Source organism: Loxodonta africana, unplaced genomic scaffold (assembly GCF_030014295.1).
Source record: "Loxodonta africana isolate mLoxAfr1 unplaced genomic scaffold, mLoxAfr1.hap2 scaffold_119, whole genome shotgun sequence".
Classification (NCBI taxonomy): Eukaryota; Metazoa; Chordata; class Mammalia; order Proboscidea; family Elephantidae; genus Loxodonta; species Loxodonta africana.
The window spans coordinates 472,084-728,892 of NW_026974881.1; the positions used below are offsets into that span (position 1 = coordinate 472,084).

The 256,809-nt window shown below is 41.8% G+C and overlaps 2 long non-coding RNA genes across 6 annotated transcripts; both read right to left on the reverse strand.

The window, feature by feature from the left end:
- Positions 1-35,485: 35,485 nt before the first annotated feature.
- LOC135229179 (uncharacterized) lies at positions 35,486-40,968 on the reverse strand. Its single transcript, XR_010319943.1, has 2 exons — positions 39,791-40,968; positions 35,486-37,810 (listed from the first exon to the last, which is right to left on the reverse strand). It is a non-coding gene; the product is annotated as an uncharacterized LOC135229179 (long non-coding RNA).
- Positions 40,969-51,010: 10,042 nt separating this feature from the next.
- LOC135229180 (uncharacterized) lies at positions 51,011-243,239 on the reverse strand. Of its 5 annotated transcripts, none has more exons than XR_010319947.1 (5): positions 242,196-243,239; positions 65,798-65,945; positions 58,576-58,750; positions 55,492-55,532; positions 51,011-54,515 (listed from the first exon to the last, which is right to left on the reverse strand). It is a non-coding gene; the product is annotated as an uncharacterized LOC135229180 (long non-coding RNA). The 5 variants fall into 5 exon arrangements; XR_010319945.1 differs by lacking the exon at positions 242,196-243,239 and adding an exon at positions 107,869-108,069; XR_010319946.1 differs by lacking the exon at positions 242,196-243,239 and having other exon boundaries at positions 51,011-54,153; positions 54,400-54,515; positions 65,798-66,906.
- Between the last annotated feature and the right edge of the window lie 13,570 nt (positions 243,240-256,809).

Sequence of the window (256,809 nt, forward strand, 5' to 3'; positions counted from 1 at the left end):
TCGGCCATCCTAATGATCCATATCTTTCTTCATTATAATACCCTGATTCCATTACCCTTTGAAATCCTTCCATTGGCTATATACTTACATATTCAAATTTATCTCTCTGGGTTTATAGTTTCAGTCTTCCTCAATACATTTAATCAATTAATATACAAAAACAGAACCACCGTGGCCAGAAGTAGAACTGAAGTTAATGTAACAGCGGTTAAGAATTTCAACCTAGGTTTACATTCCTACCCATTACTATCCACAGGAACCTGGATGTGATAATAGCACCTACTTAATGGGGTTAATACGGGCACGGAATGAACAATGTATGAAAAGTACTTGGTACTGTTCCTGACAGTGCACAATAAACGTAATTATAATTAACAATGCACAGGTCTTTGTTATTATGTGATAACAATGATGGAAATAATAGTAATTCCCAAATGCTATCAGGTGGATATTTTGATTTTTCTCTCTTTTTTTTAAATTATGCTTTAGATGAAGATTTACAGAGCAAATTAGTATCTCATTAAGCAATAAATACACATATTGTTTTGTGACATTGGTTGCCAACCCTACACCATGTCAACATTCTACCCTTGTCAACCTTGGGTTCCCCATTATCAGCTTTCCTGTTCCCTCCAGCCTTCTCATCCTTGCCCCTGCGTTGGTGTGCCCATTTAGTCTTGATTTGTTTTATGGGTCTGTCTTACCTTTGGCTGAAGGGTGAACCTCAGGAGTGACTTCAGTACTGATTTAAAAGGACGCTTAGGGGACATACTCTTGAGGTTTCTCCAGTCTCTGTCAGACCAGTAAGTATGGTCTTTTTTTGTAAGTTATAGTTTTGTTCTGCATTTTTCTCCAGTTCTGTCCTGGACCCTCTGTTGTGATCCTTGTCAGAGCAGTCGGTGTTGGAAGCTGGGCACCATCTAGTTGTGCTGGACTCAGTCTGGTGGAGGCTGTGGTAGCTGCGCAGCCCATTAGTTTCCACATCCTTTTCTGAATCAGTTTGAATTTCTGGAAGTTTCCTGTTGATGTACTGCTGCAGCCATTTTTTAATTATCTTCAGCAAAATTTTACTTGAGTGAAATTTTAAGGAGGCATATTTAAATATAAAGACAAAGAATATATGAAATTTAAAAGGTCAAAAAGATACGTAAGACAAATATTAATTAAAAGGAAAGATGGTTTAGCTATAAAATATTAAACAAAGCAGACTTTAAAGAAAAAAAATCTCTAGATATGAAGATGCTCACACACACCATATAAGACAGGCTCTATTTTTTGGATTATTAGCTTGGAGTCCTGGTGGTGCAGTGGTTAAAAGCTGACACTTACCAAAAGGTTAGCAGTTCAAATCCACCAGCTGCTCCTTGAAAACCCTACAAGGCAGTTCTACTTTGCCCTATAGGGTTGCTATGAGTTGTAATTGACTCAACATGATTGGTTTTTATTTTTTCATACTAGCCAGCATGTTTTGTAATGCTCCTTGGTTTTCAGATACTTTCACTGACTTTATTTGACTCTATACCAAGGAGAACTACATTTCCCAAGATCCTTTGCCAGCATATTTCTTGTAGGAAATCACAATGTAAGACTGTCAGAAGATTAGAAAGGCTATAGGACAGAAGTCAGCAAATTTGTCCTCCTCTCTTTCCCCACTTCAACTATAGTTCCTGGAAGTAACCATGGCTCGCCATGATTTCACTTCCAATGAGATAGCCACACTATCCATGGTTTCAAATATTGTCTGCTGGTCCTCACCTTGGTTCTGGGTTCTGCATGAGGGCCCCACCCATGGGGTCCTGGAAGCCATCTTGTCCTGCTGTTTGACGGTTTCCTGGGTGTTGGGAGCAACATACTGATGGGAGTCTCTAGGTCGATTCAGCTTCCCTTGTTTGGTTCCTTGAGTCCTTCATCTCCTATTGAAGTACTCATCTGAATTTTGTTCTCTCTTTTGAAATAGCTAGTGATCTTTCTCCTGATAACTGGTTTTTAGATGAGGAAATTAGGCTTAGAAAACTTAAATAAGTTTTTGAAAGAGACAACCTACTGGAGACATTTTCTTATGATGATGAATAGAGAAAAGTGAAAATATAATATCACTGAAACTCTAGGCTTGGAAGTGGTATACAGACACTTTCAGCCACATGCTATTGAGCAAACTTTATCACATAACTAGGTTAATGCGTGATGGAGTGAAGAAGTGTGTGCTCCTCATGTGATCAGCAGAAGGCAGTAAATATTTGTCAAATGGTAGTCTCTTTATCACAGACTCCAATCACCATGGGCAGAAAGTTAGTTGAAAACACTCTTTAGCAACCATAAGAGCATATTCCACAATTATCATGGTAGGTAGGAAACCCTGGTGGTGTGGTGGTTAAGTGCTATGGCTGCTAACCAAAAGCTTGGCAGTTTGAGTCTACCAGGCGCTCCCTGGAAACTTTATGGGGCAGTTCTACTCTGTCCTATAGGGTGACTATGAGTCAGAATCGACTCAATGGCAGCGGGTTTTTTGTTGGGTTTTTCGTCACGGCAGATAAGGTAATATGAATCTTTTAAAAAGCATATCTCAGAGAGAAGACCCGGGGCAATGCTATAAAAAATAAATGAGAAAACTACTCCAAGGAGGCAGAAAAGTGGCCTTATCAGTGACTATTCCTCATCTGAAATATAGTAGGCCTTTAAATGTCTGCCTAATGGAATTTCAGAACTTCTGGGGGCCCATGATTCCTGTGGATATCTCATTCTTTCCTAATACCAGTGTTTATTTCTGTTATCCTGTCCCTGTCCAACCAAGACATGCTGGATATTTGGATAACTGGGAAATTTAGATAATTCACAGGTCATCAGATAAAAGATGGACCTTATTGGTGATTTTTTTTATTGGTGACTGCTTATCACCAAGAGATCCTGGGCTTTGAGCTTATTCCATGACTGAATGGGACATTTGGTTGTCTCCTTTGGAGAGGACTTGGGACCCAGAAGGGTGAACTACTTGATTAGGAATGTGGGTTAGTCATCTGATCTTCATCCTTCCTGTCTCAAGCTTAGATTGCACTTCCCTTTTCTTTGAAGTTACGTGTGGACTGTGAAACATTAGTGCAAGTGACATGTGTAACCCATGGCAAGAATTAAGAGCCAGTGAGTGAAATTCCATGTTCTTTACGTCTCGGAAACTCTATGGGGCAGTTCTACTCTGTCCTATAGGGTCGCTATGAGTCGGAATCGACTCGACGGCACTGGGTTTTGGGTTTTACATCTTCCATAAATTGCTGTTGCTTCACAATGAGGGAAGCACCATCAGCCTGTGTCCCTGAGGGAGGACAAATCCCAAGATAACATGCAGCGTGATCCAGAAATCCACTATTGTGGTTTTATGACAGAGATTTTTTTAAATCACTGGTGTTATACTACAGCATAAACTAGAATATTATAACTAATTGCCCACATTCTAGACAAAAATTCATGTTTGTGATTCCACTCATCTAAAATTAACAAAATCTTGTCATTCCAGTGAGAAATTTGGGAATGTAGCTAAGTACACAGAGGGTAAAATTTCAATGTTGAAGGGGAATCAGATTTGTGTAAGTGGTAAAGACCAATGTTAAAACAATTTGGTAGTTTTTAAAATTTTTTCTAACAAAATAAGACATAAACTCTGAAGTAACCCAATCTTCAAAAATACTGATACAGGATAGATGGAAATTACATAGGAGAATACAAAATAAATTCTTTTGTTCTTCTCATGTTTTATAGAATTAATTAGAAGTCCCAAAGACAAGGAAATAATCCCAGAAATTATACTTTTCATTAAGATTTCTGCCATTTTATTTTCATATCAAAAATATTTGAAAGGTAGAAATAAATATATCCTTCCAGCTTTCAAAAATAGTCACTGAGTGTATCACAATAAACTGTTCTCTTAATTTGTTTCGTTTCTGTCAGTATGCAATAAAATTGCCAAGGAAAACAATAAGGCATCAGCTGATATACTGGATTATGCAATGCTGAGTATATTCCTCAGCCTCCCTCAGAGGATGCACATGACCCCTTTCCTCACGAAAGGTGCTCTCACTTGTAAATTACTTTCACAGAAAAACAAACAAATATTTCTAATGCTAAGAAAACGTGGCTATAGGCATCAGATGATAGTGGGTAGAGCACCAAAATCAGAAAAAAAGTATTTACTTTTTATTAGATGAAATAAATTTCTAAATGTTCACCATCACTACTCATTTTTCTTTTGGTATCTGGAGACCATAAACATCACTATTCGTGGCACCATGACCTGCATGGTGACTAAGAAATGATAAATGTTTGATAGCCTAATTGTTGACCTAAATAATATGTAAATTGGTGGCTATATTTTCTTTTTTTATGTTGCATAAAGTAAGTTCCCTAAAACCCGTTGCCATCGAGTGGGTTCTGACTCTGACCAACCCTATACGACAGAGTAGAACTGTGCCATAGGGTTTCCAAGGAGTACCTGGTGGATTTGAACTGCTAACCTTTTGGTATGCAGCTGTAGCTCTTAACCGCTATGTTACCAGGGTTTCCAAAGTGAATCCAGGGTCTTATATCAAAACTTGCTACTACATTCTGTAAATTGTATTTACAGGCTTGGAGTGGATAAGAAAAGAAATTATAAACAAGAAGTTGAAAAATGGACTCATTGAGAAAAAATGTATATATATATAGTCCAATCAAATGAATTATTTGCAAGGGAAAAAGAATTAATATTTTGTTATAAAAGCTATGATTGGCAATAAATTTACTTTAAGTGAAATAATAATAGCAAGATATAAAATTGTTCTAATTTGAAATTTTTAAGCTTAGTTTAAAAATCATAAACAAAGTGAGGGTAATGGGGAAGTTATGGTATACGGAAGTTTTTCAGAAGTAAATATTTAGCAAATGTGTATGGATAACAATTCTTTTTTTAAATATTAAGTATTCTTTTTATTGTGCTTTAAGTGAAAGTTTACAATTTGAGTAAGTTTCTCATACAAAAAACTTATACAGACATGGTTAAGGTGATCCTAGTTGCTCTCCCTACAATGTGACAGCACTCTCCTTCTTTCTCCCCTGTGTACTTCCTGTGTCCATTCCTCCAGTTCCTGTCCCCTTCTGCCTTCTCATCTCGCCTCCAGACAGGCTCTACCCACACGGTCACAATGTGTCTACTTGATCTAAGAAGTACAATCCTCACCAGTTTCATTTTATGTCTTATAGTCCAGTCTAATCTTTGTCTGCAGAAGTGGCTTCGGAATGGTTTTAGTTTTGGGCTAACAGAGAGTCCAAGGGCCATGACCTCTGGAGCCCTTCCAGTGTTCAGTCAGACCGTTTAGCCTGGTCTCTTTTACTAGAATTTGAGGTCTGCATTCCACTTTTCTCCTGCTCCATCAGAGATTCTCTGTTGTGTTCCCTTTCAGTGCAGTCATTGGTGGTAACCGGGCACCATCTAGTTATTTCCTTGAGTCTTTGGTGTTCTTCATTCTCCTTTGCTCCGGGCGGATTGAGATCAATTGGTGCATCTTACATGGCCGCTTGCTAACTTTCAAGACCCCGGACACCACTCATCAAAGTGGGATGTGGAATACTTTCTTAACACAATTTGTTACGTCAGTTGACCTAGATGTCCCCTGAACCATGGTCCCCAGACCCCCACCCTTGCTACTCTGTCCCTCAAAGTGTTTCGTTGTATTCAGGAAACTGCTTAGCTTTTGGATTAATCCAGTTGTGCTGACTTCCCCTGTATGGTGTTGTCCTTCCCTTCACCTAAAATAATTCTTGTCTACTCCGTAATTAGTGAATATCCCTCTTCCTCCTTCCCCATTCTCGTAATCATCAAAGAATGTTTTCTTCTGTGTTTAAACCTTTTCCTGAGTTCTTATAATAGTGGTCTCATGCAATATTTGTCCTGCGACTGACTAATTTCAATCAGCATAATGCCTTCCAGATTTCTACATGTTATATTTCATGGATTCATTGTTTTTCTCTATTGTTGCATCGTATTCCATTGTGTGAATATACCATAATTTGTTTATCCATTTATCCATTGGTGGGCACCTTGATTGTTTCCATCTCTTTGCTATTGTAACAGTGCTGCAGTGAACATGGGTGTGCATATATCTATTCTTGTAGGGCTCTTATTTCTCTACACTATATTCCAAGGAGTGGGATTGCTGGATCGTATGGTACTCCTATCTTTTTAAGGAAACGCCAAATCGATTTCCTAAGTGGTTGTACCATTTTACATGCCCACCAGCAGTGTATAAGTGTTCCAGTCTCTCCACAACCTCTCCAACATTTGTTATTTTGTGTTTTTTAGATTAGAGCCAGCTTCGTTGTGGTAAGATGGTATCTGATTGTAGTTTTGATTTGCATTTCTCTAAAGGCTATTGATCATGAGCGTTTCCTAACGTAGCTGTTAGCTGCCTGAACGTCTTATTTGGTGAAGTTTCTGTTCATACACTTTGCCCATTTTTTAATTGGTTTATTTGTCTTTTTGTTGTTGAAGTTTGGCAGTATCTTGTAGATTTTAAAGATTTAGACACTGATCAGATTTGTTGTAGCCAAATTTTTTTTCCCAGTCTATAGGTAGTCTTTTTACTCTTTTGGTGAGGCCTTTGGATGAGGGTAAGTGTTTCGTTTTTAGAAGCTCCCAGTTATCAACTTTACCTTCCAGTGTTTGTGCATTGTTGGCAATGTTTTGTATACTGTTTATGCTATGTTTGAGGGCTACTAGAGTTCTTATTTTTTCTTCCATGATCTTTATCATTTTAGATTTTATATTTAGGTCTTTGATCCATTTTGAGTTAGTTTTTCTGCATGGTGTGAGAGGTATGGGTCTTGTTTCATTTTTTTGCAGATGGATATCCAGTTATTCCAGCACCATTTGTTAAAGAGACTGTCTTTTCTCCATGTAATGGACTTTGGGCCTTTGTTAAATACAAGCTGCTCATACATGGATGAATTTATGTCTGAATTCTCAACTCTGTTCCATTGGTCTATGTACCTGCTGTTGTGCCAGTACCAGGCTGTTTTGACGACCCTGGTGTTGTAATATGTACTAAAATCAGGTAGTGTGAGGCCTCCCACTTTGTTCTAATTTTTCAGTACTGTTTTACTTATCTAGGGCCTATTCCCTTTCCATATGAACTTGGTGGTTTGTTTCTCCATCTCATTAAAAAATGCCATTGGAGTTTGGATCAGGCTTGCATTTATCTACAGATTGCTTGGAGTAGAATAAACATTTTCACAATCTTGAGTCTTCCCATTGAAGAACAAGGTATGTTTTTTCACTTATGTAGTTCTCTTTCGGTTTTTTGCAGCAGTGTCTCATAGTTTTCTTTGTATAGGTCTTTTATGTCTCTGGTTAGATTTGTTCCTAAGTATTTAATCTTCTTGGGGCTATTGTAAATGGTATTCATTTCATGATTTCCTCTTCGGCTTTTTCTTTGCTCATATAGAGGAATCCAACTGGTTTTTGCATGTTTACACGTTTATCTTGTGTCCCGATACTTTGCTGAAATCTTCTATTAGTTCCAGTAGTTTTCTTGTGGATTCTTTAGGGTTTTCTGTGTATAAAATCATATCATCTGCAAATAGAGATAGTTTATTTCTTCCTTACCAATTTGGATGCTTTTTTTTTTTTTTTCCTAGACTAATAGCTCTGGCTAGGACCTCCAGAACAATGTCGAATAAAAGTGATGATAAAGGGCATCCTTGTCTGGTTCCCGTTCTCAAGGGGAATGATTTCAGACTCACTCCATTTAGGGTGCTGTTGGCTGTTGGCTTTACATAAATGTCCTTTATTATGTGGAGGAATTTTCCTTCTATTCCTATTTTGCTGAGACTCTTTATCATGAATGGGTGTTGGACTTTGTCAAATGCCTTTTCTGCATTAATCCATAAGATCATGTGGTTCTTGTCTTTTATTTATATGATGGATTACACTGATTGTTTTTTAAATGTTAAACCATCTCAGCATACCTAGTATGAATCCTACTTGGTCATGGTGAATTACTTTTTCAATATGTTGTTGGCTAGAATTTTGCTGAGGGTTTTTGTGTCTAAGTTCATGACGAATATTGGTCTGTAATTTTCTTTTTTTGTGGTGTCTTTTTTTTTAGAATGAGATTGGGAGTATTCCATCCTTTTGTATGTTCTGAAATACCTTTAATAGTAGTGGTGTTAACACTTCTCTGAAAGTTTGGTAGAATTCTCCAGTGAAGTCATCAGGGCCAGGGCTTTTATTTATTGGGAATTTTTAATTATCTTTTCAATTTCTTCTTTTGTTATAGGTTTATTTAGTTGTTCTACATCTGTTTGTGTTAGATTAGGTAGGTAGTGTGTTTCTAGAAATTTATCCAATTCTTCTAGGTTTTCAAATTTGTTGGAGTACAATTTTTCATAATATTCTGTTATGATTCTTTTAATTTCAGTTGGGTCTGTTGTAATATTGCCGATCTCATTTCTTATTCGGGTTATTTGCTTTCTCTCCTATTTTTCTTTTGTCCATTTGGCCAATGGTTTATCGATTTTGTTGATCTTTTTATAGAACCAGCTGTTGGTCTCGTTAACTCTTTCAATTGTTTTTCTTTTTTCTATTTCATTTAATTCTGCTCTAATTTTTATTATTTTGTTTCTACTGGTACCCTAGGACTTCTTTTGCTGCTTTCTTTCTATTTCTTTGAGTTGTAGGGATAATTCTTTGATTTTGGCCTTTTCTTCTTTGGATGTGTGCATTTATTGCTATAAATTGACCTCTGAGCACTGTTTTGCTGTGTCCCACAGGTCCTGGTAGGAAGTGTTTTCATTCTGATTTGATTCTACGAATTTCTTTATTCCATCCTTAATTTCTTCTATAACCCAGTAGTATTTCAGCAAGGTGTTGTTCAGTTTCTGTGTGTTTGATTTTTTTTTCACTTGCTTTATGTTATTGGTTTCTACTTTTATGGCATTACGGTCAGAAAAGGTGCTTCGAGATATTTTGATGTTTTGGATTCTGTTAAGACTTGCTTATGACCTAATATGTGGTCTATTCTGGAGAACGCTCCATGTGCATTGGAAAAGAAAATATGCTTGTCTGCCGTTGGGTGGGGTGTTCTGTATGTGCCTATGAGATCAGGTTGGTTGATTGTGTCATTTAGATTTTCACTGTCTTTATTTAGCTTCTTTCTGGATATTCTGTCCTTCACCAAAAGTGGTGTGTTGGAGCCTCCTACTATTATTGTAGAGCTGCCCATCTCTGTTTTCAGTGCTTTTAGAGTTCATTTTATGTATTTTGGAGCCCTGTCATTGGGTGCACAAAAGGGTCCTTCCTTATCCTTTGTGGTAGATTTTACTTTAAAGTCTATTTTGTTAGAAATTGATATTGCCGCTCTTCTTTTTTGGTTGTTGTTTGTTTGGTATCTCTTTTCCATCCTTTGAGTTTTAGTTTGTTTGTATCTTTATGTCTAAGGTGTGTCTCTTGTAGGCAACATATAGGCAGATAATTTTTTTTTAATCCATTCTGCCACTCTCTGTCTCTTTATTGGTGCATTTAGTACATTTACATTCAGCGTAATTATGTCTAGGTATGAGTTTAGTGCTGTCATTTTGATGTCTTTTTTGGGGTTGTTGACAGTTTCTTTTTTCCACTGAATTTTCTGTGCTGAGTAATTTTTCTTTATGTATTGTCTTTTCCTCTTTTCCATTGCTGTTGCTTTTGTTTTTGCTGTCTTCATGTTTTTCTTTTTTTATTATTATTTTGATGTGCAGGATTGTTATTTTCCTTTGTGATTACCTTGATATTTACCCCTATTTTCATACTCCATATGAAAGATCTATGACTACATCTTTTAGTCCTTCTTTTTTGAGTTAATGTTGTCATCTTTTACTTCCTGATGTCTGTTTCCCTGTTCTGAGCATTTTAGCTTTGATTTAGTTTTGTGATTTCTCTGTCTTGGATGATATCTGGTTTCCCTGTTCTCTGTTCTTGTCTTGGGTTGTGATCTGATGTTATTGAGTTTCTAACTGGAGGATTTCCTTTAGAATTTCTTGTAATTTTGGTTTGGTTTTGGCAATTTCCCTCAACTTCTGTTTATCTGGAAATGCCATAATTCACCTTCATATTTGAGACAGTTTTGCTGGATATATAATTCTTGGCTGGCAATTATTTTCCCTTTAAGTCTTTATATATGTCCTCCCATTGCCTTCTTGCCTGCATGGTTTCTGCTGAGTAGTCCGAGATTAGTCTTACTGACTGTCCTTCACAGGTGACTTTTTGTTTATCCCTAGCTGCTCTTAAAATTCTCTTTATCTTTGGTTTTGGCAAGATTGACTATAATATGTCTTGATATCTTTCTTTTGAGATCTACCTTCTGTGGGGTTAGACGAGCATCTTGGATGGATATCTCATCTTTCATGATATCAGGGAGGTTTTCTGCCAACAAATTTTCAACAATTTTCTCTGTATTTTCTGTTTTTCCTCCCTGTTCTGGTACTCTGATTACTTGTAGGCTATTTCTCTTGATAGAGTCCCACATGATTCTTAGGGTTTCTTCATTTCTTAAAATTCTTTTATCTGATTTTTCTTTGAATATATTGGTGCCAAGTATTTTGTTTTCAGTCTCACTAATTCTGACTTCACTTTCTTGAATTCTGCTCCTTTGACTTTCTACTGAGTTGTCTAATTCTGAAATTTTATTGTTGATCTTCTGAGTTTCTGACTGCTGTGTCTCTAAGGATTCTTGAAGCCTATTAAATTTTTTGTTATTCTCTTGAATAACCTTCTTAATTCCCTCAACTGCTTTATCTGTGTGTTCCTTGGCTTGTTCTGCATTTTGCCTGATCTCTTTTTTATTTTTTTCTTTCCTGATATCTTGAAGAGTTCTGTATATTAATATTTTGTATTCTATCTCTGGTAATTCTAGGAATATATCTTCATCTGGAAGATTCCTCAATTCTTTGCTTTGGAAGCTTGCTGACATGATCATTGTCTGCTTCTTTATGTGATTTGATGTTGACTGTTGTCTCTGTATGTTTGCATACTGTGTCCTAGCTTCTTGCTTTGTTTTGTTTTGAAATACTTAATAAACTTAATAGGCTGCTCAAATTAGTTGGCTTGATTAATGGAGCCTTTGAAGCTCTAATGTCCTGTCACCAGATGGCTAGAGCTGTTATCAGATATATGAGCCTAGAAGTCCACTCAGTTTTCTTGTAAGGATTCAGCTCAGATTTCCAGGTAGTTGGTCACCAAGTGTGTGGTGTAGGCTCTCACCTACTGTCTTTGAGGAGCAGTGGCGATTGGTGTATGCACAGGTCTCTTGTTGCATCAGGTGGTCACACTCTGAGCAAGGTAGGGGGCTGACAACCTTTCCCTGAGTGTTTGTGAGGAAGACATGTCCCTGTTCTCTAGAGTGCACAAGCGGGTGAGCTCTGCAGCCATACCACTGACACCCGATACTTTTAACTGTAAGGACTGGGAGGCACCACTTATCCTTGTATCCCTGATATGGGTGGCTAGCTGGTATAGGTGGAGCCACCAGTCCTCAGGCCCCTGATGTGGGTAGTTGAGGACCCTCCTTAATAGAGCAGTGTCAAGCATCAAGAACCCACCTCGCCACTGCACAGCTGAAACCGTTAAAGTCAGACCTTAGGCCACACGCCCATGCACTGTAAGAAGAACCCAGCTCCTGAAATGGGCCACACAGTTCTATGCAGGGGTGAAAGCCATTCAAAGTCTATGGACCACTTGCGCCTGGCCAGGAGCTGCTTCTGCCCTGAGTTTCCAGCTTAGAGGAGCCATCAGATCATTTTTTCCCTGTTTGTTAATTTGTTCCTTCTCCAGTGGCTCTGGTTGCATGCCAGGACCTATCTCAGGCCCAGGGAAATCGAATGTCACTGAAGCCAGCTCGGGGGCCTGGGACAGAGGGGTGATGGCTCAGTTAAATGGGGGAGAGTTTTTTTGAAAAGGGAGGTATTTGACCTGTGCAGTGAATTAAATGCTAGCACTTATGCAGAGAGCGCTGTTCTTCTCTGATTCTGGAGGCATGAGTAGACTCTGTGCCACTGGCTCTCTGTGGCTGGGGAAACCGTGTACAGAAAGCTACTGCCAGCCCCTCTGCAGTCACACCAGCAGATCAGGGATGAGGGGCACTGGTTCCCACTGAGTTAGGTCCGGCAACTTCTTGCTGCTTCTGAACCATATCTCCCTCCCTCTGTTGCTAAGTCCAATTTCTTAACTTTGCCTTTGATGTTCAGGGCTTCTAGCTTGTCATATATATAATCAATTTACTTGTTTTTTCAGGTCTTTGTTGTAAGAGGGACTATCAGAAGCATCTGACTACTCCACTGTCTTGGCCCTGCCTGCATCTGATGCATTCTTGTCTAGCTATATTTGATAGATATTTTTCTAGGTTAGAATATAAGTTTTCCTAATGCTTTCAAAGTAGACATTATGTTCTCATGCCTGACTGATGGAAATTCACAGTCATGGGAATGCTTTCCTTTTTTTTTTTTTTTTTTTGATTCAAAAAATCCTCTTATAAAATGTAATAAAGAAAAGTATGTAAAGTTGTTTATTTGCATTTTATGAATTCCTAACTTGGATTATTTCTAGCACAAATATAAATATTGAAAAAACTGCAAATATATCATCACAAAGTTTCACAATCCATATTTGCAACAATGGCTGAGGGCACCTGCTTTCCCTTGGACCATTACTATTACTATTTTTAAATCTTCCAATATCTGCTAAACCATTTGGAAAAATGATGAATTCCAACTGCCATTTTAATTTAAATTTATTTTTTAGTGAAATTAGATAAATTTCCATGAATATAGTAGTGCCTTCTTATCTTCTACTGGACTCTCCTGACATATATTTTGCTCATTTTTATACTTTTATGTTGATTTGAGGAGTGCTATAGGAAACCCTGGTGGCATAGTGGTTAAGAGCTATGACTGCCAGTCAGAAGGTCGGCAGTTTGAATCCACCAGGTGCTCTTTGGAAACCCTATGGGACAGTTCTACTCTGTCAAAATTGACTCAATGACAATAGGTTTTGGTTTATATGTATCATAAAGACAGGAAAGAAAGAAGAGACCAAAACGGATGTCAAAAGAGACTTCGAAACTTGCTCTAAAATATCCGGTAGCTAATGGGAATAGAAGAAATTAAGAAGTAGAAGAGCTGAACAGAAGATTCAAAGGGCAGCTTGAAAGACAAAATAAAATATTATAATGAACTGTGCAAAGATCTGGAAGTAGAAAATCAAAAGGGAAGAAAACTCTCAGTATTTCTTAAGTCAAAAGAACTGAAGAAAAATTCAAGCTGCAAGTCGCAATATTGAAGGATTCTATGGGCAAAATATTGAACGAAATATCAAGAGAAAGATGGAAGGAATACACAGAGTCATTATACCAAAACTAATTGGTCAATGTTCAACATTTCAGGATGTAGCATATGATCAAGATCCAAAGGTACTGCAGGAAGTCCATGCTATGCTGAAAGGAATGGCAAAAAACAACGGTCCAGGAACTGACAGAGTACCAACTGAGATGTTTCAACAAACAAATGCAGCACTGGAAGTGCTCATTTGTCTATGCCAAGAAATTTGGAAGACAGCTACCTGGCCAACCAACTGGAAGAGAGCCAATATATATGCCTATTCCCAAGAAAGGAGGTCCAATCAAATGCAGAAATTCTTGAACAATATCATTAATATCACATACAAGCAAAATTTTGCTGAAGATCATTCAAAAGTGGCTGTAGCAGTGTATTGACAGGGAACTGCCAGAAGTTCAAGATGAATTCAGGAGAGGATATGGAATGAGGGATATCATTGCTGATGTCAGATGGATCCTAGCTGAAAGCAGAGAATACCAGAAAGATGTTTACCTGTGTTTTACTGACTATGCAAAGACATTCGACTGTGTGGATCATAACCAATTATGGATAACATAGCAAAGAATGGGAATTTAGAGCACTTAATTTTGCTCATAAGAAACTTGGACATAGATCAAGAGGCAATCGTTCCAACAGAACAAGGGGATACTTCATGGTTTAAAGTTAAGGAAGATGTGCATCAGGTTTGTATCTTTTCACCATACTTATTCAATCTGTACGCTGACCAAGTAACCTGAGAAGCCAGACTGTATAGAAGAATTTGGCATCAGGATTAGAGGAAGACTCATTAACAACCTGTGATATGCAGATGACAAGACCATGCTTACTGAAAGTGAAGAGGACTTGAAGCACTTAGTGATAAAGATCAAAAACCACAGCCTTCATTATAGATTACACCTCAACATAAAGAAAACAGAAATCCTCACAACCAGACCAGTAAGAAACGTCATGATAAAAGGAGAAAATATTGAACTTGTCAAGGATTTCATTTTACTTGGAGTGACAATCAAAGCAGCATTCAAGAAATCAAATGACGTGTTACTTTAGGCAAATCTGCTGCAAAAGACTTCCTTAAAGTGTTAAAAAGCAAAGATGTCACTTTAAGGACCACGGAGTGCCTGATCCAAGCCATGGTGTTTTCAACTGCCTTATACGTGTGTGAAAGCTAGACAAGGAGTAAGGAAGACCAGAGAAGAGTTGGTGCCTTTGAATAATGGTTTTAGTGAAGAATATTTAATGTACCGTTGACTGCCAAAAGGAGAAAAAAATCTGTCCTGGAAGAAGTACAGCAAGAATATCCTACTGAGCAGTTACATCTCTCTTATAGGGTTGCTGTAAGTTGGAATCAACTCAATAACATGGGTTTCATTTGGTTTAAGTGGAGTTCAAGGAAAAAATGTTTTATATAAATATCACAAAATACATTTCCTAAATCTAAATTGATAATTTAGATTTAGGAAATGTATAAATTTTGTTGCATTTTTTATTTATGAGAAAATAAAATTTGTAACTCTTCAGGGTTATACTTTATCTATATTAATGGGGTGCCAATTATACTTTCTGAGCATTCTTTTTAGTTCATATTATTTTTCAGTTGAGTCTAATAGTGTTTCAGGTTGATTATATCATACGTAAATACCATTCGTTTTTGCTAGCTTTTCAAAGGTAAGATATTTTTGGTTCCAGTGTTGTTTGCCATGATATCCAGGTCTACAACTTCCAAGAAAAATGTTGAGTATTTGATCCTTAATGTTTGATTGTAACATTGAGGGAAAACATTAACAGTGTTTTATTTTCCATTTAAACTATGTATGCATTTTATCATATTACAGATTTTTTTCTGCCTCTTCTAGACTATTAAAAAAAATTAGTATGTTTGTATTTAGTGTTCTATGGGAATTTGTATTATTTTTTACCAAAAAGGTTTATCCCCCACTGATGTGATGTCAGGGTTTTTCTCTAATTTGGACTCATCAATGACTTCTCTCTTTCTTTAACATCTTATATACAACATTTTCTGTTGGTTGTATCTTCAGAATAGATTCCATATCTGCCCACTTCTAAATTACTCCCTTGCCAACACCCTGGGCCTGGCTGCCACTACAGCTTGCTCAGACACTGTAAGGGCCTCCTAACTGCTCTCCCAACCTTCAGTTTTTCCCTCTAGAGTCTAATCAGACAACAACCAGGTGGAAGTTCTTAAAACATTACTCAGGTGACATGTCTCTCTGATCAAATCTTTTCAAAGATTTTAAATAAATCCAAGTCCTTTAGGCTGCCATGATAATCTTTTGGACATATCTCTCGCCTCACTACACAGCAACCTTCTCTCCCTTGATTTCTGCTGTGCATCCTGCTTGTTTTGTTTCATTTTCTCTAGGCCTTTGGACTGGGGTTTGTTCTGTCTCCTAGTATTTTTTTTTTTTTTTTGCATATTTTCCTGTTGTTTGGCTCTCCTCTATCATTCAGATCTCTGCTGAGATATCACTGTTAAGAAAGGACTTTGCTGACCAACTAATTTAACCTATAAATTAACATTCTACTTCAATGCCTTGCTCATTTTGTAAGCATTAGCATCACTTTGATTTTTACTGTTATCTCTATTTGTATATGCATTTTTTGTGTATTTCTACATTGGACTGTAAGTTTCTGATGGGCAGAGAATTTGTCTGATGGTTTACTTATGTTTCTATGGGACCTGAAACAGCAGTTGACAAACAATATGCACTTACTTAACATTTTTTTTTGTATTTTTTTATTAACTTTTATTAACCTTCAAGTGAACGTTTACAATTCCAATCGGTCTGTCACATATAAGTTTACATACATCTTACTCCGTTCTCCCACCTGCTCTTCCCTTATTGAGTCAGCCCTTTCAGTCTCTCCTTTCGTGACAATTTTGCCAGCTTCCCTCTCTCTCTATCCTCCCATTCCCCCTCCAGACAAGAGCTGCCAACACACTCCCAAGTGTCCACCTGATATAATTAGCTCACTCTTCATAAGCATCTCTCTCCCACCCGCTGACCAGTCCCTTTCATGTCTGATGAGTTGTCTTCGGGGACGGTTCCTGTCCTGTATCAACAGAAGGTCTGGGGACCATGGCCGCCGGGATTCCTCTAGTCTCAGTCAGACCATTAAGTATGGTCTTTTTATGAGAATTTGGAGTCTGCATCCCACTGATCTCCTGTTCCCTCAGGAGTTCTCTGTTGTGCTCCCTGTCAGGGCAGTCATCGATTGTGGCCAGGCACCAACTAGTTCTTCTGGTCTCAGGATGATGTAGGTCTCTGGTTCATGTGGCCCTTTCTGTCTCTTGGGCTCCTAGCTGTCGTGTGACCTTGGTGTTTTTCATTCTCCTTTGTTCCAGGTGGGTTGAGACCAATTGATGCATCTTAGATGGCCGCTTGTTAGCATTTAAGACCCCAGACGCCACATTTCAAAGTGGGATGCAGAATGTTTTCATAATAGAATTATTTTGCCAATTGACATAGGAGTCCCCTCAAACCATTTTCCCCAGATGCCCGCCCCTGCTCCACTGACCTTTGAATCATTCATTTTATCCCGGAAACTTCTTTGCTTTTGGTCCTGTCCAATTGAGCTGATCTTCCATGTACTGAGTGTTGTCTTTCCCTTCACCCAAAGCAGTTCTTATCTACTGATTAATCAATAAAAAACCCTCTCCCTCCCTTCCCCCTTCGTGACCACAAAAGTATGTGTTCTTCTCAGTTTTTACTATTTCTCAAGATCTTATAATAGTGGTCTTATACAATATTTGTCCTTTTGCCTCTAATTTCGCTCAGCAGAATGCCTTCCAGGTTCCTCCATGTTATGAAATATTTCAGAGATTCGTCACTGTTCTTTATCGATGCGTAGTATTCCATTGTGTGAATATACCACAATTTATTTACCCATTCATCCGTTGACAGACACCTTGGTTGCTTCCAGCTTTTTGCTATTGTAAACAGAGCTGCAATAAACATGGGTGTGCATATATCTGTTTGTGTGAAGGCTCTTGTATCTCTAGGGTATATTCCGAGGAGTGGGATTTCTGGGTTGTATGGTAGTTCTATTTCTAACTGTTTAAGATAACGCCAGATAGATTTCCAAAGTGGTTGTACCATTTGACATTCCCACCAGCAGTGTATAAGAGTTCCAATCTCTCCGCAGCATCTCCAACATTTATTATTTTGTGTTTTTTGGATTAATGCCAGCCTTGTTGGAGTGAGATGGAATCTCATCGTAGTTTTAATTTGCATTTCTCTAATGGCTAATGATCGAGAGCATTTTCTCATGTATCTGTTGGCTGCCTGAATGTCTTTAGTGAAATGTGTGTTCATATCCTTTGCCCACTTCTTGATTGGGTTGTTTGTCTTTTTGTGGTTGAGTTTTGACAGAATCATATAGATTTTAGAGATCAGGCGCTGGTCGGAGATGTCATAGCTGAAAATTCTTTCCGTCTGTAGGTGGTCTTTTTACTCTTTTGGTGAAGTCTTTAGATGAGCATAGATGTTTGATTTTTAGGAGCTCCCAGTTATCGGGTTTCTCTTCATCATTTTTGGTAATGTTTTGCATTCTGTTTATGCCTTGTATTAGGGCTCCTAGGGTTGTACCTATTTTTTCTTCCATGATCTTTATCCTTTTAGTCTTTATGTTTAGGTCTTTGATCCACTTGGAGTTAGTTTTTGTGCATGGTGTGAGGCATGGGTCCTGTTTCATTCTTTTGCAAATGGATATCCAGTTATGCCAGCACCATTTGTTAAAAAGACTATCTTTTCCCCAACTTACTGACACTGGTCCTTTGTCAAATATCAGCTGCTCATACGTGGATGGACTTATATCTGGGTTCTCAATTCTGTTCCATTGGTCTATGTGCCTGTTGTTGTACCAGTACCAGGCTGTTTTGACTACTGTGGCTGTATAATAGGTTCTGAAATCAGGTACAGTGAGGCCTCCCACTTTCTTCTTCTTTTTCAGTAATGCTTTGCTTATCCGGGGCTTCTTTCCCTTTCATATGAAATTGGTGATTTGTTTCTCTATCCCCTTAAAATATGACATTGGAATTTGGATCGGAAGTGCGTTAAATGTATAGATGGCTTTTGGTAGAATAGACATTTTTACTATGTTAAGTCTTCCTATCCATGAGCAGGGTATGTTTTTCCACTTAAGTATGTCCTTTTGAATTTCTTGTAGTAGAGCTTTGTAGTTTTCTTTGTATAGGTCTTTTACATCCTTGGTAAGATTTATTCCTAAGTATTTTATCTTCTTGGGGGCTACTGTGAATGGTATTGATTTGGTGATTTTCTCTTCGATGTTCTTTTTGTTGATGTAGAGGAATCCAAGTGATTTTTGTATGTTTATTTTATAACCTGAGACTCTGCCAAACTCTTTTATTAGTTTCAGTAGTTTTCTGGAGGATTCCTTAGGGTTTTCTGTGTATAAGATCATGTCATCTGCAAATAGTGATAACTTTACTTCCTCCTTGCCAATCCGGATACCCTTTATTTCTTTGTCTAGCCTAATTGCCCTGGCTAGGACTTCCAGCACGATGTTGAATAAGAGCGGTGATAAAGGGCATCCTTGTCTGGTTCCCGTTCTCAAGGGAAATGCTTTCAGGTTCTCTCCATTTAGAGTGATATTGGCTGTTGGCTTTGCATAGATGCCCTTTATTATGTTGAGGAATTTTCCTTCAATTCCTATTTTGGTAAGAGTTTTTATCATAAATGGGTGTTGGACTTTGTCAAATGCCTTTTCTGCATCAATTGATAAGATCATGTGGTTTTTGTCTTTTGTTTTATTTATGTGATGGATTACATTAATGGTTTTTCTGATGTTAAACCACCCTTGCATACCTGGTATAAATCCCACTTGATCATGGTGAATTATTTTTCTGATGTGTTGTTGGATTCTTTGGCTAGAATTTTGTTGAGGATTTTTGCATCTATGTTCATGAGGGATATAGGTCTGTAATTTTCTTTTTTTGTAATGTCTTTACCTGGTTTTGGGATCAGGGAGATGGTGGCTTCATAGAATGAGTTGGGTAGTATTCCGTCCTTTTCTATACTTTGAAATACCTTCAGTAGTAGTGGTGTTAACTCTTCTCTGAAAGTTTGGTAGAACTCTGCAGTGAAGCCGTCCGGGCCAGGGCTTTTTTTTTTTTGTTGGAAGTTTTTTGATTACCGTTTCAATCTCTTTTTTTGTTATGGGTCTGTTCAGTTGTTCTACTTCTGAATGTGTTAGTTTAGGTAGGTAGTGTTTTTCCAAGAATTCATCCATTTCTTCTAGGTTTGCAAATTTGTTAGAGTACAATTTTTCATAGTAATCTGATTCTTTTAATTTCATTTGGTTCTGTTGTGATGTTGTCCTTCTCGTTTCTTATTTGGGTTATTTGTTTCCTGTATTTCTTTAGTCAGTCTAGCCAATGGTTTATCAATTTTGTTAATTTTTTCGAAAAACCAGCTTTTGGCTTTGTTAATTCTTTCAATTGTTTTTCTGTTCTCTAATTCATTTAGTTCAGCTCTAATTTTTATTATTTGTTTTCTTCTGGTGCCTGATGGGTTCTTTTGTTGCTCACTTTCTATTTGTTCAAGTTGTCGGGACAGTTCTCTGATTTTGGCTCTTTCTTCTTTTTGTATGTGTGCATTTATCGATATAAATTGGCCTCTGAGCACTGCTTTTGCTGTGTCCCAGAGGTTTTGATAGGAAGTATTTTCATTCTCGTTGCATTCTATGAATTTCCTTATTCCCTCCTTGATGTCTTCTATAACCCAGTCTTTTTTCAGGAGGGTATTGTTCATTTTCCAAGTATTTGAGTTCTTTTCCCCTAGGTTTTCTGTTATTGATTTCTAGTTTTATTGCCTTGTGGTCTGAGAAGATGCTTTGTAATATTTCGATGTTTTGGACTCTGCAAAGGTTTGTTTTATGACCTAATACGTGGTCTATTCTAGAGAATGTTCCATGTGCGCTAGAAAAAAAAGTATACTTTGCAGCAGTTGGGTGGAGAGTTCTGTATAAGTCAATGAGGTCAAGTTGGTTGATTGTTGTAAGTAGGTCTTCCGTGTCTCTATTGAGCTTCTTACTGGAATTCCTGTCCCTCTTCGAAAGTGGTGTGTTGAAGTCTCCTACTATAATTGTGGAAGTGTCTATCTCACTTTTCAATTCTGTTAAAATTTGATTTATGTATCTTGCAGCCCTGTCATTGGGTGCATAAATATTTAATATAGTTATGTCTTCCTGATCAATTGTCCCTTTTATCATTATATAGTGTCCTTCTTTATCCTTTGTGGTGGATTTAAGTCTAATGTCTATTTTGTCAGAAATTAATATTGCTACTCCTCTTCTTTTTTACTTATTGTTTGCTTGATATATTTTTTTCCATCCTTTGAGTTTTATTTTGTCTGTGTCTCTAAGTCTAATGTGTGTCTCTTGTAGGCAGCATATAGATGGATCGTGTTTCTTTATCCAGTCCGTGACTCTGTCTCTTTATTGGTGCATTTATTCCATTTACATTCAGCGTAATTATAGATAAATAAGTGTTTAGTGTTGTCATTTTGATGCCTTTTCATGTGTGGTGTTGGCAATTTCATTTGTCCACATACTTTTTTGTGCTGAGACGTTTTTCTTAGTAAATTGTGAGATCCTCATTTTCATAGTGTTTGACTTTATGTTGGTTGAGTCATTACATTTTTCTTGGCTTTTATCTTGAGTTATGGATTTGTTATACTTTTTTGTGGTTACCTTATTATTTACCCCTATTTTTCTACGTAAAAACCTAACTTGTATCATTCTATATCGCCTTGTATCGCTCTCCATCTGGCAGTTCAATGCCTCCTGTATTTAGTCCCTCTTTTTGATTATTGTGATCTTTTACCTATTGACTTCCATGATTCCATTATGTGTATTGTTATTTTTTTAATTAATCTTAATTTGTTTGTTTTTGTGATTTCCCTATTTGAGTTGATATCAGGACATTCTGTTTTGTGACCTTGTATTGTGCTGGTATCTGATATTATTGGTTTTCTGACCAAACAATATCCTTTAGTATTTCTTGTAGCTTTGGTTTGGTTTTTGCAAATTCTCTAAACTTGTGTTTATCTGTAAATATCTTAATTTCTCCTTCATATTTCAGAGAGAGTTTGGCTGGATATATGATCCTTGGCTGGCAGTTTTTCTCCTTCAGTGCTCTGTATATGTCATCCCATTCCCTTCTTGCCTGCATGGTTTCTGCTGAGTAGTCTGAACTTATTCTTATTGATTCTCCCTTGAAGGAAACCTTTCTTTTCTCCCTGGCTGCTTTTAAAATTTTCTGTTTATCTTTGGTTTTGGCGAGTTTGATGATAATATGTCTTGGTGTTTTCCTTTTTGGATCAATCTTAAATGGGGTTCGATGAGCATCTCAGATAGATATTCTTTCGTCTTTCATGATGTCAGGGAAGTTTTGTGTCAGGAGTTCTTCAACTATTTTCTCTGTGTTTTCTGTCCCCCCTCCCTGTTCTGGGACTCCAATCACTCGCAAGTTATCCTTCTTGATAGAGTCCCACATGATTCTTAGGGTTTCTTCATTTTTTTTAATTCTTTTATCTGATTTTTTTTTCAGCTATGTTGGTGTTGATTCCCTGGTCCTCCAGAAGTCCCAGTCTGCCTTCTAATTGCTCGAGTCTGCTCCTCTGACTTCCTATTGCGTTGTCTAATTCTGTAATTTTATTGTTAATCTTTTGGATTTCTACATGCTGTCTCTCTATGGATTCTTGCAACTTATTAATTTTTCCACTATGTTCTTGAATAATCTTTCTGAGTTCTTCAACAGTTTTATTGGTGTGTTCCTTGGCTTTTTCTACAGTTTGCCTTATTTCGTTTCTGATGTCTTGAAGCATTCTGTAAATTAGTTTTTTCTATTCTGTATCTGATAATTCCAGGATTGTATCTTCATTTGACAAAGATTTTGATTCTTTTGTTTGGGGGGTTGTAGAAGCTGTCATGGTCTGCTTCTTTATGTGGTTTGATATGGACTGCTGTCTCCGAGCCATCACTGGGAAACTAGTTTTTCCAGAAAATCTGCTGACTGGTAAGCTGGCTCCAGGCTCTGAAAACAATCGCTGCCTCTCCGTATTTGTTCATTCTCCATCTCTAAATCTGTGTTTGTTGTTCAGGGTTCATAGATTGTTATGTATGTGATCAATTCACTTGTTTTTCCGAGTCTTTTTTGCAAGAGGGATTATTAATCACATCGTTTTGTTCTATTTTATATTCTCCATTGTCTAAACAGAAGCATAGCAAAAGGGGGGCAGAGGAGGGCACATGCACCAGGGTCCAAGTCCAAGGGTGCAGCAGACAAGGTACAGAATGATTTTAGGCGCCACATATATGAAAGCCAGACAAGAGGGGGGAAGACATTTCTGCTGACTCATCAACATCTATTCATCTTGAAATTTGGGATAGGGAAAGGCTGAACTTAAAGATTGCCCCTGGAAACTCCTTACCCTCACTATGCCCTGTGTGTGAAATATACTACAAAGTATAAGAATTGCAACTTTCTTGATATTTTGATAAAAGTAACATAAAAATTATACGACAGCAATTTGCTTTGGATTTTAATGGTTCAGTAGCTTTCTGGTTTAGGTATTTTCTATTCAGTGTTTTTTTGGTATTTTATTGATTATATTTTGTTAATGTATATCTGTGAACAGACTTACACGCGTGTATATGAATGCACACTTGCATGCACACACTCCTAGACTTGTGAACACACATATCCACTCAAGGATTTCATGGATAAAATTATAATATTGACATGAAGGTAGATCTCAATAATTCTTGAGTTATAGAAAGTTAATGGTTAAGAAGACTAAATTCCACCAATACTGTTTATATATTCTACGCAAATCTAATAAAAATCACAACAAAATTTGTAAAGAAAATGACAAACTAATTCTAAAACTTATGTAGGTACGTAAAGGCCCAATAGTAGCCAGAGTAATACCAAAAAATAAGTAACAGCCCCTACCAGATACCTGACATTTTGTAATAAATGAACAGTGCTGTGTCCTTATTTAAATAAACAGACTTCTCATTTGACTAAATCCAGTTTTTTTTTTTTTTTTTAGTTTATGTCATTGTTTAATTTCTACAACCAAATTTATACTTCCAAATAGAATCTCTTCCCTGAAATCCATGGTTGAATATCAACTTCCAAGGTAATATCTCCATGAGGATATATATTAAGTATTCAAAATTGACATATTTGAAGTTTAAAGGTTGATTACGCTCTCCAGGATATTTTCCTGCTCAATCTTCACCCTATCGTTAAATGATGCCTTTATTCAACCAAAGCTTTAGTAGCATCCCTGACTCCACTGTTCTCTCAAAGAATGCATTATTCAGCATTTCCTCATTGTCTTCAGGACTTTGCTACTTTTGCTATTTTCCATAGTTGATGGTTCAAGTCATCATACTTACTCACCTGTACTTTTGTAGTATCTACCTAAATGGTCTTACTGTGCCCATCTTTGTACCATAAAGCACATGGAATAATCCATTTAAAGTATGTTAGATTTTATTAAGGTTCTACTCAATTTTACAAAAACTTGAGTTGAATGGAAAGCTTTTAAAATTAAACTCAAGGCCCAACTCCACATGGCCTCCATTATTGTATGCTCCTCAATTCCTATTACCTCACTGGGCTCTTTCATTGTATTACATCTATATTTTGCTGAGGTTTCTTCTTTGGATAATAACTCATCTCTTATTTTAGGGCTTTAGCCAGTTCGTTTGCTTTGAGCAGTCTGCTTCTAGAAATGATAGAGAGACTTCATCCCTGAACCAGTTACTATCTTGTCCTTTTACCTTACTTTTTAAATTTTTCTTCAGATAGCAAGGCACCATCTTACTATATATATGTAATTATGTGTATCTATTTCTGTCTACTACTAGAAAAAGAATCGATGCATGCAAACTCCAGTATTGATGAAGAATATTCAATATACCATAGACTCCCAATAGAATGAATGTTTAGTCATTCAGTCTTAGAAGAAATACAACCAAAATGTACCTTAGAAATTAGGATGGTGTCTTAGTCATCTAATGCTGCTATATCAGAAATACCACAGGAGGATGGCTTTAACAAAGAAAAATTTATTCTCTCACTGTCTAGTAGGCTACAAGTCCAAATTCAGGTCGTGAGCTCCAGGGGAAGGCTTTCTCTCTCTGTCTGCGCTGGAGGAATGTCCTTGTCATCAATCTTCCCTTGGTCTGGGAGCATCTCAGTGCAGACCCAAAGGACATGCTCTGCTTCAGCACTCCTTTCTCGGTGGTATGAGGCCCCCATGTCTCTCTTCTCACTTCTCTCTTTTGTATCTCAAAAGAGATTCACTTAAGACACTACCTGATCTTATACATTTCATCAACATAACTTCTGCTAATCCATCTTATTACATCATAGTGATGGGGTGTACAACACTTAGCGAAACCACATCAGATCGTAAAATGATAGGCAATCATAGAATCGTACAAGGGAATCATGACCTAGGCAAGTTGACAGATATTTTGGGGGGGGGACACAATTCAATCCATGACAGATGGTGAGACTTCAAATTGCTTGCTTTGGACATGTCATCAGGAAAAACTAATTGCTGGAAAAAGGTACCATGTTTGGTAAAGTAGAGAGCCAACCAAAATGGGGGAAACCCTCAGTGAGACGGATTAACCCAATAGCTGCAACAATGGACTCAAAATACCAAAGATCATGAAGATGTTACAGGACATGGCAATCTTTCATTTTATGATGCATAAAGTCACCATAACTCGGAACCAACTTGATGGCAGCTAACAACAACTAGAATGCATATACTTTGACATCCTGCTTGGTACCCGAAAAAAATATTTGTGTCCAGAAAGTATTTCTTGGATGAGTGAATGCAACTTGTGTAGATTAGATTATTAGTCACCAAATATTGACATTATTCCCCTGCTTGCCCCCACACACATAGACCTACACTGTCTCCATGGGAGGAGTATATTTCCTGACCCACTGACACTAGTCTTGGCCATGGTACTTGGTTAATGGAATGTGGATATGAGTGTGAGTGTGGTGTTTCCCAGCCTAGTCTGTAAGAGACTTCTCCTCTGAAAGCTTGAAGTTCTACCATGAGATGAACATGCCTCAAGTGTCTGCTGCCCCTTCAACTTGTCCAAGGAAATTAAGAGATGCATGGAAACAACCTGAACTCAAAACCTAGCTGATCTGTAGAGTTGCATGAAATACTTTTTATTATTTGTCACTAAGATTCTGTGGTTGTCTTTCATGCACTATTGTAGTAAATTCTGACTAATATCCCAACCCAGTGCCTTCGAGTCGATTCCACGACTAATATAAGAACATGATATGGAAGCCAAATACAGGCCTAATGGTATATGAAATATATGATTAATTCACTATACCTAGAAACAAGGGAGAGGGTTATCCTTGGTGCATCCTGAGTAGCGGGGTATTTCTCTTCTCTTTCACGTCAGGATTTGCGATATGACTTGCTGGGCAAATGGAATATGAGTGAAGTGAAGGATTCCACATTCAAACAGAAGAATTAAGTGCCATTTATCTGGTTCCAGGCATATTCCTATGCATTTGCCATGATAGTGGCTAACATAAGAGCTGCTAACCACAAATGAAATAGGAAAGATGATAATACAGAGCAGATTTGCACTTGACTCACATCCAAGAGGTATTATAAATGAGAAATATCCCCACATTTTAAGTCAATGAAGCTTGTGGATTGTCAATCAACTAGGATAGAGTTCAAGCCCAGTTCCAAGGATATAATCTAACCATTTCACCAATAACTGTAATCCCATTTGTCGTGATTATGTCTGGAGCATGAATTAAACCAGATGTTGTCTAATTAGGTCAGTTGTTTATTTTTCCTAAAGGGGTTCATGCACCTGTAATTATTATACAAGTTTGAACTCAGGTTTTTTTTTTTTTTTTTAACCCAGTTAAAACAAATTTTAACTGATTTAGTGATAATGCAAAAAAAGTGCTGTTGCTGATAATAATGGCGATGATATACACCCGTCCCAACCCATATGTATTTTATATAATTAATACTGACAGGAGCTTGGGTGAAATTTTGACTTGCTCTACAAGCATGACTAGAAACCAGTGAGATATCATAGATGTCTCCTATGAACAATAGGCATATTGGTTTTGACAGACCCTAAACCAAAGAGGTCTCTATAATAGCTGACTTGAATATCATATTTTTAATACCATTAGGTGACCATTTATATATTTTTATAACTGGTCCTTATTAATGGTAAGATAAACGGGACATTAATAGATTTGAATATCAGTATAACAACAGGGAACTGCAAGAAATTCAAGCCAGATTCAGAAGAGGGAGTGGAACCAGGGATATCATTGCTGATGTCAGATGGATCCTGGCTGAAAGCAGAGAATACCAGAAGGATGTTTACTTGTGTTTTACTGGCTATGCAAAGGCATTTGACTGTGTGGATCATAACAAATTACGGATAACATTGTGAAGAATGGGAATTCCAGAACACATAATTGTGTTATCAGGAACCTGTCCATGGATCAAGAGCCAATTGTTCAGACAGAACATGGGGAGACTGAGTGGTTTACAGACAAGAAAGGTGAGTGTCAGGGTTGTGTCCTTTCACCATACCTATTCAATCTCTGTGCTGAGCAAATAATCTGAGGAACTGGACTACATGAAGAAGAATGAGGTATCAGAATTGGAAGAAGACTCATTACAGCCTGCATTATGCAGATGACACAACTTTGCTTGCTGAAAGTGAAGAGGATTTGAAGCATTTACTGAGGAAAATAAAAGACTACAGCCTTCATTATGGATTACACTTGAACATAAAAAAACAAAAATCCTCACTATTGGACCAATAAGCCAAACCATGATAAACAGAAAAAAGATTGAAGTTGTCAAGGATTTCATTTTACTTGGATCCACAATCAATACCCATAGCAGCAGCAATCAAGAAATCAAAAGATGCTATTTCCAGAGGCAGAGCCAAAGTGGCAGAATAGACAGGCGCTTCCAGCGAGCTCTCTTTACAACAAACACCTGAAAAAAACAAGTGAAACAAGTATATTTATGACAAGCTAGGAGCCCTGAGTATCAAAGGCAAGCTTAGAAAAAGAACTGAGGGGCAGGGGGAGGAAGAGATGGTTCAGAAGTGGAGAGGAGTTACCAGACCTGAATCATGGGGAACCCTCAGGCACCATTCCCAGGAGCTGCAGTGGCTGGTTGGTACTAGCGTTCGGCCACAGTTTCCTCAGGGAGAAGCAGCCAGCCATACAGCCTACTCAGACCTCCGGAACCAGAGAAGAATGGCGCTCTCAGCAAAAGCTAATTACCTTCATATATTTCACTGCAATCCCCACTCTGCACCCCCACCCCCCTACTCCCAAGATGGCTTCAGTGGCTGACTTCCCTGGGCCTGAGATAGGTCCTGTTTAGAGCCTAGACCCATCCTCACGGGCTTTGAGAAGGAGTAAATTTGCAACTGGGGAAAATCTTAATTTACCAGCTCCATTAACCAGGGAAGCTCAGGACAGAAGCAGCTCCTGATCAGACATAAGCGGTCCATGGACTTTGACAACCTTTCCCCTCTGCATGGACCTGTCTGGGCCTATTTCAGGAGAATAGGCCCCTGTTGGCAGACAGCAACTATTTCAGCTGTGCAGTGGAAAGGTGGGTGTTTGATGTTTGACATTGCTTTGCCTATTAAACAGGGTCCTCACCTACCCATATCAGGGGCCTAAGAACAGATGGCTCCACTCAGGTCACCCAGCCAACCACAAAAGGGGTCCGAGGATAACTGGTACTTCTCAGTCCTTACAACCAAAAATATTGGGTGCTCATGGTCCATCTAAAGAACCCACCCAACTGTACACTCTAGGGAATAGGGGCACACTTTCTTCAGAGACACTTGGGGGATGATTCTCAGCCCCCTGCCTTGTTCAGAGTATGACCACCTGCTACAACCAGATACAGGTACCTGCACCAATCACCCCTGCCCCTCTAAGGGTGTAGGACACAGCCTGCACCACACACTTGATGATCAGCTACCTAGACAACTGAGCTGAATTCATACAAGAAAACTGAATGCACTCCTAGACTGATCTGCCTGATAACAGCTCTAACCATCTGGTGAGAGGACATCAGAGCACCAAAATTGAAAATAATCAAGTTAGCTCACTCAAGCAACCCATCTGGGCATATCAAAACAAAACAAAGCAAGAAGCTATGACACAGTAAGCAAACATAAAATAAACTAATACAATAACTTATAGATGGCTCAAAGAAAACAGTCAATTTCAAGTCACATAAAGAAACAGACCATAATCACCTCAACAAACTCTCAAAACAAAGAATCAAGGGATCTTCTAGATGAAAGTGCATTCCTGGAATTACCAGAGGCAGAAAACAAAACATTAATATGCAGAACCTTTCAAAACATCAAGAAGGAAATAAGGCAATGCGCAGAACAAGCCAAGGAACATACAGATAAAGCAATTGAAGAAATTAAAAAGATTATTCAGGAACATAAGGAAAAATTTCATAAGCTGGAAAAATCCATAGACAGACAGCAATCAGAAATTCAGAAAATTAACAATAAAATTAAAGAAATAAACAACTCCAATAGAAAGCCAGAGAAGCAGATTTGAGCATATGGAAGGCATAATTTCTGAACTTGAAGATAAGCACTTGGCACTCATACGTTTGAAGAAAAATCAGACAAAAGAATTTTTAAAAAATGAAGAAAGCTTAAGAATCATGGCAGACTGTATCAAGGGAAATAACCTACGAGTAATTGGAGTATCAGAACAGGGAGGGATAACACAAAATACAGAGAAAATTGTTGAAGATTTTTTAGCGGAAAACTTCCCTGATGTCATGAAAGATGAGAAGATATCTATCCAAGATACTCATCTAACTGAACATGAGACAGATGTCAAAAGAAAGTCTCCAAGACAGATTATACTTGAACTTGCCAAAACCAAAGATAAAGAAAGAATTTTAAGGGTAGCTAGGGATAAAGTAAAAGTCACCTAGAAAGGAGAGCCAATAAGAGTAAGCTTGGACTACTAGGCAGAAACCACACAGGCAAGAAGGCAATGGGATGACATATAAAAAGTTGAAGGAAAAAATTGCCAACCAAGAATCATATATCCAGCAAAAATGTCTCTCAAATATAAAGGTGAAATTAAGACATTTCCAGATAAACAGAAGTTTAGAGAATTCATAAAAACCAAAGCAAAACTACAAGAAATACTAAAGGGAGTTCTTTGGCTAGAAAATCGATAATATCAGTATCAACCAAAGACTAGAACACTGGGCAGAGCAACCAGAAGTCAACCCAGATGGAGAAATCCAAAAAAACAAAGCAAAATTATTTAAAAAAAAAAAAGCTCAAAACAGGGTAACAGCAATGTTATCATATAAAAGAAGACAACATTAGAATAATAAAGAGGGAGTAAGAAATGTTATCATACACCTTCTATATGGAGAGGAAAATATGGCAATACAAAGAAATAGAAGTTACATTTAAATTTGGAAAAATAGGGGTAAAGAATAAGGTAACCACAAAGGAGACAAACTATCCTACTCATCAAAATAAAATACAAGGGAAAAATACAGACTCAGCAGAAACAAAATCAACAACAACAAATATGAGGAAAAGACAATATATAAAGAAAATCTACTCAGCATATAAAATCAAGTGGGAAAAAGAAACTGTCAACACACAAAAAAAGACATCAAAATGATAGCACTAAATGCACACCTATCCATAATTACTCTTAATGTAAATGGACTAAATGCACCAATAAAGAGACAGAGAGTGGCAGAATGGATTAAAAAACAAGATCCGTCTATATGCTGCCTACAAGAAACATACATTAGAATTAGAAACACAAACTAAAACTCAAAGGATGGAAAAAAAAATCAAGCAAACAACAATCAAAAAAAGCAGGAGTAGCAATATTAATTTCTGACAAAATAGACTTTAAAGTTAAATCCATCAGAAAGGATAAGGAAGGACACTATATAATGATTAAAGGGACAATACACCAAGAAGATATAACCATATTAAATATTTACACACCCAATGACAGGGCTGCAATATACATAAAACAAACTCTATCAGCATTGAAAAGTGAGATAGATAGCTCCACAATAATACCAGGAGATTTCAACACACCACTTTCGCTGAAGGACAGGATATCCAGAAAGAAGCTCAATAAAGACACGGAAGATTTAAATGCCACAATCAGCTAACATGACCTCATAGACATATACAGAACACTCCACCCAACAGCAACCAACTATACTTTCTTTTCTAGTGCACATGGAACATTCTCTAGAATAGACCACATATTAGGCCATAAAACAAGCCTTAGCAGAATCCAAAACATTGAAATATTACAAAGCATTTTGTCTGACCAGAGGCCATAAAAGTGGAAATCAATAACAGGAAAAACAGGAAAAAGAAATCAAACACTTGGAAACTGAACAATACCCTGCTCCAAAAAGATTGGATTATAGAAGACATTAAAAAAAAAAAAAATAAGGATGGAATAAAGAAATTGATAGAATCCAATAAGAATGAAAACACTTCCTAACAGAACCTTTGGGACACAGCAAAAGCGGTGCTCAGAGGCCAAATTATATCAATAAATGCACACATACAAAAAGAAAAAATGGCCAAAATGAAAGAATTATCTCTACAACTTGAAGAAATAGAAAGACAGCAACAAAAGAAACTCACAGGCACTAGAAGAAAACAAATAATAAAAATTAGAGCAGAACTAAATGAAATAGAAAACATAAAAACAATTGAAAGAATTAACAAGATCAAAAGCTAGTGTTTTTGAAAAAAATGAACAAAATTGATAAACCACTGGCCAAACTGACAAAAGAAAAACAGGAGAGGAACCAAATAACCCGAATAAGAAATGAGATGGGCCATATCACAACACACCCAACTGAAATTAAGAGACTCATATCAGATTACTCTGAAAAATGGTACTCTAACAATTTGAAAACCTAGAAGAAATGGATGAATTCCTAGAAACACATTACCTACTTAAACTAACACAAACAGAGGTAGAACAACTAAATAGACCCATAACAAAAGACGAGGTGGAAAAGGTAATCAAAAAACTCTCCCCCCCCAAAAAAAACCTCCGACCCGAACAGTTTCACTGAAGAGTTCTACCAAACTTTCAGAGAAGGGTTAACACCACTACTACTAAAGGTATTTCAGAGAACAGAAAAGGACAGAATACTCCCAAACTCATTCTGTGAAGCCACCATATCCCTGATACCAAAACCACATAAAGACATCACACACACACACAAAAATTACAGACCTATATCCCTCATGAACTTAGATGCCAAAATCCTCAACAAAACTCTAGCCAATAGAGTTCAACAACATATCAAAAAAATAATTCACCATGACCAAATGGGATTCATACCACGTATGCAGGAATGGTTCAACATTGGAAAAACCATTAATGTAATCTATCATATAAATAAAACAAAAGACAAGAATCACATGATTTCATCAGTTGATGCAGAAAAGGCATTTGACAAAGTTCGACACCATTCATGATAAAAACTCTCAGCAAAATAGGAATAGAAGGAAAATTCCTCAACATAATAAAGGGCTTTGATACAAAACCGATAGCCAACATCATCCTAAATGCAGAGAGCCTGAAAGTATTCCCCTTGAGATAGGGAACCAGACAAGTTTGCCCTTTATCAACACTTTTATTGAACACTGTGCTGGAGGTCCTACCCATAGCAATTAGGCTAGATAAAGACATAAAGACATCCAGATTGGCAGGGAAAAATAAAAGTATCTCTATTTGCAGATGACATATCTTATACACAGAAAACCCTAAGGAATCCTCCAGAAAACTACTGAAACTAATAGAAGAGTTCAGCAGAGTATCGGGATACAAGATAAACATACAAAAATCAGTTGGATTCCTCTACACCAACGAAAAGAACACCGAAAAGGAAATCCCCAAATCAATACCGCTTACAATAGCCCCGAAGAAGATAAAATACTTAGGAATACATCTTACCAGAGATGTAAAATACCTAAACATAGAAAACTAGAAGACGCTACTGCAAGAAACCAAAAGAGACCTACCTATGTGGAAAAACATATGTTGCTCATGGATAGGAAGACTTAACATTATAAAAATGTCTATTCTACCAAAAGCAATCAATAGATTTAATGCAATTCCAAGCCAAATTCCAACTTTTTAAAAATAATTTGTATTGTGCTTTAAGTGAAAGCTTACAAATCAAGTCAGTCTCTCACATATAGACTTATATACACCTTACTACACAATGAGATAGCCCGCTCCCTCCTTCCAGTCTCTCTTTTCGTGACCATTTTGTAAGCTTCTAACCCTCTCATCTTCCCTCCAAACAGGAGATGCCAACATCGCCTCAAGTGTCCACCTGATACAAGTAGCTCACTCCTCATCATCTCTCTCTCCAATCCGTTGTCCAGTCCAATCCAGGTCTAATGAGTCCAATGACATTTTTTAATGAGATGGAGAAAAAATCACCATCTTCATAGGGAAGGGAAAGAGGCCCCAGATAAATAAAGCATTCCTGGAAAAGAAGAATAAAGTGGGAGGCCTCACTCTACCTGATTTTAGAACATATTACACTGCCACAGTAGTCAAAACAGCCTGGTACTCCTACAACAACAGATACATAGACCAATGGAACAGATTTGAGAATCCAGACATAAATCCATCCACATATGAGCCGTTGATATTTGACTAAGGCCCCAAAACAGTTAAACGGGGAAAAGACAGTTTTTTTTAACAAATGATGCTGGCATAACTGGATATCCATCTGCAAAAAAATGAAACGAGACCCATACCTCACTCCATGCACAAGAACAAACTCAAAATGGATCAAAGACCTAAATATAAAATCTAAAATGATAAAGATCATGGAAGAAAAAATAGCGACACTGTTCGGAGCCCTAATACATGGCATAAACAGTATATAAAACATTATTAACAATGCAGAAGAAAAATTAGATACCTGGGAGTTCCTAAAAATCGAACACCTATGCTCATCCAAAGACTTCACCAAAAGAGTTAAAAGATTACCCAGACTGAGGAAAAGTTTTTAGGTATGACATTTCCAATCAGTGCCTGATCCCTAAAATCTACATGATACTGCAAAAATTCAACTACAAAAAGACAAATAACACAATTAAAAAATTGGTAAAAGATATGAACAGACACTTCACTAAAGAAGACATTCAGGTAGCTAACAGATACATGAGGAAATGTTCATGGTCATTAGCCATTAGAGAAATGCAGATCAAAACTACAATGAGATTTCATCTCACTCCAACAAGGCTGGCATTAATCCAAAAAACACAAAACAAGAAATGTTGGGGAAGTCGTGGAGAGATTGGAACACTTATACACGGTTGGTGGGAATGTAAAATGGTACAACCACTTTGGAAATCAATTTGGCGCTTCCTTAAAAAGCTACAAATAGAACTACCGTAAGATCCAGCAATCCCACTCCTTGGAATATATCCTAGAGAAATAAGAACTTTTACAGGAACAGATATATGCACCCTTATGTTCATTGCAGCACTGTTTAAAATAGCAAAAAGATGGAAGCAACCAAGGTGCCCATTAACGGATGAATGAATAAATAAACTTTGGTATATTCACACGACAGAATACTACACATTGATAAAGAACAGTGATAAATCTGTGAAACATTTCATAACATGGAGGAACCTGGAAGGCATTATGCTGAGTGAAATTAGTTACAAAAGAATAAGTATTGTATAAGACCACTACTATAAGAACTGAGAAATAGTTTAAACAGAGAAGAAAATATTCTTTGATGGTTAAGAGAGATGGGAGGGAGGGGGGAAGGAGAGGGATATTCACTAATTAGGTAGTAGATAAGAACTACTTTAGGTGATGGGAAAGACAACACACAATACAGGGAAGGTCAGCACAACTGGACTAAACCAAAAGCAAAGAAGTTTCCTGAAGAAACTGAACGCTTCGAAAGCCAGAGTAGCAGGGGCAGGGGTTTGGGGACCATGGTTTCAAGGGACATCTAAGTCAATTGGAATAATAAAATCTATTAAGAAAACATTCTGCATCCTACTTTGGAGATTGGCATCTGGGGTCTTCGGCCCTAGCAAGCGGCCATCTAAGATGCATCAATTGGTCTCAGTCCACCTGGATCAAAGGAGAATGTAGAACACCAAGGACACAAGGTCATTAAGAGCCCAAGAGACAGAAAGGGCCACATAAACCAGAGACTACAACAGCCTGAGACCAGAAGAACTAGATGGTGCCCAGCTACAACTGATGACTGCCCTGACAGGGAACACAGAGAACCCCTGTGGGAGCAGGAGAGCAGTGGGATGCAGACTCCAAATTCTCTAAAAAGACCAGACTTAATGGTCTGACTGAGACTAGAAGGACCCTGGTGGTCATGGCCCCCAGACCTTCTGTTGGCCCAGGACAGAAACCAACTCTTCAGACAGGGATTGGACTGGACAATAGGTTGGAGAGGGATGCTGGTGAGGAGTGAGCTTCTTGGATCAGGTGGACACTTGAGACTATGCTGGCATCTCCTGTCTGGAGGGAAGAGGAGAGGGTAGAGAGGGTTAGAAGCTGGAGGAATGGACATGAAAAGAGAGAGTGGAGGGAGGGAGTAGGCTGTCTCATTAGGGGAAGAGCAATTGGGAGTATGTAACAAGGTGAATATAAGTTTTTGTGTAAGAGACTGACTTGATTTGTAAACTTTCACTTAAAGCACAACAAAATTTAAAAAATTAAACAAATCAAAAGACGCATTGCATTAGGTAAATCTGCTGCAAAGGACTTCTTTAAAGTGTTGAAAAGCAAATATGTCACCTTGAAGACTAAGGTGTACCTGACCCAAGGCATTGTGTTTTCAATCACCTAATATGCATGTGAAAACTGGACAATGAATAAGGAAGACCAAAGAAGAATTGACACCTTTGAATTTTGGCCTTGGCAAAGAATATTGAATGCACTGCCAAGAGAAGGAACAAATCTGTCTTGGAAGAAGTACAACCAGAATGCTCCTTAGAAGCAAGGATGGCGAGACTGTGTCTTACATACTTTGGACATGTTGTCAGGAAAGATCAGTTCCTGGAGAAGGACATCATGCTTGGTACAGTACAGGATCAGTGGAAAAAAAGGAAGACCCTCAAAGAGAGAGACTGACACAGTGGGTGCGACAATGGGCTCAAGCATAGTAACGATTGTAAGAATGGCACAGGACCAGGCAGTGTTTTGTTCTGTGATACATAGTTTGGCTATGAGTCAGAACAGACTTGATGGCACCTAACAACAATCGACTTGAAAATGATACCTTCAGTTCTTTTTTTACTCCAATTTACTGAACGCTCTGTAATTCTGGTTGACTCATAGTGCCACAGTATTTCAAATTTATTTTCCTAACTTTTTTCAGATTCTTTGAAATGATCCTACTGAGTGATTTGGATAACTTTTATATACAACTTCCATCAACCTAGTTGCATGGTACATTCAAATATTAACAACAAAAAAAAAATTAGTCAACCCATTTATTTAAGTCTGATCAGAGCCACTTCATTTCTCACAAAATGATTTAATAAATATCTAATTATTTTACAAATAGTTGTGTTGACATTTGCAAACATATTCCATTTTTTCATGCTGTACTTGAGTCATATTAAGCCCTGATATCCTCCTTCCTTTTGGGAATGTGAGAGTGGAGAGGCAATTAAGAATAATCCACAGCGGGCTCCAGTCAGGCATTTCCTTTCCATGGACCCTTCCTTTATGATAAAAATCTCACATGAGATGATTCTAGATGATATAATTATCAAGGGAGAGTAAAATCCCCATGTTTCCATATGATGTTTCATTTCACTGGGAATTAAAATTACCTTGATTAGTGTTTATTTTCCTGGTGCCACACACAAGCAGTTGCACATAGAAGATATTGCTTATTTAAGATGTTTCTATTCATTTGTTTAACTTAATAGTCTTCTTTGGGACCCAGTCAAGACAGCCAAATTGCATTTGGTTCTTTTTCTCGTCTTTATGAGCCAATGATGTAATCACCAGGAAGGTAAGTAGCTATAAAAATGAATGTTTCTGCAAAAATGACTTTAAATGCATGACTGCAGGACATCAGGAATGTTCTGGATGAAATATGATGAATATGTTGCTGCTTCTAAGATTTTGTGGAAACCCTGGTGGCATAGTGGTTAAGTGCTACAGCTGCTAACCAAAGGGTCAGCAGTTTGAATCCTCCAGGCGCTCCTTGGAAACTCTATGGGGCAGTTCTACTCTGTCCTATAGGGTCGCCATGAGTAGGAGTGGAGTCGACTCGACGGCACTGGGTTTGGTTTGGTTTTTCGGTTCTAAGATTTTGCAGGTAAGGATAAATTTTCTTAATCTTTTTATTCCCATAAATGATTGTCTAATCAAATATACATTATTCTATTTTAAACACCATTGTAGAAGCAACCTTCTGTATGTTCCTGCTACGAACATATTTTACCTTTTGTTTATTACTGTTCTAGTCCTACTCTTCTGAGAACCAATCCTTTTGAAATCCTTACCTGCTCTTCATATTAGGTGTCTAACTTACTCTTCTTACATTAATAACAAAATATTAACATATTTATAAATTTATCACTTCAACATGACAGTTAAATTATCTAGCCTGATGTATGGATTCAATAGATAATAAGTAACATATTTATATTTTCTTACTATTTTAAATAACTTTCGCATGTCATGTGAGGCAGACAGTGCAGGAATTACCTACATTTCAATTTCAGGAAGCTAAATTTGCTTACTTATATGCATACCCCCAATAGCATATAAACACTGAAATTCAACCTAGCGTTTATGAATTCACAATAAAACTGAAAGGGAAAAAAAAAGAGGCAGCATAGAAAGAAAGAAGAAAGGAAGGAAGGAAATGTAACTGAGTAAACCGTCTAGAAGCTTGGAGTAAAGAAGGCAAAAAAAAAAAAATAGCAATATTTGTTAGTATTGTCAGAAGTAAGCTTCATACGTCTGTATATATGTATATATGTATATTCTTTCCAGATGAAGGTCATCGTCCCATTCTGTGGGTGAGTAAATCAAGGCTACGGAAAGTAAAGAAGCATACTTAAAGTCATCAGCCAATTAAGGGCAGAGTGGGATTACAAAGACAAATCTGCCTAATTAAAAAGCCAACATTGTATCAATGATATTTCCCTTAACGTTATAATGGCTCCCACTTTATACTTACAGTGTAAGCATTGCTGGACAGTATAAAATATTTGATTCCTGAGTTTCCTATACAAAAAAGTAATGATGAAAGTGGTGAGAAATTTAAAGTATTGAACACTACAAACACTCTGGGCTGTACCATACATAATACGACATGAACAATTGACTTCGTTCTCCAAAAGTAAAAGATAAAAAATATTAGACAGTAAAGATAATTTAAATCTATTAGCCAGCAAAACATGTGAAAATAGTAGCCTAACCACTCCTGATCGTCTACAGGGTTAGCATCATAATCACTATTCAGAGACTGATGCTGAGTTTGTGCCATTGAGAATGGGTGAAAACAGGAGCACCAACTGGTCTCAAAGGCATTTAAACCCCTACTGAGATTTGGAGCTAATCATTTTATCTTACTTATTTGGAATTTATTATAATTTTTGATCAATTTACATTTTAAACTTTTAAACATTACATAATTCTCTTTGACATATTTCATGCACTAAATACATAGCTGGAATATAAGCTTATCAATTTATCTGACTTATTACAAGAAAGGAGTCCTGGTGATGTAGTGGATTACAACCTGGCTGCTAACCAAAAGGCCGACAGTTCAAATCCACCAGCCACTCCTTGGAAGCCCTTATGGCGCAGCTCTCCTCTGTCCTATAGAGTCGGTATGAGTTGGAATCAACTTGATGACAACAGGTTTGGTTTAGTTTTTTTATCACAAGAAAAATCTAAATGTTAACATCATTTTTGGTGAATTTATATTTTGAAATTTTAAAAAATGTATATATCTAAAAAAAGCATAGATTGTAACCTGTTTTACAAATGTTGAAATTAAGTTTTATAGTCAGTAAGTATTGCCGATATACAGCTAGTCAATGAAGGAAGTAAAACCCGGGTAATTGAAACTTGATTCTAAATCCCATTCTGTCTCCACAAAAATGTAATTACCCATATGTTTAATCATGCCTGAACTCTGAGTGGACAAGAAGAAATATAATAAAAGAAAACAACAACAGCAAATAAAATGAAACACTGTTTTAACTGTTAAGGTAGAGAAATAAGAAAGACATTTGAAAGTAAATACCAAGGCTTCAACAACAGGTAAAGAGCGCAATAAGGCAGTAAACATGTTGAGTCGACAATAGTGACGAGGTAAAAAAAAAAAAAAAAGACTTCACAGGGATACAGAGTGATCAGTATCACATAAAATGGTGGTGGGACTAGAACTTGGGTTTACAGCTTTGCGAAGATTTTCAAAGCTATTTAGGAAGTGGTAAAGGGAAAAGTAATGGATTCAGAATGGGAAGAGTTGTGAGCAAAGCTATGTTTATGTAATGATTTAAGCATTTTTTCTACAGCATGGGACTTGTAAAATGATTTATTGCACTAAAATAATACGTGAATGACATGGACAACTAGTTTAATTCCAATAAATCAGAAATTGCAACACCTGCTAAAAGGAAAAGCTGCTGGATGCACATTTTGAAGCATCTAGCTATTTTATTTCGGTGTCAAGATGCTCCTCTCTTTTACATAATGCTGGTAACCTCTGCTGCACTTATTTTTTATTCTTTGTTTTCTGTTTGTATCTGTCATGATAATAGACATCTATTGACTTATTCTGCTGTTTAATGTGTTTTTATTTGTTTTTGTCTTTTTTAACCATCCGAATTATTACATTAAATATTTATCTACAAGTACACCTACAGTTATGGAACATATTTGTTGTTGAAACTTTCATGTCAAAATATTTTTTGATTCAATATTCTCTAGCCACAATAGTCCCTCCAACTCTTTAAACCATTGGAACATCACTTTATAATTTGAAATGTAATGATATACACATTATTACACACCTGATTGCTGCCTTAAGCCACATAGTGGTGAAAAATTTATATAGAGACGATGATTTGACAAAATAGTGGTTTGCCTAATAATAAAACTTAACATTTTTATAAGATTTTTCACTGTACTTTTCAAGGAGAGATTTGAAGCCAATTCTTGAACAATGCTCTTGGCAGGCTGAAGAATTTTTACCTTAGTAGAAGGTGAAGAGCAGTGGCAGATATTGAGACAAAGCTGTCTTTCTTCCTGTGCTGAGATGAAGGTCCGTGTTGCTGTGTGGAACTGCATCAGGTAGAGAATTTCTAAAGGGAGCCAAGACCCGCTATGCAATTTCTTCATCCTTAGAGTTAAATAACCATAAGAATATTTCCTATACTTCAATTTATTCTTGAACATTGAGTGAATGGTCAAAAAAATGAATGACATTGGGTAATATTTGTGAGAAATCTACGTGTAGAATGTTCATTATATGTACACAGAACTCTGGGTATATGGAGCAAGAAAAATATCTACAAAAAATATGAATTAATTAAGAGAATTAGATTCTGGCAACCAACACAGAACCAATATGCACTTATGTCTTTAGTGATGTTCAATATCCAATGCCTTTATTTTTAACTGACTTGCTTACAGAGCTGTGTTTTGTTCTAGAGATCAGTGTTACGAAGGCAAGTGGGACTTGCTGAGGCACCGCAAATGCAGTCAGTGTGATTGTGTGTATCCAACTGGGGATCCGTCACCAACACTGTCGGGAAACTGCTGGTAAGTAAGCACTTTTATTCAACCTGTTTCTGACTAAAAGAGCCAGTCCCCAAAATATACTAAAAGGTGGATGTCATGGATTGTATTATGTCCCCCCCGAAAAATGTGTGTACCAAGTTGGTTAGGCCATGATTCCCAGTGTTCTGTAGTTGTCCTCCATTTTGTGATTGTAATTTTATGTTAAAGAGGATTAGGGTGGGATTGTAACAAAAAACATTACTAACAATGTACAAGTACCCAAAGAGAAATTAGGTAACTCCTAAAAATCAAACACTTATGCTCATCCAAAGTCTTCACCAGGAGAGTAAACTGATTGCCTACAGCCTGGGAAACAGTTTTGAGCTATAACATTTCCGATCAGCATCTGATCTCTAAAATCTACATGATATTGCAAAAACTCAATAACAAAAAGACAAATAATCCATTTTAAAAATGGGCAAAGGATAGGAATAGGCACTTCAACGAAGAAGACATTCAGGCAGGTAACAGATACATGAGGAAATGCTCATAATCATTAGCCGTTAGAGAAATGTAAATCAAAACTACAATGAGATACCATCTCACTCCAACAAGGCTGCCATTAATCCCAAATCACAAAATAATAAATGTTTGAGAGGTTGTAGAGAGACTGGAACACTTATTCACTGCTGGTGGGAGTTTAAAATGGTGCAGCCACTTTGGAAATCAATCTGGCACTTCCTTAAAAAGCTAGAAATAGAACTACCATAGCATATGGCAATCCCACTCCTTGGAATATATCTTAGAGAAATAAGAGCCTTTATATGAACAGATATATGCACAACCATGTTCATTGCAGCACTGTTTACAATAGGAGAAAGATGGAAGTAACCAAGGTGCCCACCAACAGATGAATGGATAAATAAATTGTGGTACATTCACACGATAGAATACTTCACATAGATCAAGAACAATGATGAATCCGTGAAATATTTCATAGCTTGGAGGAATCTGGAGGGCATTATGCTGAGTGAAATTAGTCAGTTGCAAAAGGACGAATATTGTATGAGACCACTATTATAAGAACTCAAGAAATAGTTTAAACAGAGAAGAAAATATTCTTTGATGGTTATGAGGGTGGGGAGAAAGGGAGGGAGAAGGATATTCGCAAATGAGATAGTAGACAAGAACTATTTTAGGTGAAGGGAAAGACATCATACAATAAAGGAGAGGTCAGCATAACTGGACTAAACCAAAAGCAGTTTCCTGAATAAACCAAAAGCTCCAAAGGCCAGAGTAGCAGGGGCAGCAGTAGGGGGACCATGTTTTCAGGGGACATCTAGGTCAATTGGCATAATAAAATCTATTAAGAAAACATTCTGCATCCCACTTGGTGAGTGGCGTCTGCAGTCTTAAAAACACTATCAAGCGGCCATCTAAGATGCATCAATTGGTCTCAACCCACCTGGAGCAAAGGAGAATGAAGAACACCAAAGATACAAGGTAATTATGAGTCCAAAAGACAGAAATGGCCACGTAAATCCAAGACTACATCAGCCTGAGACCAGAAGAACTAGATGGTGCCCGTCTACAACTGAAGACTGCTACGACAGGGAACGAAACAGAGTATCCCTGACGGAGCACGAGAGCAGTGAGATGCAGACCTCAAAGTCCCATAAAAAAATCAGACTTAATGATCTGACTGAGACTAGAGGAACCCTAGAGGTCACGATCCCCAGACCTTCTGTTGGCCCAAGACTGGAACTATTCCCAAAGCCAACTCTTCAGACAGGGATTGGACTGGATTATAGCATGGAAAATGATAGTGGTGAGGAGTGACCTTCTGGTCTCAAGTGGACACATGAGACTATGTGGGCAGCTCCCGTTTGGAGGGGAGATGAGAAGGCAGAGGGGGACAGAAAGTGGCTGAATGGACATGGGGAATACAGGGCTGAGAGAAGGAGTGTGCTGTCTCATTAGTGGGAGAGGAACTAGGAGTACATAGCAAGCTGTATACTAATTTTTGTATGAGAGACTGACTTGATTTGTAAAGTTTCACTTAAAGCACACACACAAAAGATGGAAAGAATACACAGAGTCACAGTACCAAAAGAAATGGTCAACTTTCAGTCATTTCATGAGGTGGCATATGATCAAGAACTGGTAGTAGTGAAGCAAGAAGTCCAAGCTACACTGAAGGCACTGGTGAAAAACAAGGCTCCAGGAGCTGACAGAATACCCACTGAGTTGGTTCAACGAACAGATGCAGCACTGTTCATGCCCACTCCACTATGCAAAGAAATTTGGAAGCTAGCTACCTGGCCAACAGACTGCAAGAGATGCATGTTTGTATCCATTCCAAAGAAAAGCGATCCAACAGAATGTGGAAGTTATCAAATGTAAGTGATAGTAAATATGGTAAACAAACAAACAAAGAAACTCTATCTATTCTACACTGAATATGACATTCTATCCCCAGGAGATCTAGTGAGTTTATGATGTTGTTGTTAGGTGCTGTTGGGTCAGTTCCAACTCATAGCGACCCTGTGTACAACAGAACGGAACAGTGCCCAGCCCTGGGCCTTTCTCATTGCGATGTTTGAGCCCACTGTTGCAGCCACCGTCTCAATCTGTCTCATTGAGGATCTTTGTCTTTTTCACTGACCGTCTACTTTACCAAGCACAATGTCTTTTTCCAGGGACTGATTCCTCCTGATAATATGTCCAGAGGACGTGAGACCAAGTCTTGCCACCCACCTTTCTAAGGAGCATTCTGGCTGTACTTCTTCCAAGACAGGTGTGTTCATTCTTCTAGCAGTCCATGGTATATTCATTATTCTTCACCAACAACATAATTCAAGTTTCTGTTCTTTTGCCTTCCTTATTCATTGTCCAGCTTTAGCTGCACATGAGGTGATTGAAAATATCATGGCTTGGTTCAGGCACACCTTAGTCCTCAAAGTGACATCTTCGATTTTTAACACTTTAAAGAGGTCTTTTGTAGCAGATTTGCCCAATAAAATATGTCGTTTGATTTCTTGACGGCTGCTTCCATGGGTGTTGATTGTGGATCCAAGTAAAATGAAATCCTTGACGACTTCAGTATTTTGTCTGTTTACTGTGATTTTTTTATTGTTCCAGTTGTGAGGATTTTTGTTTTCTTTATGTTGAAGTGTAATCCATACTGAAGGCTGAAGTCTTTGATCCTCATCAGTAAGTGCTTCAAGTCGTCTTCACTTTCAGTAAGCAAGGTTGTGTCATCTGCATGTCTAGGCTGTTAATGAGTCTTCCTCCAATCCTGAGGCCCCTTCTTCTTCATATAATCCAGCTTTTTGGACTGTTTGGATTATATGTTTTTTTAAAGACACTGAGTTTTTGGTAATTTACTATGGCAGCCCTAGAAAATGAATACAGAGCCCTTCACCAAGAACAAGTCAAGTTAGCACCAAAAATGCTCCTGTAAGGGTAGCCACGTAACATGAGACATGGCAGTTTTAAAAAGTATGAAGTAAAACTCTCAGCTTTGACAGACAAAGGGCTCCTCTAAGACTAAGTTCATTGCTGTTGAGTCGATTCTATCTCATAGCAACCCTAAAGGACAGAGTAGAATTGACCCATAGGGTTTCCAAGGAGTGGCTGGTAGATTCGAACTGCTTGAATAAGTATTGTGAAAAAATACAACCCTGACACACAACTTTTCTGAGCTTAGTATTAAAACAAAACAAAAAAGTCGCTGTCGAGTGGATTCTGACTCATAGGGACCCTATAGGACAGAGTAGAGCTTCCCCACAGGGTTTCCAAGGAGTGACTGGTAGATTCAAACTGCAGACCTTTTGGTAGCACCCAAATGCATAATCATCGCACCACCAGTGGCTTTCAAATCAGCTATAGGCTGATGATCTCCAAATTCTTAGAACCCAGAAAACTACTCTACCTCTGAGTGGTATCCACAGCTGGGAACTGTTCTTCACACTTGGATGACCTCAGACATCCAAATCTAACATGTCCAGAAAAAATCGTTTGGTCATTTTCTCAAGTTTGTTCCTCCATGGTTTTCCACATGGTAGAGAATAGCTCTGGTGACCATGCGCTCATGGTAGCCTGAATTCTAGAAGTCACCTTTGATTCTCCGTTCCCCTCATCCCATACATCTGATCCACCAGCAATTCTTGGCAGCTCAAGCTCCAAAGTACACCTCAAGCCTGCCCACTGTTCCCACCTGCACTACCACCATCACTCCTCACCCTGACCACTGCAGAAGCATCCTGACTGGTCCTCTGTATTTGCTGTCTTCAAGTTATCCTGGGCTACAGTTAATTCCTGGGACACATTCTTTCTCAAGACCATTGAACAATAGAAGGAGAAGGGCATTTAGTTGTATGCTACCTCCTCTGCTTGAGCTGCATGTCCCTCAGAAATCCCTTTTCACTGCCCACTCTATAATGTCTCTTTTCCAATTTCCTGTCTTTGGCCGCACTGCTTTGATAGCGTGCATGCATGTGTGCTTCAGGGGTCATGTAGACAGCTGCTTGGAGGAATTTTTCTTAGTACAATCATGGTTGTGTGCCATCAAGAGATTCTGACTCATATCAACCCTGTATGACAACTTAGAACTGCCTCACAAGGTTTCCTAGGTTGCAGTCTTTATGGCACAGCCCTGGTGGCCCCGTGGTTAAGAGCTTGGCCACTAACCAAAGGGTGGACAGTTCGAATCTACCAGTTGGTTCTTTGCAGAAAGACATGGCAGTCTGCTTCTGTAAAGACTTATAGTCTTAGAAACCCTATGGGGCAGTTCTGCTCTGCCCTATAGGGTCACTATGAGTCGGAATTGATTCAACAGCAACTGGTTTGGATTTTGTTTGGTTAGAATCTTTACGGGAGCCCATCTCCAGATCTTTTCAACCCTTGAGCTGGTGGGTTCCAACGGCCCACCTTTCAGTTAGCCAAGCACTTAACCGTTGCACCTCCAATACTTAACTCTGCACGCGAGAGGGCCCTCTCCTGACGTCTCCCGTCTCCTCACCCCGCACACCTTGGCATTCTCCTTGCTTCTAGACCCCACCCTTCCCTCTGGAGGCCCAACCCCCCCCACGCCCGCCCCACACCCGGGCCGCTGGGCCGGGCCAGCAGCCATGTTCCACGCCATCTAGCCAGTTACTCCCGGAAGCGCTGGGACGGGTGGTGAGGGGTCCGGGCCGGATGGCGCGCCTTAGAGAGGATGCTGTTCGTGCTGCTTTCCCTGCCGTGTTCTCTGAAAGGTATGAAACTCCGGCAGCTGGGTGGAGGGACCAGCTCCCAGACTGAACAAGCCTGGCCCCTCGAAGGTGTGGAGGGAAGGCACCAGGAGTGCGGGTCCCAGTCCCAGCATCCCGTGGGCTCCAGAGGTTGGAGAGTCCGGACGTTGGGTTAGCAGCTCGCGTCGCCCCCTCCAGCTTACCCCATCCCGAGTGATCCTCGGGGGCGGACGCTGCGTGGGGGCGGGCGGATGCAGCCACTCTACGGGCTGCGAGAGGGAGCCTCTGGCCCGGGAGACTCAGCTGGTCCGGGAAATTTGCATCCCCATGGCTTTGCAGCGGGGGAGGGGGGTCCAGCCACGGGATCCAGCTGCGGAGTGCCCTCGGGCCTGGGGGCTTGAAGGGCTTGGGGAGAAAGGCCGTGTCCAGGGCTGCGCCCAGGTCCCTACTCTGCCCGGGGCGGGTTTGCGGGCCAAGCTGGGGGATGGGGGCCTGCCCACCCCGCCCCCCACCTGCTCCCTCTGCCAGAGGGGAAACCAAGGCCTAGAGTTCGTCCGGGAGGGTGAGATTCCAGACTGAGGGCGGGGCACTCGCCCCCATTCCTCCTCCCACCCCCACCAGACTCCGTAGGGTGCCACGGACAGGGGAGAGAGGGATCCCCCGCCCAAGGCCATGCTGCCCCTTATTGTTTTGGGCGCTGTGCCTGGGAGGCTGAGGCACCCCGCGCCCGCGCCTGGCCGGTCTACTCTTGGGGCTGGGGCGTCGGCGCGGCCCCACCAGGAAAGGAAGGGGTCCTGGGAATCTGTGGAGCAGCGTGGGGATCCTACTCCTTGTGGAAGCAGCAGCGATGCAGTGTCTGTTAACAGTGTGGATGCCGGGTCCCGCTCCCCCTCTGGGTGGCGGGGGTGGGGGTAGCAGGAAGGGGTCCTGAGCAACCAGGTCGTTTGTTAACTTAAACGTTTGTGCGGCGCTGTGTACCGGTCACTGTGGACGGGGTCTCTGGTGCTGAGGGGATTTGAGGGTTCCTCACACTGGCGGGATTTGGAGCCTCTACCCTGGTGGCAGTAGGTTTAGTGGGTTACCCTGGTGGCGTAGTGGTTACCCAGGTTGGCAGTTTGAATCCACCAGGCGCTCCTTGGAAACTGTGGGGCAGTTCTACTCTGTCCTATAGCGTCACTATGAGTCAGAATTGACTCGATGGCAACGGGTGTGTTTTTTTTTTTTTTTTTTTAGGTTGGAGATTAGGTGTCTCTCGGGCTGACATTTGAAGGTCTGGAGCTGACGGTTTATGAGGGTTTCTAAGGGTTTTAAGCGCTCCGGCCATGGGCACCAACCCGATCTTCCAGCCCCTGCGGATGGACCGCCCCCCCCCGGGGGATTGGCTGCTCTGGGACCCCAAGCCCAGAGGGCGGTGAGAAGCTGACAAACGTGAGTGATGTCCTGCAGGCTCCAGTTGGCGGGGCAGCCCTGCTCACATGGTCTCAATACCGGCAATCGGGCAGTCAGCTTCGTGCCTAGGGGTGGTTTCCGAATGTTCCCTCGTGTCCCCCCACCTGTGCGGGGCGACAACTCTCCCCTGGGTGGGGACCTAGTAGAGGCCTGCAGGGCATCAGGGTATGGAGGGGCAGAGCTTGGGCGGGGAGGGCGCGGCCCTGCAGGTTCCTCTACGTGACCACGGCGGGGGGCTGCGGGTCCTGAAGCCTCGGCCTGGTAGAGGACCCACTAGGTCACGCAGAAGGAGTGGGTTAGGATAATCATAGCATTAATGGGAGTATTGAGAGAGCGCCCTGGGGCCTTGGGTCCCTCGGGAAGAAAAGCTTCTGCTGTCGCCACTGCAGCGGTACCCAGGTCGTCCCGGCTTAGGTCCAGGAGGTTCCGGTGCTCGGAGGGCCTGGTGGGCAGAACAGAACCGGCGGTGCGCGCGCCCTCTCGCGGCCTTGCACCGAATCGCTGAAGTTCAGTGTCAGGCGATTCTAAGCCTTGGTTTTGGAACTGAATAGTGAAGCAGAGCAAATGATGCAGTGCCTTGATGGGACCGGTGGAGACATCAAGAAGCAAAGCACAGCTCAAACTTCAAAATTCCACTGAGTGTTAGTACGATTTCGAGGGAGAAAATAGACGGAGAGTCGAGAGGCCCAGAGATGCAGAAGGGTTAGAGGATTAGGGTTAGGGGTTAGGGTTTGGGGGTTAGAGGTTTGGGAGTTAGGTTTAGGGGTATAGGTTTTAGGTGGTTGGGGGTTGGGGTTAGGGCTGGGGTTACTAGGCTCGGGCACAAGTGGTTTAGGGTTAGGGTTAGAGTGAGGCTGAGGTTGATTCCCCAGTCTTGTGTACCGTCTTTCCTTCGCCAGAGTTACCACCGATCTGTTGTTTGGTTGGAAACCCTGGTGGCGTAGCGGTTAAGAGCCATCGGTGCTAACCAAAGGTCTGCAGTTCGAATCCACCAGGCACTCCTTGGAAACTCTATGGGGCAGTTCTAATCTGTCCTGTAGGATCGCTATGAGCTGGAATTGACTCGACAGCAGTGGGTTTGGTTTTTTTGGTTATTGTTTAGTTGGCTTTTCTCTACCCACTCTTCGTCTCCCTGGTGAACATCAAGGATTGTTTCTGTGCGTAAATGTTTTCATGAGTTTTTATGATAGTGGTCTCTCACTGTATATGTCATTTTGTGATTGACTTAGTCAGTGTGATGCGCCCCAGATTCATCCATGGTGTGAGATGTTTCGGAGATTCATCATTGGTCTTTATTGTCGTGTAGTGTTCCACTGTGTGTATGTACCGTAGTTTGTTTATCCATTCCTCTGTGGACGAGCACTTAGGTTGTTCCCATCTTTTTGCTACTGTGAATAATGTTGCAGTGAACACGGATGTGCATATGTCTATTCCTGTGACTGCTCGTGGAAACCCTGGTGGCTAGTGGTTATGTGCTACGGCTGCTAACAAAAACGGTTAGGGTTTGGGGTTAGGGATGTTAGGGTTAGGGTTGTTAGGGTTTGGGGTTAGAGTTTAGGGTTAGGATTTTTTGGTTGGGGTTAGGTGTTAGGGTTAGGTTTAGGGTTTGAAGTTAGAGTTTGGAGTTACAGGTTAGGTGTTAGGGGTTGCAGTTTGGGGTTTAGGGTTTTGGGGTTTAGTCGTTAGGGTTTGGGTTAGGTTTTAGGAGTTAGAGGTTAGGTTTAGGGTTGGGGTTGGTGTTGGGTTTGTTTGGGATATGTGGTTTGGGGTTAGAGGGTGGGTGTTAGAGGGTTGGGGTCTAGAGGGTTGGGGGTTAGAGATTGAGGGAGTTAGAGGGTCAGGGGTTAGAGGGTGAGGGGGTTAGAGGTGAGAAGATTATAGAGTGAGGGAGTGAGAAGGTGAGGGTGTGAGGGGGTGAAGGTTAGGGTTTAGGGTTAGAGGGTTTAGGCTTAGGGTTCAGAAGCTTGGGGTTAGGGGGTTAGGGTTTCAGGGTTCAGAGGTTGGGGTTGGTGTTGTGGTTAGGGTTAGAGAGTTAGGGTTAGAGGGTTAGGCTTAGAGGATTAGGGTTAGGGGTTAGGGCTAGGGCTTAAGGTTTAGGGGTTTGGGGTAAGGTTTTGGGGTTTAGGATTAGAGGGTTAGGCTTAGGGCTTAGAGTTTAGGGTTTTAGGATTTAGAGTTTAGGGCTTAGGGCTTAGAGCCTAGGGTTTAGGGCTTAAGGTTTAAGGCTTAGAGTGAGCTTTAAGGCTGGGGGCTGGGGTTAGGGTTTAGGGTATTAGGGTTAGAGGGTTTGACGGTTTAGTGTTTAAGTTTAGGGTTTAGGGGTTAGGGGTTGGGGTTAAGGGTGTTAGTGTTTAGGGTTTTGGCGTTTAGGGTGTTAGGGTTAAATGTGTTAGGGCTAAGGGTGTTAGGGTTTTGCGTGTTAGGGTTTTAAGTGTTATGGTTTAGGGTTTAGAGTTAAGTGATAGGGTTAGGCTTAGGCTCATTCTTAGGTTTAGGGCTAGGGATTTGAGGTTTAGGGTTTGGGGTTGGGTTTGGAGGTTAGGGTTAGGATTAGGGCTAGGGTTAGAGGGTTAGGGCTAGAGGTTAGAGTTAGAGGGTTCAGGTTTCGGATTAGGGTTTCATGTTAGCGTTAGAGGGTTAGGGTTCGAGGGTTAGAGTTAGGGTCATTAGGGTTAGGGTGGTTAGGGGTTAGGGTTAGGTATTAGGGTTTACGGTTAGGTTTAGGGTTTGGGGTTTGAGGTTTGGGTTTAGGGTTTGAGGCTTAGAGTATAGGGTTTAGTGTGTAGGGTTTTGATGTGTAGTGTTTTGGGGTGTAGGTGTTTAGGTTGTAGAGTTTAGGGTATAGGCGTTAGGGTTTGGGTTAGGGTTAGAGTTTAGGGCCTTGGGGGTTAGGACCTAAGGGCTTAGGGTCTTAGGGGCTTTGGGGCTCAGGGCTTAGGGCCTAGAGTTAGAGGGCTAAGGCCAGAGGGCCAGAGGGCCAGAGGGCCACGGTTATGGTTTGATTCCTGGCTGGCAATTTTTTTCCTTCAATATTTTGTGTAAGTCATCCCTTTGCCTTCTTGCCTGCATGATTTCTGCTGAGTAGTCCAAGTTTTTTATTATTTACTCTCCTTTGTTGGTGACTTCCTTTATCCCTAGCCTCTCTTAAAATTCTCTTTATATTTGATTTTGGCAAGTTTGATTATTATGTGTCTCGGTCACTTTCTTTTGAGATCTACCTTATGTGGAATTCGATGAGCATCTTTCATGATATCATGGAAGTTTTCTGCCAACAAATCTTCAACAGTTCCCTTTGTATTTTCTGTTAGCCCTCCCTGTTCTGGTACTGAAATCACTCATAGTTATTTCTCTTGATAAAGTCCCACATGATTCTTTGGATTTCTTCATTTAAAATTCTTTTATCTGCTTTCTCATCAAATATATTAGTCCCAAGAATTTGATCTTCAATCTCAGTAATTCTGCCTTCCAATTCCTCAATTGTGCTCTTCTTACTTTCTATTGAGTTTTCTAACTGTAATTTTATTGTTAATCTTCTCAATCTCTGATTGCAGTCTCTCTATGGTTTCTTACAGCTTATTAAATTTTTAATTATGTTCTTGAGTAACCTTTTTAATTTCTTCAGCTGCTTTATCTTTGTGTTCCTTGGCTTGATCTGCATTTTGCCTCATCGGAGAAATCCTTAGGCCCTTCACTGGCTCGCCATACAGCTCCACGACGTCCACTACTGGCCCTGGCATTTCGCCGGTGCCCCACTGAACGTGTGCTCCGGAGCCATGTTTCTCCACCCATCACTATCCTTCTGCCACCAGGGGATATGTGAGTGTGGGAGTCACCATTTGTCACTGGCAGCAGCGTCACAAGTCACTAGACTTCCAGGTACCCGCAGACCTAGGCTGCCTTCTGCCTCAGGCACAGTCCCGAATCCTTTATACCAGACGCTGACACCGGGCCACTGGCGGAAATTCATTTTGATCAACACAGAGGTCTGAGTGAGGGTCAGCAGGCCAGGTACGTGAAGTGAAGGCCAGGTGGGCAGGACTAAGGTTTCTTTGCCATCACCATGGAGAGAGTCTCCCCACCGGAAGAGTGGGCAGAGCTTATGATGGGCCTGGTGACAAGACTCAGCCAATGGCAGAGATCCAGTCCGCCAGGCAGATGACACAGGGTCCTCCATTGTGACCTAGGACACCTAGTGGCCACAGGATTTGAGCACACCCTGGGAAAGGCTATGCAGGCACAAGGGAGCCCCTGGAGTGGACTGCTTCACGGCATTGGCAGAGCAGGCCAGGGTCCAATTTTCCCACTTTCCTGAGGATATCAGTACGCAAGACATCCCCACTCAGCATCTCTTGCCTCTCTCTCTGTATGTGTTCATTCTCTGAAATCTCTTCCTTCTCTCCCTGAGTCACTTCACAGCTTGGAGTGCCTGATAGAGAGCCTAGAGACGAAAGAGCAAAGGGGGAAGGCCTCTGGCTCTACTGGTTGCCCATGGGCAGAGAAGATCTGCTAGTCTATCTGGAAGGTCTAGACAGTAGTGACTGATTGGGGAGCTACATCACGGGTGGACTCTGGCCAGGTGAAGCTTGCTGACATGTGGTAGCCTCTCCGGAGACTACTAATTCTGCTGATGACACTGTATGCAAATACCCGGTTGAGTGCCACGGGCAGAAAACATTGACACATACCTGCCAGAGGCCTGTCCTGGGTCTGAAGAGTCCACCCTGGTCTCCAGGGTCTCATCATGTCAGCACACACTTTGCCTGCACACATGGAATCTGCCTTTCTCCACGAATGCCTTCTCCTGCTAGGAAACACAGGATGGCACTCAGCCAAGGGAGAGAACACGCAAAGTCAACTGAAGCTCCCATTTTCAAGATTTTGCTTCTGCTGGGCCACAGCCCCCGGTGGCACACTGCATGCACGTCACTTCTCCAAACACAAGGCCGAAATCCGGGCATCCAGGGCCCCAGCAGTCCAGAGTCTGCGGGTGGCAGCATACTCTGCGGAAGGTGACACCTCTTTGCCACGTACAGGAGGGAGGCCTGGGCCCTTGACTGGCTCCGCTAGAGCTCCACGACCTCAGCTATTTTCCCTGACCTTTGGCCCGTGCCCTCATGAGTGTGTGATCTCTAGTTACACTTCTCCTCTGACCACTCTGAATCCGTCAACTGCGGATACCTGAGCGTGGACATCAACATCTATCGCTGGCTGCAGTGTCACAGGTCACTAGGTGTCTAGGCTCAGGCTGACCTTGGCTGTCTTCTGCCCACGCAAGGAGCCTAATACTTCCAAGGAAATGAGGATGCTTGGTCAGTGGCCGACATCCTTTCTTTCATGCACAGAGCGGTCTAGATGAGGGTAAAGAGGCCAGGTAGGCCAGGTGAAGGCCGAGTGCGGGGCCTAGGGCTTCTTTCCCAATCCTCATGGAGACAGCCACCAGAAGGCTGGGCGGAACTTCTGACGGGGACGAGTCACAAACACTGAGCCAATAGGAGAAGTCCAGCCTAACCAGCCCGTTCCGCAGAGCCCTCCATTGTACCCATGGACACACAACGGCCCCTCGTGTCTTTGGCCACAAAATCGAGGGCACCAGGGAATAATTTTACAGTAGCCAACCCCTGATGTGGACACGTTCGACACACTGGGACAGCAGGCAGGTACCTCTTTTACACTTACGCTAGGATATCAGTAGACAAGGCGCCCTTCCTCAGCATCTATGGCTCCTCTCTGGATGTGTTCATTCAGAGAAATCTCTTCCTTCTACCCCTGAGACACATCACAAGTATGAGGGGCCTGACAGAGAGCCTGGAGATGAAACGGGGGAGGCTTCTGGCTGGACCGCTTCCCGGTGGGTAGACAATAGCAGGTAGTCTCTCTGGAAGGTCTTAGCTTCTGTTGATTGACATGGGCAATACAGTAGGGGCGGACCCTGGCCAGGTGGAGCTTGTGGGCAGATGCAACCTCTCAGGCTACGAATAATTCCACTGCTGCTTTGTTTGGTGAAAACCTCCCCCGCCAACTCGGATGAGCAGAGAACATTGACCCACACCTGCCAGGGGCCTTTCCTGGGACTAAAGATCCCAACGTGGTCTCAACGTCGTCACCCTTTCGGCACACACCTTTCCTACACACATACTCCTGCCTTTCTCCGTCAGTGCCTTATCCTACTAGGAAACAAAGCATGCCACTGAAAAAGGCCAATGCTAGGGAAATTGAAGAGATGATGCCATTTTCCAAATTTTTGCTGTCTACATGTCCCCGCCTCCGGTGCAACGCAGCGTATGTGGACGGGCTCCAATGGCAAGGCCGAAATCCTGGCAGTCTGGCACTGCAGTCCAATGGTTTATGGACGTGGGGACACGGATGACCTGTTTGCCACATATAGGAGAAATCCTTGGGCCCTTCACTGGCTTGCAATTAAGCTCCACGACGTCCACTCCTTGCCCTGGCCTTTGGCTGGTGCCGCATTTAAAGTGTGCTCCGGAGCCATGTTTCTCCGCCCATCACTATCCTTCTGCCACCAGGGGATATGTGAGTGTGGGAGTCACCATCTGTCACTGGCAGCAGCGGCAGAAGTCACAAGACTTCCAGGTACCCACAGACCTAGGCTGCCTTCTGCCCCAGGCAAGGTCCCCAATCCTTTATCCCAGATGCTGACACCTGGCCACTGGCGGACATTCATTTTGATCAACACAGAGGTCTGAGTGAGGGTCAGCAGGCCAGGTAGGTGAAGTCAAGGCCAGGTGGGCGGAACTCAGGCTTCTTTGCCATCACCATGGAGACAGTCCCCCCACAGGAAGAGTGGGCAGAGCTTATGATGGGCCTGGTGACAAGACTCAGCCAATGGCAGAGATCCAGCCCAACAGGCAGATGACACAGGGCCCTCCATTGTGACCCAGGACACCTAGTGGCCACAGGATTTGAGCACACCCTGGGAAAGGCTATGCAGGCACAAGGGAGCCCCTGGTGCGGACTGCTTCAGGGCATTGTCATAGCAGGCCAGGGTCCAATTTTCCCACTTTCCTGAGGATATCAGTAGGCAAGACATCCCCACTCACCGTCTCTTGCCTGTCTCTCTGTATGTGTTCATTCTCTGAAATCTCTTCCTTCTCCTCCCAGGCACTTCACAGCTTGGAATGCCTGATAGAATGCCTAGAGACGAAAGAGCAAAGAGAGAAGGCCTCTGGCTCTACTGGTTGCCCATGGGCAGAGAAGATCTGCTAGTCTATCTGGAAGGTCTAGAGAGTAGTGATTGATTGGGGAGCTACATCCTGGGCGGACCTGGCCAGGTGAAGCTTGCTGACATGTGGCAGCCTCTCTGGAGACTACTAATTCCACTGATAACATTGTATGCAAATATCCGGGTGAGTGCCATGGGCAGAAAACATTGACATATACCTGCCAGAGGCCTATCCTGGGTCTGAAGAGTCCACCCCAGTCTCCAGCGACTCATCTCAGCACACACTTTGCCTGCACGCACGGAAACCGCCTCTCTCCACGAATGCCTTCACCTGCTAGGAAACACACGATGTCACTCAGCCAAAGGAGAGCACAGGCAAAGTCAACTGAAGCCCCCATTGTCAAGATTTTGCTTCTGCTGGGCCACAGCCCCCGGTGGCACACTGCATGCACGTCACTTCTCCGAAGACAAGGCCGAAATCCGGACAACCAGGGCCCCAGAAGTCCAGAGTCTGCAGAAGGCGGCACATGGATCGCCTCTTTGCCACATACAGGAGGGAGACCTGTGCCCTAGACTGGCTCCGCTAGAGCTCCACGACCTCAGCTATTTTCCCTGACCTTGGGCCCGTGCCCTCATGAGTGTGTGATCTCTAGTTACACTTCTCCTCCGACCACTCTGAATCCGCCACCTGCGGATACCTGAGCATGGAAATTAACACCTGTCACTCGCTGCAGTGTCACAGGTCACTAGGTGTCTAGGCTCAGGCTGACCTTGGCTGTCTTCTGCCCAGGCAACTAGCCTAAGCCTTCAAAGGAAATGAGGACACGTGGTCACTGGCCGACATCCTTTAACCAACACTGAGTCCCTGGTCAGCATCCTGGAGTCCTGGCAAGAAGAGCCAGGCACCTCCAGGAGCATCTGGAGGAGGAGACAGGGGCTGAAGAATCTACCACACCTACTGGTGCTGCTACACATGTGGGAGGCCTGGCTGCAGAGATTGCAGGCATGGCCTCAGGGTCAAAGGAGAAAGCACCTGAAGACGTGCTAGGACTCTTAGACTGAGAGAAGCAGGATGTCTGGACTGCAAAATATGCACCCTTCAGGGAAGAAGTTCATTCAAGCTTCTTAAACTCACCTCACCTGGAAAATCCATCCTCTTTTAGCCTTGTGCCCCTTCCACGCCCCCTCTAGTACAAAGAGAGATGCAGCCCTACGGCACCAGGGTGGAAGAAGCCCCAGGATAGCTGTCCGAAGACATGAGGCCCACTCAAAAGCTTCCCCCGCCAAGGAGAGAAGAGGACAAGACTTACCTGCAGATGAGGTCTCAGGGCCCTGAGAATGAGCATAATGTCTGTAAGGAAAGAGAAATAGGATTTCAGTGGGACATGGAAGTCTGAGAAAGAGCCTCTGCAAAGATAGCTCTAAGGGAGGTGTGATTGTGAAGGTGGGCTGGTCACTGAGTTCTTTGTAGTACAAGGTAGCAGACAGAAGCCAGACTCTGGGGGGAACCTGCCTGCCGGTGAGCAGTGGGCATAAAACCCTAAACCAATGAGAATCGAATCCCTTCCCAGCAGCTTCTGCACAGATCAGTGATGTTTGCTTGGTCTTTCTCTTTTCTGTGGTCTAACCTGATCTGTTCTGAGATCAGAGAGTTGGAATAGAAAAGCCTGACTGAGATGAAACGAGCAAAGAGAAGACAAGGCCTCCTAAATCTGGTGAAGACAGAACACAGATAACCAAAGGTGAGGATGGGAAGAAACAGATTGAGTTCCAAGTCCCATCCACAGTATCCCAGGGCCTGGAATCCCTGGAAGTGCCAGAGGTGTGTACTCCCTGGGAGATGCGACCCCAAGTGTCAGAGGAAGCCCTACGGAGCAAGGAAGGGAGGGCAGGGCCTCTAGGATGGGCACTTCCATACAGGCTGCCCATGTGAATTTCTCAGAGTGACCGTGACAGATCCTGAGAGGGACAGTTTGAGGCAAAGGAAAGTAAGTTTTCTGAAGAGGGGTGAATTCCGCCTTCTCCTGACAATGAAACAGAAATCCCGTCCTGCTCAGAGGTACTGAGTAGGAGGGATTGTGAATTCCCATCCTGCACAGAGGTTGGCTGGGAAGTTCGACTGTCTAAAGACAATGTGGCCAAAGTCTTCTTTATCTTTCAAAGATATATCTTTAACTTCCTGCAAATTCAATCCTGGATAAAAGCCTAGAATATACAAGTGTGGGTTTTTCAGGAGAGCAACAAGGGGAGAAGGTGATAGTGACATATCAGAGAAGGAGAACAATAGTCTAAGGGTCCCTGTGTTACTTAATGAATCACAGACAGTGTCAAGCATTCTTCCTTACCTGTAGACATGCAAATGCAGTAGATGTTTTAGCAATAACTGAATTAATCCTCACAGAATTCTTTTTGGCCATTTCCAGGTACAGAGACCAGAAGAATTCATTAGTTACAAGAGCAAGCAATAATTCGCTGGTCTGAATTTTGTTCAGTTTCTGTGTTTGCCCTTCACAAATGGATAAAAGTCTCTGAATCTGGCATTGAAGACAGTGTTTTCTCTATTGTTATGGATTGAATAGTGTCCCCCAAAATGTGTGTCAACCTGGCCAGGCCATGATTCCCAGTATTGTGTGGTTGTCCTGCATTTTGTGATCTGATGTGATTACTTATGTGTTGTAAATTCTAACCTCTGTGATGTTAATGAGGCGGGATTAGAGACAGTTAGGTTAATGAGGGAGGACACAATCTACAGGATAAGGGTGAGTCTTGAGTCAGTCTCTTTTGAGATACAAAGAGAAAAGTGAGCAGAAATGAGAGGGACCTCATACCACCAAGGAAGAAGTGCCTGGAGTGGAGCAGGTCCTTTTGACCCAGCGTCCACGCACTGAGAATTTCCTAGGCCAGGGGAAGATGGATGACAAGGACTTTCCCCCAGAGCCACAAAGAGAGAAAGCTTTCTCCTAGAGCTGGTGTCCTGACTTCAAACTTCTTGCTTCTTAAACTGTTAGAGAATAAGTTTCTGTTTGTTAAAGGCATCCACTTGTGGAATCTCTGCTATAGCCACACTAGATAACTAAAAAACACATATATAAAATAGTCAAAAAAAAAAAATGTTTCAAATACACACACATACACGTATGATGTTATTAAACTTTAAAAGATGTTACATTCTTATAACACATTTAACAACAGAGATTTGTATACAGAAGTTATAATAAGAGCCATCCCCACATAATTATATTGTACCTGCTCCCCCAAAGTGTCCAGTGTCCAAAGATACATATGTACCCTTTTACACACTTCTTTTTGCTTGGACACATGTAAGTACATTCATTTGTTTGTTTTTATGGAAATTAGGTCACATTCTACCCATGTTTTCCTCTGAATCACTCTTCACTTGACAATTTTTCATGGTTCCTCTAAATCAGCAGACATGGAAGAAGCACTCTTTTTGGTTCTTCTTATTTTTAACTCCCACCACTCTTCTGTCAGTTTGTTGTACTGTGGTGGCTTGCATGTTGCTGTGATGTTAGAAGCTATGCCACCGGTATTTCAAATACCACCAGGTTCACCCATGGTAGACTGGTTTGAGTGGAGCTCTGGATTTAGACAGACTAGGAAAAAGGACCTAGTGATCTATTTCTAAAAAAAACTGGCCAGTGAAATCTTACGAATAGTACTGGAACACTGTCTGACTGAATGACAGAGGATAACCCCTTAGGTTGGAAGGCACTCAAAATACAAGTGGGGAAGAGCTACCTCCTCAAAGTAGATCCCAGTTTAATGACGTTTCCTGATGGGCACAACTCATAATGAGAAGAAACTGATGCAAATATCCTTTAATAATCAGAATGTGGAATGAAGGAAGTATGAATCTAGGGAAATTGGAAGTCATCAAAAATGAAATGGAATGCATAAAGGTCAGTAATCCAAGGCATTAGTGAGCTGAAATAGCTTGGTTTTGGACATTTTAAAGTAGACAATGATATGTTCTACTATGCCAGGATTGAGATACTGAAGAGAACGGCATCATATTCATCGATAAAAAGAACATTTCAAGATCTTTTCTGAAGTAGAACACTACGAACAATAGGATAATATCCACAGGCCTACTAGGAAGACCAGTTAATAAGACTATTATTCAAATTTACACACAAATCATGAATGTGAAAGATGAAGAAGTTGAAGGTTTTTACCAAGTTCCGCAGTTTGAAACTGATCAAACGTGATGCATTAATCAATCAAGATGTACTGATAATTACGTAATTAGGATGCGAAGTTGAAAACAAAGCAGACAAATCAGCAGTTGGAAAATAAGGTATTGATGATAGAAATGACAATGAAGCTTACATGATAGAATTTGGCAAGACCAATGACTTATTCATTGCACATACCTTTCGTCAGGAACATAAATGGTGACTATACTCATGAACTATTCCAGGCAGAATAGATAGGAATCAAATTTGTGGAAGGTGATGATGGAGAAGGTCAATATCATGAGTCAGAATCAGGCCAGGGGCTGACCGCAGAACAGATGATCAGTTGCTCATATTCACGTTCAAGTAGAAGCTGAAGAAAATTAAAACAAGTCCATGAGTCAAAGTATGCCCTTGAGTATATCAAACCTGAATTTAGAGACCATCTCAAGAATAGATTTGATGCACTGCACACTAATGATCGAAGACTAGATTAGTTGTGGGATGATAGCAAGGACATCATATATGAAAAAAACAAAAAGTCATTAGAAAGACAGGAAAGAAAGAAAAGACCAAAGAGGATGTCACAAGAGACTCTGAATCTTGCTCTTGAATGTACAGTAGCTAAAGAGAATGGAAGGAAAAATAAAGTAAAAGAGCTCAACAGAATACCTGAAAGCGAAGCTGGAGAAGACAAAGTATGATAATAATAATGTGAACAGATCTGGAGTTAGAAAACCAAAAGGGAAGAAAACACCTGGCATTTCTCAAGCTGAAAGAACTGAAGGAAATATTCAAGCCTCTAGGTGCAATACTGAAGGAAGGATTCTATGGGGAAAATATCGAACAACACAGGAAACATCAAAAGAAGACGGAAGGAATACACAGACTCAATACACCAAAAAGAATTGGTCGACATTCAACCATTTCAGGAGGTAGCATTGGATCAAGAGCTGATGGTACTGAAGGAAGAACTCCAACCTGCACTGAAGGCATTGGCAAAAAACACGGCTCCAGGAACTGATGGAGTACCAAATGAGATGTTTCAACACAGGGACGCAGTGCTGGAGGCGCTCACTTGACTATTCCAATATATTTGGAAGACAGCTACCTGACCAAATGACTGAAAGAGATCTACATGTGTACCCATTTCAAAGAGAGGTGGTCCAACGCAATGCGGAAATTATCGAGCAATGTCATTAACATCCCACGCAAGAAAAATTTTGCTGAATATAATTTAAAAACAGTTGCAGCAGTACACAGATAGGCAACTACCAAAAATTCAAGCTGGATTCAGAGGAAGACATGGAATGTGGGATATCATTTCTGATGTCTGATGGATCTTGGCTGAAAGTAGAGAATATCAGTAAGATGTTTACCTATTTTTGTTTCCTATACAAGCACACTCAACTGTGTGGCTCATGACAAATTATGGATAGCTTAGCAAAGAATGGGAATTCCAGAACACTTAACTGTAGTCATGCGGAATATCTACGTAGACCAAGAGGCAGTCATTTGAGTAGGGCAAGGTGATACTCTGTGGTTTAAAATCAGAAAGTTATGTGTCATGGTGGTATCCTTTCACCATACTTACTCAATCTGTATGCTGAGCAAACATTCTGAGAAGCTGGTCTCGAAGAACAAGAACATGGCATTAGTTTTGGAGAAAGATTCACTAACAACCTATGATATGCAGCTGATACGACCTTGCTTGCTGAAAGTAAAGAGGACTTGAAGCAGTTGCTGATGAAGAGCAACCACTACAGCCTTCACTATGGATTACACCTCAACATAAAGAAAACAAAAATTCTCACAACTGGACCAGTAAGCAACACCATGATAAACAGAGAAAATACTGAAGTCATCAAGCATTTCATTTAACTTGAATCCATAATCAATGCCCACAGAAGCAGCAGTCAAGAATTCAAACAATGTATTGCATTGGGCAAATCTGTTGCAAAAGACCTCCTTAAAGTGTTGAGAAAGAAAGATGTCACTTTGAGGACTAAGGTGTGCCTGAGCAAAGCCATGATATTTTCTATCACCTCACATGCTTGAGCAAGTTAGACAATGAATACGGAAAACCGAAGAACTGATTCATTTAAAATATGGTGTTGGCAAAGAATACTGAATATACCATGGACTGCCAGAAGAATAAACAAAACCATCTTGGAAGAAGTACACCAAGAATGCACCTTAGAAGCAAGGATGGCGAGACTTCGTCTCACGTGCCTTGGACATATTTTCAGGAGGGACCTGTCCCAGGAGAGGCTCATCATGCTTGGAAAAGCTGAGGGTCAGAAAAAAAGAGGAAGGCGCTCAACAACATGAACTGACACAATGGCTGCAAGAATGGGCTCAAACATAGCAATGATTGTGAGGATGGTTCAGGATCAGGTGGTGTTTCATTCTGTTTTACACAGGATCGATGGCATCTAACAGCCACAACTAACATATGTATGCGTGTATGTGTGTGTGTATATATATATATACCCATTGCCATCGAGTCGTTTCCAACTCATAGTGACCCTACAGGACAAAGTAGAACTGCCCCACAGAGTTCCCAAGGAGCGCCTGGTGGATTCGAACTGCTAACCTTTTGGTTAGCAGCTATAGCTATTAACCATTATGCGACTAGGGTTTCCATATATATATATATATATATATATATATATATATATATATATATATATATTCTCTTCACTAGTTTTGCATCTCTAGAGATCCCAGGCTAAGACATGTGGTACCTACTGTGGTTCTAGAGGAACCAAATCTTAAGGATGAGTTTTCTGAATTGATTCTCAAGTCTGGCTAGTCTTAAAGGCACTGATGACTGTCTCCAGTAGTAAACAGGCTATTGCTAATCCATGGTGGGAGGTGACAATAGAAATACGCAAAATACTACTACCACTGGATCAAATATTTGTGAGAGACAAGGCTCTGCCTGATTACATATTTGATACTTTTCTATAATTTTGTCAGAATAAGAATAATAAGGAAGCTGCTTGGTTAGTCCTGCTTTTGCTAGCCACACTGGTGAATGAAAGAAATGGGCTCAAAGCTGAAGCACCACATACAAGATCTGAAAGCTGCCACTTGTGCCCAGAAAGAAAACCATATTTCTTATAGTAACAAGGCTAATGCTGCCAAAAATAAACTCAGATTCTTATCATAAGAGTGACTGAATTAAAGCGCTAGTTGAATATCCAGCCTCAAATGGTGTCTGAAGTTAGAGTGAGGGCACTGATTGGGAAGAAATGGGATCCTGAAACTCAGGATGAGGACATATGGGCAGACAGTCAGGAAGCGGGGGACAATGAACCTCCAATTTCTATTGAATCGCTCTTCCTAACAGAACCAGACCTCTTACTCCCATCTGAAGAGATTCTCTAACTCTGCCGCTAAGGCACCCTTCCCAGTAAAACAATTATCCCTTCCACCTCCATCTGATGAGATTACCCCAGCTGTGCCTGAAGTGTCTTGTTTGAGTTATCTCCTGGGGTGGTATCTGGGGCATTGCCTGGGGCATCACCTTAGGCAGATGTCTTATAAGACACGGCTGAACATCCCACTGCCACTGCCCATTTTTGCTTCTAGACCTATACCTAGACTTCAGTCCCAACAAGCCCCAAAAGGTGAACTATGAAGTGTGACCCAGGAGAAGGTATGCTAAACTCCAAAAGAACTACTTGATTTTTCTAATATATATATACAGAAACCTGGTGAATATGTGTGGGAATGGCTATTATGGGTGTGGGATAACGGTGCAAGCAACATAAAGGTGGATTAGTCTAAGTTTATTGATATAGACCCAGGAAGCATAGATTCTTCATTCAGTGTTTCAGCTTCAGAGGTTAGAAAAGGATCTCATAGTTTATTTGGTTGGTTTACTGAAGCATGGATTAAGTGGTGGCCTACAATAAATCAAGTGGAAATGGCAGATCTGCCATTGTATACTGTAGGAGAAGGTAACCAAAGGCTGAGGGAAACTGGCAGGTTAGAATGGATTTATTAGGCTGGACCCACAGACCCACACACGGAGTGCCCAGAGGGCTCTCTTTTTACCATAGCAGTGAGGTACAAATTTGTGCAGCAAGCCCCAGCATTATTGAAGACTTCTGTGGTTGCTATTTTATGTAAGTAAGAGTCCACAGTGAGAACTGCCCTAACTGAATTAAGACACCTAACTACAATGCAGTTGACTGGACCCCATGGTGGTAACAGCCAAGTGGTGGCACTCAATGAACAAAGACAAGGTGGGTGTGGTTACCATAACAGACAGTAGAGTCAAAGCAGTAATCAGAATAGTCTGCTCACATGGATTTATGGCAATGGCTACTTAGTCATAGTGTCCCTGGGAGTGAAAGAGCTGGGAAATGTACATCTCCTGGTACCTAGTGTCTTAGCTATCTAGTGCTCCTGTAACAGAAATACCACAAACGGATGACTTTAACAAAGAAAATTATTCCCTCACAGTCCAGGAGGCTTTATAAGTCCAAATTCAGGGTGCCAATTCCAGGGGAAGACTTTTTCTCTCTGTCACTCCTAGGGGAAGGTCTTTGTCACCAGTCTTCCCCTGGACAAGAAGGTTCTCAGCACAGGGATCCTAGGTCCAAAGGATGCACTGCTCCTGACACTTCTTTCTTGGTGGTACTGAGGTCCCCCGTCTCTCTGCTCTTTTCTCTTTTATATCTCAAAAGAGACTGACTTAAAACACAACTTAATCTTGTAGATTGAGCCCGGCCTCCTTAACATAACTGCTTCAAATTTTCGCTCATTAACATCATAGAGGTAGGATTTACAATACATTGGAAAATCACATCAGCTGACAAAATGGTGGATAATCGCACAATACTGGGAAGCATGGCCTAGTCAAGCTGATATATACATTTTGGGAAGACAGAGTTTAATCCATAACACCTAGTATGCAGCTATCGACCTGTTAATGCCTTTTTCTCCATACCCATTTGGAAGTATCACCAGAAACAGTGTGCCTTCTCTCTGACCTAAGTATATAAGGACGAAATAATATAGAGGAATCTCTGTTACATTTTCTCCATCTTACCGTTATTTGGCCTCATAGGCAGACCCAGTCACTTAATTGCACGGCAGAATGAAGAGATTAAAGCCCAACATTCTTGCCAGTGGACCAGGAAGGTAGCTGCTCAGACATCAGAGAGCCTCAGAGAGACAGAGACCAGGTGGCTCAAGAGAGGGATACCATAAAGTTGTTTTTCATACCCCCCTCCACTCCCATAGTTGCATATGCTTTCCTCTGACCCCAAGAAGTAGATCAATCCTTTGAGAACTGCATTATGGGTTAGAACACCAACAAGGTCCCAGACTGAGTGACACTCCCATAGATTACATCCAAATATCATTGCAAAGTCTTCAAAATCTGAACTGACATCTGAGCCACAGCATCCAGAAGTTGGGAAAGAACATGCAGCCTGAACATAACTGGGTCAAGTGATTGCTAAAACAAACAACATCAACATTTTCTGTAAGATTGAAGTAAGACATAGTCTTAGAATCATAGACAAAAACTTTAAAAAGCTACTTTAACCATGCTCAAAGAAGTAACAGTCACACCTTAGAAAAATAGAAAAATACATAGAAACCATTCACAAATGAAAATTTTAGACAGGAAAAATAGAGATAAAAAATTCACTTGACCAGCGGAATGCTGTTGACAGACAAAAGGATCAATGAGATGAAAATAGTTCAATTGAAAATATCCAATCTGAAAACAGAGGACAAATATTGAAAAAAAAATGAACAGAGCCTCAAAAAAATCCAAAAATACCTAACATTTATTTATTGGAATTCCATAAGGTGTAGAGAAAATATATAGTGTAGAAAAAAATATCTGAAGAAATACTGGCTCAACACTTTCCCAATTTGTTGAAAGACATAAACTTACAGATTCAAGAAGCTATGCAAACTCCAACAAGTTAAACTCACATAATTTTACACCCAAATGCCTCACTGTCAATTGTGGAATAACAAGGACCAAGAAAATATCTTCAAAGAAGCTAGAGAGAAAACAACTCATTTCACACAGGAGAAACCATTGGAATGACTCTGTATTCATCATCAGAAGCCATGGAGGCCAAAAGGCTGTGAAAACAACATTTTTTCAACACTGAAAGAAAAGAAACATTAACCCAGTGTTCTATAGGCTGTTATTTCCTTCATGAGTAAAGGAAAAATATTGACATTCTCAGGTGAAGGACGCTTAAGAGAATTCATCGCCACCAGACTTGTTCTAAATGAAACACTAAGGAAGTTCTTCAGGTGGTAGACTTGGAATTTCAGGAATTATGGAAAGCAACAAAGTCGAAAGTACCTTCTGAAGTTTGCCGTTCAGCCAAAGATTAGACAGGTCTATAAAACAAACAATAACACACGTGAAGAAAGTGTTTCTTAGTTCAATCGTGTGTATGAGACCAAAGGTGCAAAACCTGCCCAAAAGCACAGAAAAGAGGGCAGGATGGAACAGGAATCATGGCGGATGGGAACGGGGAACTGGAGCATAGAAGAGAATATTGACACATCATGAATATTGCCACCAATGTCACAAACCAATTGTGTATAAATGGCTGAACAAGAAAGTAATTTGCTTTGTAAAGTTTCAAATAAAGCACAATAAAAATTTTTTAAAAAGTGGTAGGTATCTGGGTAAACATATTACGCCAACCCTGCTGTCACTGCACAACATGGCGCAGGACTCCCCTCTTTGGATAGACTTGCTAGCCTATTGGAAACACTTTGGAATATACTCTTGGTGGCAAATTAGTATTAGAGAATGGGATTATTTTGAAAATATGAGATGTCTGTACTCATGTCTGGTGAATAAACTGGATAATAAAATTTTCAGAGCGAAATGAGATGTTCTAACAGAAAAATAGGCCTGAATTCCCACGTGGGCCATGAGCCTAATCTGAAGGCCTTTCCCAGAGAGGCATTTCAGGCACTTCTAGAGCAGCAGGAGCACTGGGGAATGCATGTATCAACCTCCCCCAGGGCCTTCTCTGAGGAGTAAGTACCTGCTTTAGTACTAAGCTTAAAAAAAAAAAAGCTTAGGGGTTCATAAATAGTCATTCTGCATAAGGTCTTCAGGTTCAAGTCTGTAATCCAGCTGGGATTCTGTGTGTGCTGCATCTCTGCATCAAAAGAACATGCTTCTAGAAGCAGAATGCCAGGAGAGAGGCGGTTGGGCAGTTGGGGGTGGGGGGTGCTGCGCAGACAGGGGTGCCCAAGGGAGGCACAATATAGTCATTCTGCAGCAGGTCTAGTCCTTCTGCATAAGAATTAGAATGCTTCTGTCAATGCATAATAGTTTACATGCAGGACATAAACAAAGTGACTGAAGGACAAAGTCAAATAGTAAACCAAGCCACTCCCTGTCAATCCTTACCTGAGAGGGTCTTCATGAAGACTTCCGGGGATGGAGAAGGACACAGTAAACGCTGATTTATTTTACCTCTTCCTTCCTCAAGAAACAGGAACTGGTGTTAAGACGTCAGGTGTCAAGCCCCAAACTCCTCTTCTGGTCTGTATTTAAGCTGTATAATAAAACTGGGATCAGGCAATCAGCCGTGAGCAGACAGACCCAGAGTATTCCCAGTGCCCCACATCTTTGAGCTCCAGTGAGATCCTGTTCTTAGTCACTAGATTAGCAGAGGAGCTGAAAGACTGAAATTCCGTGTTTTAAGGCAACTTGGGCTTCAAACAGTCACATATTGCTAAAGTCGTATTTCTCTGTGTTAATTTATGATCCTTAACTCAAATCTGGAGTTTGGAGCTCATTTTGATAACTCCTCATTAGTCTGCATAGACTAGAGTCTGCTCACAGTCAGTGATCACAATGGAGGAAACAAAGTCCCTAGCCCAGAGGAGGGACTGCTCCCCATATTTGGGGCAATGCCCCTGGGAAGCATCGGCGAGGTGCACTTTGGCCTCTGTGGCTTTGCCTTCTGCTCCTGGAATTGCACCCTGGGGGCCTCCATATGCAGACCCAGAGTCCGTGGGTGACCACAACTCCCCCGTTCTGGGTCATCGTCCGGACACACGTTGCGATATGCTTTCTGCCCTCCTTTCCAGCATAAGCGCTGCGATCACAAGTGGCAGAACCAGTTCTCAGGTCCAGACCCTAGACCTTGCCCTCCTTGGCCTTAGGCTTCCCTAGTCCTGGTGGAACCTGCAAGCCTGGCGGATGCGAGGTTAGCACCCGGCTGGGTGGGCTTGGGCCTGTCTCAAAAGGCTCATGGCGCACTCAGGTTCCTCCTCCTTGGAGCCTGTGGGCTTGCAGTGGGCAGCCCGGCATCTCGTGCCTCCCTTGGGAGCCCTCTCTGAGCAGCAGCTCCCCTCCCCCTCCCCCGCCAACCACCCAACAGTCGCACTGCCTGCTTTCTGCTTCTAGAAGCGTGTTCTTTTGATGTACACATGCAGCACACACAGAAGCTCAGTTGGATTACAGACTTGAACCTGAAACGCACAACTTTAAAACTACTAGACGGGGCGGGGAGGTTATTGGCAGTGAAAAAAGCAAAAAAAAAAAATAAGAAAGAGAACAATTACAAAAAAAGTATTAGAAGACTGTATCCTCACATTATGGACTCAAGAAAGTTGCGGATAAACAACCGCGTAGATAGCATACTGTTGTCTCTTTGCAAATAAGTCTTAAATGAGGGAATTTGGTACCGGGAAGAGTTGCAGAGCCTGACTTTGGGGAAATCTGGGATTGATGAATTGCCTTGCATGAGGCTACAAGCCCTGATAATCAATATTTGAAGATGAGATTCGAGCAACCTAGAACATGCATCAGAATTTTTTCTAAGTAAATTAGCACCAGAAGATGCCTTTAACCACTAAATAAAATGGGTCAGTAGTTCAAGATCTCCCTAAAAAGAAAACGGCAGACCTAGATCGTTTCCAGTCAGGTTCCAGCAAACATGCAAGAAACAGTCATTTTAATCTTGTACATAGTCAACAGAGATTAGAAAACCATGAGATACTCCCCTAACTTGATCCTTAAGGCTAGTTTAAAAATGATAACAAATTAGAGAAGGATGGTAGAAGAAGAGTTAGAGGACAAGCACACTCAGTAACTGAGATGCAAAACTCTACGTAAGATGCCAGCAAAGGAAATCCAGCAAAGTATAAACCACGTAACATGCCATGATCATGTAGGCATACAAATTTGAGTGAACGTTAAAGATTTAGTAATTTCATTCACCACATGCATAGGTGAAAGAAGAGAAGACATATGCTCACCTCAAGAGATGGGGGCAAAGCAGGTTGATAAAATCCAATCACATGGAGAGATAAGGACTAGGAGCAAATATGGAACAGAAAAGGAGTTCCCGAACGTGGAAAACTACAACTAGCATGATAGTTCATGGTGACGTGTGGGACATTCTCTTTAAAATTAATAAACAATAAAATAAGGGTGCTTCTATCATTACTTTTATTAAACATTGAACACCGGAAGTGTAAGCTAGTACAAAAAGAGAAAAAGTATAACTGCTATTCATAGATTATAGGACTGTCTCCATTGAAAACTGTAGAAAATACCGGAATTAATAGTAATCATAAATAAAAAATAAATTGAAATTTCAATGCATCAGCATCAAGCTGACTCTGTCATAGCTCTTAGGTGAAAGCAAAGGACACTGATAGGGAAAGAGCAGGTTCGGGTGGTCTAGACCAAGGAGGGAAGAAAATTATTCTGCACTGGGCTGAACTTATAAGAACGGGTCTTATGTGTGTTAGTTACCTAGTCCCTCCATAACAAAAAATAACACAACTGGATGGCTTTAAAGAACAGAAATTTATTTTCTCACAGTTTAGCAGGTGGTCGTTCGAATTCAGGGCATGGCTGTAGTGGGAGGTCCTTCCTTGTCTACCTCAGCTTCTAGTAGATGCCAGCAATCATTTGTGTTCCTGGCCTTCTAGAAGCATCTGTCTTCTTTGTCTGTCTTCCTTTTCACCTGTTTGAGTCTGTGTGTATTCTGCTCCTTTTATAACTAAGAAGAGTTAGGCTTAGGACCCACCCTACATTGGTATGACCTCATTCACATAATAAAAGCAGGCCCCCTCTTTCCTAACAAGGTCAGATTTACAGGTACAGGGGTTAGGATTTCCACAGACATTTTGGAGGGACACAATTCAATCCCTAACAGTCGACTTACCAGATATTCTGGATTGAGAGTACTCGCATGAACAGCTGAGAGTGGTTCCAATTCTTTGCTACATTCGTTGGCTGAAACTTGTCTCAATGGTCACCCAAAGGAATGCTAGAGCAATTTATTGTGTAGGACCTGGCCAACCATTCCTAATCAAGTCCATTGTGTGGAAAAACACACAATCCCATCACCAAAGCCTTGAGAAATTCATGGATAAGAAAAGAATGGTGGTTGGAACCAAGAATTGTTTCATAGCCTAGATAACATGGTACAGGTGTTAGATATTCACATGGAGATGTCAGGTAATAAAACTTCACCCCACATGGGGATGTCAAGGATAATACCAACAGCTAATGTTCATTGAGTACCTACACTGGTGCCAGGCACTCCTGTGCTTTTTCTTTCATGTTTGCTTTTCATGATGGCCATATGAGGAATGTATCATTATAATGCCTAAAGAGGTCAATACAGAGAGCTAGGCTCACATTTGAATATATGAGTCTGGACCCAGGAGGAGTTTGAATGGATGGAGGTATAAACCTCACGTCCTTAGCTACAAATAGACAGCAGTAAACTCACTGAGGCATCCTAGAGAGAGGGTGTCAATAGAGAGAGGAACAGGCACCAAGCCCAAGGGTACTCGGGTATCTAGAAGCCTGCCAGGTGAACAGCAGCCAACAAGCCTCTCTGAAGTCCAGTGTGGTTCCTGGAGGGTTGTCTGTCCTTGCTCTCAGCTGCATTTCCCCAGTGCCCCTCCCACCTGCACTGGGTTGTCCCCTTCATGAGGACAGGGGCAGTGTGTACCTTTCACCACTGTATCTGCATAACATAGACTACTTCTGGCCCATGGAATATACTGACTGAATGAAAAATAAACGATAAGTACGTAAAATCCTTCGTAGTTGATACCTTGGGATACATTAAGGAGCTTCATGAGTAAGAGGGAGAAAAACTGATCAGGGCTGCTTCTGAGACCATCTCTTAGGCGTAAAGAGTGTTAAACAATAATTAAACAAAGAGATTTAATGGCAGAGATGTATGTTAAAAAGATGTAAGTATACGTTGAAGATTACTAGAAACATGCACATTTATTATTGCAACTATAGTTCAAATTGTTAAAAAAAATATACTACATGCACACAGAATATTATAAAGTAATTTAATGCTCTCATTAAAAAAAACAAAAAAAATTATCATGAGAAAAGACTAATGATGAATGAAAATATCAGGATATAATATCCCTGTTAATATACATAAATGTGTGTGCTAATACACACATAAAACCAGTTGCCATTGAGTCAGTTCTGATTCATGATGACACCAGCGTGCCAGAGTAGAACTGTACTCCATAGGGGTTTCAATGGCTGAGTTTTCGGAAGTAGACTGCCAGACCTCTCTTTCATAGCAATTCTGGGTGGACCTGAACTCCAACTTTCTGTCAGCAGCTCAAGATATTAACCATTTGCACCAACCAGAGACTCTAACACACATACATGCCAATGTAAGTAAGATAACAGACATATCGGAACGTTAGTAATTTATTCTATGCATTACGTATGTTTTCTTGTTATTTATTGCATACTTTCCCATTGCTTCCAAGTTTTTGAGGAATAGAATGTACTTCTGGAAAAATTCATGAGAGATTTTTAAGTAATGAAATAATCAACAGAAACAGAATGAGTAAATCTGTGGCAAGGCAGCCCATGAACCCAAGATTACAGTAACACTGGTATGAAAAGCAGAATTGTGGAGTCCTGAAGCTCAGTGGTCCCATGCATGCATCAGGAAAGAGGGAAGAGCAAATAAACAAGGAGAAAATACAGTGAGCCAGAGGAGTGGGAGCCCTCTGTTGTGGGCACAGTTTTCTCATGAAACTTTAGATGGACACAATGGGTGGGATTATCCACTTCCATCACACAAACATTTTTATTACCCTTGATTTTAACGGAACTATGTTATAAAAACAAATGATAAAATAAAGTATAATAAAAGAATAAATCTCATAGTGGACTACTATCATTTTCCCCAGCCACTGAGGAGGGCAGGAAACACACACGGGAAAGAAGATGGAGCAGTGTGAAGAATCATGCTTAGTGAGGAGGGGAGTGTTTCTGAGACAGGCCTTACTTGCTACCACCTAGGGAAGCAGGCAGCCGTGCAGGACCAACTGGAAGAAATGGCACATTATTTCTGAGACCTACTCCAGCTCATAACAAATTATGGATAACATGGGGAAGAATGAGATTTCCAGGACACTTAATTGTTCTCAGGAGAAACGTGTACACAGAAAAAGAGGCAGTCATCTAAACAGAACAAGGAATACTGCATGGTTTAAAGTCAAGAAAGGTGTGCATCTCCATTGTATCCTTTCACCATACCTATTCGACCTGTATGCTGAGCAAATAATCCGAGAAGCTGGACTGTCTGAAGAAGAATAAGGCGTCAGGATTGGAGGAAGACTCATTAATAACCTGAGATATGCAGATGATACAATCTCGCTTGTTGAAAGTGAAGAGGCCTTAAAGCATTTACTGAAGAAAATCAAAGACTACAGACCAACAGCCTAACAACAGGACCAATAAGCAACATCAGGACAACGGAGAAAATGTTGACATCACTAAGGGCTTCATTTTACTTGGATCCACAATAAACACCCATGGAAGCAGCAGTCAAGAAATCAAACGACACGTTGCATTGGGCAAATCTGCTGCCAGAGACCTCTTTAAAGTGTTCAAACGCACAGATGTCACCTTGAAAACTAATGTGCCCCTGACTCAAGCCATGGTGTTTTCGGTCACCTCATACGCACACGAAAGGTGGGCAATGAATAAGGAAGACTAAAGAAAAATTGAAGGCACTGAATTACGGTATTTGCAAAGAATATTGAATATACCACGGACTGCCAAAAGAATGAACAAATCTGTCTTGAAAGAAGTACAGCCAGAATATTCCTTAGAAGCAAGAATGGCGAGGCTTCATCTCACATATTTTGGACATGTTGTCAGGAGAGATTGGTCCCTGGAGAAGAAAGTCATACTTGGTAACAAGTGGCCACAACAATCGGCTCAAACATAACAACGACTGTGAAGGCGACGATAGGTAGTTTAACATACATTTTGACCCATACGAATTAAAATTTAAACAATTATTTCATGCCTTTTTGTAGCGGTTTCAGAATATACAATTAAAATAAATGTAAACAATTAATAGAAAAAATCTCTGAAAATAAAATTTAATTTTTTTAAGTCACTGCTCCATACCCCAAATCTAAATGGCTTGATATAAAGCACTGGTCTTTGTGATTCACAAAAAGCAGGTGCCAATTCCTGAACAAGAACTGAAGTGACAGGAGAAACTCCCCATGCTGTTAGAGCCCTGAGTGTGGGCCCTAATCCAATAATCTGTCCTCATTAATTCCTTTTCATTTCATCTCTGTGCAAGAGGGGAGGGAGAAGGTGAGAGAGGGTTACATGTGCCTATTCTGTTCTTTAGCATCTAGTTCACTGCCAGGAACAAGTATTCATAAGAGGCTACAAAACATTAAAGTACAAATAAGGAGGAAAACCTCCTAGTATATATATGTATTAGGTGGCACAAAGAGTTAAGTGCTCAGCTACTAACTGAAAGGTTGGCAGTTTAAATCCACTCAGTTGCCTTGGAAGAAAGGCCTGGCAATCTACCTCCAAATGGTCACAGCTATTGAAAACCGTATGGAGGGCAGTCCTACTCTGAAAACTCACGGGGTCGTCATGAGTGAAAATCTCCTCAACGGCAACTGGATTGGTAATCTATATATGGCATAAATGTTGGGAAAATTAGTTTCTGAACATATACACGGCATACAGAATACACTGCACATTAGTATTATGTGCCAAAACCCACTGTCATCAAGTCGATTCTAACTCATAGTGACCCCAAAGGACAGAGTAAAACTGCCACATAGGGTTTCCAAGGCTGTAAGTCTTCACTGAAGCAAGCTGCCACATCTGTCTCCTGCAGAGAGGCTGGTGGGTTCGAACCACTGACCTTTCAGTTAGCAGCCAAGTTCTTTAGCCACACAGCCACTAGGGCTCACTGCTGTCATGTACAGTGATTACATAAGCAAATTCTGAAACAAACTGCCTGGGTTTAAATCCTAACTCAATCTATCAGCTGGTTGATCTGGGCACGTTACTTTACCTCTCACTGCCTCAGTTTCCCATTTCTAAAATGGGTCTTATTCAAAAGGTTGTTACGCAGGTTAAATAAAACACACAAGGCACTTAGAAAAAGGCCTTACACACAGAATGAACACAATAAATGTTAGCTTTCATAATTATTAAGGGAATACAAACAGCTTAGTTGAAGAAACTTCCATCGAGAAATAGTTGCGTTCCAAAATTCATGTGTAAAGTCATTTACATCAACTGTTAAAGTTGTATGTTTAGATTCAAGTGATTACTGAGGTGTGTTATGATCTTGAACAGAGTTCAGGGGACTATACAGGCTGACTCTGCATGCCCTTCTCCTGCACATCCATTCCATCTCCCTTGGAGCCCAGACATCATGTTATCAATTAAACCCCTCCCACACTGGTGGTGTACTGTTTAAGAGCTACAGCTGCTAACCAAAAGGTCATCAGTTCAAATCCACCAGGCGCTCCTTGGAAAGTCTATGGCACAGTTCCGCTCTGCCCTATTGGGCCGCTATGAGTTGGAATAGACTCAGTGGCAATGGGTTTTTAATGGGTATGAGTTAACTGTTCAGTGCTTAAAGACATATCAAAAGCAACCACGAACACAAAAGTATAGTAAAAAGTTCTTATTTCAGAATAGCAAAACCTTTTTCTAACACAGTGGTGTATTAGGGTGGACTGTGTATCAAGAGGAGGCCTGGTGGCATAGTGGTTAAGAGCTCAGCTGCTAACCAAAAGGTCAGCAGTTCGAATCCACCAACTAGTCTTTGGAAACTCTATGAGGTAGTTCTACTCTATGCTATAGGGTCTCTATGAGTTAATATCAACTAGGGTCTGTATGGGTTGGAATCAACTTGATGGTGACAAGTTTGATTTGGTTTGGATTAAATTATGACCCTAAAAAATGTGTGTCTCAACTTGGTTAGGCCATGATTCCCACTATTGCATAGTTGTCCTTCATTTTGTGATTGTAATTTTACTGTAAGAGGATTAGGGTGGGATTGTAACACCACCCTCACTCAGGTCACCTTTCCCTGAGGTGTGGCCTGCACCACCTTTTATCTCGCAAGAGGTAAAAGGAAAGGGAAGCAAGCGGAGAGTTGGGGTCCTCAGACTATCAAGAAAGCAGCACCAGGAGCAGAGCATGTCCTCTGGACCCAGGGTCCCTGCACCTGAGAAGCTCCTTGACCATGGGAAGGCTAAGGACAAGGACCTTCTTCCAGAGCCGAAAGAGAGAGAAAACTTTCCCTTAGAGCTGATGCCTTGGACTGTTCGCCTACTTTAATGTGAGGTATTAAATTTCTCTTGGTTAAAGCCATCCACTCATGGTATTTCTGTTATGGCAGCACTAGATGATGAAGACAGTGGGTAAAGGTGGAAGAGGTGGATGAAGGACAAAAAAAGAAAAATGGACAACAAGAGAAATATAAGAATTCAGAGAACTGTGAAAATTTAATTCCTGAATATACTTTCTTTCTCCTCCCTGTAACTGTAAGGACTTTTCTCATATACAGCATATATAAGTAAATCCTTGCAATATTTAAAACACTTAGATTTTTGTAAAACTCATTCTCTGAAAACTCATGGTGGCCCCATTAATTTGTGGCTTAAAAACAACTCAGAACTAAAAAGAAACATAAATAAATAAATAAAGGCGCTGCTGTCATTTGCGGGTGATGTTCTTTTCCTGTTATCCACAACCCACACACTTGGGAGTTAATTTTCCAGGGTCAGTGTTCATAGACCATCCTCTTTCTCTTACCACCACCCCACCACCCTTAATTATTTAGAAAAGGCAGGGCCAGTCAGTGCTCCAAACATCAAGATTTCTCTCCAAAATGCCAACTCGCACTTGGGGAGCAGGCTACATTCTCAGCTATCAGCAATTCCACTAGCCCGTGCAGATAAGGAACATGTCTCCACTGAACTGTTCGTTGTAATTAAAAAAAAAAAAAGTAAAAAACTGTTTCTTAAAACCAGAAAAAAAACAAAAAAAACAGGCATTTCCCTATTACCCACCCACCCCACTCTCCCACACCGAGTGCTCCCCTCACCACACACACACTCAAATATTTCCTACCAAGGGTGTGTCCCAAGCACGGGGTCTGGCTCCACTCTTCTTTTACACCCCTTGGAGGCCTCTGGAGAAACCATACCTTTGGTTGGCAATTCCCTGAACCCTGCCTATTCAAGCTGGCACTTATTCAAAAAGGCAGGTGAGTCTTCAAGTCAGGTTTTTAAAAGGAGTTTAAGAGGAGCCAGGTGATATGCCTACTCACCCTCAAGTTTCTCAAAGGTAATAATTTCTTGAGATGTGTACAATGTCTCAACTATGGGTTAATTAAATCCCTTAGGATGGTGGGCATAGGAAAATCCTCCATCTCAATGCCCCCCACTTTGAAAAAAAAGAGGGGGAATCTCCAAAATCACAAATTTGAATTTCTACATACTTGATTGAACTAAGGAGTAAGTTCCTCATGTGTGTTATTCTTGGTTTGAGCCTGGTGGTGCAGTGGTTAAGAGCTCAGCTGCTAACCAAAAGGTCTGCTGTTTGAATCCAACAGCTGCTCCTTAGAAACCGTATGGGGTAGTTCTACTCCGTCCTAGAGGGTTGCTAAGAGTCAGAATTCACTGGATGGTAATTGGTTTGTTTGTTTTTCAATCTTTGGCTGAAAGGTAGACTTTGTTATCAATTTATTAAATCAACTGGTAATTTGCTGGATATTTCTCGTACAGGAACTTATGATGTCTTCAAATCCAGCTAATCAGGTTTAGGGAGAGAGAAACTTCTCTACCTTAGCCTCCCTGCCACTCCCACACCTTTTTCATTGATTTCCATGCCCTGTTTAAGTAACATCATTCATTACTTCTCACTATCTAGGTTATCTGAGCCAATTCATGGCAGTCAATTCCACCTGAGCCCTAGGATACCCTCATTTACATACTCTGCCCTGTTGTTCCTTCACAAATGGCTGACCTCACATCTCCCCTTGAATGTCTACTAGGCATCTCAAACTTAATGTGGTTCAAATAAAATTCTTCGTCCAAGTGTCTTATCTACCTCCCAGTCTTCCTTATCTCAGCAAATGTTCTCACTATCGTCTGGGTTGTTCAGGACAAAAACCTAGAAATCATCCTTGATTTCTCTCCTTTATTCAAATCTTGTATCCAATCCATTGACACATATTCTGGACTCTTGGCGCTACCTTAAAATAAATCCTGACTCTATCCACTTCTCACTACCTCCACCTTACAGCCACCATCATCTCTTGGTTAAAACTGGACTCCATGCCACCGATCTTCCCTCTTACAGTCTACATAACAGCATCACCTCAGTGGCTTCTCATGGCAATTAGGAAAAATTCCCAAATCCTTCCCATGGTCTTTCATGATGCGGGGCTTGCCCACCATACTAACCTCATTTCCTAACAGTCTTCCCTCGGTTCACTCCACACTAGCCATGACTTATTTCCTGAGCTTCCTCAAAACATGCCAGAACACTTGGTTATTTAAGGGCCTCAGAAACAACTCTTTCCTTTATTGGCAATATCCTCCCTCCAGAACTTCATACAGCTATTCTCTCCTTTGATATAGGTCAGTTATCTCCTCAAATATCCTGATCCCATAAGCCTTTACTAACTATTAATCTAAAACAGCTCACCCCACTCATTCCCTCACATGCAACTCTGTCTTATTTTCAAAATATTTAGCTCTCCTTGACATTTTTTGTTAATTATTACCTGTAAATGTATTTTTTGTGGTTGAGAATATATGCAGCAAAACATACACCAACTCAACAGTTTCTACCTGTACAATTTAACGACACTGGTTACATTCAAGTTGTGCAACCATTCTTACCCTCCTTTTCTGAGTAGTTCCTCTGTCATTAGCATAAACCCACTGCTCCTTAAGGTTCCTATCTAATCTTTTCAGTAGCTGTTGTCAATCTGATGCCATATAGACAGTTCTTAAAAGAGCATATGCTCAAGGTAGACCATTTTTATTCGTTAAGTAGCTAATGTTCTGGAGCCCTCGTGGCACAGTGGTTAAGTGATACGGTAGCCAAGCAAAAGAAGAGCAGTTTGAATCCACCACCTACACCTTGGAAACTCTATGGGGCAGTGCTATTCTGTCCTACAGGGTCTCTGAGTCGGAATCAACTCAACAGCAACAGTATGGTGTTTCCTTTTTTATACTTCAGTTTTAAGATGATTCAACGGAATGCTTTTGGTGTAATGTTTAAAGATTATCTCACGGCAATAGTTTCAGGAGTTCATTCACCCTCAATGGCTCCAAAAAGTCTAGGGTTCATGAGAATGTGAAATTCTGTTCTGCATTTTCCCCCTTTTGATCAGGGCTTTTCTATGGACTCTTTGATCAAAATGTTCAGCGACAGTAGCCGGGAACCTTCTGGTTCTTCTGGTCTCATGGCATGCTAGATGTTCTTTTAAAAAACATGAGTGGATGCTGGAGGTTATCAAATACTTATTTTATTACACCTATTAGTATAATCACATTTATTTTTCCTGTACATATGGCAAATTATACTGATTCATTTTTGAATGTTAAACTAACCTTGAATTCTTGGGATAGACCCAACTTGGTCATAATATATTCTTCTTTAGAGTATTGCTGGATTTGTTTTGCCTATTTCTTTTTATATTTTGCATCTATGTTCATCAGTGACATTGGCCTGTAATTTTCCCATCTTGTGCTGCTCTTGTCAGGTTTTGGTATCAATATTCATTCTACAAGCTTTATAAAATGAGTTTGGGTATATATTTCATTTTATATTGAAGAATTTGTGAAGTATTTCTTGAATATTTGGCAGAATTTGCAGGAAAAGCCATCTGACATGAAGTTTTCTTTTTGAGAATAGTTTGAGCTCCAATTCAATTCTATTAACAATTGTGGAATTACTTTTGCTTCCTGTTTCTTCTTGAATCGTTGTTATTAACTTACATGGTATGATACGTTTGCCTACTTTACCTAAATTTGCAAATTTATTAGCTAATATGGTTCATAACATTCTCACATTATCTTTAAGTTCTGCAAGATCTGTAGTCATTTTCTTTCTAATTCCTGATATTCGTTATTTATACCTTCATTCTTTTTCACTTGATCAATCTTGCCTAAAGTTTCTCAATTTTACTAGCATTTTCTAAGAATCAACTTTAGTCTTCGTTGATCGTCTTTTGCATGTATCCAATCATTAATAGAAACAAAAATTCCTATGAATGTTTGTTTCTGTTTTTTTCCCAACATTTTGAATGGATGTTTAACTCACTTATTTTTCAAAATTTGTTCTTTCCAATTATATTTTTCAGGCTATAAGTTTCCTATTTTATATTGTCTGTACTGCACCAATTTTTATATACACTATGTTCATAATTGTTCACTTCAAAATATATTCTAATTTTCATTATGATGTCTTTTCTAACGCCTAGTATTTTAAAATATCCAAGCACATGGAGATTTTGTATTTTCTTTTTCTAAGATTTTTTTTTTAATTATGCTGTACTTACACAGTATCCTCTATATTATTGCAGACTCTTGAAATTTGTTGAGACTTGCTTTATAACACAGTATACAGTTAATTTTTATAAACACTATGTATATGCATGAGATGAATGTATATTCTTTAGTGGTTAGATAATGCACACACATACACATATATCAATTTGGTATTTTTATACATGTTAAATCTTCTGTATCCTTGACAATTTATGGACTTCTATGTTTCTGAGGGGTGTGTTAAAAATCTATTATGATGCATGATGTCAAAAGGAGCCCCAGTAGTGCAGTGGTTAAGCACTCAGCTGTTAAATCTTTTGATTTGATCCACCAACTATTCCACAGGAGAAAGATATGACAGTTTCCTTCCATAAAGATTACAGCCTTAGAAACCCTTTGGAGAAGTTCTACTCCATCCTATAGTCACTATGAGTCAGAACTGACTCAACAGCACATAAGAAAAAAGGTATGATGTGATGGAAACTGAGCAGTACAAAGGTATAAGAATTGGTCCTACCTCCAGGGTCAAAGGATGAAGGACAGAGAAAACAGCAGAGACATCCAAAAGCTTGGAAAAAAGGGGGCTGAGAGGACAATGGTTGGTGGTTTAAGGGCTTTGAAGGGCTACCACATATACTGAGGAATCTGGAGTGCAATATTCTTGCCTAAGGATGAAGACATGCTCATAAAGATCCTGACAAAGCTTTAGGCTTGCACCTCTGGCTGATCTTTGGGCTCCACGGGGGCAGGAAGTGAAGGCTAAGGCAGAGTTTTAGGCGCTCTTGCTTAGCACTGAAAGAACACCCCAGTTCAGAGCCAATCTGCAAAGACTGGGATAATGTTACTTTTTCTTTTTGGCTACAAGTATTTAAAGAAATCACTGTCAGGTCATGAACTGACTGCTGTCATAACAGAACAGAACTTCAGTGTCCACACATGAGAAGACATACAATCTTTGCAGAAATAGTTTGGAAACATCACTAAGCAAATGGATGACTGGCCCTCAACAATTAAAAAAAAAAAAAAGCAAACCCTAATGACTGGAGGGAATCTGATTTCCAGAGTTACATTATAATATTTAAGATATCCAGTTTTCAACACACTATTTTAAGTCATAAAAGGAAAAAGAAAAGGATGGTTCATTTGTTAAGAAGAAAGAAAGAAGAGAATGAACAGAAAGCATCCCTAAGGAAACACAGATACTGGGATTACTAGACAAAGATTTTAAACCAATTGTCTTAAATTTCCTCAAAGAGCTCAAGAAACCATAGACAAAAAAAAAAAAGGAAACCAAAAGAAGAATGTATGAACCAGTAGAAAATATTAATAAAGAAATATTATACAAAAGAACCAAATAGAAATTATAGAGCTGAAAAGTAGAATAGCTGAAATAAAATTTTCATTAGAGGAGCTCAACAGCAGATTTGAGCAAGAAAGCAGGAAAATGTAAACTTGAAAAAGCACAACTGAAATTGTTCTAACTGAGGAGCATAAAGGAAAAAGAATGAAGAGAATGAACAGAGCCTAAGGGACCTGCGGGACAACATCAAGCATACCAATATACTCATTAAGGAGTCCCAGAAAGGAAAGAAAGATGAAAGGACAGAAAGAATATTTGAAAACGTAATGACTGGAAGTTTCCCAAATGTCATCTAGATATCCAAGAAGCTCAATAAACTCAAATGACAATAAATACATAGATATCCACAGAGAGACATAATCAAAATGTCAAAAGACGAAGACAGAAACTTGAAAGTAGCAAGAGATAAGTGACCCCTAATGTACAAGAAGAGAGTCTCAACAAGTTTAACTGTTGATTTTTCATCAGACACCATTGAGATGAGAAAATAGTGGGATGATGTATTTAAGATACTGGAAAAAAAATACAGAAACAAAACTATGAACCAAGATGTCAATATCTAGCAAAATTATCTTTCAAAAATGAAGGCGAAATTAAGACATGCCCAGATACACAAAACCTGAGGGAGTATGTTAGCAGCAGAACTGCCTTATGAGAAATGCTACAGGGAATCATCCTGGCTGGCATGGAAGGACACTAGACAGTAACTGGAAGCCATAAAAAGAAACAAAGACTCCGTAAAGGTAACTACTTAGATAAAACAAAGTCAGTAATATTTTTATATCACGCCTCTCTTTTTTTCATATATGATTTAAAGCACGAATGCATAAAAATACTTACACATCTCTCTTAATGGACACACAATGTATAAAGATGCAATTTTTGTATCAGCAACGTAAGTAGGGGAGGTAACTGAGCTGAATAAAAGCAGAATTTTCTATACTGTTGAAGCTAAATTTGTATTAATTAAAAGAAGATTGTTATAAATATAAGATATTAATTGTAATCCTCATGCTCACCACTAAGAAGTTAAAAAATATAAGGAAAGGAAACAAGGAGAGGATCAAAATTGTACACTTGAAAAAAAATCATTCAAACACAAAAGTGGACAGTAGTGAAGAAAATGAGAAACAAAATACGTATATCACCTACTATTACAAAGTAGAAGATATAAGTCCTTCCTTATCATTAATCGCTTTAAATATAAATAGATTAAATTCACAATTGGGATCATTAAAGTTGTGTGTCAACTTTGTTGGACCATGATTCTCAGTGCTTTGGCAGTTATGATGTAGTTTAGCAGTCGTATAACGATGCAATCACTTCCATGATGAGATGTGATATAATGTGATTACCTCCATGATGGGATCTGCTGTGAGTAGCCAATCAGATGTAAGGGAGTTTCCTCAGGGGTGTGGACTGCATCCAATATAGGTGGACTTTCTGGCAAGGCTCTTGAGCTTTTGCTCACTCTGAATCCTGCAGCTGTCTCCTCTTCATCTGATCTCAAGTTTTTGGGACTTGAACTCTCAGCTTACCTTCCAATTTTGGGATTCATCAGCCTCCGCAGTCTGTGAGCCGCGGCCTGCCAGCTTACCTGCCGATCTTGAGATTTGTCAGCCTTTGCAGCCTGTGAGCCACAGACCTGTTGTATGACCTGCAGATCTTGAGTTCTGCAGTCCCTGCATCTATGTGAGTCAGGAGAAGCCACCAGCCTGACCCATGGACTTGAGACTTACCAGCCTCTACAGCCTCGGGAACCATTTCCTTGATATAAATCTATTTATATATAAATACATACATATATATATCTCACTGGTTTTGCTTCTCTAGAGAACTCAGCCTAAGATACCAATTAAAAGACAAACACTGGCAGAATGAATAAAAAAATCATTTGATTGCTATCAAGCTGATCTGACTCATGGTGACCCCTCGCCCCATGTGTGTCAGAGTAGTAGTGACACACAAGTGTGTCAGTTCAACGGCTAATTTTTCAAAAGTAGATCGCCAAGCCTTTCTTCCGAAGTGCCTCTGGGTGGACTCAAACCTCCAACATTTTGGTTAGCAGCTGAATGCATTAACCGTTTGCACCTCCCAAGGACTCTATGTTTATTTCTGTATTACTTCTCTTTATACTATATACATACACACACACATAGACATCCATGAGTGGTTCATACAGATGCTTTGGACTTCGACTAGCAGGGCTCTATTAATTATTGATAGAAAAGTACTGATACCAATTACAAATGCGTATTTGTCCATTTCCCCTTTCAGATTTATTAGTTTTTGTATTTTGGAGCCCTGTTGTTAAATATGTACACATTTAGGATGGTTTTATCTTTTTGGAGAAGTGAACCTTTATTTTGTTATGTCCCTACCTATTCCCAATAATACTCCTTTTTCTGAAGTATAATTTGTCTGATATTAATATAGTACTGCAGTAGAACTGGATAATTTTCAACCATTTCAAGAGGTAGCATAAGATCAAGAACTGATGGTATAAAAGGAAGAAATCGAAGCTGCATTGAAGGCATTGGTGAAAAAACTATCCTCTCTCCACCATCTTCACTAACCCTGACACCAACTGTCCCTCACACAGCACTCCCTACTTCTCTGCTGGGTTCAATAATTCATTGCAACGGCCACACAGAGCTCACAGTCCATATTCATGATTATGGGGTTTATTAGGGAAGTAACAGTTATAACTCAGGCTCAAAGATACTCAGAATACAGTTCTTCTATTAGGACAGCCTCTTCCCTCCTGTGCTCATAGGTGTGCCTCTGCCTGGCCTTGGGACTCTCTCCAAAGGCACTCAGCTTTCCTTCTCCATGGGCCATCATCTCCTATACCCGGGTCCCTGTTGCTTGGTCTCTCCTGCCATGGCATCTTACCGTCTTCAGGGTTACAGCTTCCTCTCTCTATCTCAGTCTCCTGCTTCTAGGAGCTTCTCAGTGCAGGGATCTCAGGTCCATAATATATGCTCAGCTCCTGGCTGTTCTTCCTTGATGGGAGTTGAATCCTCCTCTTTGCTCTGGAACTGGTTCTCTTTGAAGGGAAAACTAAACAATCCCCTTGGTGAGCCACAATTACCCTATCACACAGTCCTGCCCAAGTACCAGGGTAGATGTTATAAGACCATGGCTAGAAAGGCCACACAAAGTAAACAATCACATCACAGTACCTTGGACTCGTTTTTCGAGTGAAGTATCAAAAATCCCATCAGAACGGATTGGTAAAGAACATAATCAATAGCAAGAACATTTTCATAATTATGTTTTCTGTATTTGGAAGAAATCTATAGCACTATTCTTATTTTGCCAATTCACAGGGATCACAGAGATTAGTGGTAGATATTGCAGTACCAGAAAACTCTCTGGTGAAACAGTCTGTGAGCAGTTTTACAAACACGGATATTCCACCAGAGTCAAAAGAATGACGTTACATTAATCATCAAAGAGAACATTTCAAGATCTAGCCTGAAGTACAATGTTGTCACTGATAGGCTAATATCCATACACTTATAAGGAAGACCAGTTTATATGACTATTCAAATTTATGCACCAACCACCAATGCCAAAGACAAAGAAATTGAAGATTTTAAACAACTTCTGCAGTCTGAGATTGATCAAACGTGCAATCAAGATGCATTGATAATTACTGGTCATTAGAATGTTAAAGTTGGAAACAAAGAAGGAAAAGTAGTTGAAAAATACAGCATTGCTGATAGAAATGATGCCAGAAATCTCATGAAAGAAGTTTGCAAGACCAGTGACTCATCCACTGCAAATATTTTTTTTCACCAACATAAACGGCAGCTATACACGTGGACTTTACCAGTTGGAATACACAGGAATCAAACTGACTACATCTGTGGAAAGAGAAGATGGGAAAACTCATATCATCAGTCGGAACAAGGCCAGGGATCGATTGTGAAACAGACTATCAATTGCTCATATGGGAGTTCAAGTTGAAACGGAAGAAAAGTAGAATAAGTCAAAAAGGGCCAAAGTATGACCTTGAGTATATCTCACCTGTATTTAGAGACCACCTCAAGAATACATTTTATGTGTTAAACACTAATGACTGAAGACCAGGTGAGTTGTGGAATGACATCAAGGACATCACACATGAAGAAAGCAAGAGGTCCTTTAAAAGACAGGAAAGAAAGAAAAGACCATAATGGATGTCGGAAGAGACTCTGAACGTTGCTCTTGAATGTCGAGTAGCTAAAGGGAAAGGAAGAAATGACGAAGTAATAGAGCTGAACAGAAGATTTCAAAGGGTGGCTTGAGAAGAAAAAGTATTATAATGACATGTGTAAAGATCTGGGGATGAATAACCAAAACGGAAGAACACACTCAGCATTTCTCAAGCTGAAAGAACTGAAGAAAAAATTCAACCCTTGAGTTGCAATACTGAAGGATTCTACGGGTATAATATTAAATGACGCAGGAAGCATCAAAAGAAGATGAAAGTAATACCCACAGTCACTATGCCAAAAAGAATTGGTCGACCTTCCACCATTTCAGGAAGTAGCATATGATCAGAAACCGATGATACTGAAGGAAGAAGTCCATGCTGCACTGAAGGAATTGGTGAGAAAAAAAAGCCTCCGAGAACTGATGGAATACCAACTGAGATGTTTCACCAAATGGATGCAGCACTGGAATCGCTCACTTGTCTAATCCCAAGAAATTTGGAATACAGCTACCTGGCCTACGAACTGGAAAGGATCCATATTTATGCCGATTCCTAAGAAAGGTGATCCAACCAAATGTGGAAATTATCAAACAATATCATTAATATCACATGCAAGTAATATTCTGCTAAAAATCATGCAAAAGCAGCTGCAGCAGTACATTGACAGGGAACTGCCAGAAATTTAAGCAGGATTCAGAAGAGGACATGGAAGGAGGGATATCACAGCTGATGTCATATTGATTCTGGCCGAAAGCAGAGAATACCAGAAAGATGTTTAAACCTGTGTTTTATTGACTATGCAAAGGCATTTGACTGCTTGGGTAATAACAAATTATGGATAACATTGCAAAGAGTGGGAATTCCAGAACACTTAATTGTGCTGATGAGGAACCTGATCAAGAGGTAGACGTTCAAACAGAAAAAGGTGATACTGCGTGGTTTAAAGTCAGGAAAGGTGTGTATCAGGGTTGTATTCTTTTACAATACTTATTTAATCTGCAAATAATCTGAGAAGCTGGACTTTACCAAGAACACGACATCAGGATTGGAGGAAGACTCACTAACAACCTGCATTTTGCAGATGACACAACCCTGCTTGCTAAAAGATAAGAGGACTTGAAGCACTTAATGATGAAGATCAAAGACCGCGGCCTTCAGTAGAGATTGCACCTCAACATAAAGAAAACAAAAATCCTCACAACTGGACCAATGAGCAACATCATGATCAACGGAGAAAAGACTGAAGTTGTCAAGGATTTCATTTTATTTGGATCCACAATCGACACCCATGGAAACAGCAGTTAAGAAATCAAAAGATGCACTGACATCAGGCAAATCGGCCCAAAAGACCTCCAAAGTGTTGAAAAGCAAAGACATCACCTTGAAAACTAAGATGCAACCGATCCAAGCCAAGGTGTTTTCAGTGGCCTCGTATGTGTGGGAAAGCTGGCTGATGAATAAGGAAGACCGTAGAAGAATTGATGCCTTTTAATTGTGTTGGTGAAGAATTCTGAATATACCATGAACTGCCAAAAGAAGGAAAAAATCTATCCTGAAAGAAGTATAACGAGAATGTACCCTAGCCTAGAAGCAAAGATGGCTGGCTAGACTACATCCTACAATACTTTGGACCTGTTTTCAGAAGGAATTAGTCCATGGAGAAGGATATCATGTACTATTTCTTTGGACTATCTAAGACCTCAAGAACAAAATCTCATGGTCCAAATTAACATTTTTACTTACTAATTTTCAAATGTAGCCCTGGTGGAACAGTGGTTAAGAGCTTGGCTGAAACTAAAAGGTCTCAACCAGCCTCTCCTTAGAAACCCTACTGTGCAGTTCTATTCTGTCCAATAGGGTCACTGTTAGTTAAAATTTAATCCACAGCAATGAGTTATTTAATTTTCAAATATAAATTTTTTTGTGTTAATATCTAAATTCTAAAGTAAATTTTATTTTATAAACCTCCGGTTTTATAAATTTATTTTCTATTATTCAAATTTATTGTTATGGTAGAATCAAATTTAAAAAGTGACATTAATTTTCAATCCAGGCAAAATGAAACGGCAATAACTAAGTGCTGTACAAAAATGGAAGCCTGCAGAAGATAAAAAGAAAATGATCTGTGAATCCCTAAAGACTATTCCAAAATTCGTTTTTAGAATGTAATAAATCAGCAGAGACTTCTTGCATTAAAGGTACGTGCTTAATGGGTGGAAATCATCTTACTAGTACCACTAGTGCTGAAATTAACGATGGCAATACAAATATAACAGAATTTGTTCCAAATTCTGCAACTATTTCTTGCTGTAGTAAAAAAAAAAAAGAAATTAGTAATGATCTAGAAAGTGAAACTAAGAGTATTAAATTGTCACATCTGCAGACCCCATAAATAACAGAAATGCAGATCCTGCCTTGTGGAATAATTTTCTTCCAATGAAGTAAATTACTGGATCAAAAGAGGCCCAAGTGATTGTCAACATCACATTTGTCCACTTGTAAATTTGTGTTGAAAATTTCTGGACGGTAAACAAACTTCTGTAGCCAGAATTTTTTCTAGAGTGCAATGTTAATGATGAAAATTATAAGAGGGAGTGGCTACTGCAATCTCCATCAGTCAGCTCTGTGTATTGTTTTGTTTGCAAACCTACTAACCAAACAAACAAACCCGTCATCCTCATTTAATTCTCGAATTGTTACAGATGAATTTAGCAATTGGTGCAAATTGAATAGGATCGGTAAACATGAAAATAGTTCAATTCACAGAGATTATGTTATCATATTTAAACCAAACACATTGTTCTGGCTTAATTTATGAACTGGAATCACAAATTAATGAACATCAGTATTGAAAAGCCATTTTGTAATGTGTCTTTGTTTTCCTAACAATCACTGAATGTGGACTATCTTCGTGAAAAAGAAATGAAGTCTTTGGGTCCCCACGAAATGGAAAATTTTAAAGTTGGCTTCAACTTGTTGCTCATTTGATCTATTTTTAACGAGTCACATCTCAAAATACGGTAACACAGGAAAGGGCAATCCATCCTATAATTCTAAAATAATGTGTAAAAAATTTATAATCTTGATAAGTGATGAAGTTCAATCAACCACTGTCAGTGAAATAAGTATAGCTCGATATTTTATTTTGTCTGTGGATTCCACTTCTGAGCCTTCTCATACAGGCCAGCTAAGTATTGTTTAAAGATCCATATCTCCAACAGACAGAAAACCTGTGTGGTGATTTATCACATTTGCTAGCTTAAAAAATCTAAAAAATCATACTAGTAAAGACATTGTGAAGCAAGTGTTTCACTAATTATGTGAAGTTTGCAAAATTGATTTTTCTAAGTGCAGAGACCAATCCTGTGACAATGCTGCCATTACGTCACTGCATTATAAAGGCATGCGACAGAAAATTCTGGAATGAAATTAATATGCCCTTTTCATACCAAGGTGCTGCACATTCACTTAATTTTGTAGGATGTATCACAATAGATTTTTTTTGTCCAAAAGCAATTGATATTTTTTCTAATATTCAGTTACTTTACAAATTTTTTGCCACCTCTATTCACTGATGAGCTGTTCTTAAAACACATTCAGGCAATGATTGAGCATTAAAATGTCTAATACACATTGGGAAGCACATGCTATAGCAACAAGTACAATTCTAGGTGCCACACAGAATATTGCTGAAGACCAGATACAAAAAGGAAACACCAAAACAGAAGCTAAAATCATCGCTGTCTTAGTCATCTAGTGCTGCCATAACAGATACCATAAGCGGATGGCTTTAACAAAGAGAAATTTATTTTCTCACAGTCTAAAAAAAAAAAAAAAGGTTACAATTCAGGACGTCAGCTCCAGGGGAAGGTTTTCTCTCTCTGTTGATTCTGGAAGAAGGTCCTTGTCCTCCATCTTCCCATGGTCAAGGAGCTTCTCAGGCGCAGGGACCCCGGGTCCAAAGGACATGCTCTGCTCTTGGTAGTATGAGGTCCCCAACTCTCTTTCCTTTCATCTCCTGAGAGATAAAAGGTGGTACAGGCCACACCCTAGGGAAACTCCCTGTATCTCGGATCAGGGAGGTGTTAAAATCCCACCCTAATCCTCTCAACATAGAATTACCATCACAAAATGGAGGACAACCTCACATGGCCTATCCAAGTTGATACACACATTTTGGGGGGACATAATTCAATCCATGACATTATACCCTTTGGCCCCCACCCCAAATCACATTCTTGCAAATGGAAAACATATTCATCCCATCACAAACCAAAACCAAACCCACTGCCGTCCAGTTGATTCTGACTCATAGCGACCCTATAGGACAGAGTAGAACTTCCCCATAGAGTTTCCAAGGAGCGCCTGGCAGATTCGAACTGCCGACCTTTCAGTTAGCAGCCATAGCACTTAACCACTATGCCACCAGGGTTTCCTCATCCCATCATAGCATAGAAAAAGTCTTAAATCAAGTCCAAGTCCAAAATTCAAAAATCCCTCTTCATCTGTGAAATCTAGGACACAAGTTATCTGCTTCCAAAGGTACAATGGCATAAAAGGCACAAGCTAGACATTTGCATTACAAACTGAAGAAACTTGAGGGAAAGAAGGCGTAACATGCACCAAGCGAGTCAGGAGAACACATCGCATTAGCCCTCAAAGACATTGCAAACCAAGTGTTTCACTAATTAGGAGAAACTTGCAAAATTGATTTTTCTAAGTGCAGAGACCAATCCTATGACAATGCTGTGAAATGTCACTGCATTATAAAGGCATGCAACAGAAAATTCTGGAATGTAATGAATATGCCATTTTCATACCAAGGTGCTGCATATTCACTTAATTTTGTAGGATGTATCACAATGGATTTTTGTCAAAAAAATGATTTTTTCTTCTATTCAGATATTTTACAAATTTTTTGCCATCTCTATTCACCGATGAGCTCTTCATAGGAAATGATCAGCATTAAAATGTCTTTCTAATACCCACTGGGAAGCACATGCTATAGCAACGAGTGCAATCCTGGAATCACACACTCAGATTCTAGGTGCCATAGAGAATATTGCTGAAGACCAGTCACAAAAAGGAGATACCAGAACAGAAGCTTAAAACGTCGCCAACAAAATGTAAACACAGCCCATATATTTATGTTTGTTATGTATAATAATATATTGCATTATTTTCATTTGACGAGTCAATTCTCCAAGATTCAGAAGTAAATTTATAGACATGCATGGATCTCTACCAGCTATTAACAAGATATTTACATAAGAGAATATTTTGAAAACACAATAAAACAAATACTGCCAAATACTGATTATCAAGCAGTTTATTGTTGCAGAAGCATTAAAAGAAACAAGTAAATGACAGAAATGCTCCAGAAGTATTGAGTGCCAGGGATCAATTTCACACAACCATCCTCACTGACACACCTGAATCTTGCATGAAATGAAGGGTGAAGATGTATGAAGTTCCTTCTGATATTTTTTTCCTTCTTAATGTGAATATAACTGATGAAGAATTCCTGAAGGTACCCAATAAACCAGCACAGGCTTATCCTGACGAGAAAACCCTGGTGGCACAGTGGGTAAGTGCTACGAATGCTAACCCAGAGGACAGCAGTTCAAATCCACCAGGCGCTCCTTGGAAACTCTATCGGGCAGTTCTACTCTGTCCTATAGGGGCGGGATGAGTCAGAATCGACGCGACGGCAGTGGGTTTGGTTTTTATCCTGATGACTTAAGATAAACCTTTATGGAGAAGTGCTACAATTTCATTCTTACATTAGAATTAAGTTTAGAGATTGAAGACAAATTTTACTCATGTAGGCGTGTAAACCAAAAAACCAAACCCATTGCTGGTGAATTGATTTCAGCACATAGCAACGCTATAGGACAGAATAGAATTGCCCCCATAGGGTTTCCATGGAGCAGCTAATGTATTCGAACTGCCAAGCTTTTGGTTAGCAGCTGAGTTCTTAACCACTGCACCACCAGTGCTCCAAATATACTCTGGCCCAGTAGTTCAAATGCAACACCCGCTCCTTGAAAACCCTATGAGGCAGTTCTACTCTGACCTATAGGGTCATTATGCATCAGAATCGACTCCAACCCAACAGGTTTGTTCTGCCTACTGCCTCATCCCTATTTCATTTTCTCAGAGATAAGTTTCTGTGATAGTGTCAGATTCAGGAATGTGATGAAAAATGTCTCTTGTAGGGGTGGGGCCAAGATGGCAGAATAGTCAGATGCTTTGTGTAGCCCCTCTTATAACAAAGACCCAGAGAAGTAAATCGATTATATATGACAATCTAGGAGCCCTGAACATCAAAGGTGAAGTTACAGAATTGGACTTAGTGGCAGGGGGAGGGGGATATGGTTCAGAAGCAGTGAGAGGTGGACAGATCTGACCCGGCAGAAACCAGCACCCTGCAGGCTGGATCGGATGGCATGTGCGGTGACACAAGCAGTGACGCTCGGGACATGTTTTTCACATCAGAAGAGACTGAGTGGTAGAAAGTCTACACAAGTCTCCAGAACCAGTGAAAAGCAGTGCTAAGTTGGCAAAAGATAAGTACATGCATTTAAAATGCCACACAAATCAAAAATCATCCCCTTTGGGAAGAACATCTCTCCCATTTACCTGCTTCCTCCCTCTCTGTTTTTAGTCTTAGACCAGCTTCGGCTATTTCTGGGTCCCCTGGGCCAGAAGTAGGAACTATCACATGCCCTGGAGCAGGAACAAACAACAAAAAATAATCTGCCAGCTTCCCTAAGCCAGGAACTCAGGAAAGGCACAGACATAAGGGGTCCAAAGACTTTCACCCTTGCATAGACCTGTGTGGGCCCATTTCAACAGCGTAGGCCCTCATTAGCACACTACAACAGGGTATATACCTGAAGCCTATTTTCAACTCTATCAGCTATAAAGTGGAGTGGCAGGTTCGGGATATTTGACAATGTTCTGCCAATTAAACAGGGTCCTCACCTACCCACATCAGTGACCTGAGGGTTGGTGGCTCCACCCACGTCACCTAGCCACCCAATTCAGGAGTCCAAGAATAAGTGGTGAATCCCAGTCCTTACAACCAACAGCATTGGGTGCCCATGGTCTGGCTGTAAAACCCACACACCTATGTGCTCTAGGGAACAGGGACATGCTTTCCTCCCAGACACTCAGGGGCAGTCATTCCCCCCACAGTAGCCAGACACCTGTACCTACACCAATCAACCCTGTCTGTGCAGGACTGTAGGTGAGAGCCTACACCACACACTTGGTGACCGACTACGTGGACAACTGAGCTGAATCCATACAAGAAAAGTAAAAGGGCTCCTAGGCTCACATACCTAGTAACAGCTCTGATCACCTGGTGACTGGATGTAAGAGCTTCAAAGGTGCCAATAATCAAACTAGCTCAACCAAGCAGCCTATTTGGGCATATTAAAATAAAACAAGAAACTAGGACACAATACAACAACAACAACAACAAAACCAAACCCAGTGCCATCAAGTAGGTTCCGACTCAGTATGCAAACATAAAATAAATGAATATAATAACTTATTGATGGCTCAGAGACAAGTGTAAATATCAAATAACATAAAGAGGCAGACCATGATGGATTCAGGAAGCTCCCAAAACAACAAATCAAGAAATCTTCCAAATGAAGAAAAATTCCAGGAATTACTGGAGGTAGAATTTAAAAGATTAATAGACTGAGCCCTTCAAGAGATCCAGGAGGAGATCAGGCAAAACGAAGAACAAGCCAAGGAACACACAGATAAAACAATAGACGAACTTAAGAAAGTTACACAAGAATATAATGACAAATGTAACAGGCTGCAAGAATCCATAGAAAGACAGCAAGCAAATCCAAAAGAGTAACAATAAAATTTCAGAATTAGACAACCCAATAGAAAATGAGAGGAGCAGAATTGAGGCACTGGAAGTCAGAATTAGTGAGACTGAAGATAAAGCTCTTGACGCCAACTTATTTGAGGAAAAATCAGATAAAGTAATTTTTTTAAATTGAAGAAACTCTAAGAATTATGCGGGACTCTATCAAGAGTGATTGGAACACCAGAATTGCGGCAGGGGGTGGAGGGATAGCAGAAAACACAGTGAGAACTGTTGAAGACTTTTTGGCTAAAAACTTCACTGATCTTGTGAAAAATAAGAAGATATCTATCCAAGATGCTTACTGAACCCCACCCAAGGTAGATGCCAAGATAAAGTCACCAGGACATATAATAATCTTGCTTGCCAAAACCAAAAATAAAGAGAGAATTTTAAGAGTAGCTAGGGATAAACAAAAAGTCACCTATAAAGAAGGGTCAGTAAGACTAAGCTCGGACTACTCAGCAGAAACCATGCAGGCAAGAAGGACATATACAAAGCCCTGAAGGAAAAAAAAAATTGCCTGCCAAGAACTATATATCCAGCAAAACTGTGTCTCAAATATGACGGTGAAATTAGGACATTTCCAGATAAGCAGAAGTTTAGGGAATTTTTAAAAACCTAACCAATATGACAAGAAATAATAAAGGGAGTTCTCCAGTTAGAAAATCAATAACATCAGCTAACAACCCAACACTAGAACACGGGACAGAACAACCAGATATCAACCCACGTAGGGATGTCACAAATAAATCAAAGCTAAAACACTGAAAATGTAGAAACAGAGACATCGATCTGTAAAAGATGACAACATTAAGAGAAAAAAGAGGGACTAAATAATGTAGTCATAGATCTTTCATATGGAGAGGAAGTCAAGACGATATAAAGAAATAAAAGATTGGTTTAAATTTAGAAAAACAGAGGTAAATGTTAAGGTAACCCAAAGGAAACTAGCAATCCTACACATTAAAATAAAAAAAACAAGGAAAACATAAATTTTCGGCAAATACAAAAGCAACAACAAGGAAAAAGATGAAAGACTAAAAAGAAAAACGATTCAGCACAGAAAAAATTAATTAGCAGTAAATACAAAGGCAACAAAAATGAAGAGGATGGAAAGAAAATGCACAAAGAACAACGACTCAACAGAGAAAATTAGGTGGAATAAGGAAAATGTCAACAAGACATTCACAAAAAAGACGAAAATGACAGCACTAAACTCATAACTATGAATAATTACGATAAATGTAAATGGTTTAATTGCACCAATAAGGAGACAGAGAGTAGCAGAATGGATTAAAAAACATGATCCTTCTGTATGCAGACTGCAAGAGACACACCATAGACTCAAAGACATAAACAAACTAAATCTCAAAGAATGGAAATATATATATATATCAAGCAGACAACAATAAAAAATAAGAGTGGCAATATTAATCTCTGATAAAACAGGCTTTAAAGTAAAATCCGCCACAAAGGAAAAGGAAATACACTATATAATGATTAAAGGGTCAATATACCAGGAAGACAAAATCATAATAAATACTTACATACCCAATGACAGGGCTCCAAAATACATAAAACAAACTCAAACAGCATTGAAAAGAGAAATAGCTCCACAATAATAGTCGAAGACTTCAACATACCACTTCTGATGACAGACAGGATATCCATAAACAAGCTCAATAAAGACACGGAAGATCTAACTACCACAATCAGCCAACTTGATCTCATAGACTTAAACATAACACTTCACCCAACGGTAGTCAAGTAAACTTTCTTTTCTAACGCTCATGGAGCATTCTTGAGAATAGACCACGTATTAGGCCACAAAGCAAGCATTAACAGAATCCAAGACATCAAAATATTACACAGCATGTTTCCTGACCATAAAGCCATAAAAGTCAAAATGCTGTCGTTATCACACATTTTAATTTCTTACATATTTTAAACCCAATAAAGTCTATTCTTATTATGTTATGCAGTCAGTAATCCTCTATTTTTACCCATTTCATTAACTTTCATTCCTTCTTGCATCTTAAGCCTTTCACCCTATTTTCTTTCTGCTTGAAGAATACCTTTGGAATTTTCTTTAATGTGGGCATGCTGATGTTAACTTATCTAGGTTTTGTTTGTCTGAAAACAAAAGGTCTTTGCTCGTTCATGAAGGATGTTTTTCCTCAGCATAGAGTTCTGGGTTGCCATGGATTTTCTCTCTATAATTTAAATATACCATCTTATTGTCTTACGGTTTTCACTATTTCTGTACAGAAGTCATCGGTCAGTTTCTTTGTCCTTTAAAGATAATCTTTTAGTAGTGTTCAATTATTTGCTTTTTGTGGGGTTTTTTGTCTTTAGCTTCAGCAGTCCTACTATGAATTTCTTTGTATTTACCCTACATGGGTCTTATAAGGAAACCCTGGTGGCGTAGTGGTTAAGCGTTACGACTGCTAAGCAAAAGGTCAGCAGTTCGAATCCACCAGGCGCTCCTTGGAAACTCTACGGGGCAGTTCTACTCTGTCCTATAGGGTCGCTTTGAGTCAGAATCGACTTGACAGCAGTGGCTTTGTTCTTTTTTTTTTGGTTTGGGTTTTGTAAGTCTTCTAGAATCCGTGACTTGATATCTTTAATCATTTGAGGAAAATTCTCAGCAATGATCTCAGTTTTTCTGCCTCATTCTTTTTCTTCCTTCTTAAAGTATTTTATGCTAGATATTCTCATTGTATTCTCTGTATCTTATTCCTTTTTATATTATATATATTTTTCCTTTTGTCTATGCCTCTATTTTCTTCCAACATGTCTTCCAGTTCACTAAATCTCTCTTCAGCATTTGTAATCTGCTGTTATATACATACATTAAGATTTTAACTTCAGCTGTAGTTTTCAGTTGACTTTCTAAGTTTATCTTTTTCGTAGTTTCTAGTTTTTTGCCAAATTTCTAAGTCTTGCCTTTATTTCTTTGAACATAATAGAGTTATTTCACTGTTTTTGTCTGATAGTTCAAATATCTAGTTTTTCTGTGGATCTCATTCTGTTATTTGCTGTTTCTACAGGTTTCACTCTTTTCTTTCTTTTTTAAAAAAATTGTTGATTATATTAGAGAGGCGAGGCCAAGATGGCAGACTAGTGAGACGCTGCCAGTGATCCCTCTTACAAAAAAGACCCGAAAAAACAAGTGAAGCGATTATATTTATGACAAGCTAGGAACCCTGAACATCAAAGGCAAAGTTAGAAAATGGACTCAACGGCAGAGGGAGGGAGAGACTATTCAGAAGTGGAGAGGAGTTACTGGACCTGAATTGCCAGGAACCCTCAGGCACCATTCCCTGGAGCGACTGCAGTGAGGCTGGCAGTAGCGTTCCAGAGGCGCTTCACTCAGGGAAAGACAGCAAGTTGCACAGACTACTCACACCTGCAGAACAAGAGAAGAACGGCACTCTCGGCAAAAGCTAATTACTTGTGTTTATTTTACCACGCCCCCAGCCCCCAAGCCGGCTTCAGTGGCTGTCAACTTCCCTGGGCCTGAGATAGGCCCCGGTAGCACTCTGAGCCATTCTTCCGTCCTTGAAGAAGATATAAGTTCACAACTGGGGGAAAGATAATCTGCCAGCTCAATTAAGCTGGGGAGCTCAGGACAGAAGTAGCTCTTGTTCAGGCACAAACGGTCCATGGGCTTTGAATATCTTTCACCCCAGCATGGACCTGTGTGGGCCCATTTCAGGAGAATAGGCCCTTGTTGCCAGACTGCAATGGTTTCAGCTGGACGGTGGAAAGATGGGTGTTTGATGTTTGACACTGCTTTGCCTATTAAACAGGGTCTTCACCTACCCACATCAGGGGCCTAAGGACTGGTGGCTCCACTCACAATACCTAGCCACCTGTGATAGGGTTCCAAGGATAAGTAGTACCGCCCAGAACTTACAACCAAAAGCATTGGGTGCCCATCGCCCTTCTGCAGAACCCACCCGTGTGCTCTACAGAACAGGGATGCACTTTCCTCACAGACACTCAGAGGACAGCTGTCAGACCCCTGCCTTGATCAGAGCCTGACCCCCTACTGCAGCCAGATACTTCTGCCTACACCAATAACCCCTGCCCCTCTAAGACTGTAGGACAGAGCCTGTACCACACACTTTATGACCAACTACCTGGGCACCTGAGTTGAATCCATACAAGAAAAATAAATGAACTCCTAGGCTCATATATCTGGTAACAGTGCTAGCCATCTGGTGATAGTACATTAGAGCTTCAAAAGTGAAAATAATCAACCTAACGCACTCAAGCAGCTTATTTGGGTATACCAAAACTAAACAAAGCAAGAAGCTAGGATACAAAAAGCAAGCATAAAATAAACTAATACAATAACTTATAGATGGCTCAGAGACAACAGTCAATATCAAATCACATAAAGAGGCAGACACGGGGGCAGGACCAAGATGGCTGACTAGGTAGAAGCTTCCGCTTATCCCTCTTGAGACAAAGACTCGAAAAAACAAGTGAATCAATTACATAAAGGACAATCTACAAACCCTGACCATCAAACACAGAACTAAGGAGTTGACCTGAGTGACAGGGGAGTGAAAAGCCACACTGCAGCAGCGACCGCTTCCGGAGCCAGTGTCCCACGCCACAGCCTTGAGCCCTCACGGTTTCCTGGTGTCAGAGTGGTGGGGCTGATTGTGGCTTACTGAGACAGGGAAGCACGGATGTAGGCCTAACCTCAGGACCAACCTCAGAGGGGACCCAGGCAGCACACGCAGGCTCCACACAGACGCGGCTGGCAGGGAAATGAAAAACCACGGGGAAGCAGCAACTGGTTTTGGAGCCTGGAGTGCAGCGCCCCAGAAAGGAAACCTTGGTGCTGGGTGTTGGACAAAGTGTGGGGGAGCTGATTGTGGCTTCCTGAGATGGTGTGAGCATGGACGCAACCCTAACCCTCTGGGACAGTCTCAGCAGGGATACAGCCAGCACACGCAAGCTACACAACGCTCTGGAATCTCAGAAAAAACAGTCCTCACCAAACAACATAAGTAACTTTGTATATTTTGCCAGGTTACTCTCTTCTATATATCTGATTCCACCCCTCATTGCCCCAGCCAGCTTCATTAAGACTGGAATTCCCTGTGCCAGAGAGTGAAGTGCACTGCTCGATTTTTTTTTTCTTCTTTCTTTTCTAACCCATTCTCCTGGCCTGAGAAAAGTACCATTTAACAATCAAAGAAAAAATCCTTCCCTGACTTCCCTAAACTGCAATTAACAATACAGAATCAGCTCCATCCAGGCATTAAGAGACCCATAGTCTTTGGCTTTCACCCTACAGGTAACTAGGTGGCTATTATAATGCAAAGGTAATTCTGATAGAGATCTGACCATAATTGTTTTAGCTCAGCAGTGGAAAGGCAAGTTTTGGAGGTCAGATACCTCTGTACCTATTAAACAGAGCCCTCACTGGTCCACACCAGCGAAAAGAGGGCTGAAACTCCACCCACACCACCTAGCCACCTGCTAGAGGAGTCTGAGAATAGTGACGTCTACCCAAGTATTGGGTGCCTAAGATACAGCTGCAGAGCTCACCCACCAGAGCACTCTAGAGAATAGAGCCACACCTACCTCACTGACACTTGAAGGAAGGCTGTCAGCATCCTGCCCTCCTCGAAATGTGACCCCCTACCACTAATAGAAACTGGCACATACAACCATCACCACTACTCCTCTAAGATAATAGGTGAGAGCCTACACCACACACTAGGGGACCAGCTATCAGGACACCTGAGCTGATTCTATTCAAGAATAGTGAATGGGCTCATACACTTATATACCTGGTAACAGCTCAGGCAAGCTGGTAATAGGATGTAAGTGATTCAAAAGCTACAGCAATCACGATACCACAATCTAGTAGCCCATCTGGGTGTATTGTAACAAAACAAAACAACAAGATAAGACTCAGTGAGCAAATATAAAAGAAAATATTACAAAATCTTATAGATGGCTCAGAGACAGCAGTCGACATCAAATCACATGAAGAAGCAGACCCATAGAGAGATAGTATTCCCCCAAATCAAAGAATCAAAATCATTCCCGGATGTAGATACATTCCTAGAATTGCCAAATGTAGAATATAAAAAAATTGTATACAGAATGCTTCAAGACATCAGGAATGACCTCACAAATGAAATAAGGCAATCTACAAAAAAACCAAGGCATACACGGATAAAGCAGTTGAAGAAATCCAAAAGATTATTCAAGAACATAGTAAAAAAATTAATAAGCTGTAAGAATCCATAGAGAGATAGCATTCAGAAATCCAAAAGATTAACAATAAAGTCACAGAATCAGACAACTCAATAGGAAGTCAGAGGAGCAGACTCGAGGAACTGGAATGCAGAGTGGGGGAGCTGGAGGATAAGGCAACTGACACAAATATAGTTGAAGAAAAATCAAATAGAATTTAAAACTATGAAGAAACCCTAAGAATCATGGGGGACTCTCTCAAGAATAATTTGCGTGTGATTGGAGTTCCGGAAGAGGGAGGGATAACAGAAAATACAGAGAGAATAGTGGAAGATCTGATGGCAGAAACATTCCCTGGCATCGTGAAAGATGAAAAGGTATCTACCCAAGATGCTCATCGAACCTCATACAAGATAGATCCCAAAAGAAAATCACCAAGACATACCAAAACCAAAGATAAAGAGAAAATTTTAAAAGCACCCAAGGATAAACGAAAAGTTACCTACAAAGGAGAATCAATAAGTTTGCACTACTCGGCAGAAACCATGCAGCCAAGAAGGCAATGGGATGACATATATAGAGCACTCAAAGAGGAAAAACTGTCAGCCAACAATCATACATCCAGCAAAACTCTAAAACATGAAGGTGAAATTAAGATATTTACAGATAAACACAAGCTTAGAGAATTTGCAAAAAACGAACCAAAACTGCAAGAATTACTAAAGGAAATTCTTTGGTCAGAAAATCAATAATATCAGATACCAACACAAGGTCACAGAACAAAACATCCTAATATCAACTCAGATAGGGAAATCACAAAAACAAAATAAGATTAATTAAAAAAAAATTACTCAAAACAGGAAATCATTGATGTCATTATGTAAAAGATTACAACAGTCAAAAAAGAGGGACTAAATACAGGAGGCATAGATCTTACATATGCAGAGGAAACCAAGGTGATATAGGGTGAAACAAGTTAGGTTTTTACTTAGTCAAACTGGGGTAAATATTAAGGTAACCACAATGAGGTCTAACAATTCCATACTTCAAAATAAAAACCAAGATAAACATAACGACTCAGCAAAATAAATTCAACTACTATGAAAGGGAGGAACACACATTCTACAAAGAAAACTCAACACAAAAAAGTAAATGGAAAAATGAAATTGTCAAAAACAGGCATCAAAATGACAGCGCTAAACTCATACTTATCTATAATTACACTTATGTAAACGGACTAAATTCACCAATAAAGAGACAGAAAGTTGCAGACTGGATAAAAAAACACTATCAGTCTGTATGCTGCATAAAAGAGACACACCTTAGACTTGGAGACACAAATAAACTAAAACTGAAAGGACGGATAAAAATATATCAAGCAAACAACAATCAAAAAAGAGCAGGAGAGGCAATATTTATTTCCAACAAAACAGACTTTAAAGTTAAATCCACCACAAAGGATAAAGAAGGACACTACGTAATGATTAAAGGGACAATTTACCAGGAAGATACAACTATATTAAATATTTATGCACCCAATGATAGAGCCACAACATTCATAAAACAAACGTTAACAGAATTAAAAAGTGAGATAGACACCTCCACAATTATGGTAGGAGACTTCAACACAACACTCTCGGTGAAGGGTAGGAAATGCAGTCAGAAGCTCAATAGAGACACAGAAGGTCTAATTGTTACAATTAAACAACTTCACTTCATAGACTTATACAGAACACTCCACCCAACAGCTGCAAAGTATAATTTTTTTTTTAGTGCACATGAAACATTCTCTAGAATAGATCACATATTAGGTCATAAAACAAGCCTTTGCAGAATGCAAAACACTGAAATATTACAAAACATCTTCTCTGAACAAAAGACCGTAAAAGTAAAAATCAATAACAGAAAAACCAGGGAAAAGAAATCAAATGCTTGGAAACTGCACAATACCCTGCTCAAAAAAGACTGGGTTATGGAAGACCTTAAGGAGGGAATAAAGAAATTCACAGAATTCAACGAGACTGAAAACACTTCCTATGAAAACCTTTGGGACATGGTGAAAGCAGTGCTCAGAGGTCAATTTATATCAATAAAGGCACACATATTAAAGAAGAGACAAAATGAAAGAACCGTTCCTACAACTTGAACAAACAGAAAGAGAGCAACAAAAGAAACTGTCAGGCACCAGAAGAAAGCAAAAAATAAAAAGTACAGCAAAATTAAATGAATTAGAGAACAGAAAAACAAATGAAAGAGTTAACAAGGCCAAAAACTGCTTCTTTGAAAAAAATTAACAAAATTGATAAAACACTGGCCAGACTGACTAAAGAAATACAGGAAAAGAAACCAATAACCCGAATAAGAAATGGGATGGGCCATATCACAACACATGCAACTGAAATTAAAACAATCATATCAAATTACTACAAAAAATTGTACTCTAACAAATTTGAAAACCTAGAAAAAATGGATGAATTCCTAGAAACACACTGCCTACCTAAACTAACACACACTGAAGTAGAACAACTAAATAGACCGATAACAAAAAAAGAGATTGAAAAGGTAATCAAAACACTCCCAACCAAAAAAAGCTCTGGACCTGACGGCTTCACTGCAAAGTTCTACCAAACTTTCAGGGAAGACTTACTACTACTACCGAAGGTATTTCAAAGCATGGAAAAGGACGGAATACTACCTAACTCCTTCTCTGAAGCCAGCATAACCCTGATACCAAAACCAGCTAAAGACAACACAAAGAAAGAAAATTACAGACCTATATCCCTCATGAACATAGATGCAAAAATCCTCAACAAAATTCTAGCCAATAGAATTCAACAACGTATCAAAAAAATAATCCACCATCACCAAGTGGGATTTATACCAGGTATGCAAGGTTGGTTCAATATTAGAAAAACAATTAATGTAATCCACCACATAAAAAAAGACAAGAACCAAATAATTTTATCAATTGATACAGAAAAGGCATTTGACAAAGTCCAACACCCACTCATGATAAAAACTCTCAGCAAAATAGGAATAGAAGGAAAATTCCTCAACATAATAAAGGGTATTAGTACAAAGCCAATACCCAGCATCATCCTAAATGGAGAGCCTGAAAGCATTTCCCTTGAGAAGGGGAAACAGACCAGAATCCCCTTTATCACCGCTCTTATTCAACATTGTGCTAGAGGTCCTAGCCAGAGCAACTGGGCTAGACAAAGAAATAAAGGGCATCCAGATTGGTAAGGAAAAAAGTAAAATTATCTCTATTTTCCAACGACATTATCTTATACACAGAAAACCCTAAGGAATCCTCAAGAAAATTATTAAAACTAATAGAAGGGTTCAGCAGAGTTTCAGGTTACAGTATAAACGTACAAAATCAGTTGATTCCTCTATATCAACAAAAAGAACATTGAAGAGGAAATCATCAAATGAATACCATTCAGAGCAGCCCCCAAGAAGATAAAATACTTAGGAATAAACCTCACCAAAAACCAAAACCGCTATACCAAGAAAACTACAAGGTACTACTGCAAAAAAACAAAAGAAACCTACGTAATTGGAAAAACATACCTTGCTCATGGATAGGAAGACAACATTGTAAAATTGTCCATTCTACTAAAAGCCATCTATAGATACAATGCACTTCCGATCCAAATTCCAATGACATTTTTTAAAAAGATGGACAAACAAATCACCAACTTCATATGGAAGGGAAAAAAGTCGTGGATAAGTAAAGCATTACTAAAAAAGAACAAAGTGAGAGGACTCACTCTGCCTGATATTAGAACCAATTATACTGCCACAGTAGTCAAAACAGCCTGATACTGGTACAACAACAGACACATAGACCAATGGAACAGAATTGAGAATCCAGATATAAATCCATCCACATATGAGCAGCTGATATTTGACAAAGGCCCAGTGTCAGTTAATTGGGGAGAAGACAGTCTTTTTAACAAAAGGTGCTGGCGTAACTGTATATCCATCTGCAAAAAATGAAACAGGACCCATACCACACACCATGCACAAAAACTAACTCCAGATGGATCAAAGACCTAAACATAAAATCTAAAACAATAAAGATCATGGAAGAAAAAATAGGGACATTAGTAGACCTAATACATGGCATAAACAGAATACAAAACATTACTAAAAATGACGAAGAGAAACCAGATAACTGGGAGCTCCTAAAAATCAAACACCTATGCTCATCTAAAGACTTCACCAAAAGAGTAAAAAGACCACCTACAGACTGGGAAAAAGTTTTCAGATAAGACATCTCCGCCTGGCGCCTGATCTATAAAATCTACATGACTCTGCTAAAACTCAACCACAAAAAGACAAACAACCCAATTAAAAAATGGGCAAAGGATATGAACAGGCACTTCACTAAAGAAGTCATTCAGGCGGCTAACAGATATATGAGGAAATGCTCTCGATCATTAGACATTAGAGAAACGCAAATCAAAACTACAATGAGATTCCATCTCACTCCAACAAGACTGGCATTAATCCAAAACACACAAAATAATAAATGTTGGAGAGGCTGTGGAGAGACTGGAACACTTATACACTGCTGGTGGGAATGTAAAATGGTATACAACCACTTTGGAAATCAATTTGGTGCTTCCTTAAAAAGCTAGAAATAGAACTACCATACAACCCAGCAATCCCGCTCCTCGGAATATATCCTAGAGAAATAAGAGCCTTTACACAAATAGATATATGCACATCTATGTTTATTGCAGCACTGTTTACAATAGCAAAAAGATGGAACCAACCAAGGTGCCCATCAATGGATGAATGGATAAATTATAGTATATTCACACAATGGAATACTACACATTGATAAAGAACAGTGATGAATCTGTGAAATACTTCATAACATGGAGAAACCTGGAAGGCATTATGCTGAGTGAAATTAGTTGCAAAAGGTCAAATAGTGTATAAGACCACTATTATAAGATCTTGAGAAATAGTTTAAACTGAGAAGAACATATTCCTTTGTTGTTATGAGAGGGGGAGGGAGGGGGGTAGGAGAGGGGTATTTACTAAAGAGATAGACAAGAACTATTATGGGTGAATGGAAGGACAACACTCAACACAGTGGAGGTCAGCACAACTGGACTAAACCAAAGCAGTTTCCTAACGCTTCAAAGGTCAGCAAAGCAGGGGCAGATGTTTGGGAACCATGTTTTCAGGCGACATCTAAGTCAACTGGCATAATAAAATCTATTAAGAAAACATTCTGCATCCCACTTTGAAATGTGGCGTCTCGGGTCTTAAATGCTAACAAGCGGCCATCTCAGATGCATCAATGATTCTCAACCCACCTGGATCAAGGGAGAATGCAGAACACCAAGAACATAAGATAATAACGAGCCCAAGAGACAGAAAGGACTACATGAACTAGAGACTACATCATCCTGAGACCAGAAGAACTAGATAGTGCCGGGCCACAACCAATGACTGCCCTGACAGGGAACATAACAGAGATCCCTTGAGGGAGCAGGAGAACAGTGGGATGCAGACCCCAAATTCTCATAAAAAGACCAGACTTAATGGTCTGACTGAGACTGGAAGGACTCTAGTGATCATGGCCCCCACACCTTCCATTTATCCACTACGGGAACCATCCCCAAAGCCAGTTCATCAGACATGGATTGGACTAGACAATGGGTTGGAGAGGGATGCTGGTGAGGTGTGAGCTACTTGGTTTGGGTGGACACTTGAGACAATGTTGGTATCTCCTGCCTGGAAGGGAGATGGGTGGGTAGAGGGCCTTAGAAACTGGCAAAACGGTCACGAAAAGAAAGAGTGGAAGGAGGGAGTGGGCTCTCCCATTGGGGGGAAAGTAATTGGGAATATGTAAGTAGTTGTGTATAAGTTTTCATGTGAGAGACTGGCTTGATTTGTAAACTTTCACGTAAAACACAACAAAAATTATTAAAATAAAAAAAAAGCTGACCCATGATTGCTTCAACAAGCTCTCAGAACAAAGACTCAAGGAATCTTCTGGATGAAGGTGCAATCCTGGAATTACCAGATGCAGAATACAAAAGATTAATATACAGAACTCTTAAAGACATCAGGAAGGAAATGAGGCAAAATGCAGAACAAGCCATGAAACGCACAGATAAAGCAGCCGAAGAAATTAAAAAGGTTACTCAAGAACATAATTAAAAATTTAATAGGCTGCAAGAAACCATAGAGAGACTGCAATCAGAAATTCAGAAGATAAACAATAAAATTACAGAGATAGAAAACTCAACAGAAAGTAAGAAGAGCACAATTGAAGAACGGGAAGGCAGAATTACTGAGATTGAAGATAAAACACTTGGGACCAATATATTTGAAGAGAAACCAGATAAAAGAATTTAAAAAATGAAGAAATCTGAAGAATCATGTGGGACTTTATCAAGAGAAATAACTATGAGTGATTGGAGTACCAGAACAGGGAGGGCTAACAGAAAATACAGAGGGAACTGTTGAAGATTTGTTGGCAGAAAACTTCCCTGATATCATGAAAGATGCTCATCGAATTCCACATACGGTAGATCTCAAAAGAAAGTGACCAAGACATATAATAATCAAACTTGCCAAAATCAAATATAAAGAGAATTTTAAGAGAGGCTAGGGATAAAAGAAGTCACCAACAAAGGAAAGTAAATAATAATAAACTTGGACTACTCAGCAGAAATCATGGAGGCAAGAAGGCAATGGGATGACTTATATAAAATATTGAAGGAAAAAAACTGTCAGCCAGGAATCAAACCATAACCCTGGCCCTCGGGCCCTCTGGCCCTCTGGCCTTAGCCCTCTAACTCTAGCCCCTAAGCCCTGAGCCCCAAAGCCCCTAAGACCCTAAGCCTTTAGGTCCTAACCACCAAGGCCCTGAACTCTAACCCTAACCCAAACCGTAACCATATACCCTAAACCCTACAGTCTAAACACCTACACCCCAAAACACTACACACAAAAACCATACACACTAAACCCTATACTCTAAGCCCAAAACCCTAAACCCAAACCTCAAGCCCCAAAGCCCAAACCCAAAACCTAACCGTAAGCCCTAAACCCTAACACCTAACCCTAAACCCTAATCACCCTAACCCTAACGACTCTAACCCTAACAACCCTAACCCTAACTACTCTAGCCCTAACCCTCCAACCCTAACCCTCTAACGCTAACATGAAACCCTAACCCAAAACCCTAACCCTCTAACTCTAACCCTCTAACCCCAACCCCCAAACCCAACCCCAAACACTAAACCTCAAATCCCTAGCCCTAAACCTAAGAATGAGCCTAAGCCTAACCCTAAAACACAACCCTAAACCCTAAACCATAACACGCGAAACCCTAACACGCGAAACCCTAACACCCTTAGCCCTAACACATTTAACCCTAACATCCTAAATGCCAAAACCCTAAACACTAACACCCTTAACCCCAACCACTAACCCCTAAACCCTAACTTAAAGCCTAAGTCATCTAACCCTCTAACCCTAATACCCTAACTCTAAACCCTAAAACCTACACCCTAACCCCAGCTCCCAGCCCTAACCCTCACTCTAAGCCTTAAACCCTAAACCCTAAGGCCTAAACCCTAGGCTCTAAGCCCTAAACCCTAAGTCCTAAAACCCTAAACTCTAAGCCCTAAGCCCTAAACCTAACCCTCTAACCCTAAACTCTAAAACCTTACCCCAAACCCATCCCAAACCCCTAAACCTGAACCCCTAAACCCTAGCCCTAACCAATAACCCTAAACCTCTAAACTATACCCCTAACCCTCTAACCCTAACTCTCTAACCCTAACCACAACACCAACCCCAACCTCTGAACCCAAAAACCCTAACCCCCAACCCTAAGCCTCTGAACCCTAAGCCTAAACCCTCTAACCCTAAACCCTAACCTTCACCCCCTCACACCCTCACCTTCTCACTCCCTCACTCTATAATCTTCTCAACCTCTAACCCCCTCACCCTCTAACCCCTCACCCTGACTCCCTCAATCTCTAACCCCCAAACTCTAAACCCCAACCCTCTAACACCCACCCTCTAACCCCAACCCTCTAACCCCAAACCACAAATCCCAAACAAACCCAACCCCAAGCCTAAACCTAAATCCCTAAAACCTAACCGAAACCCTAATGACTAAACCACAAAACCCTAAACCCCCAAAACCCTAAACCCCAAACTGCAACCCCTAACACCTAACCTGTAACTCCAAACTCTAACCTCAAACCCTAAACCTAACACCTAACCCCAACCCAAAAACCCTAACCAAAAAACCCAACCCTAAACTCTAACCCCCAAACCCCAACCCCTAACCCCAAACCCTAAGGACTTTAACTCTAACAACCCTAACCCTAACATCCCTAAGCCCAAACCCTAACCCTTTTTGTTAGCAGCCATAGCACTTAACCACTAGCCACCAGGGTTTCCATGAGCAGTCACAGGAATAGACATATGCACACCCGTGTTCACTGCAACATTATTCACAGTAGCAAAAAGATGGAAACAACCTAAGTGCTCATCCACAGAGGAACGGATAAACAAACTACGGTACATACACACAGTGGAACACTACACGACAATAAAGACCAATGATGAATCTCCGAAACATCTCACACCATGGATGAATCTGGAGCGCATCATACTAAGTCAATCACAAAACGACATATACAGTAAGTGACCACTATCATGAAAACATTTACGCACAGAAACAATCTTTGATGTTCACCAGGGAGACGAAGAGTGGGTAGAGAAAAGTCAACTAAACAATAACCAAAAAAACCAAACCCACTGCCGTCGAGTTGATTCCAGCTCATAGAGACCCTATAGGACAGATTAGAACTGCCCCATAGAGTTTCCAAGGAGCACCTGGTGGATTTGAACTGCAGGCCTTTGGTTAGCACCGGTGGCTCTTAACCACTACGCCATCAGGGTTTCCAACCAAACGACAGATATGTGGTAACTCTGGTGAAGGAAGAGACGGTACACAAGACTGGGAATCAACCTCAGCCTCACTCTAACCCTAACCCTAAACCACTTGTGCCCGAGCCTAGTAACCCCAGCCCTAACCCCAACCCCCAACCACCTAAAACCTATACCCCTAAACCTGACTCCCAAACCTCTAACCCCCAAACCTGGACCCCTAACACCAAACCCTAACCCCTAACCCTAATCCTCCAACCCTTCTGCATCTATGGGCCTCTCGACTCTCCGTCTATTTTCTCCCTCCAAATCGTACTAACACTCAGTGGAATTTTGAAGTTTGAGCTGTGCTTTGCTTCTTGTTGTCTCCACCGGGCCCATCAAGGCACTGCATCATTTCTTTGCTCTGCTTCACTATTCAGTTCCAAAACCATGGCTTAGAATCACCTGACACTGAACTTCAGCGATTTGGCGCAAGGCCGCGAGAGGGCGCGCGCACCGCCGGTTCTGTTCTGCCCACCAGGCCCTCCGTGCATGGGAACCTCCTGGACCTAAGCCGGCACCAACCTGGGTACCGCTCCAGTGGCGATAGCAGAAGCTTTTCTTCCCGAGGGACCCAACGCCCCAGGGCGCTCTCTCAATACTCCCATTAATGCTGTTATTATCCTAACCCACTCCTTCTGTGAGACCTAGTGGGTCCTCGACCAGGCCCAGCCTTCACGACCCGCACCCCCCTGCCGTGGTCATGTACAGGAACCTGCAGGGCCGCACCCTCCCCGCCCAAGCTCTGCCCCTCCACACCCTGATGCCCTGCAGGCCTCTACTAGGTCCCCGTCCAGAGGAGAGTTGTCGCCCTGCACGGGGTGGGGGGACACGAGTGAACATCCGGAAACCACCCCCCAAGCACGAAGCCGACTGCCCGTATTGAGACCATGTGAGCAGGGCTGCCCCTCCTACTGGAGCCTGCAGGGCATCACTCACGTTTGTCAGCTTCTCACTGTCCTCTGGGCTCGGGGTCCCAGAGCAGCCAATCCCCCCAGGGCGGGGGGGGGGCAGTCCGTCCGCAGGGGCTGGAAGATCGGGTTGGCGCCCATGGCCGGAGCGCTTAAAACCCTTATAAACCCTCATAAACGGCCAGCTCCAGACCTTCAAATGTCAGCCCGAGAGACACCTAATCTCCTCCAACCTAAAAAAAAAAAAAAAACACACGTTGCCTTCGAGTCAATTCTGACTCATAGCGACGCTATAGGACAGAGTAGAACTGCCCCACAGAGTTTCCAAGGAGTGCCTGGTGGATTCAAATGGCCAATCTTTTGGCTAGCAGCCTTAGCACTTAACCACTACGCCACCAGGGTAACCCACTGAACCCACTGCCACCAGGGTAGAGGCTCCAAATCCCGCCAGTGTGAGGAACCCTCAAATCCCCTCAGCACCAGAGACCGCATCCACAGCGACTGGTACACAGCGCCGCACAAATGTTTAAGTTAACAAACGACCTGGTTGCTCAGGACCCCTTCCTGCTACCCCCACCCCCGCCACCCAGAGGGGGAGCGGGACCCGGCATCCACACTGTTAACAGACACTGAATCGCTGCTGCTTCCACAAGGAGTAGGATCCCCACGCTGCTCCACAGATTCCCAGGACCCCTTCCTTTCCCGGTGGGGCCGGGGCCCCGCCGACGCCCCAGCCCCGAGAGTAGACCAGCCGGGCGCGGGCGAGGGCGCGGGGTGCCTCAGCCTCCCAGGCACAGCGCCCAAAACAATAAGGGGCAGCATGGCCTTGGGCGGGGGATCCCTCTCTCCCCTGTCCCTGGCACCCTACGGAGTCTGGTGGGGGTGGGAGGACGAATGGGGGCGAGTGCCCCGCCCTCAGTCTGGAATCTCACCACCCCTGGGCGAACTCTGGGCCTTGGTTTCCCCTCTGGCAGAGGGAGCAGGTGGGGGGCGGGGGGGCAGGCGCCCATCCCCCAGCTTGGCCCGCAAACCCGCCCCGGGCAGAGTAGGGACCTGGGCGCAGCCCTGGACACAGCCTTTCTCCCCAAGCCCTTCAAGCCCCCAGGCCCGAGGGCACTCCGCAGCTGGATCCCGCGGCTGGACCCCCACCCCCGCCCCCCGCAAATCCATGGGGATGCAAATTTGCAGACCAGCTGAGTCTCCCGGGCCAGAGGCTCCCTCTCGGAGCCCCTAGAGTGGCTGCGTCCGCCCGCCCCCGAGCCGCATCCGCCCCTGGGGATCACTCGGGACGGGGTACCCTGGAAGGGTCGATGCCAGCTGCTAACCCAACGTCCGGACTCTCCAACCTCTGGAGCCCACGGGATGCTGGGACTGGGAACCGCCCTCCTGGCGCCTTCCCTCCACACCTTCGAGGGGCCAGGCTTGTTCAGTCTGGGAGCTGGTCCCTCCACCCAGCTGCCGGAGTTTCATACCTTTCAGAAAACACGGCACGGAAAGCAGCACGAACAGCATCCTCACTAAGGCGCGCCATCCGCCCGGGCCCCTCACCACCCGTCCCAGGGCTTCCGGGAGTAACTGGCTGGACGGCTAGGAACATGGCTGCCGGCCCCGCCCAGCGGCCCGGGTGTGGGGCGGGCGTGGGGGGGTTGGGCCTCCAGAGGGGAGGGTGGGGTCTAGAAGCAAGGACAACGCCAAGGTGTGCCGGGTGAGGAGACGGGAGACGTCAGGAGAGGGCCCTCTCGCGTGCAGAGTTAAGTATTGGAGGTGCAACGGTTAAGTGCTTGGCTAACTGAAAGGTGGGCCGTTGGAACCCACCAGCTCAAGGGTTGAAAAGATCTGGAGATGGGCTCCCATAAAGATTCTAACCAAACAAAATCCAAACCAGTTGCTGTTGAATCAATTCCGACTCATAGTGACCCTATAGGGCAGAGCAGAACTGCCCCATAGGGTTTCTAAGACTGTAAGTCTTTACAGAAGCAGACTGCCATGTCTTTCTGCAAAGAAGCAACTGGTGGATTCGAACTGTCCACCCTTTGGTTAGCAGCCGAGCTCTTAACCACGGTGCCACCAGGGCTGCGCCATAAAGACTGCAACCTAGGAAACCTTGTGAGGCAGTTCTAAGCTGTCGTACAGGGTTGATATGAGTCAGAATCTCTTGATGGCACACAACCATGATTGTACTAAGAAAAATTCCTCCAAGCAGCTGTCTACATGACCCCTGAAGCACGCATGCATGCACGCTATCAAAGCAGTGCGGCCAAAGACAGGAAATTGGAAAAGAGACATTATAGAGTGGACAGTGAAAAGTGATTTCTGAGGGGCATGCAGCTCAAGCAGAGGAGGTAGCATACAACTAAATGCCCTTCTCCTTCTATTGTTCAATGGTCTTGAGAAAAAATGTGTCCCAGGAATTAACTGTAGCCCAGGATAACTTGAAGACAGCAAATACAGAGGACCAGTCAGGATGCTTCTGCAGTGGTCAGGGTGAGGAGTGATGGTGGTAGTGCAGGTGGGAACAGTGGGCAGGCTTGAGGTGTACTTTGGAGCTTGAGCTGCCAAGAATTGCTGGTGGATCAGACGTATGGGATGAGGGGAATGGAGAATCAAAGGTGACTTCTAGAATTCAGGCTACCATGAGCGCATGGTCACCAGAGCTATTCTCTACCATGTGGAAAACCATGGAGGAACAAACTTGAGAAAATGACCAAAAGATTTTTTCTGGACATGCTAGATTTGGATGTCTGAGGTCATCCAAGTGTGGAGAACAGTTCCCAGCTGTGGATACCACTCTGAGGTAGAGTAGTTTTCTGGGTTCTAAGAATTTGGAGATCATCAGCCTATAGCTGATTTGAAAGCCACTGGTGGTGCGATGATTATGCATTTGGGTGCTACCAAAAGGTCTGCAGTTTGAATCTACCAGTCGCTCCTTGGAAACCCTGTGGGGAAGCTCTACTCTGTCCTATAGGGTCCCTATGAGTCAGAATCCACTCGATAGCGACTTTGTTTTGTTTTGTTTTGTTTTAATACTAAGCTCAGAAAAGTTGTGTGTCAGGGTTGTATTTTTTCACAATACTTATTCAAGCAGTTCAAATCTACCAGCCACTCCTTGGAAGCCCTATGGGTCAATTCTACTCTGTCCTTTAGGGTCGCTATGAGATATAATCGACTCAACAGCAATGAACTTAGTCTTAGAGGAGCCCTTTGTCTGTCAAAGCTGAGAGTTTTACTTCATACTTTTTAAAACTGCCATGTCTCATGTTATGTGGCTACCCTTACAGGAGCATTTTTGGTGCTAACTTGACTTGTTCTTGGTGAAGGGCTCTGTATTCATTTTCTAGGGCTGCCATAGTAAATTACCAAAAACTCAGTGTCTTTAAAAAAACGTATAATCCATACAGTCCAAGAAGCTGGATTATATGAAGAAGAAGGGGCCTCAGGATTAGAGGAAGACTCATTAACAGCCTAGACATGCAGATGACACAACCTTGCTTACTGAAAATGAAGAAGACTTGAAGCGCTTGCTGATGAGGATCAAAGACTTCAGCCTTCAGTATGGATTACACTTCAACATAAAGAAAACAAAAATCCTCACAACTGGAACAATAAACAGAGAAAATACTGAAGTCATCAAGGATTTCATTTTACTTGGATCCACAATCAACACCCATGGAAGCAGCCGTCAAGAAATCAAACGACATATTTTATTGGACAAATCTGCTACAAAAGACCTCTTTAAAGTGTTAAAAATTGAAGATGTCACTTTGAGGACTAAGGTGTGCCTGAACCAAGCCATGATATTTTCAATCGCCTCATATGCAGCTAAAGCTGGACAATGAATAAGGAAGACAAAAGAATTGAAACTTGAATTATGTTGTTGGTGAAGAATAATGAATATACCATGGACTGCTAGAAGAATGAACACACCTGTCTTGGAAGAAGTACAGCCAGAATGCTCCTTAGAAAGGTGGGTGGCAAGACTTGGTCTCACGTCCTCTGGACATATTATCAGGAGGAATCGGTCCCTGGAAAAAGACATCGTGCTTGGTAAAGTAGACGGTCAGTGAAAAAGACAAAGATCCTCAATGAGACAGATTGAGACGGTGGCTGCAACAGTGGGCTCAAACATCGCAGTGAGAAAGGCCGAGGGCTGGGCACTGTTTCGTTCTGTTGTACACAGGGCCGCTATGAGTTGGAACTGACCCAACAGCACCTAACAACAACATCATAAACTCACTGGATCTCCTGGGGATAGAATGTCATATTCACTGTAGAAAAATAGAGTTTCTTTGTTTGTTTGTTTACCATATTTACTAATACTATGATTTACATTTGATAACTTCCACATTCTGTTGGATCGCTTTTCTTTGGAATGGACGCAAACGTGCGTCTCCTGCAGTCTGTTGGCCAGGTAGCTAGCTTCCAAATTTCTTTGCATAGTGGAGTGAGCATCTACAGTGCTGCATCTGTTTGTTGAACCAACTCAGTGGGTATTCTGTCAGCTCCTGGAGCCTTGTTTTTCGCCAGTGCCTTCAGTGTAGCTTGGACTTCTTGCTTCACTACTACCAGTTCTTGATCATATGCCACCTCATGAAACGACTGAAAATTGACCATTTCTTTTGGTACTGTGACTCTGTGTATTCTTTCCATCTTTTGTGTGTGTGCTTTAAGTGAAACTTTACAAATCAAGTCAGTCTCTCATACAAAAATTAGTATACAGCTTGCTATGTACTCCTAGTTCCTCTCCCACCAATGAGAAAGCACACTCCTCTCAACCCTGTATTCCCCGTGTCCAGTCAGCCACTTTCTGTCCCCCTCTGCCTTCTCATCTCCCCTCCAAACGGGAGCTGCCCACATAGTCTCATGTGTCCACTTGAGACCAGAAGGTCACTCCTCACCACTATTTTTTCTATCCTATAATCCAGTCCAATCCCTGTCTGAAGAGTTGGCTTTGGGAATAGTTCCAGTCTTGGGCCAACAGAAGGTCTGGAGACCATGACCTCCAGGGTTCCTCTAGTCTCAGTCAGATCATTAAGTCTAATTTTTTTACGGGACTTTGAGGTCTGCATCTCACTGCTCTCGTGCTCTGTCAGGGATACTCTGTTTCGTTCCCTGTCGGGGCAGTCTTCGGTTGTAGATGGGCACCATCTAGTTCTTCCAGTCTCAGGCTGATGTAGTCTTGGATTTACGTGGCCATTTCTGTCTTTTGGACTCATAATTACCTTGTATCTTTGGTGTTCTTCATTCTCCTTTGCTCCAGGTGGGTTGAGACCAATTGATGCATCTTAGATGGCCGCTTGATAGTGTTTTTAAGACTGCAGACGCCACTCACCAAAGTGGGATGCAGAATGTTTTCTTAATAGATTTTATTATGTCAATTGACCTAGATGTCCTCTGAAAACATGGTCCCCCAACTGCTGCCCCTGCTACTCTGGCCTTTGGAGCATTTGGTTTATTCAGGAAACTGCTTTTGATTTAGTCCAGTTATGCTGACCTCTCCTTTATTGTATGTTGTCTTTCCCTTCACCTAAAATAGTTCTTGTCTACTATCTAATTTGCGAATATCCTTCTCCCTCCCTTTCTCCCCAACCTCATAACCATCAAAGAATATTTTCTTCTCTGTTTAAACTATTTCTTGAGTTCTTATAATAGTGGTCTCATACAATATTTGTCCTTTTGCAACTGACTAATTTCACTCAGCATAATGCCCTCCAGATTCCTCCAAACTATGAAATATTTCACGGGGAGGGGGGGAGGGAGGGAGGGAGAGGGTTTTTTTTACTGATTAATTAGTAGGTAAGAACTGCTTTAGGTGAAGGGAATGACAACACTCAATACATGCAAGGTCAGCTCAATTGGACTGGACCAAAAGCAAAGAAGTTTCTGGGATAAAATGACTGCTTCAAAGGTCAGCGGGGCAAGGGCGGGGGCTTGGGGACCATGGTTTAAGGGGACTTCTAAGTCAATAGGCAAAATAATTCTATTATGAAAAAATTCTGCATCCCACTTTGAAATGTGGTGTCTGGGGACTTAAATGCTAACAAGCGGCCATCTAAGGTGCATCAATTGCTCTCAACCCACCTGGAGCAAAGGAGAATGAAGAACACCAAGGTCACACGACAACTAAGAGCCCAAGAGACAGAAAGGGCCACATGAACTAGAGACCTACATCATCCTGAGACCAGAAGAATTAGTTGGTGCCCGGCCACAATAGATGACTGCCCTGACAGGGAGCACAACAGAGAACCCCTGAGGGAGCAGGAGATCAGTGGGATGCAGACCCCAAATTCGCATAAAAAGACCATACTTAATGGTGTGACTGAGACTAGAGGAATCCTGGCGGCCATGGTCCCCAGACCTTCTGTTGGCACAGGACAGGAACCATCCCTGAAGACAACTCATCAGACATGAAAGGAACTGGACAGTGGGGGGGAGAGAGATGCTGATGAAGAGTGAGCTAATTATATCAGGTGGACACTTGAGATTGTGTTGGCATCTCATGTCTGGAGGGGAGATGGGAGGATAGAGAGAGTGGGAAGCTGGCAAAATTGTCACGAAAGGAGAGACTGGAAGGACTGACTCATTAGGGGGAGAGCAAGTGGGAGTACGGAGTAAGATGTATGTAAACTTATATGTGACAGACTGACTTGATTTGTAAACGTTCACTTGAAGCTCAATAAAAGTTAATAAATATATATATATTAATGGTCACCTAATGGTATTAAAAATATGATATTCAAGTCAGCTATTATAGAGACATCTTTGGTTTAGGGTCTGTAAAAACCAATATGCCTATTGTTCATAGGAGACACCTGTGATATCTCACTGGTTTCTAGTCATGTTTGTAGAGCAAGTCAAAGTTTCACCCAAGCTTCTGTCAGTATTAATTATATAAAATACATATGGATTGGGATGGGTGTATATCATCACCATTATCATCAGCAAAAGCACTTTTTTTGCATTATCACTAAATCAGTTAAAATTTGTGTGAACTGGGTTAAAAAAAAAACCTGAGTTCAAACTTGTATAATAATTACAGGTGCATGAACCCCTTCTAGAATAAATAAACAATTGACCTAATTAGACAACATCTGGTTTAATTCATGCTCCAGAAATAATCACGACAAATGGGATTACTGTTATTGGTGAAATGGTTAGGTTATATCCTTAGAACTGGGCTTGAACTCTATCCTAGTTGATTGACAATCCACAAGTTTCATTGACTTAAAATGTGGGGATATTTCTCATTTATAATACCCCTTGGGTGTGAGTCAAGTGCAAATCTGCTCTGTATTATCATCTTTTCTAATTTCATTTGTGGTTAGCAGCTCTTATGTTAGCCACTATCATGGCAAATGCATAGGAATATGCCTGGAACCAGGTAAATGGCACTTAATTCTTCTGTTTGAATGTGGAATCTTTCACTTCACTCATATTCCATTTGCCCAGCAAGTCATATGGCAAATCCTGACGTGAAAGAGATGAGAAATACCCCGCTACTCAGGATGCACCAAGGATAACCCTCTCCCTTGTTTCTAGGTATAGTGAATTAATCATATATTTCATATACCATTAGGTCTGTATTTGGCTTCCATATCATGTTCCTATATTAGTCATGGAATCGACTCGAAGGCACTGGGTTGGGATATTAGTCAGAATTTTACTACAATAATGATGCATAAAAGACAACCACAAAATCTTAGTGACACATAATAAAAAGTATTTCATGCAACTCTACAGATCAGCTAGGTTTTGAGTTCAGGTTGTTTCCATGCATCTCTTAATTTCCTTGGACAAGTTGAAGGGGCAGCAGACACTTGAGGCATGTTCATCTCATGGTAGAACTTCAAGCTTTCAGAGGAGAAGTCTCTTACAGACTAGGCTGGGAAACACCACACTCACACTCATATCCACATTCCGTTAACCAAGTAACATGGCCAAGACTAGTGTCAGTGGGTCAGGAAATATACTCCTCCCATGGAGACAGTGTAGGTCTATGTGTGTGGGGGCAAGCACAGGAATAATGTCAATATTTGGTGACTAATAATAATAATTTTTTTTTTTTAATAATCTAATCTACACAAGTTGCATTCACTCATCCAAGAAATACTTTCTGGACACAAATATTTTTTTCAGATACCAAAGCAGGATGTCAAAGTATATGCATTCTAGTTGTTGTTAGCTGCCATCAAGTTGGTTCCGAGTTATGGTGACTTTATGCATCATAAAATGAAAGATTGCCATGTCCTGTAACATCTTCATGATCTTTGGTATTTTGGGTCCATTGTTGCAGCTATTGGGTTAATCCGTCTCACTGAGGGTTTCCCCCATTTTGGTTGGCTCTCTACTTTACCAAACATGGTACCTTTTTCTAGCAATTGGTTTTTCCTGATGACATGTTCAAAGTAAGCAATTTGAAGTCTCACCATCTGTCATGGATTGAATTGTGTCCCCCCCCCAAAATATCTGTCAACTTGCCTAGGTCATGATTACCTTGTGTGATTCTATGATTGCCTATCATTTTACGATCTGATGTGGTTTCGCTAAGTGTTGTACACCCTATCACTATGATGTAATAAGATGGATTAGCAGAAGTTATGTTGATGAAATGTATAAGATCAGGTAGTGTCTTAAGTGAATCTCTTTTGAGATACAAAAGAGCAAAGTGAGAAGAGAGACATGGGGGCCTCATACCACCGAGAAAGGAGTGCTGAAGCAGAGCATGTCCTTTGGGTCTGAGATTCCTGCACTGAGATGCTCCCAGACCAAGGGAAGATTGATGACAAGGGCATTCCTCCAGAGCAGACAGAGAAAGCCTTCCCCTGGAGCTGACGACTGAATTTGGACTTGTAGCCTACTAGACAGTGAGAGAATAAATTTTTCTTTGTTAAAGCCATCCTCCTGTGGTATTTCTGATATAGCAGCATTAGATGACTAAGACACCATCCTAATTTCTAAGGTACATTTTGGTTGTATTTCTTCTAAGACTGAATGAGTAAACATTCATTCTATTGGGAGTCTATGGTATATTCAACATTCTTCATCAATGCTGGAGTTTGCATGCATCGATTCTTTTTCTAGTAGTAGATAGACAGAAATAGATACACATAATTACATATATATAGTAAGATGGTGCCTTGCTATCTGAAGAAAAATTTAAAAAGTAGGGTAAAAAGACAAGATAGTAACTGGTTCAGGGATGAAGTCTCTCTATCATTTCTAGAAGCAGACTGCTCAAAGTAAATGAACTGGCTAAAGCCCTAAAATAGAAGAAACCTCAGCAAAATATAGCTGTAATACAATGAAAGAGCCCAGTGATGTAATAGGAATTGAGGAGCATACAATAATGGAGGCCAGGTGGAGTTGGGCCTTGAGTTTAATTTTAAAAGCTTTCCATTCAACTCAGGTTTTTGTAAAATTGAATAGAACCTTAATAAAATCTAACATACTTTAAATGGATTATTCCATGTGCTTTATGGTACAAAGATGGGCACAGTAAGACCATTTAGATAGATATTACAAAAGTACAGGTGAGTAAGTATGATGACTTGAACCATCAACTATGGAAAATAGCAAAAGTAGCAAAATCCTGAAGACAATGAGGAAATGCTGAATAATGCATTCTTTGAGAGAACAGTGGAGTCAGGGATGCTACTAAAGCTTTGGTTGAATAAAGGCATCATTTATTGATAGGATGAAGATTGAGCAGGAAAATATCTTGGAGAGCCTAATCAACCTTTAAACTTCAAATAAGTCAATTTTGAATACTTAATATATATCCTAATGGAGATATTAACTTGGAAGTTGATATTCAACCATGGATTTCAGGGAAGAGATTCTATTTGGAGATATGAATTTGGTAGTTGTAAGCATAGAGATAGAAATTAAACAATGACATAAACTAGATTTAGTCAAATGAGAAGTCTGTTTATTTAAGTAAGGACACAGCACTGTTCATTTATTACAAAATGTCAGGTATCTGGTAGGGGCTGTTACTTATTTTTTAGTACTACTCTAGCTACTATTGGGCCTTTACATACCTACATAAGTTTTAGAATTAGTTTGTCATTTTCTTTACAAATTTTGTTGTGATTTTTATTAGATTTGCATAGAATATATAAACAGTATTGGTGGAATTTAGTCTTCTTAACCATTAACTTTCTATATCTCGAGAATTATTGAGATCTACCTTCATGTCAATATTTTAATTTTATCCATGAAATCCTTGAGTGGATATGTGTGTTCACGAGTGTAGGAGTGTGTGCATGCATGTGTGCGTTCATATACACGCGTGTAAGTCTGTTCACAGATATACATTAGCAAAATATAATCAATAAAATACAAAAAAAATACTGAATAGAAAATACCTAAACTAGAAAGCTACTGAACTAGTAAAATCCAAAGCAAATCACTGTCGTATAATTTTTATGTTACTTTTATCAAAATATCAAGAAACTTGCAATTCTTATACTTTGTAATATATTTCAGACACAGGGCATAGTGAGGGTAAGGCATTTCCAGGGGCAATCTCTAAGTTCAGCCTTTCCCTATCCCAAATTTCAAGACGAATAGATGTTGATGAGTCAGCAGAAATGTCCCCCCTCTTGTCTGGCTTTCATATTTGTGGCGCCTAAAAGCATTCTGTACCTTGTCTGCTGCACCCTTGGACTTGGACCCTGGCGCACGTGCCCTCCTCTGCCCCCCTTTTGCGATGCTTCTGTTTAGACAATGGAGAATATAAAATAGAACAAAACCATGTGATTAATAATAATCATACAAATTCTAGTTGCATGACCAAGGACAAGTTACTTAACCTCTCTGAGCCTCAACTTTGTCATCTGTACAATGGCAGTAATAACAGTAACAGATTCAATAGAAGTAATAGGTCTTGACGTTGTGAGGATTAACTAGTTGCCATCCAACTGATTTCATCTCATGGCAAGCCCATGTGTGTCAGAGCAGAACTGTACTCTGTAGGGCTTTCAATTGCTGTGACCTTTTGGAGGTAGATCACTAGGTCTTTCTTCTGAGGTGCCTCTGGGCAGATTGAAACCACAAATATTTTTGGTTAACAGCAAAGAGCTTAATAATTCGTGCAACTAGGGACTCCCTGTGAAAGTTAAGTGACTTATTATAAACAAAATGTGTAGAACACTGCTTGGTATATTGTAGTTGCTACTTAATTGTTATCAATATATCATGAATATTTATGGCATTATCACTGAAACATTTGATAACAAAGAGAACAAAAATATAAAGTTGGACAAGTCTCACTTATGCATATTATTTAATACCATAAATAAAATCCCAGAAAATGTGTGCTATCAGTAGATAAAAAGATACTGTATTTTAAACATATATTTGTAATTACAAAATTCCTAAGATGGTCCTACAATAGGACCAGTACAATCATCCATTCATTAAAAAATATTAAGTAAGTGCATATTGTTTGTCAACTGCTGTTTCAGGTCCCATAGAAATGGAAGTAAACCATCAGACAAATTCTCTGCCCAGCAGAAACTTACATTCCAATGTAGAAATACACAAAAAATGCATATACAAATAGAGATACAGTAAAACTCAAAGTAATGCTAATGCTTACAAAATGAGCAAGGCATTGAAGTAGAATGTTAATTTATAGGTTAAATTAGTTGGTCAGCAAAGTCCTTTCTTAAGAGTGATATCTGAGCAGAGATCTGAATGAAAGGGGAGAGACAACCAACAGGAAAATATGCAAAAAAAAAAAAAAAAAAATACTAGGAGAGAGAACCAACCCCAGTCCAAAGGCCTGGAGGCAATGAAACAAAATAAGGAGGATGCACAGCAGAAATCAAGGGAGAGAGGGGTGCTCTGTAGTGAGGTGAGAGATATGTCCAAAAGATTATCATGGCAGCCTAAAGGACTTGGATTTATTTAAAATCTTTGAAAAGATTTGATCAGAGAGACATGTCACCTGAGTAATGTTTTAAGAACTTCTCCCTGGTTGTTGTCTGATTAGACTCTAGAGGGAAAAATTGAAAGTTGGGAGAGCAGTTAGGAGGCCCTTTCAGTGTCTGAGCAAGCTGTAATGGCAGCCAGGCCCAGGGTGTTGGCAAGGGAGTAATTTAGAAGTGGGCAGATATGGAATCTATTCTGAAGATACAACCAACAGAAAGTGTTGTATATAAGATGTTAGAGAAAGAGAGAAGTCAATGAATACTCCAAATTAGAGAAAAACCCCGACATCACATCAGTGGAGGAGAAACATTTTTGGTAAAAAATAATACAAATTCCCATAGAACACTAAATACAAACATACTAATTTTTTTTAATAGTCTAGAAGAGGCAGAAAAAAATCTGTAATATGATAAAATGCATACATATTTTAAATGGAAAATAAAACACTGTTAATGTTTTCCATCAATGTTAGAATCAAACATTAAGGATCCAATACTCAACATTTTTCTTGGAAATCGTAGATCTGGATATCAACACTGGAACCAAAAAATCTTACCTTTGAAAAGCTAGCAAAAACGAATGGTATTTACGTATGATATAATCATCCTGAAACACTATTAGATTCAACTGAAAAATCATATAAACTAAAAAGAATGCTCAGAAAGTATAATTGGCACCCCATTAATATAGATAAAGTATAACCCTGAAGAGTTATAAATTTTATTTTCTTATAAAATAAAAAATGCAACAAAATTTAAATTATCAATTTATATTTAGGAAATGTATTTGGTGATATTTATATAAAACATTTTTGCCTTGAATGCCACTTAAACCAAATGAAACCCATTGTTATTGAGTTGATTCCAACTTACAGCAACCCTCTAAGAGAGATGTAACTGCTCAGTAGGACATTCTTGCTCTACTTCTTCCAAGACAGATTTTTTTCTCCTTTTGGCAGTCAACGGTACATTAAATATTCTTCACTAAAACCATTATTCAAAGGCACCAACTCTTCTCTGGTCTTCCTTACTCCTTGTCTAGCTTTCACACACGTATAAGGCAGTTGAAAACACCATGGCTTGGATCAGGCACTCCGTAGTCCTTAAAGTGACATCTTTGCTTTTTAACACTTTAAGGAAGTCTTTTGCAGCAGATTTGCCTAAAGTAACACGTCATTTGATTTCTTGAATGCTGCTTTGATTGTCTCTCCAAGTAAAATGAAATCCTTGACAAGTTCAATATTTTCTCCTTTTATCATGACGTTTCTTACTGATCTGGTTGTGAGGATTTCTGTTTTCTTTATGTTGAGGTGTAGTCTATAATGAAGGCTGTGGTTTTTGATCTTTATCACTAAGTGCTTCAAGTCCTCTTCACTTTCAGTAAGCATGGTCTTGTCATCTGCATATCACAGATTGTTAATGAGTCTTCCTCTAATCCTGATGCCAAATTCTTCTATACAGTCTGGCTTCTCAGGTTACTTGGTCAACGTACAGATTGAATAAGTATGGTGAAAATAAAGAAAACAAAAATCATCAAAACTGAACCAATAAGCAGCAACATGATAAACAGAGAAAAGACTGAAGTTGTAGAGGATTTCATTTTGCTTGGATCCACAATCAACATCCAGGAAAGCAGCTGTCAAAAAAATCAAATGTCTTATTGTATTGGGCAGATTGGCTGCAAAAGAGTTCTTTAAAGTGTTCAAAAGCAAAGATGACACTCTGAGGTCTAAGGTGGGCCTGACCCAAGCCATGGTATTTTCCATCGCCTTATATGCATTTTTTTTTTTACATGCATGCAAAAGCTGGGACAATAAATAAGGAAGGCTGAAGAAGTACTGACACCTTCGAATTATGGTGTTGGCAAAAAAATATTGAATATACCATGGGCTACCAGAAGTAGAAACAAATCTGTTTTGGAAGAAGTATGACCACAGTGCTCCTTAGAAGCGAGGATGATGAGGCTCTGTCTCACGTACTTTGGACATGTTATCAGGAGGAACCAGTCCCTGGACAAAGACATCGTGCTTGATAAAGTAGAAGCTCAGCAAAAAAGAGGAAGTTCCTCAATGAGATGGATTAACACAGTGACTGCAACAGTGGTCTCCAACATGGTGACAACTGTGAGGATGGTGCAGGACTGGGCAGTGTTTCCATCTGTGGTCCATAAGGTCAGTATGAGCTGGAACTGATTAGATCCACCTAACAAGAACAACACAACAGCAACAATGTACGGCAATTTCACATGGGTTTCACCACGTCTTTGATGTGGTGGTTGACAGGTGAAATGGTGCACTGTAGATTAGTGGGAAGGCACAACTGGACCCATGCATAACCTTGCTTATTGGGTCACAGGCTGTGACAGTAATAATTCCTGCTTAGGAGAATTTGAAAGCTGTTCATTGTGGATGTGTGAGGGACTCCGAAATACTTGCAGAAATTTCCAAGTGGGTGGGGTGCTCTAGTGTGAGCATCAGGAGGAATGGACCTAATGTGTGCTTTACATTCTCTGCAGATTATGACACAATCAAACATTCCCTTTTCACTGTCTTGCAAATTGTAAGAGAACAGGGGGAATTTTTAGGCAGGACGCTTTCAAAACACATGACAAGAAAATTTATTGAAACATTAAATTCAAAATAAAATTTTCCTATATTTTTCTTCCTTCTCTATCTTATTTCAAGGAGGTAGTTGGACTCACAGGGTTGAACCTCTGAAGCTTTGAGACCCTGAAGAGCCTGTTGTAAAAGTCTCAGCTCACTGGAGTAATCACACTGCGTGAACTGAAACCCAGGGGAGGAGTGAGAGTCGGATAGCAGAGTCCTAGAAATAGAAAAGGGGTTGGCCCTGCTTCTTGACAGTGCCCTGGGGTAGACGGCAGCACCTCAAAGGATAATGCAGGCACATAGGTACACAAACCCCATCATGGTGTTCGCAGCCCTGCCAAGGTTCTCCTGCTCCAGCTAGGAATGGAAGGAGCAGAGCCAATACTTCTCGAGAGATCACCCACGTAGGCTGGGGCAATGGGTGTTTTGAAGCCTGTCTCCAAACCTTGGTCCTTCATTAGACCCCAGGAATTATTGCATATCTGGATGAGGAGGAAACCTAAAAATAAGTACGGTGAAAATCCACCACCCCGTCCCCCCCCCCGCCCCCCAATTTTGTAAGCAGGCTGCTCTGAGCTGGAATTCAGTTTATTTAAAGAAATATCATGCTTTTTTTCACACAGGATTTTATGCAGATTCACACTTATGATTCATATTATTCATTTATCCATTAAGTCAACAAAGATCTACTGTATACTGACTACATGTCAGACCCTATGCCATGTACTCTTGATGATAAGATAACTCAGAGAAGGTCCCTCACTGCCTGATCAGAGAAAGAGCCAAGTTAACCGTTGTATCAGTTGTGTATTGCTGTGTAACAAATGACCCCAAAATGTAGCACTTAAAAGAACAACCACTTACTAAGCTCAGAGTTATTCTGGTTGTCAATTTGGGGATCTTCCTATCTGGGCCAAGCACAGTGACTCGCAGCAGGCCTTCCTCATGTGTCTACAATTCGCTTCCAGGTCAGCTAGGAGCCATTTCATCTAAAATCAACTCAGTGAAACTGCTGGATCCTCTCTCCAATGGTCTCCCATCATCCAGCAGGCTGGTCTGGGTCCGTTCCCATGGGTTCTCAGGCTTTAAGAGCAACAAAAGGGCAAGTCTGAATGCAAAGTCCTTTCAACTCTCACCTTGTATCCGGTTCACTACTATCCTAATGGCCAAAGCAACCGTAAGGTCAGCCTCAACTGAGGGTGCAGAAAGACTCCTGCTGCTGAGGAAAGGCGCTCCAGAGTCTCACAGAAGGCATGGACACAGAGAGAGGGAGAATGTGTCGACCTTCCTAAAATCATCTGTGGCAAGTAAATGTAATTGTGTTTTATGTGGTGGTAAAGGGTATCTTGAATACAAAGGTGTACAGAGCAAGAAGTGGACAAATTTACCAGGAAAAGGGTCAGGGAAGATCTCAACTAGGAAGTGATGCCTGAACCAAGTTGGGAATATGGTTGGATAGTTAAGGGATGACAAAGGCCCAGAATCCAGGAAACCCCAAGAATTCTCTAGAGGCTTCAGTACAAGGTGAGGGATGGCTTGATGAGAACATTCTGAGGAGACAGAGTGAAGCCACTGGTGCATTTGTCAACAGGCACAGATCGTCTTTTGTTCTGTTTTCCAACCAGTCCTCCCTCCTATACAGTTGGGAGTCACACAAAACGAGCCCCTAGCATCTTCGTGTTAAAATTTCTATTTTCTACCGAGAAGTCAGCACCTCTCTCATCACCTCCCCAACTTTCCTAATTTCTTCCATAATAGATCTCCCCATTTCCAGGATCTTTTTCTAAATGGCATCCAAAACAAAAATAGAGTCTGGAAGAAGCAGAGGTCATGGGCTTTCCCAAGTCAACTCCTAAACCTCCTATTCTGGCTGCATAAAAGTCCTGAGTCTTAGGGCTTTTTGGTGAGGCCATAAGCCTAACCTGTTCCAACAGGGTCAGTTCTCTTCACCACATACTTCACCAGGGAGAGTAGGCCAGGAGATGGGAAGGGGGACAACATCTCCTAGTCAGAGTGAAGAGCCTGTGTGAAGCCTCAGAGGCTAAGGAGACCTGAAAAGGGTGCAGAGTGGATGTTGTATGACCAGGGCTGGAGAGACGATTCAAATTGAGTTAAATGAGAGGATTTGGTGGAAGCAACTGCCTATCACACTATTTTCATTCCCTGTATGCTCTCTCTCCCTCCCAAGGGATGGTAACCTCTTTGAGTGCAGAGAGAAGTTTTAATTTATTTTTAATATATAATCTCCCTCCTCCCAGCCCCCAAGCCCCTACTTCAACAGTTGCCATATTTTCCTTGCTGCCCAGCTTCGCTTCAAACTGGGCCCATAGAACCGAGCAGTGTCAACAATGATGTCACACAAGGGCTATGGAAGTCTTGGTGCTCGCTCAGATGTCAACTGCTCTTTGGAGAGGGTGCCGATCTGAGGTCTCCTGCAGGAGAGTGTCTTTAGATAGCAAATCCAGGAAATTCAGGACTACGTCAGAGTCTCCAAGTCATGAAAGATTCAGATATCATCAGTAACTGGGAGGAGGAATAGAGATCCTTCAGAATACCATTATTTTTGGATGTCTTCACCCAGACAGGATGAATCAGTGATAAACGAAGAAGAGGCCTTTCTCTAAGACTCTAAATAAGGGTGGGAGGAAAAATCTCCCAGATGGGTGAGAGCTAGGGAACTAGGGGATCTGATTTCCACAGAAATCAGGGCTATGACAGGAGAAGATGAAGGATTTGAGGTGAACAGATAGGGTCATAAGGAGGATTGACCTAAGAAAGCATTTCCTGTCATTTGGTAGATAATTCACCAAAGTTTGTAATGTCAATGGGAAATGCAGGAATAAATCAATGATCAAACTTAGGATTCTGAGAAATTTCTGGAATAAGTGCAGAAATAATACTCAATTGTTCTGGCCTTTAAACCTGATGGAAAGGAAGGAAGCCAGTGTACAACTGGGACAGAGAATGTAGGACTGAGGAAAGGGTGGTTAGGGAAAAGTGTACTGCATTATTATATTTTCTAATGAGATGGAATGAACATACTATGTGAAGAACTAAGAAAATTTTCACGAGGTTCTAGGAGTGGGTGGTGTGAAGAAGTACAGGGCCCACATCATTGTCAACCATGCAGCCCCAGCCTGTTAGGGCAGAAGAAGGTCTTTCAGACTCCTTCCCTAGACCCAGGAACTCATCTTCTCCTCCTATGTCTCCTCCCTACCTCTCCCCCAGGGCCTAAATCCCTCACAGCAAAGATAGCTACAGGATAGAATTTTTTACATTCCTACTTGACTTAACCTGAGCTTCATCTAGGATTACTAATTTCCCACTGTATCACAGGCCAGTTTTGTTGCTCTCCCCACTACCATTATCTCTGATGCCCCCTAGCCTATGCTGCCCTCCCCTGGCCGTGCTTCCTGCTCCTTCCTGGTTTTCTGACACCCTCTTGACAAGTCCCCCATCCCATCTTCTGTCTGTCCCTGGAGCTTTCACTCCCCTCCCAAACTGCTTCCATTCATTTCTTCGTTAACTCACCAATCCTTCCTTCATATTCAGAAATGTACACAGACCCTTAGGCTGACATTACAGCACACCCAGCCACACTCAGGTGAGGTTCTTGTATGTTGCCCACCTGAGGTTTGTGGCATCAAAACTCTCAGAAATGGACATCTGTTTCTGCCTCACCCTGAAGGAGTGCTTCTCATAGCAACATGGTAAGGGCCTTCTGTTCAGAAAAGGGCAATTTTAACCTTCTACCCTGGGTTGGTTAAGGATACAAGGAGAAGCTTTATATGCATATAAAATACAAATTTTTCTAAGTATGCTTCCTCCTATAAATACCCTTCCCTTAAAAGAAGGCTGAAAAGAGTTTAAAAAGTGATGACAATTTCTCCTGTTTCACTGTTTACACTCTAAATCTGTTATGAAAATCACTTTCATAGAAAATGTCTCTCAGAGAAGTCATGTGTGATTATGAAAGTTCAGACAAATGAGGTCATTTTCAAGTTCCAAAGGAACAATTTCATTTGGCATTCAACAAATGCCAAAAAAATTAATGTGGAGACCCTCTCTTTGCAATAGAAATTATCAGTGTATTATAGTCCTTTGAAAGACTATAGACTTCTGTTATGAAGTGCTAATATCACAAAAGATTTTCCAGAGGAGACTTGGTCTCCCACAGTGATGTTCCCCAAAGATGGAAGGTCCCCAGGGAAAAAGGAAGAACCCACAGGTCCTGCAGAGGTGGAGGACAGTGATGATGGAGAGGCTCCCAGGGACACCTGAAACCAGGGTCTTGGGTCACAGTTGAGAACTCAGTGCCCAGAGGGTTCATGTAAGTTAACTCTTTATTATCAGAAGTCTCAACCCAAGAGGAAAGTGCCACTCAAGCCAGAATATCGGAAGCAAAAAACGTAAGCTTCAGGTCCAGGAAGACTCCTTAAGAATCAGAGAGATCTTCTTTCTCAGCTTCCTCTGAACAGATATCTCACTCATCAAGCTACTCCAGAGAAGCAATGAGCCAAGTATGTGTATTTCACCCAAGTGTGTACAGTTAAGGGGGTAGCCGTGGTCTGGCAGACCAAAACATCCCATGCCTCCGTAGGCAAGATGCCCCCAGTCTTGAGGCCAAGTTCTCAAAGACAGCCCCATCGGCTCTGCTTCCAGTCTACACAATACCTAAGCCTCGGTCAGCATCCTGGAGTCCTGGCAAGAAGAGCCGGGCACCTTCAGGAGCATCTAGAGGAGCAGAGACAGGGGCTGGAGAGGCTACAGCACCTACTGGTGCTGCTGCAGATGTGGGAGACCTGGCTACAGAGGGTACAGGCATGGCCTTAAAGTGTGGGCCCTTCTGGAAAGACATCCTTTCAGGCTCCTTTCACCCACTACACCTGTAAAATCCTCACATGTGCCTTCCTCCCCACCCCACTCCATCCCCTTAACTGCATGGAGAGCTCCAGCCGGAGGGGGAACTGGATGGAAGAAGCATCAGGACAGCTGATCATAGACACCAGGTCTGCTCAGAGGCTCTCTTGGAGAGGAAACGACAGGCCTCATCTGGATGGTGAGCTCTTGAGGCCTTGAGGATGAGCACAGCATTAGTAGGGAAAGTGAAATGGGATTTCAGTGGGACTTGGGAGACTGAGAGGGAGCCTCTGTAATGACAGCTCTAAGGGAAGTGTGATGGTGAAGGGGGCATCACCACGTTATTTGTGACAGAAGGAGCCAATGAGACAGTAGGCTGTGGGGAAACCTGCCTGCAGGTGAGCAGTGGGCATAAAGCCCTAAACCAATGACAGTCAATTCCTTTCCCAGCAGCCTCCACACATAATCAATGACACTTGTTTCATCTTTCTCTTTTCTGTGGTCTAGCCTGAACTGCCCTGAGATCAGAGAACTGGAAGAGAAAAGCCTGACTGAGATGAAAGGAGCAAAAGAGAAGGCAAGGCCTCCTAAACCTGGTAAAGACAGCCAGAGTACAGATAACCAAAGGTTGAGGGTAGGAAGGGGCAGCTTGAGGCCCAGGCTCTGCAGGCCCAGAAAAGCCCAAGTCCCATCCTTAATATCAAGCTCCAGGGCCTGGGAAGCCCTGGAAGTGCCAGAAGTATGTCCACCCTGGGAAATGAAACCCCAGTTGGCACAGGGAAGCCCTCAGGGGTAAGGAAGGATAGACAGGGCCTCCAGGTCAGGCACCTCCACCTGCAGGCTGTCCTACTTTTATTTCTCAGAGTGGAAGTGAGGGGTCCTATATGGGACTGGTTGGGGTTGATGGCAGCAAGCGTTCTGAAGTGGGTAAATTCTGCAGTCTCCTGATAAAGAAACAGAAAGACTGAAATGCTCAGAGATACTGAGTGAGAGGGGTCTTGCATTCCCATCCTATGCAGAGGCTGCCTGGGAGGTCCACCTGTCTAAAGACCTTGTGGACAAAATCTTCTTTATCTTTAAAAGATGTATCTTTCCAGTTAACTTCCTCTATGTTGAGTCCTGAAAAATGGCCTACAATGTATACCATGGGTTTTCCAGTAGATCAACAAGGGGAGGAACGGGGTAGTGGGACATCAGAGAAAAAACTGTCTAATGGTCCACTTGTTACTTAATGAATTGCACATGGTGTCCAGCATTCTTCCTTACCCCGAAGACATGTACACGCAGTAGATGTTTGAACAATGACTACATTAATCCTGACAGAACTCTTTTTGGCCATTTCCAGGTATAGAGACCAGAAGAGGTCATTAGCTCCAAGAACAAGCAAGAAATTTGCTGAGACTTTTGTTCCATCTCTGAGTTTGCTCTTCATCCAGTGGTGAAAGTCTCTGAATCCAGTATTGATGACAGTGTTTTGCCTATATAAAATAACAGCCAATAAAACTGTTTTAAATATATACATATATATATTTCTATGATTTTTTTTTTACTTTGAAAACTTTTGTATTCTTATTATAACACATTTAACAACACAGATCTTTATAAGAATTATAATAAGAGCCATCCCCACATGTGTAAATTTTACCTGCTTCTCCAAGGTGTCCGTGTTCAAAGACACATGTGTACCTCTTCACACATTCCTGTTTGCTGGAACACATATGCATAGTCACAGGTACACACGTAGCTTTATGGTTTGTTTGCTCTTCTGGAGATTAGGTCACACTCTACCCACATGTTTCTCTGCACCATTCTTCACTTGACAATTTATCTTGTTTCCCATAAGTCAGTAGACATCGCAGTAACACTATCTTTTTGGTTCTTCTAATTTTTAACTCATATATAAACGGGAACATACCAAAAAAACAAAAAACCCGAACTCACTGCCAGCAAGTTGATTCCGACTCATAGCAACCCTATAGAACAGAGTAGAGCTGCCCATTGGGTTTCTAAGGAGCAGCTGGTGGATTTGAACCACTAATCTTTTGGTTAGCAAGCGAGCTTTTAGCCACTGTGCCACCAGGGCAGTACACACTGTCAACAGTCACATACAACTCTACAGAAATGAAAAGACATATCATCAATGCTTTTGAAGCATACTGTTTCTATATGTTTTAACTCTCCTCTGCCTGTCTTTTCCGACAAGTGAATCCAAGGGAATTCACACTAAGAATCTGTTAAGTTTATCTCATTATCCTTGCTTAAACCGTTAAACAGTTATAAAACTCTGCAGATTCCCTATTTAAATTACACGTTCATGAAGAAACGTGCATTTTCTTCCTGAAATAATATGATAAATTCACATTACCAAGGTTGAGCAAATCCGTGTTGTTTCCATGTCCCAGTGGTAGACATTAATTCAGCAGTCAATTAACAAAAAATGTTTTAACAGAATTATTTAAACTGTGAATTCCTCTGAGATTGAAAATATACCAAGTATAAATGCAACACTTTGCACTGGGTTTTCTCCTGGAAATGAACACATTTTTCTTTCAAGTTTATTTTTCATGTCCTTTGGTACTAAGTACTTCTCTTTAAGACCTCAACTAGAAGCTGGGAAGGCTTATCTCCTGAGAAGGAACCAAAGAGATCTCACTTACTGACAGAAAGATGGGGCCAAACCAGATCTCAGGGATGACAATCCCTTTTGTAATGGGCCCAAGAACTCACATGCATTATATTTGATTTCTCTGAGATCCAGGTCAGTCATGGTGCTTCCCAAACTTCACTGTGCACCCAGATCACCTAAGGATCGTGTTAAAATGATGAGTCTGAGTCAGGAGGTCTGGGTTGAGGCCCAAGAGTCTACATTTCCATCAAGGTTCCAGGTGCTACCAGTGCTGCTGGTCCCTGGATCCCAGCCTGAGGAGAGAGGTCCTAGAATCCAAATGAAGAATTCAGATTCAAGAAGATTCAGGGAATAAAGAAGAAACATCTACATCAATTCAACTGGCCATACCTCTGAGAAGGGTGGGGGTCAAAAGTGCCTAGAGCAACCATCCTTCATTCCCAAACCCAACCGGGATATCAGAGCAGTAGCCAGAGCCATGGCTGGGTTCCTGTGCTCAGCCCACCAAGGTACAAAGAAGAGTAATACGGATTGGTGAAGTCAGAAGTGGCCGAGTCTACTTCTATCATAAGCACGGGTGTGAGTGTTGACCTCAATACATGCAGGCCCAACTTGTGACTCCCTCCTTCTAGACCTGGTGAGGCTCCATGACCTGTGGTCAGCTCAGAATTCTTCCATAAGAGACACCTCTGAGACAAATTTGATGAGAAGATCTGTGGCCTTGGGATTTTCTGATGGGCTTGGTGTCTGTTTTGGGGCGCAGATTTGACACGGGGGGGCCTTTCTTTCTTTCCATGGGGCTCTCTGACCCTTGCTGACATCGCAAGATCAGATGCAGCGAGTGCCCAAAAGAGCAAAAAAGAGGGGATGTTGGTTGGGCCTGGGTGAGGGGTGTCAACTTGAATCTCAGTGGTGGGAGGGGGACATGGAGCATTTCACGTGCATGTCTCCAGCATAAAGAGTAGTTAGGAAATCCCAGTCTATAGCTTTGGCTGCAAATGAGAGGCATGGAAAGCCCTGGAATCACCAGAGATATGACAGTTGTGCCTCCATCATTGGGAGAAGAGATAGCAGAGAATTTCCCTATTCGAGCTGTCTTTCTTTGGATTCATGCATCCATTCCACAAATATTGAACTACCTAAAACATACTACACTAGGAAGTGTTCTATCTATGATCGGGGGATATATATCAATGCATAAAGCACACAAAAATTCCTGTCCTCACTAAGCTTATAGTCCAGTGGAGAGACAATAGATAATAAATGTAATAAACTAGGAAATATTTATTATGTTAAAGGTGATAAGTGCTAGTAATAAAATAGGGCACAATTAGTGAAGGTGACAAAGACTTCCTCCAAAACTGATAGAGAAAGCCTTCCCCTGGAGCTGACACCGTGAATTTGGATCACCAGCCTATTAGACTGTGAGAAAATAAATTTGTCTTTGTTAAAGCCATCCTCTTGTGGTATTTCTGTTGTAGCAGCACTAGATGACTAAGACAGAATTTGGTACTGAGAGAATGGGGTGCTGCTCTAACAGATACTTAAAATGTGGAAGTGGTTTTGAAACTGTAAATGGACAGACTCAGAAGGAAGTGAGGAGAACTGGTAACACCGGAGAAGGTACCGATGGTGAGAAACAGCAGCAGAGGACCAGCAGCAGCAGGGAGCCAGGAGCAGCACACCCAGGAAACCAGGGCCAGGCAGTGCTGAAGTCAACCCAAGAAGCGAGAGAGCTGAGTGCCTGTGTGCTGGAGGATTCCTGGCAGAGTGGAGTGCCTCCAGGCACTTATCGGGGGAGCTACTGAGCTTTGGAACACTTGCCCCAATAGGACAGATGTGGGCATAAGGCCAGAGGGCCAAGAAGCCAAAAAGCAGAGGTTAAAAGAGACAAGGAACACTGTAAGCTGAGCTGCCTTAGTCTCAAAAGGTATAGCCTTGACCTCTGGGATTTCAAAGTGGAGCCATGACTTCTGGTGTTTCTAAGGGTGGAGTCGCCACTCAGATGGACCAGGAGAATGGTATGACTAAAGTCGAGGGAGCAGAGTTGCCATCAAAGTGGGTCAGGAAGGCAGAGCTGAACCCCAGGGCTCTGGGGCCTCCGCTCAGAATCTGGAGAGTGTGGCCAATACCTAGAGTCTAGAGGGCTGGGCCATTGTGTAAATGGTCTCAGAGAACAGAGGATTATTTGCAAAGCCTTTAGGGATAATGTAATGTGTTCTGTTAACTTGCTTGGTGCTTGTTATCCCTTCTATTCTTCTAGTTTCTCCATTTGTAATGGAAACGTACAGCTTGCACTTGTCCTGCCACTGCATTTGAAAACAGAAAACTTATATTCTAGATTTCACAGATGAAGAGGAATGTTTGGATTTTAGACTAGGAGTTGATTTAAGACTTTTGCTGTCATATGATGGGGTAAATACATCTTACATGTAGCAAGGACATGAATTTGGTTGGGGGGCAAAGGGTGGAATGTCATGGATCAAACTGTGTCTTCCCAAAATATGAGTCAACTTGGTTAGGCCATAATTCCTAGTATTGTGTGCTTGCCCTTCATTTTGTGATTGTAATTTTATGTTAAAGAGGATTAGGGTGGGATTGTAACCCCCTTACTAAGGTCACATCCCTGATCCAATGTAAAGGGAGTTTCTCCGGGGTATGGCCTACACCACCTTTTCTTTTCAAGAGATAAAATGAAAGAGAAGTAAGCAGAGAGTTGGAGATCTCATAACACCAAGAAAGCAGTGCTGGGGTTCCTGCACAGAGAAGCTCCTAGTCCAGGGGTAGATTGGTAACAAGGACCTTCCTCCAGAGATGACAGAGAGAGAAAGACTTCCACTGGAGCTGGTGCTCTGATTTTGGACTTTTAGCCTACTAGGGTATGAGAAAATAAATTTCTCTTTGTTAAAGCCATCAGCTTGTGGTATTTCTGTTACAGCAGCACTAGATGACTAAGACAGTTAAAGGTGATAAGTGCTAGTAATAAAAAAGGGCAGGGCTAGGGAGCATGTGAGTGTGAATGGGAGGGAAGAGTTTCCCTGGTTGCAATTTTAAATGGGTGGTCAGGGTAACCCTTAATGAGGAAATGGATTTTGAGCAATGAATTTTAAATGGTGAGCTAATTAGTCACATCTAAATCCTAGATTCTGGGGGCCAGAGGTGGTGCTGGAATGGGCCAGGACATGGGCAGAGCTGTGAGCTCATCTCAGGGAACCATGGAGATTTCCCTCTCGATATGGCTATGCTGTGCCACCTTGAAATAGGCTATAGGATTTCAGGGCTGGCCCCAGGAAAATAGGTCATCTCCCCATCTGCGCACTGCATGGGTTTTCCCTCTGATTTTCTCCTCTTGGGCAGCAGACACCCGTTTTGAGAAGCTGGGCTAAGGGAAATGCTCTCCAAACCCCTCTATAAGGTCACCTGGTTTTTTTACTTAACCAGAAGCAGAACCTAGGTATTCTGGTCAAAGGCATGTAGGATGCCGAGTGGGCCCCAGTGGTGGTATAGACGGACTGATCCTCTTTTCTCAGTGATAGCTTCATAACACGTTCATTCAGGGGCCTGGCCCTGGACTGCTCCCTGTGTGGGAAGGACTATTCTGTGTGGTCTCTGTGATGATCCCTGATTACTTCTGAGGAGCTCGGGTTTATAGGCCATTTTAGGTGCCTCTGCTATAATCTGCCTTCTGGTGACTCTTCTCCATTGGGTTTTTGCTTTTTCTCTATTCACTGAGAGAGATCTTAACATATTCTGAATGCCTATCCTTAGGTAGTTATGTTCATTGCAAATATCCCCACCCACCCCCCCCCCCGAGTTTGTGGCATTTTTTCCCCTTTTTCAGTAAGAATGAAAACTTCATTGGTTTGAAAAATACTGAATTTAAAAAGTGCCTTTCTTGCAGGATTTTCTAAGAATTCCCATATTGTCTCTTAGTCACACTCACAGCAGAGGCCTTGGCAATGAGACATTGGGCAATATCATTCTGGACCCCAAATGAGCAGTGTTAACAGAAAAACGGGACTGAATTCCCATGTGGCCAGGAACCAGGCCTGAAGGCCTTCCCCAGGGAGGCATTTCAAAGATGTCTGGAGCAACGGGTGTGCCTCCCAGGGAATCGTGAATGAACCTCTCCACAGGCCTGCTTTGAGGGGTCCCCACTCACTTATGTACCAAGCTTAGTGCTTAAAATGTCATCATTCTGCTTACAGTCTAGGTAAGAATTAGAATGCTTCCCTGAGGGGAAAATTCTTCATATGTGCTCCATAATCAAAGCACCTCAGGACAAAGTTTAAAAGAAAAGCAAGGCACTTCCCACCAGTCCTTAACTGAGAGGGTCTTTGTGAGAATTTCGTGAGACTCACGGAAAAGGACACAGTAAATGCCGCCTTCTTTTCTCCTCAAGAAAAAAAAAAAAACTGGCGCTAAGATGTCAGGCATTCCACAATCTCCTCTTCTCGTCCCGTATCTAAGTTTTCTAATAAAACTAGGAACCAAGCGATCAGCTGCTGTGAGAAGAGAACCCAGGAGTATTTCCAGTCTATGTCATGTTTGAGCTTCAGTGAAACCCTGTTTCAAGTCATTAGATCGGTGGAGGAGCTGGAAGGCTGAAACTACTGGCCCTCGGACTTGCGGGAAGGACGGAGTGTGGTTGACAGGGCCTCCTGGGCTATTCTTTGCCCCAAGAGGCTTTGGAGGCTCCTTCGTGTTAAAGCAAAGGCCTTTCAGGCCTAGCCAATAAGAGCAGCGAAAGACTTTGAAAAGACTTTGAAAGAAGAAACGGACTCAGGAGGGGCAGGTTTGAAGCTTTTCGTCTTCAGTCAGCTTTCTGGCTTCAGGTCACCCTGGCCCCTGGCTGCCTGCAGAACCGGGCCTTTCTAACTCATCCACCTCTCTCTCCCTCCCAGCTTTCCCTCAGCACCATGGGCGGTGGCTTCTGCCAGTTATGATGGTGTCCTTTCAGTAGCTCCTTGCACCTTTCAGAGGGGGCAGGTGCTCAGGGTATAGAGCACAAACCCACAGTGTCCTTCAAAACCCAAACCTACTGCCATCAAGTCGATTCCAACTCATAGAGACCCTGTACAACACAGTAGAACTGCCCCACAGGGTTTCCAAGGCTGTAAATCTTCACAGAAGCAGACTGCCACCTCTTCTCCTGTGGAGTGGCTGGCAGGTTTGAACCACCAAACTTTTGGCTAGCCGCTGAGCACTTTAACCACTGTGCCACCAGGGCTCCTTACAGTACCCTTTGTTGTCCTTTAGCAGAAACACTGCTGAGAGGACATGAGGCCTGACTGATCCTGAGGCTCAGATGGGGAGAACCCGAGGAGTGGGTGGGAGTATTGACTTCAGAAAATCTCAGCTTCCTCAGGGTCAGGTCCCTGGGATCAAGCCCGAGTGTTGGAAAACTGAAGTGGTTCTGAACCTCAGTGTGTTGAATGTCTAGTACACAGGCCTGGGCAGTCCCTGGAGGATTCTCAGACCTTATTCTGGCCAGCACTGGGGAAACCCTCACGGGGCGACGAAAGCAGCAATATTCCTGGGGATCTTTATTCCAGGATCTGAACTCAGTTTGTACAGTCTTGGGAGGTGGAAGATGAGAAAGTTAGGGACCAGGCAGAGTGTCAAAAGAGGAGGCTCATTTCACGTCCTTTGGATTCTTGTTTCATTCCCCCCCTCCCGCCTTTTTTTTAGCAACTAGGGCTCCAAACAGGCATTTATTGTTTCGAGCTCATTTTGTTAACTCTGTCTGAGCAGAGAACAGTCTGCTCACAGCTAGTGATGAGAATGGGGGAAACAAATACCCTAGCCCACTCCAGGGCAGGCTTTGCTGCAGGAAATCCTTGCAGCTTAGCTCTGCTATCTTCTTCTGTCTCCCCTAGACTGAGCAAAGCAGAGGGGTGTGCGGGAAACCTGCCACAGCCATTCTCAGTAGGGGCCTGCTCACAGCTGACCTCTAAAATAAAGCCTTCCATTGTATCAGGACCAGAATTGCCTGAAGAGCTTCTTAGAAGTGTAGATCCCTAGATACCCCCTCCCCAAATTGCTGAGCAGCTAGGGGCCCATGAACCACTCTCTAGCACCTTCCATGGGGGTCTTCCAGGGTGGGGTCTACAGTGGCAGAGTCATGGGAGGGTGGGGGCAAAAGAACTGATAGATGTCACAGGAGCCAACAAAATGGAGGTGGGAGGAAAAGAAGAAAGAACTAGATAGGGCTGAGAAGAAAATCTAGGAAAACATGTCATTGGAAAGAAACCACCCAACTAAAATCATGGGACCTCGTCCTGGGAGTGCACAGGCTCAGGACCTCAGTGCAAAGCAGCTTCATGAGGCAACTCTCCCTGCAGCTTCTGTTGCGGAATGCCAGGCTGGTGGAAAAACAGTGCAAGAAATTCAGGCTGACAAAGGGGTCACATGCAAGAGGAACTGCTGCCAGGGCTTGGCCTGTAAGCACCACTTCACCCTCCCCGTGCGGTGCTGCAGCTCTGGGAGCCTGGGGATCCCCACAGTCTGATCGTGGCCTTCAATCTAGGGGTGAGCCCTTGGGAGGACTCTTCCCAGTGCGGTGCAGGTGGTGAGTCCTGACTGGAGAGAGGGTCCACCTGACAGTGTGGCCTCTTTGGCCTGGCCTTTTCCTCCTGGAAGTGCACCCCCCGGGGTTTCCTATGGATGGATTTAGAAACCCATGTGTGATCGCAACTCACTCACCCGTGCCTAGCGTCCTAGGGATACCCGACAGCTGACTGATTCGCAGCGGAAGTGCTGCGGGCCCGGCGGTGCACGCGGAGCTCCTGAAGTCCAGGTTCTGGGCCACCCCCTCCGTGGCATTGGCCTCCCCCTAAATTTTAGTGGTAGCAATGAGGAGACTGGTGGGGGAGACCCAGAGGGATGAGGGCAGGGGCTGAAGCCTGGCTGGCAGGCAGGTATGAGGGGAGCTGGCCCTTCGCCAGAGGCACCGGACCCAGGCTCAGGTCCTCTGCCAGCCCTGCTGGGCGCAGGACTCCGTGACGCCCTGGAGTGCTCCTCTCCCCGCGCGCAGCACCCACTGTGGTTGGCCCAACCGCCCCAACTGCCTCTCCCTGCCTTTTAGTTTCACAATGTGCGTGTGTGTGTGTGTGTATAACATTTTTGTGCTTTAGGTGAAAATTTACATAGTAAATTAGTTTGCCATTCAGCAATTCATACACAAATTGTTCCTCGACATTGGTTGCAATCCCGGCAATGTGTCAGCACCCTCCCCATCCCCACCCTCCTGAAAAATGTGTCCTTTTGATGCCCACATGCAGCTGGACACCACAACATACCACACACAAAGGGAATCTCAGCTGGGTTTCAGACCCAGACATAAAAGCACAACTTTAAAACAATTACGATACGGTATGAAAAAGAAATTAAGTAAAGACAAAAATAGAAAATAAAAGAATATTTGAAGACAGTATCCTCCCTATTTTGGACTCAGGAGCCTGTGGGCACGACACTGCTTGGGTGGCACACTGTTCATTTCTTTTCAGAAAATACAAAGTCTGAGAGGAGGGAACTGGTACCAGGAGTGGATGCAGGAAAGGACCTTTGTGGAAATGGGGAGAATCTGGGATTGATCAATGGGTTTGGATAAGGCTGAAAAGAGTGAATATCCACATAATCTTTAAAGATGGGTTTCTAGCAGCCTAGAGCACACATTGGAAACTTCTCTAATAAATTATTGCCAGAAGATTCCATGAAGCAAAATGGATTGTTGTTGTCGCTACTTGCCGTTGAGTCGAAAATGGATTAGAGTTAAAAATCTTCCTGCAAAGAAAATTACAGGCCTGGTTGGCTCTCAGATTTCATGAAGCATGCAAACAGTTAATTTTGGTCTTAGACAGGATCCATCAAAGAATAGATGAAGATGAAACTCTCCCCAACTTGCCCACGAAGCTAAATGCAATCATGGTCGGCAAGGTCAATGTGTTTGTTATCTACTGGTGCGCAACGAATTATCCCAAAACTTAACAAATGTGGGATAGACTACAAAACAGTCCATTCATTTTGATAAAATTCACAACTAAACAAAGATAGCTATAATTACTTCTATCCCAGAATATAGTTTTGACGGTGAATGAATAAGCCAGAAATTTTAAATAACGAGGGTAACTATTAAAAGATTTTAAAACTTTTTTAATGCTGATATAATTGCAAACCTAGAAGACGAATATAAAATTGCTGATAAAGTGGCAGGATATAGGACATATATACCAAAATCAGTGCTATATTTTCGACCAGAAATAAGCACGCGAAAAAATGGAAATGGGAAGGATAGACCATTCTTTTTTCTCTGCTATTTGATTGTACCAAATAGTGTCAAAAACAATAAGATACTTAGGGAAATGTTTTGATAGAAACGGTAAGGAACCTATATGAAGAAAATAATCTACTGAAGTAAATAAAACAAAACCCGAATGAACGCAAAGAAATATGCCTGTTCTCCCAAACGTGAAGACTTGTAAAATAAGTCAAGTGTTTCAAAACTAAGATATATATATAATGTGATTCCCATTAGAATATCAAAATAGTTGTCTGTTGAACTGAACACAGAGTAGAACTGCCACTTAGGGTTTTTTCTGAGGGGGAAGGAAGGGGGCTGTAATTTTTCCAGAAGCAGATTCCCAGGTCTTTCTCCTGTAGAGCTGCTGGGTGCGTTCGACCCGCCAACCTCTCGGTTAGCAGCCAAGTGCTTAACCATTGCACCGCCAGGGCTCCTTATACCAAAGAACAGACAATTGAAATATGAAAAAGGATAGTAAGTGCAGCCTTCTTTCATTGAATAATAGAACATATTAATACATTATACTAAACCAAAAAACCAAACCCATGCTGTCGAGTCGATTCTGACTCATAGTGACCCTATAGGACAGGGTAGAACTACCCCATAGTTTCCAAGGAGCGCCTGGTGGACTTGAACTGCCAACCTTTTGGTTAGCAGCCATAGCTCTTAACCACTGCGCCACCAGGGTTTATACTAGGAACTGAGAAATACACCAATGGAACAAAATAGAAAATTCATAAGGAGATCCTAATAACCACGAAGACAGAGTTGATATTTCAACTAGGCAAAATTATGATTTACATAATAAATGGTGCTGACTCAACTGATTGTCCTTATAGAAAAGTGTGCCAAAATACCACATGGATTTACAAATTTAATGTATAAATCAACAACAATCTTAACAGAAAATTACGAAGTTACATGTAAGATTTTCTTAACCTATATAGGAAATCCAGAAATTCTAAGAGAAAAGGTAGATGTAATTGAGCATAAAACATTTCAATTATTGAAGAGAGGAAAATATCACTCGCAAAAAAAAAAAAAAAGAAAAGATAAACAAGCAAAAGATTTAAAAATTTGAAACGTAGATGACAAAGGACTAATAACTATTCCTACTTTAGATGAAGGAGACACAAAAATTTGGCATTTGGAAAATGAGCAATGATTTTTTTTAATAATATTTTATTATGTTTTTGGTGAAACTTTACGCAGCAAATTAGGTTCCTGTCTGACAATTTCTACAAAAATCATTCAGATCTTTCACAGCGTGTCAACAGTGTCTTTAATTGTGTTCTGGTTGTTCCATTTCCAGTACTCTAGTTTCCCTGCCCCCTTATCATCTCGTCTTTGCTTTAGAGTAATGGTTGACATTTTGGCTGCATATAATGGCTTTTTAATGGAGTGCCGTACTGATGGATAATACCCTTTATTTTGTGTGCCAGTCTGCTATTTCGCTAAAAGATGAACTCAGGGAATAGTTTCAGTACAAGGTTTAAAGAGTATCTCAGGGTGATAATCTCAGGGAGTCCTCTAGTCTCAACTGGTCCAGTAAGTCTGGACTTTTTAATAACCTGAGTTCTGTTCTTCATTTTTCTCCCACTTTTTCAGCATCTATGTATCGTGGCCCTCATCAGCACTGTTGGTAATGAGCAATTACCGACCATTCAGAAAATATCCAAATCCCCAATAAAAATAATCAAAGTTTCAAAAACACTGATAGTTAAGAAAATGTCAATCAAAATCCCAGTGAAACTGGCACAATTTAAAAATCAACACCACTTATGGCTGGGTGGGCTGTGGGAAGAAGGATGCCCTCAGACATGGCTGGAAAGGTGCTGTCATGGATGGAATTATGTCCCCTCCAAAAGGTATATATCAATTTGTCTGGGCCATGATTCCCAGTATCGTGTAATTGTCCTCCACTTTTGATTGTAATTTTACGTTAAAGAGGATTAGGGTGGGATTTTAACACCCTTACTATGATCCAGTGTAAATGGAGTTTCCCTGGGGTGTGGCCTGCTCCACTTTTTACCTTACAAGAGATAAAAGGAAAGGGAAGCAATTGACCTGAGATTCCCACACTGAGAAGCTCCCAGACCAAGGAAAGAGTGATGACAAGGACCTTTCTCCAGAGCTAGCAGAGATAGAAAGCCACCCTGCATTTGGATTTGCAGCCTACTAGACAGTGAGAGAATAAATTTCTCTTTGTTGAAGCTATCCACTTGTGGTATTTTTGTTAAAGCAGCACTAGATGACAAAGACAGGTGCGTTACTACAGGCTCATAGGGGAAAGACATAGACATGGCTCTATACTTTTTAAAACATTCTTTGAACTGGAAATGTCACTCATTAGAATCTACCCCACAGATACAAATCCTAGAGTATATAGTAACCCTACAGGACACAGTAGAACTGCCTCATACAGTTTCCAGGGAGCAGCTGGTGGATTCGAACTGCCAACCTTTTGGTTAGCAGCTGGGCTCTTAACCACTGTGCCACCAAGGCTCCATGTAGTATATGCAAAGGATGGTTATTGTTAAAGACAAAAAAGGAAAAATAAAATTATTGCCCATTGATGATGTGATATTATGATAAAATTTTAATACATAATATTCAAATATTCCAGTAATATTAGAATAATAATATAATAACCATATCATATAATAATATATGGTAGTCATTAGAATGAAACAGAGCTATAGAAGATTAGTAAGTGAAATCACTGTGAAGTATCATTGAAGAAAAAAAAGCAAGACAGAGAGAAGTATATATATAAAGTGAGCCCCTATGGGTAAAACAATAACAAATAACCAAATGTATTTACATAAGCATATAAAAAAATTTTTTTATATGTATATATATATATGTCCATAAATGAGTAGATGTGGTTATTTGCATGTATGAGTATGATAGTTAAGCAAGAATAATAAGATAGAACACTTACCTGATTGTTGATATGAACTATCTTAGATTCAGTTATGGGAAGGGACAAGGGGTGGGGAGCTAGAACATACTGAAAAGACTATGCTTAATCGACTCAATGGCAGCAGATTTTTTTAAAGATCATAGCTGCTATGTGTTTTCATTTCTGTAGAATTATATGAAAGTGTATAGGTTGCACATTGTCATTGTTCCCATTTATTTACATTCTTTGTGTATAAATACGAGTTAAAAAATTAGAAGAACCAAACAGCATTAGTTCCATATCTACTGACTTACAGGGGGCCATGATCAAATGTCAAGTGAAAAAAGGGGCAAGGAGCAATGTGGGTAGACTGTGTTGAAGGTTCTGTAACAGCAAACATGCAAATAGATCTACATGGATACGTACAACTGTAACATGTGTCCCAGAAAAGAGAAATGTAAGGAAGGACACACATGTGTCTTTGAACACTGGACACCTTGGGAGAGCAGGAGCATCATACATATGTAGGGATGGCTTGTATTATAACTTCTTTACAAATTTGTACTGTTACGTATGTCATAATAAGATTATAAGATATTTGCAAGTCGTAAAATATGACATATATGTTTTTAAAACTATTTTTTTTATGTTGTTGTTGTTGTTAGGTGCCATCAAGTTGGTTCCGACTCATAATGACCTTATGTACAACAGTAGGAAATACTACCCCATCCTGCACCATCCTCACACCTGTTGCTGTTTGATCCCATTGTTGCAGCCACTGTGTTAATCCATCTTGTTGAGGGTCTTCCTCTTTTTCTTGTAGGAAAAAAAACAATCTTTAATGTCAGATCAGAGATTTTAATCCCTGGATAGAGAACACAAACACAGACTGTACAAAAGTCAGACTCTGCAGATTTCATGTTTGGTATATGGAGCCAGTGACCTCTTCTGATCTCTATCCCTAGAAAGGACCAAAAAGAATTCTGCGAGGCTCAATACAGTAACTCTTAATGCATGTACACGTGTATACGCAAAGATGAGGGCTGAACACCATGTGCAATTGAGTAGGTAACGCAAGGCACAAAGAAGAGTCTCCTTGTCAGGTATGCTATTACCATCTTCCTCCCCTCATTGCTCTACTGGAAAACCCACCCTTGAGCACTCCAGGCCTTTTATCAGGACTCAGTGGCAATGGGTTTGGCTTTGGTTTAAACTTAGAGGAAGTTAACTGGGAAATTGCTGCTTTTAGGATAATGAAGACTATGGCCATAAGTCTTTAGACAGGTGGACCTCTTCAGACACCTCTGCCCACCTTGTAAACATCAGGCCCCTGGCAGTTCTGTACCTCTGAGAACCGTAGGCTTTCCTTTTTCATCCTCTGGTACTGGCAGAATTAATCCTGTCTCAAAGCTCTCGCTTCTGTCTGCCTCTGACCCCGTCCCTCGCAGGAGCCATTACTGTCACTGAGAAATATACACAGGACAGCCTGTGGATGGAGATGCCTGTCCTGGAGGCCCTGCCCTCCCTTCCTTGCTCCTGAAGGCTTCCCTGTGCCATTTGGGGTCTTATCTCCCAGGAGGGTCAACATGCCCCTGGCACCTGCAGGGCTTCCCAGGGCGTGGGACATGATGATGTGTCTAAGACTTGGGCTTTTTTGTTCATTATACAGTCTGGGCCTGAATCTGCCCCTTGCTGGCCTCACCTCTAACCATCTGTGTTCTCCCAGGGTTAAGAGGCCTCGTCTGCCTTTGTTCCTATACTTCCAGCCCAGTCTTTTTCTTCCGGTTCTCTGACCTCAGGATTGGCCAAATTATACCACAGAAAAAAAGAAAGAACAAGCTAGTGTCATTGATATGTGCAAAATCAAACAGAAAAATCTTTTTTAAAAGAAAAAAAAAAGTTCCCTTACATCCTAGGAACTCATCCTTTGCATGAGTTATGCAGACACTACTAGATCAACTGTTACGCAGAAAAGGGTGACACCCAGGAGAGTTTTTCTAAACCATCTCCCAGTCCAGTCCAAAGAGGCCCAGTACCCAGTGCCGCCAAGTCGATTCCGACTCATAGTGACCCTATAGGACAGAGTAGAACTGCCCCATAGAGTTTCCAATGAGTACCTGGTGGATTCGAACTGCCGACGCTTTGGTTAGCAGCCCTGGCACTTAACCAATACACCATGAGGGTTTCCTCCAAAGAGGCAACACTAAATCACAGCAATAAACCCAAATCCCCCCAGCGAGGGCAGTAGACTTGAATGCGGTGAGCTCTTTATTTCACCACCTCCTCCTCTTTGCCCAACCAGGACCTCTTCCTTTCTATGCTTGGAGGATGATGAGAAGTGACCCAGAGTCCTTGGTTAGGGCCTTATGCCCACTGCTCACCTACAGGCAGGTCTCCCCACAGCCTACTCTCTCTCTGGTTCCTTCTATGCAAAAAACTCAGTGACACCCCGTTCACCAGCACACTTCCCTTGGAGCTGTCTTTCCAAGGTCCCCCTCAGCCTCCCAAGTCCCACTGAAATCCCATTTCTCCTCCCCCTCCTTATGCTGTGCTCATTCTCAGGGTTCTGAGACCTCACCATCCAGATCAGGCCTGTCCTCTCCTCTCCTAGGCTAGGGGAACCTCTGAGCAGACCTGGTGTCTGCAGTCAGGTGTCCTGGGGCTCCTTCCATCCAGGTTCCCCTAGGATTGCAGCTCTCCATGCACTTGGAGTAGTTGGGTTGGGGCACAGGCTGGGAGGAGAGGTTCTTACAGGGCAGGTGGGTTAAAGGAGCCTGAACAGAGGCCTTAACAGAACAAAAACCTACTGTCTTGTTGATTTCAATGCATGGTGAACCCAGGTGTTTCAGAGTAGAACTGCACTGCACAGAGTTTTCAACGACTGTGATAGTACAGAAGTAGATTGCCAGGCCTTTCTTCCGTGGGCCACATATCTTTTGGGTAGCAGCTGATGAGACAACCCACATTTCCCGGCACAAATGCCCTGCTCCTCCCAGTCCCAAGTTGCTAGCAGGTCTTCAGGCTCTTCCTCTTCTGCTGTGTCCCCACCCTCTGTAGCCTGGCCTCCTCCCTCTGCAACCTCACCAGCTGGTGCCTCAACCTCCTCAGCTGCTCTCTCTGCTTCTCCAGCTGCCCCTCCAACTCCTGCAGATGGCACTCCTCTCCCACACCTTCCTCTTCTTGGAGGCCATCAAGTGGCCTTGGCCAGCTGGTGGCCGCCTCTGGGCTCGCGTGGGGGTGAGGGTGGCAGTTCCTTTTCCAGCAGCTCTTCACACAGGACCTGGCAGCTGAAGTCCTGGCGTAGTCCATGCTCCACGTGAGCCACCAGGGCCTCCTGGGACTTGAACACAAGGCAGCAGGCCAAGCAGTGGAAGCTGCGCTCATGGGTCACTAGCCACTCCGGGGTGGCTGCGTGGGGGCTTTCCCCATGCTCCTCTCCTTAGATGCTGGGCTCGGTGGTGCGGGCCTGGGGCCCCTCCTTCCAAGGCCCCAGGGTGCTCACCAGGGACTCAGTGTTGGCCAGACTGGGGGCACAGCGACGGTGCTCTACTCAGAGAGCTCGGCCTCAAAGACTTGGGGCATCTGTCCCACGGGGGCAAAGGAGGTTTTGGTCTGCCAGGCCACAGCCACCCACTTGACCGTGCGCACCTGGGTGAAATATGCACACCTTACCCATCGCTTCTCTGGGGTAGCCCCTTAGCTGGATGAATGAGATGTCTGCTCAGCGGAAGCTGAGGGAAAAGGCCTCTCTGATGGTAGTGGAGTCTTCCTGGCCCTAGAGCTTGGGTTTTTTGCTTGAGATGTTGTGGATTCTTGGGCATTTTCCTTTTGGATAGAGACCTCTGAGAATAGTTAATTTATATGAGCTCTCATGGCCCTGATCTTCATATAGGAGCCCAAGGCTCTGGTCTCAGGAATCCCTGGAGGCCTCTCCATCACCAGCATCTTCCACCTCTGCAGACCTCGTCCCTTCTCTCTTTCCACAGAAGCTACCATATTTTTGGGGGCATTGCTGTGAGCAATAAAATCTCTGCAAAATGGTACCAATGATAATAGCCATTTCCAAGCAGTGGATTCTGACTCATGGCTATACCATGTGTTACAGAGTAAAGCTGCACTCCATAGAGTATTCTTGGCTGTAATCATTATGACAGCAGAAGCAAGGCCTCTCTTTCAGGACGCACCTGTGTGAGTTGGAACCACTAACCCTTCGTTTATCTGTAGAGCACAAACGGTTTGTGCCACCAAAGGTCCCCTTCTAGTGATAGTAGTGCCTTGTAACAAAAGTTCACGCCCTTTGAAAATAGTATTGTGGGGTTTCATATTTGTAAACAAAGAATCTTCAAGTTAATTTTTTCGTGGCATTGATATGTTGAATGCCAAGTGAATTCCCTCCTTTGGAACATGTAAATGTCCTCATTTCCCTGAACCTTTTTAACAGTCTGAAACTTCTCCTAAAGATTTCTTCTACACCGGTGATTTTCTTACCATATTTAACAAGTAAACATTCAAACAGGAGAAATGCTCATCTCTTTTAACTCTCTTTGAAGGGAGGACTTTTATAGAGGCGCCGTACCTAAAGAGAAAGAAAAATTTGTATACTTTGTTAAAAACCTTACAGGTATACCTCTTCCTTGTACCCTTCCTAAACAAGCAACAGAGGGTTAAACTCATCTTTCTGTAAACAGAAGTCCCCTCTACAGGTCCATCTTAGATGAACTCTTTCAAGGTCCTCAGGCAGAAAACAGATGACTGTATGTATCTGAGAGTCTTGATTCCACAGACGTCAGTGGTCAAATAAAACTACCTCACCTGGGTGTGTCTGGGTGGGTTGTCCATGTCAGCCTAAAGGTCTGTAGGTTTTTCTGTATCTGAGGGAAGGACTGGAGAGCTCAGAGAGAAGAAGGAGATGGAGGTAGGTTGTGTGAGTTGGATGGACAGAAAACTCCAAGGTGAGATACAGGATAGAGAGGAGGGACCTCCCAGGAGTATGTTAGAGAGATACAGAGACCAAGGAGGGAGCAGAAAGCAGGGCTCAGCCACTGTGGGGCAATACAGGAGAAAAGCAGAGAAGAAAAAGGGGTGGGTGGTGGAAGAGGTTATAGTATCAGGGTGTGCCACCAGGATTTACAGCATAAGCTCAGGTTCAGTGTGGTAAAATTTTAAAACTTCAAGTCTAAATAGAACTTTAGAACTTGGAGGAAAAGGGCAAGTCCCTGGAGCTCAGGCAGCAAGTCATGCCCAGACCTTCTGCTGCCTGAGTCCAGGCTGGGAACTGTTAGGGCTCACAGTGACCGGCAACTCTGGGTCAGCGTGGGGTACTGTGTTCTCTCACACCACCCACTCCCAAAACTCCTCAAATACCTTTATTTCTTTTAGTTCATCACATGACTTATCAATTCGATCTCATTAGAACATATTAAAAATAAGTACAAGTCTCCATAACTACCCTTCTTCCTGGTCCTTCACCCACTGCCCTAGGTGACCACTTGCCTCCTTCAATCCCAGAGATAGAAGCATATGCCTAAAATATTGAGTGTCTTCTCCTCCCTACTCTGAAAAACCCTCAGGTTACAGTAGAATTTTATGATTAACGCATTTATTCCTTCACATTACCTACTTTGCTTAATCGTCTACTAAATGGCAGGAAGTACTTTCCCAACAAAAACCTTAGTGAGCCCGGTCATCCCACATCAAAGGCTTCATCTTCTCTCCTTGTGGCCTTCTTTTTCAGGGAAATACAACCCCTCACTGCCAGCTCTAATTGATTGGGAAGAATTTTCCTCCCACCTCAATTCTTAGAGAAAGCCCTCTTCGTTGCATTCCGCTGCTCCATCCCTGGGTGAAGATGAGCCAAAAAGGGTGGTTTTCTGAAGGAGGTTTCTCCCTCCTCCCAGTTAGAGAAGATATCCCAAACTCTCACTAGCTGGACGACTCTGACTTAGGAAACACTCTCTGGCAACTGGTAGCTTAAGTCGCTCTCCCACAGAAGACCTCAGATCAACAACCTCTCCAAAGAGCCGTTGGGATCTGAGTGAACACCATGGCTTCCCGTAACTCTTGTGTGACATCATTGTTGACATATCTCAGTTCCAAGGGCCCATTGTGAATCCATACACGGCAACAAGAAAAATGTGGCAACTCTTCTGGCAGGGGTTAGGAAGTTATTTTAAGGGAAATAATATAGAAAGAATGAATTGAACCTTTCCCCTGCCCTTAAACAGGTTAATATCCACTGGGGTGACTTGAGAGTCCAGGGAATGATAACAGTATAAGGGCTGTTGTTCCCCAAGCCACTCCTCTGACACTGTTTGAACCACTTTGCTCCAGTCCTAGAAACACATGTGCACTCTGAAGCCCTCTCAGGCCTCCTTTGCAGCTGAGGCTTCACATAGGCTGTTCCCTTCGGATGGAAGATGTTCTCTCCCCTCCCTTCTTCTCCGTGGTGAACCATGATGGTGAAGACAGCAGGCCCCAGCCAAACTCCTGGGCTTGAGTCCCAGTGTCTCCATATACCTGCCATATGACCTTGGATGAGGCATTTAACCTCTCTATGCCTCACTTCCATCACCTGTCAGATTAAGAGAACTCTTTTTTTTTTTTTATCCTTCTCATAGGGTTGTTGAGAAGATGCCACCTTTAACAACAGTGACTGCTACAGACTAAGATTGTGTGAATGCTCACTGTTAGAGGAGCCATGGTGGTGCAATTGTTAAGTGTTGGCTACTAAGGAAAAAGGTGTCAGTTCAAACCCACTTAGTGGCTTTTGGGGAGAAAGAGCTGGCTATCTGCTCTCGTAAAGATTACAGCCTTGGAAACCTCATGGGGCTATTCTACTCTGTCACGTGGGGTCAGTAGGAGTTGGAATCGAGTTGATAGAACATAGCAACAACAACAACATTGTTATACTTCATGTCACAGCTTGCTGAGTCTGCCTAAACTACTTGATATTCCTGCTCTAAGTATATCAGATCACTCTATAATCCCTACATGATAACACTCCCCCTCCCCACCCCACTCAACTGTTCACGTGAAATCCTCATTTAAAAATCTATCTCCTTTAGAAGGATTATAAGCAACTTAGGGGCAAACACAAGGTCTGCCTTATACGTGTAGTCCTAGAAAGTAGGATAGTACCTGACACATAGTAGATACTTGACATATATTAGTTGGATCAATGAATGATGAATAATGAGTCCCCCAAAAGACCCATCCTTTGTAGAAAATCAGCGCAGAATAGAACTCTTCGATGTGGTGCCTAAAAGCACCATCACTCATGGGTAGGCTGTTGACCCAAATTCATTGATCTTCCTGGCTCTGAGCCCCAGAATATGGTACACTTACCCCCTTCCCATGCTTTCTCTTGGGCCTTCTGGAAAAGGGTTAGCATTATGGCCTCACAGAAAAGTAATGAGTATAAGGACCTCCATGGTCAACCCACATGGGAGGCCTAGCAGAGCCCTCAGGAAAAAGCCCACTGTTCTCTGCTTTGCTGCACATTTGATTTTGTTCTAGAGCGCTGTTTAGAAAAGCAACCAGTAAAATTGTTGAAACCATTTGAGAAGGGGTTTTAGAAAGTTTTGTTGGTGAACAGAAGGGAATCTGATAACTTGGAGGAAAACGGAAGGTCTCAGATGAGGAGGAGAGGAGGATTGTTTTGTGTGACTGCAAAGGGTAGAACCGGGACAAGCATCTCTAAACACAAAAGGACAAAAGAAGAACTTTCTTGCTCAGAAATGCAGCAAAAATGCCCCAATAGCTTCACCCTGTCTCCTCAGAATTTTTACGTTCATGATACCCATGCACTTGCACTGTGGCCTCAGGAGAATACTTGGGGTTTCCTGAATATATTGGGCCATTTCCTACTTTTTAACCAGCTACTGATATTTCCACATTTGGCTCAGCATCACTTCCTGGTAAACCCTTCTCTGACCCTACTGCTGGTATAACTCGTCACTCCCTGCTGTGTACTCCATTGTGTTTTAGAAACAATTTGCCATAGCTCAGAACACACTTGATTGTATTTGCTTCTTGTGATTGATGGTAAAAGTGGCCACTCATTCTTGCTATCTCTGTACCTGTGCCCTTTTAATGTTTCAAGCATCACTTCTTGGTTGAAGCCTTTCTTGACACTATTCCTGGTAGCACATCCTACTCCCTGTTGCTGTTGTCTTTAGGTGCCATTGAGTCAATTCCGACTCATAGTGACCCTATGTACAACAGAACTATGTCCCACTCCGGGAGATTCTTGTACTCAAGAAATTCCTTACCATAGTTCAGAAAACACTCAAGTGCTTTTATTTATTGTACCTGAATACAGTATGGCCATATATTTTTCCTGTTTGTTTTCCATGCCTTTGGAAAATGACCTGGAAGCTGCTTTCATCAAAAGCAGAAGTCTGTTAACCTCTTGAATTGCGACTGAACTTATGACAGCTTTGGCCATTGGCCAATACCAAACCTGATAGAAGTAGAGAACTGAAAGGACTTGGGCTTTGGGGCTTGCTCTATAGCTGCTCTTCAAACCCTGGAAACTCATGGGTTTGAGCCAAGGCCAGTGTGCTGCATGATTTATGTCTTTCATCAAATTTGGATAGTGTCCGGCTGTTATTTTTGCTTCTGCACCTTTCTCTCTATCCTCTACTTTTGGGATGACCATGATGTGTTGCCGGGAGAAAAATATGGCAGTCTGCTCCCATAAAGATTTACAGCCTTGGAAACCCTATGAGGCTGGTTCTACTTTGTCCTACAAGGTTGCTATGAGTTGGGATCGACTCAACAGCAATGGGTTTGGTTTTGGTGTGATATGTTTACTGGCGTGTTTGATGTCCCACGGGAAATGCAGGTTCTGTTTGTTTTTCTTATTCTTTTTTCCCCCTTCAGACTGGATAATTCCAAATACCTTGTCTTCAAATTTGCTGACTCTGTGTTCTGCCTGTTCAAATCTGTCATTGAGCCACTCTAGTGAATTTTTATTTCAGCTGTTGTGTTTTCAGCTTCATAATTTCCATTTGGTTCATTTTTATAGTTTCAATTCCTTTATTATAGAAACTATGTCATCATGAGTGAGACTATATCATAGAAACTATAAAAATGAACCAAATGGAAATCATGAAGATGAAAAGCACAACAGCTGAAAAAAAAAAAGTTTCTGTATCTTTATTAGAGCTCTGCTGGTGCAGTGGTTAAGAGTTTGGCAGCTAGAATCCACCAGCTTCTCCTTGGACACCATATGGGGCAGTTCTCCTCTGTCCTATAGGGTCACAATGAGTCAGGTTCAACTGAATAGCAACCGGTTTGATTTATACCACTGTGGACATTTTCTATTTGTTCATACATTGTTCTTGTGATTTACCTCTTTATTCATGGCTTTCTTTATTTCATTGAGCATATTTAAGATATTTGATTTAATGTCTTTGACTACTACTTCCAATGTCTAGGCTCCCTCAGAGATTGTTTCTGTCAGATATTTTTCTTTACTTTATATGAGCCATATTTTTCTGGTTTTTTGTATGCTCTGGAATTTTTTGTTGCATAGAGAGATAGTATTCTATTAAAATGTGGCAGTTCTGGAAATTATATTCTCTCCCTCATCATGGTTACTGCTGTTGTTTTTTGAGGGCTTCAGCCATCCATTTGCAAAGTGGATTTTTAAATTATGTATGTAATGTCTTTATTTCACCTGTGAGTGGTCAGTCAAGCATCTGTTCCATTATCTCTGTGGTCAGTTTGTGACCTTACAGATATTTCCTTAAATATGGAGATTTTTTTAAAGGTGTGTATATCTCTTTAGAAACCCTGTTAGCACCGTGGTTAAGAGCTCGGCTGCTAATCAAAAGGTTGGCAGTTCAAATCCAACAGCTGCTCCTTGGGAATCCTATGAGGCAGTTTTATTCTGTCCTATAGGGTTGCTGTTGGTTGGAAATGACTCTATGGCAACAAGTTTTTTTTTGTTTGTTTGTATCTCTTTCAGCCACTGGATCCTGAAGGGGCTAAAACAGGGCAAAAATATCCTCAGTGTTCCCTCAAGTAACCCCCTGACCCACCAAAATGTACAACTCCAAATATTTGGAGGACAAGGTTCTTATAGTCCATGCTGGCATCAGTTAGCCACTCTAAGAATAAAAGCCACTGCCCGTATGTCTGTGGTCATGCTGAGGAATGGGTGCTGGTAGCTCGTTCCCCCATGTTGCTCTCTTACTAAAGCTCAGCAGCCACTCTCTTCATCAAGTAGTTCTCTGGTTGCCCTAAGTATCTGATTAGGTTGCAGAGCACTGCAATAGATGATTCTGACTTTTTTTTTCAAGCTTAGTGCTGTTTTGCTGGAGAGACCAATACTTGGTGCTTTCTACTCTGCCATTTTCCATTACATTAAGTTTTTTCAACTATATTGTTTTTCGCATCACATTCACTGTCACTTCAAAAGTAGGATGAGGTGTCATTATTTGCTGAGCCTTTTTGGGTATTTACACTACAAATCAGGTCTCATGCCCTACTGACAGCTCAGGAATCAATGTTCTTGGTTGCCTCTCCCAGTCTGATACTTGCATATTAATTCCTTTAAAAATGATTTTTCTATGGCTATTTTTTATTTTAGTGGACTTTAAGGAATTAAAGGAGGTAAGTATGCGTATTCAATCTTCTGTCTTAAAGTGGAATCATTGACCTTGCCCATTTATTAATTGGGGATTTTATAGTAACCCCTATTGATGTATTGCTTCTGTTTATTTAAGTTTGCCTTTATGAGTGATACATTTTTATTTTGCTTTAGGTGAAAGTTTACAGCACAAATTATTTTCTCATTCAAAAATTTATACACAAATTGTTTTGTTGCCGTTGGTTGCAATCCCCACTATCTATTAGCATGCTCCCACTTTCCCTTTACACCTCAGGTTTCCTGTGTCCATTCCTCCAGTTGTCCTGAACAGATGATGCCCATTTGGTGTCATACACTTCATTGAATTAAGAAGCATGTTCTTCACGTGTGTTATTGTTTGTTTTATAAGCCTGTCTAATCTTTGGCTGAAAGGTAGACTTTGGGAGTGTCTTCAGTTCTGGGTTAGCAGGTGTCTGTGGGCCATAATCTCTAATCTCTGGCTGAAGGGCACACCTCAGGAGTGACTTCATTACTGAGCTAAAAGGATGCCTGGGGACCATACTCTTGCAGTTTCTCCAGTCTCTGTCAGGCCAGTAAGTCTGGTCTTTTTTTGTGAGTTAGAATTTTTTCCTACATTTTTCTCCAGCTCTGTCTGGGGCCCTCTATTGTGATCCTTGTCAGAGCAGTCAGTGGTGGTAGCCTGGCACCATCTAGTTGTGCTGGACTCAGTCTGGTGGAGGCCATGGTAGTTGTGATCCATTAGTCCCTTGGACTAATCTTCCCCTCGTGTCTTTGGTTTTCTTCATTCCCCCTTGCTCCTGAGGGGTGAGACCAGTGGAGTATCTTAGATGGCTGTTCACAGGCTTTTAAGACCCCAGATGATACTCGCCAAAGTAGAATGTAGAATATTTTCTTTATAAACTATGTTATGCCAGTTGAGCTGGATGTTCCCTGAGACCATGGTCCCCAGGTCCCTCAGCCCAGTAATTTGGTCCCTCAGCCCAGTAATTTGGTCCCTCAGGGAGTTTGGATGTGTTTATGGAGCTACCATGACCCTGAGTTATACAGTTCTGCTGGTTTCCCCAGTATTGTGTACTCTTTTATCCTTTGCCAAAGTTACTACTTCTCTATTTGGTTATATTTTCTTACACCTAACTTATCACCTTTCTATTTTATGACTTTGAGTATTTTAGAATGCACTTCCTCCTTATCAGTTAAAAAATTAAGCAAAAATGCCATAGTTTCTTAAAATTTTTTTATTTTTTGTATTTTAAATTTAAATATGTGATCTAACTGGAAATAAGCAGGTGTAAGCAGCAAGTCAATGGATCAAAATGTTTATTTTTAGAGGTTATTGTTTAGGTAGTTACCAAATTGCCCAGAAAACTACTTCTTGAATAAACCGTCTCTTTCCTCTGCTCCCCACCATCAAACAAATTGAAAAGCATTTTCAGAAAAAGGAAGCCCACCATTCTCACCATTTCATTTTAAATATATTGCTTTGGTGCAAAATATACCCTTTCTCTTTTTTTTTTTTTATTTATCCATCTGTGATCTTTTCTCTATTAAACTCACAAAAATTTTGAGGTGTGCGGGATTTTTGCAAAACTAACAAGCAAGGGTGATTTCATAACTGGGTCTATGTGTTCCAGCCTCAAAGCAGGAGAGGTGTAAATAGAAACCACAAGGATGTCTTAAGCCATGAGAACATGATTCTCTGGGATTTGCTATTTTGTTCTACAAAGGGCTCTAGATTTTTTCCATATGAAGATGAATCTGTATATCAACTTTACTATCCACAGGGAATAACACCCTAAGCCATAGGCATTTATAAGGAATATATTCATGCCTTGGAGGATATTTACAAGTATATGTATTTTGGTGAACATATATTTTCATTTTTGATGGGTATTTGTCTAGAAGTAAATTTGCTGAATTATAAATTATAGATAGGTTCAAATAATTGTTTAAAATGGTTATACCAGTTTACACTCTCCCTTGCAGTAGATTAGAGTTCCAGTTCCTCCATTCTACTCAAAATTTGGTATTTAGTATCTTTTTTATTTTACCCATCCTGGTTGGTATGGGGTAGTATAATATTGTTGCTTTATATTTGCATTTGCATGATGACCAAAGATGTCTAGCCCCTTTTCTTGTGTTTATTGCTCACTAGGCAGGCCAAAGTGGGAGGTGAGAGTGAGGGCTGGGGTAAAAAAAGGAGTCAGAAATAATGTGCCATTTTTCCTTGTAGATCATATACTTCTGTCTGCTTTCCTAACTGGTAGCAGCTAAGCCCTGTATTAGAAATACTCCCACCACCATTCTGCTTGACTCTTTTAATGATGTTCTATTTTCTTTTTCCATACATATCTCCTGAGCCCTGGTGGTGCAAAGGTTAAGAGCTCCCTGCGAACTGAAAGGTTGGCAGTTCAAACCTACAAGGCACCTCCATGGGAGAAAGACCTGGCAATCTGCTTCCATAAAGATTACAGCCTAGAAAAACCTATGGAGCAGTTCTGTTCGGTCATATCAGGTCACTATGAGTCAAAAATGACTGGATGGCACCTAACAACAACAACTTCCTCAGTTTCTGACTAAATAATAGTAGTCAATTGATGAGATTTCCCCTTTAAGTATACTTTTCTCTAGTTTCTCGTTTGTTTCAATAAACACTCATTACTGTTAAGTCAGAGAAAATAAAACTTTTGCAATGTTAAAAGTGAATAATAATACCTATCTCACACACTGTATCAATCTAAGGGTTAAATGAGGAATGACATGTGAACATAGCAGAGGGCCAAGCCTCCTACGTCACTCAGGGAATGTGTTCTTCTCTCCTCTGGCTCTCTCTCTTTTCCTTATTGCTCTACTAAGAACTTGAGGGCTACATATGGCTACAGGGTTCATGACTTCGCAATTCTGTTTTCCATACCAGTGCACCGTAATCTTGGGCTCATGGGCAGCCTCTCCACAGATGTAGTGCTTCCATTTCTATTCACTTATTTATTAAGTCAAGGTTCCACCTCCAGCCATTTCAACTCCTCCTGGGTCCAGACTTATACTCAAATGTCAGCATAAATCTCTGTATCGACCTCTTCATGTATAAAATGTGCATTATAATGATACATTCCTCATACAGCTATCATGCAGAACAAATATCGTAAGAAAGGAGAAGCCCTCACAAGGGTCCTGGCACCACCAGTGCATGTACTCAATACGTGTTAGCTGTTAGTATCATTACCTGACATCTCCAGGTGGACGTCTAACAGTTATCACATGTTATCAAGGCCATGAAATAATTCTTGGTCCCAAGCCCTATTCTACTTTTATTAATGCATTTCTCCAGACTTCCATAATGGTAGTATGTGTTTTCTTCCACACAATGGATATGTTTAGGAAAGTTTGGCCGGGTCTTACCTAATGAATTGCTCAGACATTTGAATGGGCAAACTTTGCTACGAGCTTTAGCCAACTAATGTAGCAAACAATTAGAATCATCCTCAGCTGCTCCTGCTAGGACTCTCAATCCAGAATATCTGGTAAGACTATTGTTATGGACTGAATTGTGTCCCACAAAAATGTGTGTTGAAATTCTAACTCCCGCAATTGTAAATATGACCCAGCTTGAAAATAGGGGGCTCCCTTTGTTATGTTAATGAGGCCATAACAGTGTACGGTGGGTCCTAAACCTATTCACTTCTGAGCTATGAAAATGTGTGGAATAGACACAGAAATACACACGGGGCAGAGGAAGGCAGATGGTGGAGGGTGGAGACAAATGCCTCTACAGTGCAGGAACTCTAAGGATTGCTGGCAGTTTCTAGAAGCTGAAATAGAGGAGGAAGGACCCTCCCCTGGAGCTATGCTCTGAATTCAGACTTCTGGCCTCCTGAACTGTGAGGAAATATATTTCTCTTTTAAAGCCACCCAATAGTCACTTTGTTTTTGTTGTTGTTATTGTAACTCCTACAGGTACCAAGATGATAAATTTAGCCCAAAGTAAAGTAATGTTCTTTCCTCCTTGGTATTCGTTGTTGGTGTTAGCTGCTCTTTACTCAGCCCCTGACTAATGGTGATGCTATGCAAAGCGAGATGGGACTGTTTTGATTCGTAGTGTGTTCACTGGCTGATTTTCAAAAATAGATTGCCACCTCTTTCTTCTTCATTCCTCTTAGTCTGGAAGCTCTGCTGAAACCTGTTCAGCCTCACAGCAACAAGCAAGCTTCCTCTGACAGATGGTGGTAACCGTGCGTGCGGTGCACGGGCCGGGAATTGATTGGGGTCCCCTGCATGGAAGGCAAGGATTCAACCACTGAACCACCCTGCCCCCTTCCTCCTCGGTGCGGCCCACCAGAATCCTGCTCTTTCCCTCTCAGTGTCCTCTGCTCTCACCCGAGAGCCTTGGCAGGGTCAGCTTCGTGCTGATGGATAGAAATTTGATTGATTAATTTTTAATTGTGGTGAAAATACATATTCTTATTTTATATTTATGATTACCTACTGCTTTCCAGTCAATTCCAACTCGTAGTCACCCTGTAGGACAGAGTAGAAGTGCTCCATATGGTTTCCAAGGCTGTACATTTTTACGGAAGCCGACTGCCACATCTTCCTCCTGAAGAGGCTGGTGGGTTGGAACCGCCCATCCTTCACTGAGCAGCCGAACACAGAACTACTGTGCCACGAGGGTTCCTCATATGTATGATTAATTTTTATTAATTACAATACTTTCTATAGTTTTGAATTTTTTTCTATGGAGACTGCTCTGTAATCTACATATGATAAAAGTTATGCCTTTTCTTTCTTTTTTGTTTTGTGTCTTATTGTATGAGTTTGATCTCCATTTTAAATGTTTAATAAAAATAATACAAAGCATTCTTATTTTATTGCTAATTTTAAATGAAATGTCCAACATTTCCAGTTAATACCATATTAATTATAGTTTTCCAGGTCAGGCAACTCCTTTCCTGTTTCATGTTTGCTCAGAGTTCTTATCTCTCACAGTGACTGGATTTTATCAACTGCTTTATCCCATCTCTTCAGGTGACCCTGTCTTTTCTTCTTTCACCTATACATGTGGTGAATTAAATTATTAAATCTTTAATGTTCTCTCAAACCTGCGTGCCTACAATAAACCATCTTGATCATGGCATATTATATGTTTTATTCTGTGCCAGATTTCCTTTGCCAGCACTTCACGTAGGTTTTTGCATCTCAGTTATTTAGTGTGCTTGTCCTGTAACTCTTCTTCTACCATCCTTCTGTAATTGGTTATCCTTATTAAACTAGCCTTAAGATCCAGTTGGAGGAGTGTCTCATGGTTTTCTATTCTTTGTTGCCTATGTACAAGTTTAAAATTATCTGTTTCTTGCATGTTTGATGGTAACCTGACTGAAAATTATCTAGGCCCATTATTTTCTTTGTACAGAGATCTTGAACTATTGATCCATGTTGTTTAGTGATTAAAGGCCTCTTCTGGTAGTAATTAGAAAAATTTCTGCTGCCTGTTCTAGGCTACTAGAATTCTATCTTAAATATTATCTTGATTTTCATGGTTTTCAGCCTCATTCAGACCAACTAATCAATGCCAAATTTTCCCCCTTTTCCCAAAGTCAGCCTCTGCAACTATTCCTGGCACCAATCCCCGTATCTAAGTCTTATTTCCAAAGAAAGATATCACAGTATGCTATCCAAGCAGTTTTGTGTGCACAGGCTCCGTGAATCCATAATGTGAGCATATAATCTTCTAATACTTATTTTTCTAATTGTTCTTTTGCTAAAACTTTTTTTCTTTACTTTCTTTTTTCATCCCTTCCCTCCTCCTCCATCTGGTAGTATTAAAGTTGTGGGTTTTATGTTCAAGTCTTCAACTCAGGTGGGATTGACTCTGTGTGCAGTGCAGTGCCCAGTTGCATCTATGCAGCGAGAGAACACACTTCTAGAACCAGAAGGCGGGGAGGGCGCCGGTTGGGCAGTTGGGGGGGGGGCGGGGCTGCGCGGAGAGGGGCGCGAGGGTGGCGCGAGGCCCGGGGCAGCCCCATCGCAAACCCGTGGGGCTGCTGGACAGAGCCCGGCCTGCTGTGCCTTCTGGGACAGGCCCAGCCAGTCCAGCACCTCAAGGCCCCAGACCCCCGCCAGGCTACAGGTCCCACCAAAACTCGGGGAAGCCTAAGGCCACGGAGGGCAAGGCCCAGGGTCTGGCCCTGAGGACTTTTTCTGCCCCGCTTGATCACAATGCTTATACTGGGAAGGAGGGAAGAAGGCCTATCAGGACATGGGTCCAGAGGAGGACAGGAGGCAGGGCAGTGAGTTGTGGTCACCCATGGAGTCAGGGTCCTCCCATGGGAAGCCCACAGGGTGCCCTTCCAGGAGGAGAAATCAAAGCCACAGAGGCCACACAGCCTGGCCGCAGCCCCAGGCTGGACTCACTGCCTGCCCTGCTGCCCTGGGAAAGGCTCCCCAGGGGCGTCACCCCTAGTACAGGAAACAGCAGAGCCTGCTCTGGCTAAGGAATTTGTTTCCTCCCCTCTCATCACTGGCTGTGAGCAGTCTCTTCTCTGTGCAGACAGAAGAGGAATTATCAAAATGAGCTACATACTCCAGATTTAAGTTAAGGATCATAAGTTAACACAGAGAAATATGATTTTAGCAACAAATGCCTGCTTGGAGTCTGAGATGCATTAAAAAAAAAAAAAGAAGAGGGAAGAAGCGGGGAGAAAGGGAGGGATGGAGGGAAGGAAGGAAAGAAGCGACAGAGGGAGGGAGGGAGGAAGGGAAGGGAGGAAAAGCAAGAGAAAGGAAGGAAGGGGGAGGGTGTGAGGAAGGAAGGGAGGAAGGAAGAAAGGACTACTCAAGACCGCAGAGGGAGTGATAGGAGTCTCCTTCTTTTGCCACCCTCCCATGGTCCCAAGCTTTCTCATCTCCCACCTCTTAAGACTATATCAGCTGCTTTGAGAACTTTAGAATAAAGATCCTCAGGAATATCACTGCTCTCCCCCCTTAGGGTTTGCCCAGTGCTGGGTGAAACTAGGACTGAGAATCTTCCACAGGCTTCCCCCACCTGTGTATTGGGCAGTCAACACACTGAAGTTTGGAGCCACTTAAAGGAAGCTGAGACTTCTGGACAATGACCCCCCGCCCAAAGTTCTGCCCATCTGGGTCTAAGGATCAGTCAGGCCATCGTGTACCCTCAGCAATGTTCCTACTGAAGGACACTTAAGGGCACTGTGGGTTTGCTCCCTCAGCGGAGAGCAAGGAGCTACTGAAAGGACACCATTGAAACCCGCAGAAGCCACAGCCCAGGGTGCTGGGGGAATTTGGGAGGGAGAGATGAGGATGAGTTCAAAAGGCAGGTTGTGAAGGTGGCCAGGGGCCAGTGACCTGAAGCCACAAAGCTGACTTAAAGAGAAAAGCCTCACACCTGCCCCTCCTGGGCCCTTTGCTCCTTCAAAGGAGAAAGTCTTTTTCCGCAGTTATGCAACTGGGCAGTAATAGTCCTTGAGTTATGACATGAACGAGTCTCTAAAACCTCTTGGGGAGAATGATGGTCAAGGAGGTTCTGACAACCCCACCCTGTCCTTCTCTCAGGTCAGAGGACCAGAGCTCCTCCACTGGTCTAGCGATTTGAAACAGGATTTCACTGGAAGGCAAACCTGTCACAGACTGGAAATACTCCTTGGGTTCATCTTCTTATAGCTCATTGTCTGGTGCTATTACACAACTTAGATACGGGACCAGGAGAGGAGTTTGGAGCTTGACCCCTGACATCTTAGCACCAGTTCCTGTTTCTTGAGGAGGGAAGAGGTGAAAGAAGACAGAGTTTACTCTGTTCTTTTTTCTGAGCCGCTGGAAATCCTTACAAAGACCCTCTCAGGTAAAGACTGATGGGAAATGCCTTGGTTTACTATAACTTTGTCTTTGAGGCACTTGTTTATGTCATTTGTATAAAATGCTTTCCTCTCAAGGAGGCATTGTAATTCTTAGCTAGACTGTCTACAGAATGACTATATGTTAACCACTAAGCTTGGTACTTAAGCAAGTGGTTACCCTTCAGAGAAGGCCAGAGGAGAGGTATATAGCCTTCATTCCCTGATGCTGCCATTGCTCCAGATGTATTTGAAATGCCTCCCTGGGGAAGGCCTTCAGAGCTGGCTCATGGGCACATGGGAATTCAGACTCATTTTGTTTGTTTGTTTGCTACCATCTTTCATTTGGTGTCCAAAATGTTATTATCCAGTTTTTCACCAGATGTGGCTACAGACATCTCTCATATTTTCAAAGTAAATTTCATTCTCTAGTACTGATACGCCACCAAGAGTGTATTCCAAAGTGTTTGCACCAAGCTGTAAAGACTTTCCAAAGAGGGCAGTCCTGCGCCATGTTGTGTAGTGACAGCAGGGTTGGCATAGAGTGTTCACCCAGATACTTAGCACTGTGCTGCTTTCTATAATTCCTGAAATTCCGAGTCTGCCACCTGAAGAACTTCCTTTAGTGCTTAAACTAAGTCTGGTGGTTATGAATTCTCTTTAGAGTTCCTTCAGCTGAGAATGTCATTATTTTCCTTTATTCCTGATGGATATTTTCACTGGATATAGAATTCTGAGTTAACGATTCTTTTCTTTCAGCACTGAAAAAATGTTGTTGCAGTCTTTTGACCTCCATGGTTTTGGATGAGAACTGTAGAGTAATTGAAAATTTTCTTCCCCTTTGTGAAATGTGTTGTTTTCTCTCTAACTTCTTCCAAGGCATTTCATTGTCTTTGGTATTCTATAGTTGATTATAACTTATTTGGGCATAAAGTTCTTTGAATTTAATTTGTTGGCATGTCCTGAGCTTCTTAAATTCGTAAGTTTGTCTTTCACCAAAATTGGGAACTGTTCAGCCCAGATTTTTTCAAATACTTTAACACCTACACAGAATACCATCTACATTCTGCTATTGAGCCCATCAAGTGAATTTTTAATTTCTAAAAAAAATTTTTTTTATTAGTGTATTCATACCTAAATTTTTCTCACATCAAAAATTGTCATTTGTAAATACCTTCTTTTTCTTTAGTGATAATATTTACATTGCCATTTGTTTAAAAAAAAAAAAAAAACTCTTCCTGTTACTTCTTAGAGCACGGTTACAATACCTTTTTACAGTTTTTCTGTTATGCCAGTGCTGTGAGTCCTGCTTTAACCTTATGGAAATTGTCATTTTTTTTGTTTGCTTGTTTTAGCAAGAAATAGACCCAGTTATGTTCAGGCTGCAAGTTCTGTCTCATCTCCTGTATGCTGTGGCTCAAATGTCTTTTGAATTTTCAAAGCTTAAGAGGACGAAAATATTTTGAGGACTTATCTATGTGAGTGCCACTCAGTCTGGGACCTAGATGGTGTTCTAACCCATAATACAGTGCTCAAAGGTTTACAATGCTTCTTAGGATCAGATCTATGCATGTGCAACTTACCCATTGCCGTCGAGTCAACTTAGAGGTGACTTTATGTGCGACTTTATGAAATCCCTGTCTTGAGCTGCTTCCTCTCTATATCTGCCTTCTGAGGGGCTACCTTTCCGGTCCACTGGCAAGAATGTTGGGGCTTTAATCTCTTCATTCTGCCACACGGTTAAGTGAGTGGGTCTGTCTATGGGGCGAAATAATGGTATGATAGAGACAGAAAATGTAACAGACATTCCTCTACACTCTTTGGACTTAGAGTATTAGGTGTTTGCCCCCCTGCCTGCCTGCCCATCTCTCTCCTTTACAGACCGTCTACCCCCCACATGAGAGAAAGAAGGATTGTCTTGGACCTATTTCTATCCACAACCTGAGTGTAGTTATGAGATTTGGGCTCATTTAATTTCAGCCTCTGGAATATTCATACTTTATGTTCTGGTTTCCTCCCCCAGCCACCTTCAACCACTTCCTTTGCAGAGTCCTGAGATAGCATCCCATGCATTTGTCCAGATACTTAGTTGTCAGATACCAGCATAGCCACCGGGGAAGTGTTGGTTGTGGTTGCGGGGAGGGACTGTACACTGAAGGAGCTGCAAGACCTGGCTGCCTTGTGTGAGCAGGACCGGGGTGTGCTGAGGGACGAGTGCTGAAGGTGCTGAGTCAAGGGGAGTTTAACGTAAAGTTGGGTCAAGAAGAGTTTGTTGATATGGGGGAACTCTCTCCTAAAAAGGATTTATTGCCATTGTTGGGGTTCTGGAAATGGGTTTAATATGCTACAGGGATTGCGCTTGGAAGCTTGGAAAAGGCAATGGTCCACATTCTATGAAATCAAAATGCCGTTACTGCTGTGTCAGATGTTGAAAAATGGGGGAAAGTCTCTAATACATGGACATCCAGAGTGAGTTTTCTTAAGACCATTTTTGAGAAGTCCTGAAGGACACTCCTCTCATCAGAACAATAAGGAAGGCACGGTGGAGGGGAGCGGCAGCAAAGTGAAACTTAGCGATGTCTGTCCTCTGGAGGCTTAGGTTGTGGGTAGGAGACAGCTGCCTAGTAGCAATGGGAATAATGGGGTCCCAGAGCAGCAGAAGCCAGGTGGAAGCACTTAAGTATCAGAAACAAGGTGTATGTCATTACTGTAATGGTCAACAGGTCAATATATTATCTACTGGGGCATAAAAAATTATCATAAAACATAGTAGATATTAGATAAATGGAAAAATACTCCATTCATGCTAATAAAATTTCAAAGTAGACAAATATACTGTTATTACTTTTATGACCCAACATACTTTTCTAGGTGAATTAATGAGCTAGAAAAGTTAAGGAATGAATTAAATATTAAAACAGATTTTCTTCTTTTTATGATGATAATATAATTGCATACCTAGAAAATGAGGATAAAAATTTTGGTAAACTGACAAGCCAAATATACCAAAATCAATGACTTCTCTCCAATCTAGACACAGTGCCCAAAATTGGAAGTTTCAGCGTGGGAGGAATAAAGACAATTTTCTTTGCTACATGATTGCATCAAATTGTGTCCAAAACCATGAACTACTTAGGAAAACGTTGTTTTGACTGGAACAGAAAAGAACCTATTTGAAGTAGAGGAGGAAATAAAATTAAACCTTAATAATGCAAAAAATATGTTTTATCAAATGGGAAGTCTTGTTTAATCAATGACAGTCCCCCAAAATCAACATACAAATGTATTGCAATTCCCATTAGAATATTTACCTAGTTATTTGTTGAACTGTATACAGTAATCTTAAGATGCAAATAGTATAACAGATACAAAAGAACAGACAACAAAAACATGAAAAAGAAGGAGGCTGCTTCATCAACTAATGGAACAAATATTACATAGCATAGGAACTGAAAGCTAGACCAAGGAAACGAAGTAGCAAATCCACAAAGATTATCATAATAACCGTTAATACAGAGGTGGTATTTCAACTCAGGAAAATTATGGTTTATCTTATAAATGCTGCTGACTCAACTGATCATTCTGGGCAAAAAAAAAAAAAAAAACTTCTAAGAATGTGATACATCAGCGATGGATTTGGGAAATTATGGGAAATGTCGATGATAAGGATTAACAACTATTTCCATTTTATACAAGGAAGACAAAAATTGAGGACTTGCAAAATGAGCAATGAATTCAAAAGACCGTTCAGAGCAAATACGAATGGCTAATAAGCATAATCAAAGTTGTTCAAAAACACTGGCAGTGAAGAAAATATCAAAGTCCCAGTGAAACTGGCACAATTTAAAAATCTACACCACCTATGGCTGGGGCCGGGGGGTGCTGTGGGGAGAAGGGTGCCTCAGACATGGCTGGAAAGGGGCATTATGACAGCCTTTAGGGGAAAGACACGGACATGGCTCTGTAATTTTGAAACATTCTTTGACCTAGAAATCTCACCCTTTGGAATCTATCCCATGGAAGCAAATCCTCTAGTATACAAAGGACGGTTATTGTTAATAATGGCAAAATCGACTGCCATGGATGGTGGAAAGATAATTTATGGTAGAGCTAAATCAATAAAATTTAGGAGTCATTAGAATGAAAAAGAACTCTGGTAGTTAAATAGGAGAAATCTCTGTGAAGTATTATTGAAGGAGAAAATCAAGGTGCAGAGAAGTCTGTATAAAATGAGCACATTAGGGTAAAGCAATAGCAATTGTTTGAGTATGCTTGAATACCTGTTTGTGTTTATGTGAGTGTGTAAATGAGCAGACGAAGATACATGTATGTCTGTGTGTGCTCGTATAAGCAAGGGTAAGAGAGACTACTTACCACATTGTTAACCTGAAGCACCTTGGATTCACTTCTGGAAAAGGACTGGCGGGGGCGGGGGAGTTAGAACATGCAGGAAGAGCGGACTTAGAAAGCACGGGTGATATGTGTTTCCACTGTAGTAGTGCTATGTATGAGTCTAGATAGTGTATACAGTAATGGTTCTCATCTATTTAAATGCTTTATGTGTAAATATGAGTTCAATAAAAAAAAAATTTTTTTTAGTGCTATGTATGAGTCTAGATAGTGTATACAGTAATTGTTCTCATCTATTTAAACGCTTTATGTGTAAATATGAGTTCAATAAAAAAATTTTTTTTTAGTGCTATGTATGAGTCTAGATAGTGTATACAGTAATTGTTCTCATCTATTTAAATGCTTTATATGTAAATATGAGTTCAATCTTAAAAAAAACCCAAAAAGGCAGTGTTAGTGCCATACCTAATGACCTTCAGGGAATCAGCAATTTACAGAGCACCGTGGGTAGTGTATGACCCAATTTCCATTAAAGCAAACAAACCAGGGAATCTACTTGCGAACCTGTGACTGTGTGTATGTGTCCCAGCTGAGAAACGTAGGGAAAGATACACATGTGTCTGTTAACATTGGATGCCTTGGGGGTGCAGGACCAAATTACATATGAGGGTGGGACCATGACTGTAACTTTTTCCTTATACAAATCTGTACCCTTAGAGGTGTTATACAAAAGACTTTCAGAGCTTTGAAAGTTGATAAACATCATCATAGATACATTATTTTAAAAACATTTTGTTGGATTTTTTTTTTTGAACAGGGGGAAAATATCTTTAACAACAGATACAAAGATTTTAATCACTGGAAGAAGAGCACACCACAGACTGCTCAACAGTCAGACCCAGCAGATTTCTTGCTTGTTCTTAGAGACAATGAGCTCTTCTGGTCTCTACACCCGGAAATGACCAGCAAGAATTTTGTAAGGGTCCATGAAGTTACTCCTCAAATGTTTCTTGCAAGTACATGTCTACAGATAAAGGAAGAAGGCTGGACACCACATGCAGTTCACTAGGTAACTCATAGATGACTAGAAGATTCTCTTTCCCTGATATGCCACTATCACTTCCTTCCACTTGTTGCTCTGCTGGAAAACGTACCCTTTGCATGCTATACCTTTTCCTGGACTGAACATAGAGGAAGTTAACTGGAAAGATGCAGCTTTTAAGGAAAAATATTTCGACCAATAGCTCCAGGGACAGTAGGACCCCCTCAGCCAGCCTATGGCCACTGTGGGAATGCCGGCCCCCTCACTCTCTTGTACCTCTGAGCATCCAGGGCTTTCTGTTTGATCATCAGAGACTGCAGAATTCACCTCGCCTGAAAGCCCTCGCTTCCTCCGCCTCTGACCCTGTCCCTCGCAGGAGAGTCTGTCACTCTGAGAAGTACAAACAGGGCAGCCTGTGGTTGGAAATGCCCCTCCTGGAGGCCCTGCCCTCCCTTCCTTGCCCCTGAGGGCTTCCCTGTGCCACTTGGGGTCTCATCACCGAGGGAAGGACATACCCCTGGCACCTCCAGGGTTTCCCAGCTCCTAGTGCTTGCTGTTGTGGCTGAAACTTGGCCTTTTCTGCTCATTATCGAGTCTGGGTCTTGGGAAGACTCATCTATGAGCCCAAGGATTTGGTCTTAGGGATCCCTGGGGCCTGTCCATCACCACCATCCTCCCATCAATTCTCCCTCTGTCCTGGGACCCCTCACTCCTCTTGGGGGCGCTGCTGTGGGAGACAGAATCCCCTGGGCACAATGACACTAATGATAGTAGTACCTTATAACAAAAATGTTTACTCTGAAAACACTATAACATGTCTTGGGATTTTATATTTGTAAATAGAAGATCATCCAATGTGCTCCCTCCCCCCTTTATTTGCTGAATGTTCAGGGAATTTGCTCCTTTGGAACATGGGAATGACCTCATTTTCTTGAACTTTTATAATATTTTGTGACTTCTCCAAAAGGAGTTTCCTATGAAAGTGATTTTCTTAGTAAATTTAAACACGCAAATGGGAGAAATTTTCACCTCTTTTTTAAAAATTTTTTTTCACCTCTTTTTAAGGGAAGCCTTTCATAGAAGGAATTATACCTAAAAGTTAGAGAATAATTTGTATATTTAGTTAAGACCCTGACAGGTATACCTCCTCCTTGTACCCTTCTTAACCAAGCCACAGTAATAGGTTAAAATTGTTTCCTCTTGAAAACAATTGAACAGAAGCCCCTTACCATGTCCTTATTAGATGAGTGACTTCAGAGTGATGCAGATAACATATGTTTGACTGAAAGCCTTGATGCCACAAACCTGAGAGGCTAAGACACAACCACCTCACCTGTGTGTGTCTAGGAGGGTTGTGTGTGTCAACATAAGGTCTATCTATGTACACTTCTGAACATGAGGGAAGGATTCAAGGCCTCAGGATGAAGAGAGAAAACAGACGGAGCCAGGTTGGGTGTGGGGTGGAAAGTAGCGAAAGCTCTCAGAAGCAAGTTAGCGGCCAGGCAGAGGACCAAGGAGGAAACAGGAAACGGGGCTGGGGAGGTCCAGGGCAGCATGGGCAAGCAGCTGAAAAGATGAAGGAGGACAGACACTGGCTGATGAAAGTGTGCACAATTAGGAACCACAGAAGCTCAGGTTCAGTTTGTTGTTGTCAGTTGCCATGAAGTCGATTCTGACTTGTGGCGACCCCATGTGTTTCACAGTAGAACTGCTCCATTGGGTTTTCTTGACTGTAATCTTAACAGAAGCAGATCGCCAGGACTTTTCTCCCCAGTACTCCTACTTTTAGGTGAGCTGTTGAGCACAAACTGCATCATCTAGGCACTTTTACCTCCTTAACCTATACTTCAAGCTAAGTAGAGTAGGAATTTAAAATGCTATCCTGAAGTGAGGCTTTGCTGTGACTGGGTGTTAAGCCTTGGAAGAGGAGAAGGGGATTCCCTGGATCTAGGGGGATGGGTTCTTCCGCCCAAGCCCAGGCTGGGGACAGCATAGCTCACAGTGGTACAGACACAGTGCTTCCTCACGCCACCCACTTTCATAAGCTCCTGAGAAATTTTACTTCTTTCGTTATTCCTGACATGACATATTAATTCAATCTTATTTGAAAATATGATACAAATGAATAACTGATCTCCCTAAACACCCTTCACCCCCGTCCCAGTTGCCCAGTGGCTTCCTCAACATAGGAGGTTCCCAAGCCTGAACAATTGAGTAGCTAGTCTGTGCCTACTCAGAAAGGCCCTTAGAGTTACAGTAGTGTTCTTTGGTTCACTCGCTCATTCCTTTATTCATATCACTGTTTTGTTGTCTACTAAATGACAGCAAGTACTTTCTCTGGGAGAGCCACTTCATCTCCTCACTCAAAATCCATATCTTGTCTCCAAATCTTGTCTGGTGAAATCAGACTCTTTGCCACACACCTCCTGTCAATCAGGAAGAATTTTTCTCCCACCCCTGCCTCGAGTCTTAGAGGTTTCTCCTTCCCATATTGCCATTTCATCCTGACTGGGTGAAGGTAAACCAAAAAAAAAAAAAAGGTCCCCCAAAGGATGTTCACCCCTCTGTTCCAAGCTCTCACGAGTTGGGAACTCCAACTGAGGAATCACTCTCTGTGAACTGGTAGCTTAAGTTGCTCTCCCACAGGAGACCTCAGATCAACAACCTCTCCAAAGAGCAGTTGGATCTGAGTGAGCACCAAGGCTTCCATAACACTTGTGTGACATCATTGCTGACATTGTTCAGTTTCGAGGGCCCAGTGTGAACCTAAACAAGACAAACATGGCAGCTTTTGGAGGTGTTGGGAGGATTGGGGGAAACTTAATAATAAGTATGTAATAAAAATGAATTGAAAGTTTTCCCTGCCTTCAAAGAGGTTACCATTCTATTGGGAAGAGAAATGTGAGTTCAGGGAATGATAATGGAGTGTGATGGGCTGTGGTTTCTCCCAAACCTCTTATCTCTGAATTTTAGATGGCGGCTTACTAGCTGGGAAGACCCCAGATGCCATTCACCAAAACTGGATGCAGAACATTTTCTTAATAAACTTCCTTATGCCAATTACCTACACGTCCCCCGAATCCATGGTCCCCAGACCACTGCCCCTGCTCTCCTGTCCCTCAAAGTATTTGGTTGTGATCAGGAAACTTCTTAGCTTTTAGTTTAGTCCAGTTGTGCTGACTTCCCCTGTATTGTGTGATGTCCTTCCCTTCACCTAAGATGATATTTGTCTACAGTTACTGTTAAAAAACTGTCTTTGGAATTGGAATTGGGATTGCATTGTATCTGTAGATGGTTTTGGGTAGAACTGACATTTTCACAATGTTAGTGAATTTTCCTCTCCCTCACTCCCCACACTCTTAACCATCAAAGAATGTTTTCTGCTGCGTTTAAACTTTTTCATGAGTTCTTACAATAGTGGTCTCATACAGTATTTGTCGTTTTGCAACAGACTAATTTCACTCAGCATAATGCCTTCCAGATTCCACCCTCAGTCCCCTGTAGGCCCGAATGCTGCCGCCAGGTGGGCAGACGCTGCCTGATGGTCGCCAAGAAGAGGGAGGTGAGGGAGAAGAGTGTGGTCTGCAGGCACCTGGAGGAGCAGCTGGAGAAGCAGAGAGAGGAGCTAAAGAGGCTGAGGGACCAGCTGGAGAGGCTGCAGAGGCAGAAGTTCAGGCTACAGAGGGTGCAGGTGCAGCACCAAGGCCAGAGCGGGAAGCACCAGAAGACCCTCTAGGACCCCCGGACTAGGAGGAGTAGGGCCTTTGGGCTGGAAGTGTGGGCCCTTCAGGAGAGACCTCCATTCAGTTTTGTTTAACCCAGCTCCCCTGGAAGATCCCCACCCTCCCACCCCGAGTACACAGAGAGCTCCAGCCCTAGGAGGATCTGGATGGAGGAAGCCCCAGATAGCTGACCGCAGACACCAGGTCCCCTCAGAGGCTCCACTGGCCCAGAAGAGGAGAGGACAGGCCTCACCTGGATGATGAGGTCTCAGAACTCTGAGGATGAGCATAGCATAAGTAGGGAAAGGGAAATGGGATTTCAGTGGGACTTGGGAGGTTGAGGGGTCCCTGCAAGGACAGCTCTAAGGGAGGTGTGACGGTCATGGGGTATCACTGAGTTCTTTGCAGGAGAAGGAATCAGAGAAGCCGCAGACTGTGCAGAACCTGCCTGCAGGTGAGCAGTGAACATAAAGCCCTAAACCAAGGCCTCTGGGTCCCTTCCCAGCAGCCTGCAGGCAGAGAAAGAAGCAGGGCTTGGGAGGAGGACAGGAGGGCGGGGTGGAGGAAAAGGAGCTCACCCCAGTCATGTCTTCTGTCCTCACAGGATGAATTTGGGTTTACAATTAGGATTAGGGGAGGGGAAGGGGGAGCTGGTGTAGCAAAATCCTCCTGGGTGTTTTCCATTTCTGGATAAGAGTTGATCCAGTGCTTGCAGGATATTTTCTGTATAGCATGTCCTAAAGTAAGGAGTAGAGCTTTGGAACTTTTTCCTCTCCAATAAATCAAGCTATTCTTTCAGGTTTTCCACATGTTAATGAAACTTGCTAATATTTTTTCTTCTTTCTGTGGTCTAACCTGACATGTCCTGAGGTCAAAGAACTGAAGAAAAAGGTTGACTCAGATGAAAGAAGCAGAGGGCAGGCTTGTAAACCCAGAGAGAACAGCAAGAACACAGGTGATCAGAGGTGAGGGTGGGAAGGGGCAGATTCAGGCCCAGACTAAGCAGTGGACAGAAAAGCCCAAATCTCAGCCGTAGCATCAGGTCCCATGTCTGGACATGACAGGGGCGTAGCCATCTCCCTGGAAGATGAGACCTCTACTGTCACAGGGAAGCCTTCGGGAGCACAGGAAGGGAGGGCAGGACCTCCAGAATGAGCACCTCCAACCACAGGCTGTCCTGTGTGGATTTCTCAGAGTGACAGAGACAGCTCCTGCATGGAACAGCGTCAGAGCTAGAGGGCAGTGAAGGCTTTCAGGACAGGTGAATTCAGCAGTCTCCTAAGGATCCAAACGGAAAATCAGAGATTCTCAGAGGTATCAGAGTGGGAGAGGTTGGCATTCCCAGGTTGGGGAGAGGCTGGTTGGGGAGGTACTGCTTTCTGAAATTTTTTCATCAAACCCTCTTCTCTTCATCAACTATCTTCTCAGTTGACGTCATCTATGCTCAGTCCTGAAAAGGGCCTAGAATGCACAAGGGTGGGTTATTCGGTGTGGCAAGGTGGGGAGGAGGTAGTGGCAGCATATCTGGGAAAGAGAATCTTCTAGAGGCACATGAGTTACCTAGTGAATTGCACATGGTGTCCATTCTCCTTCATTTAGCTGTGGACGTGTGTTTGCAAGAGGTGATTGACTTCCCCAAATTATTTTTGGTCATTTCTAGTTACAGACACCAGAAGAGCACATTGGCTCCAAGAACACGCAAGAAATCCACTGATCGTGATTATTACTGTCTGTGGTATGCTCTCCTTTCAGTGATTAAAACCTTTGTCTGTCATAGAGAATTTTCACCTATTTAAAAATATATGTCTATGTCATTTACTAATTTCCAAAAATTTCCAAAGCTATGAAATTCTTTTTTATTACATATCTAAGAATACAAATTTGTATAATGAAAAAGTTAACATGCAGAGTCCCACCCTCATATTTTGCTCCTGCTCCCCCAAGGTATCCAAAGTTAATAGACACATGTGTACCCTTCCCTAGGTTTCTCTGCTGTGACATGTATACACAGTCACAGGTACACAAGTAGATCTGATGGGGTGTTTGCTTTTATGGAAACTTGGTCATACTCTACCCACATTGCTCTTGCCCCTTCTTTCACCTGACATTCTATCTTGACTCTCTGTAAGTCATTAGATATAGCATTAACTATATTTTTATGTCTTCTAAGTTACACACATAATTTAAATAGATAATAACAGTTTTAGTACACTTTATCTAGACTTAGACATGTTGTTAGGTGCTATCGAGTTGGCTCTGACTCACAGCGACCCTATGCACAACACAACAAAACACTGCCTGGTCCTGGGCAACCCTCATAATGGTTGCTATATTTGAGCCCACTGTTGTAGCCACTGTGTCAGTCAATCTCATAGAGGGTCTTCCTCTTTTTCGCTGGACCTCTGCTTTACCAAGCATGGTGTCCTTCTCCAGGGACTGGTCCCTTCTGATAACATGTCTAAAGCCATCCTTGCTTCTAAGGAACATTCCAGCTTCTTTCAAGACAGATTTGTTTGTCTCATACATAACACTAGTGAAATGGAAACACGTTATCACCCATGCTTTTTCAGTCCACTCTTCCTGCATGTTCTAGGTTTCCACCCCCTGTTCTTTCCCACAAGTGAATCCAAGGTAATTCACTTCGACCATATGGTAAGTAGTCTATCTTATCCTTGCTTAAACAAGCACACGCACACATACATGTACCATCATCTGTTCATTTATACACACACATACATGTAAACAGGTATTCAAATATGTTCAATTGTTATTGTTCTACCCAAATGTGCTCATTTTATATATACTTTTCTGCACCTTGATTTTTTCAGTAAACTTCCATAATACTTCACAGAGATTTCTCCTACTTAACTACTACAACTCTTTTTCATTCTAATGACTTCCTATGTTATTGATGATGTAGCTCTACCATATATTCTCTATCATTTCACCACCAATGGACAGTCAATGTATTGTCAGCATCAATAATAAACATCCTTTGTATAGTACAGGATTCGCTTATGTGGAGTAGACTCCACAGAGTGAGATTTCCAGTTCAAAGAATGTTAAAAGTACAGAGCCATGGCCATGTCTTTCCCCTATAGGCTGTCCTAAAGCACCTTTCCAGCCATGTCTCAGGGTTTCCTTCTCCCCACAGCCCAGCCAGCTATAGATGGTGTTGATTTTTAAATTGTGCCAGTTTCACTGGGACTTTGATATTTTCTTAACTACCAGTGTTTTTGAGCAACTTGGACTATGTTTATTGGGCATGTGGATTTGCTGTGAACGATCTGTTTGAATTCACTGCTCATTTTTCAAGTGCTTAACTTTTATCCTTCTGTGTAAAATATAAACTGTTATTAATCCTGGTCATCTACATTTCACATAATTTTCCAAATCTATGATTTGTGTATCACATTTTTGCAAGCTTTGTCCCCCAGAACAATCAGTTGAGTCAGCACCATTTATTAAATAAATATGATTTTCACACCACCTTTTTTTTTTTTTTATGAATAGTTACTGTGATTTCCTAGTAGGTTTTCTATTTCAGTTGTCTGTCAGTTTGTATGCTATGTAATATTGATTTGTTCTGTTACTTGATGAGGTAGACACCTGTTACTATCCTGTTATTTCAGGTTTTTCTTGTCTATTCTTTGGTAATGCAGCCCTGGTGTTGCAATGGTTAAGTGCTTGACTGCTAATTGAAAGAAAGGCTGCCAGGTCGCACCCACCCAGTGGCTCTGAGGGAGAAAGGCCTGGCGGTCTGCTCCCATAAAGATTACGGCCTATAAAGGCCTACTGGGCAGTCAGACGGGACGGCTGTGAGTCAAACATCTTGTCCAAGGCTCCAGCAACAACATTCTTTGTTATCTATTGTACTACTTGTAGCTTATGATTAATGTATACAATTAAAAAACAACTACCCGAATATTCTAATTGGAAATGCAATCCATTTATGTGTTAGTTTTGGGAACCTCCATTTGATTAACAAGGCTTCCCACTTGGAAATATGGCATATTTTTTTGCACATATTCAGGTTTTGTTTTATTTACGTTAATACATTAGTTTTCTTTATATATGTCCTTCGCTGCTCCGGTCAGAACAATGTTCCCCTAAATATTTTATAGTTTTGGACACAGTTTGCTACAGTCAAGTAATAGGCGAAAGAGAACGACCAGCCTTTCCCACCCTTGCTAATTTTAGTCTCTTATGTCCACATGGGACAGAAACCCTTGATTTTGATGTATTTGTCTTTTATTCGGGTATGCAATTATATCATTATTTTGAAAATCTGTTTTTATACTTATACCAGTTATTTAAATTTTCTAGTTTAACCCTTCACCTTAAAAGTATGTTGAGTCTTACCAAAATCTTTGTCTAGTTCCAAATTTATCAGCATGAATTGAATATTTTTCCATTTATCTCTCATCTGCTAAGTTTGGGGATAATCTATTATGCCCCAATAGGTAACTAATACTCTGACCTGCTGACCGTTGTTGTAATCACACACAACTTGTTTCTGACAGTTAAGTACTTCTGCCTGGCCTCTGTTGGGCTGGGATCCCATTACTTATATTGGTATGAGGTAGCCCAGCTCCCATGAACAATCTCAGCCAATAGAGAATTGTTGTCGTTTGTTGTTGTCGTTTGTTGCTGTCAAGTCATTTCCAACTGATGACAACCCCATGTGTGCAGCGTACAACTGCTTAATAGGGTTTCCAAGGCTGTGACCCTTTAGAAGGAGATCACCAGGCCTGTCTTCTGAGGCACCCCTCGGTGGGTTCAAACTGCCAACCTTTCAGCTGGTAGTTGAGCACTGAACTGTTTGTGGCACCCAGGGACCCCCTAGAGAAGACAGATATCAGTAAGTTCAGTGTTGTTGCTGCTCCCCTCATCTCTGCATTCCTTATTATTTTGATGAAATGGGCGTCCTTCAGGACCGCCAAGAAATGGTCTTATAGAAACTAACTCTGCCACGGCCACATATTGGAGACTTTTGCCTCATCTTCCCACATCTGACACAGCAGGTCTGGCATTTCTATTTCGTAGATAGTGGGCCATTGCCTTTTCCAAGCATCGAAGAACAATGCCACAGCTTACGAGACCCATTTCTAGAGCCCTTGCTATGGCGATAAATCCTTGTTAGGAGAGAGTTCCCCCATATCAACAAACTGTCCTTGACCCAACTTTATATTAAACTCCCCTTGACTCAGCACCTTCAGCACCCATCCTCAGCACACCCCCGTCCTGCTCACACAAGGCAGCCAGATCTTGCAGCTCCTTCAGTGTACAGTCCCTCCCCCCCTTACCACAACCAACACTTCCCCCAGTGGCTATACTGGTATGTGACAACTAAGTATCTGGACAAATGCATGGGCTGCTATCTCAGGACTCTGCAAAGGAAGTGGTTGGCAGTGGTAGGAAACCAGAACATAAAGTATAAACATTCCAGAGGCTGAAATTAAATGAGTCCAAATCATGTAACTGCATACCAGCTGTGCACAGAAACAGCTCCAAGAGAAGCCCTCTCTCATATCAAATGGGATAGAGGGTCCATAAAGGAGAGAGGTGGGCAAGTCGGCAGGTGGGAAGAAACTTAAAACTCTGGAAGAACAGATTCCTTCTCTCTGACCAGAGTATGTAAGGGCCCAAGAGTGTGGAGGAAGCTCCATTAAGTTTTCTCTCTCCCTGTCTGCTGTTGGCATTTAGTCAGTTCTGCCTCAAAGGGTGTGACTTTTCGAAAGCAGATCACCAGGCTAGTCTTCTGAGACGCTTCTTGACAGACTCATGCTGCCAACCTTTGGGCCGGTTGTGGAGTATTTTGGCCCCATAGGCAGAACCAGTCGCTTATGTGCACGACAGAATGAGGAGATTAAAGCCACAGGATTCCTACCAGTGGGCCAAGAAAGCACTCCTTCAGAGCTCAGAGAGCATCAGAGAAATAGAGAGAGGAAGCGGCACAAGAAAGAGATTCTTCAAACTTGCTATGAACTCCTGGTTCACCACCCATCCCCCCAGATGCATATGCCTTGCCCTGACCCTAAGAAGCACTATCAAATCCTTTAAGAGCCTCACTAGGGGTTACAACGCCATCAAGATTCCAGTCTGGGTGGCACTCATGTAGATTAGACCCGAGTATCACCGCAAAGGCTTCAAAAATTGAACGAAGATGTGAGCCACAGAATACAAAAACAGGACAGAACTTGCAGCATGAACATATCTGGGTCAATTGAATGCTAAAAAAAACAAAATTAACATTTTGTTTTTCCATAACATTTAAGCAAGACTTACAGTTTTGAAATCTTAAGACACGTATTTTAAAATGCTATTCTAATCATGCTCCAAGAAATAACAGGGACATTTTTTAAATACGTGGAAAGATAGTGGCTATTTGCAAAGGAAAATTTTACATGCTAAAAATGCAATGCTAGCAATGAAAAATTCATTTGATAGTTTCAAAAGCAGAATGGTGATGACAGAGAAAAAAACTGAGTTGGAAGTAGATCAATAGAAAATATTTATTCTGAAAACAGAGAAAAAATACAGAAAAAGATGAGCAGAGCCTCAAAAACTAGACCAAAACCCTATTTCTTTATTGGAACTCCAGAAGACATGGAGAAAATGTGTGGTGCAGAAAAAAGTATTAGGAGAAATACTAACACTTTCCAAATTTGGTGAAAGACATGAACTTACAGATTCAAGAAGCTCAGCAAACCCCAATGAGTTAAATTTAAGGAATTATATACCGCAATAACATATTATTATGAAAATATTTTAAGCACACTATACGAATTCTTTTACAGTGACATGTGAAAAAGAAAACGGCGTACTGTGCTTATGACAATACCTGGGAGGGGGAAAATGCAGTTGACAAAAAAAGAAAAAATATATATAAAACATGCATTATTTGCATAAAAATATGATATATCATAATCAATGGCAGAATAACAAAGACCAAGAAAATACTCAGGAAGAAGTTAGACAGAAAACAACACATTTCAAATGGGAAAAATAATTCAAATAACTCTATAGTCATTATCAGAAGCCATGGAAGCCAAAAGATTGTGAAACAACATTTTTTCAACACAAAGAGGGAAATATTAATCTATATAGATATATAATTCTATACCCAGTCATACCTTTGGGAGTAAAGCAAAAGTAATGCCATTCTCAGGGGATGGAAAACTGAGAGAATTCATCACCACCAGACTTCTGCTAAATGAAACACTGAGAAAAGTGGTTCAGGTGGTAGACTTGGAATTTCATTCATATTTCAGGAAAGCAGAAAACGTAGGAACTATGTGGGTAAATATACTATGTCAACACTGTAGTCACTGCACAACATGGCGCTGGACATGCCTCTTTGGAAAGGTTTTCCAGTCTCTTGGAAATGCTTGGGAATACACTCTTGGTGGCAAATCATTATTAGAGAAAGGAATTAATTTTGACAATATCTGAGAGCTGGCTGTATTCAAGTCTGGTGAATAAACTGGAAAATAAATTTTTGGACCCAAAATAAGTCGTGGAAACAAAAAAATGAGTCTCAATTCCCATGTGGCCATGAGCCAGCTCTGAAGGCCTTCCCCAGAGAGGCATTTCAAGCACATCGGGAGCAATGTCTTCCTGTTGTTTTTGCTAGGTGCCATCGAGGGGATTTCTGAGTCACCGTGGCCCGGTGTGAAAGGAGAATTGTCCCCATAGGGTTTACTGGTGTGTAATCTTAACGGGAGGAGGTTGCCAGATCTTTATTCCTTAGAGCCTCTGGGTAGGTTCAAACAATTAACATTTCGGTTAGCAGCCGAGCACTTAACTTTTGTACCACCAGGGCTCCTTGGAGCAATATCAGTACCACAGAAGTTGGTATGAACCTTCCCATGGACCTTCTCTGAGAGATAATCCCTTGCTTAAGAACCAACTTTAGTTTTCATATATACTCATTCTGCATCAAGTCTAGGTAAGAATTAGAGTGCATCCTTGAGAGGACAATATTTTATATGTGGTCATCAACAAAATATGCCTCAAGGGCAAAGTTTAAGAATAAACCAAGGGATTTCCCACCAGTCCTTGGGACCTGAGAGGGTCTTCAGGAGGATTTTCTGAGACTCATGGAAAAGGAAGTAGTAGATGCTGCCTTCTTTTTACCACTTCCCTCCCAAACAAACAGGAACCACTGCTAAGATGTCAGGTGTCAAACCCAAACTCCTCTTCGCATCCTCTATGAAACTTGTATAGTAAGACCAGGAACCAGGTGTTCAGCTGTGTGAAGAGAAAAAAAAAATTTTTTTTTTTTTTTAGTATTTCCCATCTTCCAAAGTTTCGAGTTCCAGTGGAATCCTGTTATAAGTCACTAGATCAGCCCAGGACCTGGAAGACTGAAATTCCTGGTGCTCTGACAAGTGGGGGTGGGGGGGGCACTGGGCAGAGCCTCCTTGACATCACTTGCCCCAAGAGGCTCTGGAGGCTGCTTCATGTTAAAAGTCAAAGGCCCTTCCGGCCCAGCAGAGTAAGAGCAGGGAAAGACTTTCTCCATTGAAAGAAGAGATGGGCTCAGGAGCTGCAGGTGTGAGACCATTCAGCTTTTTGGCTTCAGGGCATCCCGGCCCCAGTTCACCTTTACAACTGGGCCTTTATAGCCTCTCCACTTCTCTCTCCCTCCCAGCTTTCTTCCAGCACCATGGGCTGTGGCTTCTGCTAGTTTCAATGTTTCAGTAGCACCTCACCCCACTCAGAGGAGGCAGGTTTGCAGGGTGGGGGGCACAAACCCATAGTGCCGCTTAGGTGTCCTTCAACAGAAACTCTCTGGAGGGGACAAGTTGGCCTGACTGATCCTGAGACCCAGACAGAGGGAAACCCAGGGGGAGGGTCATTGGTTGAGGAAGTGTCAGCACCCTCAGGGTCATGTCCCTGGGGTCATGCCCAATTGCAGGAAAAAGGAATTAGCTCTGCAGCTTGGTGTGTTGACCGTCCAGTATGAAGGCCCCGGAAGCCTCTGGAGAATTCTCAGAATTTAGTCTAATCCAGCACTGGGGAAATCCTTACTGAATGAGAGCAGCCATATTCCTGGGGATCTTTATTCTAAAACTCTCAAAGCAGTTGATACAGTCTTAGGAGGTGGGAGATAAGAAAGCTTGGGGCCACAGAGGGACTGTGGCAAAAGAGGGAGGTTCCTATCACTCCCTCTGGGGTCTTGTTCAGGATTTTTTTTTTTTTTAATGCAACTTGGGCTCCAAACAGGCATTTATCACTGAAGTTGTATTTATGATCCTTAACTCAAATCTGGAGTTTTGAGCTTATTTTGATGATTTCTTCTTTAGTCTATGGAGAAAGGAGTCTACTATAAGCCAGTGGTGAAAGTGCAGGAAATAAAGTCCCTAGTCCTGACCGGGGTCGGCTCTGCTGCACCCCAAACTAGGGGTGACCTCCCTGGGGAGCCCTTCTGAGGGAGAAAGGGGGTGCAGTGTGTGTACCTACAGTGTGGCCTCTGGGGCTTTGCCTTCTCCTCCCAGAAGTGCAACCTCGGGCCTCCACGTGCGGACCCAGAGTTAGAGGGTGACCTCAACTCTCCCACCTTTCCTGGGTCATCCTCTGGACCCAAGTCCCCATATGCCTCCTCTGCTCTCCTATCCCAGCATAAGCGCTGTGATCAGGCTCAGGTGCGTGCACTGGGTCTCGCTCTCTGTGGCCTCAGGCTTCCCCTATTCTGGTGCGACCTGTGAGCCTGGTGGGTGAGTTCAGGGCAGGGCTGGGTGGGCTGGGACTGTCGCAAAAGGCTCCTGAAGCCAGCTTCATCCTGCTGCCCGCGAGCTTGCGGTGGGGCAGCCCTGGGCATCGCGCATCCCCCAGGGCGCCCCTCTCTGTGCAGCCCTGCCCCGCCCCCACCCCCCAACCACCCACCCTCCGCCTCAGGCCTCCTAGTTCTAGAGGCGCCTTTTCTTGATGCCCAGATGCAACTGGGCACCGCACCGCCCCGCAGAGTCAATCCAGCTAATGACCTCAACCTGAAATGCACAACTTTAAAACTGCTAGATAGGTGGGAAATGAAAAAAAAAAAAGTAAATGTGAAACACTTAAAAAGAACAATTACAAAGATGTCACATTATATGGGACTGACTGTATTCTCACATCATAGACTCAAAGGAGGCTTGGTTGTATGTTTCTTTGCAAATAAGTCTTAGATAAGGGAACTGGTACCAGGAGTAGATACGCAGCGTGACTTCCGGAAAATGGAAAATCTGGGATTGATTAATTGGCCTGGATGAGGCTGAAAACAGTGATAACTGCGTAATATTTAATGATGACATCCTAGCAGTCTACAACATGCAGTGAAAATTTTTCTAAGTAAATTGGCACCAGAAATGGCCTTTAATCACTATACAAAATGGGTCAGTAGTTCAAGATCTCCCTAAGAAGAAGGAATCAACTCGATGGCCAAATGGTTTCAGGTTTGGGAGACCACTTTCAGGCAAGTTCCAGCAAACATGCAAAAAACAGATCATCTTAATCTTGTACATAGTCACCAAAGAAGAGAAAAATATGAGATGCTCTCCAACTTGATCCTTAAGGCTACTTTAATATTGATACCGAATTAGAAAAGAAAGGTATAGGTAATTGAGATGCAAAACCCTACATAAAATGCTGGCAAAGAACTCCAGACAAGTGTAAACCATGTAATACGCCACGATCAAGGGGGTTTATTGTCAGCATGCAATCGAGTGAACATTAAACATTTAATAACTTAATTCACCACATGTGTAGGTTAAGGAAGAAAAGACAAGGCTCACATAAAGAGATGGCGAAAAGTAGTGATAAAATCCAATCACACTGAGACATAAGAACTCTGAGCAAACTAGGAACAAAAAAAGGAGTTCCCAAACTTGGAAAACTACAACTAGCATGATAGTTCATGGCGAAATGTGGGACATTCTCTTTAAAATTAATTAGCAATAAAACAAGGATGCTTTCTCTTATTATTTCTATGAAATATTTAACAATGGAGGTCGAAGCTAGAACGAAATGACAAGAAAAAGTATAACTGTTATTATTCATAGATTATACGAATGTCTTCACAGGAAATTTTTAAAAGCCATAGAAAACATTAGAATTAATACTAATCATAAATACAAAGTAAAAAATAGAGTGAATTTCTATGCATCAGCATCAAGCCGGCTCTTTTGTAGCTTAGTGAAAGCAGAGGACACTGATAGGGAAACAGCAGGATCCAGGTGGGCTAGACAAGGAAGGGAGAGCACTATTTTACCCTAGGCTGGATTTATAAGCACAGATATGTGTGTTAGTTACCTAGTGCCGCCATAAGAAAAAAATAACACAACTGAGTGGCTTTAAAGAACAGAAATTTATTTTCTTACAGTTCAGGAGAGGCTCGAAGTCTGAATTCAGGGCATGGCTCATGTCTACTTCAGCTTCTAGCAGCTTCCAGCCACCCTTTGTGTTCCTGGCCTTGTAGATGCATCTGCTCCTGTCTGTGTCTATTCTGCTGTTTTTATAACTCAGAAGGGACTAGGTCTAGGACCCACCCTACACTGGTATGGCCTTATTAACATAATTTTAAAAATCCCCTATTTCTAAATTAGGTCACATTTACAGGTACAGTGGTTAGGATTTCAACATACCTTTTGGGGTTATACAATTCAGTCCATAATAGTGCCCTCACCAGATATTCTGGACTGAGAGTCCAAGCATGAGCTGCTGAGAGTGGTTCTGTTTTTTTTCTATATTAGTTGACTGTAACTTGTATCAATGGTCACCCATATGAACTTTGGAGCAACTTATTATGAAGGACCTGGTCAACCTTTTTAACCATGTCCATTATGTGGAAAAACACACAGACTCCCATCACTGTAGCATTGAGAAATTGATGCGGGTGGAATGGGTTTGGGACCAAGACTTACTTCATGGCCTTGATAACATGGCATAGCTGTCAGACGTCCACGTGGAGATGTCAGGTAATAATACTAACAGCTAACACTTACTGAGCACATGCACTGGTGTCAGGGGCTCTTGTAAAAGCTTCTCCTTAAGAGTTTTGCTCTGCATGATAGTCCTATGAGGAATGTGCCATTATAATGCCCATTTTACAAAAGAGGTCGATACAGAGAGTTAGGCTGACATTTGAATATACGAGTCTGCACCCAGGAGGAATTTGACTAGAGCTACAAAGCTGGCATCTTTAGCTACAGATAGACAGCAGTGGACTCACTGAGTCATCCTAGACAGAGGGTGTCAATAGAGAGAACTAAGCACCGAGCCCTAGGGCACCCTGACGCCTACAAGCTGGCCAGGTGAACCACAGCCAACAAAGCTCTCTGAAGGCCAGTGCGGTTCCTGGAAGGTGGCCTGTCCTTTCTCTAGGCCGAATTTCCCCACTGCCCCTCCCACCCGCACTGGCTTGTCCCCTTCCTAATGGCAGGGACAGTGTGTAACTTTCACCACTGCCCAAGATCCCAAGGTTACAATAACACTGGTATGGAAAGCAGAATGATGGAGTCAGGAAGCCTGGTGGTCACATGCAGCCAGCTGGAAAGAGAAAAGAGCAAATAAACAAGGGGAGAAGACCGTGAGCCAGAGGAGTGGGAGAAATGAAATATTTCCCGAGTGCCAAGTAAGGCTGGGCGACTGCTAGTGGCATGTAGTTCCTCATTTAAGCTTCAGAGGGACACAATGGGTGAGATAGACATTGTTACCACTTTCATCATGCAAACGCTTTATTATCTTTGATTTTAACAGTCACATGTTAACAAACCAGAAAACTGAGAAAAGTATAATAAAAGAATACATCTCATCAATTACAGACTATAGTGTTGCCTCAGAAGCTGCTCATTTTTGTTGCTGCTGTAAATATTGCACACAACCTTTGCCAAGTGAACAAGTTGTACAGGTGTACAAGCTATTGACAGCAATTACATTAATCAGCTGTGCAAACTTACCCTTATCAATGGGATTTTTCCATCACCATAAACTGAAACTCCGTGCTCTGTATGCAATAACACTGCTTTATTTCCTCCCTCCTGCCCCTGTTAACCCCTAATAAACTTTCGTTACTAACCATTTGCCTGTTCTTATAAAAGGCAGGTTTCTGAATCTGAAAGCTCTTGACAAGCCACAAGGGTGAATTCGTATGGTAGCAGAAGTTATTTGCAATACCTATGTCCTACTATGGACTTGGTTCTAGAATATATAAAGAACCGTTTATAAAGCAAAAACAAAAAAAAAGTCCAATAGATGAGGAAATACTTGAAAAGATTTCTATATGGCCAACATACATTCATTAGTTATCAGAGAAACTCTTAACAAAATGTCACAATGTGATACTATCCCCCACACACCAGAATGGCTAAAATGAAAAAGATGGAAAATACCAACTACTAGGTAGAGCATGGAGCAAAGGGATCTCTAATTTACTGCTAGTGAAAGTGTAATTTGGTACAACCACTTTAAAAATGCTTTGGCCATATCTACTAAAGCTGTGAACACACATGTATCCTACGACCCAGCAATTCTACTTCTAGATACATACCCAATAGAAATGCGTAGATATGTTCAACAAAGCACATACTTCTAAGGAATGAACACTCTCATTCTGAAAGCCTAACTTTTTAAATTTTTCTTTAGATGAAGGTTTACAGAACAAACTAGCTTCTTACTAAACAGCTAGTACATATATTGTTTTATAACAACGGTTACCAACCCCATGACATGTCGACACTCTCTCTTCTTCAACTTAGGTTCCCTATTACCAGCTTTCCTGTCCTCTTCTACCTTCTAGTCCTTGTTCCTGGGCTAGTATGCTGCTGGAGCCTCATTTCGTTTTATGGGCCTGTCTAATCTTTGGCTGAAGGGTGAACCTCATGAGCGACTTCATTATTGATCTCAAAGGATATCTGGGGTCCATACACTCAGGGTTTCTCCAATCCCTGTCAAGTTAGTAAGTCTGGTGTTTTTTTTTGTGAGTTAGAAGATTGTTCTACATTTTTCTCCAGTTCTGTCCTGAATGCTTCACATTCAAAGCATTATTCTCTGTCTGTTCTAAGGTGATGGCCATATATAATATGTTTATATAGAAAAGTCTAGAGCTTTCTCTGAAATTCAAGAGCAAATCTCTAGAGGCTCATGTGCTTATAGCTTCTGTTCCCTCTGGAGCTACTGCTTCTGTCTGTCCTTCTGCTGGGCTGCACCACATGGAACCAGTTATAAAATTCAACCTCATCTTATAAATTCACAGGAGTCCTACTCACACAAAATTTTTATTGGCTATGACAACAGGTGTATAGATAAGGTATAGAAGGGATTTCTATTGCAGCAAAGCAAAACCTTAAAATGAAATGGCTGGGAATGGCGGGCCTCCTTCTGTAAAAATGCTTTTCTATATGGAATATGGGAAAATGCAGTTAAGATATGGCTTATGCAAAAAGGCAAAAAGGAATGTTTGCAGCAATTTGGTAATCATTTAGATCACCTGTAAAAATATTTTCATCCTTTTTCTCATAGCTTGCAGGAAAAAAAATTCCAAAAGGATCACATATTTAAAAGTAAAATATGCCACCATAAAAATTTCAGAAGAAACTATGAGAGATTTTGTTTTGCTTTTTATTGGTAAAAGAGAAAGATTTTCTAAAAATCCCAAAGCTGTGAAGGCTAAAACTGGTAAGATATAGATACAGATCTTTGGCATAGCAAAAACTATATGAAGAAAGCAAAAATACAGGCAAAAAGCTGAAAAAAAAAATTGCAGGCTAAGGATTTGACTAGACATTTCTCCAAAGAAGATATATAAATGGTCAATAATCACATGAAAAGAAGCTCAACCTCATTAGTCATTAGGGAAATGCAAATCAAAACCAAAACGCACTATTATTTCAAAACCACTAAGATGGCTCAAATCAATAGGATGGACAACATATGTGGTGAGGATGTGGAGAAACTGGAACCCTCATACATTGCTGGTGGACATGTGACACGATCCAATCAGTTTGGAAAACAGTTAAGTACTTGCTCAGAAAGTTAAACATAGAGTTACCATGCATAGCAATTCCACTCCTAGGTATGTACCCAGGAGAGCTGAAGCATGTTCACATAACAACTTACAAAAGAATTTTCATAGCAGAATTATTCATAAATACCCAAAATATGGAGAGAATCCAAATGTCATGAACTGATAGACAAGCTGTGGTATATTCGTAGACTGGAATATTAGTCATTAAAATACATGCAACAATATGGACAAACTTTGAGAACGTTATGCTAAGTGAAAGAAGCCAAACAGAAATGACCACATGGTGTGTGACTCCATTTATATGAGATGTCCAGAACAGACAAACCAACACAGACAGAAAGTAGATTAGTGGTTGCTACGTCTTGGACGAAAGGAATAATGAGGATGACTACTAATATGTAGGGCATTTATTTACAGGGCACTGAAAATATCGTGAAGCTAGACAGTGGTGATTGTTGCACAACTCTGTCCATATACTAACAACCACAGAATTGTGCACATTTCAAAGGGCAATGTTATGGCGGGTGAATTATCTCTCAATAGAAATATTTCTGACTCCTAAAAGACTAACTTTTCAATTCAATATATAGAACTTATAAATCAGTAGGGGAAAAACAACCCAACTTTACCATGTCTCTTTCCAACCAAAGCGAAGGGGGTACATTCAGTTAGTACACTTTATTTTTGTCTCTCTCTTCATTATAGAAGTTCTGTTCTCATTTTATATAACTTTAAGTTATACAAGTACTAGTCTCCATTTCCTTATCCCTGTTTTCACTATTGTAACTACATAAAGAGAGCAGTACCATGGTTTTTATAAAAACCCACCCACTCATTCATTCACTCAAATCAGTTTTGAGTGCTTCTTAGGTGCTAGGAACCAGGATACTCTTGCAACACAGCAGAGAAGCTCCTGCCCTTATGGGCCTTCTATTTGTGTGGAGCAGTCAGATGATAAACCAGCCAAACAGCATGGAATGTTACCTAACATCAGGGAGGAGTCGTGTGATTTTGGAGGTGTCCCAAGCTGTGTCTCTCTCGTGAAGAGTTCTCTCTTTCCTCTAAACCCAGTGAAAAGTACACACTTCGAAGGAACTGTGGGGTTGATAAGTGTGAAAAAGAGATTTCATTTCAGTTTCATTGTGTTGGTTTCACCTGCTACGCTGTCAGCATTTTTTTAAACATTATTCTGCAGCTAATATCAACCCCTCTCCAAAAAAAACACTCTTGCCATGCAGTTGATTCCGACTCACAGCGACCCTATAGGACAGGGTAGGGCTTCCAAGGAGTGGCTCATCTTAGGACACAAATAACTCCTGCTTATGAGAATCCGAAAGCTGTTCAGTGTGGATGTGTGAGGGACTCAGCAACACTTACGGTGATTTCCCAGTAGGTGGGGTGCAATAGTGTGAGCATCAGGAGTAACGAACCCCATGTGCACTTTGCATCCTTCCACAGATTATGACACAACAAACATTCCCTCCTCATCGTCCTGCATCTTGTAAGAGAACAGAGGGAACCGTCAGGCAGGACCCTTTGAAAACGCAGGGCAAGAAATTTTATTGAAACATTAAATTCAACATAAAATCTTTCTGCATTTTCCTTCCTTCCCTACCTCATTTCAGAGAGGTAGTTGGACTCACAGAGTTGAATCCCTGAAGCCTGGAGACTCTGAAGAGTCTATGGTAAAAGCCTCAGCTCACTGGATTAATCACAGTGAGTGAACTGGAACCCAGGGGAAGAGTGGGAGTCAGACAGCAGAGTCCTAGACATTAGGAAGGGGTGAGGTCTGCTTCTTGATAAAGCCCTGGGGTAAGTGGCAGCACCTCAAAGGGTGATGCAGGCACGTAAGTAGACAGACTCCCTTATGGCGTTCCCAGCCCTGCCAACGTTCTCATGCTCCAGCTGGGAAAGGAAGCCGCAGAGGCAATGCTTCTAGAGAGATCACCCACATAGACTGGGGCAATGAGTGTGTTAAAGCTCTTCTCCAAACCTTGGTCCTTCATTAGACTCCAGGAATTACTGCATATCTGGGTGAGGGGCACCCTAAAAATAAACCAACACGGAAAAAAAAAACAAAGCCCTAAAAATAAGTAAGGTTAAAATTTCACCCCAATTTTGTAAGCCAAGAGCTCTGAGTTGGAATTCAGTTGATTGAAAGAAATATCATGTTTTCTTGCACACATGAATTTGTGCAGATTCACAGTTACGGTTCATATTATTCATTCATCCATGAAGCCACCAAAGATTTACTATACAATAGCTACATGTGAGACCCTATGGCAGTTGCTCTTGATGATGAAATGACTCAGAGAATTTCCCTCAATGCCTGGTGAGAGAAACAGCCAAGTTAACAGTTGTATCAGTCATGTATTGCTCTGTAACAAATGACCCCAAATTGTAGTGTCTTAAAACAACAACAATTTACCAGCTCACAATTTTTCAAGTTGTCAGTTTGGAGCTCTTCTGATCTGGGCCAGGCACAGTGGCTCACAACATGGCTTCCTCATGTGTCCACAATTTGCTTCCAGGTAGCTGGGAGCCAGTTCATAACATCAAGTCAGTGAAACCGCTAGATCCTCCCTCCATTGGTCTTCCATCATCTAGCAGGCTGGCATGAGGATGTTCCCATGAGTTCTCAGGGTTTAAGAGCAACAAAAGGGAAGTCTCAGTGTAAAGTCTTTCAACTCTCTCATTTTATCAGATTTTCTACCATCCCAATGTCCAAAACAATAATGTCAGCCCCAACTAAGGGATGGAGAAAGACTCCTACTGCTAATGAAAGGCGCTCCAGAGTCTCATAGAAGGCATGGGCACAGACAGCGGATAAATGTGTAGACATTTCTTACATCAACCACAACAGGTAAATGCAATTGTGTTTTATACTGTGGTAAAGGGTTTTGCAGGTACAATGGAGTAAGGAGCAAGAAGTGAACAAATCTACCAGGAGGATATTTAGGGAAGAGCACAACCAGGAATTGATGCCTGAACCAAGTTGGGAATATGATTGGATAGTTAAGGGGTGACAAAAGGCCCAGGTCCAGGAAGCCCCATGTCTTCTCCAGAGAGAAGTCTGAGGAGACAGGCTGAAGCCACTGAGGCATTTGGTACATTTGTGACCAGATGCAGATCATCTTTTGTTCTACTGTTTTCCAACCACTCGTCCCTATTTATAGTTTGGAGTCATACAAGAGTAGACCCTAGCATTTCCCTGTTGAAACTTTTATTTTCCTCTGAGAAGTCATCACCACCCCAACGTTCTTAATTGCTTCCTCAAATGCTGTCTCCATTTACCAGCTCCTTTTCTATATGGGCTCCAGAGTGAAAGCAGAGCCTGGAAGATGCAGAGGTCATGGACTTTCCCCAACTCAACTCCTAAACCTCCCATTCTGGCTGACCACAAATTCCTGAGTCTTAGCATTTTATGGTGAGCTCATAAGCCCAATCTGTTCCAATGGGGTCAGTTCTCTTAACCACCATGCTTCACCAGAGAGTAGGCCATAAGATGGGATGGGAGAGAAAATCTTCTAGTCACGGGGAAGAGCCTGTGTGAAGCCTCAGAGGCTAAGGAGACCTGAGAGGTGTTCAGAGTGGACATTGTATGACCAGGGCTGGAGAGACATGATTCCAAGAGAGTCAAATGAGAAGTTTTGGGCAAATCAACTCCTGATCACACTGTAACGATTCCCTGTACTCTCTCTCTCCCCACCAAGGGATAGTAACGACATGGAGTGCAGAGAAAAGTTGCAATTCCTTTTTTATATCTAAGCCCCCTTTTCCCAGTCTGGGACTGGCAGTATTCAAGCTCCTACTTGAACTGTTTCATATTTTTGTTTTTGCTGTGTTTCTATTTAAAGTGGGCCCATGGAACTGAGCAATGTCAGGAATGATGTCACACAGGGTTATGGAAGTTCACGCTGATCTCACCTACTCTTTTGGAGAGGGTGTCGATCTGAGATCCTGTGCGAGAGCACCTGGAACTACTCTATCACGGAAATTCCGGACTAAACCGGGGTCCCCAAGTCACCAAACGGTCATGCATCGTGAAGAACTGGGAAAAGGGATAAAGATCCTTCAGAACATCATTATGATTGAACTTCTTCACCCAGAGAGGAGGAAACAGTGATACACAAGGAAGAGGCCTTTCTCTAAGACTCTAGATAAGGGTGAGAGGAAAAATTGTCCCAGACTGATGTGTGTTACGGAACAAAGGGTCTGGTTTCCACCAGAAAAGAGAGCCATGATAGGACAAGATGAAGGAATTGGGAATGGATAAGGTCATAAGAAGGAGGGTCCTGAGAAAGCATTTCCTGTCATTTGGTGGGCAATTAACCAAATTCTTATATCAATAAGAAATGTAGGAATAAGTGAGGGATCAAGCTACAGAATTCATTGGGAGTTCGAGAGCTTTCCAGGCACTCTGTTGTTTAGGATCTGTACCTGATGGAAAGGAAGGAAGCCAGTGGACAACTAGGGCAGAGAGTATAGATGGGGGAAAGGGTGGTTAGAGAGAAGCGTACTTATTATATTTTCTAATGACATGATATTAATGTACTATGTGAAGAATTAAGAAAATATTTCAGGAGGTTCTGGGAGTGAGAAGTTGAAGGAGCCCAGAGCCCACATCATTGAGGGCAGAAGATGGCTTGCAGACTCCTCCCCTAGATTCAGGAACTCCCCTTCTCCTCCTATGTCTTCTCCCCACATCTCTCGAAGGGCCTAAAAAACTCTCACAGCAAAGAAAGCTATAGGATAGAATTTTTTTACATTCCTACTTTTCTTAACCTGAATTTTGTCTAGGATCTTTAATTTGCCACTCCTTTCAGGGCAGTTTTGTTGCCCTCTCCACTACCATTATTTTTGCTACCCCCCACCACTACTGTAGTGCTGCCCTCCACTGGCCCTATTTCCTTTTGCTTCCTAGGTTTCTAACTGGCCTCTAAAACCCTCTTGAGAGATCCCCTGCTGCAACTTCTGTCACGGAGTTTGCACTCCACTCCCAAGATGCTTCCATCTCTTTCTTCCTTAACTCGCCAATCCTACCTTCATACTCAGGAAAATACAGACCCTTATGTTCCCTTATACAACCCACCCACACACACAGTTGATGTGGTTGTGTCTTGGCTACTGAGATTTGTACCATCGGACTCTCAAATATGGACATCTCTTTCTGCCTCACACTGAAAGAGTATTTCTCATAATGACATGGTGAGAGCTTTCTGTTCAGGGAAAGGCAATCTTAAAGGAGAAGCTTTAAATTATACATAAATATACAAATTTTGCTCTAAGTATAATTCTTTGAATAAAAGGTCTTCCCTTAATGGCCACATAAACCAGAGACGCCATCAGCCTGAAACCAGAAGAACTAGGTGGTGTGCAGCTACAGTCAATAACTGCCCTGACAGAGGATACTTGCAAGTTATAAAAATGATGGTACCCTCTAATACAGCCCTTATACTGAAAGAAAAGACCAATATGAATGTCAGAGATACTCTGAAACTTGCTCTTGAACGTAAAGTAGCTAAAGGAAATGAAAGAAATGAGGAAGTAGAAGAGCTGAAGAGAAGATTTCAAAGGGCGGCTCGAGAAGACAAAGTATGATAATGACATGTGCAAAGACTTGGCGTTAGAAAAACAAAAGGGAAGAACATGCTTGGCATCTCTCAAGCTAAAGGAACTGAAGAAAAAATCCAAGCCTCGAGATGCAATAGTGAAGGATTATACAGGCAAAATCTTGAACAACACAGGAAGCATCAAAATAAGATGGAAAGAATACACAGGGTCACTGCACAGACACACACACACACACACACACACACACACAAGCATGGGTCGATGTTCATCCATTTCAGGAGGTAGCATGTCATCAAGAACTGATGGTATTGAAGGAAGAAGTCCACACTTCACTGAAGGCATTGGCAAAAAACAAGACTCCAAGAACTGACAGGTACCAATTGAGATGTTTCAACAAACAGATGCAGCACTGGCCGAATAATCTAGCCATCCGATTGGAAGAGATCCATGTTTGTGCACATTCCAAAGAAAGTGATTCAACAAAATTCAGAAACTATCAAACAATATCATTAATATCAAAACTCAGTAAAATTTTGCTGAAGATCATTAAAAAGAAGTTGCAACAGAAATTCAAGTCAGATTCAGAAGAGGATATGGAATGAGGAATATCATTACTGATGTCTGATGGATCTGGGCTGAAAGCAGAGAATACCAGAATACCAGAAAGATGTTTCCATGCGTTTTATTGACTATGAAATGGCATTATACTGTGTGAATCATAAAAAATTATGGATAACACTTCAAAGAACGGAAATTCTAGAACACTTAATATTGCTCATTTGAAACCTGTACATAGACCACGAGGCAGTTTTTCAGAGAGAACAAAGGGCACTATGTGGTTTAAAATCAGGAATAGTTTGTGTCAGGGTTCTATCCTTTCATCACATTTATTCAATCTGTATGCTGAGCAAATAATCCAAAAAGCTGCACTCTATGAAGACAAACGTGGCATTAGGTTTAGAGGAAGATTCATTAACAACCTACGATATGCAGATAACACAAACTTGGTGAAAGTGAAGAGGACCTGAAGCACTTAGTGGTGAATATCAAAGACTACAACCTTCAGCATGGGTTGCACCTCAACATAAAGAAAACAAAAATCTTCACAACTGGACCAATAAGCAACATCATGATAAACAGAGAAAAAATTGAAGTTATCAAGCATCTCATTTTATTCAGTTCCCCAGTCCACGCTCATGGAAGCAGCAATCAAGGAATCAAATGACGTATTGCAAATCTGCTGCAAAAGAACTCTTTAAGCTGGTGACAAGCACAGATGTCACTCTGAAGGCTAAGGTGTGCCTGACACAAGCCATGACATTTTCAAACGCCTCATACGCATGTGAAAGCTGGACAATGAATAAGGGAAACTGATGAAGAAAGGCTGCCTTTGAATTATGGTGTTGGTGAACGATATTGAATATACCATAGACTGCCAGAAGAACAAACAAATCTGTCTTGGAAGAAGTACAGCCAGAATATTCCTTACAAGCACAGATGGTGAGTGTTTGTATCACATACTTTGGACATGTTATCAGGGGAGACCAGGCCCTGGAGAAGGACATTATGCTTGGTAAAGTAGAAAGTGAAAAAGAGGAAGACCCTCAGTGAGATGGATTGACACGGTGGCTGCAACAATGGGCTCTAGCATAATAACAAGTGTGAGGATGGCACAAGACTGGCCAGTGTTTTGTTCTGCTGTATATAGGGTCACTATAAATTAGAACTGACCTGATGACACCTAACAACAACAATATGCTGTTCAGCTCGCTGCCTGTCTTAGTTTGCTGTACGGTGGTGGTTTGGATGTTGCTATGATGCTGGAAGCTAGGCCACCAGTATTTTAAATACCAACAGGGTTATCCATGGTGGACAGGTTTCAGTGGAGCTTCAAGACTAAGACACACTAGGAAGAAAGACCTGGAGATTTACTTCTGAAAATTAGACAATTAAACCCTTACAGATCACAAGAGAATACTGTCCAATTCACTTGCTTTGGACATGTCATCAGGAGAGATTAATCAGTCCTAGAGGAGAATATCATGGTTGGTGAAGGAGAAGGCCAACAAGGCTGTAGGAGACCCTTGGTGACATGGACTGGCACATTAGCCATAATGATGGAATCTAAATTGCTGGCACTTGTGAGGATGACACAGGACCTGGCAACCTTTAGTTCTGTGTTACCTAAGTTCACCATTAGTCGGAGTCACCTCAATGGCAGCTAGCAAAAAATTACTGTTTGAGAGGAGAACTGAGATATGAACTTGATACAATATACCACATATTAAAATGTTCAAAGATCTCATGTTTGCCATGAATGAATAGGAATTGAAAATACGACTTTCAAATAGCTAGAAGGAAAAAGAAAGTAAGAGAAATTTCATCATTCCAATAAAAAAAGAAACAGGAAAGGCAGAAAAAAAAGAACAGTGAATATGAAGTATAATATTGGAATTATGTCTAAATGTATGAGTAATAGCAAGAAAAAGGGATTAATACCTAAGGAAAAAACATGTACACTCAGCTTAGACTTGCAAATCCAGCCATATCTTATTTATAAAAGAAAGTTAAAACATAATGATAGAAACTTTTAAATTATGCAAATGAAGAAATTTCTACTGTCTAATGACTACAGGAACAACCCTCTGCCAGATACTGTTGATACAGAAATGATTAAGATTCCTTGCAGTCTGGTGAGAGAAACAGCCCAGTTAATGAATCAGTTATCAATTGCTGTATAACAAATGACCCAAAAATGAAGTGCCTTAAAAGAACAAGCAGTTACTTCGCTCACAGGTTTCCGGGTTGGCAGTTTGGGGTTCTTCTGGTCTGGGCCAGACTCAGCCGCTCTCGGCTGGGCTCCCTCATGTATCTGGAATCAGCCACCATGTCAGCTGGCGGGCAGAGGGCCTGAAGTCTTCTCAGCTGGATTCTCTCTCTAATGGTCTCTTGTCATTTATTAGGGTGGCCTGGGCTGTTCCCATGGGTTCTCAGTGTTTGAAGAGCAGCAAGAAGGCAAGGAGGAGCCCTGGTGGTGCAGTGGTTAAGGGCTCAGTTGCTAAAGGAAAGGTAATCAGTTTGTACCCACCAGCTGCTCTGTGGAAGAAAGACATGGCACTCTCCTTCTGTAAAGATGACAGCCTTGGAAATCCTATGGGGCAGTTCTACTCTGTCCTTCAGGGTCACTATGAGTTAGAATATACTTGAGAGTGATGGGTTTCGTTTTTGGTAAGAGAGCAAGTCACGATGTGTCTAATTATGTTCGGTCTCTGCTTCTATTGGTCTTTGTACTGTTCCAAAGGCCAAAGCAATCATAGATCAGTCCAAATTCAAGGAGTGGAGGAAGAATCTTGCTCTTGAGAAAGGGAGATATAAGTCATATAATATGTATGGATACATACATATTAGAACATGTGGCCATTTTTGCTATCCATCACAACATGTAAATGCAACCAAGTTTGTCCCTAGTTGTGGCAGAAGCGTTTCTTAAATACAATAGAGTGTGGAGCAGGGTGGGAAATTCTACCAGGTGTAGGGTCGGAAAGGCTTCCACCAGGAAGTGATGCTTGACCTAAATTTTGAAATACGAGTGGATGGTTAGGAGATTTTCTTTTTTTATATATTTCCAACCACTTGCCCACATTCTACCATCTGTCGTCACACAAAGCGAGCCCTCTGCTCCCACGTTGACATCTTTATTTTTTTCCTTCAAATCCTCAGGCTCTCCTCTACCTACCAAGCACAACTTCCCAAACCCTGCCTTAAAATGTTTCAACAATTTGCTTGTTCCTTTTCTAATTGCCCCTTGGACAAACAAGGAGATCAAGCAGAGGACAGTGGACCTTTCCCCGAGGGCTCTCCTAAGCCTCCCAGGCAGGTTAACCATAGACGTCCGGAGTCTCAGTGCTTTTCTGTGATGATGTAATCCTACCCTTTTTAGTGGCTCCAAGGGAGAAGCGTGTGGACAGGCCAAGAGGCTTCACAGGGTTTAGAGTCAGGAGGTCAAGAGAGAGTGGCCTAGACACCACCACTGAGTGATGGTACCTCCAGGCAACAGACCAAAAACTCCATTCTGCACGGATAGCTACGAAGGGTGAGTCTTTTGGAAGAGTTTTCTTTTATTTAATCAATAGATATATATTGGGTATCTCCTATGGGTGGGGTTCTGTCTCACTTTCTGGGACTACCAAATATGAGGCAGACCTTGTCTTTGTCCCCAAGTTATTTACAACACATTTGGAAGACACAAATTGGAAATTGAGCATCTCCTATGACTCAGTGCTATGATGGAGGATTACTAAAAGATTACTAGGTCCTCTGAATACATAAACCAGAAGCACAGACTGGGTACCTTGGAGGAGGAACCAGTCAACAGGAAGGGAGAGAATGTCTACTAGTCAGAGGGAACAGCCTGTGTGAAGCCTAAGTGGCAAAGGAGGCCTGAGAGGTGTTCAGAGTGGACATTGTGTTTCTAGGGCTGGAGAGATTTGATTCAGGGCCAGAGAAGAGGTTTGGGAGAAATAGCGACTCATTATACTCTTCTATTTCCTCAACTCACAGTTTCCTTCCTCTTAGATGTTGACTTCTTTAAGTGAACATTTCAATTCATTTTTAAGATATAATTTCCCTCCTCCCAGCCTCCTAGCCTCTCCCACAACAGTTGCCATATTTTTTCCTAGTGCGCTGTTTAGATTCAAACTGGGCCCTTGGAACTGAGCGATGTCAGCGATGATGTCACACAAGAGTTACTGGAAACCTTGGTGCTCACTCAGATCCCAACTGCTCTTTGTGGGTCTGAGGTCTCCTGTGGGAGAGCGACTTTGGATACCAAATTACAAACGGTTCTGCCTAAATCAAGGTCCCCAACTTGTGAGAGTTTGGGACATCATCTCTACGTGGGAGGAGGAGAAACATCTTGCCGGTGACCATCCTTCGTGGTTCATCTTCACCCAGCCAGAATGGAGCGGCAATACATGAGGAAGAGGCCTTTCTCTAAGGCCCGAGGTAAGGGCGGGAGGAAAATTCAGTCTGTGCGATGGGTGCTGGGCAGCAAGGGGTTTGATTCACCCTGGAAACAAGGACCACAAGGGATCACCGAGGCTTTCACCTGAAAAAACTTCCTGTCAATTAGTAAACAGTAAGAAATTATAGTGTGAATAAATAAACGAAGGAATAAATATGTAAGTGAAGTATAGAATTCTACTGTCATCTGAGGGGCTTTCCATAACAGTAGCAGACAAGTCAGATTGGTGAACTCTCCTGCTTTGTTAGTGGAAAGAACGCAGGTGGGCAACTGGGGCAGTGGGTATAGAACCAGGGAGAAGGGTGGTTACAGAGACTTGTACTTAATTTTTTCATGAGAATGAATTAATATATCATGCGAATTAAAAAAATATATCAAATTTATCAGGAGGTTTTGGGAGTGGGTGGTGTGATGGAGCACAGTACGACACGTTCATTCAGAGTTCCCAGTCAATGTAAGCTGCCACAGTCCTCAGCCTGGACTCAAGCAGAAGAAGGTCCAGGAAGGCCCTGCCCCTCTAGCTCTAGGGATTTCCCTTCTCCTCCAAGGTCTCCTGACCATCTTTACCGAAGGGTTTAACATTTCTTCTAGGTAAAGACAGCTATAGTATAGATCGTTTTTTTTTCTCTTGTAATTGCAAAGTTTTATTTTTTTTAATTGTGTTCAAAATATACATAAAACATAACTGAATAATTGCTAATGTATGAGTCAGTGATACTCATTACATTCTTCAAGTCATATAACCATTCTCAATATCCTTCTCCAAACTTTTCTACAACCATTAACATAACCTCAATGCCCCAGTGGAAAAACTTCCCCTTCCCCCTGCCCACAACTGGCAACGACCAATAATCCTTGCTTTCTATATATTTGCTTATTTCATATAAGTCAGATCGTACAGTATTTGCCCTATACTTAGGGCAAATACTAACTTATTCCATTTAGCATGATGTTTTCAAAGTCTAGCAGGAAAGAATTTTAAAATTCCAACTATAGCTAACCTCAGCTTCTGCTATCATTCTTAGTTATCCATTCTTTCTCCGACTAGTCTGCCCCCGCCTTGTCTTCTTTGTTGCTGCCCCATTCTGCCCTTCAGTGGCTGAGCCCTGCTTTCTGCTCCCTCCTTGATCTCTGTATCCTTCTAACCAACTGCTGGCATGTTCCATCTCTGAATCTTGTCTCTCTCTCAAGCTTTCCCTCCATCCAACGCACCTGACCTAGCTCCATCTCTTTCTGCATCCTGAACTCTGCAGTCGTTCCCAAAGATTCAGAAACATACAGAGGCCTTTAGGTTGACATAGACAACCCACTGAGACATACACAGCGGAGGAGGCTGTGTGTTCTCCATCTGAAGTTCTCGCATCAAGGTTCTCAGATACGGCCATCTCTTTCTGCCTCACTTCATCTACTAAGGACTGGGCTTCTATTCCGAGAAAAACAATTTTCATCTTCTACTGTGGCTGGGTTAAGAAGGGTGCAAGGAAGAGGTATACGTGTAAGAATCATAACTAAATATACACATTCTTCTCTTTACGTATAACTCCTCTATAAAAAGCCTTTCAGTAAAAAGAGGATGAAAAGAGGTGACCATTGCTCTGGAGTGTTTACCCTCCAAATTTACTAAGAATATCACCCGCATACAAAACATCAAGTCACACATTTATTATGAAGCTTCATGGGAATGAGGTCATTTCTAAGTTCCAAAGGAACAAATTCATTGGAATTCAATAAATGTGGAATTAAAGAAAAATAACTTCTTAAAAAATGAACTACCATAAACAGTGCCACTTTACAATGGAGACTTTGTCTTCCACAGCAGTGCCCCCAAAAGGTGGTGGGTCTCTGGGGAAGAAGAAAGAAAGCATGGGGTCTGCAGAGGTGGAGGATGTGGTGATGGAGAGGCCTCCAGGGGTCCCTATGACCAAAGCTTTGGGGTCACAGGTGAGAATAAGGACCCTGAAAGCTCAACTAAATTAACTCTCTATTCTCAGAGGTCTCTATCCAAGAGGAAAATGTGCAACAGTCAACAACGTCCCATGAAAAAAGTCGAAGCTCCAGGCCCAGGAAGATTCCAAAACAATCCGAGAACGCTTCTCCTTCCTCTTCCACCGAGCAGACCTCTCACTCCTCCAGCTACGGGGCTGCCCCAGGAAAGCCATGGGTCAGGTGCGCATATTTCACCAAGGTGCGCACGGTCAAGGGGGTGGCGGTCTCCTGGCAGACCAAAACCTCCTTTGCCCCCGTGGGCAAGATGCCCCAGGTCTTTGAAGCCGAGCTCTCTGAGGAGAGCACCATCGGCTCTGCCCCAAGTCTGGCCAACACTGAGTCCCTGGTCAGCACCCTGGAGCCCTGGCAGGAGGGGCCCCAGACCTGTACCCAGGAGCCCACTGACCAACGGGAGGAGCATGCTGAGAGACCCCGTGCAACCACCCCGGAGTGGCTGGTGACCCGTGAGCGCGGCTTCCGCTGCGTGGCCTGCTACCGCGTGTTCGAGTCCCGGGAGGCCCTGGTTGCGCACGCGGCGCGTGGTGTGACTCAGGGCTTCAGCTGCCGGGTCTTCTTTGAAGAGCTGCTGGAGAGGCGGCTGCCACGCTCAGTGCAGCGCAGGCCCAGACGCTGCCACCAGCTGGCCAGGCGTTGCCTGATGGCTGCCAAGAAGAGGGAGGTGAGGGAGAAGAGAGCGGTCTGCAGACGCCTGGAGGAGCAGCTGGAGAAGCAGAGAGAAGAACTGAAGAGGCTGAGGCACCAGCTGGACAGGCTGAAGAGGCAGGAGACCAGGCTGCAGAAGGAGCAGGCACACCACCGAGGCCAGAGGGGGAAGCGCCTGAAGACGTGCTAGAACCCCGGGACTAGGAGGAGCAAGGCCTTTGGGCTGGAAACGTGGGCCCTTCAGGAGAGACCTCCATTCAGGTTCGTTTCACCCAGCTCCCCTGGAAGATCCTACCCTCCTTCCCCTGTGACCCCAAACCTCCCAACCCAAGTGCACAGAGAGCTCCAGCCCTAAGGGGGATCTGGATGGAAGAAGCCCCAGATAGCTGACCGCAGACACCAGGTCCCCTCAGAGGCTCCCCTGGCCCAGGAGAGGATAGGACAGGCCTCATCTGGATGGTGAGATCTTGGGACCCTAAGGATGAGCGCAGCATAAATAGGGAAAGGGAAATGGGATTTCAGTGGGACTTGGGAGGATTGGGGGGGGCCCTGCTGAGGTGTGATGGTGAAGGGGGTGTCACTGAGTTCTTTGGAGAAGAAGGAATCAGAGAGATGGCAGGCTGTTGGGAAACATGTCTGCAGGTGAGCAGTGGACATAAAGCCCTAAACAAACAACTCTGGGTCCCTTCCCAGCAGTATAGAGGCAGAGAAAGAGGCAGGGCTTGGTAGGAGGAGAGGAGGGCAGGTTGAAGGAAAATGAACTCACCCAAGCCATGTCTTCTGGGCTCCTAGGGTGAATTTGGGTTTATGATTGGGATGCATCCTTTTTGCCACATTAGGGGAATGTAAGTGGGAGGTGGTGTAGAAAAATCCCCCTGGGTGTTAACCATTTGTGGATAAGAGTTGATCCAGGGCTTGCAGGATATTTCCTGTAGAGCATGTCCTAGGGTAAGGGGTAGAGCTTTGGAACTTTTTCTTCTCCTTAAAATCAAGCTGTACATTCCGGTTCTTGACATGTCAAACAAACTTGCTAATTTTTTTTTGTTTTCCTGTGGTCAAATCCGACCTGTCGCGAGGTCAAAGAACTGGAAGAAAAAGGCCCTCTGAGGTGAAAGAACCAAAAGAGAGGACAGGCTTCAAACCCAGGGAGAACAGCAAGAACACAGGTGATCAGAGGTAATGGTGGGAAGGGGCAGATTCAGGCCCAGACTCAACAGTGGACAACAAAGCCCCAGTCTCAGTCGCGACATCAAATCCCAAGTCTGGGGAAGCCCTGGACATGACAGGGGTGTATCCATCTCTCTAGGAAATGAGACCACAAGTATCACAGGGAACCCCCCAGGGGCAGAGAAATGGAGGGCAGGGCCTCTAGGATGGGCACCTCCGTCCACAGTCTGTCCTGTGTGTATTCCTCAGAGTGACAGGGACGGCTCCTGCGAGGCAGAGGGTCACAGGCAGAAAAGAACCAAGGTGTTCAGACCTGGTAAATTCTGCAGTCTCCTAAGAATCCAAACCGAAAACTCAGAGATTCTCAGAGGTATCAGGGTGGGAGGGGTTGGCATTCCCAGGCTGGGGAGAGGCTGGCTGGGGAGGTGCTGGTTTCTGAAATCTTTTCATCAACGTCTTTCTTCTTAAAAGCTACCTTCCCAGTTGATGTCCTCTATGATCTAGGCTCAGACCTGAATGGGGCCTACAATGCACAAAGGTGGGTTATCCAGTGGGGCTAGGCAGGGAGGAGGTGGAAGCAGCATATTCAGGAAAGAGAATCTTCTAGAGGCGCATGAGTTACCTAGTGGATTGCACGTGGTGTCCAGCCTTCTACATTTAGCTGTAGACGTGTACTTGCAGGACGTATCTGAGGGGTAACTCTACTGACTTCCCAAAGTTATTTTTGGTCATTTCCAGTTATAGAGACCAGAAGAACTCACTGGCTCCAAGAACAACAAGAAATCCACTGGATCTGATTATTACTTTCTGCGGTGTGCTCTCCTGCCAGTGATTCAAATCTTTTGTCTGTCATTCTGGAGAATTTTCACCTATTTTAAATATCTAACAAAACACGTTAAAATATACATATATCTATGATGTTTATGAATTTCCAAAGCTCTGAAATTGTTTTTTATCACATTTGCAAGATCACAGATTTGTGTGACAAAAAAATTTATGTCAGGGTCCCACCCTCATATGTAATTTGGTCCTGCTCCCCCAAGGTATCCAATGTTAATAGACACACGTGTATCCTTCCCTACACCTCTCTGCAGGGACACATATACACAGTCACAGGTACACAAGTACATCTGCTGGGGTGTTTACTTTTATGAAAGCCTGGTCACACTCCACCCACATTGCTCTCGCCCCTTATTTCACTTGATATTCTACCTTGATTCTCTGTAAGTCATTAGATATGGCACTGCCACTATATTTTTTGATCTTTTAACTTACATGAATAATTTAAATAGATGATATCAATTCAGTACACTTTATCTGGACTTCTACATGTTCTTGTCAGAAGCTATCAAGTCAGTTCTGACTCACAGTGGCCCTTTGCACCACAGAACAAAACACCACCCGGTCACGTGCAATCCTAATAATCTTTGCTCTATTTGAGCACACTGTTGCAGCCACTGTATCAATCTCATTGAGGGTCTTCCTCTTTTTCACTGGACCTCTGCTTTACCAAGCATGATGTCCTTTTCCAGGGACTGGTCCCTCCCTCTTGATAACATGGCCAAAGCCATCCTTGCTTCTAAGGAATATTCTGGCTTTCTCCCTTTAAGACAGATTTATTCGTCCATACGTAACACTACTAAAATGGAAACATTATCATCCATGCTTTTTAAGTCCACTCTTCCTGCGTGTTCTAGCTCTCCTCCCCCTGTTCTTTCCCGCAAGTGAATCCAAGATAATTCAGGTTAACAGTGTGGTAAGTAGTCTCTCTTATCCTTGCTTAAACAAGCACACGGACTTATACACACTCATAAACATAAACAGGTATTCAAGCATATTCAAACAATTGATATTGTTTAACCCAGAAATGCTCATTTTATATACACTTCTCTGCATGCACCTAGATTTTTTCAGTAATAAATAATACTTCACAGATATTTTTCCCACTCAACTACTACAACTCATTTATTGATGATGTAGCTTTACCATAAGTTATCTATCATTCAACTATCAATGTACAGTCAATGTTTGGTCAACACTAATGATAACTATCCGTTGTGTACTACAGGATCTGTTTCTGTGGAATAGACTCCATAGAGTGAGATTTCCAGCTCAAAGTATGTTTTAAAAGTACAGAGCCATGGCCGTGTCTTTCCCCTAGAGGCTGTCCTAAAGCACCTTTCCAGCCATGTCTCAGGGTATCCTTCTCCCCACAGCCCAGCCAGCCATAGATGGTGTTGATTTTTAAATTGTGCCAGTTTCACTGGGACTTTGATATTTTCTTAACTAGCAGTGTTTTTGAGCAACTTGGACTATGTTTATTGGGCATGTGGATTTGCTGTGAACGATCTTTTTGAATTCACTGCTCATTTTTCAAGTGCTTAACTTTTATCCTTCTGTGTAAAATGGAAATTGTTATTAAGTCTTATCATCTCCATTTCACATGATTTTCCAAATCTATCATTTGTGTATCACATTTTCTCAAGCTTTGTCCCCCAGAACGATCACTTGAGTCAGCACCGTTTATTAAATAAATATAATTTTCTCAAAATAGCGCCTTTGTATCAATGGTTATTGTGACTTCTTAGCAGATTTTGTTTCATTGGTCGACTTGTCAGTTTCTATGCTATGTAATATCAATTTTTTCTGTTACCTGAGGAGGTAGACACCTGTCAGTATCCTGCTTTTTCATGTTTTTCTTCTCTATACCTTTTAAAGCAGCCGTGGTGTTGCAGTGATTAAGTGCTCATCTGCTAATCCAAAGAAGGTTTGGCAGGTCGAACCCACCAGGGGGCACTGAGGGGAAAGACCTATTGTTCTCCTCCCATAATGATCACAGCCTAGAAAACCCTATGGGGCAGTGAAATGGGATCACTATGAGTCAGAAATGGACTCCAAGTCTCCTAACACCAGCAACATCCTCTGCTATCTACTGTACTATTTGTAGCATATGATCACTGTATACAATTCAAAAACAACTATCTTAATATTCTGACTGGAAATACATTCCACTTATATATTAGTTTTAGGGACCTCCATTTGATTGACAAGACTTCTCATTTGAAAATATGGCATTTTTTTGCATATATTCAGGTTTCATTTTATGTATTTTAGTACATTAGTTTTCGTCATAGAAGTCCTTTGCTGCTCTGGTCAAAACAATGTTTTCCTAAATATTTTACAGTTTTGAACACAGTTTGATCCAGTCAAGTAGTAGGGGAAAGAGAACGGTCTGCCCTTCTCACCCTTGCCAATTTGAGACCCTCATGTCTATGCTGGAGACAAACTATTGATTTTGATGTATTTGTCTTTTATTCAGGTATGCAATTATATCATCATTATTTGAAAAATCTCTTATTATACTTATACTAGTTATTTAAATTTTCCAGTTTATTCCTTCACCTGAAAACTATGTTGAGTGATACCAAAATTTTTGTCTAGTTCCAAATTTATCAGAATGAGTTGAATATTAATTTTCCATTTAACTCACACCTGCTAAGTTTGGGGAGAATCTATTATGCCCCAATAGATAACTACTACTCTGACCTGCTGACCATTATTGGAATCACACACAACTTGTTTCTGACAGTTAAGTACTTCCACCTGGCCTCTGTGGAGCTGGGATCCCATGATTTGCATTGCTACTAGGCAGCCCAGCTCCCACTAACAACCTGAGCCTATAGACGATTGTTGCTGTTAGTTGTCATCAAGTCATTTCTGACTCATGACCACCCCATGTGGGCATAGTAGAACTAACTGTTCAATAGTGTTTTTAAGGCTTTCATCCTTTAGTAGCAGATGGCCAGGACTGTCTTCCAAGGACCCTCTGAGTACGTTCAAACTGCCAAACTGCCAGACTTTCGGATAATAGTCAAGCACTTAACTGTTTGTGGTGTCCAGGGACTCCCTACAAAGTATACATATTGGAAAGCTCTGTGTTGCTGGTGCTCCCCTCATCTCCGCATTCCTTATTCTTCTGATGAAATGGGTATCCTTCAGGACCTCCAAGAAATGGTCTTATAGAAGACTAACTCAGACGTGCCCACATATTGGAGGCTTTTAATCCCTCTTCCAACATCTGACACAGCAGGTCTGGCATTTCGATTTCAGAGAATGTGGGCCATTGCCTTTTCTAAGCTTCCAAAAGCAATCCCACAGCATATTAAACCCATTTCCAGAACCCTTGCTACGGCAATAAATCCTTGTCAACAAACTCTCCTTGACCCAACTTTATATTAAACGCCCCTTGACTCAGCACCTTCAGCACCCACTCCTCAGCACACCCCCGTCCTGCTCACACAAGGCAGCCAGGTCTTGCAGCTCCTTCAGTGTACAGTCCCTCCCCGCAACCACAACCAACACTTCCCCGGTGGCTATGCTGGTATCTGACAACTAAGTATCTGGACAAATGCATGGGACACTATCTCAGGACTCTGCAAAGGAAAGTGTTGAAGGTGGATGGGGGCGGGGCGGAGCCAGAACATAAAGTATGAACATTCCAGAGGCTGAAATTAAATGAGCCCAAATCTCACAGCTGCACACCCGTTGTGGACAGAAACAGCCCCGAGAGAAGCCCTCTCTCATATAAATGGGATAGAAGGTCCACAAAGGAGAGAGACAGGCAGCTGGGCAGGTGGGCAGACACCTGAAACTCTGGCAGAGGAGAATCCTTCTCTCTGACCAGAGTATGGAAGAACCAAATATTGTAGAGAAAGCTCCATTACATTTTCTCTCTCTCTGCTGTTAACTGACACCTAGTCAATTCTACCTCAAAGGGTGAGACTTTTCAAAAGCTGATCGCCAGGCTTGTCTTCTGAGGCGCTTCTTGACAGGTTCAAACTGCCAGCCTTTTGGCTGGTTGTCCAGTGCTTTGGCCCCATAGGCAGAACCAGTCACTGATGTGCACAACAGAATGAGGAGATTAAAGCCCCAGCATTCCCACCAGTGGGCCAGGAAAGCACTCCTTCTGAACTCAGAGAGCAGAAGAGAAAGAGAAAGAGGAGGCTGTGCAAGAAAGAGATTCTGCAGACTTGCTATGAACTCCTGGTTCACCCCTCAGGTGCGTATCCATTGCCCTGACCCAAAGAAGCATTATCAAATCCTTTAAGACCCGCACTATGGGTTAGAATGCCATCAAGGTTCCATACTGAGTGGCGCTCACATAGATTAGACTTTAATACAGCTGCAAAGCCTTCAAAAATTGAACTAACATTTCAACCATAGAATACAGAAGATGGGACAGAACTTGGAGCCTGAACATAACTGGGTCAATCGACTGCTAAAAACAAAAAAATTCTCCATAAAATTTAAGCAGGACTTGTACTCTCAAAATCATAAGAAACAGATTTTAAAATGCTATTCTAATCCAAGAAATAACAGGGACACTTTTTAAATAAATGGAAAGATAATAGGTGCTATTTGCAAATGAAAATTTTACATGTTAAAAGTACAATCGTAGAAATCAAAAATTCAGTTGATATTTTCACAATAGCAGAATGGTGATGACAGAGAAAAAAACTAAATACTTGAAATAGATCAGTAGAAAATATCCATTCTGCAAACTGAGAGGAAAATATGGAAAAAAATGGACAGTGCCTCAAGAACTAGACAAAAAGCTTATTTATTGGAACTCCAGAAGAAGTGGACAAAACGTGTGGTGAAGAAAATAGTATTTGAAAAAATACTGGCTGAACACTTTCCAAATGTGGTGAAAGACATAAACTTACAGATTCAAGAAGTTCAGCAAACCACAGCAAGTTAAAGAATTCCATGCCCCAATACCGAATTTGCACAAAAATATTCTGCGGGTTATGGGTTTTTTGCCAACCCAGTGGGCCTTACGCCACATCCCAAGTATATTTGTAAGTACATTACTAATATATATATATATTTTTTAACAGCAGCATGTAAAAAGAAAAAAACAGTGTACTGAACTTACAGACATACCCGGGAGGGGAAAAACAGTTGACACACACATATATATATAAATCAACTGCAGAATAACAAAGGTCAAGAAAATACTCAGGAAGGAGGTAGAGAGAAAACAACACATTTCACCTGAGAAAAATAATTTGAATGACTCTGTATTCACTATCAGAAGCCATGGAAGCCAAAAAAAAAAAGATTGTGAAACAACATTTTTTCAACCCTGAAAGATGGAAATATTAACCCAGAATTCTATGTATCATGTATCTATGTATCATTACCTTCAGGAGTAAAGCTCAAATAATGCCATTCTTAGGGGAAAGAAAACTGAGAGAATTCATCACCACCAGACTTCTAAGTGAAACACTACGGGAAGTACTTCAGGTGGTAGACTTGGAATTTCAGTTGTTATTTAAGGAAAGCAGAAAACGTGGAAACTATGTGGTTAATATACTACGTCAACACTGTAGTTACTGCACAACATGGCGCTGGACAAGCCTCTTTGGAAAGTTTTTCCAGTCTCTTGGAAATGCTTGGAAATACATCCTGGCAAATCATTAGTAGAGAATGGAATTAATTTTGACAATACCTGAGAGATGTCTGTAGTCAAGTCTCGTCAATAAACTGGAAAATAAATTTACTGACTGAAACTAAGGTGTGGCAACAAAACATGAGTCTCAGTTCCCGTGTGGCCATGAGCTGGCTGTGAAGGCCAGCCTTCCCCAGAGAGGCACTTCAAGCACATTGGGGGCAACAGCTTCCTGTTGTTATTGCTAGGTGCCATCGAGTGGGTTTCTGAGTCATTGCGGCCCAGTGTAAAAGGAGAACTGCCCTGATAGGGTTTCCTGGTTTGTAATCTTAATGGAAGCAGTTCGCCAGGTCTTTACTCCTTAGAGCCTTTTGGTGGGTTCAAAAAACTAACCTTCAGTTAACAGCCGAGTGCTCAAACTTGGCACCACCTGGGCTCCTTGGAGCAATGGCAGCACCACAGAATTTGGTAGAAACCTTCCCATAGGCCTTCTCTGAGAGGTAACCCGTTGCTTAAGGACCAAGTTTAGGTTTTATATATACTCATTCTACATAAAGTCTAGATAAGAATTACAGTGCTTCCTTGAGCGGACAATATTGTATATGCCCTCCATAAACAAAATGTGTCAAGGCAAAGTTTAATATTAAACCAAGGCATTTCCCATCAGTCCTTACCTGAGAGGGTCTTCGTGAGAATTTCCTGAGACTCTTGGAAAAGGACTTAGTAGACACTGCTTTCTTTTTACCTCTTCACTCCTGAACAGAAACCGCTGCTAAGAGGTCATGCGTAAAGCTCCAAACGCCTCTTCTTATCCTGAATGTAAGCCGTGTAATAAGACCAGGAACTAGGCATTCAGCTGGGTGAAGAAACCCAGGAGTACTTCCTGTCTTCAACACCTTCCAGTTCCAGTGAAATCCTGTTACGAGTCACTAGATCAGCCCAGGAGCTGGAAGACTGAAATTCCTGGTCCTCTGACAACTGGGAAGGGCAGGGTGGGGTTAGGCAGAGCCTCCTTGACCATCACTTGCCCCAAGAGGCTCTGGAGGCTGCTTCATGTTCTAAGTCAAAGGCCCTTCCAGCCCAGGCACATAAGAGCAGGGGAAGACTTTGTCCATTGAAAGAAGAGATGGGCACAGGAGTGGCAGGTTTTAGGGCACTCAGCATTGGTCAGCTTTGCGACTTCAGGACATCCTGGCCCATGGTCGCCTTCACACCTGGGCCTTTATAGCCTCTTCACCTCTCCGTCCTTCCCAGTTTTCTCCCAGCACCATGAGCTGTGGCTTCTGCTAGTTTCAATGATTTCAGTATTTCAGTAGCTCCTCACCCCACTCAGGGGAGGCAGTTTTGCAGACTGCAGGACACAAATCCACAGTGCTGTTTACGTGTCCTTCAGCAGAAACACTTCCGAGGGTACAAGTTGGCCTCAGAGATTCTGAGACCCAGGCAGAGAGAAGCCCAGGGGGAGGGTCACTGGCTTCAGGAAGTGTCAGCACTCTCAGGGTCATGTCCCTGGGGTCATGCCCAACTGCAGGAAAAATGAAGTGGGCTCTGAGGCTCTGTGTGTTGACCGTCCAGTACACTGGCCCTGGAAGCCTTGGAAGGATTCTGTCTTAGTCTAACCCAGCACTGGGGAAATCCTCACAGGGTAACAGCAGTGATACGCCTGGGGATCTTTATTCTAAAAGTCTCAAAGCAGTTGATACAGTCTTGTGAGGTGGGAGATGAGAAAGCTTGGGACCACCGAGAGAGGATGGCAAAAGAAGGAAGCCTTTATCACTCCCTCTGTTCAAGTTTTTTTTTTTTTAATTCCAACTGGGGCTCCAAACAGGTCTTTGTTGTTAAAGTTGTATTTCTCTGTGTTAATTTATGATCCTTAACTCAAATCTAGAGTTTCGAGCTCATTTTGATAATTCCTCTTTAGTCTGTGGAGACAGGAGTCTGCCGTCAGCCAGTGGTGAGAGTGGAAGAAATAAAGTCCCTAGTCCAGACTGGGGCAGGCTCTGCTGCTCCGCAAACTAGGGGTGTGGTCCCTGAAGAGCCCTTCTGAGGACAGCACAGGAGGGGCGTCCCGCCTGGAGAAAGGGCAGAGGGGGGTGGGGGATTGTTTGTGTGAGCAGTGTGGGCTCTGTGGCTTTGCCTTCTCCTCCTGGAAGTGCAACCTGGGGCCCTTCACGTGCAGAGCCAGAGTCCTAGGGTGACCACAACTCTCCCACCCTTTCTGGGTCACCCTCTGGACCCAAGTCCCCATACGCCTCCTCTGCCCTCCTATCCCAGCATAAGCACTGTGACTGGGCTCAGGGGTGTACCCTGGGACTTGACCTCGGTAGACTCAGGCTTCCCCTAGTTCTGGTGGGACCTGTGAGCCTAGCGGGTCTGAGTTCAGGGAAAGCCTGGCGAAAGGCTCCTGCAGCCAGCTCCTTCCTGATGCACGTGAGATTGTGGTGGGGCAGCCTCCGACCTGGCACCTCCCCTGGGCGCCCCTCTCCACACAGCCCTGCCCAGTTCCCTCCCCCGCCCCCGCAACCGCCCAACCACATCCTCCTGCCTCCTAGTTCTAGAGGAGTGCTCTTTGGATGCCCATTTGCAACTGGCACCCCATGGCCCTGCACGGAGTCAATCCAGCTAATGACCTCAACCTGAAGTGCACAACTTTGAAACTGCTAGATACGTGGGAAATGAACAAAAAAAAAAAAAAGAGGAGAAACACTTAACAAGAAAAACAGTTACAAAAAAAGTTATATGGGACTGTATTCTCACATCATGGACTCAAAGAGGCTGGGTTGTATTTTTGTTTGCAAACAAGTCTTAGATAAGGGAATTGGTACCAGGAATAGATGTAGAGTTTGACTTTGGAAAAATGAGGGAAAATCTGGGATTGATTAATTGACGTGGATGAGACTGAAAATAGTGATAACAACATAACATTCAAAGATGAAATCCTAGCAGCCTAGAACATGCAGTGGAAATTTTTCTAAGTAGCACCAGAAAAGACCTTTAATCACTACACAAAATGGGTCAGTAGTTCAAGATCTCCCTAAGAAAATAGGAGGCCGAGACCACTTTCATTCAGGTTGCAGCAAACAGGCAAGAAACAGAGCATTTTAGTCTTGTGCAAAGTCAGAAAAGAAGAGAAAAAGATGAGATGCTCCTCTACTTCATCCCTAAGGCTAGTTTAATATTGACACCAAATTAGACAAGGATCGTAGAAGAAGAGTTACAGGGCAAGCACACTAAGTAACTGAGATGCAAAAACCTACATAAAATACTGGCAAAGGAAATCCAGCAAAGTATAAACCAGGTAATACGCCATCATCAAGGGGGTTTATCATCAGCATGCAAGCTTGAGTGAACATTAAAGATTTAATAATTTAATTCACCATAAGCACAGATGGAAGAAGAAAAGACATGTTCACCTCAAGAGATGGGGACAAAGCAGTTGATAAAATCCAATCACACTGAGAGATAAGGACTCTGAGCAATCATGGACCAGAAAAGGAGTTCCTTAAGTTGGAAAAATACAACTGGCATGATAGTTCATGGTGAAATGTGGGACATTCTCTTTAAAATTAATTAGCATTAAAATAAGGATGCTTTCCCAATTTGAAGACTGGCGTCTGGCGTCTTAAACATTAGAAAGCAGCCATCTAAGGTTCATCCATTGGTCTCAACTCACCTGGATCAAAGGAGAATGAAGAACACCAAGGACACGAGGTGATTACGAGCCCAGGAGACAGAAAGGGCCACGTGAATCAGTTACTACATCATCCTGAGACCAGAAGAACTAGATGGTGCCCGGCTACAACCAATGACTGCCCTGACAGGGAACACAACAGAGAAACCCTGAGGGAGCAGGAGAACAGTGGGATGCAGACCCCAAATTCTCATAAGATCATACTTAATGGTCTTACTGAGACTGGAAGGATCCCAGTGGTCATGACCCCCAGACCTTCCGTTGCCCCAGGACAGGAACCATTCCCGAAGCCAACTCTTCAGACATGGATTGGACTGGACAATGGGTTGGAGAGGGATGCTGGTGAGGAGTGAGCTTCTTGAATCAGGTGGACACTTGAGACTATGTTGGCATCTCCTGCCTGGAAGGGAGATGAGAGGGTGGAGGGGGTTTAGAAGCTGGCGAAAAGGACACGAAAAGAGAGAGTGGAGGGAGAGAGCAGGCTGTCTCATTAGGGGGAGAGTAATTGGGAGTGTGTAGCAAGGTGCATACGCGTTTTTGTGTGAGAGACTGACTTGATTTGAAAACTTTCACTTAAAGCACACAAAAAAATTCTTTAAAAAAATAAGGATGCTTTCTATCATTATTTATATTAAATATTTAACACTGGAGGCCCAAGCTAGAACAAAGCGACAACAAAAAGAAGGAAAAGCTGCAACTGCTATTACTCATAGATTACAGAAATGCCTCCACAGAAAAATTAACAAACCATTGAAATTAATGCTAGTCAATCATAAATATAAACTAAAAAATAAACTGCATTTCTATGCATCAGCATCAAGCCGACTCTGTTGTAGCTCTTAGTGAAGGCAGAGGACACTGATAAGGAAATAGCAGGATTCGGGTGGGCTAGACAAGGAGGGGAGAACACTATTTTACACCAGGCTTCATGGATAACCATGGGTATGTGTTAGTCATCTAGGGCTGCCATAAGAAAAAAATAACACTATTGGGTGGCTTTAAAGAACAGATATTTATTTTCTCACAGTTCGGGAGGCTAGAAGTAGGAATTCAGGGCATGGCTCATGTCTACTTCAGCTTCTAGCAGCTTCCAGCCACCCTTTGCGTTCCTGGCCTTGTAGATTATCTTCCCCTTTGTCTGTCTCCCTCTTCCCCTGTTTGTGTCTGTGTCTATTCTGTTCTTTTTGTAACTCACAAGGGATTAGGTTTAGGACCCACCCTACACTGGTATGGCCTCATTAAAATAATTTTAAAAATCCCCTATATCCAAATCAGGTCACATTTATAGGTACAGTAGTTAGGATTTCAACGTACCTTTGGGGTTACACAATTCAGTCCATATAGTACCCTCACCAGATATTCTAGGCTGAGAGTACAAATATGAGCAGCTGAGAGTTCTATTTTTTGTCTATATTAGTTGGCTATCACTTGTCTGAGTCCACCCATATAAACTTTGGAGCAACTTATTATGAAGGACCAGGCCAACCTTTATTAGCCATGTCCATTATGTGGGAAAACGCACACATTCCCATCACTGAAGCCCTGAGAAATTCATCGATAAGGGTGGAATGGGGTTGGGACCAAGAATTGTTTCATGGCGTTGATAACATGGCATAGCTGTTAGACATCTACGTGGAGATGGCAGGTAATAATACTGACAGCTAACACTTACTGGTGCCAGGACTCTTGTGAGGGTTTCTCCTTTCTTAAGATACTTGCTCTGCATGATACCCATGTGAGGAATGTATCATTATAAGGCACATTTTACAGATGAAGAACTCAGTACAGAGAGTTACGCTGACATTTGAATAGAAGCCATGAACCAGGAGGAGTTGAAATGGATGGAGGTGTAAACATCACATCCTCAGCTACAGACAGCCACCGACTCACTGAGACATCCTAGAGAGAGGGTGTCTATATAGAGAGAGAGGACTAAGCACTGAGCCTGAGGGCACTCTGACATCTAGAAGCCGGACAGATGAACGGCAGCCAACAAAGCTCTCTGAAGTCCAGTGTGGTTCCTGGAGCATGGTCTGTCCTTTCTCTGGACTGCATTTTACCAGTCCCCCTCCCACCCGCACTGGGTGTCCCCTTCACAATGGCAGGGACAATGTGTACCTTTCACCACTGCGTCCACATGATGTAGACTATTCCTGGCACATGGAATCTTTCTAAATATTGATTGAATGAAAAAATGAAAATGATGAATGAAATCATAGTTTGCTACCCCCACGTGTCTGACAGTTTGTCATATTGTGGGGGCTTGTGTGTTGCTGTGATGCTGGAAGCTATGCCACCGGTATTCAGATACCAGCAGGGTAACCCATGGAGGACAGGTTTCAGCTGAGCTTCCAGACAAGAGAGCCTAGGAAGAAGGACCCGGAAATCTACTTCTGGAAAGCATTAGCCAGTGAAAACCTTAGGAACAGCAACGGAACACTGTCTGATATATGGCCGGAAGATGACCCCCCCAGGTTGGAAGGCACTCAAAACATGACTGGGGAAGAGCTGCCTCTTCAAAGTAGAGTCAACCTTAATGACATGGATGGAGTAAAGCTTTCAGGACCTTCATCTGCTGATATGGCACTTCTCAAAATGAGAAGAAATAGCTGCAAACATCCATTAATAATTGGAACCTGGAATGTACGAATTATGAATCTTGGAAAATTGGAAATCATCAAAAATGAAATGGAATGCACAAACATCAATATCCTAGGCATTCGTGAGCTGAAATGGGCTGGTACTGGCCATTTTGAATCAGACAATCATATAGTCTTCTACGCTGGGAATGACAACTCGAGGAGGAATGATGTTGCATTCATCGTCAAAAAGAACATTTCAAGATCTATCGTGAAATACAACGCTGTCAATGATAGGATAATATCCACACTCCTACAAGAAAGACCAGTTAACACAACTATTATTCAAGTTTACACACCAACCACCAGGGCCAAAGATGAAGAAATAGGAGATTTTTTTCGGCTGCTGCAGTCTGAAATTGATCGAACATGCTATCAAGATGCATTGATAATTACTGGCTATTGGAATGCAAAAGCTGGAAATAAAGAAGGATCAGTAGTTGGAAAATACGGCCTTGGTGATAGAAACAATGCCGGAGATCAAATGATAGAATTTTGCAAGACCAATGACTTCTTCATTGCAAATACCTTCTTTCACCAGCATAAACGGTGACTATACACATGGACCTCGCCAGATGGAACACACAGAAATCAAATTGACTACATCTGTGGAAAGAGACGATGGAAAAGCTCAATATCATCAGTCACAAAACGGCCAGGGGCTGACTGTGGAACAGACCATCAATTGCTCATATTCAAGTTCAAGCTGAAATTGAGGAAAATCAGAGCAAGTCCATGACAGCAAAAATATCCCACCTGAATTTAGAGACCATCTCAAGAATAAATTTGACACATTGAACACTAGTTACCGAAGACAAGACAAGTTTTTGAATGACATCAAGGACATCATCCATGAAGAAAGCAAGAGGTCACTGAAAAGATAGGAAAGAAAGAAAAGACCAAGATGGGTGTCAGAGGAGACTCTGAAACTTGCTCTCGAACCTCGAGCAGCTAAAGCAAAAGGAAGAATTGATGAAATAAAAGAACTGAAGATTTCAAAGGGCCTCTCAAAAAGACAAAGTAAAGTATTATAATGACATGTGCAAAGAGCTGGAGATGGAAAACCAAAAGGGAAGAACATGCTCGGTGTTTCTCAAGCTAAAAGAACTGAAGAAAAAATTCAAGCCTCGAGTTGCGAAAGTGAAGGATTCCATGGGGAAAATATTAAACGACGCAGGAAGCATCAAAAGAAGATGGAAGGAATACACAGAATTATTATACCAAAAAGAATTGGTCACTATTCAACCATTTCAAGAGGTGGCCTATGATCAGGAACCAATGGTACTGAAGGAAGAAAAGTCAAAGCTGTTCTGAAGGCATTGGCGAAAAACAAGGCTCCAGGAATTGATGGAATATCAATAGAGATGTTTCAGCAAACAGATGCAGCGCTGGAGATGCTCACTCGTCTATGCCAGGAAATATGGAAGACAGCGTCCTGGCCAACTGATTGGAAAAAAAAAAAAAAAGAAATATATATATATATATATTTTTTGGAAGAGATCCATATTTATGCCTATTCCCAAGAAAGGTGACCCAAACGAATGTGGAAATTATAGAACCATATGATTAATATCACACACAAGCAAAATTTTGCTGTAGATCTTTCAAAAACGGCTGCAGCAGTATATCGACAGGGTACTGCCAGAAATTCAGGCCAGTTTCAGAAGAGGACGTGGAACCAGGGATATCCTTGCTGATGTTGGATGGATCCTGGCTGAAAGCAGAGACTACCAGAAGGATGTTTACCTGTGTTTTATTGACTATGCAAAGGCATTCAACTGTGTGGATCATAACAAACTATGGATAACACTGGGAAGAATGGGAATTCCAGAATACTTAATTGTGCTCATGAGGAACCTTTACATAGATTAAGAGGCAGTTGTTCAGACAGAACAAGGGGATACTGATTGGTTTAAAGTCAGGAAAGGTGTGCGTCAGGGTTGTATTCTTTCACCATACCTATTTAATCTGTATGCTGAACAAATAATACGAGAATCTGGACTATATGAAAAAGAACGGGGCATCAGGATTGGAGGAAGACTCATTAACAACCTTCATTATGCAGATGACACAACCCTGCTTGCTGAAAGTGAAGAGGACTTGAAGCACTTACTAATGAACATCAAAGACCACAGCCTCCAGTATGGATTACACTGCAACATAAAGAAAACAAAAATCCTCACAACTGGACCAATGTGCAACATCATGAGAAATGGAGAAAAGATTGAAGTTGTCAAGGATTTCATTTGACTTGGATCCACAATCAACAGCCATGGAAGCAGCAGTCAAGAAATCAAAAGACACATTGCATTGGGCAAATCTGCTGCAAAGGACCTCTTCAAAGTGTTGAAGAGCAAAGATGTCACCCTGAAGACTAAGGTGCGCCTGACGCAAGCCATGCTATTTTCAATCACATCATATACATGTGAAAGCTGGAAAATGAATAAGGAAGACCGAAGAAGAGTTGACGCCTTTGAATTGTGGTGTTGGTGAAGAATATTGAATATACCATGGACTGCCAAAAGAACGAACAAATCTGTTTGGGAAAAAGTGCGGCCAGAATGCTCCTTAGAGGCAAGGATGGCGAGACTGCGTCTTATATACTTTGGATATGTTGTCAGGAGAGATCAGTCCCTGGAGAAGGACGTCACGCTTGGCAGAGTACAGGGTCAGCGGAAAAGAGGGTGACCCTCAATGAGGGGGATTGACACAGTGGCTGCAACAATGAGCTCAAGCATAACAATGATTGTAAGGATGGCGCAGGACCAGGCAGTGTTCCGTTCTGTTGTGCATAGGGTCCCTATGAGTCAGAACCAACCCGACGGCACCTAACAACAACAACGACAATCTTTGAATACTTTAAGGGCCTTCGTGTGTAAGAGGGAGAAAATATGATCTGAGTTGATCCTGAGACTATCTCCTAGTGTTAAAGAATGCTGAATAACAAATAAAAAAAAAGGTTCAATAGCAAAGATTTTTGTTAAAAGATTTAAGTATAGGTTGAAGATTACCAGAAACATGCACATTTAATATTTCAACTATACTCAAATTGCTAAAATTATATACTCCTTGCACACAGCAGAATATAATAAAACAATTTGATGTTGTCTGTAAAATAAACAAAACTTTATCATGGAAATATAATATTGAGTGAAAGGAGCAGGATATAATATTTAAGTGAATATACATAAATGTGTGCGACACACATATAAAACCCATTGCCGTGGAGTCTATTCTTACTCATGGTGTTCCCATGTGTGTTGGGGTAGTCTCCAAATTTTCAATGACTAGAATATACTTCTACAAGCAGGACAAAATTAAACGAATATATTTAAACAATAAATGAACAGAAGTGAAAGAATTAAACCTGTGGAGAGGCTGCCCAGGAACCCAAGACTACAATAACATTGGTATGGAAAGCAGAATGATGGTGTCGGGAAGCCTGGTGGTCACATGCTTCCAGCTCGAAAGAGAAGAGCAAATAAACCAGGGGAGAAGACAGTGAGCCAGAAGAGTGGGAGAAATCAAGTATTTATCGAGTGCCAACCAAGGCTGAGCCTCTGCTGATGGCATGTAGTCCCTCATTTAAACCTTAGAAGGATGTAATGGGTGGGATAGACCTTGTTATCCACTTTCATCATGCAAACATTTTATAAATTTGAACAGTAGCATGTTACAAAAACAAATTAGAAAATAGAGAAAAGTATAATAAAAGAATACGCCTCATCCGTTGAGTACTATTATGTTGCCCCAGCAGCTGCTCATCGTTGTTGTTGTAAACATACCACACAACCTTTGGTGACTGAACAACTGACAGTAATTACCATTAATTGGCTGTGCAACCCTGCCCTTAATCAATGTGACTTTCCTACCACTGTTAACCAGAACTCAGTCTCCATATGCAGGAACACCACTTTATTTCCTCCTTCCTGCCCCTGGTAACCCCTAATAAACTTTTATGTCTACACATTTGCTTGTTTTTGTAAAAGACGGGTGTTTGCATCTGAAAGTTCACGACAAGCCACAAGGGTGAATTCATGTGGTAGCAGAAGTTATTTGCAATACATATATCCTAATACTGACTTGGTTCTGGAATACATAAAGAACAATCCAAAAAGGAAAAAGGAAGCGGACAGTTCAATAGAAAAATGAGCGAATACTTGTACACTGTATAAAAGATTTCTATATGGCCAAGAAACATATGAAAAGTGACAAAACTTCACTGGTTATCAGAGAAATTCTAATAAAAAGCCATAATGTGATACTATCCCCTACACGCCAGAATGGCTAAAATGGAAAGGATGGAAAATACCAACTATTGGGTATAACGTGGAGTAAATGGAGCTCTAATCTACCGCTACTGGAAGTGTAATTTGATACAACCAGTTTAAAAATGTTTTGTCTGTATTTACAAGAGCTGTGAACATACATATATCCTAGGACCCAGCAATGCTACTTCTAGATACATACCCAGTAGAAATGGGTACATATCTTCACCAAAACACATACACTTCTCAGCATCTGCTAAGGAATGAACACCTTCCTTAGGAATGTCTAACTTTTAAAGCATTATTCTCTGTCTGTTCTAAGGTGATGTCCATATATGATGATAAGTTTACACAGAAAAGTCTAGAGCTTTATGTGAAATTCCACAGCAAATCTCTAGAGGCTCCTGTTCTCATAGCTTCTGTCTCCTCTGCAGCCCCTGCTTCTGTCTGTCCGTCTGCTGGGCTGCACCACACGGAACCAGTTATGAAATTCAAGCCCATCTTACACTCGCCAAGGTCCTACTCACACAAAATTTGTATTAGCTTAAAAGAAAAGGTGTGTAGATAAGATACACAAGGGATTTAATTGCAGAAAACAAACCTTAAAATGAAATGGCTGGGAATGGTGGCCTCCCTTTGTAAAAAGGCTTCTCTGTACGGACTACGGGAAAATGCAGTCAAGATATGGGTCATGGGAAAAGGAGCGTTTGTAGCAATTTGGTAATCACTCAGACCACCTGTAAAAATGTTTTCATCCTTTTTCTCATACCTTACACAAAACAACCTTACACAAAACAAAATTCCAGATGGATCGAATATTTAAAACTAAAATATGCAACCATAAAAATTTTAGAAGTTTTTATTTTCTTTTTATTGATAAAAGAGAAAGACTTTTTAAAAATCCCAAAATATGAAGGCTAAAACTGTTAAGATCTATAGATCTTTGGCATATCAAAAAGTATATGAAGAGAGTAAAAATACAGGCAAAAAGCTGAAAAAAAGTTTGCAGGCTAAGGATTTGAATAGAGAGTTCTCAAAAGCAGATACAGAAACTGTCAACAAGCACAGGAAAAGAAGCGTAACCTCATTAGTCATCAGGGAAATTCAAATCTAAACTAAAGTGCACTATTATTTCAAAACCACTAAGATGGCTAAACTCAACAGGATGGACAACAAGTGTCGGCGACGATGTGGAGAAGCTGGAATACCGCTGGTGGAAATGTAAAATGATCCAATTGTTTTGGAAAACGGTTTGGCAATTCTGCAGAAAGTTAAACAGAGAATTACCACACAACACTGCAATTGCACTCCTAGGTCTGTACCCCGGAGAATCAAAAGCATGTTCACATACAAACTTACACAGAGTATTCCTAGTAGTGTTATTCATAACAGCCAAACTGTGGAGAGAACCCACATGTCATGACCTGATAGACAGGATGTGGTATATTCATAGACTGGAATATTACTCAGCCACAAAAAGGCACCAAGTACTGATACATGCCACAACATGGACGAACCTTGAGAACATTACGCTAAATGAAAGAAGCCAAACACAAATGACCGCATCCTGCATGATTCCATTTACGTGAAATGTCCAGAACAAACCAACACAGACAGAAGTAGATTAGTCGTTGCTACGGCTTGGAGGAAAGGAGTAATGAGGGTGACTGTTAATACGCCTTCATTAACAAGGGCCTTTATTTACGGGGCACTGAAAATATTCTGAAGATAGACAGTGGTGACTGTTGTGCCAAGTCTGCCCATATACTAAAAGCCACGGTATTGTGCATATTTTCAAAGGCAGTGTTACGGCAGGTGAATTGTATCTCAATAGAAATATTTGTGATTCCTAAAAGACTAACTTTTCAATTAACATATAGAACCTATAAATCAGTAGGGAAAAAAACAATCCAATTTTAAAACGTCTCCCTCCAAAGCAAAGGGAAGGGGGTACATTCCATCCGTACAGCTTATTTTTTTATCTCTTCATTATTCAACTTCTATTCTCATCTTATGTAACTCTAAATTATACAAATAATTGTCTCCATTTTCCTTATCCCTGTTTTCACTATTTAACTAAATAAAGACAGCAACACAGTGTTTTTTATAAAAACCCACCCACATTCGCTCAAATCATTTTTTAGCACTTCTTAGGTGCCATGTACCAGGATACTCGGACAAACACAACAGACAAGTTCCTGCCTGCATGGGCCTTCTATTTTTGTGAAGCAGGCAGATGATAAACCAGCCAACCAGCTCTTAATGTAACCTAACATTAAGGAGGGAAACGTAATTTTGGAGCTATCTCAAGCTGTTGTCTCTCTCACAAAGATTTCTCCGAATCTAGTGAAAAGTAAACACCTCGAAGGAACTCTGTGGGGCCAATAAATGTGAAAAAGCCATTACATTTCAGTTTTGTTTTGTTACTTTCACCTGGTACCCTGTCATTATTTTTTAATAACATGATTATGGAGCTGACATCAAACTCTCACCACTTGGCTGAAAGAAAAAACCAAACCTGTAGCCATCTAGTCAATTCTGACTCAGAGACCCTATACGAGAGTAGAACTGCCCCATAGGGTTTCTAGGGAGCAGCTGGTGTTGGGACACAATTCCCTCTTATAAGAATCTGAAAGCTGTTCACTGTGGATGTGAGAGGGACTCAGTAACACTTGCAGAGATTTCCACATGGGTGGGGTGCTCTAGTGTGAGCATCGGGGGAATGGACCCCATGTGCACTTTGCAGCCTTCTGCAGATTATGACACAACAAACATTCACTCTTCATCGTCCTACATCTTGGAAGAGAACAGAGGGAATTGTTAGGCAGGACCCTTCAAAAATGCAGGGCAGGAAATTTTATTGCAACATTAAATGGAAAATAAAATCTTCCTACATTTTTCCTCCTTCCCTACCTCATTTCAAGGAGATAGCTGGACTCACAGTGTTGAAGCCCTGAAACTTCAAGACTCTGAAGAGTCTGTGGTAAAAGCCTCAGCTCACTGAGGTGATCACACTGAGGGAACTGGAGCCCAGGGGAAGAGTGACAGTCAGATAGTAGGGTCCTAGACATTGGGAAGGGGTAGGACCTCCTTCTTGATAGTGCCCTGGAGTAGGTTACAGCACTTCAAAGGCTGATGCAGGCACATAAGTAGACAAACCCTGTTATGCTGTTGACAGCCCCACCAAGGTTCTCATGATCCAGCTGAGAATGGAAACAGCAGAACGAATGCTTCTAGAGAGATCACCCACATAGGCTGAGGCAATGGGTGTGTTGAAGGTCTTCTCCAAGCACTGGTCCAGACCCTGGGAATTATTGCATATCTGGAGGAGGGAGTACCCTAAAAGTAAGTGAGGTTAAAAACTCCCCTCAATTTTGTAAGCAGGTAGTTCTGAGCCTCAATTCATTTTATTTTTTAAAAAATCATGCTTTTATTCATACATGATTTTGTGCAGACTCGCACATAAAATTCGTATTACTCATTCGTGCATTAAGTCAACAAAGATTTCCTGTATAAACAGCTACATGTCAGACCCTAGGCCAGATGCTCTTGGTGATGAAATGACTTAGAGAAGTTGCCTCACTGCCTGGTGAGAGAAACGGCCAAGTTAACAGGTGTATCAGTCACGTATTGCTGTGTAACAGATGACTCCAAAAGGTAGTGTCTTAAAAAAACAACCATTTACTAAGCTCACAATTTTTCAGGTTGTCAATTTGGGGTTCTTCTGATCTGGGCCAGCCACAGTCGCTCACAGCAGGGCTTACTCATGTGTCTACAATTTGATTCCAGGTCACCTGCGAGTCAGTTTCATAAAATCAACTCAGGGAAACCGCTGGATCCTCTTTCCAATGGTCCCTCATCATTCAGCAGGCTGGCCTGGGGTCACTCCCACAGGTTCTCAGGGTTTAAGAGCAACAAAAGGGCAAGACTCAATGTAAAATCTTTTCAATTCTCTCCTTGTATCATCTCTGCTACTATTTCAATGGCTGAAGCAACCATTAGAAGAAGACTCCTACTGCTAATGAAAGGTGCTCTGGAGTCTCATAGAAGGCGTGGGCACAGAGAGAGGAAGAATGTGTAGTAAATGCAATTGTGTTTTATGCGGCAGTAAAGGGTTTCCTGGGTACAATGGAGTACAGAGCAAGAAGTGGACTCATCTACCAGGAGAAGATTCAGGGAAGACTACAACCAGGAAGTGATGCCTGAACCAAGTTGGGAATATGACTGAATAGTTAAGGGGTGAAAAAAGGCCGAGCATCCAGGAAGCCCCAGGTATTTTCCAGAGGCTTCAGTAAAAGGGGAGGGATGGCTTGATGAGAAAAGTCTGAGGAAATAGGCTGAAAACACTGGGGCATTTGTTACATTTGTGAACAGGCACAGATTATCTTTTGTTCTATTGTTTCCCTACCATTCCTGCCTCTTCTGTCCTTTGGGGTCACACAAAACAAGCCCCTACCATCCCCATGTTGAAACTTTTATTTTCCTTGGAGAAGTCTCCTCCTTCCTCATCACCACCCCAACCTTCTTAATTTCCTCCTCAAATGGTCTCCCCATTTGCTGCCTTCTCTTCTAAATGGCCTCCTAAACAAAAGCAGAGTCTGTCATGGGCTTTCCCCAAGTCAACTCCCAAACTTCCCATTCTGACTGACCACAAAACTCCTGAGTCTTAGGGCTTCTTGGTGAAGTCATGAGCCTAATCTTTCCAATGGGGTCAGTTTTCTTCACCTTCACGCTTCACCAGGGAGAGTAGGCCAGCAGACGGGAAGGGAGAGAACATCTCCTAGTCAGAGAGCAGAGCCTGTGTGAAGCCTCAGAGGCTAAGGAGACCTAAGAGGGGCTCAGAGTGGACATTTTATAACCAGAGCTGGAGAGACATGATTCCAACAGAGTCAAATGAGAGGACTGGGAGAAAGCAGCTGCCCATTATACTGTTATCATTCCCTGTGCTCTCTTTACCCACCAGGGGATAGTAACCCCTTACACGGCATGGAAAATTTCAATTCATTTTTAGTATCTAATCTCCTTCTTCCTACATTGGCACTAGCACTTCTCAAGTGTCTACCTGACAGTTTCATGTTTTTCTGGTTGCCCTGTTTAGCTTCAAACTGGGCCCATGGAACTCAGCACTGTCAGCAATGATGTCACACAGGATCACGGAAGCCTTGGTGCTAACTCAGATCTCAGCTGCTTTTTGAAAAGGGTGCCGATCTCAGGTCTTGTGGGAGAGAAACCGTAGCTACTGAATCAAGGAAATTCAGGAGCAAGCCAGAGTCCCCAGGTTATTAAAGGGTCCTGCTGGGAGAAGGGATAAAGGTCCTTCAGAGACCATTATGTTTGGACATCTTCACCCAGGCAGGATGAAACAGTGATACACGAGGAAAAGGCCTTTCTCTAAGACTCTAGATAAAGATAAGGAAAAATCGACCCAGATTGATGAGTGCTACAGAACAAAAGGTCTGACTTCCACCAGAAAAGAGAGCCATGGTAGGACAAGATGAAGGATTTGGGATGAATGGATAAGGTCATAAGGAAGATTCTCCTGAGAAAGCACTTTCTGTCATTTAGTAGATAATTAACCAAAGTTTATTTTGTCAATAAGAAATGTAGGAATAAATGAGGGATGAAACGAAAGAATTCAATTGTAAGTTTGAGAGCTTTCCAGAATAGCTGCTGACAAGGCACTCTTTTCTTCTGGATCTGAACATGATGGAAGGGAAGGAAGCCAGTGGGCAACTGGGGCAGAGAATATAGGATGGTGGAAAGGGTGGGTAGGAAGAAGCGTACTTAATTATTATATTTTCTAATGAGATGGAATTAATATACCATGTGAAGAACTAAGGAAATTACTCAGGAGGTTCTGGGAGTAGTAGGTTGAAGAGCCCAGAACCCACATCATTGAGGGCAGAAGAAGGGCTGTAGACTCCTCCCTAGATCCAGGAACTCCCGTTACCCTCCTGTGTCTCCTACCCACCTCCTTCAAGAGCCTAACAACTCCTAACCACAAACATGGCTACAGGATAGAATTTTTTATTTTCCTACTTTTCTCAACCTGAGCTTCATCTAGGATCAGTCATGTATCACTCTTTTCAGGCCAGTTTTGTTACCCTCCCCACTACTATTACCTCTGCTGTGCTCCTCCACCCAGTGCTGCCCTCCACTGGCCCTGCTTCCTGCTGCTTCCTGGTTTTCTGACTGGCCTCTAATACCCTTTGAGAGATCCCCCACCCCATCTTCTGTCTGTCACTGGAGCTTACACTCTCCTCCCAAAATCCTTCTCTTTCTTCCTTAACTGGCCAATCATTCCCTCATACTTAGAAAAATACTGACCCTTATGCTGACATATTCAAGCCTGCCCCCCGCCCCCCCCCGCCCACAGGAGGCATGGTTGTGATTTGGCTACTAAGGTTTGTGCCATCAGACTCTCATATATGGACATCTGTTTCTGCCTCACCCTGAAGGACATGGTAATGGGCTTCTGTTCAGAGAAAGGCAATTTTAATCTCCTGGTGTAGGCTAGTTATGGGTATGAGGAGAAGTTTTAAATTATACAGAAAAGTACAAATTATGCTGTCTCTTTAAGTATAATTCCTTCTATGAAAATCCTTCCCTTAAAAGGAGGATGAAAACAAGTTACAAAGAGGAGACCGATTCTCCTGTTTCAATGTTTACACTCTAAATTTACTAAAAAAAATAACTTTCATAGAAAACAGCTTTTAGAGAAACCATGTATTATCATGAAAGTGCAGAGAATGAGGTAATTTCCATATTCCACAGGAGCAAGTTCACTTCCATCCAACAAATGCAAAAAAAAAAAAAAAAATGTTTTTTAATGTGCTGTCCTCTGTTTATATTATAAACTATCACTGGATAAACCTTTGGCTGCTACCTAAAATGTTGGCAGTTGGAATCCACCAGCCGCTCCTTGGAAACCCTGTGGGGAGTCCTACTCTGTCCTATAGGGTTGCTAAGAATTGGAATCTACTAAAAGAAAACTGGGAGTTTTTTTTTTTTTTTAAATCAATGTATTATAATTTTTTGAAAAACGATAGACTTTTGCTATAAGGTAGTACCATCACTGAAATTTTCAGGAGGAGACTTTATTGCCCAGAGTAAATTCCGTAAACTATGGTCGGTGTCTGGGGAAGAAGAAAGAAACCATGGGGACTGTGGAAGTGGAGGATGGTGGTGATGGAGAGGCCTCCAGGGATCCCTGAGACCAGAGACTTAGGTCACAGTTGAGAAACCAGAGCCCAGAGGGCTCATGTAAATTAACTCTCCATTATTGCAAGTCTCAACCCAAGAGGAAAGTGTCACTCAGGGTAGAACATGAGAACAAAAAGCCCAAGTTCCAAGCCCAGGAAGATTCCCCAAGTTATCAGCGAGGCCTTTTGCATCAGCTTCCACCAGGCAGAATTCTCACTCATCAAATTACTCCAGAGATCAATAGGTCAAGTATGAGTATTTTACCCAAGTGTGTAAAGTCAAGGGGTTAGCCATGGTCTGACAGACCAGACCAAAACATCTCACACCCCTGTCGGCAAAAGGCCCCTGGTCTTGGGGCTGAGTTTTTGAAGAGAGTGAGTGCCATCAGGTCTGCCCTCAGTCTAACCAACACTGAGTCCCTGGTCAGCATCCTGGAGTCCTGGCAAGAAGAGCCAGGCACCTCCAGGAGCATCTGGAGGAGAAGACAGGGGCTGAAGAGGCTACCACACCTACTGGTGCTGCTACACATTTGGGAGATCTGGCTGCAGAGGGTGCAGGCATGGCCTCAAGGTCAAAGGAGAAAGCACCTGAAGATGTGCTAGGACTCTTAGACTGAGAGGAGCAGGATGTCTGGACTGCAAAATATGCACCTTTCAGGGAAGAACTTCATTCAGCCTTTTTGTAGGGGTTTTGGAATATACAATTAAAATAAATGTAAACAATTATTAGAAAAAAATCTCTGAAAATAAAATTTAATTTTTTTAAATCACTGCTCCATACACCACATGTAAATGGCTTGATATAAAGCACTGGTCTTTTGTGATTCACAAAAAGGAGGTGTCAATTCCTGAACAAGAACTGAAGTGACAGGAGAAACTCCCCATGCTGTTAGAGCCCTGAGTATGGGCCCTAATCCAATAATCTGTCCTCATTAATTCCTTTTCATTTCATCTCAGCAAAAGAGGGGAGGGAGGAGGTGACAGAGGGTTACATGTGCCTATTCTGTTCTTTAGCATCTAGTTCACTGCCAGGAACAAGTATTCATAAGAGTCTAAAAAACGTTAAAGTACAAATAAGGAGGAAAACCTCCTAGTATATATATGTATTAGGTGGCACAAAGAGTTAAGTGCTCAGCTACTAACTGAAAGGTAGGCAGTTTAAATCCACTCAGAGTTGTCTTGGAAGAAAGGCCTGGCAATCTACCTCCAAATGGTCACAGCTATTGAAAACCGTATGGACGGCAGTCCTACTCTGAAAACTCACGGGGTCGTCATGAGTGAAAATCTACTCAACGGCAACTGGATTGGTAATCTATATATGGCATAAATGTTGGGAAAATTAGTTCCTGAACATATACACGGCATGTAGAATACACTGTACGTTAGTATTATGTGCCAAAACCCACTGTCATCAAGTCGATTCTAACTCATACTGACCCCAAAGGACAGAGTAAAACTACCCCATAGGGTTTCCAAGGCTGTAAGTCTTCACTGAAGCAGACTGCCACATCTGTCTCCTACAGAGAGGCTGGTGGGTTCGAACCACTGACCTTTCAGTTAGCAGCCAAGTTCTTTAACCACAGAGCCACTAGGGCTCACTGCTGTCATCTACAGTGATTACATAAGCAAATTCTGAAACAAACTCCCTGGGTTTAAATCCTAACTCAGTTTATCAGCTGGGTGATCTGGGCACGTTACTTTACCTCTCACTGCCTCAGTTTCCCATTTCTAAAATGGGTCTTATTCAAAAGGTTGTTACGCAGGTTAAATAAAACACACAAAGCACTTAGAAAAAGGCCTTACACACAGAATGAACACAATAAATGTTAGTTTTCATAATTATTAAGGGAATACAAACAAACGGCTAGGTTGAAGGAACTTCCATTGAGAAAGAGTTGAGTTCCAAAATTCATGTGTAAAGTCATTTACATCAACTGTTAAAGTTGTATGTTTAGATTCAAGTGATTACTGAGGTGTGTTATGATCTTGAACAGAGCTCTGGGGACTATACAGGCAGACTCTGCATGCCCTTCTCCTGCACATCCATTCCATCTCCCTTGGAGCCCAGACATGATGTTATCAATTAAACCCCTCCCACACTGGTGGTGTACTGTTTAAGAGCTATGGCTGCTAACCAAAAGGTCATCAGTTCAAATCCACCAGGTGCTCCTTGGAAAGTCTATGGCACAGTTCTGCTCTGCCCTATTAGGCCGCTATGAGTTGGAATAGACTCAGTGGCAATGGGTTTTTAATGGGTATGAGGTAACTGTTCAGTGCTTAAAGACATACCAAAAGCAACCACTAACACAAAAGTTCTTATTTCAGAGTAGCAAAACCTTTTTCTAACACAGTGGTGAATTAGGGTGGACTGTGGATCAAGAAGAGCCCTGGTGGCATAGTGGTTAAGAGCTCAGCTGCTAACCAAAAGGTGAGCAGTTCGAATCCAACAACTAGTCCTTGGAAACTCTATTGGGTAGTTCTACTCTATGCTATAGGGTCTCTACGAGTTCGAATCAACTAGGGTCTCTATGAGTTGGAATCAACTTGATGGTGACAAGTTTGGTTTGGTGGGTGTCATGGATTGAATTATAACCCGAAAAAAACCTGTGTTTCAACTTGGTTAGGCCATGATTCCCACTATTGTGTAGTTGTCCTCCATTTTTTGATTGTAATTTTACTTTAAGAGGATTAGGGTGGGATTGTAACACCACCCTCACTCAGGTCACCTTTCCCTGGGGTGTGGCCTGCACCACCTTTTATCTCTCCAGAGATAAAACGAAAGGGAAGCAAGCGGAGAGTTGGGGGCCTCATACTATCAAGAAAGCAGCACCAGGAGCAGAGCATGTCCTTTGGACCCAGGGTCCCTGCACCTGAGAAGCTCCTTGACCATGCGAAGGCTAAGGACAAGGACCTTCTTCCAGAGCCTAAAGAGAGAGAAAGCTTTCCCCTAGAGCTGATGCCTTGAATTTGGACTATCAGCCTACTTTAATGTGAGGTATTAAATTTCTCTCGGTTAAAGCCATCCACTCATGGTATTTCTGTTATGGCAGCACTAGATGATGAAGACAGTGGGTCAAGGTGGAAGGGGTGGATGAAGGACAAAAAAAGAAAAATGGACAACAAGAGAAATATAAGAATTTAGAGAACTGTGAAAATTTAATTCCTGAATATACTTTCTTTCTCCTCCCTTTAACTGTAAGGACTTTTCTCATATACAGCATATATAAATAAATCCTTGCAATATTTAAAACACTTAGATTTTTGTAAAACTCATTCTCTGAAAACTCATGGTGGCCCCATTAATTTGTGGCTTAAAAACAACTCAGAACTAAAAAGAAGCATAAATAAACAAATAAATAAAGGCACTGCTGTCATTTGCGGGTGATGTTCTTTTCCTGCTATCCACAACCCACACACTCGGGTTAATTTTCCAGGGTCAGTGTTCACAGACCATCCTCTTTCTCTTACCACCACCCCACCACCCTTAATTATTTAGAAAAGGCAGGGCCAGTCAGTGCTCCAAACATCAAGTTTTCTCTCCAAAATGCCAACTGGCACTTGGGGAGCAGGCTACATTCTCAGCTGTCAGCACTTCCACTAGCCCCTGCAGATAAGGAACGTGTCTCCACTGAACTGTTCACTGTAATAAATAATAATAATAAAAAAAAATTGTAAAACACTGTTTCTTAAAAACAAACAAAAAAAACCCCAGGCATTTCCCTATTACCCACCCACCCCACTCTCCCACACCCAGTGCTCCCCCGACCACACACACACTCAAATATTTCCTACCAACGGTGTGTCCCAAGCACGGGGTCTGGCTCCGCTCTTCTTTTACACCCCTTGGAGGCCTCTGGAGAAACCATACCTTTGGTTGGCAATTCCCTGAACCCTGCCTATTCAAGCTGGCACTTATTCAAAAAGGCAGGTGAGTCTTCAAGTCAGGTTTTTAAAAGGAGTTTAAGAGGAGCCAGGTGATATGCCTACTCACCCTCAAGTTTCTCAAAGGTAATAATCTCTTGAGATGTTTACAATGTCTCAACTATGGGTTAATTAAATCCCTTAGGATGGTGGGCATAGGAAAATCCTCCATCTCAATGTCCACCATTTTGAAAAAAAGGAGGGGGAATCTCCAAAATTACAAATTTGAATTTCTACATACTTGATTGAACTAAGGAGTAAGTTCCTCACGTGTGTTATTCTTGGTCTGAGCCCTGGTGGTGCAGTGGTTAAGAGCTCAGCTGCTAACCAAAAGGTCTGCTGTTTGAATCCATGAGCTGCTCCTTAGAAACCCTGTGGGGTAGTTCTACTCCGTCCTATAGGGTTGCTAAGAGTCAGAATCCACTGGATGGTAATTGGTTTGTTTGTTTTTCAATCTTTGGCTGAAAGGTGGACTTTGTTATCAATTTATTAAATCAACTGGTAATTTGCTGGATATTTCTTATATAGGAACTTATGCTGTCTTCAAATCCAGCCAATCAGGTTTAGGGAGAGAGAAACTTCTCTACCTTAGCCTCCCTGCCACTCCCACACCTTTTTCATTGATTTCCATGCCCTGTTTAAGTAACATCACTCATCACTTCTCACTGTCTAGGTTATCTGAGCCAATTCATGGCAGTCAATTCCACCTGAGCCCTAGGATACCCTCATTTACATACTCTGCGCTGTTGTTCCTTCACTAATGGCTGACTTCGCATCGCCCCTTGAATGTCTACTAGGCATCTCAAACTTAATGTGGTTCAAATAAAATTCTTGCTCCAAGTGTCTTATTTACCTGCCAGTCTTCCTTATCTCAGCAAATGTTCTCACTATCCTCTGAGTTGTTCAGGACAAAAACCTAGAAATCATCCTTGATTTCTCTCCTTTATTCAAATCTTGCATCCAATCCATTGACACATATTCTGGACTCTTGGCGCTACCTTAAGATAAATCCTGACTCTATCCACTTCTCACTACCTCCACCTTACAGCCACCATCATCTCTTGGTTAAAACTGGACTCCATGCCACTGATCTTCCCTCTTACAGTCTACATAACAGCATCATTTCAGTGGCTTCTCATGGCGATTAGGAAAAATTCCCAAACCCTTCCCATGGTCTTTCATGATGCAGGGCTTGCCCACCATACTAACCTCATTTCCTAACAGTCTTCCCTCGGTTCACTCCACACTAGCCATGACTTATTTCCTGAGCTTCCTCAAACATGCCAAAACACTTGGTTATTTAAGGGCCTCAGAAACAACTCTTGCCTTTATTGGCAATATCCTCCCTTCAGAACTTCATACAGCTATTATCTCATTTGATATAGGTCAGTTATCTTCTTAAATATCCTGCTCCCATAAGCCTTTACTGACTATTAATCTAAAACAGCTCACCCCACTCATTCCCTCACATGCAACTCTGTCTTATTTTCAAAATATTTAGCTCTCCTTGACATTTTTCGTTATTACCTGTAAATTTATTTTTTGTGGTGGAGAATATATGTAGCAAAACATACACCAACTCAGCAGTTTCTACCTGTACAATTTAATGACATCGGTTACATTCAAGTTGTGCAACCATTCTTACCCTCCTTTTCTGAGTTGTTCCTCTGTCATTAACATAAACCCACTGCTCCTTAAGGTTCCTATCTAATCTTTTCAGTAGCTGTTGTCAATCTGATGCCATGTAGACAGTTCTTCAAAGAGCATATGCTCAAGGTAGACCACTTTTATTAGTTAAGTAAGCTAATGTTCTGGAGCCCTCGTGGCACAGTGGTTAAGTGATACGGTAGCCAAGCAAAAGAAGAGCAGTTTGAATCCACCACCTGCACCTTGGAAACCCTGTGGGGCAGTGCTATTCTACAGGGTCTCTGAGTCAGAATCAACTCAACAGCAACAGTCTGGTTTTTTCTTTTTTATGCTTCGGTTTTAACATGATTCAAGGGAATGCTTTTGGTGTAACGTTTAAAGATTATCTCACGGCAATAGTTTCAGGAGTTCATTCACCCTCAACGGCTCCACAAAGTCTAGGGTTCATGAGAATGTGAAATTCTGTTCTGCACTTTCCCCCTTTTGATCAGGGCTTTTCTATGGACTCTTTGATCAAAATGTTCAGCGACAGTAGCCGGGAACCTTCTGGTTCTTCTGGTCTCATGGCATGCTAGATGTTCTTTTAAAAAACATGAGTGGATGCTGAAGGTTATCAAATACTTATTTTATTACACCTATTAATGTAATCACATTTATTTTTCCTGTACATATGGTAAATTATACTGATTCATTTTTGAATGTTAAACTAACCTTGAATTCTTGGGATAGACCCAACTTGGTCATAATATATTCTTCTTTATAGTATTGCTGGATTTGTTTTGCCTATTTATTTTTATATTTTGCATCTATGTTCATCAGTGACATTGGCCTGTATTTTTCCCATCTTGTGCTGCTCTTGTCAGGTTTTGGTATCAATATTCATTCTACAAGCTTTATAAAATAAGTTTGGGTATATATTTCATTTTATATTGAAGAATTTGTCAAATATTTCTTGAATATTTGGCAGAATTTGCAGGAAAAGCCATCTGACATGAAGTTTTCTTTTTGAGAATAGTTTGAGCTCTAATTCAATTCTATTAACAGTTGTGGAATTACTTTTACTTCCTGTTTCTTCTTGAATCGTTGTTATTAACTTACATGGTATGATACGTTTGCCTACTTTACCTAAATTTGCAAATTTATTGGCTAATATGGTTCATGACATTCTCACATTACCTTTAAGTTCTGCAAGATCTGTAGTCATTTTCTTTCTAATTCCTGATATTCGTTATTTATACCTTCATTCTTTTTCACTTGATCAATCTTGCCTAGAGTTTCTCAATTTTACTAGCATTTTCTAAGAATCAACTTTAGTCTTCGTTGATCGTCTGTTGCATGTATTCAATCATTAATAGAAACAAAAATTCCTATGAATGTTTGTTTCTGGTTTTTTCCCAACATTTTGAATGGATGTTTAACTCACTTATTTTTCAAGATTTGTTATTTCCAATTATATTTTTAAGGCTATTAGTTTCCTATATTATATTGTCTGTACTGCACAAATTTTTATATGCACTATGTTCATAACTGTTCACTTCAAAATGTATTCTAATTTTCATCACGATGTCTTTTTTGACTCATAGTATTTGAAAATATTCAAGCACGTGGAGATTTTGTATTTTCTTTTTCTAAGATGGTTTTTTTTTTTGAATTATGGTGTACTTACATAGTATCCTCTATATTATTGCAGACTCTTGAAATTTGTTGAGACTTGCTTTATAACACAGTATACAGTCAATTTTTATAAACACTATGTTTTTATGTGCATGAGATGAATGTACATTCTTTAGTGGTTGAATAATGCATGCAGATATACATATATCAATTTGGTATTATTTTTATACATGTTAAATCTTCTGTATCCTTGATAATTTATGGACTTCTATGTTTCTGAGGGGTGTGTTAAAAATCTGTTATGATGCATGATGTCAAAAGGAGCCCCAGTAAGCAGTGGTTAAGCACCCAGCTCTTAAACTTTTTGATTTGATCCACCAACTACTCCACAGGAGAAAGATATGACCGTTTCCTTCCATAAAGATTACAGCCTTAGAAACCCTTTGGAGAAGTTCTACTCCATCCTATAGTCACTATGAGTCAGAATTGACTCAACAGCACACAAGAAAAAATGTATGATGTGATGGAAACTCAGGAGTACGAAGCTCAAAGAATTGGTCCTACCTCCAGGGTCAAAGGATGAAGGACAGAGTAAACAGCAGAGACATCCAAAAAGCTTGGAAAAAAGGGGGCTGAAAGGAAGATGGTTGGTGGTTTAAGGGCTTTGAAGGGCCACCACATATACTGAGGAATCTGGAGTGCAATGTTCTTGCCTAAGGATGAAGACATGCTCATAAAGATCCTGACAAAGCTTTAGGCTTGCACCTCTGGCTGATCTTTGGGCTCCATGGAGGCAGGAAGTGAAGGCTAAGGCAGAGTTTTAGGCGCTCTTGCTTAGCATTGAAAGAATGCCCCAGTTCAGAGCCAATCTGCAAAGACTGGGATAATGTTACTTTTTCTTTTTGGCTACAAGCATTTAAAGAAAGCACTGTCAGGTCATGAACTGACTGCTGACATAACAGAACAGAACTTCAGTGTCCACACATGAGAAGACATACAATCTTTGCAGAAATAGTTTGGGAACATCACTAAGCAAATGGATGACTGGCCCTCAACAATTAAAAATAAAAAAGCAAACCCTAATGACTGGAGGGAATCTGATTTCCAGAGTTACATTATAATATTTAAGATATCCAGTTTGCAACACACTATTTTAAGTCATAAAAAGAAAAAAGAAAAGGATGGTTCATTTGTTAAGAAGAAAGAAAGAAGAGAAATGAACTGAAAGCATCCCTAAGGAAACACAGATATTGGGATTACTAGACAAAGAATTTAAACCAATTGTCTTAAATTTCCTCAAAGAGCTAAAGAAACCATAGACACACACACAAAAAAAGGAAATCAGGAGAAGAATGTATGAACAAGTAGAAAATATTAATAAAGAAATATTATACAAAAGAACCAAATAGAAATTATAGAGCTGAAAAGCAGAATAGCTGAAATAAAATTTTCATCAGAGGAGCTCAACAGCAGATTTGAGCAAGAAAGCAGGAAAATGTAAACTTGAAAAAGCACAACTGAAATTGTTCTAACTGAGGAGCATAAAGGAAAAAGAATGAAGAGAACGAACAGAGCCTAAGGGACCTGCGGGACAACATCAAGCATACCAATATACTCATTAAGGGAGTCCCAGAAAGGAAAGAAAGATGAAAGGACAGAAAGAATATTTGAAAGCGTAATGACTGGAAGTTTCCCAAATGTCATCTGGATATCCAAGAAGCTCAATAAACTCAAAGGACGATAAATACATAGATATCCACAGACAGACACAATCAAAATGTCAAAAGATGAAGACAGAAACTTGAAAGCAGAAAGAGATAAGTGACTCCTAAGGTACAAGAGAGTCTCAACAAGTTTAACTGTTGATTTTTCATCAGAAACCATTGAGACAAGAAAATAGTGGGATGATGTAGTTAAGATACTGGAAAAAAAATACAGAAACAAAACTATGAACCAAGATTTCAATATCTAGCAAAACTATCTTTCAAAAATGAAGGCGAAATTAAGACATGCCCAGATACACAAAACCTGAGGGAGTGTGTTAGCAGCAGAACTGCCTTATGAGAAATGCTACAGGGAATCATTCTGGCTGGCATGGAAGGACACTAGACAGTAACTGGAAGCCATAAAAAGAAACAAAGACTCTGTAAAGGTAACTACTTAGATAAAACAAAGTCAGTAATATTTTTATATCACGCCTCTCTTTTTTTCATATATGATTTAAAGCATGAATGCATAAAAATGATTACACATCTCTCTTAATGGACACACAATGTATAAAGATGCAATTCTTGTACCAGCAACATAAGTAGGGGTGGTAACTGAGCTGAATAAAAGCAGAATTTTCTATACTGTTGAAGCTAAATTTGTATTAATTAAAAGAAGATTGTTATAAATATAAAATATTAATTGTAATCCTCATGGTCACCACTAAGAAGCTAAAAAATATCAGGAAAGGAAAAAAGGAGAGGATCAAAATTGTACACTTGAAAAAAATCAGTCAAACACAAAAGTGGACAGTAGTCAAGAAAATGAGAAACAAAATACATATAACACCTACTACAAAAGTAGAAGATATAAGTCCTTCCTTATCATTAATCGCTTTAAATATAAATAGATTAAATTCACAATTGGGATCATTAAAGTTGTGTGTCAACTTTGTCGGACCATGATTTTCAGTGCTTTGGCAGTTATCTTGTAGTTTAGCAGTCGTATAACGATGCAATCATTTCCATGATGAGATGTGACATAATGTGATTACCTCCATGATGGGATCTGCTGTGAGTAGCCAATCAGATGTAAGGGAGTTTCCTCAGGGGTGTGGACTGCATCCAATATAGGTGGACTTTCTGGCAAGGCTCTTGAGCTTTTGCTCACTCTGAATCCTGCAGCTGGCTCCTCTTCATCTGATCTCAAGTTTTTGGGACTTGAACTCTCAGCTTACCTTCCAATTTTGGGATTCATCAGCCTCCGCAGTCTGTGAGCCACGACCTGCCAGCTTACCTGCCGATCTTGAGATTTGTCAGCCTTTGCAGCCTGTGAGCCACAGACCTGTTGTATGACCTGCAGATCTTGAGTTCTGCAGTCCCTGCATCTGTGTGAGTCAGGAGAAGCTACCAGCCTGACCCATGGACTTGAGACTTACCAGCCTCTACAGCCTCGTGAGCCATTTCCTTGATATAAATCTATTTACATATAAATATATATGTATATATATATCTCACTGGTTTTGCTTCTCTAGAGAACCCAGCCTAAGATACCAATTAAAGGGCAAACATTGGCAGAATGAAAAAAAAAAATCATTCGATTGCTATCAAGCTGATCTGACTCATGGTAACCCCTCCCCCCATGAGTCAGAGTAGTAGTGACACACAAGTGTGTCAGTTCAGTGACTAATTTTTCAAAAGTAGATCACCAAGCCTTTCTTCTGAAGTCCCTCTGAGTGGACTCAAACCTCCAACATTTTGGTTAGCAGCTGAATGCATTAACCGTTTGCACCTCCCAAGGACTACAACATCTCTATTTATTTCTGTATTACTTGTCATTATACTATATACATACATACACACATACACACACATAGACATCACACAGATGCTTTGGACTTCAACCAGCAGGGCTCTATTAATTATTGATAGAAAAGTACTGATATCAATTATAAATGCGTATTTGTCCATTTCCCCTTTCAGATTTATCAGTTTTTGTATTTTGGAGCCCTGTTGTTAAATACATACACATTTAGGATTGTTGTATCTTTTTGGAGAATTGAACCTTTATTATGTTATGTCCCTACTTATTCCCAATAATACTCCTTTTTCTGAAGTATAATTTATCTGATATTAATATAGTTACTGCAGTAGAACTGGATAATTTTCAACCATTTCAAGAGGTAGCATAAGATCAAGAACTGATGGTATAAAAGGAAGAAATCGAAGCTGCATTGAAGGCATTGGTGAAAAAACTATCCTCTCTCCACCATCTTCACTACTATGACACCAACTGTCCCTCACACAGCACTTCTCTGCTGGGTTCAATAACTCATTACAATGGCCACACAGAACTCATAGTCCATATTCACGATTATGGGGTTTATTAGGGAAGTAACAGTTATAGCTCAGGCTCAAAGACACTCAGAATACAGTTCTTCTATATCAGGACAGCCTCTTCCCTCCTGTGCTCATAGGTGTGACTCTGCCTGGCCTTGGGCCTCTCTCCGAAGGCACTCAGCTTTCCTTCTCCCTGGGCCATCATCTCCTATAGCCGGGTCCCTGTTGCTTGGTCTCTCCTGCCATGGCATCTTACCGTCTTCAGGGTTACAGCTTCCTCTCTCTATCTCAGTCTCCTGCTTCTAGGAGCTTCTCAGTGCAGGGATCTCAGGTCTATAATATACGCTCAGCTCCTGGCTGTTCTTCCTTGATGGGAGTTGAATCCTCCTCTTTGCTCTGGAACTGGTGCTCTTTGAAGGGAAAACTAAACAATCCCCTTGGTGAGCCACAATTACCCTATCACACAGTCCTGCCCAAGCACCAGGGTGGATGTTATAAGACCATGGCTAGAAAGGCCACACAAAGTAAACAATCACAACAGAGTACCATGGACTCATTTTTCAAGTGAAGTACCAAAAATCCCATAGGAACAGATTAGTAAAGAATATAATCAATAGCAAGAACATTTTCATAATTATGTTTTCTGTATTTGGAAGAAATCTATAGCGCTATTCTTATTTTGCCAATTCACAGGGATCACAGAGATTAGTGGTAGATATTGCAGTACCAGAAAACTCTCTGGTGAAACAGTCTGTGAGCGGTCTTACAAACATGGATATTCCACCAGAGTCAAAAGAATGACGTTACATTAATCATCAAAGAGAACATTTCAAGATCTAGCCTGAAGTACAATGTTGTCACTGATAGCTAATATCCATACACTTACAAGGAAGACCAGTTTATATGACTCTTCAAATTTATGCACCAACCATTAATGCCAAAGACAAAGAAATTGAAGATTTTAAACAACTTCTGCAGCCTGAAATTGATCAAACATGCAATCAAGATGCATTGATAATTACCGGTCATTAGAATGTTAAAGTTGGAAACAAAGAAGGAAAAGTAGTTGGAAAACACAGCATTGCTGATAGAAATGATGCCAGAAATCTCATGAAAGAATTTTGCAAGACCAGTGACTCATCCACTGCAAATATTTTTTTCCACCAACATAAACGGGAGCTATACACGTGGACTTTACCAGATGGAATACACGGGAATCAAACTGACTACATCTGTGGAAAGAGAAGATGGGAAAACTCATATCATCAGTCAGAACAAGGCCAGGGATCGATTGTGAAACAGACTGTCAATTGCTCACATGGGAGTTCAAGTTGAAACTGAAGAAAATTAGAATAAGTCAAAAAGGGCCAAAGTACGACCTTGAGTATATCTCACCTGTATTTAGAGACCACCTCAAGAATACATTTTACGTGTTCAACGCTAATGACTGAAGACCAGACGAGTTGTGGAATGACATCAAGGACATCACACATGAAGAAAGCAAGAGGTCCTTTAAAAGACAGGAAAGAGAAAAGACCAAAACGGATGTCAGAAGAGACTCTGAACCTTGCTCTTGAATGTCAGGTAGCTGAAGTGAACGGAAGAAATGATGAAGTAATAGAGCTGAACAGAAGATTTCAAAGGGTGGCTTGAGAAGAAAAAGTATTATAATGACATGTGTAAAGATCTGGAGATGGATAACCAAAAGGGAAGAACACACTCAGCATTTCTCAAGCTGAGAGAACTGACAAAAAAATTCAACTCTTGAGTTGCAATACTGAAGGATTCTACAGGTATAATATTAAATGACGCAGGAAGCATCAAAAGAAGATGAAAGTAATACCCACAGTCACTATACCAAAAAGAATTGGTCGGTCTTCAACCATTTCAGGAAGTAGCATATGATCAGCAACCAATGGTACTGAAGGAAGAAGTCCGTGCTGCACTGAAGGAATTGGTGAGAAAAAAAAGCCTCCAAGAATTGATGGAATACCAACTGAGACGTTTCACCAAATGGATGCAGCACTGGAATCGCTCGCTTGTCTAATCCCAAGAAATATGGAATACAGCTACCTGGCCTACGAACTGGAAAGGATCCATATTTACGCCTATTCCTAAGAAAGGTGATCCAACCAAATGTGGAAATTATCAAACAATATCATTAATATCACATGCAAGTAATATTCTGCTAAAAATCATTCAAAAGCAGCTGCAGCAGTACATTGACAGGGAACTGCCAGAAATTTAAGCAGGATTCAGAAGAGGACATGGAAGGAGGGATATCATAGCTGAAACCATATCGATTCTGGCTGAAAGCAGAGAATACCAGAAAGATGTTTACCTGTGTATTATTGACTATGCAAAGACATTCGACTGTGTGGATCATAACAAACTATGGATAACACTGGGAAGAATGGGAATTCCAGGACACTTAATTGTGCTCATGAGGAACCTTTACATAGATTAAGAGGCAGTTGTTCAGACAGAACAAGGGGATACTGATTGGTTTAAAGTCAGGAAAGGTGTGCGTCAGGGTTGTATTCTTTCAGCATACCGATTTAATCTGTATGCTGAGCAAATAATACGAGAATCTGGACTATATGAAGAAGAACGGGGCATCAGGATTGCAGGAAGGCTCATTAACAACCTTCATTATGCAGATGGCACAACCCTGTTTGCTGAAAGTGAAGAGGACTTGAAGCACTTACTAATGAACATCAAAGACCACAGCCTCCAGTATGGATTACGCCTCAACATAAAGAAAACAAAAATCCTCACAACTGGACCAACGTGCAACATCATGAGAAATGGAGAAAAGACTGACGTTGTCAAGGATTTCATTTTACTTGGATCCACAATCAACAGCCATGGAAGCAGCAGTCAAGAAATCAAAAGACACATTGCATTGGGCAAATCTGCTGCAAAGGACCTCTTCAAAGTGTTGAAGAGCAAAGATGTCACCCTGAAGACTAAGGTGCGCCTGACGCAAGCCATGCTATTTTCAATCACATCATATACATGTGAAAGCTGGAAAATGAATAAGGAAGACCGAAGAAGAGTTGACGCCTTTGAATTGTGGTGTTGGTGAAGAATATTGAATATACCATGGACTGCCAAAAGAACGAACAAATCTGTTTGGGAAAAAGTGCGGCCAGAATGCTCCTTAGAGGCAAGGATGGCGAGACTGCATCTTATATACTTTGGATATGTTGTCAGGAGGGATCAGTCCCTGGAGTAGGACGTCATGCTTGGCAGAGTACAGGGTCAGCGGAAAAGAGGGTGACCCTCAATGAGGGGGATTGACACAGTGGAACACTTATACACTGCTGGTGGGAATGTAAAATGGTATACAACTACTTTGGAAATCAATTTGGCGCTTCCTTAAAAAGCTAGAAATAGAACTACCATACAACCCAGCAATCTCACCCCTCAGAATATATCCTAGAGAAATAAGAGCTGTTACACAAACAGATACATGCACATCTATGTTTATTGCAGCAGTGTTTACAAGAGCAAAAAGATGGAACCAACCAAGGTGCCCATCAATGGATGAATGGATAAATAAATTATGGTATATTCACACAATGGAATACTACACATCAATAAAGAACAGTGATGAATCTGTGAAACATTTCATAACATGGAGAAACCTGGAAGGCATTATGCTGAGTGAAATTAGTTGCAAAAGGTCAAATATTGTATAAGACCACTATTATAAGATCTTGAGAAATAGTTTAAACTGATAAGAACATATTCCTTTGTTGTTACGAGAGGGGGGAGGGAGGGAGGGTAGGAGAGGGGTATTTACTAAAGAGATAGACAAGAACTACTTTGGGTGAATGGAAGGACAACACTCAACACAGTGGAGGTCAGCACAACTGGACTAAACCCAAAGCAAAGCAGTTTCCTGAATAAACTGAATGCTTCAAAGGTCAGCAAAGCAGGGGCAGGGGTTTGGGGACCACGGTTTCAAGGGACATCTAAGTCAACTGGCATAATAAAATCTATTCAGAAAACATTCTGCATCCCACTTTGAAGAGTGGCATCTGGGATATTAAATGCTAGCAAGCAGCCATCTCAGATGCATCAATGATTCTCAACCCACCTGGATCAAGGGAGAATGGAGAACACCAAGAACATAAGATAATAATGAGCCCAACAGACAGAAAGGACTACATGAACTAGAGACTACATCATCCTGAGACCAGAAGAACTAGATAGTGCCGAGCCACAACCAATCACTGTCCTGACAGGGAACATAACAGAGATCCCTTGAGGGAGCAGGAGAACAGTGGGATGCAGACCCCAGATTCTCATAAAAAGACCAGACTTAATGGTCTGACTGAGACTGGAAGGAGCCCAGTGATCATGGCCCCCACAACTTCCGTTTACCCACTACGGGAACCATCCCCAAAGCCAGTTCATCAGACGTGGATTGGACTAGACAATGGGTTGGAGAGGGATGCTGGTGAGGCATGAGCTACTTGGTTTGGGTGGACACTTGAGACAATGTTGGCATCTCCTGCCTGGAAAGGAGATGGGTGGGTAGAGGGGCTTAGAAACTGGCAAAATGCTCACGAAAAGAAAGAGTGGAAGGAGGGAGTGGGCTGTCCCATTGGGGGGAAAGTAATTGGGAATATGTAACAAGTTGTGTATAAGTTTTTATGTGAGAGACTGGCTTGATTTGTAAACTTTCATTTAAAACACAATAAAAATTATTAAAATAATAAAAAAAAGAAGCTCACCCATGATTGCTTCAACAAGCACTCAGAACAAAGACTCAAGGAATCTTCTGGATGAAGGTGCAATCCTGGAATTACCAGACGCAGAATACAAAAGATTAATATACAGAACTCTTAAAGACATCAGGAAGGAAATGAGGCAAAATGCAGAACAAGCCAAGGAACACAAAGATAAAGCAGCTGAAGAAATTAAAAAGGTTACTCAAGAACATAATTAAAAATTTAATAAGCTGCAAGAAACCACAGAGAGACTGCAAGCAGAAATTCAGAAGATTAAAAATAAAATTACAGAGTTAGAAAACTCAATAGAAACTAAGAAGAGCACAATTGAAGAACTGGAAGGCAGAATTACTGAGATTGAAGATAAATCTCTTGGGACTAATATATTTCAAGAGAAAGCAGATAAAAGAATTTTAAATGAAGAAATCCAAAGAATCATGTGGGACTTTATCAAGAGAAATAACTATGAGTGATTGGAGTACCAGAACAGGGAGGGCTAACAGAAAATACAGAGGGAACTGTTGAAGATTTTTTGGCAGAAAACTTCCCTGATATCATGAAAGATGCTCATCGAATTCCACATAAGGTAGATCTCAAAAGAAAGTGACCGAGACATATAATAATCAAACTTGCCAAAATCAAATATAAAGAGAACTTAAAGAGAGGCTAGGGATAAAGGAAGTCACCAACAAAGGAGAGTAAATAATAATAAACTTGGACTACTCAGCAGAAATCATGGAGGCAAGAAGGCAATGGGATGACTTATACAAAATATTGAAGGAAAAAAATTGCCAGCCAGGAATCAAACCATACCCCTGGCCCTCTGGCCTTCTGGCCCTCTGGCCTTAGCCCTCTAACTCTAGCCCCTAAGCCATGAGCCCCAAAGCCCCTAAGACCCTAAGCCCTTAGGTCCTAACCTCCAAGGCCCTAAACTCTAACCCTAACCCAAACCCTAACCCCTATACCCTAAACCCTACAACCTAAACACCTACACCCCAAAACACTACACACCAAAACCCTACACTCTAAACCCTATACTCTAAGCCCCAAACCCTAAACCCAAACCTCAAACCCCAAAGCCCAAACCCTAAGCCTAACCATAAACCCTAAACCCTAACACCTAACCCTAACCCCTAGCCTCTCTAACCCTAACAACCCTAACACTAACCCTCGAACCCTAACCCTCTAATGCTAACCTGAAACCCTAACCCAGAACCCTAACCCTCTAAACCTAATCCTCTAACCCTAGCCCTAAACCTAACCCCAACCCCCAAACCCAGCTCCAAACTCTAAACCTCAAATCCCTAGCCCTAAACCTAACAATGAGCCTAAGCCTAACCCTATCACTTAACCATAAACCCTAAACCATAACACTTAAAACCCTAACACCCTTAGCCCTAACACATTTAAACCTAACACCCTAAACGTCAAAACCCTATACACTAACACCCTTAACCCCAACCACTAACCCCTAAACTTAAACGCTTAACTATCTAACCCTCTAACCCTAATACCCTAACCCTAAACTCTAACCCCAGCCCCCAGCCCTCACTCTGAGCCTTAAACTCTAAATCTTAAGCCCTAAATCCTAGGCTCTAAGCCGTAAGCCCTAAAAGCTAAGTCCTAAAACCCTAAACTCTAAGCCCTAAGCCCTAAACCTAACCCTCTAACCCTAACCCTAACACCTTACCCCAAACCCATCCCAAACCCCTAAACCTGAATCCCTAAACCCTAGCCCTAACCCCTAACCCTAAACCTCTAAACCATACCCCTAATCCTCTAACCCTAAACCTCTAACCCTAAACCTCTAACCCTAACCACAACACCAACCCCAACCTCTGAACCCTGAAACCCTAACCCCCTAACCCTAAGCCTCTGAACCCTAAGCCTAAACCCTCTAGCCCTAAACCCTAACATTCACCTCCTCACACCCTCACCTTCTCACTCCCTCACTCTATAATCTTCTCAACCTCTAACCCCTCACCCTCTAACCCCTCACCCTCTAACTCCTTCAATCTCTAACCCCCAACCCTCTAAACCCCAACCCTCTAACACCCACCCTCTAACCTCAAACCACATATCCTAAACAAACCCAACACCAAACCCAACCCTAAACCTAAACCCTAAACCCTAAAACCTAACCCAAACCCTAATGACTAAACCCCAAAACCCTAAACTGCAACCCCTAACACCTAACCTGTAACTTCAAACTCTAACCTCAAACCCTAAACCTAACCCTAACACATAACCCCAACCCAAAAACCCTAACCGAAAAACCCTAACCCTAAACTCTAACCCCAAACCCTAAGGACCCTAACTCTAACAACCCTAACCCTAATATCCCTAACCCCAAACCCTAACCCTTTTTGTTAGCAGCAGTAGCACTTAACCACTAGCCACCAGGGTTTCCATGAGCAGTCACAGGAATAGACATATGCACACCCGTGTTCACTGCAACATTATTCACAGTAACAAAAAGATGGAAACAACCTAAGTGCTCATCCATGGAGGAACGGATAAACAAACTACGGTACATACACACAGTGGAACACTACACGACAATAAAGACCAATGATGAATCTCCGCAACATCTCACACCATGGATGAATCTGGGGCGCATCATACTGACTAAGTCAATCACAAAACGACATATACAGTGAGAGACCACTATCATAAAAATTCATGAAAACATTTACGCACAGAAACAATCCTTGATGTTCACCAAGGAGACGGAGTGGGTAGAGAAAAGCTAACTAAACAATAACCAAAACAACGAAACCCACTGCCGTCGAGTAGATTCCAGCTCATAGAGACCCTATAGAACAGATTGGAACTGCCCCATAGAGTTTCCAAGGAGTGCCTGGTGGATTCGAACTGCAGACCTTTGGTTAGCACCGGTGGCTCTTAACCACTACGCCATCAGGGTTTCCAACCAAACAACAGATATGTGGTAACTCTGGTGAAGGAAGAGACGGTACACAAGACTGGGGAATCAACCTCAGCCTCACTCCAACCCTAACCATAACCCTAAACCACTTGTGCCCGAGCCTAGTAACCCCAGCTCTAACCCAACCCCCAACCACCTAAAACCTATACCCCTAAACCTAACTCCCAAACCTCTAACCCCCAAACCTGGACCCCTAACACCAAACCCTAACCCCTAACCCTAATCCTCTAACCCTTCTGCATCTCTGGGCCTCTCGAGTCTCCGTCTATTTTCTCCCTCCAAATCCTACTAACACTCGGTGGAATTTTGAAGTTTCCGCTGTGCTTTGCTTCTTGTTGTCTCCACCGGTCCCATCAAGGCACTGCATCATTTGCTCTGCTTCACTATTGAGTTCCAGAACCATGGCTTAGAATCGCCTGACACTGAACTTCAGCGATTCGGCGCAAGGGCGCGAGAGGGCGCGCGCACCGCCGGTTCTGTTCTGCCCACCAGGCCCTCCGTGCATGGGAACCTCCTGGACCTAAGCCGGGACGACCTGGGTACCGCTCCAGTGGGGATAGCAGAAGCTTTTCTTCCCGAGGGACCCAACGCCCCAGGGCGCTCTCTCAATACTCCCATTAATGCTATGATTATCCTAACCCACTCCTTCTGCAAGACCTAGTGGGTCCTCGACCAGGCCCAGCCTTCACGACCCGCAACCCCCCCGCCGTGCTCACGTAGAGGAACCTGCAGGGCCGTGCCCTCCCCGCCCAAGCTCTGCCCCTCCATACCCTGATGCCCTGCAGGCCTCTACTAGGTCCCCGCCCAGGGGAGAGTTGTCGCCCCACACGGGGTGGGGGGACACCAGGGAACATTCGGAAACCACTCCCCAGGCACGAAGCCCACTGCCCGACTGCCCGTATTGAGACCATGTGAGCAGGGCTGCCCCGCCGACTGGAGCCTGCAGGGCAATCACTCACGTTTGTCAGCTTCTCACCGCCCTCTGGGCTCGGGGTCCCAGAGCAGCCAATCCCCCCGGGGCGGGGGAGGCGGTCCGTCCGCAGGGGCTGGAAGATCGGGTTGGTGCCCATGGCCGGAGCACTTAAAACCCTTATAAACCCTCATAAACGGCCAGCTCCAGACCTTCAAATGTCAGCCCGAGAGACACCTAATCTCCAACCTAAAAAAAAAAAAAAAACCACACCTGTGGCCATCGAGTCAATTCTGACTCATAGCGACCCTATAGGACAGAGTAGAACTGCCCCACAGAGTTTCCAAGGAGCGCCTGGTGGATTCAAACTGCCAACCTTTTGGCTAGCAGCCTTAGCACTTAACCACTAGCCACCAGGGTAACCCACTAAACCCACTGCCACCAGGGTAGAGGCTCCAAATCCCGCCAGTGTGAGGAACCCTCAAATCCCCTCAGCACCAGAGATCGCGTCCACAGCGACCGGTACACAGCGCCGCACAAACGTTTAAGTTAACAAACAACATGGTTGCTCAAGACCCCTTCCTGCTACCCCCACCCCCGCCACCCAGAGGGGGAGCGGGACCGGCATCCACACTGTTAACACACACTGAATCGCTGCTTCCACAAGGAGTAGGGTCCCCACGCTGCTCCAGAGATTCCCAAGACCCCTTCCTTTCCAGGTGCGGCCGGGGCCGCGCCGACGCCCCAGCCCCGAGAGTAGACCAGCTGGGCGCGGGCGAGGGCGCGGGGTGCCTCAGCCTCCCAGGCACAGCGCCCAAAACAGTAAGGGGCAGCGGGGCCTTGGGCGGGGGATCGCTCTCTCCCCGTCCCTGGCACCCTACGGAGTCTGGTGGGGGTGGGACGACGAACGGGGGCGAGTGCCCCCTCCTCAGTCTGGAATCTCACCGCCCCCGGGTGAACTCTGGGCCTTGGTTTCTCCCCTGGCACAGGGAGCAGGTAGGGGGCGGAGGGGGCAGGAGCCCATCACCCAGCTTGGCCCGCAAACCCGCCCCGGGCAGAGTAGGGACCTGGGCGCAGCCCTGGACACGGCCTTTCTCCCCAAGCCCTTCAAGCCCCCAGGCCCGAGGGCACTCCGCAGCTGGACCCCGCGGCTGGACCCCCACCCCCGCCCCCCGCAAATCCATGGGGATGCAAATTTCGCAGACCAGCTGCGTCTCCCGGGCCAGAGGCTCCCTCTCGCAGCCCATAGAGTGGCTGCGTCCGCCCGCCCCCGCGCCGCATCCGCCCCTGGGGATCACTCGGGTCGGGGTACGCCGGAGGGGGCGATGCCAGCTGCTAAACCAACTTCCGGACTCTCCAACCTCTGGAGCCCACGGGGTGCTGGCACTGGAACCTGCCCTCCTGGCGCCTTCCCTCCACACCTTCGAGGGGCCGGGCTTGTTCAGTCTGCGAGCGGGTCCCTCCACCCACCTGCCGGAGTTTCATACCTTTCAGAAAACACGCACGGAAAGCAGCACGAACACCGTCCGCTATAAGGCGCGCCATCCGGCCCGGGCCCCTCACCACCCGTCCGGGCGCTTCTGTGAGTAACTGGCTGGAGGGCGAGGAACATGGCTGCTGGCCCGGCCCAGCGGCCCGGGTGGGGGGCCGGCGTGGGGGGGTTGGGCCTCCAGAGGGGAGGGTGGGGTCTAGAAGCAAGGACAACGCCAAGGTGTGCGGGGTGAGGAGACGGGAGACGTCAGGAGAGGGCCCTCTCGCGTGCAGAGTTAAGTATTGGAGGTGCAACGGTTAAGTGCTTGGCTAACTGAAAGGTGGGCCGTTGGAACCCACCAGCTCAGGGGTTGAAAAGATCTGGAGATGGGCTCCCATAAAGATTCTAACCAAACAAAATCCAAACCAGTTGCTGTTGAATCAATTCAGACTCGTAGTGACCCTATAGGGCAGAGTAGAACTGCCCCATAGGGTTTCTAAGACTATAAGTCTTTACAGAAGCAGACTGCCATGTATTTCCGCCAAGAAGCAACTGGTGGATTTGAACTGTCCACCCTTTGGTTAGCAGCCGAGCTCTTAACCACGGTGCCACCGGGGCTGCACCATAAAAAGCCGCAACCTAGGAAACCTTGTGAAGCAGTTCTAAGTTGTCATACAGGGTTGATATGAGTCAGAATCTCTTGATGGCACACAACCATGATTGTACTAAGAAAAATTCCTCCAAGCAGCTGTCTACATGACCCCTGAAGCAAACATGCATGCACGCTATCAAAGCAGTGCGGCCAAAGACAGGAAATTGGAATAGAGACATTATAGAGTGGACAGTGAAAAGTGATTTCTGAGGGGCATGCAGCTCAAGCGGAGGAGGTAGCATACAACTAAATGCCCTTCTCCTTCTATTGTTCAATGATCTTGAGAAAGAATGTGTCCCAGGAATTAACTGTAGCCCAGGAGAACTTGAAGACAGCAAATACAGAGGACCGGTCAGGATGCTTCTGCAGTGGTCAGGGTGAGGAGTGATGGTGGAAGTGCAGGTGGGAACAGTGGACAGGCTTGAGGTGTACTTTGGAGCTTGAGCTGCCAAGAACTGCTGGTCGATCAGACGTATGGGATGAGGGGAATGGAGAATCAAAGGTGACTTCTGGAATTCAGGCTACCATGAGCGCATGGTCACCAGAGCCATTCTCTACCATGTGGAAAACCATGGAGGAACAAACTTGAGAAAATGACCAAAAGATTTTTTCTGGACATGTTAGATTTGGATGTCTGAGGTCATCCAAGTGTGGAGAACAGTTCCCAGCTGTGGATACCACTCTGAGGTAGAATAGTTTTCCAGGTTCTAAGAATTTGGAGATCATCAGCCTATAGCTGATTTGAAAGCCACTGGTGGTGCAGTGGTTATGCATTTGGCTGCTACCAAAAGGTCTGCAGTTTGAATCTACCAGTCGCTCCTTGGAAACCCTGTGGGGGGGCTCTACTCTGTCCTGTACGGTCCCTATGAGTGAGAATCCACTCGATAGCGACTTCTTTTTGTTTTGTTTTGTTTTAATACTAAGCTCAGAAAAGTTGTGTGTCAGGGTTGTATTTTTTCACAATACTTATTCAAGCAGTTCGAATCTACCAGTCACTCCTTGGAAACCCTATGGGTCAATTCTACTCTGTCCTTTAGGGTTGCTATGAGATAGAATCGACTCAACAGCAATGAACTTAGTCTTAGAGGAGCCCTTTGTCTGTCAAAGCTGAGAGTTTTACTTTATACTTTTTAAAACTGCCATGTCTCATGTTACGTGGCTACCCTTACAGGAGCATTTTTGGTGCTAACTTGACTTGTTCTTGGTGAAGGGCTCTGTATTCATTTTCTAGGGCTGCCATAGTAAATTACCAAAAACTCAGTGTCTTTAAAAAAACATATAATCCATACAGTCCAAGAAGCTGGATCATATGAAGAAGAAGGGGCACCAGGATTGGAGGAAGACTCGTTAACAGCCTAGACATGCAGATGACACAACCTTGCTTACTGAAAGTGAAGAGAACTTGAAGCACTTACTGATGAGGATCAAAGACTTCAGCCTTCAGTATGGATTACACTTCAACATAAAGAAAGCAAAAATCCTCACAACTGGAACAATAAAAAAATCACAATAAACAGAGAAAATACTGAAGTCGTCAAGGATTTCATCTTACTTGGATCCACAATCACCACCCATGGAAGCACACTTTGAGAAATCAAATGACATATTTTATTGGGCAAATCTGCTACAAAAGACCTCTTTAAAGTGTTAAAAATCAAAGATGTCACTTTGAGGACTAAGGTGTGCCTGAACCAAGCCATGATATTTTCAGTCACCTCATATGCATGCTAAAGCTGGACAATGAATAAGGAAGACGAAAGAACTGAAACTTGAATTATGTTGTTGGTGAAGAATAATGAATATACCATGGACTGCTAGAAGAATGAACACACCTGTCTTGGAAGAAGTACAGCCAGAATGCTCCTTAGAAAAGTGGGTGGCAAGACTTGGTCTCACGTACTCTGGACATATTATCAGGAGGAATCAGTCCCTGGAAAAAGACATCGTGCTTGGTAAAGTAGAGGGTCAGTGAAAAAGACAAAGATCCTCAATGAGACAGATTGAGACAGTGGCTGCAACAGTGGGCTCAGACGTAGCAATGAGAAAGGCCCAGGGCTGGGCACTGTTCCGTTCTGTTGTACACAGGGTCGCTATGTGTTGGAACTGACCCAACAGCACCTAACAACAACATCATAAACTCACTAGATCTCCTGGGGATAGAATGTCATATTCAGTGTAGAATAGATAGAGTTTCTTTGTTTGTTTGTTTACCATATTTACTAATACTATGATTTACATTTGATAACTTCCGCAGTCTGTTGGATCGCCTTTCTTTGAATGGACACAAACATGCATCTCTTGCAGTCTGTTGGCCAGGTAGCTAGCTTCCAAATTTCTTTGCATGGTGGAGTGAGCATCTGCAGTGCTGCATCTGTTTGTTGAAACAACTCAGTGGGTGTTCTGTCAGCTCCTGGAGCCTTGTTTTTCGCCAGTGTCTTCAGTGTAGCTTGGACTTCTTGCTTCACTACTACCAGTTCTTCATCATATGCCACCTCATGAAACGACTGAAAGTCGACCATTTCTTTTGGTACTGTGACTCTGTGTATTCTTTCCATCTTTTGTGTGTGTGTGCTTTAAGTGAACCTTTACAAATCAAGTCAGTCTCTCATACAAAAATTTGTATACAGCTTGCTATGTACTCCTAGTTCCTCTCCCACTAATGAGACAGCACACTTCTTCTCTCAGCCCTGAATTCCCTGTGTCCCTTCAGCTACTTTCTGTCCCCCTCTGCCTTCTCATCTCCCCTCCAAACGGGAGCTGCCCACATAGTCTCATGTGTCCACTTGAGACAAGAAGGTCACTCCTCACCACTATCATTTTCTATCCTATAATCCAGGCCAATCCCTGTCTGAAGAGTTGGCTTTGGGAATGGTTCCAGTCTTGGGCCAACAGAAGGTCTGGGGACCATGACCTCCAGGGTTCCTCTAGTCTCAGTCAGATCACTAAGTCTGATTTTTTTTTATGAGACTTTGAGGTCTGCATCTCACTGCTCTCATGCTCCGTCAGGGATGCCCTGTTTCGTTCCCTGTCGGGGCAGTCTTCGGTTGTAGACAGGCACCATCTAGTTCGTCTGGTCTCAGGCTGATATAGTCTTGGATTTATGTGGCCATTTCTGTCTTCTGGACTCATAATTACCTTGTGTCTTTGGTGTTCTGCATTCTCCTTTGCTCCAGGTGGGTTGAGACCAATGGATGCATCTTAGATGGCCGCTTGATAGTGTTTTTAAGACTGCAGACGCCACTCACCAAGTGGGATGCAGAATGTTTTCTTAATAGATTTTATTATGCCAATTGACCTAGATGTCCCCTGAAAACATGGTCCCTCAACTGCTGCCCCTGCTACTCTGGCCTTTGGAGCATTTGGTTTATTCAGGAATCTGCTTTTCATTTAGTCCATTTATGCTGACCTCTCCTTTATTGTATGTTGTCTTTCCCTTCACCTAAAATAGTTCTTGTCTACTATCTAGATTTGCAAATATCCTTCTCCCTCCCTTTCTCCCCACCCTCGTAACTATCAAAGAATATTTTCTTCTCTGTTTAGACTATTTCTTGAGTTCTTATAATAGTGGTCTCATACAATATTTGTCCTTTTGCAACTGACTAATTTCACTCAGCGTAATGCCCTCCAGATTCCTCCAAGCTATGAAATATTTCACGGATTCATCATTGTTCTTGATCTGTGTGAAGTATTCCATCGTGTGAATGCACCACAATTTATTTATCCATTCATCTGTTGATGGGCACCTTGGTTACTTCCATCTTTCTGCTATTGTAAACAGTGCTGCAATGAACATGGTTGTCCATGTATCTGTTCATATAAAGGCTCTTATTTCTCTAAGATATATTCCAAGGAGTGGGATTGCCATATCCTATTGTAGTTGTATTTCTAGCTTTTTAAGGAAGTGCCAGATTGATCTCCAAAGTGGCTGCACCATTTTAAATTCCCACCAGCAGTGAATAAGTGTTCCAGTCTCTCTACAACCTCTCCAACATTTATTATTTTGTGATTTGGCATTAATGGCAGCCTTGCTGGAGTGAGATGGTGTCTCGTTGTAGTTTTGATTTACATTTCTCTAATGGCTAATGATTGTGAGCATTTCCTCATGTATCTGTTACCTGCCTGAATGTCTTCTTCGTTGAAGTGCCTGTTCCTATCCTTTGCCCATCTTTAAAATGGATTATTTGTCTTTTTGTTATTGAGTTTTTGCAATATCATGTAGATTTTAGAGATCAGAGGCTGATCGGAAATGTTATAGCTAAAAATTGTTTCCCACTCTGTAAGTAATCAGTTTACTCTTCTGGTGAAGGCTTGGGCTGAGCGTAAGTGTTCGATTTTTAGGAGTTCTCTTTTCTCTTTGGGTGCTTGCACATTGTTAGCAATGTTTTTTGTACTGTTTATGCTACATATTTTTTTTTTATTAGGGCTCCTAGTGTTGTCCCTGTTTTTTCTTCCATGATTTTTATCATTTTAGATTTCATATTTAGGTCTTTGATCCATTTCAGTTAGTTTTTGTGCATGGTGTGAGGTATGGATCTTGTTTCATTTTTTTGTGGAGGGATATCCAGTTATGCCAGCACCATTTGTTAAAGAGGCTATCTTTCCCCCATTTAACTGACTTTGAGCCTTTATCAAATATCAGCTAATAAGTGAATGGATTTATGTCTGGTTTCTCAGTTCTGTTCCATTGGTCTATGTGTCTGCTGCTGTACCGGTACCAGGCTGTTTTCACTACTATGGCGGTATAATAAGTTCTAAAATCAGGTAACGTGATGCCTCCCACTTTGTTCTTCTTTTTCAGTAATGCTTTATTTATCTGGGGCCTCTTTCCCTTCCATATGAAGTTGGTGATTTGTTTCTCCATCACATTAAAAAATGTCCTTGGAATTGGGATTGGAATTGCAGCATATCTATAGATCGCTTTCAGTAGAAGAGACATTTTTACAATGTTCAGAGTTCCTGTCTATGATCAAGGTATGTTTGTCCACTTACGTAAGTCTCTTTTGGTTTCTTGTAGTAGTGTCTTGTAGTTTTCTTTGTATAGGTCTTTTATGTCTCTGGTTACAATTATTCCTAGTATTTTATCTTCTTGGGGGCTACTGTAAATGGTATTGATTTGGTGATTTCCTCTTCAATGTTCTTTTTGTTGGTGTAGAGGAATCCAACTGATTTTTGTAGGTTTATCTTGTATCCTGATATTCTGCTGAACTCTTCTACTAGTTTCAGTAGTTTTCTTGAGGATTCTTTAGGGTTTTCTCTGTATAAGATCGTGTTATCTGCAAATAGAGATACTTTTATTTCTTCTTTACCAATCTGGATGCCCTTTATTTCTTTATCTGGCCTAATTGCTCTGGCTAGGACCTCCAGCATACTGTTGAATAAGAGTGGTGATAAAGGGCATCCTTGTCTGGTTCCCCATCTCAAGGGAATGCTTTCAGGCTCTCTCCATTAAGGGTGATGTTGGCTGTTGGCTTTATATAAATGCCCTTTATTGTGTTGAGGAATTTTCCTTCAATTCCTATTTTGCTGAGAGTTTTTCTCATGAACGGGTGTTGGACTTTGTCAAATGCCTTTTCTGCATCAGTTGATAAGATCATGTGGTTCTTGTCCTTTGTTTTACCTATATGGTGGATTACTTCGATTGTTCTTCTAATGTTGAACCATCCCTGCATACCTAGTATGAATCCCACGTGGTCCTGGTGAATTATTTTTTTTGACATGTTATTGAATTCTATTGGGTAGAATTTTGTTGAGGATTTTTGCATCTAATTTCGTAAGGAATATAGGTCTGTAATTTGTTTTTTTTTTGTGTGTGTGTGTGTGGTGTCTTTACCTGGTTTTGGTAACAGGGATATGCTGGCTTCATAGAATGAGTTTGGGAGTATTTCATCTTTTTCAATGCTCTAAAATACCTTTACTAGTAGTAGTGTTAACTCTTTCCTGAAAGTTTGGTAGAACTCACCAGGGAAGCTGTCAGGGCCAGGGCTTTTGTTGTTGTTGTTGGGAGATTTTTAATTTTTAAAATTACCTTTTTCAACCTCTTCTTCTGTTATGGGTTTATTTAACTGTTCTACCTCTGTTTCTGTTAGTTTAGGTAGGCAATGTGTTTCTAGAAATTCATCCATTTCTTCTAGGTTTTCAAAGTTGTTAGAGTATGATTTTTCATACTAATCTGATATGATTCTTTTAATTTCAGTTGGGTCTGTTGTGATGTTGGGTAATTTGCTTCTTCTCCTGTTTTTCTTTTGTCCGTTTGGCCAATGTTTTAGCAATTTTGTTAATTTTTTCAAAGAACCAGCTTTTGGTCTTGTTAACTCTTTCAATTTTTTTTTCTGTTCTCTATTTCATTTAATTCTGCTCTACTTTTTATTATTTAATTTCTTCTGATGCCTGAGGGTTTCTTTTGTTGCTCTCTTTCTATTTCTTCAAGTTGTAGGGATAATTCTTTGATTTTGGCCCTTTCTTCTTTTTGGATGTGTGCATGTATTGCTATAAATTGACCTCTGAGCACTGCTTTACCTGTGTCTCAAAGGTTCTGGTAGGAAGTGTTTTCATTCTCATTGGATACTGTAAATTTCTTTATTCCATCCTTAATTTCTTCTATAACCCAGTCGTTTTTGAGCAAGGTATTGCTCAGTTTCTGAGTGTTTGATTTCTTTCCCCTGCTTTTTTTTTTGTTTTGTTTTTGATTTCTACTTTTATAGCTTCATGGTCAGAGAAGATGCTTTGCAATATTTTGATGTTTTGGATTCTTTAAGGTGTGCTTTATTGCCTAATATGTGGTCTCTCCCAGAGAATGTTCCATATGCATTGGAAAAGAAAGTATACTTGGCTGCTGTTGGGTGGAGTGTTCTGTATATGTATGTGAAGTCAAGTTGATTGATTGTGGCATTTAGATCTTCCATGTCTTTACTGAGCTTCTTTCTGAATGTTCTGTTCGTCACCAAAGTGGTATGTTGAAGTCACCTAATATTGTTGTGGAGCTGTCTATCTCACTTTACAATGCTGTTAGAGTTTGTTTTATGTATCTTGAAGCCCTGTCATTGGGTGTGTGAATATTTAATATGGTGATATCCTCCTGGTATATTGTCTGTTTAATCATTTTATAGTGTCCTTCCTTATCCTTTTCGGTGAATTTAACTTTAAAGTCTATTTTGTCAGAAATTAATATTGCCACTCTTGCTCTTTGTTGATTCTTTTTTGCTTGATATATATTTTTTCCATCCTTTGAGTTTTAGTTTGTTTGTGTCTTTAAGGAGTGTCTCTTGTAGGCAGTGTATAGATGGATCGTGTTTTTTAATCCATTCTTTCACTCTCTGTCTCTATTTGTGCATTTAGTCCACTTACAGTCAGTGTAATTCTGGTAGTTATGAGTTTTGTGCTGTCATTTTGATATCTTTTTTTGTATGTTGTCGAGTTTCTTTTTTCTGCTTAATTTTTTGTACTGAGTAGTTTTTCTCTGTATGTGGTCTTTTCCTCTTATTCGTTGTTGATTTTTTTTTTCTGAGTTGTTACGTTTTTCTTGTATTTTATTTTGATGTGTAGGATTGTTAGTCTCCTTTTTGGTTACCTTAATATTTGCCATTATTTTTCTAAGTTTAAATCTAACTTTTATTTCTCTCTACCCCTTGACTATCTCTCTATATGAAAGATCTATGACTACATTTTTCAGTCCCTCTTTATTATTTTAGTATTGTCGTCCTTTACGTAATAACATCACTGTTTCCCTGTTCTGAGCATTTTTTTATCTTGATTTATTTTTGTGATTTCCCTACCTGGGTTGATATCTGGTTGCTCTGTCCTGCATTCTAGTCTTGGGTTGATATCTGATATTGTTGATTTTCTAACCAGAAAACCCTCTTTAGTATTTCTTGTAGGTTTTTTTTTTTTTTTTTTTACAAATTCCCTAATCTTCTGTTTATCTGGAAATGTCCTAATTTCACCTTCATATTTGAGAGACAGTTTTGCTGTGTATATGATTCTTGGCTGGCAAATCTTTTCCTTCATTACTTTATATAACTCATCCCATTGCCTTCTTCCCTGCATGGTTTCTCTCGAGTAGTCTGAGCTTATTCTTATTGAGTCTCTTTTGTAGGCGACTTTTCGTTTATTCCTAGCTGCTCTTAAAATTCTCTCTTTGTCTTTGGTTTTGGCAAGTTTGTTTATAATATGTCTGGGTGACTTTCTTTTGAGATCTACCTTATGTGGGGTTAAATGAGCATTTTGAATAGATATCTGCTGCTCATCTTTCACGGTATCAAGGAAATTTTCTGCCAACAAATCTTCAACAATTCTCTCTGTTTTTTCTGTTAACCCTCCCTAATCTGATACTTCACTCTTAGGTTATTTCTCTTGATAGAGTCCCGCATGATTCTTAGGATTTCTTCATGTTTTTAAAAATAGTTTTATCTGATTTTTCTTCAAATATATTGGTGCCACGTTATTTATCTTCAATCTCACCAATTCTGCTTTCCATTTCCTCAATACTGTTCCTCTGTCCACTGAGTTGTCTAATTCTGTAATTTTATTGTCAATCTTCTGAATTCCTGATTGCTTTCTTTCTATGGATTGTTGCAGCCTATTAAATTTTTCTTTATGTTCTTGGGTAGCCTTTTTAATTTCTTCATCTAGTTTATCTGTGTGTTCTTTGGCTTGTTCTGCACTTTGCCTGATCTCCCTGATCTCTTGAAAGTTCTGTATATTAACCTTTTGTATTCTACGTCTGGTAATTCCAGGAAGACACCTTCATGTGGAAGATTCCTTGATTCTTTGTTTTGAGAGATTGTTGAAGTGATCATGGTCTGCTTCTTTATGTGATTTGATATTGACTGCTGTCTCTGAGCCATCCATAAGTTATTTTATTTTATAATTTTACTTTTGCCTACTGTATCCTAGCTTTTTGCTTTGTTTTGTTTTGATATGCCCAAATAGGGTGCTTGAGTGAGCTCGCTTGATCATTTGCAACTTTCAAGATTTAACGTCCTGTCACCAGATGGCTCGAGCTGTTACCAGGTATATGAGCCTAGGAGTCCATTCACTTTTCTTGTATAGATTCAGCTCAGGTGTCTAGATAGTTGGTCATCAATTGTAGGTCATCAAGTCCTATAGTCTTAGATGGGGAGGGGTGATTGTTGGAGACACAGGTATCTGGTTGCATCAGGGGGTCACACTCTGAACAAAGGCAGGGGGCTGACAACCATCTCCCAAGTGTCTGTGAGGAAAGTGCACCCGTTTTCTATAGTGCACAGGTAGCTGGGTTCTGCATTTATACCACAGGCACCCTATGCTTTTGGTTGTAAGGACTGGGAGGCACCTGTTATCCTTGGACCCCTGTCTTGGGTGTCTAGATGATGTGGGTGGAGCCACCACTCCTCAGGCCACCAATGTAGGTAGGTGAGGACCCTGTTTAATAGGCAGAGCAGTGTCAAACATCAAAAACACACCTCTCCACTGCAAGGTAAAACAGTTGAAGTTGGATACCCAGCACATACACCGTTGCAGTAACAAGGGCCTAATCTCCCGAGATGGGCCTACACAGGTCCATGCAGGGGTGAAAGGTATTTAAAGTCCGTGGACCATTTGTGCCTGGAAAGGAGCTTCTTCTGTCCTGAGCTCCCCAGCTTAGTGGAGCTGGCAGATTATCTTTTCCACCAGTTGTTAATTTATTCCTTCTCCAAGGCCAGGAGAACGGCTCAGGCTGCACAGCAACACCTATCTCAGGTGCAGGGAAATCTACAGCTACTGAAGCCGTCTTGGGGGCTGAGCGCACAGTAAAACGAATGCAAATACTTAGCTTTTGCCAACAACACTGCTCTTCTCTGGTTCCGGAGTTGTGAGTAGACTGTGTGACTTGCTGTCTCCCCCTGAGGAAACTGCATCCTGAATGCTACTGCCAGCCCTGCCAGTGTCCCTCCAGGGGATTGTGTCCAAGGGGTGCCATTTCTCACCACGTCAGGTCCAGCAACTGCTCGCCACTTCTGAACCGTGTCTCCCTCCCCCTGCCACTCAGTCTGATTTCCTAACTTTGCCTTTGATGTTCAGGGCCCTTATCTTGTCATGTATAAAATTGTTGCACTTGTTTTTTCAGGTCTTTGTTTTTTGTTTTTTTTTTTTGGTTTTTGTTGTAAGAGGGATCACTGGAAGTGTCTGACTACTGTGCAATCTTGACTCTGCCTCTCTCTATCTTCTTTTGATACTTTCTGTGTCATTTAATATTTTCCCTGTAGAATCCTTCAATATTGCAACACAAGGCTTGAATTTTTTCTTCAGTTCTTTCAGTTTGACAAATGCTGAGCATGTGCTTCCCTTTTGGTTTTCTAACTCCAGGTCTTTACACATTTCATGATAATATTTTACTTTGTCTTCTTGAGGTGCCCTTTGAAATCTTCTATTCATCTCTTTTACTTCATTATTTTCTTTTTGCTTTAGCTACTCTACATTCAAGAGCAAATTCGGAGTTTTTTCTGACATCCATTTTGGTCTTCTTTTTTTCTTTCCTGGCTTTTTAATGACCTCTTGCTTTCTGTTTTTTCCAACAGATATACATATATATTTTATTTTATATCTTTATTGTCATACTTTAGATGAAGGTTTACAGAACAAACTAGGTTCCCATTAAACAATTAGTACACGTATTGTTTTGTGACACTAATTACCAACCCCACAATATGTCAACACTCTGCCCTTCTTGACCCTGGGTTCCCTATGACCAGCTTTTCTGTCCCCTCCTGCCTTCTAGCCCTTGCCCCTGGGCTTTTGTGCCCCTTTAGTTTTGCTTTATGGGTCTGTCTAATCTTTGTCTGAAGGGTGAACTTCAGGAGTGACTTCATTACTGAGCTAAAAGTGTGTCCGGGGGACATACTCAGCATCTCTCCAGTCTCTGTCAGGTGAGTAATCTGGTCTTTTTTGAGAGTTAGAATTTTGTTCCACATTTTTCTCCAGCTCTCAGACCCTCTATTGTGATCCCTGTCAGAGCAATGACCTCTTACTTTCTTCATGTATAATGTCCTTGATGTCATTCCACAACTCATCTGGCCTTCAAGCATTAGCCTTCAATTTATCAAATCTATTCTTGAGATAGTCTCTAAATTCAGGTGAGATATAATCAAGGTTGTGCTTTGGCTCTCATAGACTTGCATATGAGAAATTGATGGTCTGTTCCACAGTCAGCCCCTGGTCTTGTTCTGACTGATGATATTGAGCTTTTCCATTGTCTCTTTCCACAGATGTAGACATTTGATTCCTGTATATTCCATCTGGTGAAGCCCATGCGTATACTCACCATTTAAGTTGTTGAAAAAAGGTATTTGCAATGAAGAAGTCATTGGTCGTGCAAAATTCTATCATGCTGTCTCCAAGGCCAGATTTTCCAACTACTGTTCCTTCTTCTTTGTTTCCAACTTTCACATTGCACTCATCAGTAATTATCAATGCATCTTGATTGCATGTCTGATCAATTTCAGACTGCAGAAGTTGGTAAAAATCTTCAGTTTCTTCATCTTTGGCATTAGCAGTTGGTGCATAAATTTGAATAATAGTCATATTAAGTGCTTGTCATGGATTGAAATGTGTCCCTAAAAAATATCTGTCAACTTGCCTAGGCCATGATTCCCAGTATTGTATGATTGTCTACCATTTAGTCATCTAATGTGATTTCCCTATGTGGTGTAAATCCTGTCACAATGATGTGATGAGATGGATTAGTCGCAGTTATATTGATGAGATCTATAAGATTAGATAGTGTCTTAAGGCAATACCTTTTGAGATATAAAAGAGACAAGCAAGCAGAGAGATATGGCGACCTCATAACACCAAGAAAGCATCCCCAGTAGCAGAGCATGTCCTTTGGACCCAGGGTCCCTGCACCTGAGAAGCCCCTTGACCAGGGGAAGATTGATGATGGAGACCTTCCCACAGAGCTGACAGAGAAAGTTTCCCCTGGAGCTGACACCCTGAATTTTGAATTCTAGCCTACTAGACTGTGAGAAAATTAATTTCTCTTTGTTAGAGCCACCCACTTGTGGCATTTCTGTTATAGCACCACTATATGACTAAGACACTGGTCTTCCTTGTAGGCATATGGATATCATTCTATCACTGACAGCATTGTACTTCAGGATAGATCTTGAAATGTTGTTTTTGATGATAAACTTAATGCCATTTCTCTTCGATTTGGCATAGTAGTCCATATGATTGTCCGATTCAAAATGGCGAATATCAGTCCATTTCAGCTCACTAATGCCTAAGATATTGATGTTTATGTGTTCCATTTCATTTTTTAATGATTTCTAATTTTCCTAGATTCATACTTCATACATTCTGTGTTTCTATTATTAATGGATGTTTGCAGCCGTTTCTTCTTATTTTGAGTCATGCCACATCAGCAAATGAAGGTCTCGAAAGCTTGATTCCATGCATGTCATTGAGGAGTGTGTGCAGTTTTGTTCTTATGTACTTGTATCTTTTAAAATAAATCTTGTAAAGCTTTTGTTTAATTAAATGGTTTTGAAAATTCATCTAAAATCATTGCTAAGTTTTCTGTTA